This window comes from Brassica napus, chromosome C1, assembly GCF_020379485.1.
Source record: "Brassica napus cultivar Da-Ae chromosome C1, Da-Ae, whole genome shotgun sequence".
Classification (NCBI taxonomy): Eukaryota; Viridiplantae; Streptophyta; class Magnoliopsida; order Brassicales; family Brassicaceae; genus Brassica; species Brassica napus.
The window spans coordinates 1,913,582-2,154,943 of NC_063444.1; the positions used below are offsets into that span (position 1 = coordinate 1,913,582).

At 36.1% G+C, this 241,362-nt stretch overlaps 40 protein-coding genes, 1 long non-coding RNA gene and 6 pseudogenes across 73 annotated transcripts; 21 read left to right on the forward strand and 26 right to left on the reverse strand.

Annotated features, from left to right (window-relative positions):
- Positions 1-6,639: 6,639 nt before the first annotated feature.
- LOC106372774 (ubiquitin domain-containing protein DSK2b) lies at positions 6,640-9,554 on the forward strand. 4 transcript variants are annotated; one of them, XR_007318245.1, is made up of 6 exons: positions 6,640-7,322; positions 7,596-8,240; positions 8,530-8,607; positions 8,720-8,833; positions 8,982-9,036; positions 9,242-9,554. XR_007318245.1 is itself a non-coding variant. In XM_048745114.1 (6 exons), exons 1-6 carry the CDS (start codon positions 7,082-7,084, stop codon positions 9,388-9,390), a joined length of 1,296 nt encoding a protein of 431 aa, XP_048601071.1. In that variant the 5' UTR covers positions 6,652-7,081; the 3' UTR covers positions 9,391-9,554. The 4 variants fall into 4 exon arrangements, 2 of the variants coding, with proteins under 2 accessions (XP_048601071.1, XP_048601070.1); XR_007318244.1 differs by having other exon boundaries at positions 6,644-7,322; positions 7,596-8,243; XM_048745114.1 differs by having other exon boundaries at positions 6,652-7,322; positions 8,530-8,621.
- Positions 9,555-9,742: 188 nt separating this feature from the next.
- On the forward strand, positions 9,743-12,940 carry LOC106375137 (zinc finger protein ZAT3-like). Its single transcript, XM_048745115.1, has one exon. It carries the CDS (start codon positions 9,747-9,749, stop codon positions 10,626-10,628), a length of 882 nt encoding a protein of 293 aa, XP_048601072.1. The 5' UTR covers positions 9,743-9,746; the 3' UTR covers positions 10,629-12,940.
- Positions 12,941-22,305: 9,365 nt separating this feature from the next.
- On the forward strand, positions 22,306-27,724 carry LOC106375260 (protein NLP2-like). 3 transcript variants are annotated; one of them, XM_048745117.1, is made up of 5 exons: positions 22,306-22,429; positions 23,314-24,371; positions 24,468-24,515; positions 24,963-25,989; positions 26,540-27,724. In XM_048745117.1, the coding sequence occupies exons 2-5, from the start codon at positions 23,454-23,456 to the stop codon at positions 27,445-27,447; spliced, it is 2,901 nt and encodes a 966-aa protein (XP_048601074.1). In that variant the 5' UTR covers positions 22,306-22,429; positions 23,314-23,453; the 3' UTR covers positions 27,448-27,724. The 3 variants fall into 3 exon arrangements, with proteins under 3 accessions (XP_048601074.1, XP_013670582.2, XP_048601073.1); XM_013815128.3 differs by lacking the exon at positions 22,306-22,429 and adding an exon at positions 22,461-22,777; XM_048745116.1 differs by lacking the exon at positions 22,306-22,429 and adding an exon at positions 22,875-23,098.
- A 1,329-nt stretch (positions 27,725-29,053) lies between these two features.
- Positions 29,054-32,181, forward strand: LOC106375262 (isocitrate dehydrogenase [NAD] regulatory subunit 1, mitochondrial). Its single transcript, XM_013815131.3, has 4 exons — positions 29,054-29,638; positions 30,997-31,236; positions 31,502-31,580; positions 31,660-32,181. The coding sequence occupies exons 1-4, from the start codon at positions 29,123-29,125 to the stop codon at positions 31,932-31,934; spliced, it is 1,110 nt and encodes a 369-aa protein (XP_013670585.1). The 5' UTR covers positions 29,054-29,122; the 3' UTR covers positions 31,935-32,181.
- Positions 32,182-32,229: 48 nt separating this feature from the next.
- Positions 32,230-35,043, reverse strand: LOC106375261 (glycerol-3-phosphate acyltransferase 9-like). The gene is made up of 12 exons (XM_013815130.3): positions 34,727-35,043; positions 34,588-34,645; positions 34,343-34,461; positions 34,157-34,256; positions 33,801-33,896; positions 33,615-33,711; positions 33,443-33,530; positions 33,270-33,366; positions 33,117-33,202; positions 32,833-32,952; positions 32,619-32,717; positions 32,230-32,453 (listed from the first exon to the last, which is right to left on the reverse strand). Exons 1-12 carry the CDS (start codon positions 34,846-34,848, stop codon positions 32,405-32,407), a joined length of 1,131 nt encoding a protein of 376 aa, XP_013670584.2. The 5' UTR covers positions 34,849-35,043; the 3' UTR covers positions 32,230-32,404.
- Positions 35,044-43,252: 8,209 nt separating this feature from the next.
- On the forward strand, positions 43,253-46,883 carry LOC106375263 (protein ALTERED PHOSPHATE STARVATION RESPONSE 1). Its single transcript, XM_013815132.3, has 4 exons — positions 43,253-44,923; positions 44,999-45,192; positions 45,256-45,479; positions 45,685-46,883. The coding sequence occupies exons 1-4, from the start codon at positions 43,534-43,536 to the stop codon at positions 46,421-46,423; spliced, it is 2,547 nt and encodes an 848-aa protein (XP_013670586.1). The 5' UTR covers positions 43,253-43,533; the 3' UTR covers positions 46,424-46,883.
- A 1,607-nt stretch (positions 46,884-48,490) lies between these two features.
- Positions 48,491-51,553, forward strand: LOC106375264 (serine/threonine-protein kinase BSK1). The gene is made up of 9 exons (XM_013815133.3): positions 48,491-48,929; positions 49,012-49,147; positions 49,347-49,480; positions 49,555-49,660; positions 49,773-49,858; positions 49,970-50,158; positions 50,258-50,422; positions 50,854-50,967; positions 51,042-51,553. The coding sequence occupies exons 1-9, from the start codon at positions 48,594-48,596 to the stop codon at positions 51,291-51,293; spliced, it is 1,518 nt and encodes a 505-aa protein (XP_013670587.1). The 5' UTR covers positions 48,491-48,593; the 3' UTR covers positions 51,294-51,553.
- Positions 51,554-52,394: 841 nt separating this feature from the next.
- LOC106375267 (microtubule-associated protein TORTIFOLIA1) lies at positions 52,395-53,262 on the reverse strand. The gene is made up of 2 exons (XM_013815135.3): positions 53,042-53,262; positions 52,395-52,905 (listed from the first exon to the last, which is right to left on the reverse strand). The coding sequence occupies exons 1-2, from the start codon at positions 53,141-53,143 to the stop codon at positions 52,561-52,563; spliced, it is 447 nt and encodes a 148-aa protein (XP_013670589.1). The 5' UTR covers positions 53,144-53,262; the 3' UTR covers positions 52,395-52,560.
- A 92-nt stretch (positions 53,263-53,354) lies between these two features.
- LOC106375265 (cyclase-like protein 2) lies at positions 53,355-54,734 on the reverse strand. Its single transcript, XM_013815134.3, has 6 exons — positions 54,288-54,734; positions 54,169-54,213; positions 54,019-54,091; positions 53,851-53,948; positions 53,689-53,759; positions 53,355-53,594 (listed from the first exon to the last, which is right to left on the reverse strand). The coding sequence occupies exons 1-6, from the start codon at positions 54,718-54,720 to the stop codon at positions 53,469-53,471; spliced, it is 846 nt and encodes a 281-aa protein (XP_013670588.3). The 5' UTR covers positions 54,721-54,734; the 3' UTR covers positions 53,355-53,468.
- On the reverse strand, positions 54,522-56,635 carry LOC106374187 (annotated as a pseudogene).
- A 6,949-nt stretch (positions 56,636-63,584) lies between these two features.
- Positions 63,585-65,848, forward strand: LOC106375268 (lysine histidine transporter-like 7). Its single transcript, XM_013815136.3, has 5 exons — positions 63,585-63,948; positions 64,068-64,201; positions 64,332-64,744; positions 64,832-64,963; positions 65,072-65,848. The coding sequence occupies exons 1-5, from the start codon at positions 63,677-63,679 to the stop codon at positions 65,555-65,557; spliced, it is 1,437 nt and encodes a 478-aa protein (XP_013670590.1). The 5' UTR covers positions 63,585-63,676; the 3' UTR covers positions 65,558-65,848.
- A 477-nt stretch (positions 65,849-66,325) lies between these two features.
- LOC106375269 (DDB1- and CUL4-associated factor 8-like protein 2) lies at positions 66,326-68,582 on the forward strand. Of its 2 annotated transcripts, none has more exons than XM_013815137.3 (5): positions 66,326-66,581; positions 66,682-66,933; positions 67,000-67,143; positions 67,404-68,081; positions 68,178-68,582. In XM_013815137.3, exons 1-5 carry the CDS (start codon positions 66,453-66,455, stop codon positions 68,418-68,420), a joined length of 1,446 nt encoding a protein of 481 aa, XP_013670591.1. In that variant the 5' UTR covers positions 66,326-66,452; the 3' UTR covers positions 68,421-68,582. The 2 variants fall into 2 exon arrangements, with proteins under 2 accessions (XP_013670591.1, XP_013670592.1); XM_013815138.3 differs by having other exon boundaries at positions 68,181-68,582.
- A 496-nt stretch (positions 68,583-69,078) lies between these two features.
- LOC106375270 (pentatricopeptide repeat-containing protein At4g35130, chloroplastic) lies at positions 69,079-71,652 on the forward strand. The gene has a single exon (XM_013815139.3). The coding sequence runs from the start codon at positions 69,172-69,174 to the stop codon at positions 71,569-71,571; it is 2,400 nt and encodes a 799-aa protein (XP_013670593.1). The 5' UTR covers positions 69,079-69,171; the 3' UTR covers positions 71,572-71,652.
- Positions 71,653-71,771: 119 nt separating this feature from the next.
- Positions 71,772-74,091, reverse strand: LOC106377410 (annotated as a pseudogene).
- A 193-nt stretch (positions 74,092-74,284) lies between these two features.
- LOC106374557 lies at positions 74,285-75,682 on the reverse strand (annotated as a pseudogene).
- Positions 75,683-77,175: 1,493 nt separating this feature from the next.
- LOC106372775 (glutathione S-transferase T3-like) lies at positions 77,176-78,045 on the forward strand. Its single transcript, XM_013813058.1, has one exon. It carries the CDS (start codon positions 77,176-77,178, stop codon positions 78,043-78,045), a length of 870 nt encoding a protein of 289 aa, XP_013668512.1.
- A 2,838-nt stretch (positions 78,046-80,883) lies between these two features.
- Positions 80,884-82,044, reverse strand: LOC106372776 (annotated as a pseudogene).
- A 1,887-nt stretch (positions 82,045-83,931) lies between these two features.
- LOC106375271 lies at positions 83,932-86,040 on the forward strand. Of its 2 annotated transcripts, XM_048745120.1 has the most exons (3): positions 83,932-84,416; positions 84,583-84,733; positions 84,826-86,040. In XM_048745120.1, exons 2-3 carry the CDS (start codon positions 84,607-84,609, stop codon positions 85,821-85,823), a joined length of 1,125 nt encoding a protein of 374 aa, XP_048601077.1. In that variant the 5' UTR covers positions 83,932-84,416; positions 84,583-84,606; the 3' UTR covers positions 85,824-86,040. The 2 variants fall into 2 exon arrangements, with proteins under 2 accessions (XP_048601077.1, XP_013670595.1); XM_013815141.3 differs by lacking the exon at positions 83,932-84,416 and having other exon boundaries at positions 84,440-84,733.
- A 2,857-nt stretch (positions 86,041-88,897) lies between these two features.
- On the reverse strand, positions 88,898-90,591 carry LOC106375272 (aquaporin PIP2-7). The gene is made up of 4 exons (XM_013815142.3): positions 90,188-90,591; positions 89,815-90,110; positions 89,341-89,481; positions 88,898-89,251 (listed from the first exon to the last, which is right to left on the reverse strand). Exons 1-4 carry the CDS (start codon positions 90,474-90,476, stop codon positions 89,132-89,134), a joined length of 846 nt encoding a protein of 281 aa, XP_013670596.1. The 5' UTR covers positions 90,477-90,591; the 3' UTR covers positions 88,898-89,131.
- Positions 90,592-98,458: 7,867 nt separating this feature from the next.
- Positions 98,459-101,911, forward strand: LOC106372777 (annotated as a pseudogene).
- A 313-nt stretch (positions 101,912-102,224) lies between these two features.
- On the reverse strand, positions 102,225-103,993 carry LOC106375273. The gene is made up of 2 exons (XM_013815143.3): positions 103,584-103,993; positions 102,225-103,240 (listed from the first exon to the last, which is right to left on the reverse strand). Exons 1-2 carry the CDS (start codon positions 103,869-103,871, stop codon positions 102,440-102,442), a joined length of 1,089 nt encoding a protein of 362 aa, XP_013670597.1. The 5' UTR covers positions 103,872-103,993; the 3' UTR covers positions 102,225-102,439.
- A 3,880-nt stretch (positions 103,994-107,873) lies between these two features.
- On the reverse strand, positions 107,874-109,070 carry LOC106375274 (probable BOI-related E3 ubiquitin-protein ligase 2). The gene is made up of 2 exons (XM_013815144.3): positions 108,726-109,070; positions 107,874-108,653 (listed from the first exon to the last, which is right to left on the reverse strand). Exons 1-2 carry the CDS (start codon positions 108,849-108,851, stop codon positions 108,162-108,164), a joined length of 618 nt encoding a protein of 205 aa, XP_013670598.1. The 5' UTR covers positions 108,852-109,070; the 3' UTR covers positions 107,874-108,161.
- A 12,681-nt stretch (positions 109,071-121,751) lies between these two features.
- On the forward strand, positions 121,752-122,617 carry LOC106374188 (heavy metal-associated isoprenylated plant protein 25-like). Its single transcript, XM_013814270.3, has 2 exons — positions 121,752-122,005; positions 122,086-122,617. Exons 1-2 carry the CDS (start codon positions 121,931-121,933, stop codon positions 122,470-122,472), a joined length of 462 nt encoding a protein of 153 aa, XP_013669724.2. The 5' UTR covers positions 121,752-121,930; the 3' UTR covers positions 122,473-122,617.
- A 2,823-nt stretch (positions 122,618-125,440) lies between these two features.
- Positions 125,441-127,264, reverse strand: LOC106375277 (basic leucine zipper 19-like). The gene is made up of 2 exons (XM_013815146.3): positions 125,906-127,264; positions 125,441-125,828 (listed from the first exon to the last, which is right to left on the reverse strand). Exons 1-2 carry the CDS (start codon positions 126,690-126,692, stop codon positions 125,800-125,802), a joined length of 816 nt encoding a protein of 271 aa, XP_013670600.2. The 5' UTR covers positions 126,693-127,264; the 3' UTR covers positions 125,441-125,799.
- A 2,339-nt stretch (positions 127,265-129,603) lies between these two features.
- On the forward strand, positions 129,604-131,981 carry LOC106367473. Of its 10 annotated transcripts, none has more exons than XM_048745124.1 (8): positions 129,604-130,201; positions 130,349-130,482; positions 130,609-130,713; positions 130,781-130,982; positions 131,071-131,252; positions 131,344-131,379; positions 131,455-131,561; positions 131,672-131,981. In XM_048745124.1, exons 2-7 carry the CDS (start codon positions 130,384-130,386, stop codon positions 131,455-131,457), a joined length of 627 nt encoding a protein of 208 aa, XP_048601081.1. In that variant the 5' UTR covers positions 129,604-130,201; positions 130,349-130,383; the 3' UTR covers positions 131,458-131,561; positions 131,672-131,981. The 10 variants fall into 10 exon arrangements, 4 of the variants coding, with proteins under 4 accessions (XP_048601081.1, XP_013662709.1, XP_048601080.1 ...); XM_013807255.3 differs by having other exon boundaries at positions 129,604-130,097; positions 131,451-131,561; XM_048745121.1 differs by having other exon boundaries at positions 129,613-130,201; positions 131,451-131,561.
- Positions 131,982-137,370: 5,389 nt separating this feature from the next.
- Positions 137,371-140,032, reverse strand: LOC106434714 (protein kinase STUNTED). 8 transcript variants are annotated; one of them, XM_048745130.1, is made up of 9 exons: positions 139,856-139,982; positions 139,503-139,606; positions 139,331-139,408; positions 138,907-139,232; positions 138,580-138,831; positions 138,330-138,493; positions 138,037-138,267; positions 137,811-137,960; positions 137,371-137,735 (listed from the first exon to the last, which is right to left on the reverse strand). In XM_048745130.1, exons 3-9 carry the CDS (start codon positions 139,351-139,353, stop codon positions 137,490-137,492), a joined length of 1,392 nt encoding a protein of 463 aa, XP_048601087.1. In that variant the 5' UTR covers positions 139,354-139,408; positions 139,503-139,606; positions 139,856-139,982; the 3' UTR covers positions 137,371-137,489. The 8 variants fall into 8 exon arrangements, 6 of the variants coding, with proteins under 6 accessions (XP_048601087.1, XP_048601086.1, XP_048601083.1 ...); XM_048745129.1 differs by having other exon boundaries at positions 139,331-139,402; positions 139,856-139,981; XM_048745126.1 differs by having other exon boundaries at positions 138,907-139,408; positions 139,856-140,032.
- Positions 140,033-141,370: 1,338 nt separating this feature from the next.
- On the reverse strand, positions 141,371-152,754 carry LOC106375279 (rac-like GTP-binding protein ARAC3). Of its 4 annotated transcripts, XM_048745134.1 has the most exons (8): positions 152,745-152,754; positions 142,958-143,068; positions 142,422-142,509; positions 142,225-142,334; positions 142,086-142,149; positions 141,929-141,993; positions 141,793-141,858; positions 141,371-141,720 (listed from the first exon to the last, which is right to left on the reverse strand). In XM_048745134.1, the coding sequence occupies exons 2-8, from the start codon at positions 143,054-143,056 to the stop codon at positions 141,616-141,618; spliced, it is 597 nt and encodes a 198-aa protein (XP_048601091.1). In that variant the 5' UTR covers positions 143,057-143,068; positions 152,745-152,754; the 3' UTR covers positions 141,371-141,615. The 4 variants fall into 4 exon arrangements, with proteins under 4 accessions (XP_048601091.1, XP_048601090.1, XP_013670601.1 ...); XM_048745133.1 differs by having other exon boundaries at positions 142,225-142,509; XM_013815147.2 differs by lacking the exon at positions 152,745-152,754 and having other exon boundaries at positions 142,958-143,215.
- LOC106375280 (beta-galactosidase 11) lies at positions 144,312-148,570 on the forward strand. The gene is made up of 17 exons (XM_013815149.3): positions 144,312-144,623; positions 144,692-144,787; positions 144,889-145,001; positions 145,092-145,158; positions 145,236-145,328; positions 145,412-145,555; positions 145,638-145,732; positions 145,834-145,939; positions 146,050-146,253; positions 146,339-146,506; positions 146,588-146,763; positions 146,842-146,951; positions 147,032-147,141; positions 147,267-147,377; positions 147,507-147,611; positions 147,692-148,186; positions 148,267-148,570. Exons 1-17 carry the CDS (start codon positions 144,417-144,419, stop codon positions 148,399-148,401), a joined length of 2,535 nt encoding a protein of 844 aa, XP_013670603.2. The 5' UTR covers positions 144,312-144,416; the 3' UTR covers positions 148,402-148,570.
- Positions 152,684-153,960, forward strand: LOC106375281 (transcription factor MYB32). Its single transcript, XM_013815150.3, has 2 exons — positions 152,684-153,084; positions 153,305-153,960. Exons 1-2 carry the CDS (start codon positions 152,822-152,824, stop codon positions 153,900-153,902), a joined length of 861 nt encoding a protein of 286 aa, XP_013670604.2. The 5' UTR covers positions 152,684-152,821; the 3' UTR covers positions 153,903-153,960.
- Positions 153,961-155,564: 1,604 nt separating this feature from the next.
- On the reverse strand, positions 155,565-156,540 carry LOC106374190 (actin-depolymerizing factor 9). Its single transcript, XM_013814272.3, has 3 exons — positions 156,430-156,540; positions 156,074-156,336; positions 155,565-155,967 (listed from the first exon to the last, which is right to left on the reverse strand). The coding sequence occupies exons 1-3, from the start codon at positions 156,442-156,444 to the stop codon at positions 155,817-155,819; spliced, it is 429 nt and encodes a 142-aa protein (XP_013669726.1). The 5' UTR covers positions 156,445-156,540; the 3' UTR covers positions 155,565-155,816.
- An 11,850-nt stretch (positions 156,541-168,390) lies between these two features.
- On the reverse strand, positions 168,391-170,361 carry LOC106375282 (peptidyl-prolyl cis-trans isomerase CYP21-1-like). Its single transcript, XM_013815151.3, has 7 exons — positions 170,058-170,361; positions 169,592-169,673; positions 169,401-169,448; positions 169,283-169,306; positions 169,017-169,199; positions 168,864-168,939; positions 168,391-168,772 (listed from the first exon to the last, which is right to left on the reverse strand). The coding sequence occupies exons 1-7, from the start codon at positions 170,154-170,156 to the stop codon at positions 168,610-168,612; spliced, it is 675 nt and encodes a 224-aa protein (XP_013670605.2). The 5' UTR covers positions 170,157-170,361; the 3' UTR covers positions 168,391-168,609.
- Positions 170,362-175,786: 5,425 nt separating this feature from the next.
- LOC125580541 lies at positions 175,787-177,260 on the reverse strand. The gene is made up of 2 exons (XR_007318254.1): positions 177,056-177,260; positions 175,787-176,937 (listed from the first exon to the last, which is right to left on the reverse strand). It is a non-coding gene; the product is annotated as an uncharacterized LOC125580541 (long non-coding RNA).
- LOC106375283 (protein NUCLEAR FUSION DEFECTIVE 4) lies at positions 177,078-179,702 on the forward strand. Its single transcript, XM_013815152.3, has 3 exons — positions 177,078-177,500; positions 177,580-178,421; positions 179,006-179,702. Exons 1-3 carry the CDS (start codon positions 177,168-177,170, stop codon positions 179,475-179,477), a joined length of 1,647 nt encoding a protein of 548 aa, XP_013670606.2. The 5' UTR covers positions 177,078-177,167; the 3' UTR covers positions 179,478-179,702.
- LOC106434727 lies at positions 179,531-182,778 on the reverse strand. Its single transcript, XM_013875583.3, has one exon. The coding sequence runs from the start codon at positions 182,303-182,305 to the stop codon at positions 180,320-180,322; it is 1,986 nt and encodes a 661-aa protein (XP_013731037.2). The 5' UTR covers positions 182,306-182,778; the 3' UTR covers positions 179,531-180,319.
- A 779-nt stretch (positions 182,779-183,557) lies between these two features.
- On the reverse strand, positions 183,558-186,716 carry LOC106375284 (DEAD-box ATP-dependent RNA helicase 16-like). Its single transcript, XM_048745135.1, has 13 exons — positions 186,417-186,716; positions 186,097-186,345; positions 185,881-186,009; positions 185,645-185,745; positions 185,452-185,563; positions 185,201-185,332; positions 185,046-185,111; positions 184,777-184,959; positions 184,604-184,699; positions 184,390-184,527; positions 184,233-184,315; positions 183,907-184,165; positions 183,558-183,820 (listed from the first exon to the last, which is right to left on the reverse strand). Exons 1-13 carry the CDS (start codon positions 186,648-186,650, stop codon positions 183,722-183,724), a joined length of 1,881 nt encoding a protein of 626 aa, XP_048601092.1. The 5' UTR covers positions 186,651-186,716; the 3' UTR covers positions 183,558-183,721.
- Positions 186,717-187,492: 776 nt separating this feature from the next.
- On the forward strand, positions 187,493-193,883 carry LOC106375286 (xanthine dehydrogenase 1). Of its 3 annotated transcripts, none has more exons than XM_048745136.1 (14): positions 187,494-187,776; positions 188,442-188,565; positions 188,643-188,751; positions 188,835-190,316; positions 190,680-190,922; positions 190,991-191,305; positions 191,427-191,666; positions 191,759-192,043; positions 192,151-192,372; positions 192,456-192,617; positions 192,726-192,860; positions 192,957-193,193; positions 193,283-193,456; positions 193,538-193,883. In XM_048745136.1, the coding sequence occupies exons 1-14, from the start codon at positions 187,662-187,664 to the stop codon at positions 193,778-193,780; spliced, it is 4,086 nt and encodes a 1,361-aa protein (XP_048601093.1). In that variant the 5' UTR covers positions 187,494-187,661; the 3' UTR covers positions 193,781-193,883. The 3 variants fall into 3 exon arrangements, with proteins under 3 accessions (XP_022550175.2, XP_048601093.1, XP_013670609.2); XM_013815155.3 differs by having other exon boundaries at positions 188,466-188,565; XM_022694454.2 differs by lacking the exons at positions 193,283-193,456; positions 193,538-193,883 and having other exon boundaries at positions 187,493-187,776; positions 188,466-188,565; positions 192,997-193,104.
- LOC125575408 (probable amidase At4g34880) lies at positions 193,859-194,590 on the reverse strand. The gene is made up of 2 exons (XM_048746111.1): positions 194,435-194,590; positions 193,859-194,251 (listed from the first exon to the last, which is right to left on the reverse strand). The coding sequence occupies exons 1-2, from the start codon at positions 194,588-194,590 to the stop codon at positions 193,859-193,861; spliced, it is 549 nt and encodes a 182-aa protein (XP_048602068.1).
- Positions 193,947-196,088, reverse strand: LOC106375289 (annotated as a pseudogene).
- Positions 196,089-197,734: 1,646 nt separating this feature from the next.
- Positions 197,735-198,479, reverse strand: LOC106375290 (peptidyl-prolyl cis-trans isomerase). The gene has a single exon (XM_013815156.3). The coding sequence runs from the start codon at positions 198,399-198,401 to the stop codon at positions 197,883-197,885; it is 519 nt and encodes a 172-aa protein (XP_013670610.2). The 5' UTR covers positions 198,402-198,479; the 3' UTR covers positions 197,735-197,882.
- Positions 198,480-202,578: 4,099 nt separating this feature from the next.
- On the forward strand, positions 202,579-205,411 carry LOC106375292 (probable alkaline/neutral invertase B). 2 transcript variants are annotated; one of them, XM_013815160.3, is made up of 5 exons: positions 202,579-202,891; positions 203,226-203,678; positions 203,754-204,185; positions 204,265-204,823; positions 204,915-205,411. In XM_013815160.3, the coding sequence occupies exons 2-5, from the start codon at positions 203,274-203,276 to the stop codon at positions 205,208-205,210; spliced, it is 1,692 nt and encodes a 563-aa protein (XP_013670614.2). In that variant the 5' UTR covers positions 202,579-202,891; positions 203,226-203,273; the 3' UTR covers positions 205,211-205,411. The 2 variants fall into 2 exon arrangements, with proteins under 2 accessions (XP_013670614.2, XP_022550176.2); XM_022694455.2 differs by lacking the exon at positions 202,579-202,891 and adding an exon at positions 202,930-203,019.
- On the reverse strand, positions 205,377-206,853 carry LOC106375293 (type III polyketide synthase B-like). The gene is made up of 3 exons (XM_013815161.3): positions 206,624-206,853; positions 205,957-206,523; positions 205,377-205,874 (listed from the first exon to the last, which is right to left on the reverse strand). The coding sequence occupies exons 1-3, from the start codon at positions 206,805-206,807 to the stop codon at positions 205,447-205,449; spliced, it is 1,179 nt and encodes a 392-aa protein (XP_013670615.2). The 5' UTR covers positions 206,808-206,853; the 3' UTR covers positions 205,377-205,446.
- An 840-nt stretch (positions 206,854-207,693) lies between these two features.
- On the forward strand, positions 207,694-213,810 carry LOC106375291 (pentatricopeptide repeat-containing protein MRL1, chloroplastic). 3 transcript variants are annotated; one of them, XM_048745137.1, is made up of 20 exons: positions 207,694-208,183; positions 208,284-208,421; positions 208,530-209,079; positions 209,155-209,374; positions 209,471-209,534; positions 209,641-209,785; positions 209,856-209,971; positions 210,083-210,211; positions 210,349-210,522; positions 210,607-210,771; positions 211,134-211,274; positions 211,344-211,443; positions 211,563-211,671; positions 211,771-211,862; positions 211,965-212,055; positions 212,237-212,465; positions 212,540-212,632; positions 212,814-212,862; positions 213,104-213,197; positions 213,298-213,810. In XM_048745137.1, the coding sequence occupies exons 1-20, from the start codon at positions 207,761-207,763 to the stop codon at positions 213,524-213,526; spliced, it is 3,351 nt and encodes a 1,116-aa protein (XP_048601094.1). In that variant the 5' UTR covers positions 207,694-207,760; the 3' UTR covers positions 213,527-213,810. The 3 variants fall into 3 exon arrangements, with proteins under 3 accessions (XP_048601094.1, XP_013670611.2, XP_013670613.2); XM_013815157.3 differs by having other exon boundaries at positions 208,284-209,079; XM_013815159.3 differs by having other exon boundaries at positions 207,694-208,099; positions 208,284-209,079.
- Positions 213,811-213,992: 182 nt separating this feature from the next.
- LOC106375294 (auxin-induced protein 15A-like) lies at positions 213,993-214,307 on the reverse strand. Its single transcript, XM_013815162.3, has one exon. The coding sequence runs from the start codon at positions 214,305-214,307 to the stop codon at positions 213,993-213,995; it is 315 nt and encodes a 104-aa protein (XP_013670616.2).
- A 2,979-nt stretch (positions 214,308-217,286) lies between these two features.
- Positions 217,287-217,934, reverse strand: LOC106434722 (auxin-induced protein X15). Its single transcript, XM_013875578.3, has one exon. The coding sequence runs from the start codon at positions 217,765-217,767 to the stop codon at positions 217,489-217,491; it is 279 nt and encodes a 92-aa protein (XP_013731032.2). The 5' UTR covers positions 217,768-217,934; the 3' UTR covers positions 217,287-217,488.
- A 1,516-nt stretch (positions 217,935-219,450) lies between these two features.
- On the reverse strand, positions 219,451-220,382 carry LOC106374192 (auxin-responsive protein SAUR20). Its single transcript, XM_013814274.3, has one exon. The coding sequence runs from the start codon at positions 219,948-219,950 to the stop codon at positions 219,633-219,635; it is 318 nt and encodes a 105-aa protein (XP_013669728.1). The 5' UTR covers positions 219,951-220,382; the 3' UTR covers positions 219,451-219,632.
- Positions 220,383-230,187: 9,805 nt separating this feature from the next.
- Positions 230,188-230,824, reverse strand: LOC106374195 (auxin-induced protein 15A-like). Its single transcript, XM_013814275.3, has one exon. The coding sequence runs from the start codon at positions 230,726-230,728 to the stop codon at positions 230,414-230,416; it is 315 nt and encodes a 104-aa protein (XP_013669729.2). The 5' UTR covers positions 230,729-230,824; the 3' UTR covers positions 230,188-230,413.
- A 6,289-nt stretch (positions 230,825-237,113) lies between these two features.
- LOC125580542 (protein POLLEN DEFECTIVE IN GUIDANCE 1-like) lies at positions 237,114-238,558 on the forward strand. 2 transcript variants are annotated; one of them, XR_007318255.1, is made up of 6 exons: positions 237,114-237,159; positions 237,231-237,382; positions 237,479-237,582; positions 237,657-237,741; positions 237,937-238,010; positions 238,109-238,558. XR_007318255.1 is itself a non-coding variant. In XM_048745138.1 (6 exons), exons 1-6 carry the CDS (start codon positions 237,141-237,143, stop codon positions 238,247-238,249), a joined length of 579 nt encoding a protein of 192 aa, XP_048601095.1. In that variant the 5' UTR covers positions 237,114-237,140; the 3' UTR covers positions 238,250-238,558. The 2 variants fall into 2 exon arrangements, 1 of the variants encoding a protein (XP_048601095.1); XM_048745138.1 differs by having other exon boundaries at positions 237,653-237,741.
- The last annotated feature ends 2,804 nt before the right edge of the window (positions 238,559-241,362 follow it).

Below are 241,362 nucleotides of genomic sequence, written 5' to 3' on the forward strand. Positions count from 1 at the left end.
GGCTGAGCCGCCTTATATTCTGTTTATTATTTATTGGTCGGCTGAGCCGCCTTATATTCTGTTTATTATTAATTGGTCGGCCGAGCCGCCGTATAATTTATTTATTACTCTGCATTGATCGGCTGAGCCGTCGCATGATTTTATTGTCATATTTTTTACTTTTATGAAATTTTATAGATTTGATTGACCGTTTAATGCGATATTTTCAGACTGATTTTTAGTGCACTCGATTTAACCCCAACGGTCACAAAGATTTTTTTTCAAAAATTTCCCCTTTCTCCAACGGTTATGAACAGTGTTTTTCATCTATAAATACAACTCATTTTCACTCCATTTCATCATCCAAAACATTTCATCTTCTCTCAAAAAATTTCAAATCGCTCTCCTCCGATTTTTCATTTCAAGAAAGATGATTCGCGCACTTTTGTTTTTATGTGCCATTTTTATTTGTGTTTCTATTTATGGTTTATTCGTTGGAGAATTTACTCCGAGTGAATTTAAGATGAATATCGGTTTAATTTTCTTTACATCGCTTCTCCTTGTAATTGCTTGTATGATTAATGTAAACGGTTTTTAAATTATGAAGTTCTAATAAAATTATTATTTTGTGTTTTAGAAATTCAAATGGCAAACATCGAGAAACTCCAGTTCCCGGCTCTGAAAGTAACCGGCGAAAATTATGTCAGATGGGTCACAAATGTGAAACCTTATCTTGTAATAAAAAAGATAACTGAAACGATAGAAGTCGGTAACAAATCGCCACCCGAGCATATAGCCGAAGCGATTATCTTCCTGAAGAAGCATTTAGATGAGAATCTAACTCACGACTATGGAGACGTTGAGGACCCAGCCGTACTATGGCAAGCCTTGAAAGATAGGTTCGATAATCAAAAGGAAATCAATCTCCCTCACGCTCTTGAAGAGTGGAAAACCCTGAGGTTTCAGGATTTCCAAAGGGTTAGAGATTACAATTCCACTATCTTGAGGATAGTTGCACAATTAAAATATTGTGGTAACCCTGTCACCGAAGCAGAAATGCTTGACAAGACATATAATACTTTCCACAAAGAACACAACGTCTTATCCCGAATTTACAGAAAATGTGGGTACACCAAATTTTCTGAATTGATGGTAACACTCATGTTGGCTGAAAAGAACGATGAGTTACTAATCAAAAACCATAATTCCCGACCTACGGGAGCCAAGGCATTTCCTGAAGTGAATGCTACGGCGGTAGAATATTCGGGAAGGAGAAACCAGACCAACCGAGGTCGTGGTCGGCGTTTCAACAACAAACGTGGAAAGCCTTACTATCCTAAAAGTATTAGATCTAACAAATGGGTTAGATCTGAACAACCTCCTAAAGGCAAAGAAACCGAAGAGGATACCACAAAGAAAAGTGAGACTGTATGTTACAGATGTGGATGTAAGGGACATTGGTCCCGTACCTGTCGTACTCCCCCACATTTGTGCAAGTTATATCAAGAGTCCATAAAAGGAAAGGCTAAAGAGGTGAACCTCACAGAAAATGTTGAAGGGACTTCATACCTTGAATCCTCCGACTTCGCTAATGAGCTGGACTAGATTACTCCTGAAGAGAATCGAAATGCCTATGATAAGAGTATTGAATAGTTTTCAGTATTACCATGTATAATTATTATATTTCATGTTTTAAACAAATAATGATGTTTTTAACATCATCTTATTGTATAATTATTATGTGTTTCCTTATATGAATGAATTTTATGTTTTTCTTTTATTTATATTTATGACAATTTCAGAAATGGATCAGAATGCTAATGAAGCAAAATCCAAGAAACGGATTCGTGAAATATGCATACCAGATAGTGGAACAACGCACACTATTCTGAGACAAAAGAGATATTTCTCTGATATAAAACCAACAAGAATTGTCGTCAATACAATATCAGGTCCTGCAGACGTGATTGAAGGAACTGGTAAAGCAAACTTTACTTTACCGAATGGAACAAAATTTTCCATAAATAATGCTCTATATTCTCCAAGTTCTAAAAGGAATTTGTTGAGTTTTAAAGACATATATCTTCACGGATATGATACTCAGTCTGCAACTGAGGATGGAAAGAAATACATGTATGTAACTTCTGAGAAATGTGGCAGAAAACACATATTGGAAAAGTTTCCAGAGCTTCCTTCGGGGTTACATCATACTTATATCGATGAGATCGAATCAAATCTTGTAGTAGAACGGAACCCAGAAGAGTTCACGTTATGGCATGATCGCCTTGGCCACCCAGGAACTACAATGATGCGTAAAATCATAGAAAGTTCACATGGTCATCCACTGAAAATCCAGGAGATTTCTCAAGGGAATAAAATGACATGTGTTGCATGTTCTCTAGGAAAATTGATCGTAAGGCCATCGCCAACCAAAATCGATAAAGAATCACCAAAGTTCCTTGAAAGAATTCAAGGCGATATATGTGGACCTATACACCCACCTTGTGGACCATTCCACTATTTTATGGTATTAATTGACGCATCCAGTAGATGGTCACACGTTTGTCTATTATCATCTCGAAATGTGGCATTTGCGAGATTTCTAACTCAGATAATCAAACTGCGAACACAGTTTCCTGATTATACTATTAAAAGAGTTAGACTAGACAACGCTGGTGAATTCACATCCCAAGCATTCAATGACTATTGTATGGTAATGGGAATTGAAGTTGAACATTCGGTTGCTCATGTTCATACGCAAAATGGTTTGGCTGAATCTTTAATTAAGCGTCTGCAATTGATTGCAAGACCATTGATCATGAGATCAAAACTTCCAACCTCTGTATGGGGACATGCCATTTTGCATGCAGAAGCACTCATTCGGATCAGACCGAGTGCATACCATAAGTATTCCCCACTACAATTAGCGTTTGGTCGAGAACCAAACATTTCCCACTTTAGAATCTTTGGTTGTGCGGTATATGTGCCTGTAGCACCACCACAACGTACAAAGATGGGACCACAAAGAAGATTGGGAATATATGTTGGTTTTGATTCCCCATCAATTATAAGATACCTAGAACCACAGACTGGTGACGTCTTTACAGCACGTTTTGCTGATTGTCATTTTGACGAAAATGTATTCCCAGTTCTAGGGGGAGAAAACAAAAATGTTGGAAGTGATATAAAATGGAGTGTACCATCATTGTTATATCTTGATCCTCCTACTAAAGAGTCAGAACTAGAAGTTCGACGAATTATGCATTTACAGAGTATAGCTAACCAGCTACCTGATGCATTTGTAGATACCAAGACGGTAACTAAATCTCATATACCAGCTGCAAATGCTCCTGCTCGTATCAAAATGCCAAATGAACAAGAAAAGGAGGATGACACACGAGAGCCAAAAACACGCCTGAAGCGTGGTAGACCTGTTGGTTCTAAGGATAAGAATCCTAGGAAACAAAAGAAAGCTGAAATATATGATGCACCCAAAATAGCAGAAAATATTTTGGAAGAAATAAATGATAAGGATTCTGATGAATCAGAGCATCATGAATCAGAGCATCATGAATCGAAAGATAATCATGAGATTTCTATTAATTACATCCATAATAAAAGGATATGGAATAGAAATGAACAAAATGACCTTGATGATGCTTTCTCATATATTGTGTCAAGTGAAATAAATGAAGAAATCGATGATCCAGAACCAAAATCTGTCTATGAATGTCAAAAGAGACATGATTGGGAACAATGGAAAAATGCAATACAAGCTGAACTTGATTCGCTTAATAAACGAAAAGTATTTGGATCTATTGTACTCACACCTGCAGATGTGAGACCAGTTGGGTACAAATGGGTTTTCGTTCGAAAGCGAAATGAGAAAAATGAGATTACGAGATACAAAGCTCGTCTAGTGGCTCAAGGTTTTTCTCAAAGACCTGGAATCGATTATGAAGAAACGTATTCTCCAGTTATGGATGCCATTACATTTAGATTCCTGATGAGTCTAGCAGCTGATAAAAATCTAGAGATGCGTCTCATGGATGTTGTTACAGCTTATCTATATGGATCATTAGATACTGATATCTACATGAAAGTTCCTGATGGATTTAAAATGCCAGAAGCATTAAGTTCCAAACCTAAAGAGTTATGTGCAATAAAATTGCAAAGATCATTATATGGGTTAAAGCAATCTGGACGTATGTGGTATAATCGTCTCAGTGATCATTTAACAAAAGAAGGATATGTGAATGATCCTATATGCCCATGTGTTTTCATCAAGAAAACAATATCCGGATTTGTGATAATCGCGGTATATGTTGATGATCTTAACATTATCGGAACTCAAAAAGAAATACAAAAGGCATCAGACTATCTCAAAGGAGAATTTGAGATGAAAGATCTTGGACAGACACAATATTGTCTTGGCCTACAAATAGAACATTCACAAAATGGTATATTTGTGCATCAATCCACATACACTAAAAGAGTGTTGAAACGATTTAACATGGATAAATCAACTCCTCTTAGCACCCCGATGGTCGTTAGGTCACTTAATATTGAAAGTGATCCATTTAGACCACCTGAGGAGAAAGAAGAGATACTTGGTCCGGAAGTACCATATCTAAGTGCAATTGGAGCGCTGATGTACCTTGCAAATTGTACACGGCCTGATATATCATTTGCTGTGAACCTTTTGGCAAGATTCAGCTCATCTCCAACTCGAAGACATTGGAATGGGATTAAACATGTTTTTCGTTACCTCCAAGGGACATTGATTTGGGCTTATTTTATCCTAAAAGTTCAAAAGGTCAAATGGTTGGTTTTGCAGATGCAGGATATCTTTCAGATCCACACAAAGCCCGATCGCAAACAGGATACGTTTTTACGATCGGAGGCACTGCTATATCTTGGCGTTCCCAGAAACAAACGCTCGTGGCTACTTCTTCAAATCATGCTGAGATCATTGCACTCCATGAAGCAAGTAGAGAATGTGTATGGCTGAGATCAATGAGCCGACACATCTGTTCAAGCAGCGGAATTGGCGAAAATACGGAGCCAACTATTTTATATGAAGATAATGCAGCATGTGTTGCTCAAACAAAGGACGGATATATCAAAAGCGATAGAACGAAGCATATTCATCCGAAGTTCTTCTCATACACTCAAGAGCTCGTAAAGAAGAAAGAGATTGAAATAAGATATGTCCAATCATGCGACAATGCAGCTGACCTCTTCACAAAATCACTTCCGACTTCAGTATTCAGAAAACATGTTCGTAACATTGGAATGCGTCATCAGAAGGATCTATGACTGCTCATTCGAGGGGGAGCTTACGTAGTTGTACTCTTTTTACCTTACTATGGTTTTTCCCATTGGGTTTTCCTAGAAAGGTTTTTAACGAGGCAACATAGACGTTAAGCGAGAGTGGATGGTGACACCGGTCCCCAAGGGGGAGTGTTATGAAAGATTAGCCGCAAATGTTGAAAAATATAAAAGATATGGGGCCCGCTGCACTATTTGCACAGTGAATTTCTCTTCTATATAAACGATCGTTTCGATCGATTGTAATTACACCATTCCTTCTTCTTCTAATAACACATCCTCTCTTGCTATCAGTGTTATCTTCTCATACGGGTATAAAATTTTGCCCTTATTTAAATTTCTTCGATACAATAAAATTCTAGTTTTTTTTATAACAGAAACATATTATTACGCTAGGCTTTTCCTACTATTGTAGTAGTCTTTTTGTTAAATCATTAACCAATACTATATAAATAAACTTTTTCGGCGTTTTTATCAAATCTATATTATGGATTCGGTTAAAAAGCCATCATCCAATTACTCTTTCTCAAACTATATTTACTCTATTTTAAAATTAAACCATGATCCCATGCAGTGACGTTTTTATTTGGCTCATTTTGTTTGTTTTCCGTAAAGTGATGTGTTATTCTAATTGATACTACAATTGATAAGTTGTTGAAATCATAAGGTCTGAGTATTTCGGGTATATATATTAGTTAAGAGGATTTTTCCACATTTAAAAAATCTTTCAACTGTTTCACATAGGTAGCTCCAAACATGTTTTACTTATTGGACTATTCTTTTCATTTGTCATTTATATACCCACCCACCCAAACCGAAATTTAATGCTTTTCAGATGCTGGTCCAATAGGCAAAACTTTAAACCTTGTTACACGTTATGAGGGAGAGACAAGTTTGCATCAAAACAAACGTGTTACGTTCTCTTATTATTCGAGAACGCGTGGCCACGCACGCACGCACGATGAAGTATACAAAAGGATAAAGTGAAGACTGAAGAGATATGTCAAATTGAGAAGAGAAAATGGGGAAACAAAGGCATTATCAAATGTCCAATATCAATACTGTAAATCATGGGAGTGTTATGTGGAAGCTCCACCGAAATTGGGTAATGGAATGATGAAAATCCACTTCCAAAAACGTCTTTAGTTTTTCCAGTGGACCACCTATATGCTCTCTCCTCAGGTCACCATCTATGAAGCAATACTAAAAATATCTGGTTTAGTCTGAAGTAGTAGTTTAAAGTTTTATGAATATATAGTATAATGTGGCATACCTCCATTTTCAACAACATTGTTTTTTCTTGTATCAGATTATTTATATAAGAGCAGGGGAAACGTATTTTACCTTCTCGAGCCTCTCATCAATTCAAAGTTTTTAACATGTTCAAGCATAAAAATCATTCTTCTTGGTTTTTTTGGATGCGCTTAAACTTTTAATTTCGGTGTTAATTTTGATGAATTATAAAGAACATATCTCCATCTTAATTATCAACCCTTACTGTATCCATGATTCACTGGTCAAGAAACAAAGCTCTTTGCAATTCAAACACGAATTAGTACGGTTTAGCAGTCTAAACCTAAACCGGAAACGGTTTAAAACGTAGAGGTCGTTAAAACGATGTCGTGTTGAGCTCCACCCCGTCACGTGGCACGCATTCTGAGAAGGATATGAACCGTTAAGACCCGACTCAAACCGACCCGACCCGACCTTTATCATGAGAGTTGCAATCTCGTCATGATCACATCGATTCTGTTTGATCTCGAATCTCCTAATGGTTGGGGAAGTAGATTCGAACGGGCCACAAACCGTCGTTGACGGAGGAGGAGGAGAGGTGGTTCCTGTGAACGTGAGGTGCACCAACGGCTCCAAATTCATCGTGAGAACGAGCCTTGAATCAACCGTAGAGTCTTTCAAAGCTCTGGTAGCTCAGAACTGCGACGTCCCAGCTAACCAGCAGCGCTTGATTTACAAGGGACGCATCCTCAAAGATGATCACACGCTCCTTAGCTATGGTAAAATCCTCAAAGACTTAACCTTTTGTGGTTTTCAAACTCAAGAAAACAATAAAAGAAGCTTCTTTGGGAATATAAAACGATTAAGATGGTTCGGATTAAGGTTCCAAATAGTAACTTGCGGAACAATACAACTAGGGTGCTGTTCTAACAGTAACATAGACAGGGATATTTAGAGATTTTTGTTACTGTTAACGGCGGCCGTCGGCTGCGGAGAAGCCGAGTTAAATTGTATGGTTTGACTCATGAACCTTACTGCCCTGTTAACTCTAGGCTTACAGGCGGATCACGCTCTTCATATGGTTCGAGGCTCTGCACCTCCTGGGAGCCAAACTACTGCACCCAGTGTTACTCGAGGGGTTGCCTCAAACACTGGAGGAGAATCTTTGTTTGGATATAACCCTTTAGCTAGTGGGCTGTTTGGAGCTGCTGGACTTCCGGATCTCGAGCAAGCACAGCAGCAGCTAGCTCAGAACCCAAACATGGTTCAAGACATGATGAACGCACCAGCAATTCAGAACATTATGAACAACCCCGAGCTAATGAGGACTTTGATAATGAGCAACCCTCAGATGCGCGAGCTTGTGGATCGCAACCCTGAGCTTGGCCATATACTCAACGACCCGAGCGTCCTTAGGCAGAGCTTGGAAGCTGCGAGGAACCCTGAGCTTATGCGTGAGATGACGCGGAGTACTGATAGGGCGATGAGTAATATTGAAGCTACCCCTGAGGGGTTTAACATGCTTAGGAGGATGTATGAGAATGTCCAGGAACCGTTGATGAACGCTACAACAATGTCAGGGAATGCTGGAAACAATGTCGATGCTTCTAACAGTCTCATGACAACCAATGCTGAAACAGGCACAGGGAATGATGTGCCGAATACAAACCCACTTCCAAATCCTTGGGGTGCTGCAGGTGGTATGAAACTATATTCTCTTAGTTTTAGTTTCCTTTTACTTAGTACTTGTTGAACAGAATCTATTCAAAGCTTATAAAATTGATGAGATATGGGATTGTTCATAACTATGTGTTGGTTACCGCTTATGTTTACCGCACTAGTTCAGGAACAATGTGGTTTAGTAATTGGTTGTTGTAGTTCTCAGAGTTCCTTGTCATTAATGGTTAAGTAAACAACTTTTTAGTCAGCACTTTGTATAATAACGTAATAAAGATGACTGAACGTTTCTGTGCTCTTACTTGACAGGCCAGACAACTACTTCTGGGAGGACGAATTCAGGTGGGGATACTAGAGCCCCAGGCCTTGGTGGACTAGGCATGCTAGGTGGGGATCCAATGGTTGGTGCCACTCCAGATGTCTCTTAAATGAACCAGTTCTTGGTTGGATTAATATGATTTAGGCCTTGGTTGTTATTGATGACATCTTTCAATTCCAGATCATGAGTCTCAACCCACAACTCCAAAGCTTGATGGATTCAAGTCCTCAGGTGAGGGAGATGATGCAGAATCCGGAGTTCCTTCGTATGCTTAGCTCCCCAGAGACAATGCAGGTCTGTTCAGCCTCCTCACATTGTGCCTCTACTGTGTTTATTATGCATATGGTCTTCTTCACAAAAGTTTTTTTTTTGGTATTTTAAGTTATTTCAATGTGATGAAGCTTCTCCAGCCTAATGTTTGTGGATTTGTTTTTGTCCGTAGCAAATGATGAGTCTGCAGCAATCACTTTTATCTGGAAATAGGAGTACTACCACAGGTACTCTTGGAATTAAAAATATTAATCGTTACATCCACAATTCAAAGGCCTTATCACTTAGAGTGTATTCATTATCGCTTTTATATGCTTTCATGGTGCTACTCACTTCTCTGTCTGTCTTCGCATATTTGTTTTTTTCTGATTATAATGTAATCTACACTTGAGATGGTTTTCTGTTTAAATGTGTTTTGTTTTGTGGTTTCAGTACCTCCTGAGGAGCTATACGCCACACAGTTGCAACAGCTAGAGGAAATGGGATTCTTTGACAGAGCAGATAACATTAGGGCGTTGCGTGCAACGAACGGCAACGTTAACGCTGCTGTAGAAAGACTCTTGGGGAGTATCGGCCAGTGACTTCTCACACAATCTACCTCAAAAAAACTTTTTCTAACTTTCCCTTCCAATGTATAGACACTTTGACTAACTTCTCTTTGAAATTGTTATTTGGTCTGGTAATGTCGATTTATTATACTTTTTTTGGTTGGATTTAAAAATAAAATGGAAAGTTAATTTGAACATTGTATATGTTGTGATGATGTTGGGGCTGTAACTGAAACAGCAAAACCGACGGAAATAAGACAAAAACGTGGGTTGAAAACTGCAAAAAGGGGATAACTCTTTTCCTTACAAAGTAAACCGCTAACAGTCTCCATGTCTCTCCATAACTTCCACTCCACGTAACCGTCTCCTTCTTTCTACTAAACGCAATCATGTCTCTCACTTCTTACTTTTTCTCCAGTTACTTTTTCTACGTGATCACAATGATTCACAATCAACTTCCTCCTACTTCTAACGCGATCATCCCTATCTTCACTAATCCAAATCTCCAACTTGCTTTATCTCCAAGTTACCATGAAAGCCCTAGAAAGAAACGCACCAGAACCGTTGCATCAACCTCTAGTCCTTCACCAAAAAAAACAAAATACACTAAGCCAGACCCAAACACTCCCAAAATCACACGTCCGTGTACCGAATGTGGCAAAACGTTTTGGTCATGGAAAGCTCTCTTTGGTCACATGAGATGTCACCCTGAGCGTCAATGGCGTGGCATCAACCCTCCTCCTAACCACCGTGGCCCCACCCGAACTTTATCATCGTCAAAACATCTAAACCAGAGATTCTCACTTATGTCCGAGGAAGATTATGAAGTCGCTTCGTATCTCCTAATGCTGTCTGAAGCCAAGCCGTTATCTCCAAGTAGTAGTGGTGAGCGGTTCGAGTGTGGAGGATGCAAGAAAGTGTTTGGATCGCATCAGGCTTTGGGAGGACACAGAGCGAGTCACAAGAACGTTAAAGGATGTTTCGCGATCACAAACGTAACCGGTGATGATCCAGTAACCGTAACTAGTAACCAAGATCATCATCAGGGGAAGACGGTTACGTTTTCGGAGCATCATAAGTGTAGTAATATATGTTTTCGAGTGTACTCTAATGGTCAGGCTTTAAGAGGTCACATGAGGTACCACTGCTGGGAGAGGGAAAGGGAGACAGTGCTCGTTGGTGCGTTGGATCTGAATGTTCCTGTAACAACACATGATCTCTCTTCTTCGGACACATCAGGATGTTCATTAGATCTTAGGTTAGGACTTTAATTCGTAAATGTTATCTATAGTTATATATATTGGATGTTTGCTTCTAATACATCTAGGATGATGTTGTTGAATGTTGTGTTTTAATTATTTGGATATATAATGTATTTGGGATATTTGTGTATTCTTGTCTACATATGCTTAATAAATAAATATGTTTAATTCTTCATTTGTAATCGTAATATATTTATAACAAAATTGATTTCGCAAAAGCTTAATTCGTATTATTCTTTGCCAAGTTTTGTTGTTTGACGTGATCTCAAACCCCACCACGATCTCACTATACGATTAAAATCTTTTCCGCTAAAAAAAACAGCTAGCTTTAACATTATATAATTGAATCTTATAAACTATTACTAGTAATCTGAAGATTCAGATGCATTATAGGTAAGCACGCGGAACTAATTACAACATGCACGAACCCTAATCCGAGACAGTTTTCAATTAATCTTCTCGAAGCTGCTAAACAAGTATTTAATCCGAAGACAGATTTTATAGAGTATTCACGTATATTAAAAAAATAATAAATGTTTACAACTAAATTTATTGTTTATTTCACTATACATTTTCTAATAACTATCAACAAATAGTATTTAATTAATTCAAATATTTTCAATTAATTTTTCTTAATAGCATACAATTTATCAATATTAACTACTAAAAATACCTTAAAATTCTAAAAAATCTACTCCCTCCGTTTCATAATATAAGTAGTTTTGGCTAAAATCACGAAGATTAAGAAAATTATTATGTTTTTAAAAAGTATTTTATAATAAATAGGTTGAATATAATTTAACCAATAAAAAATAAGTCTATTTAATTTGATTGGTCACACTGTATTCAATAAATGTAAAAGTTACCTAGAAATACGAAAACTACTTACGTTTTGAAACAAAAACATTTTTCTAAAACTACTTACAATATGAAACGGAAGAAATATTATTTTGGAACAAAAAAATAACTTCAGAAAATTCTCCTTCTAGGAACAGAGGAACTATCAAACTAGTGCGACACACAACCTTCGTGAATATTCAACTACTACCTCCCTTTTTATAACAATAGTTATCGTTTACAGCAATGCATGTTGGTATATATAAATTCATCAAAAACAATAACAACGAGAACCTTCTTCTGAGATTTTCAATTCGTTAAAAATCTATGGAACATATTTAGTATAATTGCAAATATTATCAAAAAAAAAATTCCCTATGCGCATGAATCAACGATTAATCTCCATATCTCTTGATTTTTCTACTGGCTCGTGCAAATCATACGCGCGTGAGAAAAATAAAAATTGCTCACGTACGTATTTTGATTCATTTTCATATATATGTCTACATCTGCATCATGTTGACAAAAGAAAATATAACATATGCATCATATTATTTTATATGTTGTTTGAATTGTTTATGTATGTTTAAAAATGTTAGATATGAAGGCTTACGTAAGATGAAGTTGACCGATTTCTCTCCTTACACGTTCTTTGCATCTTCAATAAGCATTTCCCCCCATCAGAAAATGGTGCACTATGCTGAAAATTAGTTTTAAAAGACAAACTCGGCTAAATATATCTAATCAGTATATTTATTTATTTAGTGGTGAATCATTTGACATGCATTAATCTATAGCAGTTAATATAGAAAACGTCTTACAATTCGATTTTTAACTATATATAAAATATTTATTTCGAGATATTGACAATAATCCTATTTACTGATTAATTTATGGTCGTAGAGTGGTTTATGAAAAAAAAACAACATTGCTAAAATTTTCACACTAACAAAATTAGTTGAATATTATGATAACCAGAGATTATACCCATATGTTTTATAGAAAATGATAAAAGCATTGCATCATTTGTAATACTATACTCTCTAATACAGGATTGGCTTTGTGTATGAACAAGAACAAAGATGACATTCTATTTTGTAAAATCATTATTCTAAATCAGTACTACAACTGAATACCATTATATAATCCATACACATTAACTGGGGTGACTTCATAAGAAATGTGTGATATATATATAGGGTGAAATTTAAGGATCCATGATTGCTGATGCATGCTTGCTGATCTGCAATACGATGTTGTTTTATCTTCATAATATATATAAACGAAATATGAAATCTAAATATTAATTTGTATTACATATAATATATTTTGACTAAACATCATGTCTCTAAGTACTGCAAACTGTAATTTATTAGTTAAATTCAGATCCGAAATGAAAAAAGTAATCAAGGTGAGATTAGAAAGCTGTCAGTACAAGATATATACGGAAGAGTATATATACATACTAAACTGTATAGCCATTTGATAATGTGGTAAGCACGTCATTTTTTTTTTTTTTTTTTTTTTTTTTTTTTTTTTTTTTTTTTTTTTTTTTTTTAACTGGACATCCTTTCCAAATAAACCCATCAGGGTAAAAGTTTACATCAGATGTAACTCGTACTAGAGAAATCGACAATTACAGAGACAGCATAATAAGGAACTTAATAATATAATGTGAAACTTTTGTGAAGCAGATCTGATGATTCCCTTCTCAAGCTTGGAATCTATCAAACCATATATACAAATATGACTCTTCATATTGTCGCAGAGAAGTTGTACCGATAGTTCTCTCCCTGTCAAGACCAAGAAGCTTTGCCCGAGCCTGGAGTTGAACCTCTTTGACGATCAGAGTAGGTGGCTTATGTAAAGCAGAGTGAAGACGGGAATTCCTTTCCCTCCAAATGAAATAAACAGAAGCTTGGAAAACTAATTTCAAGATAGCTTTAATCTTCTTACGCAAGGGGACTGAAGTGAGCCAAGGAACAATCTCTTCCAAAGAAGTAGGAAAGGTGAGCCTGAGTTTAGATAATAGCATTCCCCACACTGCAATAGAGAAGTGACACTCAAAAAACAGATGTTTAGACGTCTCTGTTGCATGACCACAGAGAAGACACTCTTCGGGAACCACAAGACCCCATGATCTTAATCTGTCACGAGTCAGCATTCTGTCCTTAAGTACAAGCCATACTATGAAAGAATGCTTGGGAATATTTTGGCTAAACCAGACCACCTTGTGCCAAGCCACTGAGGGCGGAGTAGGGTTTAGGGAAAACCAAGTCTTGGAAGCTGAGAACCCTGATGGAGGGTCGTTTACCGAGTTCCTCCACATATAATAGTCACACTCTGAGGAAGAAATGTCTGGAGCCTGCGAAGGTAAGGATTGACGCAGTAGTCTTAACGTCGGGTTCCTAGAACGAGGAGCTCTCCAAGCACCTGCTACCACCGCCTCAGCAACTGAAGATTCAATAGGAATGCCCGAGACCTGAGGTCCTAGCGTTCCAGTAATATCAATAAGAGACCCCAATTCCGTCCAGTTATCATGCCAAAAGGACGCAATTGAACCAGAGTTAACATGGCAGAGAATGCGGGGTTTTGCTAGATCTCGAAGCTTCATGAGACGTCTCCAAATCCAGCTACCCACATTTGAGAAATCAAAAGACCAAAACAGTCTCGCAGCTATAATATGTTCTCGAACCCAAGCAACCCATAACGAATCAGAACCAGCAAAAATAAACCATATTAATTTGATTCCATAAACCTGATTTAAATCAGCAAGTCGACGCAAACCCAACCCTCCACACTCTTTAGGTAAACAAACAGCTTCCCATGAGACTTTTGCTCCTCTTGCCGAATTAGGTGCTCCTGTCCAGAGGAATGCATTACAAATCTGTTCGAGAGTATCCAAGCATTCCTTCGGCAGGGGAAAGATAGATGACCAGAAGTTGATCATGCTGTAAATAACTGATTGAATCAGCTGTAGCCTGCCGGCAAAAGAGAGCCGTTTAGACGTCCATGAAGAAACCCGGCTTCTAACTTTATCCACCAAAGGTTGGTAGTCCTGGCGTCTCAGCTTATGAGGCGATAAGGGGACTCCAAGATACTTAACAGGAAGAGATCCTTGCACAATCCCAAAATCAGATGCTAGAGCTGATGCTGCTTCCGAATTATTTCCATCAACAAAAACACAAGTTTTTCTAAGGTTCAGCGCCAACCCTGATCTTCTCTGAAAATCCCTAAGAACCGTCATAATACCTCTCAAGGACTCGGAAGAGCCATCAAAAAAAATGAGAAGATCGTCGGCAAAGCTCAAATGGGTAACCAAAGGATTACAACATTTAGGATGGATACCAAATTTCTCTTCTCTGGCTGCAGTATCTAGATCTTTTGATAGAATATCCATGGCCATAACAAAGAGTGAAGAGGAGATAGGATCTCCTTGTCGTAATCCTTTTTTTCCCGGAAAGAAACCCGCTAGTTCTCCATTTAAGGACACTGAGTAAAATGGGGTGGTAATACACTGCCTTATCCAAGAGATAAAAATAGGGGGTAAGTCGAAAGCTTGAAGGATATTCAAGACAAAATCCCACTCAATGCTGTCATATGCTTTAGTAATATCCACTTGCAAACAGCCTCTTGTTGTTGCTCCACTCTTGTGAAAATCTGCCACTAGCTCTGAGGCGAGGAGAACATTCTCGCATAATAGCCTTCCTTTGATGAAACCCACTTGGTTCCTTTGAACAGCCTTAGGAGTAATAATCCTCAGCCGCGCAGCCAACAACTTTGCAATGACTTTGTACACAGTATTACAAAGTGAAATAGGTCGAAAGTCAGACAAAGAAGAGGCACCAGGCGTTTTTGGGATCAAGGAAATGACAGTGGCATTCGTTTGTCTCTGCATGTCAGGCTCCAAAAAGAATTGCTTCACTGCTCTAGTGAAATCCTCACCCACTAAGTCCCAAGAAGCTTTGAAGAACTCTGCCGAGAACCCGTCGGGTCCCGGAGCTTTGTCTTTAGGCAGGGCAAAAAGAGTATTTTTTATGTCCTCATCCGAGGGAATAGCTGAGAGACGTTCATTCTGCGAAGGGGTGGTTCTAAAAGAATGAATAGATCTGATTTGATCTACCGTATACGGAGTGACAGCAACATTAGACCGACCCTGCAGCAGAGAATAAAAACTGACCGCCAAATTCTTCATTTCTTGGATATCAACAACCCGAGAATTATTTGCATCTGTGAGAAAATGGATCAAGTTCCTGGAGAGATTTGCCTTAACACACTTGTGATAAAATCCAGTGTTGAGATCTCCCTTACTAGTCCAACGCACTCTTGACTTAAGCCTGAAAAAATTCTGTTCTGCTGCTGCTAAAACCAACCATGAATCCCGAGCCCTTCTTTCATCTTCGAACAAAGCCTGAGTTGGATCAGTAAGCAAAAGGAGCTGAATGCGCTGAAGGTCATCAAAAGCCTCTTTCGTTCTCTTTTCGATGTCACTAAAGGCAGATCGATTGAGAGATTTACAGATCATTTTTGCAGCTCTCAACTTTTGATAGAGAGAAGACATAGCGGAGCCTGCCCGACCAGAAGGAGTCCATGCCTCAGACAGTAGCTGCTGATAATCAGGATGACCGGCAAAGAAGGAGAAGAACATGAATCTTGATCTTCTACGGTGCGAGTCATGTGATATCGTGACAATACATGGGGAATGATCAGAACTTCCTGGAGGGTCAAATACCGCATTTGCATTGGGGAATTTATCCTGAAAAGCTTCATTAATCAAGGCTCTATCCAGCTTCCTGGACTTTGGATCAGTCGGACTACAGTTCGTCCAGGTGAAAAAACATCCTTGATACGAGAGATCATAGAGATAGCTATCATTTAAGCATTCCTGAAACTCCACCATTCCACCAACAGAAATATCCACTGGGTAAAGAGAAAATATCTCGGAGACAGCAAGAACCTGATTAAAATCTCCTAGAATCATCCAAGGAGAGTTTCGCAAAGTTGATGAATTTGATAACTGCCGAATAGAATCCCAAAGAAAGATTCTGTCACTTCTCTCGTTGAAAGCATAGACAAATCCAACCGTGAAAGCTGTCTGCGTAACTGGGTCAAAAACACCACACACCATAATCTGTGGAGACTTCAAATACACCATAACAGAGAGAGCCGGGTTCCAAATTACCACAATACGTCCATTTTCCGCTTCCGGACTATGGTTTGAATCAAAAGACCATCCAGGAAAGTAGCTTGAGATAAGGTTATTCAAATTTTCTTGCTTCACATGAGTTTCCAAAAAACCGCCAATCATAGGCCGGTTGGTGCGAATCCACCTCTGCACATTTAATTTCCGATTATTGCCGTTAAGGCCCCTTATATTCCAACAAAAACACTTCATGGAATGACAAAAAAGCGGGGCAACGAGGCACTAAGCCTCCAAAAAAATTGAGGCTTGCTTGGGAAGCACAGCCTCAATAGAACCAAAAGCAATGGAATCCTGAGATTTATTAACAGATGAACCTGAACCGGAGGTACCACCTTCATCTTCACACAGACTGCGGAAGGTATGACGTTGATGTTTTCTGAAAATTTTCCTATCCGCAGCGGTTGCGAAGGGAGGAATATCCATTACAACATCAGCGAGTCGGTTCCTAAGAACCTTCTGAGCAGCACAAATCAATTCCTCCTCTGAACTAAACTGAGCAGAAGTAAGAATTTTTGCCTTGGAGATTGGGGACATGCTCCTCCGGGCCTTAGAAGAAGGAGATTTAGCTCCTACCCGGATCCATCTAGAAGATCCAGCATGAGTCTCAGTATTAACAGAACCAACCGGAGAACTTGGAAGGCTGACCGACTTCCTCAAAACCCCAACAGACGTATCAGCAACAGAAGACACATGAGGAGAGGGAGGAGCGTTTTTTGAAGGTGTATTGGTAGAGCTAAGAGGAATTTGAAGATCATTTCCAGCGCTAGAGCCTTGATCCGACAACCTTGGAGGCAAAACTCTGGATGAAGCAGTGGGACATCTAAGGTCGAAGTGTCCAAACTCAGAGCACAACCCACACTTAGGCGGAAGCTTCAGATATTCAACGTATACATTAACTGAGTTTCCCATCTTGTCAACTACTTTGACAAACTTTGATTTCTTCCCATCCAATTTGATTACAACCTTCAGTTTGACAATACCATTTGTGTAAGGTTTGAGCTTTGGAAACTCCGATTGGACTGGAAAACCCACTCCAGTAGCAAAAGAACTAAACCCTTCCAGAGACCACAACTCAGAAGGAACGTTTTTAAATAGGATCCACACTGGAGCATACTCGAGCTTCATTTTGGATAAAACCATATTTGGAGACCACTCTGTAACTGTGAAGGAGCAGTTTCCAGAGTGCCAAAAGGCAACATCAAGCACCCATTTTCTAGTAACCTCACATGGAATAAAAATCATACACACTCCTTTTGAATGATGTTTCACTTTGATTCTGCCTTGCTTACCCCATATTGGGTTAAGATCCGAAAAGATTTTTGCAGTGGAAGGTGGAGTACCATGGAATTGGGCCACTAAGTAACCCTTCCAAGTTTGAGAAGGACGGAAAACTACTGAGTCAGGTGCCTTGACGATGGGAGTACCATCCGCAGAAAAGGTTGGCGAAGCCATCTTCTTTAGATTGTGAGAGGAGGATTTCAATTTAGAGACCCACAAGGCCGGAGAAGGCGAAGAAGTAGGGGCCATAACTTGAATCGACGGTGAGATTTGTTGCGGTGGTCCATCTTCGAGACACGGAGGAGCTTCCGGGTGAAGAAAAACAGGAGATCTAAGAACTAAATCGGACGAGGGAGATTCACGATGAACGACACACAGGTCTGGGGGCCAGGGAGGTTCGCACAGAGACGGAGAGGGTGAATCCATGGAGACCGAAGAGGGGGAGAGTTCTCAGCTCGGCGCGTGAGGCACCGTCACCGGCGGCGAGAAGAAGAAAACCTTATCGCCTAAGAATCGCTATAAAAGCGCGTTTTTTAGAAATTCAAAATATCTCGTAAGCACGTCATTATGTTTTTAAGATAAAAAGGGAGTATATAATTATTTATATGAATATATTGCACCATAATTAACTAAACTAATCAAAATAGATTAAGTGGATTCTTGAGCGGGATTAATTTATATTTTAATCCAGGCTTTACACCTAAGCAAACTTTTTTTTCGAAATTAGAAATTGCAAATTGTAATTACATAACAATTATCTATTTAACTTCTAGTGTGATGCCACAGGGGGTGGCGAAACAAAGCAATATTTAATCACTTGGCTTTCATTTAAAAAAGTCATTAAACGGCGTGACATCATCTTCCATTATCGCTGGCTTTCCTACATAATAATATTGTATTCATGTTATTTTATATCTTTTAAACAAGCAGTACTTATGCGATAATTAGTAAAGTAGTTACATCCTATTTAACATTTCCCTTAAAGATTTAGTTCCACTTGCAAATTTATGTCAACAAGTTTGCATGTACATACACATTACACATAGATCACTTATATACAAATACAATACATGACGTTCAGAGTTTTGATGTTAAATACTGTAATATCAATGTCTTCCGACTAAGTCTTAACTAATAATTAAGGAGGTTAAATCATGTAATTAAGGAGTGAAACTAGTGTTTCGAGAAAAGCGACATGTGTAGGGTCGGCCGGATTCAGACAAAGAATTCCAGTAAGATAAATTTGGTGCTATTTTATTTTATTGATAAAAATAAAGAGAGCTTTCGTGCACGACAATATATTTCTTATAATAACTAGTATATTAACAATTCGATAGTTAAGTATGTACGAGAGAGTTTATAAGTTATCATAAACACAAGGATTCCACCTGACTAATGGAGATTAAAGTAAGAGAGGTTATAGTAAATGACCATTTTAAGTCAGGTCTTGGAAGCGGCGAGTCGGGGATCGGACGACGAGGAAGGGACGGTGGCTCCTCAGATTACTGAGAGCCGTTTGATCCTTACTTTTTGGAGCAAAGTGGCTTATCTTAACCCATCTTTCTATCCTTTCAAAGCCTGGCTCTTAGGCGATTATTTTAGATTTATTCTAGAATGTACGATTCATACTCATCATTCTCTAATGGATGATCTTTATAAATGATAAATTTGGGAATAACATGTGTGTACGACTGGATTGCAGGATCGATTTTCCGTATAGTTGGACTTGGAACGATACATGACATAATGTTGAAATTCTCAAAGTACATGTTGAAGTACATGTTGAAGTGGCAAAGAGTATTATACGTACATTATACCTAAACAGAAGTTTATACGTACGTACATGGTTAATTTACTAGAGTTCTGCGTCTTTTGATCTAGTTAGCATTCATGTTTCTTAAATATTTTCTGTTTACACTGTAAACAATCTCCTGTCACGTTCTGGATTAAGTATTTACTTTCACCACACGAGTATTCCTCACAATCGCTTTTCTGTGTGTTTGTTTCTACATGATATCTTCTCCAGTTTAAGTATGCTTGTGTTTGCAACAATTAAATGTTTTTCTTCTTCTTATAGTAGAAGAATCCAATGCCCAGCTAAACAAGATAGTTTTAAAAACTTCTTTTATTCAAAATTTGCTTCAATCAGCGATATCAAAATCAAATTCCAAAGTTAAGATCAAATTTTGTTTTTCCCAAGACTTTGTTTAATTCTCCATGCATCATATATTCATATCTCATTTTAAGAAACATATAATACAAAGATTATTTAAAAGTAACCTTAATTTGTACATCCTCCAAACCCTGGTAAGTAATATTTTGAATGTCATATACTATTAGGCAAAGACGGAGAATTTTTATGCCTAGTGGTCACATGGCTACTTTTCATCTCCAAAAGTTATTCACAAAGTCTAACCCAATTAATTAAGGAGGGTAATAGCATAGAGAATATCATTGGGTTGTCTTCTTGATAATTTAAAAGTGTAATGTATTTATTTTCGAAAATGATGAATTCTTCAAACTAAATGCCGTTTTTTATTTGCAGAAACTAAGGATGTGAAAATGAGCTAGCTCGCTCAATTCAATTCAGTTCATAGTGAGCTCAGATCTTTCATGAGCTAACCCAGCTCAGCTCATTTATTATAGAGCTTCCATATATAAATTCTAACTCATCTCATCTAGATCATGAGTTAAATAAGCTAACTTGCAATCAAATCTAAAATAAAAATAAAAATTGTAAAAATATTTATAAATAAAATATAGAACAAAATAACTTTTAATTTCTAATATAATTTAAATTTTAAATATTAAAAATCAAAATCATTAATGTAGATACTGAATAAAACCAAAACCTAATAATAAATTAAATAAAAGCTAAATTAGTGATCCAAAAATCTATTCCACACAAGAGTCTTAAGATGATTCATTCAGAGTCTTCATTTATTCAAATCATAAAGATATATATTCTGTATCAGAATCTTACGTATATTTTGTTTTACATTTTAATTCTATAAATATATGATATCATGAGGATTGATATCCATATTCTTTTACATTTTATATATATTTAAAAAAATTTGGTTTACATTTTAATTCTAGAAGATAAATATGATTAATATGGAAAGTATCTTTTCTTACATAAGAAAAATAGAAGTCATCTACATATATATATAAATAGTATAACAAAAGACCAAGCTGATGAGTTAGCTTGTATTCGTTAAAGATCGTTCATATAGCTCGTGATTTAATTTAAGCTCGATCATTAAGCTCATTTATTAAATGATCCTAAAAATAGAGTTCATGCTCGTAAAAAATCGAATTGAACCGAGTCAGCTCATGAGTTATAACTCATTTTGACACCCCTAGCAGAAACGATGAAAATGTTGTTTATCAATATATAGATTTTTGTGTTTGATTACCAACTAAATTAATTATACACTATTTCTTAATGATTAGTTTTGGCCACACTATTACACTAATTAGAGTTATCCCTTTCTTGGTAAGGAACAAAGTGAAAACTCACTTTCATTATAGTTTTTGCAAGGAAGCATATGATTTATCTTTTATCATAGAAACTAAAATTAAATTAAACCAGTAGTCAGCTAGCTAGTTAATGAATCATTGTACAGTTAGAAGAAACCTACCCTTTTTGGTAAAAAAAACTACCTATTTCACTATCTTGTTCCATGAATCCGGACTCACATGGAGGTCATTCAAAAGCGTGGAATTAACTTTAAGAAAAGCATTAAAGTTTAATTTTTTAATGAATATATATAACATAACCTGTTGGTACTGAAATCAATACGAAACTTAATCGTATAGCATAAGAACGACTACTGGGTAATTATCTAATTTGCATCCTTGTATAACATAAATATAATGTGACACTATGGAAAACTCTGAAACCAAATTAGGGAAAGAGTAATAAAGAGCCATTATTTATGCAAAAGGGCATTTTAAGAAAATTTCAAACTTTTAACAAACAAATAAAAACTTTAAAACTAGGGCTGAGGTCACAAAGGATTATTGTTTTTATGATGAGAAATTAAAGAAAGAATCTTAAGGTCAAATTATTAATGAAACCTGTTCAACATGACAGACATTGTCTGCAAGAATCTTTCTCCCTCTCTCATTGATACAGATCAAAGTTTAACCAACGAAACAGAACAAAGTACACATCTGCGGCTTACGTAATCATAATTTATTATTATCTAATTGATTAATATTTTAAAAATACTAATTTGCAAGTTTGAACGAGGCAAAAGAATCTCAACAAGAGATCACCAACTACATTATTAAGAGAGACCAATCATAACATATCAGCTGTTAAAAACCCAACTTCAACTTCATTTTTTTTTTGCAGAAGAAAAACAGAGAAAATAAAATTATTCTTCTTTTTTTTACTACAGGTAAAAGACAGTATAGAGATCTTATTGGATGGTATAAATCGTGGTCCACTTTGTTCTTGTGAAAGATTCTGCACGCCCACATGGTGAGATTAAAATAGAGTGATATAACCCTTCATCACCTACTTGTGTCCAGAAAGAAAGAAAGAGAGATAAAAAAGAAGTGGTGATGATAGTATCATCTATTTGAGCAAAAGAATTTTTCACAGCTTTTTATTCTTTGGGTTTTTCCTGAGAATCTTTTCATCATTTATGTGTGTTGTGTACGAATAAACAGAGACCAAACAACCTCTTTCTAACTGAAAACAGAGCTAACTAAATCTTTAGTTCTGTCAGTTTATTTACTTCTTATGAGTGTTTGAAACCCACCCAAAGTCAACTTCTCCCTTTATTTCTTGAAATCTCTGTACTTTCTCAAGGAATCTTGATAAATTGTAAGTTTGTTTTTCTTTTCTTTTTGTGGGATTTGTAGTTACTAACTATTTCTGGGGTTTTATTGGAAGATTGCTTTGTTCTTTGGATACTTTTGTCATGGAGCATCATAAGATTTTCTCTCTTTTTTTTTGTTCTTTGGAAAGTGATGTCATGAAGCATTAGATTCTTAATTTATAAAATTCCATCATCTTTTTATTTTCCTCTTCTGTGTGGCATTTACTGTCTGCTGAACATTTCAATTGAATTGTCTTTAAAGGGCTCAATAATTGGCCCTCTTGAAGTTTCCATATCTATTGGGGAATATTGTACTTGAAGCTGATGTTAGTACCTGATTTCAAGTCAACTCTCTCTAGCTTTTATATTTTTATAGCCTCTCTCTGTGTGATCTCACAACCCTCTCTTAAAGTCTATTATATACATGTTGATATGCACCTTTGATCTTGGAGTTGACAAAGACTGAGTTTTGCTTTTATCCTTCTTCTTCTCTTCTTCCTGTGTTGGGTTTTGATCATTTTTCTGTAACCTTTAACTGCAGATAAAGGGAGACCTCAAAGAAGCTTGTTTTTGTCTGTTCATGTAGAACAAGTCTTTGAGAAAGGTAAGAAGTTTATTAAGCTTCTGGTGGATTCAAGACTGAGTTGAAGAAAGAAAGAAAGAAAGAAGAGATTCTTTTATATGGAGGGTAGTGGTGGTGGAGATGGTGGTTTCTTACCCAATCCTAGCTTTGGTGCATTCCCTGAGACGGCTATGGATATGGACTTCATGGAAGAACTCTTCTTTGATGGATGTTGGCTTGAGACAACAGATGGTAAGAGCTTGAAGCAGACGTCTGGACACCAAGCTCCTAGCTCTACCAACATGAATGACAACAACAACAACAACTCTTTTCTTTATGGCTATCAATTTGCTGAGAACCCTTCTCAGGATCACATCTCCAACGAAGACACAGGGAGAAAGTTGCCTCCAGGTTTTCTCAAGATGGAAGATCTCACCAATCAGCCGATGACTCAAGTCTCCTTTGACCAGTCTGCAGCTATGAGTTCAGCACAAGCTGAGAAGTTTCTCCTTGAAGAAACCGAGAGAGGTAGAAGATATTGGATTGCTCCAAGAACAAGCCAAGGCCCTTCTTCATCTGTCAAAGATAGACTGTTTCAAGCTATAAACGGTCTTAAGGTGCAGGACAAAGACTTCCTCATACAGATATGGGTGCCAATTCAACAAGAAGGCAAGAACTTCCTCACCACTTTGGAGCAGCCACACTTCTTCAACCCAAAATACAAAAGCCTTAAAAGATACAGAGATGTTTCAGTGTCTTATAACTTCTTGGCTGATGAGGACTCCAAGGAGTCTGTAGGTCTCCCTGGCCGTGTATTCCTTGGGAAGCTACCTGAGTGGACACCTGATGTAAGGTTCTTCAGGAGTGAAGAGTATCCACGCATCAAAGAAGCGCAGAGATGTGATGTCCGTGGTTCATTAGCCCTTCCTGTGTTTGAAAGTGGTAGTGGGATTTGTTTGGGTGTTGTTGAGATTGTTACAACTACTCAGAAGATGAATTACAGACCGGAACTTGAGAATATCTGTAAAGCTCTCGAGGTGTTTTTTCTCTTCCTTTAGTCCCACATTCTTCAAATTGGGAAGCTTTGGTTTGTATATTGTTTAGTCTAAAGAGTGTTTCTGTGTGTTTTGTAGGCTGTTAATCTTAGAAGTTCAGCCAACATGGAGTCTCCAAGCAGTGAGGTGTGTCAAAATGTTCTCAAAAACCAAATCATTTGTTAACACTAGGGGTGGGCAACCAAACGGAACCTATCCATCCGAACCCAAACCAGACCAAAATATATGTCCCAACCATTCGGTTAAATTTTTTATCAACCCAAATGGTTTGGTATGGTTCGGTTTTAAACCAAACCGAACTGAAAAACCGAAGTGTTTATTTAAACTATATATAAAATACTAATATATTAAAATTTAAGATATTTAACCATTTTTACTTTTAATAGAAACACAATTAACAATAAAAAAAATATGAATCTCAAACACTATCATCAAAACCGAAAAGCTTATTTATATTAGATGAAAACATAATCCAAACCAAATCCTAATTTAAACCCAAATGTCCACCCCTAGTTAACACACACTATAAACAAAAACTATTTGTTGCTAAATGTCATATGCTCTTTGTTTCAGTTTCTGCAAGTCTATAAACAGTTCTACTGTGCTGTAATACCTGAGGTATCAGTCTTTCTGACATCAGTCTGCAGATCATATGATCTGCCTCTAGCTTTAACGTGGGCACCGTGTGCTAGGCAAGGCAGAGGTGGATCCCGGCATTCTGATGAGAACTTCTCAGAGTGTGTTTCAACTCTAGATTCTGCATGCTTTGTCCTTGACCAACAGAGTCATAACTTCCAAGAGGCATGCTCTGAACACCACCTCCTTCAAGGGGAAGGCATTGTGGGAAAAGCATTCAAAGCGACCAAACTTTTCTTTGTCCCTGAAGTAACTACTTTCAGCAAGACAAACTACCCTCTTGCACACCATGCCAAGATCTCTGGCCTACATGCCGCTTTGGCAGTCCCTTTGAAAAACAAATTCAATGGTTCGGTTGAGTTTGTGTTGGAGTTTTTCTTTCCCAAAAGTTGCCTTGACACTGAAGCGCAACAAGAGATGCTCAAGTCACTGTCTGTGACGCTGCAGCAGGATTTCAGGAGCTTGAATCTTGTCATTGACAAAGAGCTAGAGCTTGAAGTAGTGTTTCCGGTAAGAGAGGAGCTGCTATTCTCAGGGAATGCAGAGACGGGAGAGAGCCTGAAACCTTCGCCTTTGGAAGAGATATCTCAGGAAGATTCCTCATGGATCTCTCATATGATAAATGCTAACGAGAAGGGCAAAGGAGTGTCGCTTTCGTGGGAGTATCAGAAAGAAGAGCCAAAAGAAGAGTTCATGCTGACATCTGGCTGGGACAACAACAACAATCAGATTGGTAGCTTTCTTTCAGATGCTGAGCAGTTTCAGAAGGCTTCAAACTCAGGAGGACTTAGACTTGACATTGATCCAAGCTTTGATTCAGCTTCCTTTGGTGTTGGACAAACACTGTTAGGAAGTAGAAGACCAGGTGAAAAGAGAAGAACAAAGACAGAAAAAACAATTGGTTTAGAAGTTCTTAGACAGTACTTTGCAGGAAGCCTCAAAGATGCAGCCAAGAGCATTGGTGGTAAGAAAACTTTATAAGTTAATAAATACGATAAAATAATAAATTTCTTCGGTCTAAAATTAAGCCGGTGTAAAATTTATAAAAAAAGATCGATAATATAATAAGATAATATTTTTTTTATAAAACTCTATATAAATATATGGTCCATTAGAATCATAAACTAATAATTTATTTACATATACAATTATTATAAGTACAAACAAAATATTGTAGCGTTTGTTTTATATTCACAATAGATATTTTATAGTATTTTCTTAACACTTCATTATATTTGATAATATTGAGTAAAATTATATTTAAAACTACATTTAAGTTCTATAAAGAAAAATTTCTATACACCAAATTATAAATAAAATTAACATGAAAATCAGATTTCTAAAATTTAGTCAGTATATGTATGGTAAGATCAACTGTTTATCATAGTCTATATATAATAACTTTATGAATTGAGATTCAAGAGTTCTTACTGTAGTTATTAGTCATATTTAATCTATCAGTATCTCAGACAGAGAATTGAGATTAACAAGTTTTGTTCATTATTATGTTGCAGTTTGTCCAACCACCTTGAAAAGAATATGCAGGCAACATGGGATAACAAGATGGCCTTCAAGGAAGATTAAGAAAGTGGGGCACTCGTTAAAGAAACTCCAGCTTGTGATAGACTCTGTTCAAGGTGTTCAAGGCTCTATCCAACTTGACTCATTCTACACAAGTTTCCCTGAACTAAGCTCTCCCAATAATGTATCTAGTACTGGTACTGGCACTTCCTTCAGGAACAATGATCAGCCAAGTCATTTGAATCCTCAAACCGAGAACGGTGTTTCACCTGCTGTGGCTCCAACCTCATCACCACCATCATCTTCTTGTAGCCACAGCTCTGGTTCAAGCACATGCTGCTCAACTGGAGCTAATCAAAGCACCAATACTGCAAATACCTCAAACACTATATCCACCCTGATGGCTGATAATGCTGGAGCAATCTTGAAGAGAGCTCGTAGCGAGGTAAGACTCCGCACCGTGAACCAGGAGGAAACAAAGTCTCTCTCTAGAACCCTTAGCCACAGAGCATTCAGTGAGCATCCTCTTTTGAATAATCTACCTCGGTTGCCGGAGAGTCGTAGTAGGAGCTTGAAAGCTGGAGGAGCATCTAAAGTGAAAGCCACGTTCGGTGAGGCCAAAGTACGGTTTACTTTGCTTCCTACCTGGGGATTCAGAGAGTTGCAACACGAGATTGCTAGGCGTTTTAACATAGATAACAATATTATTGCAACCTTTGATCTTAAATACTTGGATGATGACAAAGAATGGGTTCTTCTGACGTGTGAAGCGGATCTTGAGGAATGTATCGATATCTATAGATCATCACAGAGCCGCACGATCAAGATTAGCGTTCATGAAGCTTCTCAAGCCAAGCTGGGAGGCTCTTTTGGTAGTACCGGTCCTGTTCCTTTGCTATAAGCATTCAGGTAAGAACACGTGGAGGTTCTTCTACTAATTTAATAGTGTGTTAGAAACAAAATATTACACAGACTTGGGGCATCGTTTGTAACAATATTGTCAATGCCATTTTGTAGTAGTGTACTGGTTTTATGCATCGGCTTAGCAGATTTTTTGTATAATAAGGCGATTGCATACAGAAACATGCTTATTATGTATTTTATTTTCTGTAAATCATTTGTAATCTGGATTCTACTTAAACTCTGCAAGTATTGTCATATTGAAATATTATTCTATATGTTCTACTTCTACTTCCATTATTTGTTACTAAAACGCATGAAAACATTAAATATGTTTTGAAAATCTAGTCATGCAGTTTCCCTCGCATGAAAACATTCAACATCTATGAAAATCTAGGCATGCAGTTTTCTTTTTGGGACTTAAGTTTATTACTTTGTACATTTCAGTGAATATATATAGGAAGAAACTCTGAAAAAAAATGTCTAATAGAGCACTCTCTGATCCGTGATTTCAATGGTTTACACAGGGAAACTTGTCTTTAACGAACTAACCTCAAACATCCAAGTCCAGACTCCAGAGTTATCTAGGGATCAAAATGCAGCAACATTTGAGTCTAGTCCCAGAGAAGCCATGGCAAGAAAATATGGGGAACGTAACATGCCTAGTCTAGTATTATATAGAAACACGAAACAATTGTGCCAGTTAATTTGAAAGTAGAAAATAAGTTGACATTTCACTTGTGTAGGTTTATAAAAACACACAGATTCAGTCTTGGCAACCAAAAAAGAAGAAGAAGAGAAGAATATATACTTGTACTAGCTAGTGGCTATCCATGTTCGCATCTCTGACCTATCTTCAAACCCTTTATCCTTTTCAAGAAACAGCTAGCCTGCAGACAAAAGACACAAGAAAAGATACTGATCCTCAAATCTATCACTACCGCCTTAACAATAAAGTTACAACAACATGCAAATATGCGTCTATATAGCACAAATACAATAACAAATAAGAAGAAGAGATGCTACTTCCACCTATATATTTTGTTACTTCTCCTACAAAGAAATATCACTTCATTGATTTTTGGAGGTTCTTTTTTTTTTCCAAATATCCTGGATTATTCTTAAGCATAAATCCTTTTACAGATACTTTCACAGCAAGTCATACTCCTCTTCATGTAACATTTTACACATAATAATGGAAACAATCATCAAAATCAAGGATATTAGACTAAGAACACCTCTAACTTCACTATATTTTTTTATTTTAAAATAAAATTTGAAATAAAAGAACTTCAACCGTATTCCATTTTTTATTTCATTTTTTACTCTTTGATAGAGTAAAAATAGGTTTACTCTATAAACTTATTAATTTATTTATTTTATTCATCATTCTATTTTTCACTTTAAAATGGAGTAACAATTAAATACAACTCTATTACTGAATTACTTAAGAAAAAATAACGGTGATCTTATGGAGTAATAAGTGGTTAACTCTTTTGGTGCTGCAAGCTTAACTAATTTATGAGAATGTAATAATAAGGTTAAAAGATTTATAGGGAGCAAATGTGCAAATATACACAAATTATACAATAAACGACTTTTCGTCCGCCTCCAAAGCTCCAAAAGCCAAACAAAAAAAAGAAAAAAAAAGATCAAAACTTTCACAAGCTCAAAACATGTCTCCTCGATCGCTGACTCTCCTCAAGAACCTCGCAAGAAACTCAAACGCCTCCTCCTCATGCATCCAAACCCGATCCGTGACCTACATGCCCCGACCCGGCGATGGATCCCCACGCGCAGTGACCCTAATCCCCGGCGACGGGATCGGTCCCCTCGTGACCAACGCCGTCGAGCAGGTGATGGAGGCGATGCACGCGCCGATCTACTTCGAGAAGTACGACGTCCACGGGGAGATGAGCCGCGTGCCCGCGGAGGTGATGGAGTCGATAAGGAAGAACAAGGTGTGCTTGAAAGGCGGGCTCAAGACTCCCGTCGGAGGCGGTGTGAGCTCGCTGAACGTGCAGCTGAGGAAGGAGCTTGATCTGTTCGCGTCGCTTGTTAACTGCTTTAACTTGCCTGGGTTGCCGACGAAGCATGAGAACGTTGACATCGTTGTGATTAGGGAGAATACTGAGGGGGAGTATGCGGGGCTTGAGCATGAGGTTGTTCCTGGTGTCGTTGAGAGTCTTAAGGTTGGTTTCTTGTTTGAAAGTTTTTATTTCTATGGACTTGTTTAGCTTAGAGAGCACCACTAGGTTGTTCCTGGTGTTGATTGAGAGTCTTAAGGTCAGTTTCGTCATTGAAAGTTTCGATTTTTATGGGCTTTTAGCTTAGAGAACACCACTAGGTTGTTCCTGGTGTTGTTTGAGAGTCTTAAGGTTGGTTTACGAATTTAAAGTTTCGATTTTTATGGACTCGTAGGTTAGAGAACACCACTAGGTTTGTTCCTGGTGTTGTTTGAGAGTCTAGAGATCAGTTTCGTCATTGAAAGTTTTGATTTTGATGTGACTCGTAGCTTAGAGAACACCACTAGGTTTGTTCCTGGTGTTGTTTGAGAGTCTAGAGATCAGTTTCGTCATTGAAAGTTTTGATTTTGATGTGACTCGTAGCTTAGAGAACACCACTAGGTTTGTTCCTGGTGTTCTTGAGAGTGTTGAGGTCAGTTTTCGAATTGAAAGTTTCGATTTTTATGGACTCTAAGCTTAGAGAACACGACTAGGTTGTTCCTTGTATTGTTTGAGAGTCTTAAGTTCGGTTTCCTCATTGAAAGTTTGATTCGAAAATTTCGATTTTTATGGAATCCTAGCTTAGAGAACACCACTAGGTGTTGTTGAGAGTCTTAAGTTCGGTTTCCGCATTGAAAGTTTCGATTTTTATGGACTTGTTTAGCTTAGAGAGCACCACTAGGTTGTTCTTAGTGTTGTTTGAGAGTCTTAAGGTCAGTTTCCGAATTGAAAGTTTCGATTTTTATGGACTCTAAGCTTAGAGAACACCACTAGGTTGTTCCTTGTATTGTTTGAGAGTCTTAAGTTCGGTTTCCTCATTGAAAGTTTGATTTTTATGGACTCTTAGCTTAGAGAAGACTAATAGGTTTGTTCCTTGTGCTGTTGAGAGTTTTAAAAGTGAGTTTCGTCATTAAAAGTTTCGATTTTTATGGACTCTTAGCTTAGAAGATGTGCGCATAGTGTTGTTGAGAGTCTTAAGGTCAGTTTCGTCATTAAAAGTTTCGATTTTTATGGACTCTTAGCTTAGAAGATGTGCATAGTGTTGTTGAGAGTCTTAAGGTCAGTTTCGTCATTAAAAGTTTCGATTTTTATGGACTCTTAGCTTAGAGAGCACCACTAGGTTGTTCCTGGTGTTATTGAGAGTCTTAAGATCAGTTTCCTCATTAAAAGTTTCGATTTTTATGGACTCTTAGCTTAGAGAGTCTTAAGGTCAGTTTACTCATTGAAAGTTTAGATTTTTATTGTCATGGCTTCTTGAAACAGTGTTGGATTAGCTAAATGGTTATTTCTTGGATCTGATGTCATGATTTGTTGTCTTTTGTTAGGTGATTACGAAGTTTTGTTCGGAGCGTATAGCGAAGTATGCGTTTGAGTATGCGTACCTGAACAACAGGAAGAAAGTGACGGCAGTGCACAAGGCTAACATCATGAAACTTGCTGATGGTTTGTTCTTGGAGTCATGTCGAGAGGTCGCTAAAAAGTATCCAGGGATAACTTACAATGAGATCATTGTTGACAACTGCTGTATGCAACTTGTAGCCAAACCAGAGCAGTTCGACGTCATGGTATGTTTAATAGTTGTATTCTTAGTACTTTCTTCGTCGTCTCTGCTGTAAATAGATTGGCGAGAAAGCTGTGTGTAGCTAATAAGACTTTCTCAGTTAAATAAATAGACCGTGTTACAGCTTAATTCTTCACTTGGATGACAGCCTTTCACTGCTATTATTAACCTGTGTTTATGTTTTCTCTGATTGATGTTTGCATTAGCTTCCTTTGGCTTTTTATTCTTTTCTTTTTCTTGAAACGGCTTATTGACTAAATGTTCTGCAGGTGACACCTAATCTGTATGGTAATTTAGTTGCAAACACTGCTGCTGGTATTGCTGGAGGCACTGGAGTCATGCCTGGAGGTAACAATAGCCTCTGCTTATACTCTCAATTACAACTATGGACAGTTCTGAAATTTGTATATTATGAACATGAAAACAGGAAACGTAGGGGCAGACCATGCGGTATTTGAGCAAGGTGCATCAGCAGGAAACGTGGGGAAAGACAAGATAGTACGAGAAAACAAAGCGAACCCAGTGGCGCTGCTTCTCTCATCAGCCATGATGCTAAGACACCTTCAGTTTCCTTCGTTTGCTGACCGGCTCGAAACAGCAGTGAAAAGAGTCATCTCCGAAGGAAATTGCCGGACTAAAGATCTTGGTGGACAAAGCACTACTCAGCAGGTGGTTGATGCCGTCATTGCAAATCTTGAGTGAGACCACCTTTGACAAAGTTACTTGTTCCTTCCTTCCCTCATCAAAGTTCCTTGCTACTATTGCCAAAAGTATATTGGGTATAATCCACGCTGTCTGGTTTTGTAAGTTTTACATTCTTTAGACGTTAACTCGTCGAAACTCTCGAACCATATTTTTCTATTCCAAATAATTCATGTTGCTACGCTTGTTTGTGTTTTCAAAATTATTGTTGTCCAAGAAGCTGAATGAAAGAAAACTTCAGTTCTTAGTTCTTTCCTATTCATAGCACCACCAGAGAAACTAGCAACAAGTAGAAGAGCGAATGAATCATAACTATCATTATTGCTGGAATTCAGAAGTGTAATGTATTGATACACAGAGAGAGCTAAAAGCACAAGAGGTATGAGTTTGTCTTGTCTAGCAGATTAATGAAACACCACAAGTAAAAAGAGAAAGAAAAAAAACATAAAACATGAAATGATCTTTTGCATTCACTTGACTTCCAATCTAGCCAGGATCGACTCTGCAAAACTCTGTTGCCTGTGAATTTAAAGAAAGACAAATCATCACCAAGTCTTGTTAGGAATTCGAGCGTACACAACAGATAGGGGGACATTAATGCAAAGACTTTGCTACTGGAAGTTCTCAGTGATTCATTTAGTTCCAGAGAATAATGACAAGACACATTCAAAGAATAACACATACTTGCGTTCGCTATGCTTGGAACTTGGCCTCGAATACTTCAAGTATCCATCCCAAGGAACCTTTTTGAGACCTGCCCTATGAGATATCATGTCTCTGACCCTGTGAGAATCAAACAAAGTGGATCTCATAAATGTTAGACCAACTACTAAAACGCAAAAGAATGTCATGCTTAATCTTCATATGAAAAACTTCAGTGTGTTATATTGTGTTTTACCTCTCTGCAAACTCAATTGCTGTTTCACCAGGCCTTATTGTTTGGGGTTCCAAGTACCACACCTCACACACCACAGCCCACGATGTCATGAGTTGCAGTAAATGCATAGTGAATGATTGTCTGCAAAGATCATGCAACACCTTTTGTTAGAAATGTTCCAAAAAAAACTTCATGTCTTTGCAACCAGAACAATCGCAACTATGCAATATATATAAAATTAAAAGACTAGTGTGCCTATTACTAGCTAGAATCTGATAAGAAAGTCATAAAGAAAACACCCTTACTTTCTGCTGTTCCAGAAGGCGTCAACAAAGATCTTATTGTATTTAATGGCGATTGGACAAACAGTGCAGTCCAATTCAAAAGCACCCTGAACATTGTCATGAGGCAACTCAGAAACTATTAACATAAAACATCAAAGTAAGGGTTCATAATACCTTCTTAAACATCACAGTGTAATTATTATTTACACAAGTCCCTTCAGGAAATATGAGAAGAGGGTTATTGTCAGTTCCTTGAACATGGTTCCTTAACCTGAACGATGTAGATTCATTTTCCCATGATTAATATCAGTAGATCAAAGGAGATAAAAGAAACATATCATGCTTACTTTCTTGCTACAATCTCACGATCCTTAGCCTCGGAACGATTGAACCAAATACATCCAACACTCTCTAATATTGTGCTTTGCAGAAGCCCTTCGTATTATAAAAGCATCAAAAGTCAAACCATGTCTTTTAAAAAACAATGCACCAAAGACAAAACCAATGAGACTCACTTACCAACCCAACCAGGATGCTTCTGCATTATAACAGCAAAAGCAGTCATCTGCTCCAAGACGATGAAGTCAATCATCGAAGTATGGTTGGCAACATAGACCTGTTTAACACACCCCAGTCATAAAAAATTAAGCATAAGTACAATAAAACTATCAAAGGAGATAGATACTTATAAAAGGAAACATGAACCTGCTTAGGACGGATGCTAGGCCGTGGCCCGTGGTATCTAACAACTCCTGTCCATGAGGCCACAAAGAAGCTGCATATCATCTCCACCAAGACTCTCTGGTAACAGCACAAATTTCAACATCAAGATATCAACAAAGCAGAGGATTATACACGACACAAAGAACCAGGGCCGGTCCTGGGCCAAACCGGATAAAAAGTTCCCCTCAAGCCCCCAAAATTTTCGAAAAAGTTTATATATAGAGGCTCCTAAACTTGTAAAAAAAAATTCAAACCCCCAAATTATTGAAATCCTCCTTAAACCGTCTATAGCCCCTAAAATCTCAGGGCCGGCCCTGCAGAGAACCAACCCCACCTACCTCAATCTTTTTCCTCAGCCTGTCCTGACCTTTCAGGAGAGAGTGTACAGGGATAAACGTTGAAAGGAAAATAAACCATCCAAAAGCTAAAGTGATGCACCTGCAGGTTTTAAACAATCAACTCCTCATCAGTCCAACACACAGCTTAAAAATATGAACTTTAAGATAGAACCAAACCAAACAAACCTCAAGGGAAAGAGAAGACAGTATCTAACAACAACACCACAGCACCATAAAGGAAACAAGTAGATGTTCCAGTTCCAAGGCTCTGGAGGGTTCGACTTAAAACACCGAGTGAATGAGTCCTACCCAACAAAAAAAAAAAGATCTTTATACTTGAGATGCTTAGATAAATCAAGAAAGATTAAAACTTTGTAAGATAAATCAATAAAAAGATTAAAACTTTGTAAGCTAAACTCATCAGACATTACATCAACAATGGCACCAGCAGCTTCAGTGAGCGTTGGAGAAATGTCTAGCAAATCACGCCTGATTCAATCAAAATCATCATATGCTACCATTAACAAACGCACATAGAGAGATACAAAGGAGAGGGAGAGAAGAGTTTACAGGCGGAGCTTGCCACGAGGCTCGTTGATGGAGGAGCCGGAAGGAAGGTAATCTTCGATGTTGGGGTGATCCAATTCAAGCTCGGATCTTGAAGTCACCATCTTCCCTGCTGTACTGCTCATCTCTCTCTCTCTCTCTCTCTCTCTCTCTCGCTTCCGATCGCCGGAGATTGGGTTCTTTTGGTGGTGAAACGATGGTAAGAGTCGGAGCAAACGATGTTCTCAACGCAGATCTTCTCTCACGCGCGCGTGTATTATTATTGTTTAATTGTTTAATTAGTATAATTAGTTTTATCTACTTAGGTGTGGATCAGAAGGGACTCGGTGACTCTAGAGAAGTACTTTGTAAGATACTGAAGAAACTAAAAGGATCTAAAGGCATAATCCAACCAATCAGACATCTACTTCCGAGTTTCTGACCTTGTGATGTCTTGATAAGATCTAACACTATTAAAAATCACATTTTCATCGAGCGATAAGATCTTTTCTCTGAGTATTCAAATGGAGCGTAACCAATAGATTCATATCTGCGTGGTCACATGTAGAACTAATAATTTCACACTATAAGAAAATCGATTTATGGCTTGGACCAACAGGGCAATTCCTCATCTAGTAGAAATCTCTGTAGACCACCAAGTTGCATATTTTGTTCTTCAATGGTTTTTTGTATTGTTTCTTAAAATTAAAGAGAATTATTGTAATTTAAATGTAGCTTACCATACATATTCTTTGTTGTCTTCAGGAGAAGCCAGCAGGTGAAAAGAAAATGAGATTTACTTTTGTGAACCATCCTCTGTAGTTGTGTTATTGTTTTCCTTTTGTTAGAAATCAGGGTTGTCAACTTCTTGTTAGTTGTAAATTTTTCCATTTTTAAGTGTTTCTCTAATTCATTGGTTTTTGTTATTTTGACTGAAGTGAGATAACTAATTATTTGTCTATTTTTTGCAAAAAGGAATGGTAAAGAACAAATAAATGCCAGGGAAGTCTCTATGTTACTCGAGTGCCTAGCAAGTGGAACGAGATCATTCTTTATCTATGATTGAAATCTGCTTTCACTTATTAGTAATAAAGTATTTTGCTTTCAATTTAAAAAATCCATAATGCCCAAAAATAATCAATTTTCAACCAGCAAATTCACTTTGATGCTGAGAATTAATTAGTGTTTGCAAAACGTGGCTTAGTTGTTAAATCATTGTTTTAAAAAATCTATAAAGACCTATTCTCTCAAGCTCACACTAAAATCTTTTCTTTTTTCGGATTGCTTTCGATCTAGAATTACGCAAATTAATATTTAGTAACGCAATACGTATACATCTAAATACAGTACAATGCACTGAGATGGTACCATTATACTACTACGTATATGCAATAATGCAAATCAAAGTCTGGAAAAGAATTGCAGAGAGAAACATCTAAATACAGTACAATGCACTGAGATAGTACCATTATACTACTACGTATATGCAATAATGCAAATCAAAGTCTGGAAAAGAATTGCAGAGAGAAACACGAAGGAAACCGGTTGTGGAACCTAATCACAGGGTTAAGTGGTTGATCATCATTTAGGTTGTCTTGTCTATGTCTTATAATATTAATCTTCCATGGATCTTATAGATATTGTACAGTTTAAAATAATGAAAAAGCAAATAACGTGAAACCTAAACCACATTTACATACATTTTGTGTTTTATTCTCTAACTCTATTTTCATTTTCTATTTTAGAGTAAAAAATGCTCTAATCTTGTTTGATTTTTTTGTTCTATAATGGAATAAAAAAATAAGTTTACTCTAAACTAAAGTATGATTACAATAAAATCCAATGCCATTATGAAATTATTCCATTTTGAAAAAAGTAATGAAATAATACATTGGAAATTATCTAATTGTTTTGGCCTACCTCAACATCGACCTCCATACTTAAAGTATAGTTTTTGTAATCGAATGAGTATTAGCACTATGCATGAGAAAATACTTCATTTATCACAAACCTGATCTAATGAAGATGTAAAATATATATATGAACCAAAAATCTAGAACTCCATTTTTTAATAAACCAACTGACAATGGGTTAGCTAAAAACTAACACCATAAAAAGTCAAATAGTAGGCCTACATTATTGATAATTTGATACATTGCACTACGCTCATGCCAAATTGCCAATGGTACGTTTGTTTATAAATTTTCAGATTGTTTTCTTTTTCAACTTGGATGTCGAATTATAATACTCTAGTGGAATGCTGAGTGAAGTGATCTCCAACTATAATACCCTAGTGGCAGAGAGGGAAGATAAATCCAATGAATGTTATTCAGAGCAAGATCAGACAAGTCCTTTATAGTATGTACATATACCTTTTTGTTAATTGTCATTTAGCGATTGTGGGGAACATTTGCTTCTGTTGAATATTCCTTACGTTTGACCTAGCTTTCGCATAAATATTTATTTACTCTTTTTCTTACTCTTTCGTCCATAACTTTTACGATTTCTAATGAAATCCTTTGAACAGTCTTTTAACGATTTATAAACTGATTATTACCTAATCAATCTATGAAATAACAATAATCCATGAGCTCTTGAAACTCACCCTTTTGCCAAAGAAAGTAAGAAACTGTCGTATAATATAACTGAAAATGAGATCAACATGAATCGACTTAAGAAGAAATGATACTATCGCTGTATAGATGACTTTAATAGGTTAACTATGCTTAATATATATTTAATCACTTTTGTACGTATTTCTTCTAATAGTATTGTAAATCTAAACAAATAAGGTCTAAACGAAAAGAAAAAAAAAGTACTGAGAGAAGAAACATGGGCACCAAGGAGGAACACAAGAAAGTCAAAGCGATTCTTTCGAGTTTAAATTTCCGCTTATTTCCTTTTTACTTTACAGGAAAAGACCTAGCTTTTTCTATTTAGTTGGCTATACGAGAATATACTCTTTTTTTTTTCTTTTTTAACGTCTGAATAATTATGCTATTACAACAATAAAAAATATTACATAGATGATTCTATAACCGATAATTCTACCATCATATAAAAATGCACGTTTGACTGCATCACTTTGAACCGCCTTTTGAGATCCATGTTCGATGATACGCCATGCACCGTGCTGAAGATCTCTTGTAATCTTTTTTTCTCTATAATCTGCATAATTTGTGTTTTCTGGAGTTTGAACTCCAGACCTCTTAATGTAGAAGCATTAATGAACCCTTAGTCAAACTACTAGACTAGGGAGCTTCCACTACAGGAATATACTCATGTTTTTAGATTTTTTTATTAGAATATTTATCTATTTAGTAATGTTGATTTTTGTAACTATTTGTTTTTTTACGTTACTTTCATTTTAGCTTAATATTCACTGGAAAAAAATATTAAATTATTGGAATTTTTATATCAGTCTTTGACCTTTTGAGAAAGAGCTAATTATGTCAATCTTGAATTTTGTTAAAAAAATTATATCAATCTTAACTTGACATGTATCATGTATCATCGATCCACTGTGGTTGCGATTGCGATTGCAAAACTAGTGTTGGTTCGAAGATTTCCACCAAATACTAATTTAAAGATTCTGATATAAATCTACAAAATCATTTAGGAAAACCGAAGTGGATAAGTGGTCATATTTCCATAGTTTCCCTATCATATCTAAAGCTTAGACTTTAGTTTTAGTTTATCTCCCAACTTGAGAGACCACTGGACCAATAAATATTTGTTTTTAAATCTTTTCTAGGAGAATATAACCCAATGTAGAAGAGGATTTTTTTTTTTTTGTAGTGTTACAGCTAGCAAGCCACCTCTGCTAAAAAAGAAAGTTACAGCAAGCCACTTAAATATTTACAGCCATTGAAACATTTCCCTTATGGTTCACAACACTTGATGCTCTCTGGATATTTTATCATTTTCATTATTGAAGGTTTCTATTGACAAAATAAGACCTCAAAATTATAGTGCATGTGCAGTTTTTTGAAACACAAAACATAATACTATTTCATAAAGTTAAGAAAATAACATACATCTTTGGAATATATTAAAATATTGTATATTATTACAAACAAATTAATAAATTGAATTAAAATTTAGCAAAATGCAGCTTGCTCAACTACAACCACTTAATTTTTTTTTTTTTTTGCATGTATTAAGTTAGATTTCAATTCAACTGTAGCATCACAGCTGGAAAAAGCTCTTTCCTAACCATTCCTGACTAAATTCAACTAGAAAATACGATATTTCCTCATTGAAATCTATATGTTGGAATGCATGCACAAAATGACTACAAAAATTAGTGGGACGTGGTACTGAGGTAGACCTAAGACTATATATTATTATTATATACTCATATTTAAATACTAACATAAAAGATGAAATGAAAAGTTTGTCTATATAAGGAACCTTTGTTCACCAGTGAAATGAGTGTCACATGTCACCTGTCGTCGTCGCCCAATTATTCTGTGCCTGCCGAATTCTTCCCCATCTTTCAAAGACTTTTCCGTGTTTTGTTTATTCTTCCTATAAACCCTAAATTAAATCTGCTACCATTAATGACCATCACATTAATAACACTATATCTTACTGACCAGAACTACCAAACCCACTAAATAGCAGAGGAAATAGAATAGTTGTATCGTTGTATCATACTAAATTGTTTCTCCCACTCATTTATTCATATATACACGGCCTAATCTGTCACTAGCATCTACTATTGCATAAAGTATAAATAAATCAGAACTTTATCAGTCAATAATGTTGCATAGTAATTTCATAATTTGAGTATAGAGAATGTGGTCAAAACTCAAATAAGATACCTTCGGGATAACAACTGTTATTTTTCGAGTAGCTTTGAGGCTATTCTTTTTCTACAGGATATGGATTCACTGCAGTGGCCCTTCTTAGAAGTCAACTTGTGAACATGTGTAAACAGTACTGTTTCAGCAAAAGCTCGCAAAATCTTGTATATAATTTTGTCTCTTAGAATAAATCAGTCACAACAACTTGTTTTTTGACTAAAAATTATCATTTATAACTCCGAGATAATCTTTTATATATTATGACAAAGTGTTGCTACAAACTTTATAGTTACGTTATAGAATTATCTTATAATATAAAGTAATGAAGCATTTCGGTTAATTTGCTCTGGTTCTAGTCTATATAACAGTAGAAGTCATGTGCTTTAACACAGAGACAATTTCCTGTGTACTGTTATATAGAATTATAGACTTTAGAACCAGAAAAAATTAAATGGTGCTGAGCTTAAACCTAGTAAACTAAAGAAAGCGAGGAAAATAAAAAGGTGAAAGGGACAAGAAGAAGAAGACGACGTCACAATGCATTAAATTCAATGCTTTATTACTGTAGTTTTAAGCACTCCCCTCGTTTATATATTTGTACATTTTCATTTACATACACTACAAGTATACTATATAAAGTTTACCTCGTCACGCTTTCCCTAAAATGCAACAATTAATTGACTCATTGAAGTTGGGCAGGGGACCAAAGTAAATTTCTCAAAACATCATACCTCTAAATCAACACGGCCTGATCTTATATTTTGCACCTAACATCACTAAGATTTTGGACATTTGTCAAACAGTTTGGCATGACAGTAGAATATGATATCTATTTTGCTTTTGCTTTTTGTTAGAATATGATCTCAACTATTTTAGATTTCAGGTAAAACATGAATATTATTGAATTATATGTTATTGACGGGAGTAAGTGGACTTTTATTTACATTCCCCGTACGATTTCAACTGTGAAGATCGGTCGATATACAAAGAATCCACTGTTTGAGTAGATATTGTCTGCTTAATGGACTATTAAAATTGACAATAGCAAATGCGTTGTGGAAAAGTATATGGAACATCTCGTGTTGAAATCCATAGGATCATCCTTTTTTTTTGGAACTGAATAGGATTTTCCTTTTTGGGAGAACTTATAAACTTGTCATATAAAACATGTACATGACCAACTCTTATTGAACTCGATGGTTATTCGCACATTGACCAATTTTCCAATGAGCTGATCTACGACCACGCTATCGTTGGTAAAACCACGCTAATGTTCCAAAGCGTTATTAATCTAGAATTTGCAATCTACGATATTTATACGCACCATGCATATGGACGTCGTCTCCAAAAAAACAAGTAAACCATCGCATGCATCAACTTATTTTCTATTGAAACATCTTAACACTTGGTTAGAAGCTTTTTATCTTTAGATTAGTTTTACTTGTATTTTGTATTTACAGTTACCATGCATATGCGGTACAACACAGACCGATTTTTGATTGTCTCACCAGATTTCCAAGCGATAAAGGATATATAGCATACAGTAAAAAGGCCAAAAAAGAAGACAAACATGCAAAGTAAAAAGAGTTCGTTAAAAAAGCAAAAAGAAAATAGAATAAAAGGGATTGCTTCAGCACCAAGTTATTCTGGGTAAATAACATTTGGATAACTGTTACAAGGCTTCGATGCTAAGTATCCTTATGTGTCCTAATTCATGCTGCCGGGTCATTGTTTGATTGTTTTAACGCTGTGCTGTAAACTCGCGTCACCACATTATCCCGCAGTTGACCTGTGATTTGTTTTGTTGTGCCAATGTGCGTACTCGTGTTCTAGACTGTTAATCCTTAGTAGTCGACGACAAGTTAAAAAGGAAAAATCGTTGTAATGTTGTGCGACTCCGGTTAAACAATATAGGATTTTTGTCAATTATTATCCTTAAAATTTTAATTTTGATAGAATTGAGATATAGGATTTTTTTTGTCAATTTGAGATATAGGATATTTTAAGAAACATGTCTTTTGCATTTTTTTATAGCTAACATGCAAATATGCGTAACATAATGGACGCAATATTCACGTGATGGTAAAATGACCCCTTTTTGAGAAAAGCTAAAATGACACCTTAAAACAAAGTGTGATTGGATACAGCTGAAGTAAAAAGAAGTAAATAAAAAGGTGGAAATAGGTGGAAAATAAAAATGGTGAAAATAAGAAAGAAAAGAAAAAATGAGTGGAAACATTATTACTCTAGCATAATACTATCTCCGTTCCAGAAAGTAAGATGTTTTAGATTTTTTTCTTGTTCCACAAAGATAGATTTTCTATATTGTTAATGTACTTTTTTATACTTTTGAGGAACATTAATTGAGAATATTTGAATTGATTAAATTTCATTGGTGGAAAGTTATTGGAAAATGTATAATAAAGTAAAAAATAAATTAAATTATAAATATTTATTAAATTCTTAATAAGCGTGCATACTCTAGAAAATCTTACTTTCCAGAACAGAATGATTACTTTCCGGAACAGAGGGAGTATAAAGTAAAATTAAGTGTGTGTTTTCCACTTTCTAAATAGTAAATGGAGTAAAAATAAAAAAATAAGCTTCACCTGATTGGTATATTTTTAGTGGTAGCTGGAGTAAATAAAAAAGTAGAGTAAAAAGTTACTGCAATACAATCACACTCAAAGATTTCGATAATAATTCTTTGCATTTGTTTGCCGAAACTGTATGGATCACATCACCGATGTTTTAAACCGGAGTTTGAAATGCATATCTGGAGCTCGAAAGCATCAATTTATGTATCTGTTTCATGTATCAATGTATTTTTGAGGTTTTATATAATGTAAAATTTCTATAAATTAGCAATGCAAGAATTAATATTTTCACATTTGAACCTGGAATATAGGGTTGACTCCTGCAATTAAATTTGTATTGAACCTTAGCTATACTAATGTATCATACACACTACAACATACATATGTACATTCAGATGATATAACGCATCGATAAAACAAAAATAAAAGTCTAGTCAACGAGAGAGGAATAACCACCCTGACGACGTTAGCAATCACACCTGAAGCCTGAAGTTCTGTTTTGGTAACAACATCCATTTAGTTACGTCTTTAGTTTGAACACACAAACCAACACGGTTTAAAAGTAACTAATCAATAAATTATTCAAAACACACAAATGCTGTACATTCCTCATTTAATTCCCCTTACGTTATCCGTTACCATCATGCAATAATACTACGATTTAAATTGTCCAAATCAAATACTGTCGTTACGTAATTAAAGACTACAACCAAGGGTGTTTTGGAGAATATATAACAAAAATGGTCAAAACGAGTCAAAGTTACCGTCAAACCTAAAGCCAAACACTTCTACTAAACTTTAAGAGAACAGAAGTACTACCCGTATCTTTTTTTAAGATCCATGTCTTCTGTCCGAACCTCTCAAAGTACTGTCCTAAAAGAATTTTCATATTCGAAAACTCGGTTAATAAATGAAAGGATTAATAGTGTGATTAATTACCAGAAAAAGAAAATAAAGGAAAAAAAAACACCGACTCATCTAATGGGAGAAACAGACGAAAATCTCGGTGCTGGCAAGATTCCTCCACAGTCCTTTGCTGTTTTTTCCTTTTGTTCTTACTTTTATTTATCTTTATTTTTATTTTATTTTATTTTCTTGAGAGCTAAATCATTCGTTTTTTTTTTGTTTTTTCAATTTCTAGGCCTAAAACCGAAAATAATACTTTCTCGAGAAAACAATCACTTCAAGTCTTTTCTTTCTATCACCATCAAACCACACCATCTTTACCCCATATGCGCCTCCATCTCCAATTCCTCTCACCTACCTTCCATCTCTCTCTCTCTCTCTCTCTCTCTCTCTCTCTCTCTCTCTCTCTCTCTTCCCTTTTAATTTCTTATCAGATTTCAAATCTCCTCTTTCTTTCTTTTTTTTTCTGTTTTATTTTCCTCTTTTTTAAATTAATTTCTTTTTTTGTTGAATTATTGAAATGGGCTGTACAAGCTCCAAGCTCGACGATCTCCCGGCGGTTGCTCTCTGCCGCGAACGCTGCTCCTTCCTAGAAGCAGCCATCCATCAGCGTTACCTATTATCCGAATCCCACGTGGCGTACACCAACTCGCTCAGAGGAATCGGCCACTCGCTCCACCTCTTCATCAACCACCACCACCGCTTCATCGCTTCCGGCGGCGCTAACGGCGAAGGAGGTGCCTCTCCGAGACTCAACCTCCCTCCTCACAGAAAAGGCGACCCCGACGAAGAAGAAAAATCCCCTAAAAAAGCAAAGCTACCTTCCGGTTCGGGTTCTGATTCGGGTCATCTCGAATTCGATTCGGATTCAGACTCCGACTATGACGAAGAAGGCCACCTCGATTTGGATTCGGACTCTTTACATCACCTCTCTCCTCAACACCACCACCATCTAAACCATTTCCCGATACACGAACCTTACATGGACCAACAACAACAACAACCGGGTTATAACCCGTACCCGAATCCGGAAATGATGACTCATCATCATCAGCAGCAGCTTCCTCCTCCTCCTGCTTACTCAGGAGGAAGTTATATGCACATGAATTACATGAAGAACAAATCGATGCCTCCTTCAGTGATCTATGAGCAAAGACCAAGCAGTCCTCAAAGAGTCTACGAAGGTGAATCATCATCATCATCTTACAATCCATATCCTCCTAATTATTACGGATACTCAAATACCGGACCCGGACCCGGTTACTACGGTTCTTCTTCTTCTTCGAGTGGTGCTAGTTCAAAACCGCCTCCGCCTCCTCCGTCGCCGCCTAGGTCCAACGGCTGGGATTTTTTGAATCCGTTCGATACTTACTACCCTCCGTACACTCCGAGCCGTGACTCGAGGGAGCTTAGGGAGGAAGAAGGTATACCGGAGCTGGAGGAGGACGATTCGCAGTACGAGGTTGTTAAGGAAGTTCACGGCAGACCGAAGTTCGCCGGCGGCGGCGGCGGCGGCGGCGGTGGTAATAACCAACCGCCTCCCGCCGCCGTGTACAGGGAAGAGCCTCCGTTGACTTCTCCGTCTCCGCCGCCGGTTGTCGATAAATCAGGCGCCAGCACTAGCGGCGGCGGAGATGCGGCGATGTATCAGAGTAGGCCGAGCGTGTCGGTGGAGAAGAAAGGCGTGGAGTACGAAGTTCACGTTGTTGAGAAGAAGACTGTTGTTGAAGACGCTGGCAACGAAGAGAGACGGAGCAATGCTGCGGCGCCACGTGGAGGAGGAGGTGGGCCACGTGCGGTGCACGAGGTCGCTAAAGAGATTGAGACTCAGTTCGTGAAGGCTGCGGAGTCAGGAAGCGAGATCGCTAAGCTGCTTGAAGTGGGGAAGCATCCTTACGGTCGTAAACATGGTAATAATAACCTCTCTAAAACAACTTTTATGCAAACAGATTAATTTAAAAAGGTTTAAACTTTTTTCTTTGCAGTTTCTAAATTGTTACATCCTTCGCTACCTTCTACCTCTGGAGGAGGTTCTTCTGCTCCTGCTGCTGCTGCTGCTGTTACTGCGCCGCCTACTTACGCAGACATCGAGGAAGAACTTGCGTCAAGGTCGAGGAATCTTTCTTCCACGTTGCATAAGCTTCATCTATGGGAGAAGAAGCTTTACCATGAAGTGAAGGTAATGTTTGGTCTTAAAACACTGTGATCAGTTCTTTTTGTTAAGCTTTATACTCTTGTCTAGGCTGAGGAGAAGTTGCGCGTGGCTCACGAGAAGAAGCTAAGGAAGCTAAAGCGTTTGGATGAAAGAGGTGCTGAAGCTACCAAAGTAGACACAACTCGTAAACTAGTGAGAGACATGTCAACGAAGATAAGGATTGCGATTCAGGTTGTTGATAAAATCTCTGTGACGATTAATAAGATTAGAGACGAAGATCTATGGCCGCAACTTAATGCATTGATTCAAGGGTAAAAGCTTTGCCTCCACATGTTTATGTTTATACTGATTATAATATAAACCAAATTATTAGCAAGATAAATTTCATAAAACAGTTATAATAATGTTAATTAAGCTACATAAAATAAATAATATACAACTAAAATTTCTCCAATTAGTTTATAAAATTTGTTACATATTTACATTTTGAAAATGTTGATTCTGTTTTATTCTTAGGCTTACAAGAATGTGGAAAGCAATGCTTGAGTGTCATCAAACTCAGTCTCAAGCCATCAGGGAAGCTCGAGGGCTAGGTCCCATAAGAGCAAGCAAGAAACTCGGTGAAGAGCATCTAGAAGCAACTAGTTTGTTAGGACACGAGCTTATTAACTGGATACTAGGATTCTCTAGCTGGGTCAGCGCTCAGAAAGGCTACGTGAGAGAGTTAAACAAATGGCTCATGAAGTGTCTTCTCTACGAGCCCGAGGAGACGCCAGACGGCATCGCTCCTTTCTCACCTGGTCGTATCGGAGCCCCACCGATCTTTGTGATATGCAACCAGTGGTCTCAAGCTCTGGACAGGATATCCGAGAAGGAAGTTATCGAGGCGATGCGTAGCTTCACCACGAGCGTGCTTCAGCTCTGGGAGCAAGATCGGTTGGAGACGACGGCGATGGGGCAGGGGGATGCGGAGAAGAGAGTTAGGAACATGGACAGGGAGGAGCAGAGGATACATAGAGAGATTCAAGCGCTGGAGAAGAAGATGGTTCTGGTGGCACCTGGTGATGGTCTTTCTTTGTCTGGGAACGCTGTCTACCAGAGTGATACTAGCAACGATAGTTTGCAAGGGAGCTTGCAGCGGATTTTTGAAGCTATGGAGAGATTCACTGGTGAATCTGTGAGGGCTTATGATGATCTCTTGGTGCGTGCTGAAGAAGAAACTGCTCCAAGAGAAGTTGAGTCGGATGAGGACTAATAAGTAAAACAGGAGGAAGATCTTTGCAATAATGCTGGAACACTGGGCTATACGGTTTGGTATACTAGAAAACCATCTGAGACTTGGGCAAGAAGAGCCCACATCATGATGATGATCTAAGAGGAGGCAGAAACCGTGTAGAGAGACTACTGCCAAATGTTGGGTTTATATAGATGCGGTTTAGTGCAGAAAGGCTTTGAACCGGATGGTTTAGAGGAAGGTTTGATGACTTGTTTTACTTTACCACATATGATGCAGGTTGCAGATATTAGTTTGAGCCTAATGGTTATTAAATTAGGGCAGTGTATACATAAGACGTTTAGGATGAAACTTTTGGTAGCGTTCTCAACAATTATTTTGTAAAATCTGAAGGTTAGTAGCAGGCAAGTCTCTCTTTCTTTTAACATAAGATTAAAAATATGTAATCATTTTGTGATAAGTTGCAAACTATTACCAATCATTAACCTGACCAGCCTTAAACATTGATCACGTGAAACTTTTAATAGTAGTACTAAACACAGTGGTCCATTCTTTCTCAATCAGTGCCTGCGCCAATAGTTAACGACTTTGTGTTGCCGTGCCAAACATGATTAGCGTGAACTTGACGTCTCGTGTGACAAATCTTTTTTCGTGTGTGTTTGTTTGTTGTAAAATAATAAATCTTAAATAAAATGATAACATGAATAGAATAAGTTCCAGAAGTTATTGTTGTGATCCAACCATAGGCTAATGATGAATGTTTATTATATACTGGAGATAGTGCTTGAGCATCTAATCATACAAAGAAAGCCAATTACATTGGAGAATCTTTAGATCACTTCACTCTTTGCCTTTTCTACACAGGAGACGACTATTGTAACCTCCAAAGGTGGTAAATAGTAGAAACATTTCAAGAATACTTTTCATTTGCAAACATCCAAATTAAGAACATACAAACTATTTTCTCGCCGGTCATCCAAATTAAGAACATACAAACTATTTTCAAGGTTACCAAACAAAACTCAAAATAGTATGATGTATATCGTATACGAGTAAAAAATAAATGTTTGAAAGCTGATCCATATGTTGACAGGATTTTTAGTCTAGAGGTCTCTATCAAAAAGCACCACACAACCATATTCAACTCAGTTTCGGTAATCTAGAGTATGCAGTTTAGATGTTAACAAATGAATACGATTTTGAACATTTAACCATAATAGGTTATGTGGTTTCCATGGTATAGTACACATTCAGAGTTCCAAATGACAACGAAAATGTCTTTTCAGTTTTGACATTTTTTGTTTATGAGTAAAACTTCTTAAAAAGATTTTGTAGGACTTATGCATAAAAGTAGTAATTTCGTTCGGACCAGAGTAATTAATACTCAAATGGAAATTAAACTGACATTACTCTAATTAGGAGGTACGTCAACAATCCAGAAATATAAACAGATATGCAAAAAAAAAAGAAACATGTGAATCAGAATTAAATATCACACGGTTTCACAAGTCAACTTTCTCCAAACTCCACATTTTTCTTCACACCTATCTTTACACTATACAAGTACGAATCTTTTGAAATAACTAGATACTTAGAACTAGGCGCAAAAAAAAAAAAAAAATCGACTGTGCTGGAAAAAAGAAAAAAAAATGGAGAAAGAAAAAGTAGAAATGGTCGATGATAAGTCACTCCAATCACAAACACTTTGAGCTGGCAAATAATGTGATTTTCCCAAAATCTCTTTTGGTACCACAAAGTGTATATCATTGAACATCCGAATCATTTTTATTATTGTATTATAGTAGTATATAATATACACACAAAAAGAAGTTGGCTTCTTCTGTTTCTTTGGCTTTTCAATATTCAAATCCATTGGTTAAAGATAAAACAGTTTATAAACCCCCAAAAAAACACTGCAAACTTCAAAATTATAACCATAATTTGGGTTAATTTCAACTTAATTTTGAAGTGGCATGTTATCATTGACAAGAAGGAGACACCGTATTAGAAACTTACCTCAGGAGTCAAACAAGACAAACAAAAGAGAAAAATAAAAAATATAAATATTCCAATTTTTTAATTTTCCACCACTATATTCTTCTCTTTCTCTCTCTATTACAAGAAGCGAAAGAGAAACACTTTCCGACTCGCTTTGTTTCTGTCGTGAGAAAAAAAGGATTTAGAAATTTCAATGGGTTGTTGCCAATCCTTGTGTTCGGATGAACACCAGCCGCTCGGGAAAGATGGAGCTCAACCGCCGCAAGCGACTCAAAACCACCGCGGCGGCGCCACGACGGCTGACAACGGCGGAGCTGGTGGTGTAGCTGGAGGAGGAATCCCGTCTTTCTCAGAGTTCTCTTTCTCCGACCTCAAAGCAGCTACAAACAACTTCAGCTCCGACAACATCGTGTCTGAAAGCGGCGAGAAAGCCCCAAATCTCGTCTACAAAGGCCGGCTTCAGAACCGCCGTTGGATCGCCGTCAAGAAGTTCACCAAGATGGCTTGGCCTGATCCTAAACAATTCGCGGTAATATAAAAAACATTCTTGATTAATCTGTTTATGTTCATGTCTTTGTTTTTGAAATCTGTGTTCTTGAATTTTGTCACAGGAAGAAGCATGGGGTGTTGGAAAATTCAGACATAACCGGTTAGCGAATCTGATTGGTTACTGTTGTGACGGAGACGAGAGGCTTCTCGTTGCTGAGTTCATGCCTAACGATACACTCGCTAAGCATTTGTTCCATTGTAATACTCTCTCTCTCTCTCTATCTGTTTCCCATTAGAGTGATGAATCTGTTAAAGTGAATCTTTAAGGTTGTATTATGGTTTTTATGTTATAATCCTAAAAGTGGAAACTTTTCTTATCGCGTTGTGTGTTATAGTACTAAAAGTGGAAACTTTCCTTAATCACGTTGTGTTTTTTGTTTTGTTTTGTTATTCACAGGGGAGAATCAGACGATTGAGTGGGCTATGAGGTTGCGAGTAGGATATTACATAGCCGAAGCTTTGGATTATTGTAGCACAGAGGGTCGTCCTTTGTACCATGATTTAAATGCTTACAGGGTTCTCTTTGATGAGGTATTGCTCTCTTCTGAACATTTTATTCCATGCTTAGGTGATTTTTATAACAATTTTTTGAAATAATGTTGTAGGATGGTGATCCTCGTCTCTCGTGTTTCGGCTTGATGAAGAACAGTCGTGATGGTAAAAGTTATAGCACCAACCTAGCATATACACCACCTGAATATCTAAGAAATGGTAAATCAATTTGTTATCAATCAGTATTATATGCAAATGTTTAGTTTAATACCTTTTGTCTTTGATTATGTATCTATATAGCAGTCTAACTAAGCGTGGTTTGTGTTTGTAGGAAGAGTGACACCTGAAAGTGTTACTTACAGCTTTGGAACTGTGCTTCTTGATTTGCTTAGTGGCAAACACATCCCTCCAAGCCATGTAAGTTCCTTCTCTATCATCTGTTTTGGTCATGATAGATAATGTCCATGTCATATACAAGTAGATAATAAGTTTCTGTTATAATAATTTAGTGGTACCTCCTTCTTCTAGGCTCTGGATATGATACGCGGCAAGAATATTATTCTGTTGATGGATTCACACCTCGAAGGAAAGTTCTCAACAGAAGAAGCTACCGTAGTTGTAGAACTCGCCTCTCAATGCTTGCAGTATGAGCCTCGAGAGAGACCTAATACCAAAGATCTTGTGGCAACGCTTGCACCATTGCAAACTAAATCAGATGTAAGTGTGAATCGAGTTCTTGAATCTCACCGAGTTCTTGAATCTCACCGAGTTGTTATTATATTCATCTTCTAAAGTGTTAAAAAATATGATTTGCAGGTTCCTTCTTATGTAATGCTTGGAATAAAGAAGCACGAGGAGGCACCTTCGACGCCACAGAGGCCACTTTCGCCGTTAGGTGAGGCTTGCTCGAGAATGGATCTCACAGCTATTCATCAGATCTTGGTCATGACACACTACAGAGACGATGAAGGGACAAACGAGGTCAGTACATAATAGTTGGCATTCGGGTTCGGGTAGTTTGGTTCGATCAAAATCTCACTGAATTGAACCGAAAAAAGTTTGTTATTCGGGTAGTTTGATTTTAAGAAATTAACGAAAGTTTTTGGTTTCGGTTATATTTCTGTTAAAATTTAAATTCGGATAATTTCGGTTTGTCGGTTAGTTCAGCTTGTTCGGTTCGAAATTTGGTTTAACAATTTTTTTTTTAAAGAACTAACCGATTACCAAACCAAACCAAAAGTAATCTATAAACCTGCCGAACTGAACCGAACTGACCAAAATTTTTTGGTTATGCAGGTTCGGTTCGGTTATAAACCGCATGCCTATAATAGTTTTGGTTTCAGTTACTACAACGCATTAAAAAGTGGTTAAATTCTTAAAGTAACTCACTGATGATTTTCTATGGACTTCAGTTATCTTTCCAAGAATGGACCCAACAGATGAAAGACATGCTTGACGCACGCAAACGTGGTGATCAAGCTTTCCGCGAGAAAGATTTCAAAACCGCCATAGACTGTTACTCACAGGTATTATTAACATTGTTAGTTTTGTATCTTTTTAGAACTTTTTTTGGCTTACATACATTTGCTTTTTTGAGCAGTTTATCGACGTAGGAACAATGGTGTCACCAACTGTATTCGGTCGGAGAAGTCTATGCTACTTACTATGCGATCAACCAGACGCAGCGCTGCGCGACGCAATGCAAGCGCAATGCGTGTATCCTGACTGGCCAACGGCTTTCTACATGCAGTCCGTGGCGTTAGCGAAGCTGAACATGAACACCGACGCAGCAGATATGTTGAACGAAGCTTCTCAGCTCGAAGAGAAGAGACAACGAGGAAGCGGCAAATGAGGAAGCGGCAAATGATCTTTTGGATTCTTGATACACAATGTGTTTTACATCATCTTGTGAGCTTCAAAAGATTCTTTTTAAAGAAGAAACAAATGGTTCAAAACCTGTCGATGTGATTGTTCATTGGGGGTGTAATGTAGTAACCATAGAGGGAGACAAAAAGAAAATCAATGTTTGTAATGCAATACATGTAACTATATGCATGGTCTCTGTTTTTAAGCTTTGTTTTTTTTTTCATATATAAGAATATTTTTCCACCATACAAGCAGGGCCTCTGTCACACTTTCCATACCATGGTGTATCTTGCCACCAAGAAAAAATCTTATCAATCTCATTATGCTATCTTATTGACAAGATCACTTAAAAAGCCTTTAAGAAAAGAGTAAATCATCATTAAGACATGTCAAAACACGGTTAATTGTGGAATGTCTTCTTAATTAAAGCTTTAAGGGATCGAGAGAGTGTAGCTTACCTTGGCAGTTTGGTAACTGACAAAAATGGATTCACAGAACTCGGCAGAGACATTGCTGGTCCTCCTTGTCGACATTATTGTCATCATCCCATCACTAGTGCCGCAAGACGAAACACCTGGTTTCTTCTCGGTCCAAGATAGGTAGATTGGACTAGCCATCCTTCACATATGGACCTATCTCGTAAGAAGCTTACCTGGATCTTCATTAGTGAATCATGTTCTTGCTTCTGTGTAATAACTCGAATCTGTTTCTTTCTCACAGACGGTCTTCACACGGATCAACCGTTTCCAGAATGTCGCATGGAGAGAGAGGCTTCAGAGGATCAGAGGAGGCATTATCTATCGGTTTGCCTCCAAGTACTCATCACTTCTTCTCGGCTTGGGACTTGAGACAGCTCTCACGACCATCTGTTTTCTTTTCTTGGTTGCCGGGCCAATCTCCTCTGTCCGGTTGTCATCTTGGGTTTTGTAGCGAAAGTAGCAGTGGAGTACGTATACTTGAACTTCTGATTTTAAAAGCTTTGTTTTGTTTTGTTATATAGACCCTGATGGTAAATAACGATTGTGATTGGTCACACGATCAATCAACATCAAAGGAATAGAATATAAGAATGTATTAACAGGAAAAAGAGGAGAGTAACATCTTATTAATTTCTGATGGTAATATATAATACTAGAAAAATGGTCTCCACCAGCAAAATATAAAAAATCAGCAGCAAAATATAAAAAAATCAGATGATTTAGTTTATAAATTTGTTTAGACACCTACGGCATGCTTTAAGTGAACAAAGTCAATTATAAGCTCTCGTTTATTTGGATATATCGACAACCTCGCCGGCAACTTCGTACTTTGCCGTGTCTTTGGAAAATGGAATCTAATTGGATGCGGTTTGAAGATCCCATGGCACTGTTGAGATCATCGACTTCTGATTCTTCCTCCTCATCATTGTTTTCACGTCTACAAGGCAACACTACTTCCATGGTTTGGAAAGATTCAGACCTTTCCTCCACGTTCTTCTCTGTTCCAAGCTGAACATCAGATGAAATCTTTGACAACACCTCTTCAATCCTTTCAATCCTTTGATAAAACCTTTCCCATAAAACCAGCGCCTCTGTCATACTTTCTCTAACTTGGTTTATCTGTCCAAGAAAAAAAATCTTAATCAATCATTAAGCTGGTCTTGACAAGGATCATCACAAATACACGTCAAAACACTGTAATTATGGAATGTCTTCTTAATTAAAAGTTTTTAAGGGATTGAGAAAGTGTAGCTACATTGGCAGTAGTGGAATCTATTTGGTCCTTGATCAAACTTCTTAATTGTGATGCCAATGCACTCAAGAAGGCCTTCACACTTTGCAATGCTCCTTCCATCATCTTTGATTTGATTTTGGTGTCTAGGGTTTTTGAATCCTCTCGGGTGTGTTATTTGAGGTTATAATGCTCCCTATTTATATGAATACGATTAGGGAAATTAAAAAAATCTTTTGATGTTATCCGGTTTCTTGTTTTCTTTTTTTATAATTTTTCGGTCTTGGTATTGATATGGAAATTTTAAGTAATGAAATTTCCTAATTGGATTGCAACCTCGCCAAGTTTCCTTATTTATTTTACTTTTTTTTTTTGTCAAGCATAAGATCTTGAAGTAAAGATACGAAAGGTTAACTTGCATACAGACAACTCCAAGTTTTGGAGGAAGAAATCAACTGATGAGGATGCAGCGAATTGGAGACCCTTCTGCTCCAACAAGTCTTAGAGGTAAGCAATGAACAGAGTAGACTCCTGCCTTCACATCATCCAGCTTCAATCCCTCCACCAGTATAGTCTCCTGTCAAAGTTTTATATATATAACCCTCATTATCAATATCTTTATTGTTATTCAGGATTCATCTACTTAAACTTAGGATAACGCTTTTACTTACTCGGCCTTTTAGGAATACTAGGTGGGACGGAATCAGATCATCATATGCAGCTACTGATAGATAATCAACCCCTACATTTTGACAATGGATACACCAAAATTCATCTTAGAAAGAAACCACCATAAGAATGATGTCAAAAACGTAGATAATTTTGATTATTACCAACAAGTTTGATGTCAGTGTTGTCTACCAACCATTGTGCGCCGTCCTTCATGAATCCGACATAGCTTGTATCAAACTCCTTCTTGAACATCAGACGCCTGTAATATTTTTTTTGGAAGATAAAGTTGACCAATTTAACATTTAATGAGGATCTCTAACTGATGTTACCTGTCAGTATTCAATGTTCTGAAAAGCACACGACGGACTCCTCTTGGTATGTTAAGAGACTTCATCACTTCGGCTACACAATCATAAGGTAGTCTTAAAATCACTATTTTTTTAAAAAATAGTAATATATATAAAGACAAGTTCAGTTACCAGTTATGTTCTTGTTCCTTGGAACATCAACCAACAACGCAGGACCTACAAACGAAACATCAAACTCGAGCGATCAAATCACAAAGGTAAGACCTCTGGAATGAACCAGAGTCAATTACCGTTTAAGACTTGGAGATCAAGCGAGTCTACATCGAACCCAGCGTCGTAATACTCATCGTACACGTGTCCAGGCGAATCGACGTGGGTCCCAGTGTGAGTCGGGATCTTCATCTCGGAGTTGTTAGCGAGCGACCCGTTCTTCATGCTCGCGGCTAGCCATAGAAACCGTCCGATTCCTTCTTTTGACTCCCACGCCGGCATCTCCGGCGTGTAGCGGTGGCTGATGTCGAAGATTTTGCCTTCGCCGTAGACCTCACGGCGGATGGGTTTGAGTTCATCGGAGAAACCTCCGTCGATCGGAGCGGTTCCGGGAATGGTGGGGTAAGCATCGGAGATGGCGGCGTGGATGAGAAGAGAAGGGAGGGAGAGGAGTGTGAGGAGGAGAAGTGGAGGAACTGCCATTGTTAGTTTGCTCTCCCCCATTTCGATCATCACGAAGAAGAAGATACCAAACTTTCACCATTTTGGGCCTTTTCTTTTTTTGTTAATGGGCCTGAAATCAATTATAGGCCCATATTATCAAGACATTGTTTTTTTCTTCTAAATAAACCACGCCTTAACTATGATTTGAATTTGCAGAAAAGCCTCTGTTTAAAACTATCTCCATGTTGTTTTTCATTACGTCATTTATCTCAAGAATATCCAAGGCTTAAGAGGATTTTTTTTGCATCTAGGTGTCATGTTACATGACATGAATCATAGAAGCACCTTGAAATATATGAATTATTCTGAAAATGTATTACTATGATAAAAGTGAAGAAACAGTAAAAAATAATACAACCAAAAACATTCACTTGAAGATATGAACAAGGGAGTGAATAGACTATAGATTCAGTTATTAAGCATTTTTGGATGATAAACATAATACGGGTAGGATACATAAAGACACTCTAGAAGTCTAAAGAGCAATCTCAGTAGGAATGCTTGTGTTAGGACAGAACACAACTTGTTGTTTGTGGATGTTGCACTTTCTTCTCAACCTCCCACTTTGATTTTGATATGACTCCATCAATCACAGGCTCATATGCCTGAGTAAAATAAAAAACAAATTATCATTTTCCTAATCAAAAAGTCTTGTCTCAAGAGAAAAGCAAAGCAGAATTTTGGTGGGCACACCCACCTCAAGTTTTTGGACAAGCTCTTTGGCATTAGGAGCAGAGACAAAGATGTGACGCTGAGATGGCTTGATAAAGCCATCATCAACGGCTTTATTAATGAAAGTGAGGAGGTCATTGTAATAACCATCCACATTTAACAATCCCACCTGCAGTGTTTTTGCCCCCCAAAATGGAAACACAAAAAATCAAGACTTCATAATATTTTATTTTGATTAGTGATTCAGAGAGAAATAAGTAGTAGAAAGTGAAGTGTCTTCTTTTTTACTTACAGGCTTGTCGTGGATTCCAAGTTGTGCCCATGTTATTACTTCCAATAACTCCTCCAATGTTCCATACCCACCTAATATTAATTTTATAAGAATAGAGGAATTAGAAGTCAATTACAAATGAGTCTTGTTTTTGAGTGGATAACATTATACTTAGTTATTTTGTACCTGGTAGTGCAATGAAACAATCGGAGTGGCTTGCCATTTCGGCTTTCCGTTGATGCATATCAGCCACAGCTCTTACCTCACCAAATGTTTCTCCGGTGATCTATTAACAAAATAACATTTCAGAGACATTCTCATGACCACTAAGTATTCATTCAAGCAAAAAAAAAAAGTAGTCTAAGCCCACCTCTTTGTCCATAAGAGTTCTTGGTATGATCCTAACCCACAAAAGAAAAGCAAGATGGAAGCAAATCACACAACAATGTTAGATCATTAAGTGGTGAGTTTGCACAAAGCTGAAGTGAAGAAATAATTGATTTAAGTAACATACCCTAGCACATGACCTCCAGCTTCATGAACAGCTTGTGAGACCAGACCCATGAGACCAATGCTTCCTCCTCCATACACAAGATTCAGTTTCCTCTCAATCTGTTCCACAGAACAGAGAAGAAAAAATCAAGGCCCATTACAAGGTTTCAAGACTCTCATTTAGGCAACAAACACAACAGAACCAGCTCTTGAGCTAGATCAATGGCAGCATCTCTGTAACAGTCTTTGTTTCCGCTGCTGCTTCCACAGAAAACACAAACCCTCTTGAATCTCGACTTCACTGTTTCTATTCTCTTATCCATAGCAGTTTGCATTGTTTTTTTTTGTTTTTTATTTCTCTTGTGGATTTTTTATTTGAAGAAAATAATTTCTTCTCAGAAGAACGTGGAGTTCAAGCTAACTCACTGTTGTTTCACTTGGTGATGCAACTTAGACAGTGAGACAGGAAATTATATAGACACAGTTTTAAAAAAAATAGACACAACAAAGCAATAAAGACAATACTGTACCATATATCCCATCCAGTTACATTCAAGCAACATAAAAAAGAAAGCAACCACTTTTTTTTTTTTTGCGCTAAAAAAAGAGTGGTTGCTTTTATAGTTTTGAAAGATAAGTTAATATTCTAGTGGTGTTCCAAAAAAAAAAACTAAGTTAATATTCAAAATAAAATTACATTATTTAGCAAACAACATTAACACTCTTGGAAGGAAACATAAACAAATGTGACAAACCAATTACGACTCTTTAATTCTTTTTTTTTTTGTCAAACGACTCTTTAATTCTAATCATCAAAATAGAGGAATGATTTTTCATAAATCATTTTCGAATTTGGGGGTGATGATCAGTTAGAGCACCCCCATCAATGAATGAATTGACCAGGGGGGTTCCCAAAAAAAAAAAATTAAAATAAAAAATAGTGATGAACTTGCTTCTTTCTAGTTCTCCCTAGTGAATATGCGCGAGTTTATCACCAATCGCGGACCGCCATAAAGGGATGTTCACACAGATTCTCAAAAAAAAAATATTAAAATAAAGTATAGTGATGAACCTGCCTTTCTTCAGTTTTCCCCAGTGAACCTGCGTCCCGCGAGTTCATCACTATTTCGTGAACCCCACGACACGTGATAGCCTGCGATTGGTTCGATTTTTTTATTTTTTTTTTAAACAAACAAAAAAAATTAATAATAAAAAATTATAAACTTGAACCCAACTAACGGGATGCTCTTACGGCTGGTAACCGTTTGTTCTCCACTTTTCAACATTCAATGTTTCGTCCTTGGCTCAACGTGTCGAATTCGGGTTGATCTACACTAAGAGCATCAGCATTGATGGTTTATGGGGGGAGTTCACACAGAAATCAAGGAAAATAAAATAAAATAATTCAATCCCATGAACCCCTCTCTTCTAAAGCTCTCTGGGCTGAACCCCTCTCTCCTAAAGTTTATCACTGTAGCACGGGTCCCACGTGCCGTGGCGGTCCGCGATTGGTCTAGTTTTTTTTTTTTTTTTTTTTAAAAATCAAAAGAAAAAGAAAAAAAATTTAATAATAAAAATTTTAAAAATGAACCCCAATAGAGGGTCCATTGATGTGGGTGCTCTAATGTGGCTAAATTTCATGGGTCCAGCGTCATGACCCATAATACTCTTGTAGTATATGTGTCAACAAGTAGGGTACTTCTGACACAACATTCCATTATTGCTTTGTTGGGTTTACTACACATTACTTGCAGCTTTTGTAAGATTGTAACTTAACCGACACGAAGTTCGCTTTTCTGAGACCTAAACAGCACACAGTTATTCTCTTGCTAAGGTCAACGCCTAATTTTGATTCGGTTAATGTCCCTTTAACCACCTTTTTCCATACTTGCATGTCACCATTATCAATAGCATCTACCGAACATTGATTGACCCTTTATCCAGTACTATGAAGATTAATTAAACCGTTAATTTAAGTACTAGAAGGTTTCTTTGTGATTAGATTCAAAGACAAATCCTCTATATGTACATGATTATTCACTTTTTCTATGATCAAAGTGTAATATTGATGTCCTTGATTCCCTAGAAAACTATTTTCGATCAAGACGCTGGCTACTGTTTTCAAGAAAACCGAAACTAAAGGCTTGATCAGTCTTCCTTATAACAAAAACCTCCAAGCTTCATCACCACCATCGTCTCCAGTACTACGTACCCACTGCTCCTAAAACTTAATTTATATGCTCACCAATTTTCTCGTTCCTCCCCATAGCTGGGCTTCTACAAATTGGTGGATTCAAATCAGAAACAATATAGAAACATAGAGGTAGACAGTCGATTGGCTCTGAGTTTATGTGAAGAATAACGGACTAGTCTCGCCTCTTTTTACTAATGGGCCAAGAGGTCTGTTGTATTCTCAATGTGGCAAATTACCAAAAACAGACCGTTTACGTACTACACGTATGGGAACTATATGTAGACGTACTACTAAACCTAAGATTTTTAAAGATGGAGACATAAATATATATATATATACAAGATTTTTACTTGTTACACTTCTCCATAGCTCGGCTCTGAAGTTAAGGAGAAAAATCTATTGGCTTTGAGTTTTCAATTTTGGTTTCGTGTTGTAACTGAAAGCGAGTATATATATCAACCAGTTTTCTATATAACAACACAATATACACTTGCCACTGTGGAAACAAAAATGTAAATGAGCTTGGTTTGGGCTTGTAATAAGTATCGTTCAAGGCGTATCTTTGAATTCTTCGGAAGCTCTTTCACACAAAAAAAATTATTCGGAAGCTGCAGTATGTATTTTGGCACAAGGGACTATATAAACATTTGTTATGTAGTTAGTGTGATAAGATAGCGTCTAATCTGTCGAAAATCAATTAAATACATAAGGTGTGTTGTTGCTTTAAGACATTTTATGAGAACACTTAATTAAAAAGTAAAAGCTCTTTGCAAAATAAATAAAAATCATTTAATGGTCTAATGATTGAGATACAGGTACAGCCTCTAATAATTTATAGTCATATTAATACAAATGGGTCCAACGCGCATGCATGATTTAAAAACTAAAGGTTAAAAAGAAGTAAATAGCCTTTGTCACTCCTGCGGAAGTTTGCATGGCTAGCTAGGATGCAGTTTCCCCTAATTCAGTATCATCGCTAATACCGAATAAGTTGAGATGACATTTGAAAAGAAAAATATATAAGTGCGCATCTATCAGTGTAGCACTTATCAATCAGCCAAATCTATGGCTGCAACTGGATTGTAAATATTTGGAATGGAATGATGTGGAATGGCCTATTCCATTAATTCCATAAAAAAATTTACCATTTGACATGAATGGAATGGAATACTCATTCCATCAATTCCAAAAATAAATAGAGAAAATACAAAGAGAATCATTCCATAACAAATTTGATCATGAAAGAATGGAATGAATTACATTCCATTTTCTGCTGTATTCCATTCCTACCATTCCATTTATTTTAAATTCCACAAAATTCCATATATGATATCTCTATATTATTAATTAACCTTCGAATTCGCATGTCCTATAAATTTGCATTCTGATTCGTCCCTGACAAATAACAATTTAATTTCTCATCAACGACACCATGGATATAAAGGAGGCCAACTTGCGTGTGAAAGTGACTGGTTATTCTCTTCTTTTGCTTTATTTCGTTTTTTAAGTCTCTCTATGTTGAATTTACAGATGAAAGAGACGGCAAAAAAAAAAAAAAATCGGTTGTAAGATCCTTTCATGTATTGATGTTTACAGTTTAGCAAAAAGAAAGAGACAACAATATATCAGTTACAAAAAAAAAAGAAAAAAAAAAGAGACAACAGTATAGTAGTAGTACGTATGATTATTTCGCTTTCGTTTTTCTCATATATATCATTCTCGTAGAAAAAATAGGGAATCAATTAGCATATACTCAACTAATTAAGGACCACTTTACTTATTGCTGCTTTGAAATTCTGGCTCCACATAGTAAAGTGCCGACAACCACTAGTTGCATTGCATGGTCGTTACACTAATATCTCTTTTTTTTAAAAAAAAAAAGCTTTCTTTTAAGAAGAAAATGCCGAGTCAAAAGTATCTCCAACTAGGACAGCGACCGACACCTAAAACCTTGTTTTTGGCTTGAGCTAGCCACCGATGAGAACCAGATGAAACCATTCATTTGTATCATGTTCAAATCTACAAGAGAGAACCTAAGGTTATGACAGTAATTGGTATCTGAAAATGAGATAACTATTTACATCATATGTTTCTCCTACACACAAGACACAATATTCATTTCAATCGACTGGTATGATAAAGCGGTGAAACTTTGTTTACAAAAAGAAAAATTAGGTTAATATAATTAGTATGTAATGTGTTAGCTAAATCCATTAAGTCAAAGTCGTTACTAAGCTTGACTTTAATACCTTGGCCTTTCGTTTGAGCTCCGAGTCCGAAGAATAAGGTGGCGTCTTTGTAAGTGTTTTTACATTTTCCCCTTCCCCATATTCACCGTTAATGACCAAGTTTGGAAGAGCCTCGACTTAGACCAAAATATCCAAAATCTAAAATGAAGAGATAAATACATAGTCTGAATTTATGAAATTCAAGGTTGACTAATCATTCTTTACGAACAAATATACTCCCTCCGTTTTTTAATATAAGTCGTTTTAGAATTGTGCACATAGATTAAGAAATCATTAATTTTTTATATTTTATAAACAAAAACATCATTAATTATTTATCTAACCACAAATCAACCAATAATAAAATAGAAGGTATATTATCATTGGTCATATAACATTAAGTGTTAATAAATTTTACATAGAAAACCGAAAACGTCAAATAATTTGAAACATAAAATTTTTTCTAAAACGATTTATATAAAAAAAACGGAGGGAGTATTGTTTTGAGATATACGATTTACTAATTCACATGCGTACGATGGAGGCACACTATGAAATTACTGGGTCGTCGAACCACATAGGACTATTTTGTCTCACACTATAGATGCGGAAAACAAATCTATATATGAACCTTGACATTTACACCAAAAGAGAAAATACATCCGAGAAAGTTATTTCCAGCTTTCTCCCAACATTAAACGTAAACAAAAATATAAACAAAATCAAACATGAGATAATCTAGACAATTAACTTAAACGAGAAAATAAAGCACTAAATTATGTCATAAGGATTCATCATAAGGATTGCAAATTGAAGAGTTTACTATGGGAAACGAGAAAACCCACACACAAAAAGCACAGGCATAAAGTTGGGTACTTTCCTAGTCGTCTTTGCCAAGACTTGTCAATATTCTGATATGTGATCACGAGGAAACAACGTAAGAGTTCAAAGTCAAATTGTTTACATAGATTATTGATGTACGATCATTTGTAATGTAAACTGAAATAAACACCTTACTATAATAGCTATAATAATATATTTATTTCCAATTTAATTGGCATCATTTTTTATCCAGGCATGCAAAAATTTATTTAATTCCATCGTAAACTTTTATTCAAAATTTGTAGTTGACTGGTTTGAGTTTGTTCCATTGCTTGGATATTGACCAGGTGAGGTGACTGATTTCCGTCTCTTCGTTTAGTTCGATTGTGAATGGAGGAGCGGGACAAGTGCAGTTCTCTGCAGTTCTCCCGCACTGCATTTACCATTCATTCTTTTCTGTTTGTAAAAGCAGTTCAAGCGGGAGATCTGCATGCAGTTCAATATTTTTTGTCTTTTTGTGGAAAAAGCAGGAGATCTGCATGCAGATCTCACCCGCCAACATTTGGTAGTGTTGATCTGCTTTTTTTTTTAGTCAATAAATAACTTTGTTACAACACATAACTTTAAAAATATATTTATCTAATTTTATGAATATAATATTTTTATTTTATTTACAACTTTAACAATACAAAATTATTATTTTCTACCTATTATTTTTTGTCATATAATTTTTAATTTTTTAAATAAGAAAATAAAAGAAGTATAAGCATCTTATAAAACATTTACAGGTATTTCGGGCGATACTATAACATCTAAGATATTTGTTTAGATATCTAGGTGTCATTTTTATTGTTTTAATATATGATATATAGTTTTTAAATGATTTTGTCATTCATAAGTTATAATAAATTATTTTATCGGTTTGATCTGGTTCTCTCCTGCATGATCCGCTTGATCTGCACTTGTCCTGCTTGATCTGCACTTATCCTGCTTGATCTGCATGATCTGCTTGATCTGTCCCGCTTGAACTGCTTTTACCATTCGAAGGTTAAGAAGGCAACGCAGTAACCAATGGGGTTGGGCTAGAGGCACTTGAAGACAACACCCAGCCGCTTTCCAAAAAAAAAAGAAAAATGCAACAGTACAGTAATTATATTGTAATTGTAGTGTTTATCGTAGGGCTATACAAAATATATGCAATATCTACTGTGTCGTTTTATTTGATTTTAGTTAATTTATAATTTTTGGATAACCAGCTTTCTCCATAAAGTAGATATTAAAATTTCATGTCTGTAAAAACGAGTTACATATATACAGTAAAACTATTTATTATTTTATAATTGATTGATAAAATTATTTGAAAACATTTAATAAACATAAGTTTTATATAAACACACATACATTAAAATTTTAACATTTCCATAGTATCTGGAATGGAACTAGAGAATATTGCAAAATAATTTGGTTGATATTGCTCACATTAATCTATTTTTCTTACAATTAGTTTTTAGTTATAAATCAGACTATATATCCCGATTTTAATGGATGTTGAGATACCAAATAGTAATAGGTTAGCTTCAAAACAGATAAGGATTAAACCGATCACACATACAGAAAAAGAAACAAGATACACCGTACACACGCTTCCTACCAACCCTATCTTGTCTTCACTTAAATGGCGACCAACTACACTTGAAGCTACCTTTAAAACTTAGCCTTCATATAATTATAGTGTTCTAAAAGTAGTGACTAGACTCTTTATATCTTTACAGTTTACACTATTTTCTATTAATTTTGTATTATACAATAGTCTTGTCTAAAGCATATCGAACTTTTGCCATCTCCGACTATTTGGTCCATTGTCTATTAAATATATAACCTTGTAGCCAAAGAAACAAATCAGCAATGAAGGAAGTTCGGCTCGATATTGACGCCTGCTTTGACTCAAAGGTCCAATAAATACAATCTAAGGCAAACCAGTATTGAAATTTTGCACCGGACCAGTAGAGTTCCCGACAAAACTAGAAGACTTCGTTCGATTGATACCTGCGGGTCCCGCTTTTGAAGTATTTGAAAGTGACATAATGGATTACGTCATTGTGCTCATGTCATAAAGGGCACGCAACAAAATTTAATAACGAAGCTTCCCAATAACGACGTCCCATAATTGGACTATATAATCCAGTGTATGAAGAAAATAAAACATCACTCATTCAGTTTGTGGCTGTACGTTAAATCCTCGAGAGAGAGAGAGAGAGAAAATAAAGGTTTTTAATCTTTAATACAATGTCAAAAAAAGCATTAGGCATATTGCTTGATCTGGAATCACAAGAAAGCTGTGGCTCTCCTTCATTTATGTCACATACCCCTTCCAAGGATCCACAACCAACCTCCGGCGATGACGACGGCGGAGATGTTGGGATGATTCCGTTAGAAGAATGGTTACCGATCACAGAATCAAGAAAAGGAAATGTTTTCACGGCAACTTTTCATCTTCTCTGTTCGGGACTTGGTTTCCAAGTGCTTCTTCTTCCTGCGGCTTTCGCAGCACTCGGATGGTAACAACATCTCATATCAAATCAAACTTTATATCATATTCTTTACTTTCTCAGATTCTATTCTTACCGTATTTAGTTTTTGCGAATAATATCTAAACAAATAAAATATTTTTTTCCAGGGTATGGGGAATAATAATATTAACGGTGGGATTTGCATGGAAGCTCTACACGACATGGCTTCTTGTTCATCTGCACGAAGCCGTACATGGAACACGTTTCAGCAGATACTTGAGACTCGCTATTGCTTCATTCGGTAATATACTAATAACAATTTTATCAAATTCTTAAAAACTTTGTCGTTTTATGAGGTTTGGATTTTACTATGAACTTAAGATTCTAAAAACGTTACGGTTTCGTTGTTGTCACGCAACAATATGTAACAGGTGTGAAGCTTGGGAAACTTCTCGGAATATTTCCTGTGATGTATCTCTCAGGAGGAGCTTGTTCGATTCTGGTTATAACCGGAGGAAAAACAATAAAACAACTTGTACACATTATGTCTGAAGATGACACAGTGCCACTTACTACCTTGCAATGTTTCGTGATCTTCAGCTGCCTCGCGGTGGTCTTGTCCCAGTTTCCGAACCTGAATTCTCTTTTTGGACTCTCGTTGATCGGTGGTGTTATGGCCGTGGCATATTCCACCGCAGTATGGAGTTTACCTCTAACTAGGGATCCGCAAAGTCAAAACAATGTCACTTACGCTATAAAGGATACAAGTTTCGATAATATTTTCAACGCCATTGGTTTGATAGCCATTTCATTACGCGGGAACAACCTAATCCTAGAGATACAGGTCTTAAAGATTATATTGAGAAAAATCACATTTTAAACTGATTTATATGTAGACGTTAGTATTGACGAGGTATTGTGATATTTGTAGGGTACTCTTCCTTCCGATTCAAAGAATCCTTCCAGCAAGACGATGTGGAGAGCTGTGGTGATCTCTCATTTGATCATTGCGGTTTGTATGTTTCTAGTATCCATTGTTGTCTATTGGGCATACGGTGACGAGGTATGTCAAAATTCAACATAATATATAGTATTATTTATTTTGCCTTTACGTAAACGCATGTATTTGAAACAATTTATGATTTAATGTTAATCCTTATATATGATATAGATTCCGGCTACTGGAGGTCCAATAGGAAACTACTTGACACTTTACGAACAAGACTACTCAAAGCGAGCCGCTTGTTTTATACACATCACGTTCATCTTCAATTGCTTATGCTCATATCCGATAAACTTAATGCCTGCTTGTGACAACGCAGAGATGGTGTACGTGACCAAGAGTCAAAAGCCTTGCTCCGTCTTTGTCCGGATGATGTTACGTGTGTCCTTGGGTTTGGTTTGTTTCTTTATAGCCGTCGGATTCTCGTTCTTGCCTTATCTCGCGGTTCTTATCGGAGCAGTAGCCTTGCTTGTTACATTTACGTACCCCTGTTTCATGTGGATCTCCATCAAACAGCCTGAAATGAAAAGCTTGATGTGGTTGATCAACGTTTTTGTGGGAAGCTTAGGCGCGTCTCTCAGCGTTTTGCTTGTGGTTGCGTCGGCATTATTTTTGGCTGAAAAGGGTTTACATGCAAACTTCTTCAGACCCTAAAGCATTCTTTGCTAATGTTAGCATGTAAATATGAATTTCTTTCACAAGAAGTTCAACTTGGAAGCCCTTTTATTAGTAATGACCACATGAGACATGAAGTTCAAGAAAACGATAGTGCACTGAATCTCCACCAACATCCTTGGATTCATTAGATGATTTGGCATTCATTCGGAGTACAGGAGAACCGCTTAACATAATGTATTGAGGATTGAACCAACTCATTTACTTAACCACACACAAAATCATTTATTTTTATGGATGATGTCTATTTCTAAGAATATTTTGATAGAATTTCCCCCCAAATTATAACTCTTTAACAACTGATTAAACTTATTCGTTTTCTTTAAAATATCGAGACGAAGATAGGGACATTGATGATGTTCAGTGTGTTATCTTCGTGTAACACTCTTAAATGAAAGCTATGAAAAGGTTGAATCTAAGCTGAGGAAGAGCTAAACCAAAAATTCACTTCGAAAAAACTCAATCCACTCGTGATCGTCAGTTACGTGTGAATGTGATAGCACTTGTAACTTGCTTTTATTCGTGTTTTTTTTTTTTTGTTAATTTATACATTTGTGTTAACATTTGTTTTTATTTTTAAAAAATTGAAAGGATGATATGACATTGTTTTAAAATGAAATAAAAAATATTGTTTTTTTTTTTTGTCAACGATAGTTTTATTATTATTCTCAGTATTTGATCTATAGAAACAATTCGAAAACAAATTAAAACTAGAAAAGATTCATTAAAAAGCCCAAAAGCCCATTAGTAATGATCACCGCCCTCACCTTCTCGTTGGACCATAGAATCGCCTCCTCTTCCGACGACACTAATACACACACAGAGCAAACTAGAATCTTTCTCCTTTGATCCAGCCTCACATCAACCGAGGAAGATGACTGATAAGGCGAAGAGAAGTCGAACACACTTCAACGGATCTCACCACCCTGTCGTCGACTTCTGGCGACGAGAAGTCGGTGGAATCTCTCCTCGCAGCTTCTCCGATCGCTTCTCCGCCTCCGAGGTTCGTCCCCATCGTTAGTTCAATCCATTTCGAGAAAAAAGTTTTGATTTTTATTAGTGGGTTTAGTTGTAATTGAATGATCACATTCTTATTGTTGTAGAATATGGTTCTGCGCTTAGAGATATACCGGAAGCTAGCGAAGCACAAAGGCTGCGTCAACACAGTGAGCTTCAACGCCCAAGGAGACATTCTCGTCTCTGGCTCCGACGATCGACGTGTCCTTCTTTGGGATTGGGAGCTCGGGAATGTCAAGCTTTCGTTCCACTCAGGGCACTCTAACAACGTCTTCCAGGCCAAGTTCATGCCTTTCTCTGATGATCGGACCATTGTCACCTGTGCTGCTGATGGCATGGTAAACCATTGTTACCTTCTTTCTTTCAATGGGTTTGTTGTGAAAATGTTTGAAAACGTCTTTTAGGTTCGGCGTGCGAGTGTTCTCGAGAGTGGGAAAGTGGAGACTGTGTTATTGGGGTTGCATCAAGGACCAGCTCATAAGCTCTGTATTGAGCCTGGAAACCCTCATATCTTCTACACTTGTGGTGAAGATGGTTCAGTACAACGCGTAAGTGGTTCACTCTATTTTTTACTCTATAATAGAGGTAGATTTTACTCCAACCATGTTCTATTTTATAGTGAAAAATTATTTGATAGAACAAATAACAAATGATTTACTCTATAAATAGAGTAAGCACATTTTGTCTCGAGTGAAAAATAAAGTATTATTGGAGTATTTATTTCAGAGTGGAAAATAGAGTGTGGTTGGAGATGCTTTAAGAATCCGATTATAGATTTCTTCAATATTTGTATTCTTGCTTATTTCAGTTTGATTTGAGGACACAAGCTCCTACAGAACTATTCACATGCCAAGCAGTTAATCCTAGGAGGAGGCACTTGGAAGCTGCGCAGCTAAACGCTATTGCAATGGACCCTAGAAACTCCAACCTCTTGGCTGTTGGTGGTATGGACGAGTACGCTCGTCTCTACGACATCCGTAGACTTGATGGAGACGGTTCTAGCCGAGCTGCAGATCATTTTGCCCCTCCACACCTCATTGGCGATTTACACGTTGGAATAACCGGTTTGGCCTTCTCGGAACAAAGTGAACTCCTTGTTTCATACAACAACGAGTTCATTTATCTTTTCACGCACGATATGGGATTAGGGTCTAGCCCTATGCCATCCTCTCCAGAAGATGATAGCAAAAGTTCTGTTCCTATGGCTTATAAGGGTCATAAGAACGTTGAGACGGTTAAGGGTGTGAATTTCTGTGGACCGCGGTCTGAGTATGTGGTTAGTGGGTCAGACTGTGGTCGGATATTTATATGGAAGAAGAGAAGCGGAGAGCTTATACGTGTTATGGAAGCAGATAGGTATGTGGTTAACTGTATCGAGCCTCATCCGCATATACCAGTCCTTGCTAGCAGCGGTATCGAAAACGACATCAAGGTGTGGACCTCGAAGGCAGCTGAGAGAGCTACGTTACCTGACAACATCGAAATGGTATGCTTCGTTATTTCATTTATTATGGTGATGATGATGATGATGCTAGTGATGATGATTGAATATTGTTTTTGAAAATTTTGTGTGTGTTTCCAGCAGCGCAAGAGAAAGCCGAGGGGATGGATGTATCGTGTATCTTCACCACGGGAGCTGTTAGCACAACTCTTCTTTCTACAGAACAGAAGCAGATTCAGTGAAGACAGAGAAGAAGGAGAAGCTTCTTCATCCTCCACTGGAAGAGAACTTCTTGATCTTATCCTCAACTTCAATGATGATGATGATGAACATGTGTCTGATAATGGTGAAGATGGCGTTAGCCGTGACGACTTCTTCTCTTAAAATCAGTGGTCTTTTTACAGATAACTTGTTTTGAATAATTGTGTAAATATTCTCGGTTCCACTAGAAACCAGACATACCAACCACCTGTTCTGTTTTTATCAAAATCAGTGTTTCCAAATACCATTGTTGTGTTTCATTGTCAAATAAAAAAATTTCTTTTATTTTTTCATATAAGTAAAATTCTATAAATTTAATAATGTTGAGATTTTAATATTTTATTAATTTATAGAATAATTTACTGACTTTTTCAAGATTTATATATTTTAAAGTATGTTTTAATGTAAGACTATTTGATTTTTCTATATATGTACTGAATAAATTTTATAGATACAAACTTTATATTGTTCTTAGTCCATTATATAGTTTATACAATAAATGTAAATGCATTTGAAGTATAAAAAAATAATGTCAATATATTTAAAAATAGTAAGACAAATTTCACTTTTAATAAACAACAAAATATACAGTATATTGATTATATTTATCAAAAAAAATTTTATCGAATTGTGTTATATTTTACATTTGCCTATTTATTATCGGTAAAATTTATTAATTTATAGTGTTTATTGATTAATATATTTTTTTCTTACCTTAAATATTTTTTTTTTAGTTGTAAAAAAAAAACATTTATAGAATATTTAAGGTAAGAAAAAAATATATTAATGAAGTAACTGTATCCCGGATAAATCCCGCGGGAAAATCGAAGATGTAAAGGAAGAAGAAGACGACGTCGCTTACTCGATTCAGATAATGTCCGCGACGTCGCTTGCTCGATGCTCTCCTATCTACTACAGTTGCGATGCTTGCAAGTGTGTATCTTCTTCCCAAAACCACCAGACGAGCGAGAACCGGAATCTCGTAACCAACCGGAGATTCTCCAAACCGGTCCGGCTAATTCTCCATAACCGATCCAAGAAGCCCAATGATCCTTCACTCACCCGCGCTCTGCGCGAATTCGCAGACTCCGGCCTCATGGAAGACGCACTCCACCTGTTCGACGAAATGAACAAATCCGATGTTTTCCTATGGAACGTGATGATCAAAGGCTTCACCGCCTGTGGCTTACACCACGAAGCGCTTAGATTCTATAGCAGAATGGTGTCTACAGGAATCAAAGCTGATTCCTTTACATTCCCTTTCGTTATCAAATCAGCTGCTGGAGTCTCGTCGTTATCACAAGGGAAGACGGTTCACGCGGCGGTGATCAAGCTCGGGTTCGATTCAGATGTCTACGTTTGTAACTCTCTTGTTTCCTTTTACATGAAGCTCGGGTGGGCATGGGATGCGGAGAAGGTGTTCGACGAAATGCGTGAGAGAGACATCGTCTCGTGGAACTCAATTGTTTCTGGGTTTCTCGCGGTTGGTGATGGTTTAAGGTCGTTGGTTATGTTGAAAGAGATGATGAAATGCGGATTTGAACCGGATAGGTTTAGTATCATGAGCGCTCTTGGCGCTTGTTCTCATGTGGATTGTTTGAACATGGGAAAGGAGATACATTGCTATGCTATTCGAAGTGGAATTGAAGATGTTATGGTGTTAACGTCGGTTCTCGACATGTATAGTAGATATAGTGAAGTGAGTTACGCAGAGAGGGTGTTTAACGGTATGACGAACAAGAATATTGTAGCTTGGAATGTTATGATAGGGTGTTACGCTAGAAACGGGAGAGGCGTTGATGCTTTTCTCTGTTTTCAGAAAATGTTGTTGCAGCCAGATGTCATCACGTTGATTAATCTGCTTCCCGCTTGTGAGGAGATCTTGGAGGGTCGAACGGTTCACGGGTACGCAACGAGGAGAGGGTTTCTTCCTCACGTGGTGTTGGAAACTGCTCTGATTGATATGTATGGGGAGGGTGGGAAGGTGAAGTCAGCTGAGATTGTGTTTGATCGAATGGGGGAAAAGAATTTGGTCTCATGGAACTCGATGATCGCTGCGTATGTGGAGAACGGGGAGAACTATTCAGCTTTGAAGCTGTTTCGAGAGCTATGGGATTTGGATTCATCATCTCTTGTGCCTGATTCCACAACATTTGCTAGTATTCTACCAGCTTATGCAGAATCTCTCTCCCTGAGTGAAGGTAGACAACTCCATGCCTATGTAGTAAAAGCTAGATATAGTTCAAACACCATCGTCTTGAATTCACTTGTGCACATGTATGCCATGTGTGGAGACCTCGAGGACGCGAGAAAGTGTTTCGACCAGGTCGTGTTTAAGGATGTTGTTTCGTGGAACAGCATCATCATGGCATATGCGGTTCACGGTTTTGGGAGAATCTCTGTTTGCTTATTCTCGGAGATGATTACTACTAGTGGAGTAAGTCCAAACAAGAGCACATTCGCCTCGCTATTAGCAGCTTGTAGCATCTCTGGTTTAATCGATGAAGGATGGGAGCATTTCGATTCAATGAAAAGAGAATACGGGATTGATCCTGGGATAGAGCATTACGTGTACATGGTCGATCTCATCGGTCGTACAGGAAACCTCAGCTCAGCCAAGAGATTCATCGAGGAAATGCCGGTTGTGCCAACGGCTCGGGTTTGGGGATCTTTGTTGAAAGCAAGTAGAAACCACAACGACATCACCGTGGCTGAGTTCGCAGCAGAACAGGTTCTCAGGATTGAACACGACAACACGGGATGCTATGTCTTGCTTTTGAATATGTATTCAGAAGCTGGAAGATGGGAAGATGTTAACAGGATCAAGCTTCTCATGAAGAGCCAAGGCGTATCTAAAACAACGAGCTGCAGTACCGTTGTGACGAGAGGAAGAACTCATGTGTTCACAAACGGAGACAGATCCCAGGTGGAGACTAACAGGATCTACGAAGTCTTAGATATTGTCTCGAGGATGGTTGAGGAAGAAGAAGACAGTTATGCTCACTGTGTTTCGAAGATGAGACCAGAGACTCTATTGAAGAAAAGAGGCAATTCACCAAGAAGACATTCGGTAAGACTCGCCACGTGTCTTGGATTGATCTCCACGGAAACAGGAAGAGTAGTTATGGTGAGGAACAACACGAGAATCTGCAGAAGATGTCACGAGTTCTTGGAAAAGGCTTCGAAAGTGACGAGAAGAGAGATCGTTGTGGGAGATTCAAAGATTTTTCATCACTTCTCTAATGGTTGTTGCTCGTGTGGAAACTACTGGTGAAAAAAAACCCTGGTTTTGGCTAAGTTAGGTGCATGTTCTTGGAAAATGTAAAAAGGAAAAAAAAAATGTCTTGGCAGTTCATATGTTAAAAGAAAAAACATACAAACAATACAACACCAATTGCAACAACAATATTATTAGAAATATAATCGCATCTTATTAGGAATAAAATATGTTGGAAAGAAAATATAATATGAGTTTCAGACCAAAACCGATAGGCAGCTTGAGAGCTTATACGACTTGTGGGCTAAACCCAAAACAACATTGCACTGTTCCACCTTCCCCCACATATTACTTGATGGAAACAAACGCTTCTCAAAGCTAATCACCGCACACCAAACACTCTTGTGTTCCCTCTGACGCATATGCCACTTATCCCATATTATTACCAGTTTCCCAGCATGGTTAACTAACTGAATCGTTCTGGAATTTTTAGCACGTAGACAGTACATAAGACCCAAACCATCAACAACTAACCACTTTCCATTCCTTGAGTCATACCACATGAACTTACGGTCAGGTTCAGCAAATATTACACTTCCTATAACGCACCAAGGTCCAGTTATACGTCCTAGACCCACAAACCCCGCCTCTTGTACCTATCTTTCTTCTTTTGGATCATATGCGTAGTTCTTGTTATTTATGGTGAAAACGTATAACCTTCCTTCAAAAACTGCCACATGGACGTAATCACCATCGCTAGGAGGCTTAGGCAATGGCTTCCAAGTCTGAGTCTTCAGGTCGAAAACCTCACCCCATGTCATTGTTTCCTCTGTTTGTGTGCATCCCCCTATTACATATATCTTCTCATCTAAAAAATAAGACCTTGCGTGTTTCCTTGCCACCTTCATGTCGGGAGCACGACGCCAAGTCTGGTTCCGACAATCAAGAACTCTAACGGCTCTGGTCCGCTTGTCCTCGTTGCTTCCTCCCATCTGGTAGATTTCGGATTGGACGGCTACGGTGGTTGAGTTTAACCGGTCGGGAGAGTACGAGGAAGCGAGTGCTCTTCTTACCGGTACTAAAGTTAACTGATCCTGACGGTAGCTGAGATTGAACCATCTGTGACGATGACTGGAGGAGAGAGTGGGTAGCCATAGGCACACGTAGAGGCGAGCGTCTGTGTTGCCGATTAGGGATCTAGCAAAGTAGATATCTGGAGAAGAGAGAAGAGAGTTGAAGTGCTTGGAGACTAAGGAGAGGGAACGGTAGTGAGATTTCAAGATCCGAGCTAAGATGTTCACAATGACATCATCTGGAATTGATGAAAACGATGGAGGCTTCTTCGTCTTCTTTTTCTTCTTACTAGGTGGAGCTATACGATTATTCGTCATGTGTCCTCTTGGGTTTTCGTTTCACTGCTGTAGGATTCGTCTTCTACTAGGGTTTTTAGGGCGTTAAAACAACCCTATAAAGAAAAGAAGATTGACCTTTTCCTTCTTGAAAAAGAAAAGGGCTTTTAATCTGCATAATTGAGTTCACACAGTTTTCGAAAAAAAAATATATTAAAATAAACAAAAGCAATGAACCTGTTTCTTGGGAGTTCACTGCACTGAACCAGGATCATCACTGTAGTACGGACCCCACGACACGTGGCAGTCCACGATTGGTCCGATTAATAATTTTTTTTTTTAACAAAAATCAAACAGAAAAAAAAAATAATAAAGAATACTTTGTGAACCCCTTTGATGGGTTCACTAATGCTGATGCTCTTACCTTCTTTATTAATAGCAAGTCCACGTATTAAAATTAATGTACTAATACTTTTTTTTTTTGATAAAAAAAAAGTACTGTACTAAACTGGACATTCATGTGGAAGCCCTTTTAATCTAAAACTATCAACAATGAAAGTAAAAATTCAACACTCTAATTTACACTTTTCACAATCCACACCAACTTTCTTTTTCCACCTCTTCATGCAACATTTATATAAATTTTCTCTACAATAACATTTTATCCCACTATTTTACATACATATATATATTTATATACTAAAAATATTAAAATGTAATTCAATTAAAATATCTAATAATAACAAAAATTTTGAAAACAAAATATGCATTTTTATGTTTTTGAATAGTGAACAAATAGTAAAATAATTATTCTTGAAATATGTTTTATAAAAATATTATTTTTGGTGTCCAAATAAAACAAAACGAATCTCTATTTATAGAGATTTTAAAATAATAAATTTTTGATATTAAAATAATATATGAAAAAGTTATTTTACAATCAAATAAATTATTTAAGGTGAAAAAGAAATACCAAAAAGTTATAGGTAACCAATAAGAAAATTCATATGTACAATTTATATTTAAATCAAAAAAATCAATGCTCCATACTATGACATGTTTCTGTGTGGTCCTACTTTTCTTGTTTTCAACTAGTTGAATACTTTCAACACAACTGAATCCACGATAACAATTCAGAGTTTTCAACTGGATCGTTGCGAGGATTCAACTATTGAATTTTAAATTCAATAGGCTGTCTTAGTTTTATTCAATATGCCCCTCTTTTATAGGCCTTCAAAAAATAAAGTCCAATACATTATATATAAAAATATTTTTTAGTAATAATATAAATTCACATTAGTTTTCTTAATTTATTAACTTAAATTAAGTTAGGTGCATCTTATCAGAAAATGTAAAAAGAAGAAAAAATGTTTTGGCAATTGATATGTTAAAAGAATATAACATGAGGGCAACACCATTGCAACAATATTAATCTTTGACAATTCATAGTATCGTATCCTCGAGACTTAGAAAAAAACATAAACATCTTACGAAAGAGTTTAAACAAAAGAAAAAGTAAAAAAAAAGAAAAGACTAAAGTGCATAATGGCTTCTTATCAGAAATATAATATGTTGAAAGCAAACATATGAGTTTCAGACCAAAACCGATTGGCAGCTTGAGAGGTTATATGACTTGTGGACTAAATCCAAAACAACATTGCACCGTTCGACCTTCCCCAACAAGATATTACCTGACTGAGTCAAACGCTCCTCCAAGCTAATCACCGCACACCAAATACTCTTGTGTTCCCTCTGACACATATGCCACTCCTCCCATATTATTACCAGTTTCCCACCATGGTTAACTAACTGAATCGTTCTGGAATTTTTAGCACGTTTCGTGTGAACCTCATCCAAACCATGAACCATTAACCACTTTCCATTGCTTGCGTCATACCCAACGTACATACGGTGATATTCAGCAAATATTAAACTTCCCATAATGCACCAAGGTCCAGTTATACCTTCTAGACCCTCAAACCCCGCCTCTTGTACCCAACTTTCTTCTGTAGGATCATATGCATACTTCTCGTTGTTTATGGTGAAAACGTATAGCCTTCCTCCAAAAACTGCACCATGGACGTAATTATCATGACTAGGAGGCTTAGGCAACGGCTTCCAAGTCTGAGTCTTTAGGTCGAAAACCTCACCCCAACTCATGGTTTCCTGTGTCTTTGTGCATCCCCCTATTACATATATCTTCTCATCTAAAAAATAAGACCTTGCGTGTTTCCTCGCCACCTTCATGTCGGGAGCACTACGCCACGTGTGACTCCGACAATCAAGAACTCTAGCGGCTCTGGTCGGCTTGTTCTCGTTGCTTCCGCCTATCTGGTAGATTTCGGAACGGACGGCTACGGTGGTTGAGTTTAACCGGTCGGGTGAATACGAGGAAGAGAGTGCTCGATCTTACCAGTACTAAAGTTAACTGACCCTGACGGTAGCCGAGAGTGAACCACCTATGACGATGACCGGAGGAGGGAGTTCGTACCCATAGGCGCACGTAAAGTCGAGCTTCTGTGTTACCGATTAGGGATCGAACAAAGTAGATATCTGGAGAAGAGAGAAGAGAGTTGAAGTTTTTGGAGACTAAGGAGAGGGAACAGTAGTGAGATTTCGAGATCCGAGCTAAGACGTTCACAATGACATCATCAGGGATTGATGAAAACGATGGAGGCTTCTTAGTCTTCTTTTTTTTCTTACGAGGTGGAACTATAGGATTATTCGTCATCTCCTCTAGGGTTTCTGTTTCACTGTTGTATATTTCTGTCGTCTACTAGGGTTATGAGTCGTTAAAACAACCCTGTAAAGAAAAGAAGATTGACCTTTTTCCGTGTTGGAAAAGAAAGGGCTTTTGCCTTCTTTATTTAATAGACAGGCCCACTACTAGAAGCAGTGGACATTCTCGTGGCAACTCTGGTTACTGTAATTTAATTAAATGTTAAATTTAGTATTAATAACTTCAATGTAATTAGAGCATTAATATCGCGGTCTCTAAGCACCGTATGTAGGTATTTTTAGATTTAAAAAAAAAGAAAAATATGATAATTAGATAGAAACGTCGCTTAATTAAGGAAAAGAGGAGACGGTTTTATGGGACACGCGTCACAAATGCACCATTCTATCTCTCTCTTGACGGATCATCTTCTCTCTTTCACTCCCGAATCCTCGACGATATTGAAACTCTCTGGTGATCTCTCCTCGGCGCTGATCTCTCCTCGACGGTGTCGTCGGCGACTCTGCTTCTCTCTCGGTCTCCTCGACGAGTCGTCGTCTCCGCCGGTGTCGTCGGCGACGCTGCTTCTCTCTCGGTCTCCTCGACGAGTCGTCGTCTCTCTCGGTCTCATCGACAAGTCGTCGTCTCTCTTGCGATCCTGGAGGGCTCTGCTTTGCTATCGGTCTCGCCGACGATTGACACTCCAGTCTCGCGATCCTCGACGACTCCGACTCTCTCTCTCTTGGTCTCGTCGATGCCTCCACGTCTCTCTAGCCATCCTCGACTACTCCGCTTATCTCTCTTGTTCTCCTCGATGACTCGGCGTGTCTTTCTCAGTCGTCGAAGCTCTCCGGCCCATGACTAGGGTCGAGGAAATCAAATCGAAAAAGGTAAAGCTATGTATTTGTCCTTTTATGTCTCAGCTCGTGATTGTACAGATGATGATGTCTCTTGTGTTTGTTTAAGTCCGTGTCTCTGTTTATTATGTTGATTAGGTCTCTTATGTTGGTTGTGTGACTTGAGAAATTTATCTGGTAATTTAAAGATCGATCATCACTGATTCTTTTTGTTCTGTCTCTTTTTCTTTGTTTCTTTAGATGGACGAATGAAGCTACACGAAGATACCTGAAGGTTCGTCAATGCAGAGGTCTACAATTGGTGTACAGGTAAAACAATAATATTTTCTCTCTTAAATTGATTGTTAGTTTGAAAAAAAAGCTGTGGTTAGGTGTGATTAATGGTTAGATAGAAACTGATTAATGTCTGCAATATATTGATTGTGAATCTCGTTTCTCTGCAATATATTCATTGTGAATCTGGCTGGTTGTCTGAGGTGTGATTAATGGGTAGATAGAAAGATGTTTAAGTCTGATTAATGAGTTAGGTGAATGTCAACTCGAATTGGTTGTAAGTTAAACTTTCTATCTTCTATAAACAACTCCTTCTTCTCTTCTTCTCTTCCATCTATCAACTACGGCTTCTTCTCTTCTTCTCTTCCATCTATCAACTACGGCTTCTTCTCTTCTTTTTATTTTAATCTTCAACCGTGGATTATTCTCTTCTTCTGTTCTTCTCTTCCTTTAGACAAATTCAGATATGGATCCCAATCTATATAAGAATTTAAATTTTGTTGATCTTCTTCAAAGTCAACAAGATAGTTCTGGTTTTGAATCCTCTGCTCCTCCAGTATTCGGGACACAAGCTACTGAAGGATGCAACTTCGAAGAGAGCAGTCCTGCACAGCCTAAAGAAAGAAGGAGTTGGAGTCCAACAGAGGACGTCGTGCTCATCAGCTCGTGGCTGAACACGAGTAAGGATCCCGTTGTTGGGAATGAGCAGAGGTCAGTTGCATTCTGGAAAAGAATTGCAACTTACTTCAACGCCAGTCCTAAGCTTGTTGGATGTGAAAAGAGAGAGTCGTCTCAGTGCAAGCAAAGATGGCACAAGATCAATGACATGGTGAGCAAGTTTTGTGGAGCGTTTGAGGCTGCTACCAGGGAGAGGAGAAGTGGGCAAAATGAGAATGATGTTCTCAAACTTGCCCACGAAATCTTCTTTGCCAACCACAAAAAGAAGTTCACCTTAGAGCATGCATGGAAGGAATTGCGCTCAGACCAGAAGTGGTCTGAGCTATCTACTGCCAAAACTGATGGATGTTCGAAGAAGAGGAAGGTTGGCGACGCTTCACAGTCAGAGAGCTCTCAAGCAATTGAAACCGATGATGGAAGAACCAGCCGTCCCCCTGGCGTTAAGGCATCAAAAGCCATTAGGAAGAAGGCAGTGGTTGATGGCAAGGACGTTGCTAAGTATCAGACGATGTGGACGATCATGAAGCAAGATTTGGAGATAAAGGAAAGGATGTCCAAGATGAAGCTACTGGAGAAACTATATGAAAAACAAGAACCGCTACTAGAGTTTGAGGAAGCGCTGAAGCTGAAACTCATAACTGAGTTGATGTCTAATTAGTTAAGTGTAAGTGTCGTTTCAGTTATGCGGTAAGTTTCAGTGTGAAAATGTTGGGTGATGTTAAAATGCTTTTGTGGTTCTCATGTTCTGTGATGTTAAATTTAATGGTGTTGTTATTATGTTTTGTGGTGTTCTTACGTTTAAAATTTTGTTGTCCTAATGCAGGTGAGAAAGTGAAGTTTGAAGTGAAGTCAAGTCTCGGTTTCAACTAGAGAAGTCACAGACTGAAGCAATTGTGTAGTGTTGTGTGGTGTCTTCTAGTGTCATGTGTAGTGTCTTGTAGAAGTCACGGACTGGTGTCTTGTAATGGCATGTGTAGTGTCTTTTTGGAGTCACGGACTGGTGTTTTGTATGATTGTGTTTGTGTCTTCTAGTTGTATGATTGTGTTTGTGTCACGGGCTACTTATTTTGTTTATATGCATGTGTCTTTAAAACCAAACACAAGCGACTTGTTACAGCATCAAAGCCATCTCCACTCTTTTAAATCTCAACCTGCTTCTACTTCCAACAACATCTCCACTCTCTTTAATCTCAAGCGAGTTCAACTTCTAACAAAGCCATCTCCACTTTCTTTACATCTCCACTCTCTTTACACAAAGCCATCACCACTTTCTTTAACCACCCTATAATCACCAAATATGGCTTCTTCTTCCCATAACAATGTAGATGAAGAATTTGATCAAATGTTTGATGATGCATTTGATCAACAGTTCGATCAAATTTTCGATCAAACTTTCGAAAATTTAATGATTCATGGTGATGAAGAAAACGCAAGGAAAAAAAGAAAAAAACGAGCCTTTATCGAAAGAAACCGAGAAGAAGGTCATGTACGTCTATGGAATGATTATTTCAGTGAAACTCCGACGTATCCTGAAAATTTTTTCCGACGACGGTTTAGAATGAACAAGCCTTTGTTCATGCGCATTGTTGATCGACTCTCCAATGAAGTTCCATACTTTCGCCAAAAAAAAGATGCTCTTGGAAGGCTTGGTCTCTCTTCACTCCAAAAGTGTACAGCAGCTATTCGTGTCTTAGCATATGGTATTGCGGCTGATACGGTCGATGAATACCTACGTCTCGGTGAAACCACGACTCGTAAATGTTTGGAACATTTTGTGGAAGGAATAATAAATTTATTCGGCGATGAGTACCTACGAAGACCAACACTGGCTGATCTACAACGTCTACTTTATATTGGAGAGTATCGTGGATTTCCCGGTATGATAGGCAGCATCGATTGTATGCATTGGGAGTGGAAGAATTGTCCCACTGCTTGGAAAGGGCAATATTCTCGTGGCTCGGGAAAACCAATAATAGTTTTAGAGGCGGTTGCTTCATACGATCTCTGGATATGGCACGCGTTTTTTGGACCACCAGGTACCTTAAACGATATCAATGTTCTTGATCGCTCACCTGTTTTTGATGACATAATAAAGGGTCATGCTCCGGCAGTCACTTACTATGTCAATGGAAGAGAGTATCACCTGGCTTACTATCTCACCGATGGTATTTATCCGAAATGGGCAACTTTTATCCAATCTATTCCATTGCCACAAGGGCCGAAAGCAGTTTTATTTGCTCAACATCAAGAAGCTGTCCGAAAAGATGTCGAGCGTGCTTTTGGAGTCTTGCAATCTCGCTTTGCCATCGTTAAAAACCCATCACTTTTTTGGGATAAAATCAAAATTGGGAGGATTATGCGAGCATGTATCATACTCCATAATATGATAGTAGAAGACGAACGGGATGGATACTCTCTATTTAATGTTTCCGAGTTCCAACAAGGAGAAGACAACGGAAGTTCACATGTGGATCTCATGTATTCTACAGATATCCCAACAAATATCGCCAATATGATGAATGTTCGAACTAGAATTCGTGATAGACAGATGCATCAACAACTAAAAGATGATTTGGTTGAACATGTATGGCTTAAATTTGGACGTGAAGACGACAATAACTGAACTCAGATGCTTCTTTTAAAGTATTATCGTTTATTTTAGTAATCTTTGTTTTTATGTTTTTTTAAAAAAAATTATGTTTCAAATGTTATCTTTTTAGTATGTTTTAATTAATAAAAAAAATAAGTTTAATAATTTTTTTTCAAGAACCCTTAATTAAGAACCTTTGCAATGGACCTATTAAATTTATGGGTTTCTGTCCTTGGTCTCTTAATACACTTTTCCTAATAAAATGCATTAAAAATTAAGAAAACCACCTTATATGGGGTTTTGCAATAATCATGTTCTTAGTATCAACAACCGGACTGGAAGTATCTTCCCAAAGATTTCTAACCATTTTAGCATTATTAATAACTTTAATGTAATTTAATTAAAAATAAATTTTAAATCTCAAAAGTTAATGTAAACCAATGAAAAAGAAACATATGTAAAAAGGGTGTCTTATAATTTTTTTTTTTTGTTGAGGTTGGCAGCAGAGAACCAATTGTATCTCTGACTCCACCTTTTCTAGCACTTTTTATTTGTTTAATCTGTAGAACCATGTCCTAATATCTCTTTTGAGGTTGCTTTTAAGAACTCATTAATATTTTTAAACTAAAAAATTTAGGTTTTGAATCTTAGACATAATAATTATTTTTTTTTAAATATTTATGAAAAATCTTCATCATAATGTAAAGAGTATATTAAATGATACAGTAAACCATAAAAGAGGGCAACACCATTGCAACAATATCAATTCATAGCATAGTATCCTCGAGACTTAGAAAAAAAAACACAAACATCTTACAAAAGAGTTTAAACATAACAAACAAAAAAGACTAAAGTGAATAATGGCATCTTATTAGAAATATAATATGTTGAATGAATATATGAGTTTCAGACCGTAACCGATAGGCAGCTTGAGAGCATATATGACTTGTGGACTAAATCCAAAACAACATCGCATCGTTCAACCCTCCCCCACATACGTGTTCCCAATGGAGTCAAGCGCTCTTCCAAGCTAATCACCGCACACCAAACACTCTTGTGTTCCCTATGAGTCCTGTTCCACTCATTCCATATAATTACCAGTTTCCCACCATGGTTAACTAACTCAATCGTTCTGTAATTATTAGCACGATTTCTCGTACACATCATTCAAACCATGTACCATTACCTGCTTTCCATTCCTTGGGTCATACCTCGTGTACTTACGGTCATGTTCAGCAAAAATTCCATTTCCTATAACGCACAAAGGTCCAGTTATACGTTCTAGACCCGCAAACGCTGCCTCTGGTACCCATCTTTCTTCTTTAGGATCATATGCGTAGTTCTTGTTTATTTATGGTGAAAACGTATAACCTTCCTCCATAAACTGCACCATTGTGATACGAACAGACGTCATCAGGATCACTATGAGGCTTAGGCCAGACTGGCTTAGGCAATGGCTTCCAAGTCTGAGTCTTTAGGTCAAAAACCTCACCCCAACTCGTAAAATTTTCCCTTGTTCTTGTGCATCCTCCTATTACATATATCTTGTCATCTAAAAAATAAGACCTTGCGTGTTTCCTTGCCACCTTCATGTCGGGAGCACGACGCCACGTGCGATTCCGACAATCAAGAACTCTGACGTACGGCTCTGGTCCGCTTGTCATCGTTGCTTCCTTCCATCTGGTAGATTTCGGAATGTACGGCTACGGTGGTTGAGTTTAACCGGTCGGGTGAATACGAGGAAGAGAGTACTCTTACCGGTACCAAACTTAACTGACCCTGACGGTAGCCGAGAGTGAACCAGCTATGATGATGACTGGAGGAAGATGGATTGGGTAGCCATAGGCACACGTAGAGGCGAGCGTCTGTTTTGCCGATTAGGGATCGAGCTGCGTAGTTATCTGGAGAAGAGAGAAGAGAGTAGAAGCTCTTGGAGACTAAACAGAGAGAACCGTAGTGAGATTTTGAGATCCGAGCTAAGATATTCACAATGACATCATCTGGAATTGATGAAAACGATGGAGGCTTCTTAGTCTTCTAAGGTGGGGCAATAGGATTATTCGTCATGTGTCCTCTTGGGTTTCTGTTTCACTGTTGTAGGATTCGTCTTCTACTAGGGTTTTAAGTCGTTAAAACAACCCTATAAATAAAAGAAGACTGACCTTTTCCTTGTTGAAAACGAAAGGGCTTTGACCTTCTTTATTTAAAAGCAAGTCCCTGGATTAAAAGTAAAATACTAAACTGCCATACTAAAACCGAAACAGAAACAAATATTCAACAGGGTGGATATGACCTTTTGTTGTTGGTAGAGAGAGAGAGGCATTTACCCTTTTATTTAAAACAAGTCTTCTCATAGAAATAAAATAGTAAATCCACCCTGTTGAAATAAATATTCAATAGAACCACCGGGTAAATATATGTATTTGAATATCATGAAGAAAGTAAACAAAATATGGTCAACATAAAATAAATAACCGTGAATTAAAAAAATATTTCACCTAACACGTCGATAGAATATACTAACATAAAAAGACATTGACTGGAAATTTGGTTGGATTATAGTGGTTGTTAATGATTTATGTAGAGGATTTGCATTAAGTGATAAAAATCATTTCATGTTCCCTTAAATAAAACTAGCACTAGAATTTACGCCACTGCAGTAGTAGTATTTTTCTCCTTCGTGGAAAAATATGGAAGTGGTTTAGGGGAAATGATCATTTTATCGCTTCTTGATTAGTCGCATTTCGAAGCTGTCTAGTTGTGCTAATAAATCAAATGAAATCAAGGGTTGCGTCATTTCAAAAAAAAAAAATACTCCCTCTGAGTTTAAATGTACGATGTTTAAGATTTACACGCAAAAAACAATAAATACATTATTTTAATTGTTAACTTTTGGTTATATCAATAAATTTTCGCCACTCATAATTTTACTTTTTAATTTATGTTTAAATTTTAAAAATAAATACATTAATTATATCTCAAAACATCATACATTTGCATACAAAATAAAAAAAAAAGAACATCATACATTCGTATCCGGATACGCTATTTTAATTGTTACCTTTTCATTATATCAATAAAGTTTCACTACTCATAATTTTATTTTTTAATTTATGTTTAAATTTTAAAAATAAATACATTAATTATATCTCAAAACATCATACATTTGTATACAAAATAAAAAGATAGAACAGGGAGTTATATATATATATATATATATTTTTGGTCAAAGAAAAAGTAATACATATATATATTACACCCAAAAAAAAAGACAAAATATGCTTTTATCAGATTCTGCAATTAATGTATATATATATTACACCAAAAAATAAGACAAAATATGCTTTTATCAGATTCCGCATATTACACCAAAAAAAAAGGACAAAACGATGGAGGCTTCTTAGGATTGAATCATACAGTTATGTCTTAGCGAATTACTAACACGTACTTTGACTAATCGTTTAAGAAAATGCTCCTCTTTAGGATTGAATCATACAGTTATGTCTTAGCTAAATCTCCATGATCCCTTTAGCATCATCCAGATTTACTCCACATAATAAAAAATCAAGCGTTTGTTTATACATTGATTCTACTATCTTTAAGATTCATCCAAATTTATCCCACATGATTAAAAAGTCAAGTATAAGCTCTAAGGGATATTTATATTATATCAAAATTTTCAAATAGAAGTAACATATACGTAGATTATGATAGCATGTAGTTATGTTCATAAAACCTTAGCAAGGTTTTATTTTATTATTTGAAACTATATCTTTTCAAATATGAATTGGGTATATGTAATCAAGATTATTTTCTATCTTTAGAGGACTATATATAAAAATAATTTGTTTAGTTAGTTTTATGAAATTAACATATCTAAAACTGAGATTTGAAATTTTAGAGGATAATTTGATGATAATTTTAGAGGATAATTTGATGATGAGAAAATTTGTGACAGAAGAACACAATCAATGAAAATGAAATTTCATCTTTCTAAAAATCTCAAAATATTATCTAGAAGGTGGGACCTTCATGTTTATTTTGTCTAATTCAAAACAAACAAGCCGGTCAAAATAATCTTACTTTTTAACTCTGGTCTTAGTCAATAAATGAGTGCTTCCTCCGTTGAAATTTAGACACTGGAAAAATTGTACTTGCAAATTGAGTGGTCGGTCCGCGACAAAACCAAGATGAAAAGTCGTGTTTTATATCTTTCTATCTTAATATTTTAAGATGTGATTGGTCTTTGTGGGGATTAAACTCACACCATTTGTCTTCAGAAATTTCTTTCTGGATATGTTTGGTGAATCTCTCTCTTTCTCTACTTTTTGCATTTCGCTTCATTCTCTTTACATTTTCTTTCATATAAAGGAGTGGGTGAGAGGGTTGGTGAAATCTGAAAGGAATCAAATATCGTTGGAGTTTGTTGCCTGTCTACTGTAAGTCCAAGTGTCTAATCTTTTTGACCTATTTGTTGCAATCCTGGAGTACAGCCTTGACCTTTTTAACACACCCATCCATGTGATATATGCTCATTCATATGAAGCACCAAGTTTAAGTGTCTTATAAGGTATTGATTACAGTTTGTTAATTTACATCTGATAGAAGCTGTGACACTCATCAAAAGCTATGGACTTCAATAAACAAGCTCATCCGGATTGTGTATATTCTGCCAATCCTTTCCATGAATGTGCTTCAGCTTGTTTAGAGAGAATTGCTCAAGGCCATGTGATCAAGAAGACCCCTAAGAAGCAAGGTAAAAGCTTATTCTAATTATTGTTTTGTTTTTGCTATTTATTTTTTGGTCTTTAGTATATATATGTATTCTGATTCTTGTTTTTATTACAGGTTCAAAGATTCTTAGCTTCTCAGGGAGTTTCGGTAGGAAAAAGAAGGAAACGCATTCGCAACCGCTTTCACCGTTATCTGCAAAGCCTTATCAAAACGGTGGAGGCGGTTTTGAAAACGCTAATACACCAAAGGCTCATCGTTCGGTGCCTCCAACTGTTGCCGTCAAGAACAAGAACGTTTCTGATTCGGATAAGTCTTTCTCCTCTTCTTCATCCACTGACCCTGATGACTTCTTTAAGCATAAACCGGAGATGAAACTCTCTCAGATCATTCCTCTTTCACCTAAACCGGGAAAACAAGACCACAACGTGAAGACTGAAGCAGGCAGAGAAACTACACTGTTTAATCTCCTAAGCTCTCCAATACAGCATGAAAGAGAGAGCAGTGATGATTACAACGATGATGATGATTACAACAATGAGATTGGAGTAGAGCTCGATCTTGAATCAGTTATGTCCGACACTTTTGTCTCTGTCGGAAAATACCGAGTGAGGTCTGGTTCGTCCGCAATTCTAACCGCTATCATCGAGAAACATGGAGACATTGCTCAGAACTGTAAGCTGGAGTCGGACTCCATGCGGTCCCGTTACCTCGAGTGTTTATGCTCGTTGATGCAGGAACTCAGGTCAACTCCTGTCGGGCAGTTGACTAAAGTCAAAGTCAAAGAGATGCTCGCGGTTCTCAAAGACTTGGAGTCTGTGAACATCGAAGTGGCTTGGCTACGTCAGGTTCTTGAGGAGTTCGCGCGGTTTCAAGAAGATGCAGAGACTGAGAAAGAGAGGCAAGAGGGTTTAGTGAAGGCTAAGAGAGAGGAGCTCGAAGGTCAAGAAGCGGGTTTGGTTCGGTTGGAGGAGGAAGTGGCCAAAGCTAGGTTGAGGATCATGGAGACACGGGCCGTGATGGTCGAGATGGAGAGGGAACGGTCGAGGATGGAGAAAATGGGATTCGAAATGGAGAAGTTTAAAGGGAAAACGTTTTTAGATGAGCTTCTGTGAGGGTGTGATGTTGTTAGTAGTAAGTAGTAGCACAAAATCAAAAAATACTCTAAATGAGTTGTTTTCAAAGGTTAGGCTTTAAGTATATGGGAAAGCTTTTTCACTAAGGTGAATGTTTGCTTATTAGTAGTAACTTGTGGATGCTGTTGAAGTCTTTTTTGTTGAGATATCTTGTTTTTTGTACTAATAAATAAATATGTTTGGCTTTGTGATGCAAGGTGGATGTTTATTTATTAGTAGTAACTTGTGAAGGTGTTGAAGTCTTTTCTTTGTTTGTTGCTAATATATAAAAATGGTTGTTTTGCCAATGTTTTTAGTTTATCACTTAGTCAACATTCAAATTAGTTGCATATTTAAATAGTTATTTTGATTGTATAAAAAATGTCAACGACACTGTGGAGTACTACTATAGAAGAAAGACAGAATAAACTCTTCTGCTTTGTATACACTTCTCATCTGCTTCGGAATGCAACACATTAACCAACAAATTTGTTATTGGCGACAGTGCCATTACGCTTCAGTTACTCATATGGGCTTTACACTGAGCCCACTGAAACGTGGCCCAACCAGCAGCTTCCCCTTGGTTTTGTTTTACTCACAAAACCGGAGACTAATCATAAACCGGCAAAAGTGTACCCGCATTTTCACAAGAGTTTGTTATCGCACAAGAGTGAACTAATAATCAAATAACCTCGTTAGAGTCAAGTCCTAAGTCTCAACTAATAGTGAGAGCAAAAATTTTAACAGTAGATGACATCAAAAACAAATTGGTTGTCGCTTGAAATCACCTTGACAACGAACGAATCTTTGTGATGCTTGTTTTTTTTTTTTTGATAATTCTTGACGAATAATTGTGAAATAATAAAATCATTTCAAAGTCGCTTGCTTCCAAAGATAATATGGTTTATTTATTACAACTTGCAACATTGCTGTTATCCAGAACCTAGAAAGGAACTGAAAACAAAACCCTTACGGCCCAATTTATATAAGCAGTGGTCCCTCAGCTGCTTAGGTTAACAACAAACTTCAAAACGAGTGGACTATATTGGAAGCTAACAAGTAACAAGAAGAGATAACAAAGAACAAAAAAAAAAAAAAGATTATAACGGCTAGGCTACTGTTGTGGTCCCTTCTCTCTCACTTCTCCGTGTCTCACTTTACTGAAAAGACGAGACGTGACATCGTTTCTACCCCCTCACATACGTGATTGTGATCGTTTTTAGAAAAATTACGGTATATTCGGATGTGAAGTTGCCCATGTGTGATGATAATTAGCTAATCGACACGCGTTGAAAAGCTGAGTGCGGTGGAGAAATGGGTTTAATGTCTCGTTTCTTGTTTATCTTATTCTTATTTTATTCCTTGACTAATACAAAAAATATTGATATAGTCTTTCTTTATTTAAGCTTAGTATATTAATTTTATTAATCAGAAGAAAATACTAAAAAGAAGGGAACTTTTTTTTTCTTAGCTTTTGGGCCTGTTTGTTTCTTCATCTGGATGGACCATCTGGATGAAGATGAGAGTTTTGTTGGTTTAGGCACTAAAAGTGCAACTCATTCAGATGGATCATCCGGATGACTTTTGAAAATTTAGGCTTAATTTTAAAGTCCATTCAGCTGAACCAATTTGGATCATTTGAATGGAGATGGTTCATTCAAAATGGTATAATGTCTATTATACCCCTAATGTAATTCAGAAATTATAAACCTAAACATAATATCATTTTTGTCACAAACGAAAACTGACAAAACTACAAAAACACTTTCTCCCGTGCTAAAAACTATTTTTTCACGCCAAAACCCCAAAACGCATTTTCCCGCTAAAATTGCAAAAAAATATTTTTCCGTCAAAATTGCAAAAACGTGTTTTTCCGCAAAAACCGAAAACATGTTTTCATGCCAAAATCACAAAAAAAAAATGTTTTCACGCCAACACCCCAAAATACTTTTTTCCGTCAAAACACAAAAAACATGTTTTCCCGCCAAAGTCGCAAACCGCAAACCGCAAACCGCAAACCGCAAAAATGCGTTTTCCCGCCAAAACCGTAAAAACGCGTTTTCCCGCCAAAACCGCAAAAACGCGTTTTCCCGCCAAAACCGCAAAAAATGTGTTTTCCCGCCAAAACCGCAAAAGCATGTTTTCCCGCCAAAATCGCAAAAATGTGTTTTCCTCCAAAAACGCAAAAATGCGTTTTTCCGCCAAAAACATGTTTTCCCGACAAAACCGCAAAAACGTGTTTTCCCGCCAAAATCGCAAAAATGCGTTTTCCCGCCAAAATCGCAAAAACGTGCTTCCCTCCAAAACCGCAAAACGTGTTTTCTCGCCAAAAACGTGTTTTCTCGCCAAAAACGTGTTTTCCCGCCAAAACCGCTAAAACTTGTTTTCTCGCAAAAACCAAAAATTTGTATTTTCCCGCCAAAACCGAAAAAATCATTTTCCCGCCAGAACCGAAAAATCTTGTTTTCCGCCAAAACATAAAAAATGTGTTTTCTCGCTAAAATCGAAAAGACTTGTTTTCCCGCCCAAACTGCAAAAAGAAAACTCGTTAATTTTGAAATAATTCTAATGTAAATATATTAAACTAAATAATTAAATGTAATATAGTTAAAATTAATATTAAACATATGATTAAATCAACACAAATATATTTTGGTAATTTCTTTACTAAACTCATTTGAATGGAAATGAAAATAAAGAAACAAACATAAGATCCATTTAGATGATTCATCTAGATGAGCTATGTGGATGGACAAACAAACAATCACAAAAATCTGAATGGATCATTTGAATAGATCATACAAATGAATCATTTGGATGAAGATGGCAAATGGTGAAACAAACAGCCCCTTTATCAAGAAAAAGTTAATCATGGCAAAATGGAACCCAGTTTCGGTGGAACTATCGAGAAGAAGACTAGAGGATATTGATACCGAAGACCCACCATACCTCTCCCACGCCAGACCATGGTTCAGGCAAAATTTATATTGGACGCTTTATATACGCTTTTAACAAAATTTGTGAAAACAATTAAGTTTTAAATTTGGAACGATCACACTGTTTTGAACTGGATGTAGAGAGAGAAGGATATAACTAACAAAGGATGATGATTCACAAGACACAGCAAACTAAACTACATATTGAAAAGCTAACAAAGTGGGTAGGAAAAAAAAAAGAAAAAAAATCATAAACCCATTTCATAATTAACATAATCAATCCACCAAACTTATAAGCTCTCTCTCGCTAACACACAAATAAAGCAACAAATAAAAATAAAAAGCATAACGAAAGATGTTTCATCACATTCATCAGTTGGTTGCATTGCTTCGGAATGATGCCAACGCCTTAACTGCTGCCGCTCTCAATATGTATTGATGGTAAGCTGCTGCTGCTAGTGCTCCCACAAACGGTCCAACCCAGAAAATCCACTGCAAAACATTTCATCACCAAACATTCATTTAGACAAAACATTAGAAAAAAGCAGTAATGATGATGTATAAGATAAAAAAATACTTACATGGTCATCCCAAGCCTTCTCGTTGTTGTAGATAACAGCAGCACCAAAGCTTCTGGCTGGGTTGATTCCAGTTCCAGTAATGGGGATGGTAGCCAAATGCACCATGAACACAGCGAATCCAATTGGGAGTGGAGCCAAAACCTATTCAAAAACAAAACAACAAAGAAAGTTTCAAACTTTATTAGAATCTTTACTAACACAAACCTACTTGAAACTAAGACAAAACATTATTTAAAACCTATACAAAAACAAAACAACCAAGAAAGTTTAAACTTTATTAGAATCTTTACTAACACAAACCCACTTGAAACTAAGACAAAACATTATTTTTACCGTAAGAGATTCAAACTTTATTACCACCCAACAGAGAGATTCAAACATTAACAGAATCTAAACAGACCCATTTGAGATTATACCAAACTTTTATCATAAACCTCCAAAAGATCTAAACTTTATCAGAAACAGAACACTTACGGGGATGTGAGAGTCACGGGCGCTTCTCTTAGGGTCAGTCGCAGAGAACACGGTGTAAACAAGAACGAAAGTTCCAATAATCTCAGCTCCAAGAGCAGTACCCGTGCTGTAACCGTCGGCTACAGTGTTAGCTCCCCCACCGAGAGTGTTGTAAGGAGTCTTCATGAAAGCTTTCACGAAACCCACACCACAGATAGCTCCAAGACACTGAGCTATCATGTACCCAACAGCTCTCACCAAAGACACCTTACGCGCCAAGAACAGACCGAAAGTCACAGCTGGGTTAATGTGACCACCTGCCAACAAAAAAAAAAAACAAAGAGTTAGAAAAACACTTAATGAGACGTAAAAGGAAGAGTCTTTAAACACTTACCAGAGATGCCGGCGGTGCAGTAGACGAGGACGAAGATCATACCACCGAAGGCCCAAGCGATTCCGAGCAAACCGACGCCGTCGCAAGGACCGGTTTGCTTCTTGTGGCCGATGACGGTGGCTACGGTGACGTAGAGGAAGAGGAGTGTGGCGATGAACTCGGCGATGAGGGCTCTGTAGAAAGACCAAGACTTGAGCTCTCCCATGTCGAGAAGGGGAGCTGGTGGAGGGTCCACGTAGTCTTTCCCATGGCTGTGTGTTTGTCCCTCTTCGCTCACTTCTTTCGACATTTTTTTCTCGTTAGACAGCTATGGAGTTTTGTCTGAATTGAGTAAGAAGGGTGTGTGAAGACGACAGTCTCTCTCCTCTGCCTTTTAAAAGGGGAAGAAAAGAATCTTGCAGTGCTCCACGGATAAGCCGAGGGTGTTTTCGGTATTGTGCTTGTGTTTTAAAAAAAACATATTCAAATCTTAACAACTCCGCTAAAAATCATTACTCTGTACTGATAGCATCTCAAAAAGACAATCTATCACTTCAAATTTGAAGTTTTAAATAGTGAAACTCTGAATTTGAAGTTTTATATTTTTATTTGCATTTTGGTCCCTCCAACTACACATAACATTTATGATTCATATAAATATTTTCTTGTATATTGTTTTAATCTTTATAAAATTATATCTCATAAATATTTTAAGTTTTATTTACAAAATCTAAGTTTTACACATAAAATTAAATAAAACTTTAAAATAAGATTTAAAATATTTAAAATTAGATTTAGACAACAAAAATATACAAAAGAAACTTAACAAAAAAGCTTTTAAAAAATTACATAAGACATAACTATTACACAAATTTAAATATTACAACACCACTAATAGTCAGGTAAGTTTGATCTGAAACCTTCAAAATTTCTAAATATTGACCAATTTTTGTTTGTATAACTGAAGATGGTTGTTGTTGTTGATGATGTCTTGTCGTACAATTTTTTCTTGTTCATATTGAATATATTCACGAGTATAAATATCATCGATAAAATTTAGTCATTTAGCAATATTTTATGTTTCTTGTTTTATTTTTTTGTTTTAATCTAATGTATTTACAAGTATTAATATTACCCGATTTCAACAATTTTCATCTCTAATCTACAAATTAAAAATGAAAAGAACCATTTTTACTTCAAAATGCACTAGTAGATCTTATATGCATTACGAAAATCACTTTACGGAATAATATGATATTTTGCTTGAAGTTTAATATTAATTAAGTTATTTTATTTAAAATTTTATATTTTAATATAATATAATATTAATTAATATTATGTAATATGTTTATATATGTGCTAGTTATTTACAAAAGTTTTATGAATTTAAATTAGTTATGAAAAATATAAAGATCATATTATAAAATAAAAATAATTTTGATGTTGAGTTCGAAGTTTTGATTTCGGAGAATAACACTTTTAAACTTTGAGTTTTGAAAACTTAAAAATAGAGTTTTTTAGATGCTCCAATGGTGTGTTAGTGGAAATCTTCTTGAGTTTTCGGGAATATAAATGTCAGTTGATTACTTTTAAACTACTAACATAGTAACAGTAATTAAATGTGTCGCGTTGAAGGTAATAACGGAGAAACAAGAAGGCACTATAGTTCAAATTTTTATTTTTAGTATTTAGAGTATATGATAGTTATTACACGAAATCAAAGGTGGGCTCTACGTGCATGGACAAAATCTTCTGCTGTTTTCGAATTGTTGATTTTTTTTCTTGCTAATATATAACAGTAAGATAATAAAAACAACTAAATACGCGAGATAATAGATAGTTAGAGCCATGCGTTTTGTGGTTTTTGCGTAGTATCTTTGGTTAAATTATTTGAAAATTTTGGATATAAAAAAAGAGAGTAGAAGGTCGTGGGATCCAGATGGACAGGCAAGCCATGTGAGGTTAATGATAGAAATGAGGTGTAAGGTTTTCTCGTCAGCCTGTCATCCAACTTTTTTGCTCAACCTTCTCAACGGTTATCTTTGTCTCTTTTCCCAATCTCCTTTTGGGCAACTTTCCTTTTATATTTATTTACCATGTTACATATGTTTAAGTCAAATGCTAATTTTCCAACTGATTATAAAATCGAAAGCAGGTACGTGAAATCGGAATTGTATGGAAGCATAGAAGCAAGTTTTTCAAAAAATTAAAAGGGATGTATGTATTGGAAGCGTATATCCAATATATATATATAAACATAAAAAATATTTAATAAAACTTATGACTAAAAGTATATGATTCAAAATAAAAATAAACCACTTCTTCATTTTTAATAATTTTATTCCTTTGGTTGACTTCGTATTTTAATTATAAAAATACTAATAGATTAAGCTTATAAAAATATAATCAAATTAATTATTTTTAATAGTTCACAAATATCTATCACAATATATTTGAATTTATATGCAAAATTTATTACAAAAAAAATATTATGCACAAAGATAATTTATAGTATTAATTATATATTTGTATATTTTGTATTCTCTCTATTTTAATACTATTAATTATATTCTTTCTATTTTAATTCTATATAAAATAAAATATAACTTATATTTTTACTTATTCATGACATTGAATTTTTCAAATGGAAGTGTGATTCCTAAACAGAATCGTAAGTAAGCTTCCAACGTGTTTTTAAAGAAGTATTTTTAAAAGCGTAATGGAAATGAGATTCTGAAAGCTTCCACAAGCTTCTGATTCCAATTCCGGTTACAAAGCGGGAAGCGAACGTCTAACGAAGCTTTCGTGCTACCTTAGTTTTAGCCATCTAAGCTACTCCCTTTGTTTCAAAATACATGAAGTTTTAGGATTGTGCACAACTATTAAGAAACTTATTTTTTATCTTAAAAGTATCATTAAAATATAAATTAAAAGTTATTCAACCAATCACAAAACATATTGCACAATATCATTGGTTACACAGTTTTTGATAAAGTTAAAAAATGCATTGATATATGAAAACATCGTCTATTTTGAAACATCAAAAACTTCGTAAAACATCATCTATTTAGAAACGGATGGAGTATTTGTTAACAGCTACATGCAAAATAAGAATAATACAATAAGACATTTTTTGGGGTTAGAGGTTAAATAACATAAGAAGACATAATCAGTGGTAGCTAAAAGAATCATTTATCATACCCAGAAAAAGAGGGAAACTGAATTTGATGATGGTGTGTTGCACCTTTGACAAAATTTGTAAAGATCAAATAATTCATTAGTAGATGCTTATATTCTATATGCCGATTAAGATTCTAACGAAATTTGTTCAAGTGCTTTCCTTAAAGTCTCAGAGAATATGTCTGTATATCAAATTTGAAAATCAGGTCTAAAACTCGAAACCTACCAGGCTTTCTGCCCATACGAAAAACATATACTTGCAAATTATCATGGATTACTTTTGCACTAAGCTTAAGTGGGTTATTTTTGTGTGTTACACTACACGTATTCATTCGTCCATGAGCGGTGGTTAGAACTAGGGATAGCATAAATACAAATCATTAGCGCAAGAACTAGCAACTTCCCTCCAGTTAAAAGAGGGAACCAACGGATATAAGAAATAAGGCTCGTAGTAACCAGTCCCAACGGATCATCATCGTTTTGGTCCGCCTCGACTCCAAAAACCAAGTAGATTTTCATTTTATTTGACAAAAAAAAAAACTAAAGTAATATAAATTATTAATTCTGTTGCCAAAAAGTATACAATATGATGGTACTATACTCTTCTGCTTTCGATTTATATATGTGAATACAACATTTGTCCTTATCCTCCCAGCTCTGATCAACTTTCTTTGTATAACATCCATTATTAAATTATTACCTAATCACTTTCAATTATTAATTCTTAACTTTTACGCAAATGTGAATGATATATTAGCATGTAATGGAAATACTTTTGCTTTCTATGATACAGGGATAACTTTCATTAATATTTATCGTGCAAGTATATAGTACATCAGAAATATTTAATTTGAAATTATGCTGTCTTTGCGACATAAAATGCCCGGTCGCTGTGCAATCATGGAAACTGATTATCATTTTCCTCCTTTTTCATGAATGTGTATGCGTTTTCTTATAACATAATTACATTTGGAAAATTAAGCAAGCTTAAACATATTCACGTAATTTTTATCGTCAAATCGTATAGGCCTGACTCATTATCTGTATCTATATACTCAACTTGAAATTGATCAAGCCAAAGCTATCTGGAGTCTGTATCTATATACATATATAATTTAGACATACAAATAATCAACGGGGTGTTAATGTGTTTTAATATAATCCATGCCTCATTCAAATCTCCGTGGTGCAGAAGAGGTTGGATATCATTGCATGTGAGAACGAGTCATTGTCATATTATTCATATCATTACATTAATTCGCTGCATATCCTTTTAGTTATGTTTGTGATCCAGACAAGAAAGAGCTTGATATTATTATTATACATCCTGATGAACATCAACTATTTAAATTTCATAAACGATAATCACTAATAATTTGAGTAAGGAAATGACCTACCACAAGGGCAGCCTTGCTTGCCAGTATTTATCTCCAAAACTTCCACGTCACTATTTCCACATCAGTTGGGCAGAAGACAGGTCAGATCTCTTCCTTTCATCCACACATATACGTGTATCATATCTGGTAACGCCTAGATTGATCCATAAGATTTGTCTTTTTCAGAATTTTTTTTTTGTTTTTAATTCACATCCAACGGCCACTACTTTTAAGTTCTAACGTAAACAACTTTTGAACAAATCGTAAATTATTTATTGCTTTGGAGAATTTACCAATGCTTTCAACGGTTCAATTATTGATTGACACATAATGTACTTTAATAAGCATTGTTTATACATAATATATATTTACTCTGTTTCATTTTAATTATCGTTTTAAATTTGAACACATAATTTAAAAAATATATTTAATTTTTCATATTTTCAAAATAAAAACATTATTACCAATACATCTAACCACATTTAAACTAATAAAAAAATAAACTGAAATAAATTTTGTATTGAAATTATAAAACGACACTTATTTTGAAACGAAAATTTTACTTCAGAACGATAATTAAACTGAAACATAAGGAATATATGTTTAATACGTGGAACATACGGTAAGTGAATAGCGAATATTGTACGTTCATTCTGTGGATTGTTCTCTAAATAGTCCTTTTGTCGTTTGATAGGTATTTGTAACTAATGTGTAATGTGCGGAGGCGTGCTTATGGTGTATTGAAAAAAACATTCACTTTAGGTCCCCAAATAATATTATTTTCTTTAGAATCCCAAAATTTAAAATAATTTCTAATCTAGTTGTTTAGATTTATTTTCTAAATGTATATTTTCCACGAAAATTGAATAACTCACTTTATGAATATATGTATTTTTTATATGACATAATATATCATATTTACGTAATAAATTTATTTTTGTAAATGTTACACTTGTGTATTTGGCGAATGTGATATATCCTATTAGAAAATTGTTTTCACGATAACTGTATGTAAGTTTATTTTTAAAACTTGCCGTAGGCCCCTAAAATCTTTCGCACGGCCTGATTATGTGTATGAAGCTAGCTTAGTGATTCTTGTTTTTGTATATATACACCAAAGAAAAACATAGAACATCATTAAGCCTGACCACTTTTTTTGGGTTACAACTTACAACATTGCATATATAATTTCATTTGCGCTAAGAGTTTTCATATAATAACACATCATTTCAAATGGTATGTCTACACCTTAGTTTACCACTTTTAGATTAAGTGTGTGTATAAACAAAGTTCTTTGTCCTAATAAACTTGGGTGTTCCTCAATATTTTAGATTTTCTGTTGTTTTCTTCAATTATTTTGTTATAATTAATAAATAAATAAAAAGTGTTGCCTGTGACAAGGGGAATTTTAGTTGAGCAAATGAAACGTTTACAAGCTTCTAGCAACAACTTTTGGAGGTGGAGAAAAAGCCTGAAACAGCCGACCAGAGGAACTAGAAAAGTCTTTGTATCTTTTTCTTTTAGAAGGACCTGGACGAAGTGAGACAACGTGAATCTTGGGAAGAAGACGAATAAAGCCTACTATTAGAGGCTAAGCCTGCGCACGGATCGCATATCCGGGTTTTTGAAGATATTTGTGATTTGCTTCGTATGTCACGAATATCTAATTTTTTGATTTGTTTTGCTTCGGAAAAACGGATATCCGGAAAATAAATAGATATTTGCGGATATTTACGAATACTTACGGATATCTCATATGTTTTCATTAATACAAATAATCTTAAAATTTTGATACAAATTTGTTTTGTAAAATAATTTTTTGCATGATATATATGATAAAATTAAAAGAAGTAGTGAATCTACATATTTTGTAAATTTTTTGAACTTAGTTAACAATTATAATAACAAAAAACTTAAAAAAAATTATAATTGTCATAAATGTGTTCTCTTCCTTTTATGTAATACTTTTATATAAGTAATAATGTGAATAGAATTTATCAAATCATATGTTAGAATAATAATTATATAATTTTATACATTAAAAACTTTAAATATAATCAAGATATACATGTATTTATATATTGATGGATCAGATCGGATATCCGCTTCCCAAAATTTTAATATTTGTGATTTGCTTCGGAAGTTTACGGATATCCAGAATTTTCGGATCGAATCGAAACAAATAACGAATTGAATCAAATCTAACGGATAAAATGCCCAGCTCTATTAGAGGCTACTACAGCTTGTAAAACCAGTTAATGACCAAGACAGATGGTTGCCTAGCCATTTTTATCACAAAAACAGCATAAAGCTCAGCATATAATTGATACTCTCAAATAACAATATCAGCTGTTTGCAGACAACATATGCGGTCTAATTGATCATGGGCTTGATTCAATTATCAAACAAAAATGTGGCATGTGGAAAACTATTTACCAAGAACCTTCTCACTTTACTATTTGTTTGAAATTCGAGAAACCGGACGTAAACCAGGATTATACATCTAATGATCCCATAAAAATGGGAAATAGTTGTTAAAGCGTATAATTTTAGTAGTTGGCCCATTTCGATATTCCGGCCCATTTAGATATCCACACATTGCATTTCTCTCATTTTGAGCCATAGTCTATTCATAATGGGTTTGTATCATCCGAAAATCATATAAACTTCTGACAAGGCAAAGAGGGGTTCGGAGGTGTGGCCAGTCGGGAGTTGATAATCTCGTCTCGCCGCATATCCCAAGGGCCAAAATCATGAAACAATAAATCAATTCAAGAGGGCATATTCTCCCGCCAAAGGCGTTCACATTGACCAATCACACGTGGAACCCAAAGAACTATCCACGTCATCAAAAACCATACTAAACCACTTGAGGTTTCTGATAAAAGGCCAAAAGAACCGGATAAGGAACCGCAAATCCGTGACGTCCTCAGATATTCTTTCCTTACTTTTCTCCAAATTGCAAAATGCAGTATTTGTTTTTGTCTTCCTACCATACAAAATATATTTTTGACAATATCATCCATCCTGGGTTCGGCTTTATCTTAATTTGTCTTGGGAATTTAAATTCGGATGACATTTTGTAATTTTATCGTATAGTTGAAGGTACAGTACGTGTTATACCACACCACAGCCATTGTAAAGTTTAAAAAATCTAGATGTAAATTGGACATAAACGAATTAGACTTCATATAAATGAATAATTTTCAGAAGCAACCAAAAAAAACTATGCCAGAATTCATCCTCGATTCATAACGTAGAATAGCTTAAATTGTAAGATAAGTTATATTCTGTTTTGATGGAGTTGACTTTATTATTATTCCACGTTAGGAAAAGAATATCACGTTAAACTTGAAAACGTGATAATCAAAATTGTATTCATTTGTAGCAAAATCAAATCTTGTACCCCATATTTTCCCATTATATTGATTAATATGAGCTAGCTACACATTATTCCATTACTGAATAACAATTGACTCGATCATTTTATTGTAGCTGAAATATTCGTACAAGAAAGAAGAATATATCCTTCCAAAAATGACAATTAGTAGAAAATCAATTTATATCTATCAATCTCGTGAGGTTCCTGAACTTATCGCCACTATAAATAATAATTTATTGTAGCTGAAATATTCGTACAAGAAAGAAGAATACATCCTTCCAAAAATGATAATTAGTAGAAAATCAATTTATATCTTTCAAATATTTATCTGAAAATAAAGAGAAAACGATAACCTTTAAAAATTCCCCCGCGAAAAAAAAAAAATAGAAAAGAGAGAAAAAGGCTTTAAAGCGCAAAGGCACACGCCATTTATAAATAGGGGAAGCAAATATTATAATTATCAGTTTATCACCATCATCACCATCTCCTTGTCCTAAATCTCTATCTCTCTCTCTCTCTCAACGAATATGGATCCTTACAAGGTAACAACTCTCTCCAGTCTCCCTTTTCTCTGTCACTAACTTGTTCGTCTTATGTGTTCGCGTCGTTTAAAATGTTGTTTTAGCTTTGGTATTGCACCCGTGCGCGTCAGTTTCGTATTCTTAGTCTCTATAACTGTTCGATTGGTGTCGATGAGGATGTTTGACTTTCTTCTAGTCGAACCTGTGAATCTAATCCGATTAATGCAAATGATTCTGTCTCTTCCATTTCCCTTTGTTGGTTACTTGAAGTTTTATGGAGATTCATTTATGTCATCACGGTTTGACTTGTGATGTTTGTTGAGTTGATTATTTTGAATCATTGGTTGATTTTGATGAATGATGATTTATTATTGCAGTACCGGCCGGCAAGTTCTTACAACTCTCCATTCTTCACCACCAACTCTGGTGCTCCTGTATGGAACAACAACTCCTCCATGACCGTTGGACCTAGAGGTATATATCTTACTATGGATTAGGCCTGGGCATAAAATCCATAATCCGAAATCTGAACCGAACCAGAACGGAAAAAACCAATCCGTATCCGGTCCGAAATGTAAAAAATATCTGAATGGGTCTTGTAAGATGGTACAAAACATATCCGAACCCTAAATGTTATTGACCAAACCCGAACAGGTAACCCGAAAAACCAGAAAAACCGAAAAAACATCCGAAGAAACTGATCCGAATATCCAAAATAATATATAATATAATTATATGAAACATGAATATATACTTCAAATCTTCCATTTCATATTTATTTTGATATGGTATCTAACAATAAGTATTTAAAATTAAAATAACTACCTTAAATAGTTAATTATATATAAATAAGTATATATTTCTTATGTTTTGCTTTTAAATTTTAGATTTTATTTCGGGTATATCCGAACCGATCCGATATAACCCGAATCCGAATGATATATGATTACTTTATGAGTTTTATGACGTGATACAAAACCGATCCGAACCCGATGTGTTATATCCGAACCTGGCCCGTACTTGCAAATTTACTAGAATGGTACCTAAGAGTTGTTATAAAAGAGAACCGAAATCCGAAAACCCCGACCCGAATGCCAACGGGTATCCGAACGCTCATGCCTACTATGGATGTTTCATCATATGTAATAATTAAATAAATTTAATCTACAAATGTTTGTGTTACACTTCTAATTCTGTTGTTGTCTCAGGTCCCATCCTTCTTGAGGATTACCATCTCGTCGAGAAGCTAGCCAGCTTCGACAGGGAGCGTATACCCGAGCGTGTGGTTCACGCTAGAGGAGCCAGTGCTAAAGGTTTCTTCGAGGTCACTCATGACATCTCCAACCTCACATGTGCCGACTTCCTCAGAGCTCCAGGCGTTCAAACACCACTCATTGTCCGTTTCTCCACCGTCATCCACGAGCGTGGAAGCCCCGAGACCTTGAGAGACCCTCGCGGTTTCGCAGTCAAGTTCTACACTAGAGAGTTACTTTATTCTTTTCAGCACAAATGATTATGACGGCGAAAACCTAGTCTGTTCACTATGATCTAGTGTTAGTGTTTGTGTGAATATGACGCTGTCTTGCCATGATTTATATGAATGCTCTTTTATAAAAATGGTGCAAATGATTCGTTCTTTGCTTGCAGGGAAACTTTGATCTTGTCGGAAACAACTTCCCTGTCTTCTTCATCCGAGACGGGATGAAGTTCCCTGACATGGTCCACGCCCTCAAACCCCAAATCTCACATCCAAGAGAACTGGAGAGTCCTTGACTTCTTCTCACACCACCCTGAGAGCCTCAACATGTTCACTTTCCTCTTCGACGACATCGGCATCCCACAGGACTACAGACACATGGAAGGCTCAGGCGTCAACACATACATGCTCATCAACAAATCCGGCAAAGCTCACTACGTCAAGTTCCACTGGAAACCAACTTGCGGAGTCAAGTCTCTATTAGAAGAAGATGCAGTCCGTGTAGGAGGAACCAACCACAGCCACGCCACTCAGGACCTTTACGACTCCATTGCTGCTGGGAACTACCCTGAGTGGAAGCTCTTTATCCAGGTCATTGACCCTGCTGATGAAGATAAGTTCGACTTTGATCCTCTCGATGTGACCAAGACCTGGCCTGAGGATCTTTTGCCTCTTCAGCCCGTTGGGCGTATGGTGTTGAACAAGAACATTGATAACTTCTTTGCGGAGAATGAGCAGCTTGCCTTTTGCCCTGCTATCATTGTTCCGGGGATACACTACTCTGATGATAAGCTGCTTCAGACGCGTGTCTTCTCTTATGCCGATACTCAGAGACACCGTCTTGGACCTAACTACCTTCAGCTGCCGGTTAATGCTCCTAAATGTGGTCATCATAATAATCATCATGAAGGGTTCATGAACTTCATGCACAGGGACGAGGAGGTATGTGATATGATAGTATCATTATCTTTATATTGAATATTATCTTACAATATTGTTGGTACAGGTTAACTACTTCCCATCAAGGTATAATCCGGTTCGTCATGCTGAGAAGTATCCAACTCCACCTGCTGTCTACGCTGGAAAACGTGAGAGGGTCAGTAATCAACTCAAACCTATGAAGACTTGTTCACCCAAAAGAACATATGATCTGAAAGTTCAGTGTCTTTTTTGCAGTGTGTTATTGAGAAGGAGAACAACTTTAAGGAGCCTGGAGAGAGATACCGTTACTTCCCACCTGAGAGGTAGTCATTGTTTGTTTTTTTTCTGATATACAATGCATAATACATGTTCTTAATGTTTTTTACGGTTTGATTTGGACTACAGGCAAGAACGATTCATCCGTAGATGGATTGAAGCTCTATCAGACCCTCGCATCACACATGAAATCCGCAGCATCTGGATCTCTTACTGGTCTCAGGTATATATAATCTGTAGATCTATCTTAGAATCACTGATCCTCTAAAGCCACAACAGTTAAAAGTTGTGAAAGCTTGTAACATTTTGAAAATGGTTAAACTATTTGTGAAAACAGGCTGACAAGTCGCTGGGGCAGAAGCTGGCGAGCCATCTGAACGTGAGACCAAACATCTAAGATGAGTGAAAAGGATTCTTGATTGGTCCTTGGTTCTAATAGGCAGAGAAGATAATATCCAAAGAGGAGGGAAAAATAGCAGATATGCCATAATATAATCTTCACCATGTGGATCTTATGTGCTATGTTGTAATAGTAAACCTTCTGTGTTGTCTTTTGTGACTTTAGACTGGTCTCATATTTATCAGAATAATACATCAAAGATCTATAATTAATAATCGGTGTTATTTGACAAGAGCTTGACAAACGTCTAGAATTTAGATTCATAACATACTCAAGTTTATTACGCTAAAACGTTAAAAAAACCACATGGTCAAAGAACTGCCAACAATAGTCCTATTAACCCATGTTCATGGAGAAAAGGGTAGAGCAAGTATGAAACGATAAAGACAACAAAGTCCATAGAATCTTTACGTCATTTGTGTGGGTCTAGACACTTTAAGTTGTTGTCAATATGTGCTGTTGAATTGGCCACATTTAAGAAACGTTGTATCAAAGTCAAGAGTTGTTAACTGTAACACATGATAATCAGAGAAAAGAATTCATTTGATAATTAAGAAAAAAAAAGGTTACACTTAAATCCACTTGTTTGATAATTCAAACCAAAAAAACCAAACTTGTCTTAAAAGAAAAGAAAAATAATCACGAAATAGTCTTCTCCGAACAGAGTTCAAAAGCAAAGATTATGAGATTGTGTTCATACAAGCAACTAGCAAAATGAATAAACCAAAAAAAAAACTTTCTCAGTAGAGGCTAAAACCGAAGAAAGGGCTGATGACAATCCCCAAACCAAGACCGATAGCAACCAGAGACGAAACCCAAGTCAGCTTCTCCGTGATCCTCGGCACCTTCTCTTTCAACGCCTCACTACAAGACCCTATAAACGCCGTGTAGCTCCCCATCGCCACAACCGTCCCGACCAGAAACATTATCAGAAACGCAGACCCTGCTATCCGAGACGGCAGAGCCAACGCAGGCAACACAATCATCAACGCATCAGGCTGAAGCCCGTGAACCACTCCAGTCGCGAACGTAGCAAACCCTATCTTCTTCTTTTTAGGCAGCGGCGGGGATAAAGCTTCTTTCTCTGTCGGCACCATCCCGCTCATGTCGGTTTCCAACGCCACGCAAGGCTCTGGAGCCTCCGAAGCTTCTTTGATCCCCATGGCGCCGATGATGACGAGCGTCAGCCCCACGATTCTTGTCCCCCAAGTCTGCAGCACCTCGATGTGGAGGCGGTCTTTAAGCAGGAGAAAGAGTAGGCCGAAGATGACTTGGCCAGCGTCGTGCCCGCATCCCCAGAGAGCTCCAACTGCAGCGCTCTCCATTTTAGTGCGTCCGATCGAAAGCGGAGCTAGAGCAGCGAGGTGATCTGGTCCTGAGAGAGTATGCAAACAACCGGCGAGGAAGCCAGTCCAGGCGCTTGCTAGCCATCCGGTTTTAGCTGCTGTTTGGAAGCTGGCGAAAGCAGGTGGTGCAAGAAGAGGGTTTAGCAGAAGCGCAGCTACTGCAGAGATTAGTATCACCGTTCCAGTAGATAATGTCTGCAAAGAAACGCCCATGAAGAATGTAACACACACACATACACAGATCATACAAAGATCTTACAAGTTCAGAGAGGCGTTAACAACACTCTGCCCTTATCAAATAAGTTACAAAGTCTCAACCTTTGAACCTATTTGAAATGAGTTACAAAGTCTCAACCTTTAAGGTTGAAGAATCCTAAAAACTAAAGAGAACCTGATTCCAAACATATAACCCTACAAAGACTGGAGCTTTTTTTCAAATATTCTTGGAATCTTCTAACTATATTCCCAATTTCAATTCCCATCCTTTATCTCACAACGAATCAGATCAAAACCCTAAACCCCCAAAGAAAGTCATTACCTTTCGTTTCTCAGAAACTGCCCCCACGATCCGCTGGAGAGATCCAGGATTAGGTTTCGATTCCCGAGAAGAAGGAGGCCCATTCAAGGAATTGATAGCTAGATTACATCTCTTAGGCGTACAAGCCGACTGGTTCCAGAAGCTGCTGCAGGAAACTGAGCTGACTCGGCGCGAGGAGAGGAAGCCGAGGGTCGACGAGCGGAGACGAGGGAGGAAAGGAGAAGCCCTCGATGGGAATTTGGGAGACGAAATCGTGGAGGAAGACGGTGGTTGCAGAAGCCTTTCCATGGCGTCTTCTCCTTCCACAAAGCTCCGAGTCTCAAAAATTGAGGGAGTACGTGCGCTTCTGTTAAATGGATATACGATTTTTTTTCAAAAAAAGTAATTATTTCTTTATTTCATTACAAAAAAAAAATAAGAAATAAAATTTTGGGGGAAATAAATCACGGAATCGCATAAGCTTTGTATATAAGGGACATATTTAATTTCGAATATTCGATAGTTTAGGAAGTAAATCTAGTCGACAATTCTTATGTAAAAAGCTGACTTACCTAACATATATGCTTACATTTTTATTTTTTTAACATACCAAAGTTAGATCTAACTTAACTATTTAAAAACTGAGCATTTTGATATAACAACATACCCTTTTTTTTTGGGGCAACTTAAGGGATTTCATTGAAAAATAAGATGTTTAAGAGTTCCAAACCCATGGTCTAGCCCATTCGATCGTAGGTTATACAAATATGTAATTTACTTTCAGGCCAATGCACGATAATGCAAAAAGCATACTATACATATAGTGATCTGACCTTTATTATATAAACAAGAGCACTTTGATATAGTGATCGAATGTATATCATAAAGTTCCAGAACCCATGGTCTCGCCCATTCCATCGTATGTAATTTACTTGGCGAACAATAAATGATAATGAAATTGAAATGTCAAATACTTCGCCTAACAAAGGAAAAGTAAAGCAACGAGATATGGAATCCACGTTGCAGACTTTTTCTTTTTTTTTTCTCCCTTCGCTCGTCTCGTCTCTTTAGGGCAGCATTAACGGGGACGCTTAGACAACTGCTAAGGGGTGGGTTCCATGGTAAAAGAGGAAGTAGCGACGCCAAAGACGCTAGATCAAGCGCCGTGTTTTTTCAGTGTTTGCACTGTTCCACGGGTTCCACTGACACGTGACGGTCCGCGATTAGTTCGTTTTTTTTTTAAATCAAACAAAAAACTAAAAAAAAAAAATTTAAGCACCCCAAGCATTAATGGTGCTCTTATATGATTTTACCTACCTACATATCCCCTAACAACCGAAGTAAAATTTTCAATATCTTATTCGTTTCTTATATTATATCCTCCAAATTATTATATCGAGTTTGGTATATATATGTACGTGCGTTGCGTATAAATATAGTGGTGCAGTCGTAACTCGTAAGTCAATAATCAAAATGTTTTATGAGCTTACAAAGGCTTCTACGTGGCCAAATATGAAATACGTGAGCATAATAACTATCTATAACATTAACGTTTTGGATAATTGCAAATAAATACCTCAACTATTTGTATTTTCCAATACTTTTTTATTTGCAACTATACGAGTGTGGTCGCACATCGGCCGCACATGTCATAGGTTTTAAGAATTATATTTCTACGACGATAACAAACAACACGTATGTTACAATTACGAAGAGTTCAGCAGCTAGAATACATCTATTTTATAGAAGAAAAAAAAAACAAAAGTAGGCTGGACAAAGGCAACACGCACATTAAAATAGCTTAGTTAATTTGAAACGATCTAAAAATTAGATCTTGAATCTTATAGGTTTAATAGAGTAGTGGAGGGATGTAATTTGACTGTGTGCGCGGATACGAGTACTTGAATCAAGCTAGTTAAATAAATGTAATTCTCATGGTTAGTTTATAACTATTGTGGAAAGACTTAATTAGTTGTTCTTTGTAATTTACTATTTCCAATTGTCTACTGCCAAGAGAAATATGAAAATGTTGTGCTCCCATGTTGTCAAGAAGACGTCGTAGCAGAAAGAACATTATGGAAACATCAACGAGTGCATGAGTGGGGTTGAGCTCGTCCAACAACAATTATGGAAACCAATGGGCCGGGCCATGGTCAATTTGTAATCACACACTCTTGTCTCTGTGAGATTTGAGGAAGGTAAAACTGGAACAAAAACTAGAAGAATAGGGATTATAAATCTTGATTAGGTTTATAGCTTTTCGGCTTTCAACAAATAGTCGAAAGGTAGGCGGCTAGTTTGGGCCTTAGACATAGATGAGTCAATACTATCTTTTATAATATTAAAACAGAAGTCAAAACATTGATTCATGTGATTTTTAAAAAAAATTAAATCTAATGGACATATTTTTAGAAAATCATGTTATATTTAATCTTTAATCTTATCATTTAAATTTTAGGCTTACCAGAAATTTTGATTGGACTATCAATAATTAGATTTAAACAATAGATGATACATTGGATTTATAGATAATATAAATTAAATAGATATAATTTAATGTTGTAATATTATACCTCTATATGATAAATATTAAAATATTTGTCGATGTTAATTTTAAAATTATAAAGATTTTTTTTTAAATAACAAAAATCATATTATCTAACAATGATAATTTTTACTACCTTAAACCAATTAAAACAAATTTTAAACTATATTTTAAAAATTAAACAAAAACTAAATGTTTAATTATTTACTCGATAATATAAATCTATGAAGCGAAAAGTTTAATTTTTAAAAAAAATCTAAATTTGTGAAATGTTACAATATCTTTGAATTTGACAATAAAACAATATTTTACTAATCTTTATGTATATAGTTACGATTTTAATAATGAAATAATAATCTGAAAATATATATATAGAAGAATCTCTTATCGCTTTGAACATTCTCCTGAGTTCCTAGCCCAAAGAAAAAGACAAGGATGAGTTGCCCGATACAAATACATGTGAAAGTTTGAAATAATCTATTTAATAAAAAAAATATACAGTAAACTTATTATGTTTTAAAAATTGATAGACACATATATATTATAATATATATCAATTTAGAATTAAAAACAAAATATTTATATAAAAATAAATAAAAACAAAAATCCGGACGGTTACGCGAATCGAAATCTAGTTATATTTTATTAGCAAAGCTAATGGCACGAAACACATTACAAACTACAAGGCTACAAAAGTATATGTTGCTGCAACCCTAGATCAAGGCCGCTGAGCTCTATAGTTTAGTTGTTTTATGTTAAATTCTATATAGTTTTCCAACAAAAAATTGATAGGCTAGAAATATATACACGACTCTGTACACACAAACTGAAGAATCTTTTTAATGCAAAAATCTCTCGAATTAGCATTTGAAACACTCAGTAACAAAAATCCATGGGTAATAGTGTCGAACACATGAACACAAATCTATCACGTCTATGAATTTTTTTACCACAGTTGATATTCATAAATATATATCACAGAGGTTACAAGTTATTCCATTATAAGTTAATCAAGTAGTGATGCACAAGATCTCCAACTTTGATAATAATCTTATTGCGTTATTTATTGACAGATTGTGAATGGTAAGTATAATAGTACAACCTATACAATAAACTAGATTACGTTATCTAGAAAACATAGGTAGCACAGATCTGTCCAAACAAAGATCTAGATACCATGATGGAAGAGGGCTCAAGCGTTTCTGTTTAGGAAAGCGCGAGACTCAGTCCTATGGCAGGCCAAATTGTGATTCTCCCCTACTTTCAACTTTGTGCTCTCTTGTCACCGTACTATAGTGTATTGATTATTGAGCACCCCAATAATACCTCCAGCTTCTTCCAATACGCGTGTCTACGGACTCTACTCCCACCTCTTTTCTCTATTTTACTCAAATTCATTTGTTTTAGTTATTTTGTTGGTTTCACAAAACAGAAAATATATTTATAAACATTGATACGAAATATTTTTTTTTTTTGTCAACTGATACGAAATATTTTAATAGATTGAATATGTGTGTCAGTTGATAACTATGCGGAAGCATTTTATCCGAGTTTAAGAAAAAATAGATAAATAAAACACTGAAATATGTAAATACTAATATATGTGAAAATTTCTTTAAAAACAAGATTTGATCAAACAAAATAAATCAAATAAGAAATGAATTCAAAAATTCATCATATAGAAGGAAAATATATGGATTATGTTCCATCAAAATCCAGAAAAAATCTTTTTAAAAGATTTGATGAGACAAAATGAACCACATAAGAGTTGAATTAAAAAATTCATCATATAGAAAGAAAATATATGGGTTATGTTCATAAAAATCCAGCAGGATTTCATATTTCCATTGGATGCAAAAGAAACAAACAAACAAACAAAAGATTTTTTTATTTTTTTTTAATAATCCTAATCAGAATTTACTTCTTGACAACCTTTTCCTCCTAGTCTAACTTTCCCTTTTTACCCCTAAACTTCTCGAAGACCACCATTACTTCCCTGCCACGTCAGCTCCCCGGTGTAAAAACCTCTCCGTTCACCGGGAAACAGTTCTCCCCTAGAAAGTAATAATGGCCTCGATTCTATTCTTCTTGGGAGTGCTACAGATCGGACAAAGAACAAGCCCAGCCTCGCATTCCGTGCAGCAACAGAGATGCCTACACGGCAGAAACAGCACTCTCGTCTCTCCGTTAGACCCACAATTCAAACAAGAACCACTCATCATCCTCTTCCCCGGAACACTATCATCTCCTCCGCAGCACGACCCTTCGTCGTCGTGACACGTCACAGCTCTCTCTTTCACCTGTTCCAGCGTCGAGCTAAGCGTCGCGACCGTTGCTTCGTTCTCGCGAGCCATCCTCTGCCACGTTTGATTCTCAGCTTCCATTCTCCTCAGCAGATCCTCGAGCTCCACGTTCTTGCTCAGCGCTCTCGACATCTCTTCTTCCTTCCGCGTCATCAAAACCAAAGCTTTCGCCTCCATTTGCCTCAGCAGCGTCTCCGTCTCTTGCCTCCTCTGTTCTCGCAACGCGTATCTCAACCTCTCGCTCTGCCAAAAGATCAAAACTTTATCAGTGCCCATGTTTTCAAAACATCAAATAATGATTTTGATATTACGAACCTGTGTTCTGATGAACTGGTCGATCTCTTGCCTCTCTTTCTCCATAAGAGCGTCTAAAAAGCTCTGTTGGTGGCTGAAGTCTTTCTGCGTCTGGAGATTGTTATTGTTCATGTACAACTCTTCCATACCGATTTGGTTGACGTTGAAAAAAACAGAGAGAGAAGTAGAAACGATCTTTCTTGATTATTAAAGACTTTCTCGGGAAGTAAACTTTGGTTTTTCGATACAATGATGCATGTAAAGGCCACCTTATAAATATGTGTTGATGAGAATCGAAGAAAAGATGAACGGAGTAAAGTAGCTGACAAACTTGAAAAGGAGAGAGAGAGAGGGAGAGACTGTTATTTTATATATATAGGTAAAGTTTATAACTTTTGGTTTATGTTTAATATTAGCGATAAAGAAACGACGTACACATGCTGATTATGTGACTGAACTAGTATCTTTTATCTTCCAAGGTCAGAAATTTTGCCAGAGCCGTTTTGTCTTTTGTTTAGTTTTTTTTTTCTTAATTGATGATTTCTTGGCTTTTTCGATTTATGTGAAAAGGATACTAGTCCAAGTGGAATTATGGCAGGGCACTGTTTTCTCTCTTTTTTAAAAAATTTAATTTTCTCTGATTTTAAATTTATTGTTTACTCTGAATTGGTCAGTTGATGTTCCTGAATAATATGATATTTTACTATTTTCTTACCACTATTTCCTGTCATTCTATTTATGAAGTAATTGTAATTTTCTTAGTCAAACGTTGGCCGATTTACCAATTATTTTGTTCTTGAATAGGTTACAACAGCCATATTCAAGAAAATCATATCCAAAACGTTTTAGTTGACCGCTGAAAATTTTCTCGTCAAATATGGATTAGCAATTTTAAAATTCAAATTGATATAATGTCGCTTTTTCTAAGAAAATTTTCTTAGTCGGAATGAAATATGCGTTGAATAAATGAACTCTTATAGAAATATATAACCAAATCTGTTGGAACGTTATCTTTGGGTGACCATGAAACTATGTACTTTGAATATTTAAATCCAACGATGGTTGGTCTGACTAAGCAACGATAGTTGAATGACTAGCTAATATTGCTATTTTCTTATAAATTCATGTTAGCAATTTGATTGTGTTTACTCTGGGATTATAGGAAATTTCAATATTATGTATTTTAGGGAAATAAAAATTAACACTCTAAAAGATATTTTACATAGTGACCAAAAAATGAAGATATTCCCTATTTTCGTATATACTTTTTAAAAATATGAGTTGTGATTTTAGTTAGTAAACTGTAAAGCATGCATATATCAACCGAGCAGTTTTGAGCATTAGTAGAAGGAAATTAGTTTAAACTTCGTGTCTCAGTTTTTTGACTTTTTCAGTGTCTGTTTATATTATTAAGCCGAGAAACTTATGTATTCAACAATTTTAATACAAATCAACATCGTATTCTAGAAAGAAGAAAAGGACAATTATAAAACATTAAAAAAGACAAAGAAACACATGAATATTGAGATGTGTATTGGTAAGTCATCGCCATGCATGTATCTGTCAAGAGCTGGAAATACACGTTTCTTGTAATTACATAATCTTTTTTTTTCTGGAAAATACGAACATGTCGCTTAACCCATATATAATATAGTATACGATAGTGCATGTAGGACGAAGATTCTTTGACGGAAACCAACAAAAGAAAAATTAGTTTTCCCACTTAGCATGCCACGTCGCGAAAGTTATAATTACTTGTAAAATTTTATATGGTTACGGTTATAGTTAGGGTCTCAGAGATCAGGGATGCCCTTAACAGTTTATATATATACGTAATACGCTGCACTTTCTAGTTGTCATTTTGGATAGGCAGATAAGGGTTAGCTATTAGAAATGTCAAAGTTTAATTTAATGTTGGCTTAGCAGTATTGCGTTGCGTGCAATCAATCCATGCAAGATCTCAACATCGAGCTATAATTTTTTTATAAAACCTTAACCGCAAGAACTTGAACTTTATTTATACAATCAAGCTTCTTGTTTACAGTTACGTTCCTATTTAAACATAGTTTTTTATTTATTAAAGTTCACGAATAACATCCATTTAGATGTTCATGCGTCAAACCGTAGGTTCTTGCCAATAGGCTATCGGCTTAAAATTACCCCGTACGTATCTAGCTCTCACGGTGCCAAGTTACCAAATATCTAATAGATCAATATATCTAGGCTCTATTACCGTTTGCTATCGCATGCTCAAAAGATAAGAAAAATCAAACAATGGCTCACAAATTCTAACAAGCAGGAAAACATAATGTAAATGCAACAAAAGCCTTTTTAACAATTATTTATAAGTTAAGTACTACTATTAATTAATTATATGATTGTATTAGAATTATTTTCTTCAGTTTCTTTCATGGAATGGCTTTTGGACGGTAAGAAAATAAAACATGGAGAGAAGGGTCCATATTTATGAATTATGACATAATACACATGCTATAGGAATGGAGCAAACCATGTGGTATATATTTTTCAACTATAAAATGTCTCTCTATCCTCTAATAATTATTTTGTATCTTATATATTAAAACAAAAGTCATGACTTTGTTCATGTGTGATTTTTTTATTTAGATCATCCTCTAGAATGTTTATAAAATTTTACATAACTTAATCACCATATCTTTTAATATCTTTATTTTTTATTTAAAATACAAATACATATTGTTTAAAAAAATTTTAAGAAAATCTTTTCAGAATCAGGATAAATTTTTTTTTCAAAAATTAATTAACTTAAATTTTAATTATCATAAAATATAATTAGAATTTCAAATTAGATTTATTTTTGATTTATGAACGAAAATTAAAATCATATAAATATTTTAATTATATTTTAATGATAATAATAATTTAAATTGATTATTTTTCAAAGATCTTTAAAAGATTTTGTTAGAAATAAATATCTTTTCTGTTTCAAATAAAATATTTACTACAAAATTAGTTTGTAAGTACAATATATTATAGTTTCTCTTTTAAAAATATCTTTTGTTGTTCTTAACAATATTTCAAAATATTTCTTATCTATTATGTAGGTCCAATTTAATTTAACTTCCATATATAAATTTCAAATTTAAAAATAAAACCAAAAATTATGTTGGTAAGTTCCATATATTCACTAAAGCTAATAATATAAAATCTTTGTAACTACTTTAATAATAATATAGTTTAATTTTAAATAGAATTATTATTATGCATTGATATATATTCAATTATCGTTTATAAAATGAAAAATAAAAATTTTATTTTATTTTTATATATTTTATAATAATAATAAATCGTGTTAAAATAAACTATTATATTGAATTAAATATGATAAATTATATTAAATTGATAAATTTATAAATTTATTTTTATAAATATAAATATTTATGTTAAAATGATGATAGAACAGCTTGATATTCCCAAACTATATAATACATGTATAAAATTAACATATCTTAAAATTTTGTATATACAATAATATATTATCTAAAATGAATAAACATAAAAAATATTGCTAACAAAAATCCAACTTTGAAGGACGGTGGATCAGAATTTAGTATAAACTAAACACAAAATAATTTTCAGATATGTTGTTTCATGCATATATTAATATTTTTTAGTAACTAAATGCAAATACTATAAGATAAATATATAATAAGAAGCGACAAATGCAGGTGACGATTTTAAACAATTGATTAATTATAACATATAAACTATGAAATTATTGTATTTGAAAAAGTTATATAAATATTTTGATATATGATTAACGTTAAAAATATGTATCATCAATGATATAAAATAAATATCTATGTATATAAATTGAAAAAATATAAGCGCGGTTGCGCGGATCAGTTATATATATTAAAAATGTTTTACATTTGTTGGCTACTGTTGTTATCATCCGAGTGTGTGTCGCCTGTTTCTTGGGAGGTGGATTGGTTGTTTAGTTTCCCCCTCAGAAAAAGAAAAGAAACCGCATAATATAAATAAAAATATTGAAGGACAAAATCCCCACCTCTTGTATCTGCCGACACGTTTACGATGCATTGCATCTTCCACAGATCCATCATCCATACCCAATACTTCGCTAGCATTAGTCGCCAATTATCACTTCTAACTTGCTCATAAGTGATTAAGTACGCGTGATGCAAGTCTCTGATCTGATCAAAAGCACTGATAGGCCAAAGGGTTTTTACCAAACGTTCAGGGACGGAGAGATGTACGAAATCTAAAGGGTACCTCTCAGGTCAACTCATAACCAAAACTGGCTCAGTTCTTTTTCTATAATTCTCAAAAATAGTTAACTGATAACCAAAAAAATTGGCTTGGTTTAATTAACTGAAGCCGCATGTTTAGTGAAAACACATCATACTAATATATATATTTCTGCATTGCATGTAACTTGTTCAGGAATATTAATGATAAATTACAATATTGATAAGATATTTTCAGTCAACTATATTCTGTTAACTTGCGTCTAATTTAAAGAAAATCTTTTGTTACAAAATTATTATAATTATGTGGTATAAATTGTATATTTATATAACAAATTTGCTGGTAATATTTTTGATGTATAAATTGAATTATGTATTATGTAAAATATATTATAAATATAATAGTAATAACAATTATCATAAATTTAATAAAATATATTAGGATATATGAAAAAAATATGTATATAACTTTTTGAAGCACCAAACATAATTAATAATTGAATAATAAAAAAATTGTCTGTTTAAATAATTTGAAGAAACTAAGAAATTTTGTAAAAAGGGATATATAACTTAAAATTATAACTCAAGTATAATGCATTTCAACTCAAACATTAACTTAAAAATAAATAAAAAAACATTCATGATTGGTAACATTTTTGAGTTATGCTCCTAACACAACTTTAATCAAATATAACACATGCACTAGTCAAAGCCTTAATTCCACTCCCAACTTATTTGCATAGTTATTGCATTGTCTCATTTCATGATTGAGACATCTATAATAACTGGTGCAATTTTCTTCGTTTCACATTTTCAAAGACATAATTTTCAAATATTCTTTTGTTACTTCTAATTTTTATAAATCCAAGAACAATATTGAACAATAGTATCAATTAGTTTTCAATTTGATATTGTAAAGAAAAATATGATAAAATGTAAAACCATATTAATATCTTTAGAGAAGGTTTTATAGGTTATAACTAGATGCTATAGGTTTTGTGTGAGAGGTTGTTTCTCAGCAATTTAAAAATTGAGAGTTTGTATACTAGAATGGTAATTATTAATTTGGAGTGTTTTGTGTGTATTCTAATTTTGTTTGAAGACCTACCTGAAGCTCTATTTACGTTGATACAAAAATGTAATTGAGATATTTGAGGAATAATTTTCTTGTGTACATATTTGTTTTTGAACCATTGTGTTATGTGTAGTTGATATATTGATACATTTGATTAAATGAAACACGATGTTGACTTTCGTTGTTAGCTACTAATAAAAGAACACGATTTATCTAACATCATCGCATGGCATGTAACATCATCGTACACGATTTTTTTTTTTGTAGCTTGATCAGTTTAATCAGGTGAACGTTGAAAATTAATAGACGTTAGTAAAATGAAAAGATGACAACAAAATGGTCATAAATCACTGTAATTAGGGGATCTCGACCTTTTTTGTTTCCCTATCAAAGGAGATCATCTCGAAAATTTCGTGGTTTACGGTGAAAGCAGACATTAACCTAATATACTTTTGAAAATCTTGCACAAAACGACACCGACCCGTCAATTTTTAATTCGTATCGTCCTAAAAGATAATTAAATATCTAAATAAGGCTCCTAGTTCTTACACAACCCGTGTTTATATCTACGAAGTTTCCCTTTAAACTTCCCTTTAAAGTACGTGTTTGCATAATGTGAATGGGCGAATTGATAATTTGATAGGACAATACTATACAGTCGGCTGCACATAAAAGCCTTGCGTCGCGTTCGACCAAAATTTTTTCCACATACGCATCGTGACACCACCACTCTCATTTACAGCCAATTCTCGTGCTTGCCGAGTGGTTCAATTTCACACCATTTAATGATTTAAATCTCGAAAATTAAACCACAATTCACCTAAAACATGTTACATATTTTAAACGTAGAACCGAGTGAAATAATTACATAACTAAACGCAAACTTGGGGTTTCACTCTAATTTATTAACGCATGTATTAAAGGACCCTTTCTTTACAATAAACTATTTATAAACAAAAAAATAATACTAAAGAACATTTTAAATTAGCCATATATTACGTAGAAGTTATGCAATCGATAAACCAATTAATAATTGAAGAACCTGTAACTACTACGGGATTATTGGTATTGTACGTTTCTAAACACAGGAGCAAAAAAATCTTGCTTAGCTAGTCTTACCCCGTACAACTGCTACATCACTCTCCTCCATTGCTCTATCACTACAAGAAAACAGCGGCATACTGAGAGAAAAAATTGTCGGTATGTCGTCGGAATAACGCTATTCCGACGACATACCGACGAAAAAAGTCCTCGGAAATAACTCCTCGGAAATTCATATTTCCTCGGAAATCCCTCGGAAATTTCCGACGGAATTCCGAGAAAATCCTATTTCCTCAGAATTTCCGAGGACCACAAGTTCGTCGGAAATTCCTCGGAATATTCCGAGGAAGATGTCGTCGGAATATTCCGAGGGATAAACTTCCTCGGAATATTTCCAAAATTAAAAAAAAAATTATAAATTTATTTTTTTAAATTGAAATTCGAAAATATAAAATTAAAATTGAAATAGAAAACATATTTAAAATACAAAAAATAACAAAATAGTTTTTATAAATAAAAAATGTTTTATAAATACAAAATTAGTTTTAATAAATATGAAATCATCTTTTTATAAATACAAAATAGTTTTTATAAATACAAAAAATAATAAAATAGTGTTTATAAATCAAAAAATGTTTTATAAATACAAAATTAGTATTATAAATATAAATATTTTTATAGATATGAAATCATCTTTTTATAAATACAAAATAGTTTTTATAAATACAAAAATAATAAAATAGTGTTTATAAATAAAAAAAAAATATTTTATAAATAAAAAATTAATTTTAAAATATGAAATCATCTTTTATAAATCCAAAAATCGAATTTATATACAAAGAACGGTTTGTATATTTAAAAATAGTTTTTATAAATACAAAAAAAAAAAATAGTGTTTATAAATCAAAAAAATGTTTTATAAATACAAAATTAGTTTTAATAAATATAAATATTTTTATAAATATGAAATCATCTTTTATAAATCCAAAAATCGAATTTATATACAAAAAACGTTTTGTAAAATCGAATTTATATAGAAAAAACGTTTTGTAAATACAAAAATAATGAACAATTTATAAAAAAAGTTCTAAATCAATTCAACACAACCAAATCACAATTCTAAACCTATTACACAACAAATCACAATCCTACCCAATCACCCTAACAAAAATCTATCAAAAACCTTCTAAAATCATCAAATCTACTTAAAAACCTAACAAATAGGACCTAAGAGAGTGGGATAGGGTCCTTACATGATTTGTAAGGGAATGGAAAGGATTCGCCGGAGAGATCGTCGCGAGAGAAGGTGGAGAACGCCGAAAGGAGAGAGAGATCGCCGGAGAGGAAGAAGAGAGAAATGGGGAAGAAGATGCGTTTCGAGTTTATAAAACCTTGGGTCCGACGGATATTTTCCGTCGGAATTCCCTCAGTATTTTCAATTTCAATTTTTCCGAAATATTTGGCGGCTTGTTTGCCCGGTTAAATGAAAATATTCCGAGGAAATTCCGACGGCCACTTAAATATCCGTCGGAATTTCCTCGGAATATTTTCATTAATTCGAAGAAAAATAATATCATGTGCATGTATTTCTATTAATTTATATTGTTCCTCGGAATATTCCGAGGAAATACCGAGGAACTAGTGTTTGGAGTTTCAAAACATCAATTTTTTTTGCCGTATTTCATTTCTTATACAATTGTAATGCATACCATTGAGGATTCTTTGTATAGATGAGCATAAACCATGAAATAACAAATTTCAAAACGAATTGTAAGTATTCCCTTTACCGTTCATTAAATTAAAGTGTATAAGTGTTTCTCTTATGTTGTGGGGATTTCGTTCATACAATCGGAAAAGTGTTTATTATAGGGTAAGGAACAAATTTTTGACTTCATAATGAACGTAAGACACTTAATAAGGGTTATATAGGTGTTATTCAAACCGCAAAAACGTTGTTTTCGGTTTAAAAACCCTATTTCCTCGGAATTTCCTCGGAATATAAAACCCTTTTCTTCCTCGGAATTCCGTCGGAATATTCCGAGGAAATTCCGAGGAACTAGTGTTTGGGGTTTCAAAATCTCGAATGTTTTTTATAAACGGATCGATCGATGGATTTATGTCCAAAAACGCATCGATCGATCACTAAGATGGACCAAAGCGTAACAATGTGATCGATCGATGGGTATATGTCCAAAAACGCATCGATCTATCACTAGTTCGTCGGAATTTCCTCGGAATATTCCGACGGATTGATGTTTCCTCGGAATTCCGTCGGTATATTTGGGTTTCCTCGGAATTTCCTCGGAAATTCCTCGGGAAATTCCGAGTATTTCATTTTCCGTCGGAATGTCCGTCAGAATACCGTTGTTTTCTTGTAGTTATGTTATTTTCTTTCCTTCGTTATGGACATGTAGGCTCCACGATAAACTGTTTAAATTCAGTTCAAAGACCAAATAATCCAGTATTGTTATCTTTCTGTATTTTTTAACTTCAGGATTTTAGATAAATTAATGTAACATCATCGTTGGAAAGACATAACTACGTTAACAAACAAAAAAAAAAACGAAAAACATAAACAACTTAATAGTTTTTGTTTTATACTAGAAATTCCTCATAGTCACTTATATAGATTATCAGATTTGAACCCGGATTGTTATAAAACGGACGGCGATATTACTACAAATATTATCATACAGGTTTAAGTTATTTAACAATGAACGATTCCAATACCTGATCTTCTTTTTTGCCAAATATATATCCGATCTTTCATTGATAATGAAATTTAAAACATTGTTTCAAAATAGATATCAGCCACATGCAAGCAATATAAATAATATTGGCCCTCGCTGTCGCCAATAGCCGTGCCATCGACGTTGGGTAAGTTCGGAAACCATCAAACGCATTCAAAGCCATAATGTATACTGTATTACGTAACGGCCTATACTAAAAAAGGCCCATATCTAGAAAGTAGACGTACGTTGTAGATTACGTACGTGTATCTATGACGTTATTAATAATATATTCCCTCCGTTTTTTAATATAAATCGTTTTATAATTGTGCACATAGATTAAGAAATTATTATTTTTTTATATTTTGTAAACAAAAATATCATTAATTATTTACCTAATCACAAATCAACCAATAATAAAATAGAAGGTATATTATCATTAATCATATAACATTAAGTGTTAATAAATTTTAAAAACCGAAAACGTCATATAAAATATAAAAATTTCTCTAAAACGATTTATATAAAAAAACATACGGAGTACAATACTCGGTTTCGAATTCCCAGGTTGTAACATGGACACGAAAATTATATATATTTTACCGATGCTAATTAAAACTACTGAAGGTACGACTGAAACTGTAAGAGCAGATCCTCCGTTGTCGCATATGTTGTAAACACATGGTCCATCGTTCCAACTGATTAAAATACATACGAATCTGTCAAATTGTCCACGTCGATAAGTGCCAAAAATATAATTACACCGATATACAAAGAAAGTTCCCGATACAAAAGTATCATTGGAATATTTTGAAAGAACTAAGCATTAATTTGGGTAAGAAGGAATTAGGGTTTAGAGAGTGGAGGTGCTTTCCCGTGGCCATGCAAAGTTGTCAGCTCGGTGTCACAGTCTACGATGGACACCGACACACGAAACTCATGTGAACTGTTCTTTCTCTTTTCTGTTCGTTTTCTTTTTCACTTTCTCTCATGTTCTCGATAAATCAACCAAAATGGACACAGGCAATAACATTGTTATTTCCTCTTATTATCGTTTCGGTGCTCCTCTAAAAATGACAAGTATATCCATCTAACAGAAAGATTTTCACGTATAAACATAAAATATGTTAAAAATATATTTCAAATATTTCTCGTGCATCATCCTCTGTTCTTTATTTTCTTCACACGTTATTATGTCTACCTATACGGCTATAGTCTCTATGATATAAAATTCCATGGTTTCAGTAAAGCACATTTCCTTCAAGACCACAAGGACTTGTAGTTTAGTCTAAAAATGTATTAATCGTTTAGAAAAGTCAGCCGAGTATTACGTGAAAGACCGTTTTGATACGACATACTTGGCACGAATCAATAAGTATATAAATAGAGATTTATATTTGATTGATATGGTTGTCCAAAAATATATATATTTGATTGATATGCTTTTTCGTCAAATTTGACTGATTTAACTCAACGGACCGTTTTAGTAACGTATAAAAAAAGCTGAACCTAGTAAGACCTTGTTCCTGAAAGGGTTCTCTTTAGATGTAATGATTTTAATATAGTTGTCTTCGATGGTGGTGCACTTTATTCGTGCATTAACCGGATGATCGGACAGACGCATTGATTGATTCCCACTTTCCCGGTTTGGCTACTTTCGGTGTAAAACTGAACGAATAATAAAATGTTGAAAAAGCAGTGATTATTGGTAACGTAAATATCTTTTTCTCTGGACCCATTCTTGTTTCCAAGAGGCTTAAAGTATCGAGGCCACGACCTGTCACACAACGCAATAGTCCAGACTTCTGCATAATTTACTAATATTATTGTTTGTTACTTATTTGGCCTATCTTCCTGGTTCCTCCTCCCTCGTTTCCTTGCAACATTCCATCAATTATACCTTTATTTCTTATAATTTTATTCAATTAATTGTAAAAATGTATTGCTTGAATGAGGTCTACACAATAACACAACTATAAGAAATTTCCAAACCATAAATACATATATTTACCTTTGATATGGACCGTAACTAAGATCGTAGTGGGCCTTCAAGAAAGAAAATATAATCGGCCGATAGAATCCCAGTAAGTTCACTTACCCATGATTTCTTATTTTTCCTTTTCTCAGGGAACCACTAGTTTAGTTGCCTTTCGTACAGTAACACAAATTACTAAGAAAATTATTGACATATACAGATATACAACGAATAATCAATATCACAAATAATGAGTTTTTACCCAGCTAATGTTAGGTTTCTAGTAAACTTCAAAGGATTATATGAATCTTTATCACGAATTCTTTTTTTACATCAACACGTATCTTGTTCACGCTATGATACAGTTTTGCTAATTTTAAAGTGATATGAAAGCTCTCCCCATAAGCTAGTGAATTTGAATTTGCTATATCGGTTATTGATGATTGCTCCGCAAAAACAAAAGTACACTATTTGCCTATTTTATATAAGTTACTAGATGTTGATCCGCGCTTGCAAAGCGCAGAATATTTTATTATGAAAATTCAACTAATAACTTAACAAATATTTTGTTAATTTGTAAAAGTTTTGTGTATTTAAAATATTTTTGCATTTAAATAAGTTCTTTTAAATTTGACCCGAACCCGCTGTCAAACCGGTTAATCCGGTGATCCGATAATTCGATAGATGACCGATATGTAATCCATTTTGATTTAATTTGTTATAGTTTCATAATTTTTATCTTTTAATCTAAATTTTAAAGTTTATTATTTTGCAATTTTATGAAATTATGACGTTTCTAGAAAATTTTGATAGAGAAAATAATATATATAAAATAATTAAAAACTATAAATCTTGATCATTACTCCTTTTTATATAGCTTAATTAATTTTATTATAATTGTTTTGTGTAATTTATCATGTTAATTATTTGGTTTATATTATAATCAATTTAAATTTGTTGTTAACATATATTTTCAACATTTTAAAAATTATTATTTTTATTATATTTATTGTACAATGTATAACGTTTATATATATATATATATATTATGTAATGGCTATTATTGAATTATTTTGTTACTTAAATAAATGATATAACCGTTATTTAGAAAATATAAATGAAATAATTCATTAATTTAATTGATTTATTATTGATTGAAATGTTTTATAGTAGTATAAAGAAATGAGTATGTTTGGAAACATGGACAGTAGTATAAAAAAAGAAATATCAATGATTTAACGTAAATTTAACTATAAAATAGAAATATATATTTAATTTAAAAATTTACAAAATAAATGTTAGGTCAAACATAATGTTTCTGTTTTAATAAGATAGTGTTAAAAAAAATATAAGCCATGTATAATCCATTAATCATTATGATCAACTGATTGATCATATTGATTATCTGAGTTGAGATTGCATCACGTTAAAATCACTGCTCTAAAAATTTAGAAATTGAAAAAGAAGATTCAAAACGAGATGTGGCTTTCATAAAGTCTTGTCTGCAGTAGCTAGAAGGAAAGCAAAAACAATGTTCTCTTAATTAGAGTTATCAATTTTAGAACCATAACACACTATGATGTTGAAACATATTTTTGTTTGTGCATAAACATGTCAAGAATGGTTAGCCATTACGCAACATGAGCGGTCATCCATCTCAAGAGATTCCAACTTCTAGTCCAAAAACTAATTGTCAATTATCTATGTGTTTAGTCAGCTTTGAAATAATTGCGAAAGGAAATATTCTTAAAATACTTATAGACCAATGACAAGCATGTATTATATTGCAAATGTCTATTTCATCTATCTGTCATTTTTAATTATTGCCATAATGGAGGTGCATATGTAACAAAAGCGACATAAATAGATTAGACTCCTTTTTATATAAAGATTTATATATCTGTATTGGCTTTTCTTGTTGTTCGGTAGTCAAACTAACACCCAAGTCACTAGAGTTGATACAAAATATCATCACATATATATGGTCGAAAACTACTTATAGATTTTGGTAGGTGGTATTTTCAAGATTTAAAACTCATATTTTTGTTGAATAATACCAGAAAAAAAAGAAGAATCATATCATATACCTCCAAACTTGAAAGTCTATATCTATTTTCTGATCTCAACTCAAAAGAGAAATCAGAAAATTAAGAAGAAAAATGGGTGTTCTTGATCACGTCTCTGAATACTTCGATTGCTCCAGTGGCGACTCCAAGAGACACAGAAGTCTACAGGTAAATAAACTCAACACATATATAGTTTTACGTTTCATGTAATCACAATTTTTTTAATATATGATGGTGGAAATTACTAGACGGTGGACGTGAGGGTTTTGATAGATTGCGAAGGATGCGAGAGGAAAGTGAGAAGAGCGTTAGAAGGAATGAATGGAGTGAGAGATGTAGCGATCGAGCCTAATGCTCAGAAAGTTACAGTGGTTGGTTACGTTGAGCCTAACAAAGTGGTGGCTCGGATCATTCACAGGACCGGCAAAAGAGCCGAGCTATACCCTTACGTTCCTTACGACGTTGTCGCTCATCCTTATGCCTCTGGTGTCTACGATAATAGAGCTCCTGTTGGGTACGTTAGGAACACCGAGTATGATCCACATGTGTCGCGGCTCGCACGTGCTAGCTCCACCGAGGTACGTTATACTACGGCGTTTAGCGACGAGAACGCCTCAGGTTGTGTGGTTATGTGATTTTGTTTTGTTTGTGTTGATGTGTTCCCGAGAATTGTATTTTGTTTGTTGGTTTGTTCATGTTGGTATGCAATGTTTTAAGAGAGAAGGCCAAGAAAAGAATGTAAATTACATGTTAAAATGGTTATGCATGTTTCGTTTGATCTTTTGAACGAATAATATCTTGAAGTAAAAATTATGGCATATATATGTCACTGGAATCCATCGACTAATTTAATTTACCAAATAAATAGTACGAACAACTAATTTGATTTGCGAGATAATAGTGTCCAAAAGATGATACGACAATAAGTTGCATTACTTTATAACATTATTAAAAGAAATACAAATAGTAATTTTGTCGGACTAGAAGAATTAAGAAAGCTTATACTTCGTTTCTCTTGGACGTAATATAGTTCGGTGGAATTGAGTAATACGAAAAATTATGGTTATGCTGTAATCAGCCACGGTGATTAATAGTATATGACTAGTATGAACAGATATTAAATTCGGTAGCTTGCGGTGCCCATTTAATAATTAGCCATGATGAAGTCTAATTATTAGTTTAGTGGTCACTAAACCAGCATCTCATTGTTAACATGGATACATGTCGCCAATTGTCACAAAGGTTGGTTTTTGATAGGAACGTAGTGTGTTCTTTGCTAAAAGGAAATTACCATTATGGGACGTTAGCCACTGAATTTTTTTGGAAGTGTTTTGTCATCAGTTTAGGTATGATTGGTCTGCCTGCACATGTTAACAGATGTAAGCGTCCACAAATGAATTTCGTATCAGCTGCATTGTTTGTTAAGCTGTGGTTTTTTAAAAAAAAAATAGTAGTTCACTTTTTACAATGAAAAATTCAACTACTGTTAAAATTCCCAATTTATAGTAATATCTAATGTGTAAAAGAAATAACTGGATAGAAAATACTTATTACCAGGTTGAATGCCTAAATTACTAGAATTAGTAGTCTAGAAAACAAGTTGTATTACTATTATGAAAGAAATATACTATTGCCTAAAGTACTTCAATTCATTTTCAACTATAGTTGAAAGTCTGATATATTGGCCTTGTGGCCTCCATGGAAGAGCCCAAGCTGGCCCTCTCAGCGAATAGTCCACTACAGTTTTAATTTTCAGCCTTTCATCGGCAGTTGAAGATGGTCCACTCGAACTGCTTTTCTCTCATGGTGGCCACAAGGCCAATATATCAGATTTTGCTTGGAACAAGGACGAGCCTTGGGTCATCTCAAGCGTTGCTGGAGACAACGGCCATCAGGCTTGGCAGATGGCAGAAAGCATCTACAACCATGATGATGCAGGCGACCAAGATGCACAACAAAGCAATAAAACCAGAAATGATTCAAGTCTTTTGTATTCGATGAGTGATTCTTTATAACTGTTGTTAACTTGTTTGAACCAATCTATATATACACTGTTTGATATGGCTCTTAAGTTTGATTTATATCTGAGTACCGCATCCAGGTATTATTAATCAATAATAAGATTCAAGAACTCATAATAGTATTAGCTGTTTTTTTTTTAAATGCATGCGAGGTAAGATATCTCAGGAAGTGAATCTCTTGCAACTCACCTGTTCAAAGATCTCACTCGGAACACCAAGACAACACCACACCCCTGACCACACCAACACCTTAAAACTGTCATTCAATAGTCAAAACAATTGCTACTAGTCATGCATACAATTGTCAATCAGCTTTCTACACAAATTTAGAAAGAAGCTACTCAAGCATGAAAACAGCTAATTTTTCTCAAGTACGGTCCTTTATTTGTTTTTTCTTCTTAATTTGTTAATGTCATGGTTGTCAAATTTTTTAATCTGTAAATAAGCCGAAGACTAAATAGAGTTTATAAAAAAACTATAAAACATGTATAGTGGGAAAGGGATTATAATTTTGAAATGTGGACTGCAATGATATATATTCTTCTTTCGTGTCTCGATAAGTTCTTCGGCTTATATTCGTTCCACCACCTGAGACATTAAAACATTAGTTCCCGAATCCTCGGAACTTTTTCCTAGAATAGAAACTTGACCTTTATATATTTAAAATTTTTAAAACTATTTTATGTTATTAATAAGAATTATACATATAATATAATTCATATTTGAGACATAAATTAAAAAAAGACACAAAACAAGGCGTTTTTTTCTTTTTCTTTAGAGAGAGAGAAAATTTCTCTCACCCTTGTTTTCCGATCAACATTTTTCTCGGGGATGGAGATCAAGTTTTTTGTTTTTGTGTTCGATCTTCGGAACGATTTTTTGTTTTTGCTATAGCGATATTTTTTTCGCATAGGCGATTTTGATGCTTAAAGTTCACCCAAATCAAAGCTGTTTATCAATTCCATCTTTCTCTGAAACAGGTCGAACTTAAATAATTTCCATCTTTCACTGTTCTTCATAATAAATCCCGTTGACTTTTTGATCGGATACCCTGCTCACCGCTATATACACCTCTTTTATCATCCTTTAAAAGATGTAACAACTCCATTTTCGTACCAAAGTAATACTCCATCTGTTTCAAAATACACTATGTTTTGACTCATTGCACAAAGATTAAGAATTTTTTTTTTTTTCAAAAAGTAACTTTACAAATATAATTTAAAAATCATTCAACCAATTAAAGAAATGACTGCAAAATCTAATTGATTACACAGTTTCTAGTAAAATTAAAAATAATATAAATATATCATAAGTTCATCTATTTTGAAACAACAAACATCTTCTAAAACATCAACTATTATGAAACGGAGGGAATACCTTGTTCCATTCGGGCCGAGTTTTTTAAGTTTTATATTTTCATTTTTTGTTTCTATTAAAACATTTTTTTGAAAAGTTTTCAAGAACTCATAATAGAATTAGCTGTTTTTAAGTGTATGCAAGGTAATGATATCTCAGGAAGTAAATCTTTTGCAACTTGCCTATTCAGAGATCTCACTCGGAACACCAAGAAAACACCAACACCAACACCTTAACACTGTCATTCATTGGGTCAAAACAATTGCTACAAGTCATACATACACAGAGATCATTCTCAAGCAGCTTCTTCTACACAAACTTAGAAAGAAGCTACTCAAGCATGAAAACAAATGACAAAGAACACACACGGAAAGATTTGACTTTATATTAACAAATCATCCCATCTGGTACGGCAAACTCAACAACAAAAATACAATGGAAGGAAAATAGTTTCAAAAAAAAAAAAAGGAAACAAAATGCAAAACACAAGAGGAACCTGAGTGAAGCTGATGCAGCAGCACTTTATTTTGAATACAGTATCTATCCTAGTGTACATAAGATGATTGGTACAAGCTTGATGACCCTTCAAGCTCCTTTCGGTCCACGATGCCCACCTATAATGAACATTACAAAACCGCGAGTGAGCTCATACTAACTCTATGAAGCAACTGAGGCAAGATCTAAACCACACCTTTTCTCTTATTAGTGGCAGATACATTGGCACTGTTGAATGAACCGTTTAAGTTCTGATCAGTCATGCATTGAAGCTGGTCAAAATCACAACCGCTTAAACCTTGTTCATTGATGGACGCACCACCACCACCTTCTTGGCTATTCCCCCCACCTCCAAACCCATCCCCAAGGCAATAAACCTCATCCTCACACTGCACGTTGCAAGGATTCACCAAGTGGGAGAAAGAAGGAATATTCGGTTTCTGATAAGGAAAAGACCCAATCTCCCCATCAATCCTCCCTCTCAAATCCACAAGCAAACACTTAAGCCTCGAGACTTCACCTTCCAAGGCACTCTGACTCTGCAGCCTCTTCACAAGCTGCTGGTTCAAACCCCTGAGCCTCGAACACTCGTCCTCCAAGGAAGCAGCTTTAGCCTTCTTCTTCTCTCTATACTTCCTAACGGCTTCTCTGTTCCCCAAAGGCCTCTTTTCGCCGTTCTTGCCACAAGACTCGGCTGTATCATCGGTGGAGACTTTCTCGTCGCTGTCTTCGGGGAGGACCTTGGTGTGGACGTGGAAGCACGTGTGGCTGTGAGTGTTATCTGCTGTTCCCGTGGAGTTGTTACACGTGTGAGTGTGGGTACAAGCACCTTGTTGATGTTGATGTTGATGTTGATGATGAGAGTCCATTAGAAGCCCATCGAAGAAACTATCTATCGAACCGTTGCTAGGAGGCAACCCACCAACAACGTCGGAGCTTGAAAACACTTCTTGGTTAGAGAATTCAAGCTCGCCGTCTTCCATTTTCTTAAAAAAAAAAAACCCCCAAAATCGATACTTTCTAGGTTAAACAAATCAATCAAAAACCCCTAATTTCGCAACGATCCGAGCAATTCAGCAACAGAGAACACTCAATTTCTGGGAAAGATCGAAAATTTCATCGTCGAGAGTTGAGGAATTAGCAAAATCGATACTTTCTAAGGTTATCAAAAAACACCTAATTTCGCAATTCAGCAGCAGAGGACACTCAATTTCTGGGAAAGATTGAAAATTTTCATCGTCGAGAGTTTAGCAAAAGGGAGATGAAAAACCCTAAGACTGAGATGAGTGATGGGAACGAGAGAGAGAAGGTTTTATAGGCACGAAGACGCACTAAACAGATGGAATCATCTCGGTGGCCGGACGTACGATCACGATTTCGAGTTGCAGTAGAGAGAGAGAGAGAGAGAGAGAGAGATTCTTAAAATAATAATAATTATTATTAATTATTGCTTTGGAAATTATATATCTGGACGTGAATGAAGCTCAAGCATCTTCTATTATTTAAAGTAGATTCAGAAAACTTGTACTACCACCATATAATAATCATATAAAAGACTTAACATGGATGTACCAGACAACAAATTACATTATAAAAAGAAAAATCATTGACTTTTAAATGGAATAATAAAGTTAAAAACTATTTGCTCAAGTACGGTCCTTTATTTGTTTTTTCTTCTTAATTTGTTAAATGTCCTGGTTGTCAAAAGTTATTACCTGTAAATAAGCCGAAGACTAAATAGATATTATAAAAAACTATAGTGGGAAAGGGAATATAATTTGGAAATGTGGACTGCAATGATATATATCCCTCTCTTGTGTGTTCGATAAGTTCGTCTGCTTATATTTGTTCTACCACCTGAGACATTAAAATATTGGTTCCCGAATCTTGGGAACTTTGTCCTAGGATAGAAACTTGACCTTTATATATTTTAAAATTTTGAAAACTATTTTAAATTATTGCTAAGAATTATACATATAGTTCATATTTGAGACGTAAATTAGGAAAGGAGAAATATATAAATACACTAGCTAGCCAATTTCAAAATGATTTAGTGAATTTGTTCCTTGAACGAAGTTCCCAAAATCTTTCTCGTTTGATAAAATTTAAACTATATACACCTCTTTTATCATTCTTAATAAGATGTAAGGACTCCATTTTCATACCAAAGTAATACCTTGTTCCATTCTGGCCGAGTTTTTTTTAGTTTTATATTTTTATATTTTTGTTTCTATTAAAACGTTTTTTTTTGAAAATTTTATGATTAGCGAATAATAATTATAATTGTGGTAGATGTGTATTCGTGATGCACTAATTGTATCTGCTTGGATTACATAGTGTTGATGGATACATCTTAACGATCAAATATATATTTTTCAAAGAAAAATCAATCAAGTAGATGTGCATGTTCCAAAAAAAAAAAATCAAGTAGATACGAAATGAGTTTTTTCCCTTGCATTTATTTTCTTAATTAACCTAACTGTTCATTGAAAAGGAGAATAAAATCCCTCAACTAAAAGATATCGTGAGACAACTCTTCAGCTAAAGATGTAATGTGAAAGAATCCCTCAACTAAAAGTTTGATAAAAGAAACATTCAACTTCAATTGCATTAAACATATATATGTCACCTTCCATCTATAAAACCGTGACGGAAGGTGACATACACTAACGATTCGTAGTTAATGGTTTAAAATGTTAAATGGATTCAGTTCGTCGGTAATCTCTGACTTACCGATGGAAACATATTCTCGGTAATTCCCAATTTTCTGATGGAAATTGGTTGGATTGTTGGACAGGAAATACCGACAAATTTACGTCGTCGTTATTACCAACATAACAAGGTGGTCCATAATTTCCCGGAAATTATCCAACCAATTAACGATGACTATTCCAACAGAGGCATCTAACAAAATTTCAACAGATTTTTTTCTGACGATTTAGTACCAACATACAATTTTCTGGGTACTTTGTCAGAATTACCCATTTCTAACCCGATTACCGATGAGATATTCCTTTGGCATTAGGCTGTTTTTTGTAGTTTAGATTCGATCCGGTCGAACCATATTGAAATGTGATCCAACTAATTTTTTGGTCCAGTTTTTGGTATTTCCATCATAATGCAAATAAAACCATCATCTGTTGATCTATATAGGGTTTAGATGGCGAAGTTAGATATGAATCATCATATACAACAAATATAATAGCTCTGTTCTTTTTGTGAACGTGACGACCAGCTGCAGCGACTGAAATTTAACCTATCATCACGACAAAAAAAGTCAACCACATTACTCATGTAACAAATCCAGCCTGTTTTCTTGACGCTGCGGCAGTGACAGAGGAGTAAAAAAAACGCTGAGTATTTTGTTCTTCCGGCAGTTCACTCACGACCACTTGAATTTTCCATACCGTTTAATTTGCTTCCATTGCACTGTATTTTCTCTGCCGCTAGCTGCCGTTGGTTGCGCGTTCGTATAAAGAACATGGGAAATGATCGATTTTAGAATTATCTGTATTTATTATAGTTTATTTTGTAATAATTTAATAAATAACTTAAAAATAAATAAAGTTGGTCATCAAATGCGTGCGGCCGTATATTAGTGTTTAGTTTTGTCCACTTTATTTTTTTAAAAAAAATTTACCTGGTTTCTTTATCAGGACTTGGTTTTTGTTGCCTTTGTGAATCCATATTTTTTTATAATATATTTGTTTTTATTAATATCTTAGTAACATTAGCCCGTTTACTTTTGCCATGGGAAGAATCTATAATAATAAAACAGGGTTTTCTCTCACCTCCTGCTTCTACGTCAGCAAGAACATAGGGGCATTTTTTGCCACCTGTACTTCTCAGAAACATTGTTTTTCATTACACGGTTAATCGATTCTACATTTTGGGCTTCACTTATTTAATGGGCTTTACCAATGATTTGTCCTAATTCCTATTACTTTTGTCGTATGATATTCCACCGCCTTCCCATGACCACCGTCCGCTTCTCCTCGACATTCAATCTATGTAATTAAGATCTTTCAATCCAGCCATCCAATTACTTGATATTTAACTCACAATAATCATCGCCAGTTTCGTCTTCTTCTCTGAAACGCCATCACTTACCAATATGAATCACATGTACAAACAGAGTAAAAGAGAGAAACATAGAGAGAGATAGATAGAGAGAGAGAGAGAGAGAGAGAGAGAGAGAGAGAGAGAGAGAGAGAGAGAGAGAGAGAGAGAATGGAGTTTACTAAGATAGAGATGGGGGTGTGACTTCTTCAACTGCGGTGAAGGTGGCGCTCTTCCGCCGAATCAGTTAACTTACAAGACAACGCGGATCATCTTTTTCTCAAGCGCCAAGGAACCAAAATTGTCGCCATGTACATCATGTATCCTAGGTATCTCACAAACCTTCTATATTCGCAAGGGAATGCTGCTGATACCGGTCCGATGTTGGAGCTCCAATCGAGCTTACTGTTCAGCTTTGTGTCAATTTGATAGGGTTAGTTCTTTTTTTCTTTCTGGTGTGTAATCACTTACTGATACTGAAGCTAGATTTAAATTCCCATATCATATTTCAAGTTTTAAGTTTTAACTCAAAATTTTCTATCCGAAAAAATCTTTGATTATGTTGTCCTTTTTATGGCAGGAGAAACACTTCACTCATTGATTATTGCCAAAGCAATGACAGACATAAAATACATCCAGATCGACGTTGGCAAGACATTTAAGGAACAAGTCCTTCGTTGGTTTACTCTTCACAACATTCCTCAAGCTGATTCTGTAAGTTGTGATGAAGTTCTGTTTTTTCACTACATTCTGCATGTTTGTTGTCTTCAGATATGTATGAACGAATCTTAGATGAACCAAATTCTAAATCATCATTGGTTTACTCTTCATACCCTGCAGATGATTTTGACTGATGAACATGCTGGTGATGTACTTGGCTTGGATTATATTTGTTCTGTACAGCCATTCAGTCCTACTGATGATATAGATTTTACTCCAATCTTCGTAAGCCAATTTTCTATGGACACATAAATATGTAACAATAGTATCTCCGCAATCTTCAGAAATTCAGCTTGAACTTTTAGATATTGAAGCTGCAATGATCACATGCTTTTCTGAAAACAACCTTGCTGCGAAGTTCCCGTATCTGGTCCAGAAGAAACTTAAAGAAGGCCAAGATGTTAGGCGAGCGAACACAGCTGGATTGGAATGTAATCAAAGAAGATTGCAAGAAGCCATTTGTAGCTTCATACTTATCATTCACGGCACTTCCAGTAAGTTTCTCAAAGCCTCTGTAGAAAGAGTGAATCATACCTCGCTGCTTGATCTATGTGGAGACTCAAATCTTATTTATGTTTTAAGTGATGCATGGAGAATACAACGTCTATCTTGGCTTCTTTTTTTGGAGAAAATCCAGAGTGGCTTATATCTCCGATGTATCACGTTCTTCATCAAGCACTAAGTATGGTAAGTGTAACAAAGTGCTTAGTGTGTGTTACTGGTGGTCACAATTGGATCTCCTTATCTTGGATTCAATATATAAGGTAATATATGCATCCTTTTGCAGTGAAGTTTGATTTTTTACGTTTACTTTATGCTTATGCTTTCACATTCTCTCTTTTATACTGACTGCAGAAAGAATCCCACAACACTTATTTATGTTTCCTGCAGGTTAGCTTACTTTGAAGGTGTGTTATTTAAAAAAAAAAGGTTTATGTCTTGCTTACTTTTGTTTTCTGTAGACAGTAGAGACAACCAAAAGACTTGAACACGAAAAGGGCTCTTTTAATTGGAATGACTAGCGAGTTTGATCACCCCAAGGACAAAGAATTTCTTGAAGAACGGTCTAAAAGGTAAAAAACTGTTGACAACAACACTCAATTACATTATTTATCCGAAAAAACCCTACATAAAAAGAGAAGAGTAAATCTTATTTTTTTGTTGCAATGTTTGGTTTTGGTAGGAAGGGAAAGGATTTCAGTAAAGCTTGCGATGGCTCAAGAATCTCGATTGATTTATGAATAGGCAAGAAAATATCATTGGGCATTTCTTATTTAGAAACTAAGAGTATTACATTTGTGGTTTCACGTCTGGTTCAATAAATCTCTTTACGTTGAATATCATAAGTAATAAGATGAGGATGCTTGTGTGGGCCTTCTTGTCTTAAAAAACAAAGGGAGCTAGAGACAGAAATGCGAAACGGATGTCCTGAAGATACACTAAAAGTTATTTTCGTTGCTTTTAAATTTTAACTCTGTCTAAAGTTGAGATTATTGTGTCATGTCAAGTTATTTAAACCTTTGCTTTTTTTAAAAAAAAAACTTTCTTTCAAATTATATATGCTAAAACAATAATAAAATAAAGATAAAGCAGTTTATCTTAAAACTATTTAATGCTTGAAATTTTGATTAGTTCACTATTAATTAAATTATTCTAAATTATATTTGTAATTCTTAATTAGCAGAAAGCTTACCAAATATTTTACTTTTTAAAAAGTTCAAAATTCAGAACACCTGATCACACAAATAAAGATTTTGAGGCCGTAAACCTTTGTTTGAAAATTTAATAGTCCAGCATACAAAATTCCACTATAATCTTACTAAATAAAACCGACTGAAAAATGATCATTGTTCCATTCAGTAAACACAAGATGTTCCAAATTTTTAACAGCTAATGTTCGTAACACATATATAGCATAGCCTGACAAATACAGCCTGTAGTTTTCATAAGCTTTTAACAACAACAAAATTATATATTTCAGCTAAAATGAAAAATAACCAAACAAAAAAAGCTCAGTTATATGAAGAATTAAATTATTTAACCAAATAAAAACAAGAACCAAACAAGTAAAATTTTTTCCCATAAGCTTCTTAAAAACTTTCATAAACCAAAACCCACATAGAATATCACCCTACTAAACATTCCAACTCCACTTGAAGATAAAAACACATTCAAACTATAAATTATTAGGAAATTTGCCCCTATAACTACCAAAAAAACTTTGTTAAACAACCAAAAACACACACTTTCTCCCATTCTCTCTTCCTATCTCTCTCTTCCTTCTCTCTAGAAAACTAATTTCCCTTTTTTTTTTATGATTAGTACACAAATAAGCCCTAAATCATTTTCCGAGTCAAGATATAACCCAACACCGTACAAACAACCTATTTCATCAGTTCGGCAAACAACTTCATACAAATTCTACAAACACCCATAAAGAACATAACTAACCTAATAACAACATACATTCTCTAACTAAACAATACAATCCACATACACAGCAAAAATACACATCGTTGACAAACAAATAAGGTCCACTCCGCGCGAAGCGCGGACAAACCACTAGTGAGATATAAACGCTACTTTAGGAGTCGAGCCATCGATTGGAAGACGTTAATGTCCGTATGAGGAGAACGGTCGACCATTGCAGAAGTTGATAAGACTTGAACAATTATATGGGAGTCACCTAAATATATATACCGGCAGATCATGAAGCGCATCATATTCTTTTGTATTGAGGATTGCCAAAAATAAGTTCGAGTATAGCCTATTATTAGTAAGTTTCAATTCCAATATGTATTAATTACTCTTGTTGTAAGTCATATATTTAGGACAACTAGATTCCACGTTGTTACAAGAAAAACAAAGACATATCTGTTATTAAGAAAATAACTAGATTGTTAATCACCAGATGTACTACATCTGTTGTGATTTAAAAAAACAAATAGGTCGAAATCACCATCTATTAATCTATTATCAACTTGTTATTTTTCTCTCTTTTAGAAAGATTCCATTACTTAAATGGTTGGTTGATGTGAAAATTAGTGATCGTGAGATTGGTAGCTTTCTTTTAAAGTTTGAACATTAGATTTTTTTTAAAGATAAAAGTAGGTTTGATGCAAAAATTCTATTTATTTTGGTTAGTGGGGGTACTTATTCTAACTTATTTATTCGATATTCTCATTTTTAATCAAATTCATTCAATATCTCTATGTTCTTGATTCTCGAGGTCGTTCTTTGTTTTGTTTGTTTGTTTTTACCTTTGGACATATGATGATTTATTCAGATCTGATCAAAGACCCTTTAAGCTATATGGATTAATAGATGTATGAGAAAGACCTTCATATTTCATATCAGAACGTAACACCATGTATCAATTTCTTTTCTCCATGCAAAAGTTTCAATCCAACATGGTATGTTGATTTTATATAACTTTGTCTTTATTTTATTTCATCGGCTATCTAACTCATGATTAGGGGTGGCCACTTTGAATATCCGGATTTTGGAGGTATTGGTGATCCGATCCGATTCGTTATAATACTCAATTATCCGATCTGATTCGATCAGTCAAATATCCGGAAAATTTAGGTTTGTAACCGGATATCCGATTTGATCCGTACAAAAAATGAAAAACTATATAAAAGAATAATATTTTATTATAAATAAAAATATTACTTTTAAAAAATTCTAAACTAACATAATAAATTTAATAAATAAAAATATTGTAAAATTTATATAAAATATAATATTTATTTAAGTTATATATATGATTTTTTAAAATATATGTATATATGTCTATAGCGAGGATCGTATAACCGCTCCTAAATGTATTAGTATTTGTGATTTGTTTTGTCTTTACGGATATTGCATATTAGTATTTGTTTACTTCGATGAGTTACAAATATCTGGATTTTTCTATTCGAATCGAAACAGATAACGAATCAAATCAAAATATACGGATATTTTGCTCATCCCTACTCATGATCGCTGCTATATCGGCTTGCCTTTCTCGTTGTTGGTTTTACATATCTTTCCATATATATATGATACCTATTACCTTTGTTTATGTTGTTTATGTCAGCGTGGCTCACATAATTTGTTATTATTGTCCAAACGTAGTTGAAATTAGAGTATTTTACTACTTAGCACCGCTCGGTTCTTATTTGCAAAACGGTTATCTAACGAGTTAACGCTAACAAACAAAGAAAAAAAAGAAAAAAACCAATCAAACACTTAACTATCAGTTAAGTCGAATTATAAGGCTTGTGGACTTATCCCTCACGGGGTATTTCCGTGTTAACTTTACTGTTACCACTTTATGTCATGCTCCTGCTATCTGGCTTGAAATTCCAGATTCTAATAAATAACAAATCGAACAATATCCTAATAAACATTACAGCACACGTTACCATTATCTGGTGTTTTAGAATATTTATACAGACCCATAAACGGCCATAAATTAAATTAGCATAACCCAGTTATCGTTTTCTTACTACTATATATTATGAAAGTCCAATCAATAATATAATCCATCATCTTTTAATATACTGTATATGTGATTGCACAAGAAATAGTCTGTTGATTTGGATCTCAAGCAACGCAAATATGAATACGGACAAATACATACCCCATATATAAAATACGTAGTATGTTATTATCAAGACATAAAATGGGGCATGTTTCAGCACTCAACTTCCATCACTTGTTAAAACATTAAAATCGGATTTATTAAATACATTTTGCGTCAATAAGAGATAAGGTTAAAATACTTTTTGAAATTAAGCGCTATTGTTATACTTGAAATTCAGATATATACCCACATCTACTCTTGTTAATTTATTTTATATTACCTATCTCAACTTCTGCAGGAGATGTTGGAGATACATTATACATGGAATTGTGAAAATAGTGTGTATATATATAAGAATATGAATACTCAAACATACCTTTGAAATGTTTTAACATTATTTTTTCATCTTTGTTAAACAATATACTACAATAAATTTTAGACACCACGATTCTGATGTTGATTTAAAAAAACAAAATACGAAATATCGTATATTGATAATTGTCTAATAAATACGTATACAGTAACGTTAGTGTTATACATATATAAACAATGCATTATGTTATAACATTGTTGAGTATATATTCGCTTAATTAATCATTAAAACATCATAAATTGTGAAACGTCAAATTGGATATTTCAGTTAATCTTAGTTGTACAAGTACCATCTAAGATTTTTTTTTAAAGCTTTAAAATAAGTCTCGCAACAACAAATTACTCGTCATTGTTTTATTAAATTCTATGGTTTTGAGTTTTGACATTAGTTAGCTTTTTAAATTTGTTTTTAAATAATAAACACGTCAACAGATTCGTTGATATAATGATATACTGAAATTTTATCACCTTTTATATCATCTTTGACTTGAATACTCAATTGTAGAAAATGTTATGTCACTTTAAATAAATAACTATTTCGTATATGAAAAGAGAAATTTATAGTATATATTTGGGCGTGGATTGGAAAATGAAAATGTCTCTTCGTGCTCTTGGACAGAGAGAGCGCCCCCAATAATATAGGCTACTAGATTCCAAAGATTGTCTTTTGTGTTTTAATCTTGTTACCTAATATTAGAAGCTTTACATAAGCAAATAACTTAGGCTAATTTCAGAAGAAAGACAAATTAATTGAGGACTGTCTATTTGCGTACACATATATACATCAAATATAAGTAACTATTTCAAAATGTGATATTTATTTAAGTCCAAATACTATGTGTTTTATTTTTTTTAGTAAGTTTGTGACTTCTTGTGTAGATAAGTTGAGACAGAAGTTTCTAATGACATCTCCAATGGTTGATTATTTTTACCTTTAAAAGTTTATTTTCTTCAAAATGAAGAAAAAACGAAGAAAAATTTACTCCAATGATTTGATTCATTTTCTCTTTGAAAAATGAATATTTCAATTCTATTATATCTCCAATTTATCATTAATTATTAATAAAACTTTTCACTTTTCATAATTACTAGTGTTACTCGATTATTTTGTTTTAACAATAATTCATCACAATTTCTATTTAATATAAATTAAAATATTCATATTATAAAACTATGTCATAACATAAATAAAAAATCAGAGAACATCATATTTTATGAAGAATCATATATATATATATATAAGTGATTAACAAAAGTATTTTAAAGCAAAAGGTAAGTAAGTTTATTTATTTTGATTTTTCTTAATTGAGCTACTTCTTTAGAAATGAATAAATCCATGCTTATCGATATAAACATCTAATTAGATGAAAATAATAATTGAATCTTTGAAATTAATTGGGCGCGTAATGTATATAAAATTTATTTTTACAAACAAAAAATAAGAATAGGTAAAAATGAAGTGCCAATTTATAATTTAAGAAGTTCATCTTCAAAAAATAAAGATGTCAAGTATATCTTCAAATTTGAACAAACACTTTCATTTTTTCATTTTGAAGCAAGAAATAAAATATCATTGGAGCAGAACTTTCTTTAAAATGAAACACTATTAAATGCAGATATTGTAACCAATTTACTTTTGGTAATATAATTTACAGTTATAATAAAAAGGAACAAAACCAAATGCTAAAATGACTCTAGTTCGTAAGAGTTTTTTAGTTTTGTTATGTCAGTATAGTTTGATTTGTTCAGGGATTTTACGTAAACAGCTATAGGTTCGGGTTTTTTTCTTCTGTTAAGTATGTAAATTTTCATTAACAAGTAATGAACTAATGACACAAGAGATACAATAAGTTCTGATGAAATCAGATCCTAGTGTATCTAAGAAAGCTAATCAAATCAGATATGTCTAAGAGAACCACAAAAAAGGTAAAAACGACTCCTAGAACACAATAAAAGCTTTGGTCGCATTCCGAGAACAATAAAAGCTATAGTTCGGTTTTGCTTTTGTTATTTTTCATAATATGTAAAAATAACAAAAAACATTATAAGATAAACTCCACTAAAAGCAAGGTTGAAGTTCCCTAGATGAACAACAAGAAGAGAAAAGGCTGTTGTTACTTCTGTCCATGGGACTGATTGATACAGATTCATCGTCTTCAACCTCAAGCATCATCGCAAGGCTCAAGTGTAATTCTGCCCTTGTATTCGGGTAAACCTCGTCATCGAAGCAATCTCCGTTTTCTTCTTCGTTAATCCGCTTGGACCATTTCTCGACGTCGTCTACACCTCTTAGTAGCCTCAGTATCTGACAAAACATTAAAGATTAGTTCCTGATGATAGTAACGAACTTAGTTTTCTTGCAAAGGAAACAAAATTTTACTTGTTTAATACTGGGACGATGTGTGGCTGATCTTGTGAGACAATGTGTAGCAGCAAGAACCATTCTATGAAACTCAGTTTCGTCAGATATCTCTGTTACGTCTGGATCCAACAGCTCATTTTCATTTCCAGTCTCAATCAACGGCTTTGCCTGCGTTACAAGAGTTAATATATTTTAAGGTTTTATGTAGTTTTTGCTTGCGATTCAAGTTAAAGAGAAAACATACCCACATGACCAAGCTCTCTTCTCCTTTTGGATTCTCAGGCGAAATGGGATCTCTTCCTGATATGAGTTCAAGCAGAACCACTCCAAAGGCGTAAACGTCGACTTTGTCACTGACTTTTCCGTACATGAAATACTCTGGCGCAAGGTACCCAAACGTGCCAACCACGTCACCTTGTATCGAATATCTAGTCGATGTGGTAGGTCCCCACATCGACAGCCCAAAGTCTGACAGCTATTCTCAAAATCATAAGCAGCAACACAACATTGGTGTCTTGTGAGAGAAGCTTTCATTACCTGAGGTTGGAGCTCATCTGAGAGAAGAACATTTGAAGTCTTGACATCTCTATGAATCACTGGCTTAGAACATTGGTTATGAATATAATCTAACGCTTCTGCTAAGCGGATTGCTATATTGAACCTCTCCTCCCATGACAGTACATGCTTTTCTTTTTGTTTACCTGCATAATCAATCATAATACTTTATATATAAATATACTAATTCGGCAGGGACATTATCAATATGATGTTGAGAGCGTTGTGTTACCGTGAAGACTTTTCTCTAAACTTCCTTTGGATGAAAGGTTGTAAACAGAGATTAGATCATTGTCTTGGACGCAAACACCAAGTAGCTCTGAGATGTTTTTGTGACTCAAAGAAGAGATAATATCGATCTCATGAACAAAATTTGTCATAGCTTCTTTAGATGATGATTTCAAGATTTTCACTGCGATGCCTTTTCCATCTTTGAGAACCCCTCTGTACACTTCATTGGACCCTCCTTTCCCAATCAGATTTTCTGTCGTCATATAAAAGCAAAGATTAGTCCAAAATTCAAAGAAGGAGAAAAAAAATAAAATAAAAGACAAAGTACCTTGAGAGAAATCTGATGTTGCTGTCTTAAGAACATTGTAGCTAAACCATTTGTTCTTGTCTTTCAATATGTCCTTAAGTTTTTTCTTTACAAATTTTGTCTCAGAGTTTAGATTCTGTTGATGATCTGGAAACCGGTCAGGTAAGCTCATGGCCCAGTTGACCACTGAGACATTCCGTGTGAGGCAACGGTGAGCTTGTGCTATTTTGAGAAAAGGCCAACCTGGTTTCTCGTCTAATAATATGTCTGTGGATGGAAGTGAAACCGATCTTCTTGAACTCTTTCTCTTTTCTTCACTTATCTTCAAGACTTCTTCGTTGTTAGCCCTTGTTTCATTATACATGTATTCACTATCAGAACGTTTAGAAGTTGACCTCAAATCGACTCTACGCGCTGAAGTATTAACCAAAGCCATTGCTCTTACAGATCGTCGTTAGTAATGGCCATGGAGGCAGTTTTTTTCACGCAGAATTTTGCAATCGATGTGCAACCAATCCTGAAACTTGAATCCCCGTTTAGGTTACATCAAAACTCGAAGAAAATAAATAAATAAAAAAAAAGGTAAAAAATGAAGTTCTTTTCAAGAAAGTTTTCACCTTAGTCTTCTTGAAATCTTGATTCCAACGACAGCAACCTTGTGAACTGAACTGAACTTCCTTTTACCACATAAGATTCTGATATCGTTCAAACAAAATGTCCTCTAGCAAATTTATTTTGGAGAAGACATATACGAGCTTATCAAACAGAGGAAACAAAACAAACTAAAAACATAGATAGATTTGAAAAGATAAAGTAGAGCAGAATGGGACAAGATAGTGTTACCAAAAACTATTTGCATGTATTATTAAATTTGGTCTTTTAGTAATAAAAATCGAAATCTGCCGTCAGCATTTTGAACCTGCTATACGACTAATATAAGATTGACCTATATTTCTTTTAAAAATCTTACACATTAAAGGACTTGAATTTTCTCAGACGTAATTGTTGATCATCATCTTCTATACCATACTTATGGTTATTTCATAAAAGAGATGATAGAGTTTATCCCGGTATATAAATCAATCGAATTACGAAAGTGTCGGTGAGAGCTGAGATTTTTTGGAAAGAGGAGTGAGAAGAACAGAAGACAGTGACTATTCATGTCTTGTGTTTTTACTACCTTCTATGCTCTTTTCTTAACTGATATTCATGTTCGTAAGAAGAACAAAAAAAGAAGTTAGTTGTAGGAAACCGGCAAAATTCGCGGGAAACCCTCGATATCCGGTCACTAAAAGTGGGCTTGTGAGTGTGTGACCACCGGCTACTGAGGGTAAAGCGTAACGAACACGCCTCGACTCAAGCCTTGAAGGCTGCCCTACTACGTACGGCAATGCCTCGATAATTAAATTAACAAAGTCCGTGTACACTACGTTGTTCTTTTCATCTTCATATATTTTAAAAATCTTTCAATTTTTGTGGAAATATGTGAAGAATTGATAAATCTCACATATATTTTATTAACGTAGAGAAGTAGGAGAAGTAAAATGCTAGTAATTATAATATAATGTAATGCATGAGATGATTTAGAAAAGTTGGCGCACATATGGGAAGCTTTATAAATTATATGACGTTTAGTTGATTATTATAGTAAATTCATTTTTTTCTGGACTTATTACATATGCTAAGTATTGTTAATTCGGTAATCTAACTGGATTGTTTGAAGGGCCAAGGAGAACGAATACATTAGAAGACAATTAGCTCAATAATATCAAATGCAAATATTATTTTTATTAAATTGAAAATAGCTGAATTAAAAAAAACACTAGTGCAAAGATCATCACATTGTATATTAATTTACTTAAAACAAAATTCGATTTTGGTGCTTAGCGAAGAAAACATGTCAAAGGAAAGTTGGTACGTAGGCTGTAGGGGAGTATATTATATACAGTCTCTAGAACTGTGATTGAAATGCTTTTTTAGGTGAATATTAGTTCACTAAACATAGCAACTCTTTGAATTAATCTTTTGTTTTTGAAATAATATAGTGCGGTGGGGATCGAATAATATATACGTGGGTCTGAATCGAGAGGCAGGTAAGGTAAAGAAAGAGATTGATCAACAAACAAGATTCGTTTGGTAATGATGATAAGCCCAAAGGTTATGACCACAAATTAAGTCAATACTCAATCTCCAATGGGAATACTTCTACTTCATAATCAACATAAATATCAAGAAAATGTTGATGAAAATCAAAGGTTATTATTTTTACGAGTCATTAATTTAGTAATATTTCTATAATTTGCAAACCTTTTTATTTACATTATAATCTATATTTCAAATGTTGATAAAAAAAAATTCTATATTTCAAATAGCTGGTGTCACCCAAAATGAATGGGTGCATAATCATGCATGTAATGGTCAAGTTTTTGCTTCCATTTTTTCTTTTTCATTTTCTAAATGGTTACACTAATTACGCACTATACAGTGGCTGAAACCTCATAAAAACTTTTATTGGAGAATAATCTCTAAACCATTCGTGCGAGAGTCTAGAAAACAAAGAAATAAAGTATTCAGTGGTATATTTACAGATCAAAATGCAAACAATAATACAAATACTTGGTACTACTTCTGATTTTTTTAAAGACTACAACAACATATTCCTCCTTTCTTGAGGAAAACAAACAAGTGAAGCTCTTCAATCCTCCTGTTGGTTCTTCTGTCTCTATCGAATCATAATATAGAACAAGCTTTCTGAGACTTTCTCTTCTTCCTCTTCTTGTTCTTGGGTGGTTGGAGAACTACCTTAATAGCCGCATCAAACACCGCTTTTACATTCTGTTGGAGAAAGATTAGATTTTGTCAGTAGCTTCATACATGTAAAGTAAAGACTAGATTAAAGACATTTACCTGTTGTGTTTTTGCACTGCATTCAATATAAGCAGGTGCCCCAATCACCTTCTTCAGTTCTTCACCCTATTTTGATAACAATCAGTAAGATGAAACACAGATGATCAACATGAGAAGAGAATGAGAGCAAAGGTACCTGAGCAGTAGAGATAGGAACAGCACCAGGGTGCTCAACAAAGAATTGCTTGTCATCTCGAAGATCTAAAAAGAGAATAATTAGTCATCAATTTATCAGAAACAAGTCCCACTAAGAACAGAAAAAAAATGGTGATGGAGTTATCATAAGAACCAACCAAGCTTGGTTCCGACGAGGATGATTGGAACACCAGGAGCATAATGTCTCAGTTCAGGTACCCACTGAGAATCAAGAAACCAATATCAGAATCACTGGATTGAGAGAAGTTGCAGGGGAGGAGAATAAAAGATCAAAACCTTTTTAGAAACATTTTCATAGCTAGCTTTGCTGACAAGGGAGAAAGCGAGTAAGAAGACATCTGCGCCGCGATAGCTCAATGGTCTTAGTCTATTGTAGTCCTCTTGCCCTGTTTCGTAGAGTAAAAACACACACACAAATGACTCCACTCTCTCTGCAGAGGAAGAATAATGAAAAATAAAAAAGGTAGCCTTGCCTGCAGTATCCCACAATCCCAAGTTGATAGTGTTCCCATCCACAATCACATTCGCGCTGAAATTATCAAACACAGTTGGCACATAGTCCTGTCACACCAAAAAAACAACAACTCACATTAACCATACAATGTCCTAACAGAAAGTTACTTAAGGGTCCTCACAACTAACACTCTTACCAAATTACTCAAAAAGAACAAACCTTTGAGTAACTTTCACTGAAAATCTCAAGAATGTATACATAAAGACAGAATCAGACCATAAAACGAACTCTGCTAGATCTTAGACATCCCAGAGAAACATGACTATGGTCTCTGAAGCTGGAGATCCTCAAATCCTATAAAGATCACTAACAGAGTACAACCACTTACTGAACTAAAAGAGAACAAGCCTTTGAGTAACTATCATAGAAAATCTCAAGACAAAATCAGATCATAAAGATCAAACTACTGTCCTGCTGCACATTCAGACCGTTTAAGCTCAAATCTAGAAGAAGAAGACAAAACAGAGAAAAGGAGAAGACTTTAAGGAAGCTGACCGTGGGGAAAGTGTTGCTAGTGTAGGAGATGAGCAGACAAGTCTTTCCGACAGCGCCGTCGCCGACGGTGACACACTTGATAAACCTCGAAGCACTCATCTCTCTCTCTCTCTCAAACTTCAAACCCTAAACTTTTCAAGATTTGGGGATTTTTGGTAATAGAGAAGAGAGAGAGAGAGAGAGAGAGAGAGAGAGAGAGAGAGAGAGTGAGGTTCTTTAAGAGGTACAAGACAAAAGAAGTAGCTAGCTGCTCCAAAGTCTTCAGCTCAAAGTCTCTTCCTTTTTCTTTTTCTTTTCGTTACAAAAAAAATAAAAATTTAATTTAATTTAATTTAATTGCTCAGCTGGTGCATTCCCCAAAATAATACCCTACACGAATTTATGGGATGGAAATAAAATAATTTATTTGTACTTTTTATCACTTATTTTCCCTCTAAAAACTAAGCAGCCTACTATATAGTTTATAAACTTATATAGTACAAATGTATAAGTTTATAAACTAGTATACATTTGTGAAAACGTATTATCTAATACGATTATAGTGTGTTTCCTTGTGTTTGACAATGTGTATAATGCAACTTCTTTGATGAATATACAATCTAGGGCTGCAACTGGAATGCTAAATTTTGGAATGGAATTGTTTGAAATGCATCATTCCACAGAATTCCAAAAAATATTTACCAGTTACATGGAAAACCTTTTGAAATCAATTCCACATATTCCAAAAATGGAATAAAACTTAAAAACAAATCCTTTGTAAAATCTTTTCCATTTGTTCCATATCAAAAATGATCGTGAATGTGTGGGATGATTGGAATTCCAATTCCAAAACAAATTTCAGTTTTTATTCCATTTTGTTTATCATTCCAATTTTCTCCATTCCACATATAATTATTCCTTTTATTCCATGTATTTCTATTAGGAATAACCAGTTACAGCCTATGTTTTTTTTAACCATCACAGTAAGAAACCTTACGAAGCTAGCAGTTAAACATGCTAAACCCCTGATTGGTTAGAAAAAGCCAGTTGTGTAAAAATAAATAATTATAATTAGTTTTTTTTTTGTATGAGCAATTTGTTAAAATGCTGATTGATAGTTTAAGAGAATGCGTTGTGGAAAAAGAAAATAAAAGAAGAAAATCTGTTATGTGTTTGCTGCGCTCATATTAGGCTAAAAATGGGCTAAAACAAACTTTAAAAATAGAAAATAAACAAAATCAAAAAAGGAGAAAAAGGAGTTTGAAAGATACAACGGTGGATTCTATTTCAGACGCGTAAAAATCTCTGAAATCTGAAAAGTTCAGTGCAAAACATTCTCTTATATCATTGTCTTTTTTCAGAGCTTGTTATTTGAGCTCTCCTTGTTTTTTTTTTATTCCTCCGACAAGGACGAGGTTCCTAGAGAACTTAGCTTCTTGTTCTAAAACACATAATAAACAATATTAATCCAAGAGTTTCAATGAGAAAGCATTCTCTTGATCGATGGCTCTTAACGGCCATTCTTGTGGTTCTCCTCTCGTCTTCTTGTACATTCGCCTCTAAAAAAGAGATGAAAAAGAAGACGAAGGGTAAGGAGGTGACTTATGATGGAACGTCTTTGATCGTCGATGGCAAAAGAGAGCTTCTTTTTTCTGGCTCTATCCACTATCCTCGAAGCACTCCTGAAGTATTATATATTTCAGTCTTCTCATAAGGTTCTTTGTATTGATATAGAGATTTTTGGATTTTGTGTAGATGTGGCCAAGTATTATCAAGAGTGCGAAACAAGGCGGTTTGAACACGATTCAAACCTATGTTTTCTGGAATGTGCATGAGCCTGAACAAGGGAAGGTAATTAAAAACTCAAATAGATTTGTTTAAATCATGTTCAAACTTATAAATATATGTGTTATGATTTTAAATCTGTTTCGTTTGGTTGTTGTTTTCATTAGTTCAACTTTTCGGGACGAGCTGATTTGGTAAAGTTCATAAAGTTGATTCAGAAGAATGGCATGTATGTCACATTGAGGCTTGGACCGTTTATCCAAGCTGAATGGACTCATGGGTAAATAAATTCAACATTTTTTTTTTTGCTTATTCATTTCTTAAACTTTTCCCATAATGTTTTATGTGATTTGTTTTTTTATTATATTAGAGGACTTCCTTATTGGCTTAGAGAAGTTCCTGGAATTTTCTTCCGTACAGACAATAAACAATTCAAGGTATTACATGTACACAAATGTGTGCCTTTTGTTACAAGTAAAGACATTGACAGATATAACAATAAAAACTATTGCAGGAACATACAGAGAGGTACGTAAGGATGGTACTCGACAAAATGAAGGAGGAAAAATTATTTGCTTCACAAGGAGGCCCCATTATATTAGGACAGGTCCCAAACAATAACCATAACACATTTACCTGATGATTTTATAAATATGACGGTTCTGTAACGAATATGAAAATGAATTGCAGATAGAGAACGAGTATAGCGCGGTTCAACGCGCATATAAAGAAGACGGAGTAAACTACATTAAATGGGGATCAAAGTTGGTCGACTCAATGAATCTTGGGATCCCATGGGTTATGTGCAAGCAGAACGATGCTCCTGATCCTATGGTAATGTTATTATAATGTCTAAGCTGTGTTTTATCTGAAATGGAAGAAAATGTTTAAAAGGATTTGAAAATACATTGAACAGATCAATGCTTGCAATGGAAGACATTGTGGTGATACTTTCCCTGGTCCAAACAAAGATAACAAACCGTCTATGTGGACCGAGAACTGGACTACTCAGTGAGTTTTTACTCATAATTAAAAAACGTAGAAACTTGAGATTCATTCATGAAAGTGACAAGATCATATTACCATTTATACTAAAAAAAATTACTTAACAGGTTCCGTGTGTTTGGTGATGCGCCAGTTAAAAGATCAGTAGAAGATATCGCTTTCTCAGTTGCTCGTTTCTTCTCCAAGAATGGAAGTCATGTGAACTACTACATGGTATAGTAACCACTTGAATTAATTCAAATAAATTGCGTCTGGAAATCTTACAAAAGATTGAGTGTTGTAATTCTTGAAATGAGTACATGTTGTGTTATAAATATTTGTAGTACCATGGAGGAACCAACTTCGGAAGAACCTCTGCTCATTATGTAACCACTCGATACTACGATGATGCACCTCTTGATGAATATGGTTTAGAGAGAGAGCCTAAGTATGGTCATCTTAAACATCTTCACAATGCTCTTAACCTCTGCAAGAAACCACTTCTTTGGGGTCAGCCTCGGACCGAGAAGCCTGGAAAAGATACAGAGGTATTATAATAACATGTAGTACTCGTCAAGAAAGATTCAGTGTTTAGAAATTACTCAACTATACTATATATGTTTGTAATTACAGATTAGATACTACGAACAGCCCGGAACGAAATCTTGTGCAGCTTTCTTGGCTAACAACAACACCGAAGCTGCAGAAACAATTAAGTTCAGAGGCAGAGACTACGTGATAGCGCCTCGTTCCATTAGTATTCTTCCAGATTGTAAAACTGTTGTTTACAACACTGCACAGGTGAGTAAAATATGAAAATAAACAAAAACAAAAACAATAACAAAGTCTTTAACGTGTTATTGTTTATTTAAACTGGATCAGATTGTTTCTCACCACACTTCAAGGAACTTTATGAAGTCTAAACAGGCGAACAAGAAGTTTGATTTCAAAGTGTTCACTGAGCCGTTGCCTAAAAAGCTAGAAGGTAACTCTTACGTACCCGTTGAGCTTTACGGTTTGACTAAAGACAAATCAGACTACGGATGGTACACAACAAGGTAAATACTCATTTCATGTGATTATATTTATATATAAAAAACAATTAAGAGAATCTTGACGTTAGTTTTGCCTTACAGCTTCAAGGTCCATGAGAATCACTTACTTAAGAAGAAAGGAGCTAAAACTAATTTGAGGATTGCTAGTCTTGGACACGCGTTGCACGTTTGGTTAAACGGAGAATACCTTGGTAAGAATAGTGTAGAAATGATGTAAAAAAAATGAAAATGAGCAATGATGATGATGATATTTTTTCCTCTTTGCTGCCAGGAAATGGGCATGGAAGCCATGACGAGAAAAGTTTTGTGTTCCAGAAACCTGTTACACTAAAAACAGGAGAGAATCATCTTGTTATGCTTGGTGTCCTCACTGGATTTCCAGTAAGCAACAGATATAATTCAACGTTTTGAATCTATATATAGATGAAAATATGTTTCATAAGTGGTTGGCCTGTGTTCAAAAAAATAAATAATAATAAGTGGTTGGACTTTTTCTGTTATTACAGGACAGTGGATCTTACTTGGAGCATAGATACACCGGTCCTCGTAGTGTTTCCATCTTAGGATTGAGTTCCGGAACACTTGATCTCACTGAAAGCAGCAAATGGGGGAACAAGGTTTGAAATCAATTTATTATATTATTTCTCTGTAACAAGTGTTTCAAACCAAAAAAAAATATTTGTAACTGATTTACAACATTAAGAAAACATGTCCTTGATTTGATCCTCATTTTAAAAAATCTTTAGGTCGGTATGGAAGGTGAAAGACTCGGAATCCAAACCGAGAAAGGTTTGAAAAAGGTCAAATGGGAGAAATTCTCTGGAAAAGCACCAGGAATTACATGGTACCAGGTAATGAAAAAAAAAAATCAGACTATATAGACTGTAATGTAGAGATTGTCTAATAACCTAATGAATGTGAAACATTGCAGACCTACTTCGATGCACCAGAGAGTGAAAGCGCAGCAGCTATTCGCATGAGTGGAATGGGAAAAGGGTTGATTTGGGTGAATGGAGAAGGCGTTGGAAGATATTGGATGTCTTTCTTGAATCCATTAGGTCAATCCACGCAAATAGAATATCACATCCCTAGATCTTTCTTGAAGCCCAAGAAAAATCTTCTTGTTATATTCGAGGAAGAGCCTAATGTGAAGCCTGAGCTTATAGACTTTGTCATAGTCAACAGAGACACCGTTTGTTCTTACGTTGGAGAAAACTACACTCCGAGTGTTGGACATTGGATTAGGAAGCAAGACGAGGTCAAAGCCATCACTGATAACGTGAGTCTCACGGCTACTCTTAAATGCTCGGGAAATAAGAAGATCGCAGCCGTTGAGTTCGCTAGCTTCGGAAACCCTATTGGTGATTGTGGAAACTTCACACTTGGTACTTGTAATGCTCCTGTTTCAAAGCAAGTCGTCGAGAAGGTAAATATCAGATTCTGTTTCTTCTTGTTGTGGAGTGTGTAGCTTGTTTTAGAAGTAACTAACAAAGTAAACTTGTGCAGCACTGTTTGGGGAAAGCAGAGTGTGTGATTCCAGTGAACAAAAGCACATTCCAACAAGACAAGAAGGATTCATGCAAGAACGTTGTAAAGACGCTTGCTGTGCAAGTCAAGTGTGCTCGTGACAAGAAGAACTGAGGGCTGAATGAATGGTTCATATTCTGCGTTTAATTGACCAATTTCAAAAAGTGTTGTGGCAGTGTTGATTTTTTTCTTTCGGTTTGTATTTTGTTTCCTGAATTTAAACGTTTACATCCGATTAAGATATTGGAATCTGATCCGAGCAAGAAACAATTACATATTTAAACCATTATTTGTTTTAATAACCCGGCCCTTTTTATTTAGTGTTTCCTTTTGTTTGGTAGAAAATAACAATATCGAGGAGCAAAAAAAAAAATCTATGTATAATCGATAATATTTGGTTTAATTTAGTAGTAAGCATATCACAAAAATTAATATTTGTATTTCTAGTCGAAATAAACAAAAAATTTCTCAGACGTAATATCCTCGCCGATTAAAATTTCTGGCCATGGCCAATGCTTCTCGATGGTTTTGTGATTCATGGCTGTGTTACTGTTCATTGCAACTTTGTGGAATATCTACCAAAGATCGGTCGACACCTACAAAGTGGGGCATAACCTGAAACTGGACCTAACATAACGTGTTAGGTTTTGTTAGGTAGGAAGCTTCTTTAAAACCTTTTCTTTGTTTTTTGTATTTTCATTAGAAACGGTAAAGAAATAATGTTGGTTGACAGTCACCCACTAGATTGGCTCGGAATGGTATCTAATGGACGTAAAGCGTTTATTTTCTGCGTCATCAAACTAGCTTTATTCCAAAAATATATATATTTAAAATTATGTTTTTTTTTTTTTTTGTAAACTTATTTAAAATTATGTTCTTACGTAAAAGAATTGTTTCTATGGATTGTGAAGATTTGTAACCTAACAATAACATGCCTATAATTTTTTTTATAAAAGAACTAATTTACTGAAGATAGTTAGGAAAATGTATGTTAGATATTGCACTCTGTATTGGTGCCTATTGTAGATAAGTATACATTTTGAAAATTACAAAGAAAAATGTAATGTACATTTATTTTAAGATATGTTTGGTGTGTGGACAACAAATCACATGTATACTCTATCCAAATTCTTTATTGTTAAGAATTAAATACTCCATTGTGTCGGTAGCAGTTCAGAGTAAATGTAGACCATGAGATCTACCAAACTCTTTAAGATTGTCTTTCAGGTATCCAACAAACTCTTACCAGTAAAGCTACTTTCCTTTTATATAAAACATTATTCCAAACATTTTTTTTGCCAACACTCCAAACAATTTAAAAAAAAAAACAAAAATATTATTGATATGTTTTATTGATACCTATTACAAAAATATGGCTATTTAAAAAATTATCAAGCATATTTCCTCATATTTTAAAAATAATTTGGGTCACCAGAATCGAAAATACGGAATCGGAAATATCCTACTAGTTTTAGAAGTAATAGTGAGCTGTTTAATTTCTTCTCAAGGAGAATCGAATCAAAAAAACTAAACTTTCACAAAATCATTAGGCCAACCCGTGTTGGTTTCTTCGTATATCGTTAACTTGGTTTACACACTACCGTATGCATGTATGCAGTGCTAAACTATATAGAAAATTAAGAAGGCACTGTCTGAATTAGAAACATATAGTATATGTATAAAGAGAGTGTCGCGGAGTTCGCCCAAAAAAAAATCCTCTCAGGCCTGTTTCCCTAGGTGCACCGTTTCAGATAGATCTCTTCCTGTCCAACTTCGTCGCTCCTCCATCCTCCCTATGAAGCAACCCTGTTCCTCCTCCATGATCCTGATGGTCACTGCTCCTCCTCCGGATCCGCCTCCGTCCGAGTATCCTCCGCTTGAAGCTCTCTCCTCTGTCGCTCCACCGGAACCTCCAGACCCTCCAGACTCTGTCTTGCTCCTTGTTCTTCATCGAAGCCTTGAAGCCTCCGCCAGATCCTATTCGCCTGATTTAACCCAAATCCTGGAGTTTAAGCTTCTTTGTACAATGGTGGCGACAAATCTCAGTGGTGATGGTGCCCGTCTTGTGTTCTTTAGTGACACTGCTTTCACGTTCGTGCGTTTATCTCCTGTTATGTGCAGGTCGTGTCCTTGTTGGTGTGTGTACTGGTCTTTTCTTAGACCTTGTCTCGACCTTCCCTTTTTCCCTCCTGTTACAGTCCTACAGGTTCATCTTAGTTCTCCACTCTTTGCTAACCGTTGTTCTGTTGAATGGGTTGGTATGCTATTCGATTGGATGACACTGGTTTTGTGGCTACTGATTTTAAATGATGTTGTGCTGATGGACTTTGTTTCCTTCGGCTCTAACCTTGTGTCGTTGAGTGGCTTTTATATCGTCTCAGTGCGATCCCTTACTGTTGTATGCAGTTCTCTCATTGTATTCAGTCTGGCTTTTGGTGTTTTGTTGTTGTCTTTCTCTTCTTGGTGGCCGTTACAAGAGAAACCCAATGGTGTATTTCTTCCGGTGAATACAATGTTTACGGGTTTTGATTTTCCGGTTGGTTCCTGTCTGGACCACTCTCATTTCCCAATATTTCCCCTTGTATGGAGTGAATTGGATGTCCAAGTGTTGCTGGTATTGCAAGGATCTTCCTCGCAGCTAATGCACGTCTCTGCTTTTGGTGCAGTGTTTGTGACCTTTGGAGTTACATTAGATGTGATTGTTCAAGAAATTTATGAAATTGTTGTCAAGCGATTTTTATGGTTTCTTTCTGTCATTTGCATCTCCATTCTATCCTATGTTTTATCAATCTCCTTTGTTTGGTTTCTTATAGCTTTGTTGTATTCTCCTTTAATGGAGCGTAAACTGTAAACTCTTCTGATTTAAATGCAAGTTTGGTTTGATAAAAAAAAAAGCACTGTCTTTTAGTATTTTACCTGGTGGAGAAAAAGAAATGTTCACAAGTATTCAAAAATAGTTGTATGAAAATAGATTATATCAGACTATTCGATGTAGAGTTTTAATCCAATGATTTATTCATGATAGGCTTGTGAAAAGCTTTTGTCAAGAAACCATGTTTATTGGTACCTTTCAAAAAAAAAAAACCATGCTTTTCTAGAATTAGGTGGACGTTACAATTTTAGGAAAGCTGGAGTTAATGACGAGAAAAATAGTTAAAGGGATTTGTGTTTGGTAGTTGGGAAAGTAAAAAGGTGCGTGTTAGGGCAAATCATTAAAGGAAGAAACCAAGAAAGCAGGTAGAAATCCACTCTCTACACTTTTTTCATCACATTGATTCAAACTACACTGTGAGGCTTCACCTTCCACACTAATTTTTTTTGACATTTTTAGATATCATCTTTGGTTTTTGTTTATTCTTTTTTTCTTCCAAATATTCACGAAGGCAAGATTTTCCAGAAGCTGTACTCTACGGCCTGTACATTATAACTCCTGAACTGGAGCTAGTCACTAGTAAATATAGTTGTTTATATAAGATTTTACCTATGTGATTGTTTTATCACATTACTTGGGTTAAAAAATAAATGGAACTTTGATAGTGATATGTAGATATTATAACTAATTCAGATTCCACAAAACGATCTGAGTAATGCTTTAAAACATTACTAACATGTTTTTCTTTCATTTTTGAGAATGCTACTAACTAACATCTTTAAAACTATTGATTGATCTGTTAGAAAAAAACTATTGATTTGAATATTCTACTTTGGATGCTACTGCAACCTACTTACCAAACTCACAATGACAACTATTATTATCTTCTCATTATTGTAACATATATGCCCATGATTCGATGCAGTGTGAAACCATCGTGCTTTGTCCCAAACAAATCCTTTCAAATTATTAGTTTTATCATCAAATATGTTTTCGTTCTTGCAATACCTTTCTGAAAATGTCTTGCACACACTATCACATTGTTTTGTGAGGTATCATAAATTACGTTTAATGTTAGACCGTATCAAGTGGTAAATTTGTGGTAGTGTGTAGTGGTAAAAACAAAATCCTCATGAAATATGTAACACCGTAAACATTTTCTGACTCAAAACACTATAATACCTATGTGTTTTTTAAAAGAACACATACAAATATGTATCTGTGGTGGCATGCAAGTTCTCATAAACAATATACAAAACTCTAGGATTATTCAATTATAACAGAAGGCATGTTGCCATTCAAACTCAAACGTGTCTGTCTATACATTTCACACACCTACTCGGCTAAGTACAGTTGGACTCGACTCGAAAACGCTTTATAGCGTATTCTCATTGAGATTTTGAAGAAGAATCGTCTTAGATTTTGAAGAGGAATATCAAAAAACGAAAAAAAATTAAAACAAATAATACTACAAATTTAACTTTATTAAATTGATCATAAACGGAGCCCACTAGGCACTACTTCAAACGTGTCTTACCAACTCTCTTCTAGAAACATTTTAAGGCTTTGCTCACCTTCCTCCAACCTCTCTCTCTCTCTCTTGAACATCATCTCTCCATATAACCCTAGTTTCATCATCACAAGAACCAGAAGAAGAAGAAGATGGGGAGGTCTCCTTGCTGCGAGAAGGACCACACGAACAAAGGAGCTTGGACTAAAGAAGAAGACGATAAGCTCGTCTCTTACATCAAATCTCACGGCGAAGGCTGTTGGCGCTCTCTTCCGAGATCCGCCGGTCTTCTCCGCTGCGGCAAAAGCTGCCGTCTTCGGTGGATTAACTATCTCCGTCCTGATCTCAAGAGGGGTAACTTCACCCTCGAAGAAGACGATCTCATCATCAAACTCCATAGCCTCCTTGGAAACAAGTGAGAATCATCAAAAAAACCTTCAACAAACAAGATCCTCTGTTTCTTATGCTCTGTTTTAGGCATACTCTGTTTCTTATGCTCTGTTTTAGTCATACTCTGATTCTTATGCCCTGTTTTGAGAATACTCTGTTTCTTATGCTCTGTTTTAGGCATACTCTGTTTCTTATGCTCTGTTTTAGGCATACTCTGTTTCTTATGCTCTGTTTTTTCATCTCAGATGGTCTCTTATCGCGACGAGATTACCGGGGAGAACAGATAACGAGATCAAGAACTACTGGAATACACACGTAAAGAGGAAGCTTTTGAGAGGAGGGATTGATCCCACGACTCATCGGCCGATCAACGAAGCCAAAGCTCCTCGTGATTCGTCTGAGACTAGAGAGACAGAGGACTCGCTTGTGAAGTTTCTATCTTTCAGTCGTCAACTGCAGAAAAAGGAAAGTTTTGGCGAAGAGAGAAATGATCAGAAAGGACTGATTTGCAAAAAAGAGAGAGTTGAGTATTCGATTGTTGAAGAAAAGTGCTTAGATTTGAATCTTGAGCTTAGGATCAGCCCGCCATGGCAAGACCAACAGCACCATGATGAGACCAAACTTTGGTTTGGGAGAGAGAGGTCTAAGTGCACTGCATGCCGTTTTGGGTTGGGAAACGGCAAGGAGTGTAGCTGCGATAATGTTAAATGTCAAGTCGAGTACAGTAGTAGCAGCAGCAGCCATTCTTCAAGCGATATTAGTAGTAGCGTTATTGGTTATGACTTCCTGGGTTTAAAGTTAAACACTAGCGTTTTGGATTTTAGTACTTCGGAAATGAACTGAAATGTAATGAAAAATATCAAGAAATTTATTGAAAGCTGTGATATTAACAATTTTAACATATTGTTGTGTTTGTCTAATTTCATACTCAATGGAATTTTGAAAAAAAAAAAATAGCTACTCAATGGAATACAAAAATATAACCTTGGCCTTAATACAATACAAATTTCACATGGTTCATAAATTCAACAATAAGTTAAATTAATACCATAGTTGTTAGCATTTATATACCATAGAATTCATGCTAGTTTAGTATGAGATGTGAAAATTTTATAGTGTTCCCTAACTGAACTCGTTTGGAGTAACTAGGAACAACGTAAAGCCAAACCCATGCTTGACAAAATGTCTTTGGTTATTCCCAAGAGATTTGACATTTCAAGGACGTAGATAAGCTATGTATGGATGAGAGGCAGTGAGAACGATTGAAAGGGTATTTACTATTACTAGTGCATGTTTCTATTCATTGTTTCGTTAATTTCATCATTTTAATATCAATACAACGCATACAATGTGCGTGTCAGCGTGTGTTGGTACAATGTCTTTTTCACTCGACTTACAAAAGTAGAATTTAACAAGAGTTTCACTATCTCTATCACCATATTTCCAAAAACAATACTACTAATATTATCTAAGACATTAGTATATATGGTGCCGGTTTTTTCGATGATATTTCAACGTTTAAGTAATTAAACAGTGGTCACTCAAAAGAAAAGGTAGAGATGAGAGATCACATGAACAGAACTGTGATTTAGTAGTTTGTATTATACGTATGATCCTAAAATTAAGATATGACATATATTATAAGATAAATGATTCTGAGGAATGTGAGAAATACGTAGAGATGAAACGATATCTACAGAGACGATATCTATAGAGATTGAACGAACGACCATAAGAAGTATTCATCTATTACCTCCAGGGGAAAGAATATAAAGTTATAAACTGATGGAGGGCATGAAACGGTGAAATAGGAATAAAAACTTCAAGTCTTCAAAGTTAAATAAATTATAGGCTTCCTATCCACAACGAACATTTCATCTGAAGGTGAAAGTGTTACGTTTTTGTTTTCTCCAGTCAAAAGTAATAAAAATGAGGGAAAATGATAAATGCTCTCGTTGAAAGTCGAACTCAAGACCTCCCGCTTACTAAACGGGTGCTCTAACCCTACGAGAGCTTTTGTGCTATTTGAAAATATGACGGTTTGATATTAACTAGAAGATAATAAGGTATTGATAAACTTTTCATTGAGTTGGGTTTTAGTAAAGATTGGTTCGAGACCCAAGACACTAATTTTTAAACATACGCAACTTTGTAGGCCTTCCAATTCTTGTCAATTCATTATCCCTTAACAAATATTAAAAGATCCATTAGGCGATTTGGATCATGTGATGTGTGTGTTTTACTGATAAGACTATGTAAATTGAGTAAATTCAGCTGTTTCAAATCCATAAAACTCAATTCCTAATCCAGCTACAACACTAGGCCCAGTTGGAAAAGTTTGTAAACATAACATCCCAAGCAATATATTATTGAATGCAAATTCTACCAACTAGTCCACAAATCACACACCATCACCTAATGGTTATCTTTTTTCTTAATAATGCTTATCTCATACGTTTCTATGCCTTGTGTATATTTCAACCCTTTTCTTCATATCTGACAGACTGATACAATATTAAGCTTTAATTTATTAGCATTAGCGACAACAGAGACATTAATAACATTCGACATTTAGCCTACCAAACAACAACAGAAACAGTAATAGATGATAACTCTTGTCAACAAAAGGAAAGAAAGGAAAGTCTCGCATACCAAGTCAAGCACTAAAGAACAATAACTAACATTAATAGATAATTAACGTCTGTTAATGATCACGTCACTAACGATGTAACCCCGGTTAAACGGAATGTAAATATTTTATTTGGTCCGGTCCTGGATTTTGTCGAATCCCATCTCGGTTGGGTCGGTGGCTTGAAGCTCATAGTGAATGCCTTCCAACACTCTCCGCAGTCCGCTCTTTGACGTCGCGTACATCATCTTCTCCCTTATCCTCGACGCCTCCGGGGACCTATATATTCCCACAAAACCGATGTATTATGGACCGGTTTGGTTATGATTTAAAAGTGGATGATGAGGATAAAACAGTTTGCTCAAACACTCGAAACACGACTTACCAGGTGATGAAGAAGAGCTTGCTCATGCGGCAGTTATCGACGGTGACGTAGTCGAAATCAAACACCGCGTAGCGACAGTCGTCCTCCGGTAAGGAAGCGGCGAGATCATGATAGGTCTCACCGGCGGCACCGACCTTGTCCACGGCGACTTTCTTGGATTTCTCCTCGATCTTGAAAACGATGTATCGGTGCACTTTCTTCCACTTCATCTCCATGAATGATCTCTTGCAGTCCTCCAACATCCACATCCCGTTCGTCGAAGCCTACACCAAATGGTTATAAACTTTCAAAAATGATAAACAAATAATAAATAGTTGTTTAAATTGTGATATAGTCTATATATCATATGGTTTTACCGTCTTCAAAGCCATAGTGAGTGTTGCTGAGCTAAGTTAGAGCCTTCTTCTTCTTTCGTTGATGTTTTTGGTGTAGAGAGAAAGTGTGTCGAGGAGAGTGTAGGGTGGAGACTTATATAAGTAAATGGTTAGGTAAATGCCACGAAATTTCGCTAATTATTACGAAATTACCACCCCTGCGACTGGCATTTTGATATTAATGTATTTACAGAGTTATTTGATGTATTTATTAGAATATTCAGGGCTTTTTTCTTTCAAGTTTAGTTGTTTACAGCCTTTTTTTATGAATACTTATAATTACGAACACCCATGTATAGTTCTTTTTAAATCACTAAAAATAACAATGGTTGTAATTAAAGTACTACTACTAATTATTTCTTTTAAATTTGAATGTGTGGGTTTGTTTACCAAAGCAACTAATCAATGCTAGTTAATGTTAGCCAATGGCTAATGAGAAAATCAACTTGGGTTGGAAACTTATCATTCTATATTTACAGATAATTGGGAAATTCACCTCTTAAAAATTAAAAGCCATATTAAGTGTTTTTTTCTTTTATCTTTTTCTTCATTGCCAAAATTTACGGTTTCAACTTTCATTAGCTAGCTGTGTTTTCCCGTGCGTGTACCAATGCATTTTAATACTACTAATTGATCTGTTTTCTTCACGATTATCTAAACATAGAGTAAAATAACTATTATATCTGCTATGACTACTTTATTTCCAAATAGTGTAATTCATCTTATATAGAAATAATATATTAATAGAAAAAAAATCAAAGTTGCGTGTAAAGTTGTAAAACATCACTTATACATCATCGAAATATATTAACCACAACAAAATATAACCACACTGACACTATAGCAAGTGATAAACAAAAAATATAACTAAACTAATGCGTTATCTCCAAGACTATATTTGCAAAATGATTTTACCACATGTCATTTTTACAATCAATTTCACAAAACAAATATGACATGACTACTGAAATTGATAACATGTCGTATAGCTTAATATGACATGGACAATTGTATTTAATGTTAATTTATATTTTTGGTAAACTTTATAAAATATGGTAATAACTCATATATTATATTTAATATCAATTTATATTTTTGGATTTTTTTTTAGAATATGGGAATAACTCATAAACCATCATTAAAATAAATATATTCAAATATGGCATTATAAATTTCGAAATATAATTTAATTATATATTTTTAAATTATACAATTTTATTACTAAAATTTTCAAAAATGTATACAATTTTCTTAGAAAATTATAAAAATTTAATCGTAAAATCATTATTTTCTTATATATCTACAAATTTTATAAATATTGTTTAATTTTAATTTTTGGTAATTATGCAACTTTACAAATTTATTTAATATATTTAATTAAAATAAATAGATAGAAAAATTTATCAAAGATTATAATTTCAAATATATACATGCATATTCTTAAATATAATTTTTATGTTTAATTAAATCAAATTTATATTAAAATATTGATTCGAAAAAGAAAATTTACAATATTAATAAAATTTTATTTTAAAATATAATTTATATTTATCTGTTAAAAAATATTTTAATTTTTTTTACTGTACATGTTGCAGAAAGATACCTAGTTATTATGAAAAATATAACCACACTGACACTATAGAATGTTAAAAAGCAAGTGCTAAACAAAAAACAATTAAGCAAAGCATAAATTATTTACATCTATTAACAAGGAAGATGATTAAATTAAACTGAACATTGAGAATATAAGTGAAGGAGCGAAAGAAGAAAGACGCGGGGAATCGAGAGAAGCTGATCCCAAATAATAGGCCTGGATCCGATGCCTACATCCTTCATTGGTCTCTTCAATTTTGTGTTACTCAAAAGCTCAAGTGACCCTTTGCGTGGAAGATAAGGAATGAGACACGAGATAATTTATATAAATATATATTGAATAACGAAACTTCATGTAGGAAGACAGTAACCAAACTGTTTGAAAAAACTTACATATATTTTTGGGTTGGACAAATGAAGCAATAGTAAGAAACTTCAACTTGAGTTCCAACAAAACAATGGAACTCAAGTCTTTGCTTCTTCTTTTTTAAGTCTTTGCTCTTTTTAGTTGAAACGTCTAGGTTTTATCCACTAGATGATAACGTTCGGATATGAATAAAAATATGAAGAAGTATTCATATGGAGGTTCCTAAATATTCATCTAAAAGTCAGCGTCTGTATATAACCCAATTTTAACCATGATCAACTTTTATGCAACTCGGGTTACAAGTTAATTAGCCTGATTCACACTGTTTTCAAATAATCATATAATATTTTGGTGTCGGTAAATAAAAGGTTCACAGAATGATAACCTAAAGATACGGTGATAGCCACTAGACAGTTCAAGAAGAATTTTTGCAGTCCCGAAGTTTATAGTTTTACGATGAAATTGTCCATAACATGTAGGCTATAATAAGTCGACCAATTCACACCATTAATTGTATCATGCCATACGTACATGTGCGTATGGTTTTCTAGATAATGCATGAATTTAGATGGATTATATATATTATGATTATTATACATAGACATGAGTTTGCATGGACCCCTACCTGTTATTATTCGGGTGCAATAATATAAGAAGCCAAAACACTAACATCTGAAGTTATGGACGCATAAGCTCGACAATACTAACACTTTCATGCTCATTTTTGTTCTGTACCGACATAGATTCAATCTAATTCGATCTCTCTGGATCAGAGTATCTCGTTTGATTTAAGAAGTATTTAATCAACTTCTGGAATAAATGTGATTTTATCATTATTTCAATAGTTTCAAACACAGGTTTATAAACACAAGTATACCAAAATCTAAACGAAATTCTCTTTCTGATAGCCTTTATGATTAACAGATGAAATAACTCAACGTTGTACTTTCATTTCTCAGAAAAAGACCCTATTATGTAACGAGTTTAAGTGTAAAAGCAAACAAACACTGAAGATCTAAATCAATCAAAAGCTATATATTAAAACAATCACACACGCATTGAGAGGACATAACCATGTCTCTACAGATGTGTGGATAACAATAGCCCATACATGAGGTGTACGTAAGTAGATAATAACATTTCATGTGTTTATGATTTTAATTGATTAGTGTCTCCTTTGTAGTTTATTATTTGGAGGTTTTGCTTCTAACATTTGGTGGCTTGTCTTCTAAAGTTATTCAGTAGTTCGGCTTTGACTTGTTGCTCAATACTTGTGTGGTCTTTTCTTCTTTGGAATTATCTATTTCACCATACCATCCTTTCATTTTTGTAGTTTTTTTTTTCAATATTGTTATTTGATAACTAGAAAATATTAAGTTTAGAAATTGTGAAATGTTAGGTACTGATTTGAGTGTTAGAAGTTGAAATTAAGGGTAAGAATGGTGATCAGGAAACGACGAAGAATAATGCATTCTCTAACGTTCGTAAAAAAAATTACCATTCATAAGAAATAATAATTCTCTCTTATTCTCTTTCATTCTTTTTTTGTAGAGAATTAAAGAACAAAATTATTCCTTGTTAAATTTGATAAGGAACAACCATTTTTTTTCATTCCTGCTATTTTATTTCCGTACATTCCTTTTCTATTCGTTCTTCTTATTTCCCGGATGGTCACCAGTCAGACCCTAAGTGTACGTAACTAGCGACGACACTGAGGTTATAATCTTTCCCAACCCAAAAAGCTGAGTTTAATTAATTTAACAAGCTGAAAATGTTTTTCGGTAATTAATTAATTATCATGTCTACCATAATTCAGCTCATCACAATCACTATTCTCTCCGTTTCACTAGGATTAGATGTTTTAGAAAAAAATATGTTTCATAAAAATAAAAATTTTGTGTTTTCTATAAAAAAAATTGTAAACTTCGGTAAAATTAATTTACTTTATTGAATTACTATTGGTTAAAATTTATTGAAACTCAAAAATTACAGAAAGCGATACATTTATTATAATGATTTAACTAGATCCTGATCCGCACGCTAGCGCGGATATGAATTTTCAGTTTTTAATTATTTATTTTATTAAATGATGTATTTGTAATATTTATTCATATTATATTCATTAAGTAATTTTTTTTTTTTGCATCTTAAACTATATTTTTTTTTTACGAATGTGTGATATCATATAAAAATATAAAAAATGAGTATAGAGTTAATTAGATAATTTTAAAAACAGAAATTTTTCTTTCGTGTGCGATATCATATAAATAATGATCCGCCCAGTTAACAAAAATCATGATTATTTTATGTGTAATTTTTTTTTATTTTGACCATTTCCTTAAAACTATATTAAATTTTACATATTTTAATTAGAATATTTTTAATATCTTTACCTTTTTATTTGAAATGCAACTCAATATTTGTTTAAAAATTATAACAAAATATTTAAAAAATATTTTTAGAATTTGTTTGAAAAATATGAAAATTACATTTTAAATTAAAATTATCCTAAAATATGATAAGTTTTGATGTAAACGAAAACTCAAATTATGTCAAAAATAATGATATTCAATGATAATAATAATTTTAATTGATTATTTTTAAAAAACAATACATTTACAAAAATATTGTTTGAAAGAAAATTCATTTATCTTTCAAATATAAAATGAAAATATTATAATTAAATAATAAAAAATATAAATAAAAACCATAAATTTAGCAAATGACAACTGAGTTATATTATGCTAAATTTTTTTTTCTAACAATTTATCAAATGACAAATGAGTTATGAGCAAATAATACCATATAATTTTTAAAAACATAGCCATTCTTAAATATTTTTTTGAATAAATAATTATTTTTAAATTTAATCAACTGAAAATAATATCCGTAAAATTGTGTGAGTCAAATTCTAGTTTTATTGATGCATGTTATATATTAGTGTTGCATGTTTTAGGTAACATTTTAATGATGCACGGTTTTAAAAATCTCCCTTATTAAAAGATATTTCATTAAGGTAACTGAAAAAGACAAACAATAAAATAGGAAGTTTAAATTCATTTAAGCATATTTTATTAATGTAACTGAAAAGACAAGTAATAAATTAGACAATTTTATTCGTTTTAGGATATTTCATAAATGGAACTGAAAAAGAAAGACAAAAAAAAAGGAGTTTAATTAATGAAGTAACGGTAAATGTAATTTAAGAGGAAGCAAAGGGGTGGGTCTCGGTGAGAAAAACTCTCCCAGACACGACTTTCGAAGAAGGGAACCTTTTGAAGACCAGCGGGTAATAACGAGATAGTGACAACTCGTTTCTTTTCCTTGTTGGGAAAGTCTCCTCTGGTTTCTTCACGTTAACTTTCCGGAAGCCCTACTTCTTTACCTAAAGAAGCTGTCTTCAAGAGTTTCTACTACAATCTCCACTCGAGCCAAACCACAGATCTGTATGCGTTCTACCTCAAGAGATCTCATACAAGCAAAATCCTTCACCCTTCACAAGTTCTATATCAAAAGTAAGCACTTGTCTACCTCCTTCCATTTCGAAACCGCCTTCTCAGAACTCTTGCTTCTCAAAGTCAAAGTAAACGTTAGCTAGGAGTCGACTAGTTACTCCTCCAGCTACTGTCAACTCTGTCTTCGGAGTAAAACCCCAAGTCTGGAACTTAAGACACAAATCTTTAAGATGGCGTTCAGATTCACGGCAGCTGAGAAAGGAAAACAACAAGCAAGTGAAGATCAGGGAAACAAGATTAAGAGAATCAAGGCTCCAAGTCTCAACACTGAAGCCCTAATAAGAGACAACAAGCTGACACTAATAGGAAGACTCACTAACCCTCAGGAACAGAAGATGTGGGCCCTCTTGCCGGCACTCCCACGCAAATGGAACCTTCAAGGCCAAGTCTTTGGCTCGGATCTGGGGAACAACTGTTTCCAATTCCGGTTTGAGAAAGAGGATGACCTAAGAAGGGTTTTAGACAACAGGCCGTATCACTTTGCGTACTGGATGGTCATACTGCAGAGATGGGAACCGGTAATTTCTCCTACATTCCCATCAATGATTCCCTTCTGGATCAAGATAAGAGGGCTTCCACTGCACTACTGGCACGAAGATATGATCCTCCGTGTTGCTCAGGAGTTGGGAACCCTTGAGAATCATGAACTGACGAAAACGACAGCAAGAATTAGGGTACAACTAGATGGTCTCAAACCCCTAACAAAGGAATCTATTGTGGAGTTTGATTCAGGGGAAGAGAGCCCTATTACCTTAGAGTATGAAAAACTGGAGATGCACTGCTCATTCTGCTACTCACTCCTGCACGCGAGGAAGAACTGTCCTGATAAACTCCCTGAGGAAAGGATGGTTGCTCACTCGTCAAGATCACCACTCACTCAAAACCCTATAGCTGGGGAACAACGAAAGACGCTGATGTCAACAGAATGTAAAACAATCTCAAAGAAACGCTACTTGGCTGCCCCTCAGGAAGGAGTAATGGAGACATACCAAGAGAAATCTAACCAAGGAAAAGGAGGTTCTAGCTACCACCCCTTCCAGGAAAGAGTAGATAGACATGGCAATGCCTTTGGTGAGAGAATTAGTACCAAACAAACTAGAAACCCGCCACCTGAGACGAATACAATAACATTAGACAATTCAAACCTAACGTGGAGGCAAAAGGCGGCACAGGAAAAGGGTAAGATATACAGCTCACCAGCTTATGTTAAGGAGAGAGACCAGGCAGCCAGATCAATCCGAAGAGGCAGAGATTTATTCCCCCAGAGAAGCACGAGTCAATGGAGGCCTAAGAGGAGCGGGGAACAAGAAGTGAATTCGACACTAGCCCCAGCCCCTGCTGAACCAAACCGAGAACAAAACGCTCCCAAGAATAATGCTCAGATGGGGACACACAAGGAGCGCCTAGCAACAGTGGAAGAAGTGATGGAAGATCTCCACGAAGTTACACATCAGTACCTAAATTGCACTGATCCAATAGAAGCCGCTGCACGACGCCAGCGTGTCCTTTATAGTGATGCAAGTGGTCTAATGGAAGAGACAGCTGCGAGAATTGTCGCTTCCTCATCTAACCAACACAACCTCCCTGTCGCTGAAAGAGCTCTTAACAGTAATCCGAACACTCCTCCTCCAATCCAGGAAAAACCCTTCCAAGAGCTCCTTTTTCCGGATCCATCACTGATCAGAAGCCCTCAAGGAGGGGAAGATGTGGAAGAAGATATAGGCATGGACCCATACTACAGTGACATCTCACCAAGGACTGAGGCTGCACTCTTGAACAAACGGAAAGAGAATGCTGCAAGAATAAGGTCACTAATTGTTAGTGCCTCTATGGAACCAAGGGTGAGCAGGGGTCTATCACAGAGACCACCAGCAAAACCCCAAGCAGAGGAAGAGAAAGAAGAAACACTACAAGAGTTCCAAAATAAAGTAAGAAGAGGAACTAGCAGGTCCTCTAAAAGAAGATCACCCCGCAGCAGTCCTAATGTGCTCTTAGGAGCGAGTCTAAAGAAACAAAGACTATCTCAGATTCAGAACTCACCAAACAGAGGAAAAACTGGTGGGGAATCATCTGCCAGAGGAGCGAAGAAAAATGGAAAAGCTCCAGTGATTTCGGGGTCATCTTCAGCACAGAACCCGCCTATTCAACTCATCCCAGCAATGTCTAGAAAGACCTCGGATTTTCGGGATGCTCCACCCCAGGCTCCTTAGTCACACTGAGCTGGAACTGCTGCGGGCTGGGGAACCCTGCAACAGTCCAGAGACTGCGAGAAATCCACAGAAGGAACTCGCCTGACATCATTTTCCTCATGGAAACGAAGAACAATCTCGAAGTGGTAAAGAAAAACTTAGAGTGGTACCCGCTTGAAAACTTCCACGAAGTTTCCCCCAACGGTCCAGGAAGTGGAGGTTTGTTCCTAATCTGGAACAATGAAATCCAACTCACGGTCAGATCCAGTAATAAGAAATTCATTGACACAATAATTACGCAGAAAGGCGTTACCTTCCAAATTACATTTGTGTATGGAGAACCAGATCATACAAAGAGACTGGAGGTTTGGAATGAGATCTCCACCCTAAAACCTGCATCAGGCCAACCGTGGTTCTTAACATGTGATTTCAATGAAATCACAGAGAATAGTGAAAAGAAAGGTGGACCTGAGAGAGCAGAGGGTACTTTTTGTGCATTCCGCTCATTCCTGTCCGAGAATGACCTTTTTGATATCAAACACTATGGTAATTTTCTGTCGTGGAGAGGAAAGAGAAATACCTACATGGTGCAATGTAGACTGGACAGAGCCATCAGCAATAGTGACTGGATGGAGGTGTTTCCCTCCTGCAGAAGTCAATACCTCAAGTACGAAGCCTCAGATCATCGACCTCTACTAACATTTCTGGACACAAGAAGGAAGAAAGGTCTAAAAATCTTTAGATTTGACAGAAGATTAAAAGATCACATAGAGGTGAAGCTAATTATCTGAGAAGTATGGGAAAGGACTACCCATTTAGATGTCGGAGGAAGATTAGCCTGCTGTCGACGAGCAATCTGTGAGTGGAGTAAGGAGTTTCAAGCAAATAGCAGGAAGATGATAGAAACACTCCGTATCCAACTCGATGATGCTATGTCCAACCCTGTGCATGATGATGATCTAATTCATCGAATCAACATGCAACTATTAACTGCCTACAAACAAGAAGAAGAATATTGGAAGCAGAGAAGTAGGCAGCTATGGTTGGCATTGGGGGACTCAAACACAAGCTATTTTCATGCTACCACAAAGGCTAGAAAATCCAAAAACCGTATGACAGTGATAGAAAATGATGCTGGTGTACCTTGGTTTGAGGAGGAGCAGATAGCTAACGTAATATGCAAATATTATGACAACCTTTTCAAGGCTAACCAGACCACAGACCTGCACATTGTTGAAGAAGCTCTCAGGCCTTGCGTTTCATCTCAGATCAATGAGGCACTGATTCAAGACCCCTCTGCAGCAGAAATCAGGGAAGCCACCTTTGCTATTCACCCTGATAAGGCACCAGGTCCGGACGGATTCTCGGCTAGCTTCTTCCAAGCAAATTGGGAAGTCGTGGGTCCAGCGGTAATCAAGGAAGTCCAGCTCTTCTTCAACACAGGGGTGCTCCGGCCTGTACAGAATGTAACCCATGTTAGGCTAATTCCAAAGACAGTGGGGGCAAAAAAGGTGGCAGATTATCGTCCTATTGCCCTCTGCAATGTTTTTTTTAAGATCATATCCAAATTACTAGCGCTAAGACTGAAGACAGTGCTACACCTGATCATCTCGGAGAACCAATCAGCATTCATTCTAGGAAGGGCCATAGCGGACAACATTCTGATTACTCACGAAGTGCTTCAGTTCCTGAAAATATCCCAAGCTCAGAAAAGATGCACCATGGCAGTCAAGACAGACATGTCTAAAGCCTATGATAGGGTGGAGTGGGGGTTTATTGAGAAAGTTCTCCAAAGGCTAGGTTTCCACTCTAAATGGATTCAACTAATCATGCAATGTGTGTCGACAGTATCCTACTCCTACCTAATCAATGACTCGGTTCATGGCTCAGTGACTCCTCAAAGAGGAATAAGACAGGGAGATCCACTCTCCCCATACTTATTCATTCTGTGCGGCCAAGTATTATCAGGACTGTGTCAAAAGGCAGAGAAAGAAGGTACCTTGCAAGGCATCCGAGTAGCCAGAGGAAGTCCAAGAGTGAATCATCTGCTCTTCGCAGATGACACCATGTTCTTCTGTCAGACATCATCTGCCAGTTGCGCTGCACTCTCTAATATCTTGAAGGAGTATGAACTGGCTTCGGGGCAGAAGATCAACAGTGAGAAATCTTCAATCATCTTTTCATCCAAAACACCAGAAGACACAAAGAGATCTGTCAAAGAAGCACTTGGAATTGTAAAAGAAGGAGGCCAAGGAAAATACTTGGGGTTACCTGAGCATTTCGGCAGAAGGAAAAATGACCTTTTTACAACACTGGTGGACCGAATAAGACAGAGAGCCTCGAGCTATTCAACAAGACACCTCTCAAAGGCCGGGAAACTGACCATGCTGAAGGCAGTATTGACGGCAATCCCTACATTCACTATGTCCTGTTTTGAGTTACCTGTCAGTTTATGTAAGAGAATACAATCAGTTCTTACACGGTTCTGGTGGGACAGTTCCGATGGAGTTAAGAAAATGTGCTGGGTGGCTTGGGACAGACTAACTATGCCGAAGGCGGGAGGTGGCTTAGGGCTAAGTGATATTCAGTTATTCAATCAAGCCCTCCTAGCTAAGCAAGCATGGCGTATCTTAACTAATCCAAACTGTCTACTGGCGAGAGTACTCCTGGGAAAATATTGCCATAATAAAAGCTTCATGGAAGTTTCAGTTCCCGCAGTGTGTTCTCATGGTTGGAGGAGCATCTTACATGGTCGAGAGTTACTAAGAGATAATGTGGGCAAGGCACTAGGGAATGGCTTATCAACTAAGGTGTGGAAAGATTCTTGGATATCTTTAGATAAGAACACTAAGCCTTATGGACCTATATAAGAATCAGCTTTGGACCTAACGGTCTCCGACCTCCTAACGTCAGACATGAAGTGGAACAAGAGTAAAGTCGAAGCGCTTTTACCTCTGATGGCAAAGGAGATCCAGCTGCTAAATCCAGGACATCCAACCACAGAGGACATCCATGTATGGCAACCGCTACAATCAGGCAAATACACCACTAAATCAGGTTACTATACAGCAGCAATGAGAACTCAGCGTATACAAGAACATATCGCAGATGCTTTCGACTGGATAAAGGACATCTGGAACGCAAAATGCTCACCTAAGGTGCAGTTGTTCATGTGGTCAATCATCCAAGAGGCGGTCCCGCTTGGAGAGAACCTGCGAAGATGCGGAATCCAATCAGAGGCGCTATGTATCAGATGCAAGGGTACAGAATCCGCAATGCACATCTTTTTTAATTGCCCTTTTGCTCAAGAAGTCTGGAAGCTAATCCCGTTAAGACAAGTAGTTCACCTAGCTACGGAGACAGACTTCAAAAAAGCGGTAATAGCCTGTAGACGCTTGACATGCCTCCCCCCTACAGGGGTCTCCACCACTATCCTCCCGTGGATGTGTTGGGTTCTTTGGACAGCTCGGAATACATTATTGTTTGAGAAAAGAACTCTCACACCTGAAGAAACCGCAACAAAAGCTGTAAGACTTGCAAGGGAATGGATCAATGCGCAACCGCAGAAAACACCAACAACGCAGGGACTAACACAAGCAAGGAGAACTCACCGGATTCAAACCACCGAAGATGCTATACCAACATGCAAATCAGACGCAGCCTTTGACGCGGAGTCGAAGAAAGCGGGACTAGCTTGGATCATCAGAGAAGAATCGGGAACCACTATCAGTCAAGGATCGAAACCCCAAGGAAGTGTAAACTCCCCTCTTATCGCGGAAGCACTGGCGCTCCGTGCAGGTACCATCGACGCAGTGAAGCTCGGGCTCTCCAAGCTCCGGATGCTCTCTGACAACTCAACGCTCATCAGAGCTATCAACAACGACGCACAGGTGAAAGAGATTTTTGGGATCGTCAAAGATATACAAGAACTCTCTTCTGTGTTTGTCGAGATCTCCTTTGCTCATATTCGTCGGTCTTCCAATGTGGAAGCCGATCGACTAGCCAAAGTCGCTCTTTCTGTTTCAGTTGTTTCTAACCCTTAGTGGGTCGACAATGGGCCTGAGGGCTTCTTTATTTATGAAAAAAGTATGTGTTACAAAAAAAAAAAAAATTAATGAAGTAAGAACATTTTCAAATGGGTATTTATCTTTAAATAATATAGATGTGTTTTCTTAACATGAATGAAAACACTAGAAAATCCATCCTCTGTGGAATGAGAGGAATTTCAAATATCTACATAACAGTAGACTGAGCTACAAATCATATATATATATATATATAAATAAAGTCTACTGAAATATATGAGAAAAAAACTGAAGTGAAGAAGAGGTACAAGATGCGTCCAGCTTTAAAAAAAAAACACTAACTACATTGGCATTGTGTTCATAATTCAGATCATCACATCTGCAAAACTATAAATAAAAAAAGAGAGAGAGGATCTCATAGGAACAGAGCCAAGATTTTGCTGAGACGAGATGTGTAAGCTTTTATGTTGTTGTCATCTTTCTTCATCCCATTTGTCTTTAGGGATCTCTCCAGAATCAGCAATCACAACTTTCTTCCTTGGTTTCCCACTGTAAGTACCGGCTCCACCTTCAATGGCGAACACATTGTCCATCCCTTGTATCACCTTCCCAAACACAACATGTTCCCCTTCCAACCTGTGCACACACAAGATTTCACATATAGTTAGTTACACACTGAAAACTCATGAATGGAAAACCAGATGGTTCAAATGAAACTAGAGTGTACCAGCTAGCCTTGACGGTAGTGATAAAGAACTGTGAGCCGTTAGAATCAGGTCCTGTATTAGCCATCGCTACAACACCTACAAATAACAAAGTTTTGATAAACTACAAGGATACATAAAAACTCACTTTCATAAGTTGAGTATAATAAGCGGACCTGCATGTGAATGCTTGATCTTGAAGTTTTCGTCAGGGAAGGTACCACCATAGATTGACTCACTCCCTTTGCCATCACCATGGATGATGTCTCCTCCTTGGATTACGAATCCAGATATTATCCTGTGAAACGGTGTTCCTTTGTAGTGTAGTGGCTTCCCGCTTGAAGTCTTTCCCTTCTCTCCTAAGATAGCGTTTCAGATGTCCATTTTAATCAGAAACTGAAGCAACCAATCCAAAGATAAACACAATCATTTAAGTACAAACCTGTGCATAACGCCCTGAAGTTTTCTGCAAAATAACAAAGAAACTCTACCATCAGAAACTGTTTAAACAGTTTTAACAGAATCCTGAAGTTTGCAGCCAAGATAATGAAGACACATACCTACAGTTTTGGGTACAACAGTGCCATATAATCCAATAACGATCCTGCCTGTAACACAGAGAGCGGAATCAACAAACTATGAAGAAAGCATATGGTCAAGAAGAGATCACAAAAGCTCATGTACAAGACGGTAATTAAAAACTAGGTTCAGTTCAAGAAAAGTGAAGAGGCAAACTTGTTTTCTTTTTTACCTAAGCGTTGGCCGTCGATATCAACATCGAGAAACACTCTGTGTGTGGTTTCAAAATCCTGGATTACTTGCTTCTCCTCCTCCTTATAAGCAATCAAGAGAGCAACCAAGTCAGGTACATAAGAAAAAAAAACTGTATCCAGAACACTAGCCAGCACACACACACATTCGAACTCATTGCCTAACACGAATAATCAAATCATCATCATTAGATGAATCCAAAGCATGAGACATGGAGTCTTTTGCCACTTACATCACTCGATTATGTTTCTTTTGAGGTTAAACCAAATGCATAAGAGCAAGACACACTAATAAGCCTAACTCACTTAAACACTTTCAATGTGCTGAACCAAAAGATACTAACTTCACAAAAAGGGTTTCAGAGAATCAGATCTCTTATAATCTCCAAGAGGTTTCAAACAGATCCAACATTACAGTTTGAGAAAGAACATGGAAAAATCGTGTACCTTGCCGGTGTTGAAGAGAGCGAAGATGAGTAAGATCGTTAGGGCGACGAGGAGAAGAAGGCACCTGGGCTGTAACAAAAACGAGATCTCTCTCCGCATCTTTCTTCTTTCTTCTTAAGGATTCATCTCACACGGAGCTCGATCTCACACCCTCTGAATCAAGATTCCCGAAGAAAAGTCAGAAACTTTCACTCTTCTAAGATCTCTCTCTCCACGTTCTATGATATCGAATTGTGTAATCTTCGCGGCAATCAAAGTTTACAGACAGAGTCCAAATCGATCTCAATTCCAAGTGTGTTCTGTTTCTTCGTTGAAGATGGTTTTTGTCTTTTTTTTTTTTCGTGATATGCTAATGGGCCTGAATGGGGACTAACGGGCCAGTATTATTTTACCACCAAATTAAATGGGCTTTTATTTCTATATCATTCTGCACATTACTAAGAACATATGCTCTAAACCGTAAAATCACAACAACTCTTCTCGTAGGACAACAAAGAACCAGGGAAAGACCAACACAACTTCCTTGATTTCCTAGGCGTAGAAACCCATTCCTATAAACGGGAAAAACATAATCTCTCATCCCAATGTTCTTAGTTGATAACTGCATTGAAATTAGAAGTTATCCAGTTACTTCTTGACGAGCAACATCAGTTATGGATCTAATTAAGGAAATCAAACGAGAAAGATTAAAACAAGTTGCGTTCTGGGTGAATGACCTGGCACATAAACAATCTTCACTTTTTGACATTTGGTAGTAGTCCATTCAAAAATAAAATTATTGGACCAGTATTCTTTGCAACTAGCCGATTGAAAAGACATCTAAACGTTTTCGTATAACTAGCCCTTTCATTTAGTAATACTCAGCTTGATATTTTGTTGATCCTATTTGGCTGGCTCATTCATCTATGAAGAGACACAATAGATCTGTCTATTTGTTTCTTTTTAGTTTTTCTATTCGATCATCCTTCGAGAAGCCGAGCACGAATTGGCCTTTCTGATCGAAGAGGGGTCCTCCCAATAGGCGATGAGGCCATCCCACACATCCGTCGTGAGCTCAGTGGACTTTCCCTCATACCCGTAGATCTCCCACTTGTCCTTCCAAAAGTTAGAAGGCATACATCTCATTGAGCAACCCCACCATTCCAGTAATCTAAGTTGGCGCCACATATGTTCTTTACCATCTTGTATGGTTCAAATGTAACTTAATAGACACATCACATCCACCGTAGCTGGTAGGTGGAAGATATTTTCACTATAATTAATAATGGTGTTTCATAACTCACTGTCACCAAAACCAAATCTTGGTATATGCTATTTAATTATCCTGTTAGCGTGTACTTAACTTACGACCTTTTTTTAGCTTACTAATGCTGTTTTCTAATCTTTTGTGCCCAAGAGGCTAGGAATGTGTTATGTTATGTGAATGAAACCAATCTATGAAAACATGATTTTGCCACCATGTAGTTTTACATATTAGTGTGATGTTATTAACGGTCGTAAAAAAGGGGTAAGAGAACATCCAAAATACTAAACCACACGATTTAGATAAATAGAAACAAATTCAATTATCGTCTCCACGCCCCACAAACTCGAAAAGAAAATAATTGAAGAGTTATTTAATATTTATTTACAGACATATCACCCCACGTTTAATTAAAGCTACATTATATATATTTATGTTGTTTTGCTAGTACTTGCTTGTATTTCTCAACCGTTGGATCCACTTTATATATAAAAAATGATCATTATCTTATGGAGTCGTCGTTTAGGAATCAGGCAACGTTCAATGTTTCAGAATATTTTTTTTTTTTTCCGAATATTTTACAAAATATCTTTTGTGATAAGCAAATTGTGATAACCTTGCGCACGAATCATATCACATTTTGACAAAGTTATACTAATTGTGGCAGCTGTGGTAACCTCGCCTACAATAATAATAATCCACTGATAGAGACATTTCCCTATCAATATTCAGTACCATTATCACAAACATACAAATGGCAAGTGGCAATAAGCTTTCAAATATAGCGTGAGATCTTCTGTTGAACATTTTTCATACACGCAGATGGTAACTGTGGTGAGCTTTTGTTATGTTCTATTTGGCATAACTTAAATCTGATCTTAAAGCCTCCACATGTGTTGATGTTACGCTTTGAATAGTGACTAGTGAGTGATGTGATAAATTTAACCAAACGGTAATTATCAACTCAGGCTCTTCTGTTTCGAAGCTCCACCACATCCTCTATTCCTCTTGGATATCACCATGAGTGCCTCGTCCTACTCCTCCATTGTTAAACAACGGTTATGGAGTATCAACAAATTGGCAAGTGATGCGTGGTTAAATGCTATTTCTTCTATCGCGATGACGTGTATGAGTTTATTATTCTTGAGTGGAGTCATTATTACATTGTTGTGTTTGCGGCTGAGAATTGAGGGTTTAGGATAACATGATAGCATCTCTCTATATCACATAATATTACATTATCGTGTTTTCCAACTCCACTTTCATACAGTTCAATTTTCATCCACCAAAGCCATCAGCTATAGCCTATATTACGAGTGATAATCTAAAAGGAACTGAACCGGAATTCCCGTTGAACCAGTATTAACGTACAAAATAGTACATATATAAAATTTAAGTTTTTGAACATTATATATAATTTAAGTTTTGCTCCAACATTTAGTCATAACTTAAATTAGGCATGGGCGTTCGGATACCCGTTGGTGTTCGGATCGGATTTTTCGGATTTCGCTTTTTTTTTATAACACCTCATAGGTCCCATTCTAGTAAATTTGCAAGTACGGGTCGGGTTCGGATATAACACATCGGGTTCGGATCAGTTTTGTATCACATCATAGAACTCATAAAGTAATCATATATCATTCGGATTTGGGTTATATCGGATCGGTTCGGATATACCCGAAATAAAATCTAAAATTTAAAAGTAAAACATAAGAAATATATATTTATTTATATATAATTAAGTATTTAAGGTACTTATTTAAATTTTAAATACTTATTGTTAGATAACATATCAAAATAAATATGAAATTGAATATTTGAAGTATATATTCATGTTTCATATAATTATATTGTATATTATTTTGGACATTCGGATAGGTTTTTTCAGATATTTTTTCGGATTTTTCGTTTTTTTCGGTTTTTCGGGTTACCCGTTCGGGTTCGGTTAATAACACTTCGGGTTCGGATATGTTTTGTACCACCTTACAATAGGCCTGGGCATAAAATCCGGAACCCGAAATCCGAACCGAATCCGAACCGAAAAATCCGACCCGTTATCCGACCCGAAACGTAAAAATACCCGAACGGATCTTGTAGGATGGTACAAAAAATATCCGAACCCGAAGTGTTATTAACCAAACCCGAACGGGTAACCCGAAAAATCCGAAATTAATAGTCAATATAAATATTTTGAAATATATATAAGTATTCCAATTATTAAATTTAATATTTGTGGTAATATTATATATAATAATAAATATTAAAATTCTAATAAATACTTTAAGTACACAATTAGGTATAAATAAGTATTTTATAATTTGTTCATTGAAATAAAAAGTCTACTCTCTATAAGGCAATACATATTGTTTACAAATGATTTTTGTTTTCATGTTTGATTTAACATTTTATTGTTATTTTATATGTGATAGATTAATTTTTATTTAATTTAGATGTTTTTCTTTATGTTTTACTTCAAAAATTTTGTTTTTTACTTTGATTATATCCGAACCGAACCGATATAACCCGAATTCGTACGATATATGATTACTTTATGGGTTTTATGATGCAATACAATTTTGAACCGAGCTGAAAGTGTTATTATCCGAACCCGATCCGTACTAATAAAATTTTAGTATGGGACCTAGAAGCGTAAACACGAAAATCCGAAAACCCGAAAAACCCGACCCGAATGCAAACGGGTACCCGAACGTCCAGGCCTACCTTACAAGACCCATTCGGATATTTTTTACATTTCGGACCGGATACGGATCGGGTTTTTCGGTTCGGGTTCGGTTCGTATTTCGGGTTACGGATATTATGCCCATGCCTAACTTAAATGATCTTTTTGTTTTGTTCTGGAAAATTTAGATTGCGTGAAAGGAACTCTCTCATGACTAAGTTATAGATTAAGAAAACCACACTCTACACGTTAAGCAGTTTATGGAAGTTGTATAAAGAAGATAATGACTGCGTTCACTTATCAAGGAGGATGTATCTTGTGGAAAATGTTAACTGAGTTCCTTCCCAAATCCCACCAATAGTTTGGCATACTAATATACAACAACAAGAAGGTATACTAACCAGCGAGATATTAGACAAAAAATGTTCCATATCGGTAATTGGAAAGGATCTTACGCAATATATAAAGTAGATGGTGCAGTCCACTTGTATATTGCTTATGATACATTCTAACTATCGATATAGGAAACTCTGTGTCTAATATGAGAAAACTATAATGCAAGAGCTTACAAACACATTGGATTATCCGATGAGCATTAGAAGAACAGAGAAAAAGAAACCGAACACTCATTCATCTAAAACTGTACCCAATCCAAAGCTTGAGAAAACTTATTGATGTAAAAGAGTAAATTCAAGTGGCTACCTTACTTAGTCGATAAAGATAGTTGCCACAACCGATAATTATTTTTACCAACTGTCAAAATTGTGGTAGTATTGTAGCCTATGTAGTGCATATTAAACTTATAAATCCGCCAGATAACTAAAAACCATCGTTATCAGAACAAGAGACTTATGCGCAAATGATCAGTTGCATAAATATTCCGTACGTACATAAAAAGAAGGAAATACAATGCTTGGCGATATGAAACGTTAAGAGTTGTACACGACATGTTTTCATCGAAATTTTGTAATACCTTTTGGGTAAACTGATGAAGCCAGCCAAAAAAAAATAACTTTTGTTGTGCGAACTGGAGATATTATCAATAACAATAACATTAATAGTGTTTGTGCAGCTTGTTTCTAGTTATTTTGTTTGGTGAAAGATATAGATGACCCATGACGTCACCCATGTTGTTTGGTAAAAGAATGGCGATAACGACCTTTTAAAAAAAATATCTTGATAAAATCGATTCGAGCTAAGATAAACTAAAGCAAATTAAATTGAGTTTTATTGAGTTGATTTGTTTTAATGCTAAATATTCAGCGCCATGTTTTCTGATTTTTCTTACACTAGGTGGAAATGGCCAAATGGGGAATAGGCGTCGAGGGACTCGAGGCGAATTGATTTTTCTGTTATTTATTTACAAATTGTTTTATTTTCTCATATAAGGCTACGCATGTTTTTCTAACACACGATACATAATATGTTATAAATAGATACATATACTTGTATTTGGACGTACCTATGACTGACTTTCTAACATTTTTATGAAAATAGCCATGTAACATTTACAGCATATAGACACATGTAAAGTTCAAAAAAGGTTCATAGTGACTATCATTCTTTTTTTCTTAATGTGATATTAGGGTCAGAAATAAGTTGCATGTAACACTACAGTACGACCATTTCATTGATGACATATTAAGCACCGCCTGAACCCTATTAGATATTATGTATGTCTTTAAAAAAATTGGTGAGTGCATTGGAATTGCTTATGGTTAGGCACTTGTCAGTATCAATCCCGAGATACAACAGAGGAATATGTCAGAATTTAAAAAATAAACAAATGTTTTCACTCTTTTGAAATACAACAAAATTAGTAGTATAGAATGTACAAATAATTTCATACGTCCATATCTCAGTTAAGTATTATAGATTGGCAAAAAAATGACCAACAAATAATTATGAAAGTAAAATAAATCAGTATGTTATCCGAATGAAAAGTAGATAAAACCAAACCAGACTGGAAGCTTCCAGTCCCACTTATTGATTTCCAAACTCCAGTTCCAGATCTGAATATCCACTCGTACGATATTTTTATGCATTGTGATGTCATGTGTCGTAGATCTGTTTACGACTTTATTCTCTGCCTAGTTTCGCCACTTTATTAGCAGTTAGAAGCTGTGTCGCCGACTTGCCGTAATAGTGTACTCCGATGAATCAGTAGTTATAACTATAATGACTTTGACCAAAAAAAAAAAAAACTATAATGACTCAGGAATTGGATTTAGCATTTCCAACTTTCTGCAAAATCAATCACCAAAATCACCGTTTACGACTTTATTCTTTGGTGTCGGTTCACCAGTTTCAGTTCAATATACACACTGCATATTCCTCTTTTTTATTCTATGATTCCCTAATGGTACCAAACAGAACTTTTAATCCGAGAGACATATCTAAAGTCCATGACTCTCTCACATGCCAGCACTACCATATAATCAAAACAAAACATTAAAACTTTATTACATAAATCATTTTATTTTGAAATGGTCAAGATTAAACGAAAACAACTGCAGCTTTACAGAAGCTTTTGATTAGTTAAGACTGAATAAACACATTCTTTAAATAAAACCATGTGGTCATGACATGTATATAATATTCAAATAAGTAAAAAAGAACTTACAGATGCATGAACTCCCATGCCTGAAAAAAACAAAACAACTGGCCAAAACCATCCACTTACCACTAATCATCCTACTTGACAATACTCTAATCACTCATTAAGAAAATATCCCATGTTTATACAACTGGCCAAAACCATTCACTAACTACTAATCATCCTACTTGATCATACTCTAATCACCCACTAAGAAAGCATCCCTGATTTAAAGCAATTTGCATTAGATAAAAATGAAAAAGGAATGAAACGAATCACCGTAAATTTCACGGCTTCCAACACCTTCACACCGTACGTGTCCCTTTCGTACTTTCCATGTTCGTCATTCTAGCTTATAAACCTATCGACATAACAAATATTTAATTCTATAATTAATAGTAGTAAAATAAACACTTTCTACAAAAAGATAAATACGAAGTGCCAAAAAAAAAAAGGAAAAGTATTAAATGCACGTTAACCTTTCGCCTTTAAAACCGTACGCAGATAGCTCAACAAACCCTCACACTTCACAAAAAAAAAAAAAAAAAAAAAATCTTCTTTCCCTTTCTTGTTCTTGTTCTCAATACTCCAATGGGTTTCGGTAGATCTTCTTCTTCTTCCTCTGCTCTGAAATGGCTTGGCTTCGTCACGGCTGTTTGGGTCCAAGCCATCTCCGGCAACAACTACACCTTCTCCAACTACTCAGACGCTCTCAAGTCCCTAATGAACCTCACTCAGCTCGAGCTCAACAGCCTCTCCGTCGCCAAAGACGTCGGAAAAGCTTTCGGAATCCTCGCCGGACTCGCTTCCGATCGTCTCGCCACTCCCGTCATCCTCCTCATCGGATGCTTCGAAGGTCTTATCGGCTACGGCGTGCAATGGCTCGTCGTGAGCCGCACGATCCAGCCTCTCCCTTATTGGCAGGTTAGATTCACAACTTTCTCAAAGTAGAAACCCTTAAAGTGTTCTTTCTTAATTTGGAAACTCTGTTTCTTGTGTGTAGATGTGTATCTTTCTATGTTTGGGAGGAAACAGCACGACGTGGATGAACACGGCGGTTCTCGTTACTTGCATTAGAAACTTCCGGCGTAACCGTGGTCCTGTCTCCGGGATCCTCAAGGGTTACGTCGGCTTGAGCACTGCGATCTTCACTGACGTGTGCACTGCTCTGTTCTCCGCCGACCCCGCTTCGTTTCTCGTCCTCCTCTCCGTCGTGCCTTTCGCCGTGTGTCTCACGGCGGTTTTATTCCTCCGTGAGATCCCTCCGGCGGCTTCGGCCGCGGAGGAAAACGAGGAGTCGAGGTACTTCGCCGTGTTCAACATCGTCGCCGTCGTGGTCGCCGTGTACCTTCAGTCGTACGACATCATCGGAGTCAAGACCGGAGCCATCTCCATCGCGTTCGCCTCCGTGCTTCTCGTCCTGTTGGCTTCTCCCATCGCCATCCCTTTCCACGCCTACGTTCGGAGTTTAAATCACGAAGAAGACGCGGAGGAACCGTTGCTGAGATCGGAGATCGCGGAGGAGACGGTGGTTGTCGGTGCCGCAGCTGCGGCGGATAACGAGTTGCCACCGTCTCCTAAGCTTCTCAAGGAGGAGGAGGAGAAGAAGAGGCCGGTTCTTGGAGATGAACACACTATAGTAGAAGCGATGTTGACCGTTGACTTTTGGGTGTTGTTTGTGTCGTTCCTGTGTGGAGTAGGCACTGGTCTTGCGGTGATGAACAACATGGGTCAGATCGGGCTTGCGCTTGGTTACACAGACGTGTCTATCTTTGTCTCTATGACGAGCATTTGGGGGTTCTTTGGTCGGATTCTCTCCGGTACTATCTCCGAGCACTTTATCAAGTAAGTCACTTCACTAAACGATCTCTCCTCTCCAGTTAATAGATTTGTTAGAATTGGGAAACTTCTTTAATAATTGGTAGCATAGATCTTGTTAAAGTAGTAACGTGACTTGTAAACTGCACATGATCATTTTTATGCATACGCAAAGCAAACTATTCCAAGTGAAGTCAGTTTCATCTTTGCTTTGCCTCAAAGGAAGACAAGAGTACATTATTGTGTTTTGCTTTTTTTTTTTTTTCTGTTACTGCGAGTTGATTTTTTTTTTCCATTTACATGATATTTCTTTTTTAATAAATTTCTAATAAAAAGCATGAAAATTTATTCAATGGAGAAGTTTCCTTGTCTAAGAATAGACCCGTCCAATATCTAGTGGCAGGGGCCATTAAAAAAAAAAAGATTTTCCATTTTGTTTTTGCGACTTTTTTTGTTTGCGTCGAAAGATCTTTTTTAGATTCGAGTTATCAAATAATAATTTTATTTGACAATTAGATCGTGGGACCTTTATAAAATGTTCTTAATTGATTAAAACTTTTATTACATTGACTAATCTTGAAAATCTGATGTTTTCTTTCTTGAATAAATAGAAAATATGGAACTCCAAGACCATTATGGAATGCGGCATCACAAATCATCATGGCCGTGGGATATCTAGTGATGGCTTTAGCCATGCCCGGTTCACTATACATCGGTTCAATGGTGGTTGGAGTTTGCTACGGAGTCCGGTTAGCTATAACCGTACCAACAGCTTCTGAGCTATTCGGTCTCAAATACTACGGACTCATCTACAACATACTCGTACTGAACTTACCACTTGGCTCGTTCCTCTTCTCGGGTCTTCTCGCCGGTTTACTATACGATGCCCAAGCTACACCAACTCCTGGTGGAGGCAATACGTGCGTAGGAGCCCATTGTTTCCGTCTCATCTTCATTGTAATGGCGATTACTTCCATTGTTGGGGTTGCTCTTGACATCTTGCTTGCGTTTAGAACGAAGGATATATATGCGAAGATTCATGGGAGCAAGAATGCTAAGAAACCTAGTGGTAATCATCGATGAGTTGATTACTGGATTTGCTTTTCGTTAAAACATTTTTGGTATGTTACTGATACTTCTATAGTATTTTTGAATGTTTTATGTTCATTGTTTACTAGAAGGGATGGATGGATTGTACACTTTGTACATTCATGATTACTGTTGTTAAATCCGGTTCAAATGTTTTTAAACCAGCTGTATGGTGTACGTTTATATAATGGGGAATCGATAAATTACACTTTCACTCTATTTCATTTATGTTCGTTATTATATCTAAGTGAATGTTATATACCTTTATATCAGTGTGTTATATAGCTTGTAAATATTTTAATCACATATCATTTTCAGGTGGCATACAAAGATTATTGTTTACAATAATGTCTCAAGACTAACAATGTTTTCTCACAATTCTTGTTCACTTGCATGTTTACATGCACTTTCTCTGCTAACAATAATTACGCATCTTGTTTACAAACGACCTAAACTAGAATGTACTTCTAAACTGTATATGATTGATAATTATTCCACATGGCTTAAGTTCATTTACTCCCTACAGAAACAAGTAAAAGACATATAAATCACGCAAAAAAAAAAACTAATGATGTAAAGAGAACAAAGCTTCAAACAAGAATGGAAAACAAGCTTAGCTCGAATATTATTTGGTTGATAATCTAAATCAATGTATAGTAGTTTTGACTTACAACATAGTCTACACATTTATAACAAATGTCTACGAGCATCACCAATGTACCTATACAGAGAGCTTGGAGATGGATCACATCAAATCACATCAAAGATGAAACAAAACTCGCCTGGGAGAAAAAAGAAGAGATTGTTCATACTAGAGAGTGAAGCTTAGTCATAAATCAATGAAACCCTCTTGACCCTCTAGATTGATAAAGCTCCAATCTACTCTTAGCTTCTGGTAATATCTCATCAATCATCGGCGCTTCCACCAAATGAGATTGCTTCGTCGACCACTCAAGAACCACAAGAACCTCTTCTTGCGCTAGAGTCTCACTATCCGGTACACTCAACGCAATGTAACATAGTAGTACCAAAGCAGGTACTTGAACCATTTGTTCTCCAAAGTAAACCAACTGAATCAAATGCTTTGCACCACCTGCCGCTATGATCGCTTTAGAGTGGTTATCACGCAAGAAATTCTCAGTACACGAGAACTTGATAAGCGCAACCGCAGCTTCCATCGAAACCTCAGCTTCTCTTTCATCAAGAAGCTTCACAAGCGGTGCGATGATCCTTGTCTCCGTCGCGCGGAACGTTCTCGAAAGACTACCTATTGACTTGATACATGGGATCAAAAGGTCCGGTATCTCGTTTTCGATCACTTTCAGCAGCTGCTCGACCACAGCTTTTGCGGCGGGAGAGGTCGGTTTGAAGGCTGAGCGTCTAAGCTCCGAGTACTGTTCGGCAACGTCGGTGATCTCCATCATTGCTAACGCGGAATACGACTTGACTTCGTCGTCTCCTTTCTCTAACAGAACGGCGAAACAGAGCAATGCTCTTGACTCTGTTATGCTTCTGCATATTTGGAGGTTCCCTCTCGAGAGTTGCCATAAGGCTCTTGCAGCCATTGCCTTCATCTGAGCTTTAGTGGCTGGATCCTCGAACTCTCTTCCTTTAATGCTTGTCCCCATCAAAGAAACATGTGTTGGATTGTTCCCTCTGGGTGTTGGTCCACCTTTTGTATGATGCTGACTGCTCTGTTTTGTTTGATTCTTGTTAGAACCTGAGCCTGGGCCTGAGCTTGGGCCTGAGTCTGGGCCCGAGCCTTTCATTGCTAATGTGTTTGTGATAATGTTATGCATCTGGCTCGGTGTTTGGTTACTCATAGGATGCGAGATATTGCTTTGCGCCTCGTCCTGCTCGTTGCTCGCCTTCTTATCTCCCGGATTCGTGTTGCTAGCCATCACGACCGTGTGGATCGAAGACAAAGTTGCCTTGTTGCTCACGATAGCGTATTTGCTATGCTCCTGAACCGTCTCGAAAGCTAGATGGCTCACTAAGAAACGAATGATGTTGTTCTGCGCGAAATGGTCTTGGCATTTGGGATGATTCGACGCTAACTCCGACACAGCCCATGCCACAACGGTCTGAACTTTCATATGACCTTCTTTGAGAATCTTCGCGAAGACTTGACACACGCCCGCGTTAACGATCTGCTCAACGCTCTCTGGGTCACGGCCCAATAGCCCAATGGCCCGAGCCGCGTTTTCTTGCCCCTCAAGCTTCCCTTCTTTAGCGAGTTTTAACAACGGAGGCACACCGCCTTCTTCGATAATGAGCCTCCCGTAACGGTCGTTGTCACGTGCCAACGACACGAGGGACGCCGCCGAGTCGGACCGCTCGTCGAGGGAGCCGGTGAAGAGATTCGCGACCTGCTCCCAGATCAAACAGAGGATCGGCTCGTTGGCGGCAATGGGAGGTAGACCTAGATACTCGTCGTCGCGGTCGTCTCCCGAGGCGGAGACGCGGAGGAGCCAGGAGACGTCGCCGAGGGAATTCTCCAGCTGCATCGTGATCTTGCGGAACGCGGCGGCGGGGATGATGGTGAAGAGGCGCTTCATCAGCCCCGCGGCGCGGCATTTCTCGACGAGGGCTATGGCTTTGAAGAGGACCTGCTCCGTGTCGTCGATGATGCGGCGCGTGGGACGCTCGTAGAGGTCGTTGCTGGCGCGCGCGGCTTGGCGGAGGAGGCCGGCGAGCTTCTCGGTTTTGGCTTTGACCTCGAGACATTCTTGTCGGAACGAGTAGGCTTCGTCGGCCGCTTTGGTTATCTGATCCGCTAGTTGGATCGGTCTCACTAAGATTTGTTTCACGATATCCGCCATGAGAAACAATCAAAGGAAACAATGTGAGGTTAATGTTGTTGATTAATGGCGTGGTTTCGCCGGAGACGACGGCGGAGAGAGAGAGAGGAGGCACAGAGAGAATGAGGTATAGGTGAAACGTTAATTTCTCCGAAAAATTACAATGGAAGATGGAAAGGTCCTCTAATATTAGACTGTTATTTATATATATACTAGGTAAGGGAATAAGGAACTCATTTTGTTTAAAAAAATATGCAACATTTTATATACTTACTTTTGGAAAAATACAAGTTTAAAAGTTTGTTGTAATCTTTTACTGATAATACTAAAAATTTATATTTTGTTTATAAGTTTGTTGTAATAAAATGACAAATATGTCAATACCAAATAAAATATATGTTGTACTGTATGTTTAGCTAAGTTATTTACGAATATTGAAAACAAATAAATATTTGAAACTTTTTAGGAAGTAAACACATTTCAATCTAATCATTTACTAAATTAATAAGGTAACTTATAACGACAACTCGAATATTCATGATTTATTTGGAACCATGTAAGATATGTGTGGTCAAGAACATGATTTTATGAGATTTTATTCCCTAAAATATTTTCCTTAACAACACATACTTTTTTCCTATTTTCTATAAATTAAACTCTTTTCAAAGAATTACATGATTACAAATTAAGAAAGAGATTTTGGTATCAACTTGAAAGAATCTTGATTTGTTTGTTCCTGTCAACTTGATATTATCAAGTATCATCACAAAATACCTGTATTTTATTGGATCTTTAAATAGTATTTTTGAAGTCGATGTGGTATTAAGATATAAATACAATAGAATTCTACCGGTTTTCCAATCAAATTCTCCAAGATTAGGCTAATACAAAAATAACAAATAGAGCCTTACATATAAAATATGTGTTTCTTCGAATATCTTTGAAAGTCCTTTAACAACTATATCGGCCATGAGATAATCAAAGGAAAGAAAATGTTTTGATTAATGGCGTTGTGTTCGCCGGAGACGACGGCCAGGAGAGAGAATGAGGTGTATGTGAAACGTTAAAGATCTAATTAACACATAGTACTCGAGGTTCTGAGTGTGACCTACGTAACTTATGATACATGTGCGCATTCGGAACCAAAAAAACTAAGTATATAGAGACGCAAGTGGACTAGGATGTTTCCAAACTCTATTTTGGCACTTGCAAATTAACATCTCTACTCATCGTGATTCATGAGTTATAACATATGGTTTGAAGAGCAATAAGCTTTTGAAAATTTATATCTGAAAAGTAAGTTTAAAAGCTATTAAAATCTGTGATGCTACAAGAGTACAAGAATAGAGCTAAAGATTGTTGTTTTTGTCTGCTTTCTTTTGTCTGATCACAACGTGTCAAAATTTGATTACACATAAGCAAAAAAACGAGATAATCTTAAACTGTCTTATGTTTCTTGTTAGCCAAGCCATCGCTAGATCCTTTACCATCTTTCTTCTGACCAACACCGCCACCACCGCGTCCTCTCTTAGATCCCTGATTAATCGAAGGAAAGTAGACACCATGTAAAACACAAAAGCGAAGAAAGGAAAGAAAAAGTTACGTAAGTTGTGTGTGTTTACGTTGGCGTTGAAGGTTTTTAGTGGGTCACCGCCTTTTCTTGATCGTTTCTTCTTTGAGTTTCCGCCTCCACCTGATCTTCTATTGTTTCCCATGGCGGCTCTGGCTAGCTTGACCATCTTGCTTGCTTCTTGAGTCTTTGCGTCCACTAGATACTCAGGGATGTCCCTTAGATGCGGTGAAGGCGCAGTCTTGCTCAGAAGCTTGTCATGTTTCAATAGATCCAAGTCTCTTGGATTCGCTTCAAAATGAGACTTTAACCTGCAAAAAAAAGTAAGATCGAAGTTAACACCACAGAACAAACAATATTCACCACATTTTTGCTTACTTTTCGGAGTTTATTATCTCATTTCTTAAATCCTGAGCTCGTGATTCTCGAATCGAAATCTTTGTAACACTCTTTGCAACATCCTGCACCAAAGAAAGAACGTTAATACTTCTTCATTTGATAAGGTAAGCATCTTACAACAGAGATTACTACTCACCTCAGCTCTGTATCTTAAAGACTCAACAGCATTTTCAGTCAACAAAGGGAAAGGTGTGATGATATCACTATCCTTGTCCTCTTCACCTGCTAAGAAGGATTTGATTTCTTCAAACCCTTCCATCTCACCAGGAGAAACCTGTAGCAAATAAAGCAGATCATTACACGAGGTCATGCTAATCAGAAAGGTATCGTTAAGACGAAAAAAAACTCACGAGAGAAACGGAAGAACCGCTGCTATATGCTCTCCCAGTACGCCCAATTCTATGAATGTATCCTGTCACACTTTGAGGCATATCGTAGTTTATGACCTGTGCATAAAAAAATGGTTTAAGGAAAGGTTAAGAATCTTAAGCACTTAGAACAGCAAAGATTACAAAAAGCTTACCGTGTGAACTTTTTTGAAGTCAATTCCTCTAACTACACCAAACTCAGCGTCAAGCTTCGGTTTGAAACGCCTTTTGTTTTTCTTACTCTCCTTGTTATCATCACCTTTAACCTCTTCCTTTTCTTTTGTCTGGTTATTATCATCCGTTGCAATCAAATAATCAAAGAGTCCTGCATTGAATTGCTGTACAAACATACATTTATTAATTATGAAATTCAGCTATTTAAAAAAAAAAAAATCATTTCTCTGTGTGACTTTGGTGATGTTACCTCAAGGATATGAAGCCGAGAGTTCTGAGGCAACTCCCCGTTTAAGATTGCAGTTTTGATTCCAAACTGTCAGACAAATTAAATTAAATTAATTACTTAATATTACTACACGATAGTACAGTTTTAAAATTGGATTGAGGTAACACAGAACTTACCTTTTCCAAGAATAGCTTCAGCTTGAAACCCATGTCAATAGTATTGATGAATATCAGAACTTTCTTCTGAACAACCTCTAGCTTCAGGAGAGCAAGAATGTGTAGTAGTTTATCCTGAGCACTGCAAGAAATCTAAAAGACAAGATAAACACAATAGTCATCATTAATCAGACCCACACAAGTTCTGAACTTATAAACCATTTGTAACCAACAAAATTGACTTAAAGCAAATCTAAGCGTTTGAATCATACCCAAAACTGCTGAACATTGCTTGGGACGGGCTCTTCCTTGTCAGAACCTTCTTGCAAGGTCAAAACGACCGGGTTGTGCAGAATCAATTTCTTCAATTTTTCAACATCAGAACTGACATTTTGCAAACATGTTTCCACCATTCAAGACAGCCTCCCGGAGGAAAAAAAAATGAGGTTAACATATTAGCCATACCTTGTGGTAGCAGACATAAGGAGGCATTGGCAACGTCTTGGGACTATTGAAGTTACCGACCTTAGATTATCTTCATATCCATAGGACAACAAAAGATCTGCCTGATAGCACAAAAATATATCAACATCTCAATTAAAAAAGAAAACGCAACCACTTGATTATCTAGAGAATTCACAAAGCTACTGTTACTTCTCAGTTCTCATACCATTGAAACTCAAGGAGAATATTTATCATACCTCATCAAGAACCAAAATCTCAAGCGATTCACTGATAGCTGCGGGGTCTAAAACTCCATCTGCGAAACATTTAGGAATACAAGCAGGTGTGGTGACTAGAATCTCAGGCAAGCCAGCCAATGCGTTACGCTGCAATTGCAAAATACCCAAACAAAAGCATTAGAAAAAGGGTATAAAAATCGATTAGATATCATGGTGAAAAAATGCAAAACTAACCATATCAGATACAGGCATGCTACTAGTCAACTGCACAGCTTTAAGCTGAACACGACACAGCTCGATAAGCCAAGAAACCTCCGAGTAGACCTGCTGACACAACTCACGAGAAGGAACGAGTACAAAAGCACAAGGAGCAGGCTTCTTCTTCCTCCCAGAATCCGAAAACAGCTTCTGAAGCAAGGGAAGAAGGTAAGCTAAGGTCTTCCCTGAGCCAGTCTTAGCTCTAGCAACCACATCTTTCCCTTCCTAGAAGACAAAAAAAAATCAATAAGACAGACTCTAAAGAAAGGCATAAAGGTAGAGACTTTGATGGTTACCAGGATGTAAGGAATAGCTGTTTGCTGAATAGGAGTTGGTTTCTCAATACCCTTTTTAGATAAAGCACGAATGAGACGAGGGTCAAGCCCTAGCTCCTCAAAGCTCTTATCTTTCTCTTCTTCTTCTTCTTCTTCTGCTACTTCTCCGGCGTCTCTCTGTTCTTCAACTTCCTCTACTTTCTCAACTTCTTCTGGTTTCACATCATCCACAGGTTTAAACTTCGCCTTACCCATTGAATCAGTCGGAGAAAGGTTCAGTTCCGAGTTTGAAGCAGAGGAGAAGAAGCTTTCAAAAGCGGCGGATAGGTTGAAGAAGAGCCTTTTATCGTCTGATGGTTTGGGCTTTTACTTAATGGGCCGGGCTTTTCAGAAACAATAATAATAAAATAATTTGTCAAAGAGGCCTTGCCATTTCGGGTATCGGTTCGGTTCGGTTCGGGTATTTCGGGTTTCGGTTAGTTCGGATAGGGACTAGAGGATCCATTTAGTACTTGACCTATTTTCGGTTCGGTTCGGTTCGGATAGTTTCGGGTTCGGTTCGGATAGTAAATGTAGGAAACGGAAAATATCCGGAAAAAGTTCGGTTCTCATTTGGATCCGGTTCGGGTTCGGATAGTTCGGGTAGTTCGGATCATTTGGATAAAATATCGGTTATTTATGGTAAAATATCAAATAATATTTAGATAATTTGGATAAAATATCGGTTATTTAGGATAATAATATTTGGATATTTCGGATTACTTTGGATATTTCGGATAAAACTATCCGGATACTTTCGGGTAGTTTGGATATTTTATAATAATTTAGTTATACTCAATTATATTCAGATACTTTTAATAGAATTTTAAATTAAAAATATATATTTAGTAATGTTATATATATATATATAACTAATATTTTTATATATCCGGGTACCCGTTCGGTTCAGTTATTTCGGATATAAAAATATAGGAACGGTTCGGGTATTTGAGAGTATTGGTCCGGTTCTGGTTTCGGATATTTCGGTTCGGTTCTTCTGTTCCTGTGCCTAGATAAAACAATAAATATGGAAAACGACAGTTTGTTTGTATATATTATATTGAAGAAGACGAAGGAAGGATGATGATGTCTTCGGTGGATGCGATCTGCGTAAAGAAATGATTTTTATATAGAAAGAAGGAACGTAATCCAAACAACTTGAGCTTTGACTTAGCGTCAATCAGTTTCGTCTCGATCCAAATTTGCAGAATCATTTTTTTTTGAGAAATGGGTTCGCTGAAGAACGACGGAGAGCTTACGGAGGCGATACTATACGTTAACGGCGTTCGTAGAGTGTTGCCAGATGGTTTGGCTCATATGACGCTTCTTGAATACCTCAGAGGTGCGTAAACTTACTTGCTACATAAGCTCTGTTTCTTCTTGTGGTAGGTAGGGGAGGGAATGATTGAAAGTTATAAACTTTGTGCTCAATTTTTGTTTTTAAATTTGTTTTTTAAAATCTTAGAGTTCCCAAACTATTGATTTTTTTTCTAAAAGGTCTACAGTACAGCTTCCAGAATTTCAGGGTAATGGAATATTTCTACAGATGCACAATTGCTTGTTTGTGCCAAGTAGCTAACTTTTTGATCCACTAGCTCATTCCCTTATGCTCAAAAGGTTATCTATTTTGAAGAATCTGGATCAAGGGCACGTCTTGGTCAAAGCCGGATGAAACATTCGTATTCAGACCCTTGAAATTTTTGAAAAAAATTTTATATACACACCCAAATTTGTTTTAAAAAATTTTAGAGCTCAAGTTATTGAAATTTTTACTAAATCGTCTACGGGCCCAAAATATCTCAGGGCAATATTCCTACAGATGCAGTTGCTTGTTTTGTGCCAAGTAGCTAACTTTTTGATCCACTAGCTCATTCCGTTATGTCTGTTTTTAATAGGTTTGGTTTGGGTATGCATACAAGTGCGAGATTCGTTTTTGAGAATCATAAAGTAGAGCTCGCAGAAATGATTTTGTTATGAACCATCATGAGGTTTTTTTCTAACTTGCAGATGTGTTTCTTTGTTTTCTTTTAGATATAGGACTGACCGGGACAAAGCTGGGATGCGGTGAAGGTGGTTGTGGGGCTTGCACGGTGATGGTCTCTAACTATGACGTCAAATCCAAGACATGCGTGTGAGAATCTTTTTCCCTCTGATACGTTGGCTCTACTTTGCTTAAGCTTTTGGCCTAACTGAAAAATGTTGTTACAGGCATTATGCTGTCAACGCTTGCTTAGCGCCTCTGTATTCTGTAGAAGGGATGCATGTAATAACCATTGAGGGACTTGGCCATCGCAAACTTGGCTTGCACCCACTTCAGGTAAAGTTTTACTCAGTTCCTCTCATTTCTGGAGAGTCTATGTTAGTGCTAATACATATCGTTGGTGATGTTAATTCTCTCAGGAATCGTTGGCATCTGCTCATGGCTCTCAGTGTGGGTTTTGTACTCCCGGGTTCATCATGTCTATGTACGCGTTATTGAGGTCAAGTAAGAACTCACCAAGTGAAGAGGAGATTGAAGAGTGCCTTGCGGGGAATCTATGTCGCTGTACTGGTTATAGACCCATCGTTGATGCCTTTCGGGTTTTTGCAAAGTCTGATGATGCTCTTTACAGTGGAGTATCCTCGCTTAGCCTTGAAGATGGTTCAACTATCTGCCCATCTACTGGCAAACCTTGTTCCTGTGGCTCAAAAGCAGCCAATTGTAATGAAGATAGAATACAGTCCATCTCTTACAGTGATATTGATGGAGCTAAGTATACAGAAACGGAGCTTATTTTCCCTCCTGAGCTTTTTCTGAGGAAGTTATCTCCTTTGAAGTTAAAGGGAAATGGGGGACTCACCTGGTTTAGACCAGTAAGCCTTCAGAACTTGCTTGAGCTCAAAGCAAACTATCCTGACGCTAAGCTGCTAGTAGGGAATACGGAGGTGGGAATTGAAATGAGACTGAAGAGGCTGCAGTATCAGGTGCTAATCTCTGTTTCTCAAGTTCCAGAGCTCAATGCATTGAATGTTGATGACAATGGAGTAGAGATTGGTTCTGCTTTGAGACTTTCTGAACTCCTGAGGTTATTCAGGAGGATTGTAAAGGAGCGTCCTGAACATGAAACATCAGCATGCAAGGCTTTTATTGAACAGTTGAAGTGGTTTGCTGGGACACAGATAAGAAATGTTGCTTGCATTGGTGGAAACATTTGTACAGCTAGTCCAATATCTGATTTAAACCCTCTTTGGATGGCGTCAAGAGCAGAGTTTCGGATAATCAACTGCAGTGGAGAAGTTAGGTCCGTACCTGCAAAAGATTTCTTCCTTGGTTATCGTAAGGTGGATATGGGAAGCAACGAGATCTTGCTCTCGGTGTTCCTTCCATGGACAAGACCCTTGGAGTATGTGAAAGAGTTTAAGCAGGCTCATCGCAGGGATGATGATATAGCTATTGTTAATGGTGGAATGCGTGTGTTCCTTGAAGAGAAAGGTCAAGAGTTGTTTGTTTCTGATGCATCAATTGCTTATGGTGGTGTGGCTCCTCTTTCGTTGCGTGCCAGAAAGACTGAGGAATTTTTGATTGGAAAGAAATGGAATAAAGGTCTTCTGCAAGATGCGCTTGAGGTCATACAGAGCGATGTGTTGATCAAGGAAGATGCTCCTGGTGGGATGGTGGAGTTTCGGAAATCTCTAACCCTGAGCTTCTTCTTTAAGTTTTTCTTATGGGTTTCTCATGATGTACATAATGTATACCCCGCTATAGAGACCTTCCCACCCTCCCATGTATCAGCTCTTCAATCTGTTCCTCGGTTATCTAGAAGTGGAAAACAAGACTATGAGACAGTAAAACAAGGAACATCTGTTGGCTCGCCGGAGGTCCATCTTTCAGCGAGAATGCAGGTATGTTGTTCCATCCAGCGTTCTCAGATTGTTTCTCCATTTTGATAATGGTAGGTCAATTGCCATTGTCCATTGTTTAACCTTCTAGAACAAAGACGTTCTGTGATTTGTGACGCCCTGAAAATTCCAGTTACATAATTGTTTACTTTGTGGAAGTTACTTTCTGAACTTTGATTCCTCTTCATATAGTTTATGGCCTCTCTTTCTCAACTCCAAACTTCTCCATTATCATATCCAAAATATGTTTGAAGACTTGATAGCTGAATATTGTTTGCTGTTGGGATAGTGTCCCTTTTAGTGTAATTTGTTGTAGCTTGGTGAGTAGAAAATAATTCTATCCACCGCTCTTATATTTTCATGTAGGTCACAGGAGAAGCAGAATATACTGATGATACTCCAGTACCTCCTTATACCTTGCATGCTGCTTTAGTGCTAAGCAAAGTGCCACATGCTCGCATCCTTTCTATTGATGATTCGGCAGCCAAATCTTCACTTGGTTTTGTTGGTCTGTTTCTTGCCAAAGATATTCCTGGTGATAATATGATTGGACCAATTGTTGCTGACGAAGAATTATTTGCCACGGACGTGGTCACATGTGTGGGACAAGTAAGCAAATTAGAGGAAGTGTTTCTTTCTTTCTCAGTTATCTCATTAAATTCCATTTGGTATTTCAGGTCATTGGTGTGGTTGTGGCGGATACACATGAGAATGCAAAAACTGCAGCAGGAAAAGTTGAAGTTATGTATGAGGAACTACCGGCAATATTATCAATCAAGGAGGCTATCAATGCTAAAAGTTTCCATCTAAACACAGAGAAAAGGCTAAAGAAAGGTGATGTAGATCTGTGCTTTCAATCTGGTGAGTGTGACAGGATAATAGAGGGAGAGGTTCAAATCGGTGGTCAAGAACACTTTTACTTGGAACCTCATGGTAGTTTGGTTTGGACACTGGATGGAGGAAACGAAGTTCATATGATTTCATCCACTCAAGTAAGGATTTAGTATTTGTATCATATAGAACAGAAAACCATTAGGCATCAGCTAGATTAAGATACTGCAAAATAATGTTTTATCTGCTTAAGCAATATTGGTGGCTGTGATATATATGCAGGCTCCTCAGAAGCACCAGAAATATGTTTCTCATGTTCTCGGTCTTCCAATGTCTAAAGTGGTATGCAAAACCAAACGAATAGGAGGTGGATTTGGTGGTAAGGAAACAAGATCAGCTTTCATCGCTGCTGCAGCTGCTGTTCCTTCCTACCTATTGAATCGTCCTGTGAAACTCATACTGGACAGAGATGTGGACATGATGATAACTGGTCATCGTCATAGTTTCCTTGGAAAGTACAAGGTATCTTTCTCTGCTATTTCAATGGAAGAAAGAGTTTGATTGTGAGAATAATTAGAAGAATCCTTTTGATTGTTTTCTGCTACCTTTTACAGGTTGGGTTTACGAATGAAGGAAAAATATTGGCGTTGGATCTTGAAATCTACAACAACGGTGGAAACTCTTTGGATCTTTCCCTTGCTATTCTGGAACGGGCCATGTTTCACTCGGATAACGTTTATGAGATTCCACATGTGAGGATCATAGGGAACGTTTGCTTTACTAATTTCCCCAGCAACACTGCTTTCCGGGGGTTTGGAGGGCCCCAAGGTATGCTCATTACTGAAAACTGGATTCAGAGAATCGCAGCAGAGCTTGATAAAAGCCCTGAAGAAATCAAAGTGAGTTGAATGTCTTTCTAACCTTCTTTATTGTCCTGAAAGTTTGTAGTAATTGTTCTTGTCATTTTCATTTTTAAATGTTTTCTGGTGTGTTTGATTTACTTTAGGAGAAGAACTTTCAAGAGGAAGGGTCCATCACACATTACTCACAGTCCCTTCAGCACTGCACATTGCAGCAGCTCTGGAAAGAGCTGAAAGAATCTTCCAACTTCTTAAAGGCTCGTAGAGAAGCAGACGAGTTCAATAGCCAAAACCGGTGGAAAAAGCGTGGCGTAGCTATAGTTCCCACAAAATTTGGCATATCATTCACTACAAAGTTCATGAATCAGGTGATAATTTTTAATTCTAAATTAGTAATCAAACTGTAAAGAATAAGATTTTCTTATACCATCCATTTTATGGGCTGTTACAGGCCGGTGCTCTTGTTCATGTTTACACCGATGGGACTGTTTTGGTGACACATGGAGGTGTGGAGATGGGTCAAGGGTTGCATACAAAGGTTGCCCAAGTTGCTGCATCCTCCTTTAACATTCCACTTAGTTCAGTTTTCGTGTCAGAGACAAGCACCGACAAGGTAAATCTATATGACCTTAGAATTGAACATGGAACTCTAGCTTAGGCCAATACATAAAATCAGACAAAGTTGTTCTTGCTCTCTTATGTTTTTACGGTATCTTAATAGGTTCCAAATGCGTCACCAACGGCTGCTTCTGCGAGCTCTGATATGTATGGTGCTGCAGTTTTAGACGCCTGTGAGCAGATTATAGCAAGAATTGAGCCTGTTGCATCTAAGCACAACTTTAACACATTCGCCGAGGTATATTCTTTGTCTCTTGCATTTTCATATAAACTCAGACCAGTTTGATGATGCCTATTATGATGAAACTCTCTTTACATGTGACTGTATATGTAGCTGGTAAGTGCCTGCTACTTTCAAAGGATAGACCTATCAGCTCACGGCTTCCACATCGTTCCCGAAATTGGATTTGACTGGATATCTGGAAAAGGGAATGCGTTTAGATACTACACATACGGAGCTGCCTTTGCTGAAGTTGAGATAGATACACTGACTGGTGATTTTCACACAAGAGCAGCTGATATAATGCTGGACCTCGGATATTCTCTTAACCCTGCCATTGATGTTGGACAAGTGCGTGCGCCTTCTTCTCTCACCCTTAACGCATTTTTGCAATCTTTAAAAAAGAAAAAAAATGTTTTATTTGAAGTCACTATTTGCAGATAGAAGGAGCATTTGTACAAGGACTAGGTTGGGTAGCTCTAGAAGAGCTCAAATGGGGAGATGCAGCTCATAAATGGATTAAACCGGGAACTTTACTTACTTGCGGACCAGGAAACTACAAGATACCTTCCATTAACGACGTTCCGTTCAACCTGAATGTTTCTCTTCTCAAGGTATGCAACAAGCTTTAAATTGGTATGCAACAAACACCATTTGAATTATCAGAAGCTGAGATTGTACTTTGTTTGAATCAGGGGAATCCGAATAAAAAGGCAATACATTCATCTAAAGCAGTAGGTGAGCCACCGTTCTTTCTTGCATCATCAGTCTTCTTTGCGATCAAGGAAGCCATCAAAGCTGCTAGGACCGAGGTGGGTCTCACCAAGTGGTTTCCTCTGGAGACTCCAGCCACGCCGGAGCGTATCAGAATGGCTTGTTTTGATGAGTTTTCATCTCCTTTTGTAAGCTCAGACTTCTCCCCAAAGCTTAGTGTTTAAGCTTACATGGAACAATGATAAAGTTTATGTAAGTTGTTTCCACTCACCAAATAAATGTACATTATAAAGATATAATCTTTATAGAAAACAGCAACTTTGTTTTCGTTGCGTGCCTTGAGCTTTGAACTTTGGTGGCTTCCTGATCAAAGTTGCTTGTTCGAAGCCATATGCTATCTCAATGAGCTTTGGCTCTGAGAATCTTAATCCTCCAAATGTTATTCCGAATGGAACTCCTTCGCTATCATATCCTGCGGGGACATTGATTCCTGGATACCCTCCAATGGCGAGGACATTGCTCATCTTTGAACCAAGTGAGACGATTGCATCTAACTCCTTTTCTTTCATCAGCTTCTCCAGTCCGTTCCTGGAAAGATCTTCCATTTTCTGCAAGGCTGCTTTCTCTGTCTCACCCATTCCTTTGGTAGCTTCTGCTGCAAGAAAGAGCTCTTGTCCCCATTCTTCTACCTTTTCCTGTGTTTTTTTTTTCTCATTTCAGTGATCACATTCTTCAAAAACCAAAAAATGTAAGTAAGGGTATCCCAGGTCTATAGAATGACCGGACTAATAGGCCAAACACTCCGGATATTCAAATTAGACCTAAAACATGACCTCATATCCAAAAAAGTAAGTTCGCTTTAGCAGTTTAGTACTTACCTCTTCAGCGAATTTCTCGTTGTAAGCAATAACATCTGCTAAGGACCGGACCGGTGATTTCACAAGATCTTTAAGATATGCATTCAGAGACATCTTGAACTCAGCCAAGAGTGCTGTCCTTTCACCGCTCTTAGTCCAATCCTTAATGACTTCCATGTTCGGTATCGACAGATCTTTAATGACTGTGGCGCCTTCTCGTCTTCATTAAAGAAAGATAGTGGTTTGATTGAATGACTATGGAGACTTTAAGAAAAAAAAGCTTTACCGTAACATTTCAATGGGATGATGAAGAAGAGAATGCTTCATAACGACCCCTAGTCTCTTCCCCTTAAGCCCCTAGCTGTCAGAAACTGCTTGTAACCGCCTTTGGATATGAACTGGGATGCAGTCTTCGTGGCTTCGTCCAAGGGATCATAACCCACAATAGCATCAAGGACAATAACAGCATCCGAAACTGTCCTGCATATCGGCCTTAACGTTGCAAACACACAAACTTAGCACAAAAATCACTAGTAAAGTTGAGTGCTCTCTAAGTCTCTTACCCTACACTGTCCTGTCTCAAGGAGACAGGAACAACACCGGCCCGGCTAGTCAGCCCGACGGTCGGTTTAATCCCGACCACCGAGTTTTGACTCGATGGACATAGGATGGAACCATCGGTTTCAGTCCCAAGTGACACAGCCACAAGATTAGCCGCCACTGATATAGCTGAACCGCTACTTGACCCACACGGATCTGCTGTTAAAACGTACGGATTCTGCAAAACATTCCTAGATCTTATCATACCTATTATGGGTTAATTATTCATGTAATAGATTATTATTTTAGGTGCTTAATAATATTTTAATATATTTTGGAGACATATTAAAGACTAAAAGAATAAGTTTGGTACAAGTTCTTTTCGGGATTTTAAATTTTTCATGTTTTTTCAGAAATTTATTTAGGTTCGGGTTCGGTTCGGATGAAACCTATAACCTGAAATACTGTAAAACAAGATCTATTCGGTATTTAAGTCGGTTTCGGATCGGTTCAAATTCATTTTTATCAGGTCTTCGGTTTTAGATTTTCGGATTGGTTTATTTGCCCAGCCCTACTGATTACCTAACCTTGAGTCCCAAGTTACAGAACTTTCTATATATATATAGTGATGGAAGAAACTGACCTTTCCTTGGAGGCCACGCGCGCTCCAACCACTTGGGATAGCGAAAGATCGAAAATGAGCCCATTCGCTTAAGCTCGCTTTGCCGAAGATCACAACACCTGAATCTCTCAGTCTCTTGACAACACCCGCGTCTCGAGGCACGATTGAACCGAGCAAGGCCAAGGAGCCAGCCGTCTTGCTAAGCTTGTCCTTGGTGGAGATTAAATCCTTGAGCAGAATAGGAACACCGTGCAAGAAAGGAAGCTCGGTGGTGACGTCTTTCAGCTCACGTTCTCTGTCTGCGTTCTCAGCTTGGATCAAAGCGTCTGGATTCGTCTCGATGACTGCAAAGAGTATCGGGTTGAGTTTGGAGATCTCTTCGAGGTAGAACTCGACGAGCTGCTTTGATGTAAGTCGTTTCTCGTTGAAAGCAAGTCTTATGTCTTCAAGTGTAGCTTCTTGGATCGAGAACGTTGATGTGAGCATGATGTGAGAGGATGAAACGCAGAGAAAAAAATGGTCAACGCCAAGCAGGCATCAGATTGCTTCTTTCTCACGATGATTAAAGAAAGTATTCTTGTTTGAATATTGCATACTCTAATTAAAAGTTAAATACAATTATCATACTCTACATAAAGTCCTAAACAAAGTATAGGTTTATTTGCCACCATTGAGAGCAAGAGATGTTAATGGCCGTTGATTAAAGACAAGGGTTGCGATTAGCCATTATATCAAGTTGCATAAACTAAAAGCTCACAGTGATACGTTGAGATGAATTTCTTGGTTTAAATAGAGAAGATAATATAATATATAAAAGCTTTTTAACAATGCAGTCAGTTATATTTTTCAAATAAGCTATATCTTAATATTTCAATGTGATGATCAAGACGAGAATGCTTCATAACGATTCCTAGTCTCTTTCCCCATAATGCTTCACAACGATTCCTAGAACTCTACGAGCTGCTTTGATGTAACTCGTTTCTCCTCGAAAGCAAGCCTAATGCCTTCCAACTGTAGCTTCTTGGATCAAGAACGTTGAGGTGAGCATGATGTGAGAAGAAGTGGTGTGGTTCATAGAGGATGAAAACGGCAAGCACCAGATTGCCGTTTTAATATTTTGTGTAAATTGCATACTTTTTTTTTGTCAACTCGAATTTTATTAGGGCACAAAGCCCAAACTAGGGCAAAGCCCATTACAAAACAGAAACACAACATGCCTAAACAACGGACCGAACATTAAACACACACTTTTGGGTCGAAGGTCCAAAAGAGAAAACCGTTGGGGAAGTAATCTCCCATCGTCCATCACGTGCCGATTGCCCAGCAATCAATGACGACGTGTCAAGATGCGAGAGAAACAGCTTCCTCCGGTGTTAGAAAAGATACACGGCGGAGCTCCGCCGCCGACGAAGCCGAAACCAAGGAGAAATCGATTGAAACCGAACAGTTCTCAACCTAGTTCAGCCGACAGCCTAATCTGACGGAACATCGCTTCTGAAAATTACAATCGACATCAATCCTGTCAAAACCTTCGAGATTCCTACATGGAAACCGAACATCTTTTATGATAAAGATAAGTCCGAAAATGACGAAGGCAAAGAACAATCAATCGGAGGCTAAAGAGGAGAATCGATCGAACTGAGAACAACAAGAAACGATGATCAAACGGATCCGGGAGAACCCCGGTGATAGCCGGCGAAGACGATGTGACGGAACCATTCCTTCCCGGGAACCATTCCTTCCCGGAGACAAAAGCCGGCGAAGAAGTGTTGTGAGAACCAGCACTTCCCGGAGACGAAAGCCCGAACCTTCGGGAGACTTAACCGGAATAATCCGGTGATGGAAACAAGTCGGCGAAAACTCTCTCTCTCTTGAGAGAAACTCTCTCTCTCTTCAAAGAGAGAAGCCGATTTCCAGTAGCTATAGTTTTGTGTAAATTGAATACTTATATTACAGTAAGAAATTAAAAGATTCGTAAACCAAATTATTATTTATTTATTCGTGATACCGAGATGTCAATCAATGGCAGTTGGATAAAGACAATTAGTTGCGATTAGCCAAAATTAAAAGTCTTTTCTTTTGTCATCTTGTTAAAGTCATATTAAGAACACGTGATTTACAGAATCTAAAGCTCATATGAGTTTCTTCAGAGATAATGATAATAAATCAAAGCTCATAGTTATTCATAATTATTCAAAGGCAGTCAAATCCAAAAAACCCTCAGGGTTTTACAAACTCGAACGATCAGAAAAAAAAAAACATTAAAAAAGCAAAAGATAACATTCATCATCATCAGATCACTCAGATCTAAGCAACCTGACCACAATCAGCAACAACAACCTTCTTCTTCGTCGTCCCAGAAGACGATCCAACCTTCTCGATCGCCTTCACAACCTCCATACCTTCAACAACCTTCCCAAACACCACGTGCTTCCCATCGAGCCACGACGTCTCCGCGGTGCAGATAAAAAACTGAGATCCGTTGGTGTTGGGACCAGAGTTCGCCATGGAGAGGATCCCCGCCCCGGTGTGCTTCTTCGCGAAGTTCTCGTCCTTGAACTTATCGCCGTAGATCGACTCCCCGCCGGTCCCGTTCCCGGCGGTGAAATCGCCTCCCTGGCACATGAACCCGGGGATCACGCGGTGGAAGGCCGATCCCTTGAAGTGGAGAGGCTTCCCCTTCTTTCCGACACCTTTCTCGCCGGTGCAGAGGGCTCGGAAGTTCTCGGCGGTGTTCGGGGTCGTGTCTTTGTAAAGCTCCATCACGATGCGGCCGGCGGGGGCGCCGTCGAGGGTCATGTCGAAGAAGACTCTTGGGTTAGCCATTTTGATCGAGAGAGAGATTGAGATCGAAGAGGAGGAGGAGGCTATGTTAGTAGTGGTGGTGATGTTTAGGGTTGTTTAGCGATGGGTCCATCATATATAGAGAGGATTCGATGAAGAAAGGGAAAGTATGTTTCTGACCGTTGATTGGAGACACGTGTAGGGATGGAGATTAACTGTGGTTAAATTTAGTTTGACCATGGGTTAAAGTTGCGTGGATTTGAGGCTGCCCGTTTTTGCGAATGATATTGTTTATTGTTAGATGGACCCGACAGAGTTACGGCGTTTTTTTTTATATAGGTGGGCCGAGCCGAAAGCAGAAGCCCAGTATCTAATCATTATATAATTCGCTTTTTTTTAATATTCTTGAAATAAATATGAAAAAATGTAAAAATGTCATTCAGCTCACTGAAAACCCTGAGATATAACCCTCGAAGTTACAAAACGTATAACACGGTGCATAGGATTACGAATTTTTTTTTTTTGAATAAATTTGATGCATTAAAATAAAAGTAACCAAAGTTTACAATTGTTCGATAATAACATCTTACAATTGAAAAAACATATATCTGAAACAGATATATGAGAAATTATAGGAGAAGTTACAAAGTAACTTAGTAGTTGGTTAAGATGAGAGTTTTCCAATGCATGCACGGAGCATGATGACAGAAACCTGAGATTTAGAAGCGCTTAAAATGGAGGTCTATGATCTCTTTGACCGCCACGACCGCCACGACCCCTATTTTTTCTTCCTCCTACTAAAGTCCACTGCATTTCTTGAACTTTTTGTGTTGGTTTAATTGGTCGACCTCCTCGAGTCCTTTGAGAAGGATCTCCCATTTTAAACCCTGAAAACTCCGAATGTAATGCAGCAAAATGGCTACCAAAGACACCTCCTTCAACATTCTCAGTCACTAAATCTGAAGAAGTAGAAGAGAAAGTTACCAAAGCAGGAGATGAGCCATGAGATGGGTATGGATGGCGCTTTGAAACGCAGCAGGGGAAGTTGCATTAGATGCAACAACAGGAGATGGAGTACGGATGATGGCGCTTTGAAACGCATCAAGAGAAGTTGCATCAGCTGCAACAGCAGGAGGTAGGGTATGGATGGCGCTTTGAAACGCAGCAGGAGATGTTGCTTCAGATGCAACAAGTTCAATTGGAGTTGTGGCTTCAGGTTCTGTTTCTGAACTTGGAAGAGTTGGAGTATCAGAAGCTACTTCCTCATGAGTATTAGTAAGAGGTAATGTTGAAGGTTTATCATAAGCAGCACCGGGAGTAACATCTTCGGTAGGTGCTAGACCCACTTCTTTCACAGCCTGATTAGAAGCAGTAAATCCCAGATAAAAAGATTCAGACTGTAGACATCTTGATTTTTATGGCCGAAATGACCACAATTCTCACACTTATTTGGAATCCATGAGTACTCAACTGAAACCATGGAAACATTGCCTTGTTTATCAGTAGCTGCAATTCTCTGCGTAATTTAGATAAATGTAAGTATAACAACAACCTTTTTATACCAAAAAAAAAACACAACCTTTCTAATATGCAACTTGCATGGCTTATTCAGCCTTGTTACACTTATTTAACATGCCTTGTTCGGTTGTGACCACTCCAAAATCTCGAAAATACGAAATGTAAAGAATTAAAACAAAAGAAAATAATAGATATTGATTTAAGGTGGAATGATGCCTTCTTCACTTTTTAGCAGCATAGCCCACTTTGTATTTATTTACCAAAGTGATTCGATTATTTTTCAGTCACAATTATGTGAATGTCTAAAACCAAAGAAAACTACAAACACCATCAGCTTCATCAAATATTTTTTAGACACGGCGACGGCTCCTAGTATCCTAACTAGGGTCTATCACTGGTATGAATCATTTTTCTTTCACTCCAGGACATGCTAGATAGTATTTTATTTTTTTATTATAAAATAAAGTTTAGAAGCGAATATATTGTAATGATACTCTATTTTTTACAGAGTGAAAAATGAGTTTACTATGTAAATCGAGTAGTTTTTTTTTTCTTTTCTTTTTTGTTCATCATTTTTTTTTTCAAAAAAAAATATCACCATTAGAGTATAACTCAACTCTATTATAGAATTAAGGGAAATTCTCTCGATTAGTTCTTTTTAAGTTTTTGTCATAAAAAAAACCCTCAAAAAATAAAATGATCAAAATAGCCTTTTTATTTTAAAATTTTTAATATTTTTTTTATTTTTTTTAATTTGAAATTTTATCCCCAAAATCTCACCTCTTAGGTCTAAACCCTAAATCTAAATTATTTAACCATATTTTTACCTTTTAATAAAATTTATTTTGGTCATTTTTTTCATTAAAGATTATTTTTGTGACAAAAACTTAAAAAATGATATCTTATGAAATTTCTCTAGAATTAATCTATTTAGAAAAAAAGAATAAAACCATTAAACGTACTCAATCCTGAACACATACTCAAGCAATATTAGTATGAGGCTTATAATTTTGTACACTTGAAAACTTGCAATGTATACTGTTCTTGTAACAAATGTAAGAATGATTTTTTTTTTTTTGGGTTCAAATGTAAGAATGAATTATAATCAAACTTACAATAGAATAAAACTTCAGTTAAAAAACATAATAAAACTTTGAATACTTTTTCTTTATCTATATAAAAAGAGTAAAAAGATAATTTGTAGGACTGAAAAAATTTCGTCAGTTAAAATATTGTAAATTTTAATTTTGATTTTTTGTAATTAAGATTTTTTGTTATCAATTAGGACCTATTTTTTAGTTTCTTATTCATAGATTATCCACTATTATTTTTGATCTGCGGCAGTGATGTTACCATTTTCAACTTCTATCACATTATTGTCTAGAATAAGCTAGCAAAAAAAAGCATTATGTCCCTAAAATCCAAAAGTTAAAATCAAATCAAAGCACTGGCAAAATAAACTTTTGGAGTCGACCAATAGACAATGTTAATTGTTTTGGAGTAATATTCGTTGTCAAAACTATACAACCTTTTGATTAACATTTTTATTATTCAAATCGAAAGTCACTCTAAGTTAAATAGTAAAATATGCAGATTCACTCTTACCTAGCGTTTACAATATGTATTGCCCCAAAAAAGCTTTTCTCTCTCGGCTCTGTTCCCTCTCTAGAATTTTACACGGAAAAGAGAGAAAACTCTAGTTTTGGTTCGCCAGATCCTCTCCGGCTTAGTTTTCCGTTTCATCGGGATGTTGACTCTGGGAAGAAGAAGTTTTTCTAGTTCTTCTTCGTTGGCTTATGTTTTCCGGGAGGCGATGGCTTCTTTAGTACCGCCATCACCGACTTTGTCTTTGGATGTAACCGATCTATGAATATGTCTTTTAATTGTTACTCTGCCTTTCGATATGAGTCTTGTATCGCATGTTGTTATGTCGGCGCAGAAGGATCGATTGTAGGCGGTTTAATCTTTGGTGATTTCGTAGATCGGAGTGTGAGCGACGGTTCGCTTTGTTGAGCCTTACGGTGAAATTCATTGGTTTGAGTGTGGTTTTAAATCGTCAATGGTGTTTCCGGTGGCTTTGGATGAGATCTCGGGACTGTCCTCGATGAAGCTCTCCGTTGGAAAAAGTTTGGTGATGAAGACGGGTACGGTGGTTTTTGCTCCAGCGTGTTCCGGCGAAACTAGTGGTCGTTCTTCGTTTTCTCCGGCTAACCTTGACGTTTGGGGTACCGATGTGGTGATCGGGTGACGCGTGTCTCTGTGAGGCAGGGACCTCAACACGTGGGTGGGCAAGAGTTTTGTTGGACGCGTGTATTGTTGTGGTACCGTTCAGTTTATGGGCCTTTGGCCATATTTCGTTTTGCCCTTTATGTTGGGCTTTAGCATGTCTATATGTCGGGTTTTATGTTTTTTTGTAGTTGGGCTTTCTGGGTTTGACCCTTCGATAAAATTAATAGATGAAAAAAAAAAAAAAAGTAAAATATACAGAAACGAACAATTATTAGTCATCTGACTCTGTGCATGGCACGAGATCCCCTGCCACCGTACACGTGGACAACCAAACATTTTCCTCACTGCAAAGATACTCTCTCACGTCACTGATTATTAACTTATACTATAAAGTTATCAACCATATGTTATTTATTTAAATATTGTATTATACTGGTGAAACTCGAAAAGCAACAACCTCCGTGCAATCATATCATATGCATGGCTTGATCAAAGGGTAGCCTTTTTCACCTTCCCCCAATCGCTAGAGTCACCGCGCTCGTTTCCATCTTCCCGTCACAATCACATCCTGTTCGTACACGTGGACCCACACATCCTCCTTTTTGGCCGAGTAGCTGATACGTCCTACCCTTTGCCGTTTCGAAAGATTACTTGTTCGCCTAGTGTGATACGATACACTCTCTCGCTTCTCTTCTGTTTCGTGATCAGAGAGAAGAGATAGAGAGGCGGAGAGCAGAGAGAGAAGCTCTTTCGTCTTCTTCTTCGTTCCGCGCTCGATCATCAAGGTTCGTGATACGTTTCTACGTCTCTCTGGTGGTTTAAGAACTGTTTGATCGAGATGAGGTTTTGTAACTCCTTGCTTAGTTTTCTTCGCCGGATCTCCGGCGAAGAGTCGTGTACGTGCGTTAGCTCGGTGAGAGTTTCGTTTTCGATCCGTCATGTGCCGTTGATATCGTTATAATCGAGTCGAAATCTCTCTTTGTTTTCTTGTTCTTTGTAAATTTACACGATAATCCGAACGGTTCGATGTTCGTGAAGTTTCTCCGTTTGATTGATTACGATATGATTATGCTATTGTTGTGAGCAAAATGGATCTGATATATATCTATGATAATGCAGGGAGTGATCATCAGACTGTTCGCTAGGGTTTTGAATCGATCTGGAGCAATGTCGAGTTTTAATCTGAACGTAGATGTAAATCAAAACGGAGATACACTAGACGATATCGATGACATTGATTTCTCCAAGTTGCTAGAGAAGCCGAGGCCGTTGAACATCGAGAGACTGAGATCACTCGACGAAAGGTCTCTCACCGAGTTATCTGGCTCACCGCAGCTTAGAAACGCGGATAATGCTTCTCGAGTCCATGATCACGCCGATTACGTGGCTTCACCGAGTGTGGGTAGGTGGTCTGGATTCAACACTCCTCGGTCAGTTCATGGATTCGAGTCTCATCCTATGGTGGGAGAGGCCTGGGATGCTTTGAGGAGGTCTATGGTGTACTTCCGTGGACAGCCTGTTGGGACTATTGCTGCTGTGGATAACTCTGAAGAGAAGCTTAACTATGATCAGGTGAAGAATGCTTAAACACACACATTTTTATCTGTCACGATTCTATTAATTCGTGTGTTGGTTTGGTTGTCTTAGGTGTTTGTGAGAGACTTTGTACCAAGTGCTTTGGCGTTCTTGATGAACGGAGAACCAGATATAGTGAGAAACTTCCTTTTGAAGACTCTTCGTCTTCAGTCTTGGGAGAAAAAGATTGATAGGTTCCAGCTTGGCGAAGGAGTTATGCCTGCTAGCTTCAAAGTTTTCCATGATCCCGTTAGGAACCATGAAACGTTGATTGCTGATTTTGGCGAGAGCGCGATTGGGAGAGTGGCGCCGGTTGATTCTGGATTCTGGTGGATTATTTTGCTCAGAGCCTACACAAAGTCTACTGGAGACTCTTCTCTTGCTGACATGCCTGAATGCCAGAAGGGTATACGGTTGATACTAAGCCTTTGTCTCTCTGAGGGGTTTGATACCTTTCCCACTCTCTTGTGCGCTGATGGCTGCTGTATGATTGATCGTAGGATGGTGAGTAAAGTCCTTTTACTAATTTGATTCTTTCTACAAGGAGACAGTTTGAGAATCTTCTGTTTTTTCCTTGTTGTAGGGAGTTTATGGTTACCCGATAGAGATCCAAGCCCTCTTCTTTATGGCCTTAAGGTGTGCGCTCCTCGTACTTAAACACGATGGAGAAGGTAAAGAAATGGTGGAACAGATAGTGAAGCGACTCCATGCGTTGAGCTACCACATGAGGAGTTACTTCTGGCTAGACTTGAAGCAGCTTAATGACATTTACCGATACAAGACTGAGGAATACTCTCACACTGCTGTCAACAAGTTCAACGTAATCCCTGATTCTCTTCCGGAATGGGTTTTCGACTTCATGCCATCTCACGGAGGGTTTTTTATCGGCAACGTTAGCCCCGCGAGAATGGATTTCCGCTGGTTTGCGTTGGGAAATTGTATAGCCATATTGTCTTCCATGGCTACTCCTGAACAGTCAACCGCAATAATGGATCTCATAGAATCTCGCTGGGAAGAATTGGTTGGAGAAATGCCGCTCAAAGTTTGCTACCCTGCAATAGAAAGCCATGAATGGAGGATTGTAACTGGTTGTGACCCCAAAAACACTAGATGGAGTTACCACAATGGAGGGTCCTGGCCAGGTAAATTTACTAATTCTCCTATACGTTGCGTTGGATTACAATTAAACATGTTCCTGTTCCTCTGGTCTGACCTTTATGTTCCCTGGCACAGTGCTGCTGTGGCTACTGACGGCTGCTTGTATCAAAACTGGTCGACCTCAAATAGCAAGGCGAGCAATTGAAGTAGCTGAGGCTAGGCTTCATAAAGACAATTGGCCTGAATACTATGATGGAAAGCTAGGGAGATACGTGGGGAAGCAGTCACGTAAATGCCAGACCTGGTCAATCGCCGGATACTTAGTAGCCAAGATGATGCTGGAAGATCCGTCACATGTCGGTATGGTTGCTCTTGAGGAAGACAAACAAATGAAACCCGTTATGAGAAGATCCAACTCCTGGACTTGTTGAAGTTTGATCATCTTCGTCAAGGTAACATAAGCAAGAGATGATCTTAAGAGAAAACCTCATGACCCGTGGTTTTAATGCCTGATAACGACTCTTTCTTTGTTTTTCAAATTGCACATTCTACGTTGTTTTGCTTTGTGAAATATTTTTAGACTACGAAACATTTAAGCATCATAAAAAAAGAGTTCTTCTCTTTAAGCTTCACATTCTTATTACATGCATATCTCTCTCTCTGTTGCTCAAACATCAAGGTTTCGAGCAACGATGCCTTCAAATGTAACACCAGGTCCAAAAGCTAGAATCAGACCCCACTCGTTTTCAACTTCCTTCATCTTCCTTGCTTTCCGGCTCTCCTCCAACATATACTCCAACACATAAACGATTGAATTGCTACTTGCGTTGCCATAGTCCATTAGAGCTCTTCTGCTTGGACTCAGCTTCTCCGGCGAGAGGTTAAGCCGCTTTTCCATTCGGTTCAAGATGGCTGGTCCGCCTGGATGAACCGCCCAGAACATCTGGTTATAGTCTTTAGGAGTCAGTCCCGCTTTTCCTATTAGCTTCTTGCAGAAACTCTCCACGTTGTCTTCTATTAGCTTCGGAAGCTCTCTCGACAGCGTGAAGTTTATCCCTTCTTCCGTTAGCCTCCCATCTATCGTCTTCTCTGTGTCTGCACCATGAAAATGCTATCCTAAGTTTGTCTAAACACATCGGCTAAGTTATAAGGATGCAAAGATCATGTAGTTTTTTACCAGGAAGGAAATTTTGAATTGCAGTGTGAAGCTCAAAGAGAGGCTTCTCAGAGATGGGGTCTGGGTCGGATCCGATGATCATAGCTCCAGCTCCATCACCAAACAACGCGACCCCAACAAGATCATACGGTCTGTCTGCACTTGGAGGTTTGAAACCAATGATGGTAGTCTCAGAAGTAGCAAGCAAAACTCTACTCCCCGGATTGTTCTCGGCTATGTCTTTGGCTACACGGAGGCCTGCAACGCCACCAGAACAGCCTACGAAGTAGAGAAGAACACGGTGTGTCTCGGGGCTGAGACCAAGTCCTTTGGCTAAGTACAGGTCGCCACCAGGAAGACGAGCTTCGCTTGAGGAGACGTAGACAAGGTGAGTTATGTCGGAGATAGAACGGCCCCATTTCTTGATGCAGGCTCTAGAAGCTTCTACCGCCATTTCGGTGACAGCGTCGTTGCATATGTCCAGACGCTGCTTCACGGTGGATCCTCCTTCAATGGCGAGTTCTGGATACTTCGTTAGTATCTCCTCTGACATTACAACATACCTTGTCTTCACCGTCGTTGTCTTGCCTGTATTGTAAAGGCAACAGTCAAAACAACCTCCGTACTGAGAAGCTTATACAAAGTTAAAATTTATTAAAAAGGAGAAAAGGTTAAAGAAAGAGATTACAGAGACGAGTAAGCTTCTGTTTGAGTTCAGGGTCATCACAGTTGGTGGTTTTGAAGTAGCCATCAACCAAGTACTCTTGCATCACAAGCTGGTGAGGAAAGGCTTTTCCGATAGCAAGAATGGTCGCTTTCCCTGGATTTGGTTTCTTCTCCGAACCCAACTCTGTTGAATCGATGCTTCCCATTTTCTATCTGTTTTCTCTTGTTAAATATTAAGTATGTTCAAAAGGGTCAAGGTGAAGGCATATATATAATATATATATATACAGTCTATGACCTGCATCTTGTGCGGTGTTTGTTTCTGCCTAGTTGATATTTGGTGAAGATTAGGTGTGAGATTCAGGAGCTTCATGTTTATTGCATTGGCTCTTTCTCAAAGATCAATCTCGAATTCTTTGAGTATTTTCTCTTGATACATCATAATCTTTGGGTTTAACTAAAAGCCATTTGTTCCTAACCAACACAAGAGTGTGTACACTTCAAAAAAAATGATCAGAGAAACCAACTAAAGCTTCTTATTATTGCTTAATCTGCCTTTACCCTTTGCTTGAATCATTCATATCCCTTGTTCAGAGGTCTGGGAAACAGTTCCCACTGATAAATTCAATCTGTACTCTGGTAACTGACTTTTGATCAAGCTTGGCAGTTGGAAATATTCCCATTCTTAGTATCAGTCACTCATCAAAATCGTAGGAATCTTAAAACTATCAACCACATATGCCACTGCTCCTCCCTGAAATGCATATATACACAAAAGACGCAGTAGCAACTGAACAAGACACTGAGAAGCACATAGATTGGAGAAAAGTTCATAGACTGTTTACCTCCATGTATTTAACATCATTTGCTGTAATGGATTCATTTGGAGACATATCCAATGAACATAAGTGGGCCACTTGGACTCGGACCAAACCCAACATACAAGTAAAACATTTTTTCTGTCTTTGCATAATTGAAAAAACAAAAGAGAAAAATGATAAGGAAAACGTTGACGACTTGACGGCCGTTAAAGCCACGTCAGCATATGGCCCACAGCGAGTCGTTCGTTATTTCATATCCTCTCAACTATTCTCCTCTTTATGCTCCCTTTATCCTCTCATCATCTTTCCTCCTCCTCTCTCTCTCTCCTTCTCCTCCAATGGAGGTTACCTCCTCCTTCATCTCTACTACCACTTCGTCGTCGAAGTATCTCACCTTAACTTCCTACTCTCCGGTGATTCTTCCGGCCTCTAGTCTCCGCTCCATCCGTACTGATTTCCTCGGCTGCTGCCACACTCTCCGTCCTCCTCCTCATCATCATCATCATCTTCGAACTCGCGCCGGAAAACGGAAAACTAGTCGTTCATCGCCTCGTTTAGTCGTTAGAGCTTCTATCGACTCTGGTCTGATCCTCGTTGTTGTGGCTGTCACCGCTTTTTCCGCCATTGCTTTCGCTTATTGCCAAAATTCTTTCAGAAAACGAAAACTTTCCGACAAGGTCAGTCAAGTTTCCGACAAGACCAGTCAACTTTCCGACAAGGTCAGTAACCTTTCCGACAAGGCCATTCAACTTTCCGACAAGGTCAGTAAAATTTACATTTCTTTTACCTCTGCATCGCTTGAGCTGATGATTTTTTTTTGATGAAATTTGAAGTGAATTCTGACTGGCTAAACTTGATCAGGTTGCAGAATCTCCAGGGACGCTTCATGGAGGAAAGATCAGTAGTAGTGAGAGTCAGCAGGAAAGTCAACATTTAGATGCTCATGAAGGAAGTCTTGTGGAAGTAAATGGAGGTTTTAGAAAGAAGGTGGAAGAGGAGGCTCATCAAATCCAGGAAACTGCTAACGAGACGGTTGCCACGTCATCAATCACCAGAGGTTTTAGAAAGAAGGTGGAAGAAAGTGCGAACAAATCTGAGGAAGAGGAGGCTCATCAAGTCCAGGAAGCTGCTGTGATGGAGTATGATCCATTTGTGGCCAAAGAAATGGCAGCTGAGGAGTCTCAGTTTGCTGTTGCCGGTGTCAGCACTATTGCTAGTGAACATAGTTCTATAGATGAGTCCCTTTCATCTTCTTTGAGTAATGGGCATGTTGCTGTGGATTCAGCTACATTGGGAACACAAGCACCTGAAGAGCAAACGGTTATGGAGAATGGTTTCTCGCAGGCAGTGGTGGGAGTTCATTCGGTTGCTTCTCCACATGTGGTGGTAGATGACGATGCGCATGCCCTGGAGAATAAGTATAACGGTTTGACCCAGAAGCCTATTGAGTACAGCATTTTCACGGAGAGCAAAAGAGAAGAGATTCATACATTTTATGGGTCTAATCATTCATCACCCACTTCTTCAAGGCTGGCAAGTGTTAAAGCAGTCTCTCCTACTCTTACTTCTACTGCAACTGATAGTTTATTGCTAGACCACAAGAACGGTGGAGTAATTGATACTCAGTTCTCAGGACCAAGTTTTGGTCAGGCTACTGGTACGTTGACAGTGAGGTACTTTCCTGTAAGGCCAATCCATTAGATGATGCTGGAAAGTTACTTTTCCTTTGCAGGCTATGTTGAGGAAGAGAATCTTGTGGGACACGGTAACGGTGGTTTATCCCACAAAAGGAAAGATGTAAGAAGAGACTGGGAAGTTCCAGATGATGGGAAGAAGCATGTGGTTCACCAAACTGATGAAAGCATGCCTGAGTTCCCTTCTCAGATACTTAATAGCAATGGGCGTTCTCCAGAAACTACTGATGCTTACTACCGGTTACTTAGAGATGGGAGGTAAAAAAATTATCAACTGGTTTGTAAAAAAAAAACAGTGCTCTATCTTGTGACTGCATTATTTGACTTTGAGGGTTTAATATCCATATATTATAGGCTAATGGACTGCATACACGTACTTGAAGATCTGGAGAAAAGGGATCTATTGGACATGGACAAGGTATGGCTGCTTTCATGAGAAATATGGATTATAATCTTAGTTTTGGTCCTGTTTGAAATGTGGAACTTTGGTCAGTGATCTTATTTTTCTTGTATCCTAATATCAGATTTATCACGCAAGCTTCTTTAAACTCTGCAAGAAGAAAAGAGCTGTCAAGGAAGCATTTCGCTTTACCAAGTTGATTCCAAATCCAACCATGAGCACGTTCAATATGTTAATGTCTGTATGTGCCAGCTCCCAGGACATAGAAGGTGATATTAATATCCCATATTGATCTTGTTAAAGTTCATTCTTTTGAATATTTAGTTGTTACCTATGTAGGAGCTCGTGGAGTTCTGCATCTGGTGCAAGAGAATGGTATGATGGCTGATTGCAAACTTTACACAACTTTAATCTCAAGTTGTGCTAAAAGTGGAAAAGTTGATGCAATGTTTGAGGTATACTAATCTTCTTTTCCCTGTATGTTATATAAACAAGGATACATATTAGGCTGTTTCTTTGGAATCTCTATTATATCATGTGATACCTCTGTGTGGTTATATTCTCAGGTGTTCCACCAGATGGCAAATTCTGGAGTAGAACCCAATCTTCACACGTTTGGTGCGCTTATTGATGGATGTGCTAGAGCTGGACAAGTAGCCAAGGCATTTGGTGCTTATGGAATTTTAAGGTCTAAGGTAAGCCTGCCACAAGTTTCTTACTGCCTCCTATCATGTTTCTAGACCGATGATACTATCCTCTTGCTCGTTATATGTCCATAATGTTTTGTAACATCAAGGCTATTATTACATTGATGACATGTTCGATGCAGTAGAATGTTAAGCCAGACCGGGTTGTATTCAACGCCCTCATCTCCGCATGTGGCCAATCAGGAGCTGTTGACCGTGCTTTCGATGTGTTAGCCGAAATGAAGGCTGAGACCCACCCTATAGACCCTGATCATATCACGGTTGGTGCGTTGATGAAAGCATGTTTCAATGCTGGTCAGGTGTGTGGCTTTTTTTTGTTTTTGTTCCATTTTTTGTTTTGTTTTTTACTTTCTATTTTGATTAAAGGATAAGTTTTATTCCAGGTCGAACGAGCTAAAGAAGTGTACAAGATGATCCATCAATATGGAATAAAGGGTACTCCAGAAGTCTATACCATTGCTGTGAATAGCTGCAGCAAGTCTGGGGACTGGGATTTTGCATGTAGCATATACAGTGACATGAAAGAGAAAGGTGTTGTCCCTGACGAGGTATGTCTATTTTTGAATTATGTGTCATGTTGAAGTTGCATATCCAACTGGAAAGGATTCTGGCCATTATGTCAGAGCTCCCTAGTTCGAGTGACCATTGGGACGAAACTAATATTACATGCTGTGGTTTCGGGCCTATGAGGATTACAAGATTTGGCCCGAACCTCTTGGTATTCAAAAAAAAAAAGAAGTTCCATATCTTTATGAGGCATGAACATGTTATCTCTAAGATTACCTGCTAAAACTTATGGAAGTGTGTGTTAGGAGTTAACTGTTTAACACTTTATAACTAAGAGAATTTATTTGAAGTGCTTCTAAAGCCATCTTACTTATAGGTGCAATCTTGGTTTTAACCTTTGCAGGTCTTTTTTAGTGCATTGATCGATGTTGCGGGACATGCAAAAATGTTAGAGGAAGCTTTTGGCATTCTTCAGGATGCGAAATCTCAAGGCATACGTCTGGGAACCATAACATATAGCTCACTGATGGGAGCTTGTTGTAATGTATGTTGCCTTTTATAGTTGTAGCAAGAGTCTTGAACACTACTGATACCCTTTTTCTTTTTGGTTTAGGCGAAAAATTGGAAGAAAGCACTGGAGCTCTATGAAAATATCAAGTCAATCAAACTTAGACCAACTGTTTCAACAATGAATGCTCTTATAACTGCCTTGTGTAAGACCTCATACATTACACTATCTTAATCTTTTACCCTTATTAATAAATAAATATGATAAAAGTATAAGGCGGAAAAGAAAAATCATTACTGGTTTGACACCTTAGAGTATCAACAGGTGAAGGTGGTCAACTTCCCAAGGCTATGGAATATCTTGATGAGATAAAGACTTTGGGATTAACACCAAACACTATCACTTACTCTATGCTCATGCTGGCAAGTGAAAGGTAACTTCTTCTTAAGTTGAATTATTTAAGCTTGTTTGGATTATTAATCAGTGCAATCAGATTTGAGAATTCAGTATTCTCTGAATTTTCTGTGTGTAGAAAGGATGACTTTGAGGTAAGTTTCAAGCTTCTCTCTCGAGCAAAAGAAGATGGAGTATCACCAAACTTCATCATGTGTAGATGCATAACAAGTAAGCTTTTGTATTTTACATTCAATGCAATCAAACATGTAAGCGTTTTGTCTTAATATAGCACTTATGTTTCTTGCTTCTTTTTTTTGCTATTCTATAAAGGCCTTTGCAAGCGAAGGTTTGAGAAGGCATCTGCAGCTGGTGAACCTGTTGTGTCATTCAAATCAGGACGACCTCAGATTGAAAATAAATGGTCAGTATAGCTTCCTTTTCCAATTCTTAAGGCAGTTACTCTTCTTCTTAATGTTGATTTGATGTTTTAGTAAATTTGTTAGATTTGATCTGATACTTGTGTTACTCTCTCTTCTTCAATAAAGATCTACATCAAGAATCTAATTCCAGGTTGATAATTGATACATTTTCCTTTCTTTCAGGACATCAATGGCGTTAATGGTTTACCGTGAGACAATATCAGGTGGTACAGTTCCTACTACAGAAGTAGTTTCACAAGTTTTGGGATGCTTGCAACTTCCACATGATGCTGCTTTGAGGGATAGGCTGGTTTCGAATTTAGGCAACATTTCTTCACAAAGGCAGCATAACATATTCCCATTAGTAGATGGGTTTGGAGAGTATGATCCTCGAGCATTTTCACTTCTTGAGGTAATGTTGGTAGCTTCATATAGATATTCATTACGTCCACAGAGTTTATATTATTTTTTTTTCATGATTTGCAGGAGGCTACTTCTCTTGGAGTTCTTCCTTCTATGTCCTTCAATAAAGTTCCATTGTTTTTTGACACGACAGAACTGCCCAAAAACGTGGCTGAGGTAAAACCCTTTTGTTATAGTGGAATAAACTTTACATAATAATAGCTAGGAAGGCTATAGATTAACTCTTCCAGTGATCATGAATTGTATATTGAATAAATAAAAAAACAGATCAATATCTCACTGTTTTAGCACTTTTTGGATTCCCATGTATCTAATAATGTCATGAAAAATATGGCAGGTTTACCTCTTAACCATCTTTAAAGGTCTTAAGCATCGCCTTGCAGCTGGTAAGATAATCTGTTTTCTTTAACTTTTCTCGACATAACTTTACATCAGTCTTCTTAAATAGTTATTGGTCTTTTGGCTTTTCTTGATCTGAATATCCACTATCAGATCATCAACTTTAGGATAAAAATCTTAAACAAATGGTTAGCTAGTTGGGAAGATCTAACTGGTTGATTGAATTTTTCAATGGCTTTGAGGTCTGTAATTAAAATCTCTTACCTGTTAATCTCATGTATGTTTCAGGTGCAAAGATACCTCATATAAATTTGATAATTTCCATAGAAGAGAAGGAGATTACAACTCCTGAAGGAGAGAAGACAATTGACCTTGCAGGAAGGTAAACTGATGAGTATCCTATGCTCTGTATTAACTATGCAGAGGTGATGTTTACCCTCTGAAGTTATATAGTCTTCTAAGAACATCCCTTTTGTTGACAGGGTTGGGCAAGACATTTCTGCCTTGTTGAGAAGATTGGGGATACCTTATCACAGAAAGGATGCTAAATTAAGAATCAATGGTGTTGCTTTGAAGAACTGGTTTCAACCAAAGCTTGATTCGCCATTCTCTACAAAGCCAGGGGGCTTAAGATCATCTCAAGTACCATTAGGTAACCAAATCACTCGCCAGCAACGAAGCATTCGACTAGGGAACTTGTCACTTGAGTGAGAACTGAGAAGAGGCTTCTCTCATTTTGATCCTAGTTAACCTCCGAGAGTTTTTTTTTTTCACACGCAACGAGATACTCAGTGCATGTCACATCGCACTCCTCCAGAATCGGAGCAGAAAAGTGAAACATTCAAGTTTTGCTTCCTGCATGGTTCTTGCTGTCCACATGAGGATGTTGCATAGTGACATGAAGTTAATTGCATGGCAAAACAGTTGGTATGTATATCTCTATAAGTTTGTATTTATTCATATATAAATGGTAAATGATTCTTTTAAAGACTTCAGAAACTTGTGTCTGTCTTTATTAGAGATAAACCAAATATGAGATTGTAAAATTCCACTTCAAGATTCTCCATGATTAAAAAAAAATACATGGGAAAAGATACATCATTAGTCTCAAGAACAAGTTTTCAAGATCTTTATAAATACAATGCTCCTAAGAGGCATCTAACATCCCTTTTTAACTTTATTGTAACCGAGAAGCGATGAGATCAAGAAACACTTCTTCTCTACAAGGAATGGTCAAGCCTCCCATTGGATGATTGAATCCAAACTCTTCCTCTGCTCGGCTAAGGAACTCTCTGAAGGAAGGATCATTCAGAAACGAAATTGGAACCACGAATTTCTTCTTCTCCTTCTCAATCTGTTCTCCTACGTACACTGCCACATGCCCTTTAGGGACATGATCCAGTGCTGATGATGTTCGGTTTCTGCTTGCCAGGGAGTTTAGCTTCAGTATCTGCTTTGTTGCAGTTGTGATCGCAAAACGACTCAACCCCATCTTTCTTTCTTTTTTGCTTTAGGACCAAAGATGCTAAACGATTTTTTTTTTTTGTTTTCACCACAATGCTTGAGATGAAGAAAGGTGGGGTAATGATTGTCTCTATTTATAATAATGAATTTTTTTAAGTTATAATGATTTTTTTTTAAATTAACGACTAATAGCTTTTCAATAATTTAAGGGCAATTATTGTGTTTTTTTTCCTCATGCAAGTTGTTCGTGAAGTCCTCCAACAAAAAATTATTTGTTCTTACTAATATAAAAATATAAAATTAAGCTGAAAAGTCAAAATATTATTATTATATCCTTTTTCTCTGAATATTATTTGAACTTATGAAAGTTGTTCTACTTCCTTCGGCATAGAAGTGTGTGTGCTTTCAAAAAGATAATAACAAGTGGACAAGCACATGCAAAGAAGACACCGAGCAACTTGTCACATTGGCTGAAATAACGATCAACACGAAGAAAAAATTCAGGATAGATATAACCAATTTGATATTTCAGATTTAAATATATGTAGAAAATGCTCAATTTGGTTAATCATTGGATTGGTTTTCGTCTGATAGATGCGAATCATTAGGGCCGCAAATATACTTCAATTAACAAATCATTACATTTAAATACTATCACTAGATTTTGACCCGCGCTTTCAAAGCGCGGGTTTATTATTATTTTTTTTTTCAATTGACAAATATTTAGTAAATGTCACATTTTCATATATTTGTGTTTTATTTTATAAAAGACTTAAAAATTTTATCTTTATTTATCGTATTTCATTTTAAATGACTATTTATGTTAAAAAAAAATAAACTTTATTTTTTTAATGAATTAAGTTGGTATAACTCTGATAAATTAATTGTATTATGGAGTTAATATTTTAATTAAAAAATTATATACTTTTAATAAAGATTTATACTTTTCAATAAAAAAATTCAATTATTTTTATGAATGCTTAAATTATATTAAGAAAAGAAAAAAATAATAATTAAGAATAGTTGAAAAAAAATTATTTGAACTTGGACTCAATGGTCCAAAGGAAAAAAAAAAGGTGAGAATTGAATCTGATTTTTTAATAGGCCCAAATGGCCCAAGAGAGATTTGATTTGGGCTGGATCCAAAAATAATGACCTAATATAGATTTGTTATTAATATTACTTAATTACCTTTAATGAAACATGCAATGTTAGTGAAGGAAACATGCCCCTAAGGTAATTATGACAATAGGATCCTGCTTTAATAGTATAGATTTTGCTGAGTCGCATCTAATCACCCAATTTTCAGTCTCGGATCATATAGATGCTTTTCGGAATCGTTCTTGATCTACTAGTTGGCGACTCCACATTATTTATTTCCTTATTGATATGTGAGAAGTTAATATTTGTGTTTGATTGATAGTTCTTTAGATAGATGTTCTTATTGCTATTTGGCAGTTATCCTACATATATATAGCTTAATGTGCTATAATGATACTACCTCTAGAACTTAGCATACGTATGTTGATATATTACGTCTGTGTTTATGCGACAAAGTATATAAGAAATTTATTCCTAGTTACATTATAACATGACTGTTATCTTTATTTGATTCGCGTCTTGTAGATTTTCAAGATGTTCTCAACCGTTGTTGTGATCTTTTTGTTGAAATGTCATTTTCTGTAACTTACAACTTTACAAGTAATACAAGATATAATTGCCATGATCTTATCTACCATGCACACCCAAACCGAAAATATTTGCAAATCATATACCTCTAATTGAGATTGACAAGATACAGTAGTTAATGCATCACAATCAGAAAAAAGGAGCTTACAATGAAGACCTATCGTTAGTCCAGAAAATGGCCAGTGCAATTGGTTCTAAATCTGTGTGCTATATTGTTTTAAAAAGCAAAAAAAAAATAAGAGAGAGAAGGTTTGGATTCTTTTATTTATTATCTTATAAGTTTAAGATAAAGAATTTGGTTTTGTTTATACAATACTGATTTTTTTGCCACCAAAATTTATATTGCTACCCAATTATTTGATAACGAAGGTCTTTGGGTTTAAATTCGATAAATAATAGGCAATGAATGGAATAGTTAGTGACTAAAGTTAAAACAATTTAGATAAATGATATGGCCATGCAGTATAAGATTAACTTTTATGATTTCTATTATGAAATCTCCCAAGTTCATAATCTAGATTTAGATTAATTCAACCCTGATATTTTCTAGTGAAGAAGAAAGATACTACTAACCTTGATCCATGCTTTCCTTGGTTTGTTTGAATCAATTCATCAATTTGATTTTCTCCTCCCTATGACCCTTAATCCTTTATGATTCCCTTTGATGGACAAAGGAATCTAAAACCTCTCCTAATCACTTTTTTCTCTTACGTACGTGATCGTTTTATTATTATCAACACCAATGTAACTCTTCTTAGATACAAGAAAAGTCACTTGTGGCATTTTGATAACCACCACAAGTGAGTATATATATGTGTATCTTATTGTGCCTTTTCAATTATCACCTTTTTCATTTGTACTCTTTCAAGTACAAACTATACTTTATATGTGATTAATATACATCCAAGCACAAGTATAACACATATACATAAATGATTGTATATAACCATTATAGAAGAATCATTTATAACTAACAAAGCAAGGAAGGAGGATTATCAATACACCCATATTCTAATTCTTTTATCGAAACCGATCCATCGTAGTATCGTCTTTTATATTAGAATATAAAACATTAATATGAACTTGAATTTTATATTAAACCAATATACATATAGGTCATATAAGAATTTATAATATTCTTACATGCAGATAATGGGTCGAAATAAATGCTAATGACTGGTTTCTAACACCGACATTGGTCAGGTTTAATTAACTCCGATTTTACCATTGAACCTCTGCAACCATGTGATTCTTAACTTTACCTAGAAATCATCGATCGGGCTAAGGTACTTTGGATATCCGAATCAAGGCTAAGATTATCTTTGAAAACATAAAAATCTTTCTTGATCAATGTTTTTTTGTGGAAGTACATAATATTATAACCTGATTTGACTGGTTATACAACATATTTACAGGCTGATTCAACATGTTCTCCTTTGCAGAAATAAACAAAGGGAACAACCAAAACAAAAATATATAAAATGGAAAAAAAATGTGGCTTCCCAAAAGATGTCTCAAGTTCAAACAATACAACCATAAGAATTCAAAAGACCCACGAATATTTCTTCTCTGCAAGGAATCGTTAATCCACCAATTGGATGGTTGAAACCAAACTCTTCCTCTGCTCGCCTAAGCAAACCCTGAAACGAAGGATGGTTCAAATACGAGATCGGAACCACGAATCGCTTCTTGTTCTCCATCTCTTCTCCGACATAAACCGCAACATGTCCTTTTGGGACACGAGACTGCTGTTTTTGCGACTGTTTAGAGTTGATAACACGCGAGAATCGAATAGCCATTTCTAAAGTAATGAGATTTATAGAATCTTACAAGAATACTCTGTTTTATGAAAGTGGAGAAAGATTGAATTGATATTTTTTGGTGGAGTTGTGTTTCAGTTAGTTGTTATTTATAGAGTTTCAAAAAGGTCACGGAATCAAACTTCGAATTTGAGTTTAATGATACAAAATATTTTTTATTGTATTTAAAAATTAGGAGTTTGCAGGTTTTCACATGGGATCTGCTTAATAATAAACTAGGGCTTCTTACCTAGAAAAGCATCAAGCTGATACTAATTTCTCTGGGTGACTTTAGAATATAATCAGATAGGGACCCACTTTTGATCAAAAAAAAAAATCAGATAGGGACCCACCAAAGCTACAGAACTCACATGCTCTCTCTCTCTCTCTCATTAAAATCTCTGGCCATCACATAAAAACAGGCTTGGTCCTATTGGTTCTGATGAATAGACAACAGAAACAAGGGTCCTTATTAAATATTGATGACTATATACATTTTTGACAAGTCTATTGTTGGCTCTTGAAAATGGTGGCTTTTGGTCTGTATGTGTTACCCCTAGAGCCCCACTCGAGATGACCTTTGCGTCTTAACTAAAATTGTGTTTACAAAACTTAATTCTATATATCATAATAACAGTTACTATAAAATCTAAATTTATTAAGCTTGTAGTCAAGAAAATGAGAAAACATTGAACATGCATTGTTTCTTTAGTTCTTATGTAGAATCAAGAAGTTCAAGATAACATTTAGGGAGAAGTTGTGTGTCTTAAAGAGTTATTTTATTTTATATATTATTAGTATGATTTCTCTTAGAACCCTTAACTTATCAATAATAGTTCAGTCTTCATCACTGATTCGACAATAACATAAAGTTGGATGAATTTATTTAAGACCAACATTTGTTATCCACATTATACAGCGGAGGAAGGTTCGATTCTTTCAATAAGATCAAACCAACCGGTTGAAATGTTTCAGTTACATGTTTGATCTGAAACAATTAATTAGAAATTTAGAATATTTAGTATAAATCGCATGCATTTATGCATGATTAGTGTAGTTATAAGAAAACTCAGTTATTGTAAAGACGGTCACGTGTTGTATTTGCATTATTGTTATTATCACAATTATATCTTCCTAATAACAGAGAGTAACATGTGCTTGACAATCTATATATGCAATAATTAGATATGATTTATCGTTAAGTTTCATAAAATACTTGAGCAGTTCTGTTTGAGACATTTTTAACAGTTTATAATTTGTTTGTTATTCGAAGAAAGTATGTCCTATTTTGATTCATCAACGGTTACATACTACAACCAATTTAGCTTATTCAGAGTGCATGTGATCCACCATTCCTTTAAATATATAATAATGTAAGTCAGAACTGGTTATTCAAAATAAATAACTACAATTATGTAATTAAGTGATTTCCCATTATGTAAAAGCTTTCCATATTTATAATATATTTTTTTCTTCAACAGTAGTATTAGAAACAGTAATATTTGGCCATTAAGTTTGTTTCTAATACATATTTGATTCCTAATATATTAAGCATTAATCAAACAAAAATGTCAGAAAATATGATCTTTGGCGAAAAGAGCTTCAAAAGTTCATGATCCTTCACAAGCTTTAGAAAAATTTAATCCAATCAGCCTCTAAATCTTCAGGTTCTAGTGGTTTGGATATGAATACTTGCACAACGATTAAAATCTTATTTCGAAACACAAACTTTTAACGTGTCATACACACACACACTAAATTTCATATAATTCTCAGATAGAACAACAACAAAAAGATTCATTTCTACAACAAAAAAAAAGATTCATCAAAACCCTACTAAAACTATTAATTAATCAATGCGTTCCTCAATGCAGCTGCTGAGAAGTAATGAGATGAAGAAACGCTTCTTCTCGACAAGGAATCGTCAAACCGCCCATTGGATGATGAAATCCAAACTCTTCCTCTGCGCGATTAAGAAACTCTCTGAACAAAGGATGGTTCAAGTATGATATCGGAACCACAAACCTCGTCTTCTCCGTTCTTTCGCCAACGTAAACCGCTACGTGACCTTTAGGAACAAGCCCTGAAGCTGTTGTTGATGATGGTGAACCGTTCTTGTTCCTCATAGATTGTGATTTGAAGATTTGCTTTGCATTTGGAAGCATGGACCGCACTAAACCCATCTTCTTATTTGTTTTTAAATGAAACGTTAACAATTTTGTGGATGAAAAAAAAATCTTTGAAGCAAGTGACTTGATAGACAAGGAGGAGAAGAAGTTTCTATTTATAGTAGCAAACTTAAAGCATGCAGTTTCCAGATAAAAATGACATGAATGTTAAAATAACAGCAAGATGAGATATCTCTCACTTAAAAAAACCCAAAAGTTATGGGCTGTTGGGCCCTCCCGTCATCCATCTGGCTCACATGGCTTAGCTCATCTTTATGTAAAGTCACCATATATATTTGTAAAATGTGACTGCACATAATGTACGTTTTTATATGATTGCCAATATAAAAGGATGGGTATGTTTAATTAGAGCCTCGAAGTGGTGAATAGTGTGACCTGGGTCATAATAAGTGGGTCCAGTTCTTGAACCACTTTTAGCAATGGTTGACAGTACGTATGTTGAATTCCAAGTCCTAAAAGTATCCTTTGCTCTCAAACTAGGGGCCGTACTGCTGGGACGAACTATGAGATAGTATAGAGATGGTTATATACCATTACTTATATATTATATATTAAAATAAAAATCTTTTTGATTATATATAAATATTTAATACAGCTCGATAAATAGTTTGATGAATTTATTTGCCATTGGATAAGGTCTGACTATCTCTGCATGTGATTTTGATGATGACGATTGTGACTGTTGCTAGGGCTGAGTTTGAATATGCAACATACCACCGTTTAGTGATGGAATAGATCGAAAACTAAATCCTCACAGAACTATAGCTATTCGCTGCCTGTGTGGCCTACTACATTCTTGTTTTTCTATCTTACATTATTCGCTGCATCTTACTCTTCGCATTTGGAATATATAAGATGCTTTATGTATATCGTTTAGTGATTGGTATCCTTTTTATGTTGAAAGAGTTAGAAAAAAGAAGAAGAGTTGCCAATAGAAACTGATAATAAAAATACTTAAAAAAAATACTTGGCTTACGCATCATCGCGTGTGTTTAGAAAGAAGCTTTGCATTTGTTCTTCTATATATGTTCTTCTAAGATTTTGAATCAGTTTTATGTTTCATTTCTTTTTAGAGATTTTAAGAATTATGCCAAGGTTCCATTACTGGACCAAGCATCTAGGACGTAAATTAAGTATACGGGGTTTTCAGATTTAAGAGGTGGACCACGTTAGCTTTCCAATAGATTTTCGTGGCTCCTAAGTCCAGTGTCAAAATCATACGGATGATTATTTATGATTATCTATAACTATAAGTTATGGTGACTATTGATGGCATCTAATGATTGTTTTGTTTGGGTCTTCTTGTCACAACCGTAGCTTTACTATTAAACACATGATAATTATAGTGGTGTATAGTTATTTTGATATCAATAAATAAAATACAAGATCAACAGTGGCATATGGACTAGTAGAAAATTAGAAATTTACTAATATTAACCATGAACATACCATGATGCATATTGTAATTGAGGCATTTCTATTATACTGAACATAGAGATGATTAAAACTTTTGAAACCAAATATATTATGTCTTAGTATATAACGGTAATTGAAGTAACGCATGCGAAAGGAACATGGAATTGTTGATGAAATCTCGGATCAGAAAACGAAACTGAACGACCACTCATTGTTAGTCTGACACCGCTGGAAAGATTCCACCGAAACTATAATATACCAAATAGTGAATTGGAATTAATGCACCAATCCGTGGGCGTCTATGAGCTTTTTTGTTGATAACATATGCGTGTTAGAAATATGAGAGAAGTGTTGTTGTGAAAGTTGTGTCTTTCTCATTAGCTCTCACTATCAATATATAGTGGAGGTTCATAAGGGTTTACACAAAGGAGAGAATCTACACATTTAATACATTTGACTACAAATATCTAGACTTGGTCAAAGCTCATAAATGCTCCGGTTGAATGAGTCTTCATCTTGACTAGTCTTGGTCGGATGTAGACGGACCGGAGACGGGTGTAGACGGACCGGATAGTCGGGTCAGATGTAAACCTCCTTAATGGTTAATGGCAATCCACATATCCATATCATGGATTTATAACACTCCCCCTTGGATGCCATAACCATATCGGGCTTGTAATGTGCTAACGTTGCCTCATTAAAACCTCTCCCGGAAAACCCAAAACCCAATGTGGTAAAAAGGGAAACCAAGGACAGGAAAAAGAGTACAACACACATTACTCCCCCTGATTTGGACATCACTGAAGGTCCTTGAGTCTTCGCATGCCAATCTGCTGCGTAAGCTTCCTGAATGTGCTGGTGGGAAGTGACTTGGTGAAGAGGTCGGCTGAGTTCTCACTTGACCGGATTTGAGTGACGCTGACCTCCTTGGCTTTCTGCAACTCATGTGTGAAGAAGAACTTGGGTAGTATATGTTTGGTTCGGTCACCTTTGATATACCCATCTTTGAGTTGAGCAATGCAGGCTGCATTATCCTCATATATGATGGTCGGACCATTGTCCTCGACCATTCCACTATCTGATCGGATGTGTTGAGTCATAGACCTCAACCATACACACTCACGACTTGCCTCATGCATGGCTAAGATTTCTGAGTGATTAGATGATGTGGCTGCTATAGTTTGTTTCATGGAACGCCATGATATTGCAGTACCACCATGAGTGAACACATATCCGGTTTGGGACCGAGCATGGTGTGGATCAGATAAGTAGCCTGCATCAGCAAAGCCTACTAAACCATCTTTGGTTTCATTGGTATAAAATAGACCCAAATCCTTAGTTCCTTGAAGGTAACGTAGGATATGTTTAATTCCATTCCAGTGCCTTTGGGTCGGACATGAACTAAAACGGGCTAGGAGACTCACGGCAAAACATATATCTGGTCTAGTGTGGCTAGCCAAATACAGTAACGCTCCTATGGCACTGAGGTAAGGCACTTCTGGACCCAGGACATTCTCATTCTCGTCCTTAGGACGGAATGGGTCAGTGTCCACTCCAAGGGACCTCACGACCATTGGGCTGGTCAATGGGTGAGCCTGGTCCATGTTAAATCTCTTGAGTACTTTTTCTGTATATGCCTTTTGATGCACAAGGATTCCTCCTTTTATGTACTCAAGTTGTAACCCCAAACAGACTTTAGTTTTACCTAGGTCTTTCATTTCAAACTCTTTCTTGAGATATTCAACTGTTTGGGCGATTTCCCCAGGGGTTCCAATGATGTTCAAATCATCAACATACACTGCTATGATAACAAATCCTTTGTTTGCAAACTTCTTTATAAAGATACATGGACTGATAGGGTCGTTCTTATAGCCAACTTTGGCAAGGTATTCGCTTAAGCGATTATACCACATTCGACCACTTTGCTTAAGTCCATATAAGGATTTGTTCAGCCTTATGCAGTGTTCTTCTCGAGAACCTTTATTAGCTTTGAGCTCAACACCCTCTGGTAATCTCATATATATTTCGTTATCCAGTGGACCATAAAGGTATGCGGTTACAACATCCATTAACCGCATATCCAAATTTTCTTTGATGGCCAGACTTATTAAAAATCGAAATGTAGTTGCATCCACCACAGGGGAGTATGTCTCCTCATAATCGATGCCTGGTATTTGTGAGAATCCTTGTGCAACAAGCCGTGCTTTGTATCTTACAATTTCACCATATTCATTTCTCTTCCTCACAAATACCCACTTATATCCCACTGGTTTAACATTATAAGGTGTCCGGATAATCGATCCAAAGACATTCCTTTTCTTAAATGATTCTAACTCCACGTTTATGGCTTCTTTCCATTTGAGCCAATCTGATCTTTGAGTGCACTCTAGTATAGACGTGGGTTCATGATCCTCATCTAAGTCCATAACATCAAGGGCTACTTGGTATGCAAATATATCATTGATGTCGACATCTTTCCGGTTCCATCTTGTCCCAGACATTAAATAATTAATTGAGATCTCATCATTAGCACCTTCAGTACCATGAGGCTCGGCGTCCCGAGTCTCATTGGTTGGTACCTTAGGCATGGCCATTTCGGCCTTGTCTGGACAATCTATGACCTCGGTTTCTTTTGCACCTTTCTTTAGTTTCCGAGGTCTTTTATCTTTGGAACCAATTGGTCTACCACGCTTAAGACGTGCTTTAGACTCTGTAGCCACTTGATTGTGTCCATCTTGGACATCAATACTTATTGGTGCATTACAAGCTGGTATATAGGACTTAGTCACTCTTTTCGGGTCAGCAAAGGAATCAGGCAATTGATTAGCTAGCTTTTGCATATGAATTATTTTCTGGACCTCTAAATCACATGATTGAGTCCGAGGATCTTGCCATGATAAGGATGTTTGATTCCATACAATTTCTTTGCCCAGCTTGTTATTTTCTCCCCCTAATGTTGGGTACTCTGATTCATCAAAATGACAATCAGCATATCTGGCCTTAAATAAATCTCCAGTAGTAGGCTCAAGATATTTAATAATGGTTGGAGAATCAAAACCAACATATATTCCCATCCTCCTTTGAGGTCCCATTTTTGTTCTCTGTGGTGGTGCAATAGGGACGTACACAGAACATCCAAATGTTTTGATATGGGATACGTCTGGCTCATGACCCGAGAGTAATTGGGATGGAGAATATTTATGTTCACTGGATGGCCTTATGCGTATTAATTCAGCAGCATGTAATACCGCATGTCCCCAAGCTGATACTGGTAGCTTCGACCTCATGAGTAATGGTCGAGCAATCAACTGGATTCTTTTAATGAAGGATTCGGCCAATCCATTCTGTGTATGTACATGTGCCACGGAGTGTTCCACACTTACCCCCATGGACATACAGTAATCATTAAAAGCTTGGGAACTGAATTCACTTGCATTGTCAAGACGTATAGTCTTTAGTGGAAAATCTGGAAAATGGGCTCGCAGTCTTATGATCTGTGCCAATAGTCTTGCCAATGCTAAGTTTCTAGATGATAATAGACAAACATGCGACCATCTGGTCGATGCGTCAATGAGGACCATAAAATATCGAAATGTCCCACAAGGTGGGTGTATTGGTCCACATATATCACCATGTATTCTTTCCAGAAAGTTTAATGTTTCCTTACTCACCTTTCCAGGTGATGGCCTTATTATTAATTTTCCTTGTGAGCATGGAATACATGTAATGCTCATAGGGATAGTTATCCTATCTTTCAAGGAATGGCCAGTTGAGCTCGAGATTATTTTGCGCATCATGGATCTGCCAGGATGGCCAAGCCTTTCATGCCATTGTTTAAAGGCTTCTCTGAACTCATTAGGAATTGAAGTGTTAGCCTCACTCGATTTTATATTGGCACAATAGAGGCCTATTGATATAGCAGGGATAGTCTCTAGGACTTTCTTATGGCCTTGGGCATTTTCATAAATCAAGAGGAATTCTTTCTTTCCCTCGCCCCTAGTTTCAACATGTAGATCATTCATGCGAATGTCTTTGAAACTTAACAGATTTCTCTTTGATTTAGGAGAATATAATGCATTAGAAATTTCTAAATGCGTGCCTTTAGGCATCACTAAGTGGGCCGGGCCATGGCCTTCAATAAGGCTGGCCGTGCCTGCTATAGTATTGATATTGGCACTCTTTAAAATGAGGTTAACAAAATATCTTTTGTCTTTTAATATAGTGTGACTTGATCCACTATCCACTACTAGCTGGTTCTTGTCTTCTTTCATTTCTGAAAAATAGACAAGAGTCAACACCTTAGATATTACATAAGGTTTAAAGTATGTTTTAATGGCTTTGTTTTATGTTCTTAATAATTTCGACTTTGTATAAGGCATATATATAAAGTAAAAACTTTATTTCATAAATAGAATTGCCAAAGTCATAGAACATAAAGCCAAATCAAGAATTCAAAATGCAAAGACAAAAGCAATATGATATCGAAATCTTCATATTCAGCCACTTGTAAGGAGGTCTGAAGTCTCAAAATCCTCATGACCATCTCTGCCATGGGCTTGATCATCCTCATGGTCCAGATCATTCTCATTATCATAATGGACGAAATTTGCCTCAGAGTTCTCGCCCTTTATGCTCTCCTGGTAGAGCTTAACAAGGTGTTGGGGAGTTTTGCATTTATTAGCCCAATGATTGGTCATCCCACAACGATAGCAAGCAGATTTGGTCGAGCTCGAGCCATGGGTTTTGAAGTCGGACTTATACCCACGGTTAGCTTGATGACCTCGGCTGTAGCCTCGGCCTCGGCTGCGACCAAGATGGTCTCGTGGTTGAAATCCACGGCCACGTGGTTGAAACCCACGGTTACGACCTTGCCATCTACCACGGCCTCTCATGCGACCACAGTATGACTCTCTTGGAGTCTCATCTTTTGGCTCTACGGCCGCATGTGCCTCAGGCAATGCTTTAGCACCAGGAGGCCTTAGCTCACTGTTCATCATGAGCAACTCATTGTTTTGCTCAGCTAGCAACAAACAAGAGATTAAGGCAGCATAAGTGGAGAAACCCTTCTCTCGGTACTGTTGCTGAAGCACAACATTGCTGGTGTGGAATGTGGAGAATGTTTTCTCCAACATATCAGCATCAGTAATAGTCTCACCACAAAGTTTCAACTTTGAGACTATTTTGAACAAAGCCGAGTTATACTCTTCCACAGACTTATAGTCTTGGATTCTCAGGTTTCTCCAATCATAAAGGGCTTTTGGCAATATCACAGTTTTCTGATGATTAAATCTGGTTTTCAACTCTGTCCAAAGTTCCAGAGGATTCTCAATTGTGAGATACTGGTCCTTGAGACCTTCAGCAAGGTGATGGCGAATGACAACAAGTGCCTTGTAATTATCCTTGTCTGATGGCTCAGTGCCTTCAGTGATAGTATCACCAAGGTTTCTGGACCTTAAGAGGATTTTGGTATCAAGCTCCCATTGGAGGTAATTATCTCCGGAGAGATTGAGGGAAGCATATTCAAGGTTGTTGATTTTCGACATCTAAATCAAATATCCATAAAGGAGAAAGGATTCATAATATAATTCAGGATTTGAATTTATATGCCAAGGAGATTGATGATTTATTATGCATTTTATTTTCAGAAAATATTTTATATGCATTAAGATAAAAAATTTGTCAATCAATATGGATGGATTTAAAATGCATCATGGACAAGACAAATAACTTTTATAATGTTCAAGATATTTGTAAACCAAAGTAGATTTTCAAAATCGGTTAAAACTTGGTTTATAATTTTGAATAAAGCAAATGTACTAAATTTTAAATGGAAACCGATTTTGTCTAACTATATGCAAACAGTGTGAATCATTTAGATGCAAACAACATGAACCACTTCAGACGCACTAGTATCATCATTGCTAAAGCTATGCGAACATGTATGTTTGGTTTCAATTATGTGATACCTATGTCCAGTTTTAACAATATGATAGTTGGATGCATGCAAAGGTCAGTTCATGGATGATTCAAGTTCGATCTAATGATTTACTAAATGATACTATCAGGTATACAAATGATCAGTTCATAATTTAATCATAGAATCAGGTTCAAGGATGAAACTAGATCAAGTTTTATTTTAACTAGCAAACTTATGTGATCAAAATTCAGTATGATATAAAATCTGTTCATGGTTGGTTTAATTAACAATATGATCAAATGATTTCAACCAGATTTTATTCTACCTTATGACATATCAATTTTAAAACAAGACTATGGCTTATAAAACTTTAGAAATAATTTTCAGTCAAAGATATGCACTTAATAAATTCAAACAAGCATTTATAAAATCGATTATGCATTTATAAAAATCATAAAAGGTTTTTAAAACTTTGATAGTTACAAAACAAATATTAATAGTCAAGGATATGCAATGAATGATTTTAATTTCGATTTTATTGATGGGTTGACTGATTTTAGGGGATCTGGCCGAAAATGGCACAGCAAGGATTGATGGAATTTTGTTTTGGCCAGATTATACACTTATGTTTATCACATCTGGTAAAATGGCCAAACAAAAGGATTGAATCAAAAGGTTTAAGCTTTCTCTAATAATTTTATGATTCATAAGTTTTTATAAACAAGATTCATGTAGATCTTTAGGTATTTTGATAAGTTTATAAGTTTTTAGAGAAACATAGAACCTTTAGAGAATTTTAAGTTTTATGGATTCAAGATACTTTTAGAATCAAGTTTCATATGGATCATATGGATCATAGAAACAAGATCAATATTTTAAATCCATAGATTGTTTATAAGTTATGGATTCATATAGATCCTAGATTTGTTTCAGATATAATGGTGTTCTTTAGATTTCAAGGTTTTGATTTGTTTACCTTTTTCACCACAAGAATCTGAGAGGACCACCGTGAGAGTTGGCCGGAATTTGAGAGAGAGAGGAGTTTTCCGGCGGAGAGAGAGAGGTGGCCTGGTGGAGAGGAGGCTGAGCGCCGGTGGAGCAAAGGCTGAGCACCGGAGGAGCTGGCCGGAAAGAGGATCGCCGGTTGAGAGAGATTTCTCAGGTGGAGAGCACAATCGTGCTGATAACGTGTTAGAAATATGAGAGAAGTGTTGTTGTGAAAGTTGTGTCTTTCTCATTAGCTCTCACTATCAATATATAGTGGAGGTTCATAAGGGTTTACACAAAGGAGAGAATCTACACATTTAATACATTTGACTACAAATATCTAGACTTGGTCAAAGCTCATAAATGCTCCGGTTGAATGAGTCTTCATCTTGACTAGTCTTGGTCGGATGTAGACGGACCGGAGACGGGTGTAGACGGACCGGATAGTCGGGTCAGATGTAAACCTCCTTAATGGTTAATGGCAATCCACATATCCATATCATGGATTTATAACAATGCGGTTATAATGTTATATATAATCGATTAATTCGTTTTGAATATCACTAATTTATGGCGGCTATAAGGTTATTACAAAAAAATCATGTAAATATTCAAAAAAATATAACAGATATAGATAGGTCTACTAAAAATAGATATATATATATATATATATATATATATATATATATATAGGCCTATAAAAATATAGACAAGATAGATCTTTTAAATATAGATATAGATAGATCTATTAAAATAAATTAGTTGGTAGATTCAGAAATTTAGATGAATTGGGTAAGTTCATTTTCAAGAGGATCTAAGTAGTTTTTAGTTTTATTTGATTCTTAAATTTAGAGAAAAGACAAATCATATCATAATAAATCCACTATTATTTATTTCAATTAATTATCATATATGTTATCAAATTTTTAATATTTATAACATTGAATAACAAACCTTCATCCCTATAAATTACATATATCCACAAAAAGCTATACATGCATGCATCTCCTTTCAAGCTATAAAAAGTTAGTTAATTTGAAAACTAGATATGATTAAGTCTAAAGACATAATTTTTCAAGCAAAGAGAATAGTTCTTACAAAAATCTCGAGTTTAAGGCACATAATCAAGGTACCAAAGGGTCACTTTACTGTATACGTTGGAGAAGACGAAGAAGAGACGAAGAGATTTGTTGTTCCCATCTATTATTTAAAACATCATTTGTTCCAAGCTCTGTTGCATCTATCTGAAAATGAATTTGGCACAGATCATTCCAGGAAATATCTCACGATCCCTTGTGCTGAAGATGTCTTCATTGAAGTTACTTCTCGTTTGAATTGAATTTAAATACATAGTGCTAAAAGCCTAAAACTAAAGTTGTTCGGTTTGATTATCAGTTTGGTTAGGTGTCTTATTTTCTTTTCTTTTTTTTAAGTCAAACAACGTTAAAATTAAAACCAAAATGTATAAATAAAAATTGGCTGGGGAAATTGTATTCGTGCCTTTCTTTACGGTGCTTCCTATAAATATTTTGAATCAATATTACAAATATTTAGTTCGTTTTAAGTTATTATATATTACAAAGCAATATAAAAATCTGAATTTCTAATAAAAAATGACATATTCGCAGTATTACATAAATTTTTTTTGGGACCTCGACTTAGTTATTTCACTACTAGGTTGGGTACCTTTAAAATAAATTACAAAACGTCAACCTGGGTACATGTATCTGACTATTGTAATTTGTTAGGAACATTTTACATTAGGAAGTTCTTTCTTAAATTAATTACTGTGGCAACAAAATAAATGAATTACTCTGGCAACAAAAGAAATGAATTACTCCCATAAAAATTGCTTGTATAAAAACAAGCGAAGATCTAATATAACATATAGGAAAAGTAAGCAAATCGACATAGAAAAGAAACATAAATTAATTTTCTGAGAAATTGAATACTTTACAAGTGGAACAGTTAAAAGAACTGGCAATATCTTCTTAGATCCAAAACTGAAAGAGACTCGCAGTATCTCAATCTCAAATTATTCTCTACACTGAGTTGGGTACACTCAAAGAAGAAAAAAAACACAATATATTTGTATAAATAATCTGAATGAATCTTGGGATGATAGTGAGCTTCCTTATCATGAACAATTTAGAATAGAAGCTAGAGCAGTGAAGTAGTCTTCAGTGCAAGGGATTGTAAGACCTCCCATGGGATGATCGAACCCAAATTCTTCTTCCGCGAGATTCAGCAAACTTTGGAACAATGGATGGTTTAAATATGATATAGGTATCACAAATCTCTTCATTTGGTAATTCTCACCCACGTAGACGGCCACATGACCCTTTGGGACATTATTAGTACCCGACATCGCCAAGAGGCTCGCAATTCTGGCTGATAAGCTTCTTTGAAGCTTTTGCTTGGCGTGAGACAGTCCAATCAACTGAATACCCATTTTTGAGGATCAATGCAAGTAATTAAAAAAGAGATCTTGAAAGGAAGAAAGAATCTTAAGTGACGAATATTTTACTATCTTGGTCTTCTATTGAAATGGATTAGTTAGTTTGTAAGCAAGGTTCTCAAAGTGCACCATGTATATATAGGGAAACTAAAAGAATTTGTGACCGCAATTCACTCGAGAGTAATAGTTTGGGGAACATATCAGGTGGAGCTATTGGATGAAGTTCACATGCTTATGCCTTGTCTTTTTAGAACCAATATTTTTTCCTTTGAGTGATGAAACATGTTTATAAGACCCTACCATTCCCGAAGATGAATTATAACAACCTACTGTCTCTTATATGAATAGAATCAAAATACGAATGGACAAACATTTACAATCAACTTGTATGAGATTATTACTTTTGATAAAGACGTTCCGTAGATACACAAAAAATGTGTTCGGAAATTGGATGTATACAATGGTTTGCTAGATAATAACTAAATCTGACTTAAATGAATTCAAGTTAGGACCGGATTATAAGTTACTCGAGAGTAATAGTTTGAGGAACATATCAGGTGGAGCTAGTGGATGAAGTTCACATGCTTATGCCTTGTGTTTCTAGAAACCACTTTGTATTTTCTTTCTTTTTGGTGAAGCATGTTTATAATTAGACCCTACCATTTCCACAGATGAATTATAACAAGTTAACAACCTACCCATATCTTATATTAATCGAACCAATACAAGAAAGGAGAAACATGTTACAATCAACTTGTATGAAATTTTTTTTTTTTTGATAAAGACATTCCATAGACATATAAAAGGTGTGTTCGGAAACTGGATATATATATTTTTTTTTTGACCGGAGGAAACTGGATATATATACGATGTTTTGCTTTTCGCCCGAGTGATTTGACGTACCATATTAAGCAAACTGTTTCAGATTAGGACTTTTTGGTTTGTGGGGTGAGGTACACGATCGATCATAGTCCCATACTTTGAAATAGGCCACAGCCCACATGCAAGAAGTAGAGAATAAATAATACATGAATTCCAATTAATTATCCCATGCATCGTTTCTCTATACAAGGTTAAAGTAAATCCACACTGTACCGTGCGAGACTTTTGAGAGGCCTGAGGCAAGATTTTTAGAAATAATTTTGAATGCATGTCATGTTATGGAAAGAAGAAGTTTATGAGGAGGTATTTGGTCGAACTCAGGTTGAGACTAACTTCTTAAGACATAGAGTATGAATGAAACTTTCTTTTGGGGCCCCAAATCATCATATATTTATATTTATCGGGGGGGGGGGGGGGGGGGGGCTAAGACAGATGCCTTTTTCAGTAGACTATAAACACGGCTCTGAATCCACATCACATAGTATTTAACCACGTTTCAGACTGTCATTAAACCAGCTATGAATATGAAATGACATCCACCATTCCGCTACTTGGGTCCGGTCCTAACTTGAAGGCACTTTAGTTCGGTTCAGATTTTTTCTCACTAAGTTAAGAAATTGTATGAATTCAGCGAGAAAATATAGTTCCTGAAGAACAGAAAGAAAATGAAAAACCATTAAAATGTAAGAAAGAAAAAGCACATTTCTTTGAACTTTATAGAATTTATATCTTGATATTTAACTCGATATTTTTCAGTAGTGCAAAAAGAGTTAAATTATTTGGGAACAAAAGCATCTGCATTTGTGACAGCCACTGTAGATAATGGCTGCATATATAGAGATGAATTGAACGTACCCATAAAAAGCAATAACGAAAAAGCTAAATGAACAAAATCCAAAACTCTTTGAGACAAGTAGGCAACATTATTGGTGTCCCTAATTTTTAGGTCCTTAGATTAGTTTAATCTTATTTTGATGTTAAGGACAAAAGTTAGGGACAATCCAAAATAATAGAATTATTAGTAGGACTTTTTGGTGTATCTTAGCAAATTAATTATTTATTTTAATTAGTAATGACATATAAAAGATAAATTTAAAATAAAACATATAACATTAAATTTGAAAACATGAGAAAATTACAAAGATGAAAAACAAAAATTACAAAAATGATAAAAAAAAAAGTAAACAAACATTTTATTGAATTCATAGAAACTTAAACATTGTAATTATTTGGGAGATGTCCAAATTTAGTCCATATATTTTCAACCAAATCTTCTTTTAATTTTTGATGGTCTTGCCTATCTTCGAGTGCTGATCAGCGTAGTAGATCGCATGAGCCATCTTGAGAACATCCGTTTCATTCTGACCAGAACTGATTTGTCTTTCAGCTGCAGCATATGCACCACAGAACTTGCTCACTAGATCATTGATTTTGTGCCACATCTGCTTGCAATGGAGATGCTCTCTTGTTTCACCACCCTCTCTAGCATGTGGACTAGCTGCGACATATTCGCCTTCCAAAAACTCCCTGACTTTTGATCATTTCCAACGATCGCATCCTTAGATGTGTTCATCCACCCGCTGACTAGAACCTCGTCATCGGATGGGGTCCATTTCCTTCTCTCCTTACGGTCCACAGGTGTCTCTTCAGGTTGAGTTCCAGCGTCGGTTTGTTGTGAACTGAACTGAGGGAAACTTTCATAAGGAAAGTTTTGACTGTTAAGAAGGCCCATATAACTAGATGACTGACTATATGGATTCCTTGAATCCATAGCTATTAAAACAGGGAAAGAGAAGAGAAACCGGAGAGGAGGGGATTGCACAAACAAGAGAGAAAGAAGATGGTGGAGATATATGATACAATGAAGATGGTGGAGATATATGATACAATGAAGATGGTGGAGATATATAATAGGTGAAACTACGGAGAAGTAATAAGTAGACAAGACCATTAACGCTAAGAAGTAATGAGTTACAACTATAAACTCTAACAAGCAACACATAAACTACAGAGAAGTAAAGTAGACAAGACCATTAACGCTAATAAGAAGTAATGAGTTACAACCAAACACTCTAATAAGAAGTAACGACCGAACCATAAACTACTTTCAGTAATGACCGAACCATAAAATCTGACAAGCAACACATCGAACCACAAAGCTAGTAACAAGTTATTAAATATCAGTTTACTTTTACGCAAGTATAACAAGCTCTTTTGCATTTCACATGTATATGAACAGATTTAGTCAATCAAAAATATGAGAAGAATTATGAACAATTAGCATAAACGCATGAACAATTCTGTTTACTCAATCAAAAGAATTGGCAAATGAGAAATAAGGCATTAAAACCAACCATACAATGAGAAAAAAAATTACAAACCATCACAATTACAAACCATCACAATCAGGAAGCATCATCACAACAAAAAAAATATATCAGTTTACTTTTGCGCAAGTATAACAAGCTCCTAATGCATTTCACATGTATATGAACAGATTTAGTCAATCAAAACTATGAGAGAATTATGAACAATTAGCATAAACGCATGAACAATTTTGTTTACTCAATCAAAAGAATTCACATATGAGAAAATTAGCATTAAAACCAACCATACAATGAGAAAAATAATTACACACCATCACAATCAAGAAGCATCGTCACAAAAAAAAAAAATCAAACCCAGACGGAGATAGATCAACTCATCAATACTAAGTTCTATATCGCACAAAAAAAAAATCAAACCGAGACGGAGATAGAAGAAACACAAACCTGGTTTCGATTGGATCGCCGTCGAGAGAGAGAGAATAGGGAGACGCCGAGAATGATTTCCACACTGAAACTCGTCTTTCCCCTACAAACACGATGCATGCAACGAAATCGTCACAACAGATACCAATCAAACCCACATATAGATCGACTTTTAAATCGCAAAGCAGAGGACAAAGAAGAGCACATACCTCGTCTATATTCGATTTGGCGGAGAAGTCTTCGATTAAACGACTGATTGGTGTCGTCGCGTCGAAAATCGCCGTCGTCGCGTCGAAATTGCCGTCGAAATAGAGAGAAAGGAGTCGAGACCAAGATTATTCGAAACCGACCTTCGTATTTCCTCTACCCCTTTCGGTTTTCCAATCAAACCGTGCCACGTGCTCCTTAAGGACGAGGTTGGACACTTCTTAATTAACCCACGTCTCTCTTCTATTCTCTTATTTTTGATTTATTTTTCGGCCCGTTTCGCCTAAGGACGGCCTGCTGGGACGTCGATAATGTTGGCCTAATGGTTCTTTGTTTAGTTGTTTGTGTCCCCGTGATCGTTCGACTGTATTTGACATAATGGAGGTCAAAAGGCGAATTAAATTATTGTGTTCCGAAGCTTTATAATTGGATGGATTTGAATATGTTAGTGTTTGGCAGCTACTATATACAACACGAGGGGCTTCATCATCAACACACTGACTCTCTACGTTTGACCTATAAAAACTAATTGTTATTGAAAGATCTCGTGACGGTCCATTCGTGGATATCCATGTTTCTGCGCTCGATTTCATTTTCGTTGCTTTACACCTATATGTCAATTCTTTCGGATAATGGCTTTTCATATGAAATAATTAGAGAACATGTGATGTGACCCACCAAATTATAGAGGAAGCGTTTGATATATGAAAACTTTTCAAATATGAATCAACAGATATGAGACTCTTCAATCTTCATTATTGTGTTAGAGTGGTATAGTTAGTAACTCTCTCGAAAATGTAATTTATATTTCCATTTTCGAGAAGATAGAATATGTCAAACGTACACATATAGGGGTTCTACGATCTTCCAGGGTTTAACCAAACATAAAAATCTCTATTCGAACAAACAAGAGGAAAAATAAATCAAATTTGAGTGGATGTACCTAAACTTTGGGCTAAACATAACTCATTGGCCCAAGAGTTTATCATATTGGACTAAAGTATCCAAGAAACCTTGGTTTTTTATCGTCGTTGTTCTAAATGGTTATTTACACTTCATTTACAAGAGGAGCCAAGGCTCGAAGATCAAGTTAAGTTTTATTTTCCAGAAAATATTTAAGATTCACATAAGATTATGGTGAGAATAAATCGGAAATACAGTATGTTGAAATCTATTGATCAATGTCCGGTTACTACTAGTATTATTAACGTAGGGAGCTCAGAAAATCATTATGACTCATACCACAGGGCACGCAGATGAAAATAAATGCAGCATAACAATAAATGGCATCCTTACAAGATACGTGGCAACCTTATGTTTAATACCATCCCACCATCTGCTTCTCATGCGAGATCTAAAGCGTCTAATTAGGGCTGCGATGATTAATTATGTAAACCGAAGTTCCCGAACCAAATCGGTTTTTGGTTTATTCGTTTAAGAGCTGTGAATCGATCGGTAACTTCTAAAACCCATTCGGTTTATCAAAGAGGATTAGAAGACCAAGAATCATTCTAATAACTAAGTAAAATCTATCTATACTACTATTATCTCTGTGAATTTGATGAATTGTTATATACTCTGTGATTTTAGTGAATTTGGTTACTTGTCATCTTTTCCATAATTTAAGCATAAGTTATCAGTTTAATTAATAATTTTTTAATATATAAATTTATCATAATTTAAGATAATTAATAAACATTAAACTATTCTACCTCTATATATACTATTATTTGTTACTATTCTAATATATAATTATCATGATATTTAAAATATTTAATAAAATATATATTAACAACTGGTATTAACAATATCCACAAATAATATCATAATTATGTTTATCTATATTTAGTTTATGGTTTTAATGACTAATATTATAGTCAGTTTCTCTGATTTTTATTGGAAATATTGATCCAAATAAAGATTATTATAAATTTGTTACCCATGACCAGGAATTTGCATGCAGATTCTCTTGCGAAGGAGGCGAGAAACAACGAAGTTTTCTTTTTCCATATATATCAGACCCAACCGAACAAAGCATCACTTCGGAACGACTCAATCATGACTACCACTTGATCTTAGAAGATGGGCGTTGACAAAAAATAATATATAAGTATACTAATATATTCTATTAATTGTTATATTCTCCATGATTTTAGTGAATTTGCTTACTTGTCATCTTCTCCATAATTTTAGCATAAGTCATCAGTTTAATTAATAATATTATTTATTTTTTTTATTTTAATATATAAATTTATCATAATTTAAGATAATTAATAAACATTAAACTATTCTACCTATATATATATATACTATTATTTGTTAATATTCTAATATATAATTTAAAATATTTAATAAAATATATATTAACAACTGATATTAACAATATCCACAGATAATATCATAATTATGTTTATCTTATATTTAGTTTATGGTTTTAATGATTATTATTATAGTCAGTTTCTCTGATTTTTATTGGAAATATTGATCCAAATAAAAATTATTATAAATTTATTACCCATGACCAGGAATTTGCGTGCAGATCCTCTTCTTTGGACTGGAAACAGCTTATGGCTGATGATCCTGATTGTAAGTTTCAGTCTTTTATCGTTTTTATTGGTTTACATCTATTGTTTCCTTACAATGATGAGTGCCATCAGTTCTTAGTGCTGAGACGAGGTCACCTATGAAGTACTTTACGGGGGAGATTTATGGTGGGGTCTCGTTACGGAGCACAGTTGCTTCTGGGAATGATGTTGAACGGGAGAGGATATATGATATGATCTTCCGCTTGCCTTGGCGATGCGAAGTGGTGAAAACAAACACTGGCTCTCTTCTTTATCTCAGAGTGTGAACGTTCTTGGTTTAGCTACCTGTGTTATTCACATATTTAAGAATTTTAATGCAGCTTCTACACACTGGCTTTTTTGTCTGCGTCAACTCATTTCTGTCATTGTTGACTGTCATGCCAATAAGAGTCCTGCTGACATTCTGGGATGCTTTTAAGAACAGGTGAGTCACTTTCTACATTCCTTGATATATATAATTTTGTGAGGAAGTAACTTAGTAGCATTCGTGGCAGGCAGCTCAGGAGGCCTTCCTCATCGGAGCTGTCTGATCTTGCTTGTTTTCTTGTTTTGGCTTCTGGTACCATTCTTCTTGGCAGAACAGGTGCAGTATAATCTTCTTGATTTGCATAAACTTGTTATATATTTTAAGTTTAATCTATAAAAAACAGGTGTAGTGATACCATGGTTTGCATACTTTGTCACTTATCATTATCAGAATGGACTTTTCTGTTCAGCTCATCAAAGTGATGTGGAAAGGGATTCTCAAACAGTTCTCTAATTTGTTTTATTTTGACAGATATCAGCTTAATTTACCATATGATTCGTGGTCAAAGTACCATAAAACTATATGTGGTTTATAATATCTTAGAGGTAACGTAAACCCCCTTCATATCCATTCAGCTTCTGTCCGGCTTGTTCCTTCAGTCCTTCTCTATCCAATTGGTACTAATACAGATATTGTGTTTCAGATATTTGATAGACTCTGTCAAAGCTTTTGTGGAGATGTATTTGGGGCTCTGTTCAGTTCCGCAGCGGGACTGGCTGTTTCCCCTCCTGAGATTGTAAATTGTAAATTTTTTATCTTATTTTTGATATTGTGTTTTTTATAGAAGCATAATTATAAAAAAAGCATAATTCAAACAAAAATTGTAAATTTTTGACGTGTTTTTAAATAAGATATTTTAGAAGCGTTTTAGAAGTGAGATTATGTAAGTTCCCATAGGATTCCGAATTAATAATTCCGGTGGGATGCGGACGTCCGATGAAGTTCCGGTGCAATTCTAGAAACAAGCCTATATTTCATTAGTTTTAAGTTTCCCCCCCGACTATTTTATTGTAGGTATAGTTTTACATAGCTACCCGAAACAAAAAAAAAATATTTTGAAAATCATTAAATTTAAACCTTTTTCCAATAAAAATAATAATAGTAATTTCACTCCGTGCAAGACGCTGGTCTCATCCTAGTTACATCTTAAAACTGAAGAAGCAATGGCATACTTTGACGTACGCCTTCAAAGTACAAGCATTAGCTGGATACATAAACACTGACGCCTATAATATGGATCTGATGGGTCCTGAATTAGCTGTTCTAACACATTTCAGTCCTATCTAATAAATGCTTTTGTTATATTTTGATGCAGCGGTATAAATATTGACAATGTTATTATTCATGATCATCGAATAGAGCCGGCCTTGGTCCAAAGCGAAGGAAGCCTCCGCTTCCAACCCCCATTTTATTAAGTACTAGTATTGCCTGCGCCATTGCGCGGATGGTTAATTCTTTTTTATATATATTGCAAAATAAAATAAAAATATTTTTTGTAGAAAAATTATAATTACATTTACATATATTTTCAACATTTTTATCTTTTTCTAGTTAGTCCAATTCTTTATCCGCTTAAACAATTATTTGCCTTTTAAGTGTTATTATCTTCATCTTCGAATCCAATAAAAACAGAATGTTTTTATTTAATTCACACGTATCCTACATATAACATGAAAAATTGAAAATGTATGATGCAAATTGATTAACAAAACTAATATGTAAAAATGACAAAGTCAACATAACAAAGAAGACTAATAATTTTCATAAAGCCACAAATTATAGATATTGGATAATGTATACGGTAAATTGTAACAACTTACAGTTATAATTACCAATATCGTCGTCGTTTTCACGTTTCTCAGTAGTAAGAAAATGACATAGCCTTTCTTTTGGCTTGTAATAAACATAATAAACCAAAAATTCTCACTGAAAAAACTCAAAACATTGAAAGTTTACCATAGTTAACTGAAAGAAAAATATCAAAATTCTCACATCCACTGGCTTCTTGTCTTCCCAGGAATAAGCCATTGATAAAAAAACAAATTTGTAAATACTCAATCTTTCTGTTGTTTGTGAAAGAAAGAGAAAGTATTATTATATATCTTAAAATATCTTATATAACAGTCTTATATACTTATTATTTATTTTTTTTGATAATCCAGGGTTCCCCATTTACGTGGGTCATTCCCTGGGCCCGGTTAGGCAGCGGTCCACTTCACCCGGGAGGGCTATACCTGGGCTGGGGACAAGGCCCAACACCCAGTACCGCATTTGATGACAAGATAAGCAGTTCTCCTCCGCCTGGCGTCGAACCCGGGAGCATGACAATTGGCTCCCAAATTCCTTACCAAACGAGCTACCACATCCCGTCCTTATATACTTATTATTAAGTCAATTGTTGTTTGACGATGCAATGATTTTCTATTATGTTGCTCCATTTAAAAGCTCCCTGCAAAAAGTGAAAGTGATGAAGTACACGGAAACTATGAATAAAAAAAGAGAGGGAAAAGAAACAAAAAAAGAAGCAAATTAGTTGCCTAGAATTATACAGAAAATAAAACAGTTATATAGATGCCATGATTTTCCTTTCAACGTGGAGGTAGTGATCTAAGAGAATTTAGGGATCTTTTTTTCAGTTTAAATCGTAAGATTTTCTTTTGTTGGTTAAAGTTTTTATTTTTACTTTTGTTTTTTTACATTTGTGTAACTGCTCGAATTTATCCATTATTTCATTTAACTGTTTTTTTTCACAATTTTGCCATGTGTTTAGTTCTGATTCGCCAGCCGACTTGTAATTTATTATATAAAGGATTTAACCGATCATATGTTGCGAAAACTGTCAATAGTCTAGTGGTTAGTTGCACGTTATAACTATATGAGAAGTGGGTTTGAATCCAATTATGTGCATACTTATTTTTCAGTTTTTTTTTTTTTTTTGGCGTGGTCTTGAAAATGACCTATTCTGGATAGGACACGAACTTACGAAGCAGCGGAAAACAGAAAACAGAAAGACATACAATATATTAAAATCGAGTCACTCATGGTGGTTTAGCTCTTGTAATGCATTTTTGGTAAAAACCAAAAACTAAAGCTAAACATTAAACCGTCTAAACCAAACAACCCAAAGGAGCTCGGTATAGAAAATCCAACGAAAAAGCTAAAGATACAAAATATGGTTCATGGGTCAAATGTTTCGACATATCTCAAAACTATAACTGATAGTTAGTAAGAGTAGTTACTTTATAGTGTAATATGTTTTTAACTTGAATTTATGTTATACAGTATAAGGATTTTAAGGCACCAATTTCGCACAACGCGTATTTATGCAAAAAAGTTGTTAAAGTAAGAAGTAAACGGAGCCGCAGAGTAACATGGGGTTCATGTGCTTACACTTGACCCTCATGTCACCATCGAACAACACCGCCAACGAAGAAGACAACATTCACTATGCAAAATAAACTATTCGATTGATTTGATTTACTGGCCAATACAATTAAAGAGTAGAGGAATAGCTAGTTTTGATTTTTTAATTCTTTAAACAAAGCTGCACTTGATGTAAAGAAGGTTTTTTGAATAAATTTAACATTAATTCAAAAACATATATCAAAGATACAATAAAAGAGTATATAAAAATGAATAATTACTAATTTGTAAAAAAACACTATGGGCCATATGGTCATGGTCATCTTGTTTCAATTAATGACGTATTCCCACGATCCATCCTGTTACACAGAACATCAAAGCAAACAAAAAAAATGCATGACTACTACGTGTCGTTACTTTTTTCCACTAACATGTTTCTTCCATCTTTGGATATTCATTTTTCTTATTTGTATATCTTTGTTGTGGTCCTGTGGATTAGACAGGACCTTTGTGGTTGAACAACATAAACCGACC

Excerpts from the sequence above, each read along its gene's own strand:
- LOC106375291 (XM_013815157.3), top strand. The coding sequence starts at position 207,761 with ATGGAGGTTACCTCCTCCTTCATCTCTACTACCACTTCGTCGTCGAAG. Across the intron at positions 212,466-212,539 it reads GAGCATTTTCACTTCTTGAG|GAGGCTACTTCTCTTGGAGT; the intron begins GTAATGTTGGTA and ends CATGATTTGCAG. Across the intron at positions 213,198-213,297 it reads ACAATTGACCTTGCAGGAAG|GGTTGGGCAAGACATTTCTG; the intron begins GTAAACTGATGA and ends TTTTGTTGACAG.
- LOC106375280 (XM_013815149.3), top strand. The coding sequence starts at position 144,417 with ATGAGAAAGCATTCTCTTGATCGATGGCTCTTAACGGCCATTCTTGTG. Across the intron at positions 146,507-146,587 it reads TTGTTTACAACACTGCACAG|ATTGTTTCTCACCACACTTC; the intron begins GTGAGTAAAATA and ends AAACTGGATCAG. Across the intron at positions 147,612-147,691 it reads CAGGAATTACATGGTACCAG|ACCTACTTCGATGCACCAGA; the intron begins GTAATGAAAAAA and ends GAAACATTGCAG.
- LOC106374195 (XM_013814275.3), bottom strand. The coding sequence starts at position 230,728 with ATGGGTATTCAGTTGATTGGACTGTCTCACGCCAAGCAAAAGCTTCAA.
- LOC106375277 (XM_013815146.3), bottom strand. The coding sequence starts at position 126,692 with ATGGAAGACGGCGAGCTTGAATTCTCTAACCAAGAAGTGTTTTCAAGC. Across the intron at positions 125,829-125,905 it reads TGCCACTAATAAGAGAAAAG|GTGGGCATCGTGGACCGAAA; the intron begins GTGTGGTTTAGA and ends TGTTCATTATAG.
- LOC106375270 (XM_013815139.3), top strand. The coding sequence starts at position 69,172 with ATGTCCGCGACGTCGCTTGCTCGATGCTCTCCTATCTACTACAGTTGC.
- LOC106375267 (XM_013815135.3), bottom strand. The coding sequence starts at position 53,143 with ATGATGGAAGGAGCATTGCAAAGTGTGAAGGCCTTCTTGAGTGCATTG. Across the intron at positions 52,906-53,041 it reads TAGATTCCACTACTGCCAAT|ATAAACCAAGTTAGAGAAAG; the intron begins GTAGCTACACTT and ends TTTCTTGGACAG.
- LOC106375273 (XM_013815143.3), bottom strand. The coding sequence starts at position 103,871 with ATGGAAAGGCTTCTGCAACCACCGTCTTCCTCCACGATTTCGTCTCCC. Across the intron at positions 103,241-103,583 it reads CAGTTTCTGAGAAACGAAAG|ACATTATCTACTGGAACGGT; the intron begins GTAATGACTTTC and ends GTTTCTTTGCAG.
- LOC106375290 (XM_013815156.3), bottom strand. The coding sequence starts at position 198,401 with ATGGCTAACCCAAGAGTCTTCTTCGACATGACCCTCGACGGCGCCCCC.
- LOC106434714 (XM_048745126.1), bottom strand. The coding sequence starts at position 139,321 with ATGGCTTTGGTTAATACTTCAGCGCGTAGAGTCGATTTGAGGTCAACT. Across the intron at positions 138,494-138,579 it reads TTTAGAGAAAAGTCTTCACG|GTAAACAAAAAGAAAAGCAT; the intron begins GTAACACAACGC and ends TTGATTATGCAG. Across the intron at positions 137,736-137,810 it reads ATCGTCCCAGTATTAAACAA|ATACTGAGGCTACTAAGAGG; the intron begins GTAAAATTTTGT and ends ATGTTTTGTCAG.
- LOC106375274 (XM_013815144.3), bottom strand. The coding sequence starts at position 108,851 with ATGGAAGAGTTGTACATGAACAATAACAATCTCCAGACGCAGAAAGAC. Across the intron at positions 108,654-108,725 it reads ACCAGTTCATCAGAACACAG|AGCGAGAGGTTGAGATACGC; the intron begins GTTCGTAATATC and ends ATCTTTTGGCAG.
- LOC106375262 (XM_013815131.3), top strand. The coding sequence starts at position 29,123 with ATGTCTCCTCGATCGCTGACTCTCCTCAAGAACCTCGCAAGAAACTCA. Across the intron at positions 29,639-30,996 it reads GTGTCGTTGAGAGTCTTAAG|GTGATTACGAAGTTTTGTTC; the intron begins GTTGGTTTCTTG and ends GTCTTTTGTTAG. Across the intron at positions 31,237-31,501 it reads CAGAGCAGTTCGACGTCATG|GTGACACCTAATCTGTATGG; the intron begins GTATGTTTAATA and ends AATGTTCTGCAG.
- LOC106375286 (XM_048745136.1), top strand. The coding sequence starts at position 187,662 with ATGGGTTCGCTGAAGAACGACGGAGAGCTTACGGAGGCGATACTATAC. Across the intron at positions 187,777-188,441 it reads GCTTCTTGAATACCTCAGAG|ATGTGTTTCTTTGTTTTCTT; the intron begins GTGCGTAAACTT and ends TCTAACTTGCAG. Across the intron at positions 193,194-193,282 it reads CTGCCATTGATGTTGGACAA|ATAGAAGGAGCATTTGTACA; the intron begins GTGCGTGCGCCT and ends CACTATTTGCAG.
- LOC106375294 (XM_013815162.3), bottom strand. The coding sequence starts at position 214,307 with ATGGGGTTGAGTCGTTTTGCGATCACAACTGCAACAAAGCAGATACTG.
- LOC106434727 (XM_013875583.3), bottom strand. The coding sequence starts at position 182,305 with ATGGCGGATATCGTGAAACAAATCTTAGTGAGACCGATCCAACTAGCG.
- LOC125575408 (XM_048746111.1), bottom strand. The coding sequence starts at position 194,590 with ATGGAAGTCATTAAGGATTGGACTAAGAGCGGTGAAAGGACAGCACTC. Across the intron at positions 194,252-194,434 it reads ACGAGAAATTCGCTGAAGAG|GAAAAGGTAGAAGAATGGGG; the intron begins GTAAGTACTAAA and ends AAAAAAACACAG.
- LOC106434722 (XM_013875578.3), bottom strand. The coding sequence starts at position 217,767 with ATGGCTATTCGATTCTCGCGTGTTATCAACTCTAAACAGTCGCAAAAA.
- LOC106367473 (XM_013807255.3), top strand. The coding sequence starts at position 130,384 with ATGACAGACATAAAATACATCCAGATCGACGTTGGCAAGACATTTAAG. Across the intron at positions 130,483-130,608 it reads ACATTCCTCAAGCTGATTCT|ATGATTTTGACTGATGAACA; the intron begins GTAAGTTGTGAT and ends CATACCCTGCAG. Across the intron at positions 131,380-131,450 it reads CTTATTTATGTTTCCTGCAG|ACAGTAGAGACAACCAAAAG; the intron begins GTTAGCTTACTT and ends TGTTTTCTGTAG.
- LOC106372774 (XM_048745113.1), top strand. The coding sequence starts at position 7,082 with ATGGTTGGGGAAGTAGATTCGAACGGGCCACAAACCGTCGTTGACGGA. Across the intron at positions 7,323-7,595 it reads TCACACGCTCCTTAGCTATG|GCTTACAGGCGGATCACGCT; the intron begins GTAAAATCCTCA and ends TGTTAACTCTAG. Across the intron at positions 8,622-8,719 it reads TGCTAGGTGGGGATCCAATG|ATCATGAGTCTCAACCCACA; the intron begins GTTGGTGCCACT and ends TTTCAATTCCAG.
- LOC106375137 (XM_048745115.1), top strand. The coding sequence starts at position 9,747 with ATGTCTCTCACTTCTTACTTTTTCTCCAGTTACTTTTTCTACGTGATC.
- LOC106372775 (XM_013813058.1), top strand. The coding sequence starts at position 77,176 with ATGGATCCCAATCTATATAAGAATTTAAATTTTGTTGATCTTCTTCAA.
- LOC106375271 (XM_048745120.1), top strand. The coding sequence starts at position 84,607 with ATGGACTTCAATAAACAAGCTCATCCGGATTGTGTATATTCTGCCAAT. Across the intron at positions 84,734-84,825 it reads GAAGACCCCTAAGAAGCAAG|GTTCAAAGATTCTTAGCTTC; the intron begins GTAAAAGCTTAT and ends TTTTTATTACAG.
- LOC106375281 (XM_013815150.3), top strand. The coding sequence starts at position 152,822 with ATGGGGAGGTCTCCTTGCTGCGAGAAGGACCACACGAACAAAGGAGCT. Across the intron at positions 153,085-153,304 it reads CATAGCCTCCTTGGAAACAA|ATGGTCTCTTATCGCGACGA; the intron begins GTGAGAATCATC and ends TTTTCATCTCAG.
- LOC106375272 (XM_013815142.3), bottom strand. The coding sequence starts at position 90,476 with ATGTCGAAAGAAGTGAGCGAAGAGGGACAAACACACAGCCATGGGAAA. Across the intron at positions 89,482-89,814 it reads CCCGTGACTCTCACATCCCC|GTTTTGGCTCCACTCCCAAT; the intron begins GTAAGTGTTCTG and ends GTTTTTGAATAG. Across the intron at positions 89,252-89,340 it reads AGAAGGCTTGGGATGACCAT|TGGATTTTCTGGGTTGGACC; the intron begins GTAAGTATTTTT and ends AATGTTTTGCAG.
- LOC106374188 (XM_013814270.3), top strand. The coding sequence starts at position 121,931 with ATGGGTGTTCTTGATCACGTCTCTGAATACTTCGATTGCTCCAGTGGC. Across the intron at positions 122,006-122,085 it reads AGAGACACAGAAGTCTACAG|ACGGTGGACGTGAGGGTTTT; the intron begins GTAAATAAACTC and ends GGAAATTACTAG.
- LOC106375263 (XM_013815132.3), top strand. The coding sequence starts at position 43,534 with ATGGGCTGTACAAGCTCCAAGCTCGACGATCTCCCGGCGGTTGCTCTC. Across the intron at positions 44,924-44,998 it reads TCCTTACGGTCGTAAACATG|TTTCTAAATTGTTACATCCT; the intron begins GTAATAATAACC and ends TTTTCTTTGCAG. Across the intron at positions 45,193-45,255 it reads AGCTTTACCATGAAGTGAAG|GCTGAGGAGAAGTTGCGCGT; the intron begins GTAATGTTTGGT and ends ACTCTTGTCTAG.
- LOC106375283 (XM_013815152.3), top strand. The coding sequence starts at position 177,168 with ATGGGTTTCGGTAGATCTTCTTCTTCTTCCTCTGCTCTGAAATGGCTT. Across the intron at positions 177,501-177,579 it reads AGCCTCTCCCTTATTGGCAG|ATGTGTATCTTTCTATGTTT; the intron begins GTTAGATTCACA and ends TCTTGTGTGTAG. Across the intron at positions 178,422-179,005 it reads ATCTCCGAGCACTTTATCAA|AAAATATGGAACTCCAAGAC; the intron begins GTAAGTCACTTC and ends TTGAATAAATAG.
- LOC106374190 (XM_013814272.3), bottom strand. Across the intron at positions 155,968-156,073 it reads AAGCTCTTCTTCATCACCTG|GTCCCCGGAGGCGTCGAGGA; the intron begins GTAAGTCGTGTT and ends GGGAATATATAG.
- LOC106375265 (XM_013815134.3), bottom strand. The coding sequence starts at position 54,720 with ATGATCGAAATGGGGGAGAGCAAACTAACAATGGCAGTTCCTCCACTT. Across the intron at positions 54,092-54,168 it reads AAGGAACAAGAACATAACTG|CCGAAGTGATGAAGTCTCTT; the intron begins GTAACTGAACTT and ends ATGATTGTGTAG. Across the intron at positions 53,949-54,018 it reads AGAACATTGAATACTGACAG|GCGTCTGATGTTCAAGAAGG; the intron begins GTAACATCAGTT and ends AAAATATTACAG.
- LOC106375292 (XM_022694455.2), top strand. The coding sequence starts at position 202,945 with ATGAGGTTTTGTAACTCCTTGCTTAGTTTTCTTCGCCGGATCTCCGGC. Across the intron at positions 204,186-204,264 it reads GTATGATTGATCGTAGGATG|GGAGTTTATGGTTACCCGAT; the intron begins GTGAGTAAAGTC and ends TCCTTGTTGTAG. Across the intron at positions 204,824-204,914 it reads CAATGGAGGGTCCTGGCCAG|TGCTGCTGTGGCTACTGACG; the intron begins GTAAATTTACTA and ends TCCCTGGCACAG.
- LOC106375284 (XM_048745135.1), bottom strand. The coding sequence starts at position 186,650 with ATGGGTAAGGCGAAGTTTAAACCTGTGGATGATGTGAAACCAGAAGAA. Across the intron at positions 185,746-185,880 it reads AGATTTTGGTTCTTGATGAG|GCAGATCTTTTGTTGTCCTA; the intron begins GTATGATAAATA and ends TTGTGCTATCAG. Across the intron at positions 183,821-183,906 it reads TAAAAACCTTCAACGCCAAC|GGATCTAAGAGAGGACGCGG; the intron begins GTAAACACACAC and ends TCGATTAATCAG.
- LOC125580542 (XM_048745138.1), top strand. Across the intron at positions 237,383-237,478 it reads TGCCTTGGCGATGCGAAGTG|CTTCTACACACTGGCTTTTT; the intron begins GTGAAAACAAAC and ends ATTTTAATGCAG. Across the intron at positions 238,011-238,108 it reads TGGTTTATAATATCTTAGAG|ATATTTGATAGACTCTGTCA; the intron begins GTAACGTAAACC and ends ATTGTGTTTCAG.
- LOC106375282 (XM_013815151.3), bottom strand. The coding sequence starts at position 170,156 with ATGCGGAGAGAGATCTCGTTTTTGTTACAGCCCAGGTGCCTTCTTCTC. Across the intron at positions 169,200-169,282 it reads CTTCAGGGCGTTATGCACAG|GAGAGAAGGGAAAGACTTCA; the intron begins GTTTGTACTTAA and ends ACGCTATCTTAG. Across the intron at positions 168,940-169,016 it reads GATCAAGCATTCACATGCAG|GTGTTGTAGCGATGGCTAAT; the intron begins GTCCGCTTATTA and ends TGTTATTTGTAG.
- LOC106375268 (XM_013815136.3), top strand. The coding sequence starts at position 63,677 with ATGTCAAAAAAAGCATTAGGCATATTGCTTGATCTGGAATCACAAGAA. Across the intron at positions 63,949-64,067 it reads GCTTTCGCAGCACTCGGATG|GGTATGGGGAATAATAATAT; the intron begins GTAACAACATCT and ends ATTTTTTTCCAG. Across the intron at positions 64,745-64,831 it reads ACCTAATCCTAGAGATACAG|GGTACTCTTCCTTCCGATTC; the intron begins GTCTTAAAGATT and ends TGATATTTGTAG.
- LOC106375264 (XM_013815133.3), top strand. The coding sequence starts at position 48,594 with ATGGGTTGTTGCCAATCCTTGTGTTCGGATGAACACCAGCCGCTCGGG. Across the intron at positions 50,159-50,257 it reads CATTGCAAACTAAATCAGAT|GTTCCTTCTTATGTAATGCT; the intron begins GTAAGTGTGAAT and ends TATGATTTGCAG. Across the intron at positions 50,968-51,041 it reads CCATAGACTGTTACTCACAG|TTTATCGACGTAGGAACAAT; the intron begins GTATTATTAACA and ends TTTTTTGAGCAG.
- LOC106375269 (XM_013815137.3), top strand. The coding sequence starts at position 66,453 with ATGACTGATAAGGCGAAGAGAAGTCGAACACACTTCAACGGATCTCAC. Across the intron at positions 66,934-66,999 it reads CCTGTGCTGCTGATGGCATG|GTTCGGCGTGCGAGTGTTCT; the intron begins GTAAACCATTGT and ends AACGTCTTTTAG. Across the intron at positions 68,082-68,177 it reads TACCTGACAACATCGAAATG|CAGCGCAAGAGAAAGCCGAG; the intron begins GTATGCTTCGTT and ends GTGTGTTTCCAG.
- LOC106375279 (XM_048745133.1), bottom strand. The coding sequence starts at position 143,056 with ATGAGTGCTTCGAGGTTTATCAAGTGTGTCACCGTCGGCGACGGCGCT. Across the intron at positions 142,150-142,224 it reads ATGAAAATGTTTCTAAAAAG|TGGGTACCTGAACTGAGACA; the intron begins GTTTTGATCTTT and ends CTTGATTCTCAG. Across the intron at positions 141,994-142,085 it reads CCTCGTCGGAACCAAGCTTG|ATCTTCGAGATGACAAGCAA; the intron begins GTTGGTTCTTAT and ends TTCTCTTTTTAG.
- LOC106375261 (XM_013815130.3), bottom strand. The coding sequence starts at position 34,848 with ATGAGCAGTACAGCAGGGAAGATGGTGACTTCAAGATCCGAGCTTGAA. Across the intron at positions 34,646-34,726 it reads CCTCGTGGCAAGCTCCGCCT|GCGTGATTTGCTAGACATTT; the intron begins GTAAACTCTTCT and ends TGATTGAATCAG. Across the intron at positions 33,712-33,800 it reads CTAGCATCCGTCCTAAGCAG|GTCTATGTTGCCAACCATAC; the intron begins GTTCATGTTTCC and ends TGTGTTAAACAG.
- LOC106375260 (XM_048745117.1), top strand. The coding sequence starts at position 23,454 with ATGGAGGGTAGTGGTGGTGGAGATGGTGGTTTCTTACCCAATCCTAGC. Across the intron at positions 24,516-24,962 it reads TGGAGTCTCCAAGCAGTGAG|TTTCTGCAAGTCTATAAACA; the intron begins GTGTGTCAAAAT and ends TCTTTGTTTCAG. Across the intron at positions 25,990-26,539 it reads TGCAGCCAAGAGCATTGGTG|TTTGTCCAACCACCTTGAAA; the intron begins GTAAGAAAACTT and ends ATTATGTTGCAG.
- LOC106374192 (XM_013814274.3), bottom strand. The coding sequence starts at position 219,950 with ATGGGTTTAGTGCGGTCCATGCTTCCAAATGCAAAGCAAATCTTCAAA.
- LOC106375293 (XM_013815161.3), bottom strand. The coding sequence starts at position 206,807 with ATGGGAAGCATCGATTCAACAGAGTTGGGTTCGGAGAAGAAACCAAAT. Across the intron at positions 206,524-206,623 it reads ACAGAAGCTTACTCGTCTCT|GCAAGACAACGACGGTGAAG; the intron begins GTAATCTCTTTC and ends TTTACAATACAG. Across the intron at positions 205,875-205,956 it reads AATTCAAAATTTCCTTCCTG|ACACAGAGAAGACGATAGAT; the intron begins GTAAAAAACTAC and ends TTCATGGTGCAG.